The sequence below is a fragment of the Paroedura picta genome, chromosome 5 (genome assembly GCF_049243985.1).
Source record: "Paroedura picta isolate Pp20150507F chromosome 5, Ppicta_v3.0, whole genome shotgun sequence".
Classification (NCBI taxonomy): domain Eukaryota; kingdom Metazoa; phylum Chordata; class Lepidosauria; order Squamata; family Gekkonidae; genus Paroedura; species Paroedura picta.
In genome coordinates, this window is record NC_135373.1 from 20,328,909 (window position 1) to 20,610,360 (window position 281,452).

General features: G+C 48.3%; 17 protein-coding genes and 1 long non-coding RNA gene across 26 annotated transcripts; 7 read left to right on the forward strand and 11 right to left on the reverse strand.

Moving 5' to 3' along the window:
* Positions 1-4,268: 4,268 nt before the first annotated feature.
* On the reverse strand, positions 4,269-5,468 carry LOC143838847 (interferon-inducible GTPase 5-like). Its single transcript, XM_077340757.1, has one exon. It carries the CDS (start codon positions 5,466-5,468, stop codon positions 4,269-4,271), a length of 1,200 nt encoding a protein of 399 aa, XP_077196872.1.
* A 10,092-nt stretch (positions 5,469-15,560) lies between these two features.
* Positions 15,561-18,771, reverse strand: LOC143837247 (interferon-inducible GTPase 5-like). Its single transcript, XM_077336855.1, has one exon. The coding sequence runs from the start codon at positions 18,769-18,771 to the stop codon at positions 17,581-17,583; it is 1,191 nt and encodes a 396-aa protein (XP_077192970.1). The 3' UTR covers positions 15,561-17,580.
* A 9,678-nt stretch (positions 18,772-28,449) lies between these two features.
* Positions 28,450-39,648, reverse strand: LOC143837248 (interferon-inducible GTPase 5-like). The gene is made up of 3 exons (XM_077336856.1): positions 39,460-39,648; positions 34,155-34,876; positions 28,450-31,920 (listed from the first exon to the last, which is right to left on the reverse strand). Exons 2-3 carry the CDS (start codon positions 34,856-34,858, stop codon positions 30,645-30,647), a joined length of 1,980 nt encoding a protein of 659 aa, XP_077192971.1. The 5' UTR covers positions 34,859-34,876; positions 39,460-39,648; the 3' UTR covers positions 28,450-30,644.
* A 9,349-nt stretch (positions 39,649-48,997) lies between these two features.
* On the reverse strand, positions 48,998-62,728 carry LOC143837249 (interferon-inducible GTPase 5-like). 2 transcript variants are annotated; one of them, XM_077336857.1, is made up of 4 exons: positions 62,579-62,728; positions 57,481-57,551; positions 53,733-54,440; positions 48,998-51,986 (listed from the first exon to the last, which is right to left on the reverse strand). In XM_077336857.1, the coding sequence occupies exons 3-4, from the start codon at positions 54,413-54,415 to the stop codon at positions 50,771-50,773; spliced, it is 1,899 nt and encodes a 632-aa protein (XP_077192972.1). In that variant the 5' UTR covers positions 54,416-54,440; positions 57,481-57,551; positions 62,579-62,728; the 3' UTR covers positions 48,998-50,770. The 2 variants fall into 2 exon arrangements, with proteins under 2 accessions (XP_077192972.1, XP_077192974.1); XM_077336859.1 differs by lacking the exon at positions 57,481-57,551 and having other exon boundaries at positions 62,579-62,718.
* A 7,439-nt stretch (positions 62,729-70,167) lies between these two features.
* Positions 70,168-77,949, reverse strand: LOC143837250 (interferon-inducible GTPase 5-like). Its single transcript, XM_077336860.1, has 3 exons — positions 77,818-77,949; positions 72,844-73,512; positions 70,168-71,979 (listed from the first exon to the last, which is right to left on the reverse strand). Exons 2-3 carry the CDS (start codon positions 73,485-73,487, stop codon positions 70,761-70,763), a joined length of 1,863 nt encoding a protein of 620 aa, XP_077192975.1. The 5' UTR covers positions 73,488-73,512; positions 77,818-77,949; the 3' UTR covers positions 70,168-70,760.
* Positions 77,950-82,492: 4,543 nt separating this feature from the next.
* On the reverse strand, positions 82,493-93,183 carry LOC143837251 (interferon-inducible GTPase 5-like). Of its 2 annotated transcripts, XM_077336862.1 has the most exons (4): positions 93,023-93,183; positions 91,549-91,656; positions 85,539-86,195; positions 82,493-84,195 (listed from the first exon to the last, which is right to left on the reverse strand). In XM_077336862.1, the coding sequence occupies exons 3-4, from the start codon at positions 86,180-86,182 to the stop codon at positions 82,977-82,979; spliced, it is 1,863 nt and encodes a 620-aa protein (XP_077192977.1). In that variant the 5' UTR covers positions 86,183-86,195; positions 91,549-91,656; positions 93,023-93,183; the 3' UTR covers positions 82,493-82,976. The 2 variants fall into 2 exon arrangements, with proteins under 2 accessions (XP_077192977.1, XP_077192976.1); XM_077336861.1 differs by lacking the exon at positions 91,549-91,656.
* Positions 93,184-97,380: 4,197 nt separating this feature from the next.
* On the reverse strand, positions 97,381-102,598 carry LOC143837252 (interferon-inducible GTPase 5-like). Its single transcript, XM_077336864.1, has 3 exons — positions 102,399-102,598; positions 100,898-101,600; positions 97,381-98,793 (listed from the first exon to the last, which is right to left on the reverse strand). Exons 2-3 carry the CDS (start codon positions 101,578-101,580, stop codon positions 97,575-97,577), a joined length of 1,902 nt encoding a protein of 633 aa, XP_077192979.1. The 5' UTR covers positions 101,581-101,600; positions 102,399-102,598; the 3' UTR covers positions 97,381-97,574.
* A 7,095-nt stretch (positions 102,599-109,693) lies between these two features.
* Positions 109,694-111,001, reverse strand: LOC143837255 (interferon-gamma-inducible GTPase 10-like; the record flags this gene model as incomplete). The annotated part of the gene is made up of 1 exon (XM_077336867.1): positions 109,694-111,001. A coding segment is annotated over one exon (582 nt), but the record flags the coding sequence as incomplete, so codon positions are not given.
* Positions 111,002-118,478: 7,477 nt separating this feature from the next.
* On the forward strand, positions 118,479-126,843 carry LOC143837253 (interferon-inducible GTPase 5-like). The gene is made up of 3 exons (XM_077336865.1): positions 118,479-118,689; positions 123,082-123,188; positions 123,302-126,843. The coding sequence occupies exon 3, from the start codon at positions 123,315-123,317 to the stop codon at positions 124,473-124,475; it is 1,161 nt and encodes a 386-aa protein (XP_077192980.1). The 5' UTR covers positions 118,479-118,689; positions 123,082-123,188; positions 123,302-123,314; the 3' UTR covers positions 124,476-126,843.
* Positions 126,844-130,781: 3,938 nt separating this feature from the next.
* On the forward strand, positions 130,782-134,919 carry LOC143837254 (interferon-inducible GTPase 5-like). The gene is made up of 2 exons (XM_077336866.1): positions 130,782-131,018; positions 132,345-134,919. The coding sequence occupies exon 2, from the start codon at positions 132,364-132,366 to the stop codon at positions 133,516-133,518; it is 1,155 nt and encodes a 384-aa protein (XP_077192981.1). The 5' UTR covers positions 130,782-131,018; positions 132,345-132,363; the 3' UTR covers positions 133,519-134,919.
* Positions 134,920-141,631: 6,712 nt separating this feature from the next.
* Positions 141,632-146,664, forward strand: LOC143837256 (interferon-inducible GTPase 5-like). The gene is made up of 2 exons (XM_077336868.1): positions 141,632-141,799; positions 143,125-146,664. Exon 2 carries the CDS (start codon positions 143,144-143,146, stop codon positions 144,296-144,298), a length of 1,155 nt encoding a protein of 384 aa, XP_077192983.1. The 5' UTR covers positions 141,632-141,799; positions 143,125-143,143; the 3' UTR covers positions 144,299-146,664.
* Positions 146,665-152,957: 6,293 nt separating this feature from the next.
* Positions 152,958-157,094, forward strand: LOC143837257 (interferon-inducible GTPase 5-like). The gene is made up of 2 exons (XM_077336869.1): positions 152,958-153,125; positions 154,515-157,094. Exon 2 carries the CDS (start codon positions 154,534-154,536, stop codon positions 155,686-155,688), a length of 1,155 nt encoding a protein of 384 aa, XP_077192984.1. The 5' UTR covers positions 152,958-153,125; positions 154,515-154,533; the 3' UTR covers positions 155,689-157,094.
* Positions 157,095-162,816: 5,722 nt separating this feature from the next.
* Positions 162,817-168,087, forward strand: LOC143838976 (uncharacterized). The gene is made up of 3 exons (XR_013231505.1): positions 162,817-162,993; positions 165,293-165,422; positions 167,348-168,087. It is a non-coding gene; the product is annotated as an uncharacterized LOC143838976 (long non-coding RNA).
* An 8,498-nt stretch (positions 168,088-176,585) lies between these two features.
* Positions 176,586-179,437, reverse strand: LOC143838848 (uncharacterized). The gene is made up of 4 exons (XM_077340758.1): positions 179,123-179,437; positions 177,910-178,731; positions 176,711-176,978; positions 176,586-176,660 (listed from the first exon to the last, which is right to left on the reverse strand). Exons 2-4 carry the CDS (start codon positions 178,725-178,727, stop codon positions 176,586-176,588), a joined length of 1,161 nt encoding a protein of 386 aa, XP_077196873.1. The 5' UTR covers positions 178,728-178,731; positions 179,123-179,437.
* Positions 179,438-182,645: 3,208 nt separating this feature from the next.
* Positions 182,646-188,425, forward strand: LOC143837258 (interferon-inducible GTPase 5-like). Of its 6 annotated transcripts, none has more exons than XM_077336872.1 (3): positions 182,683-182,780; positions 185,084-185,185; positions 186,247-188,425. In XM_077336872.1, exons 2-3 carry the CDS (start codon positions 185,133-185,135, stop codon positions 187,496-187,498), a joined length of 1,305 nt encoding a protein of 434 aa, XP_077192987.1. In that variant the 5' UTR covers positions 182,683-182,780; positions 185,084-185,132; the 3' UTR covers positions 187,499-188,425. The 6 variants fall into 6 exon arrangements, with proteins under 6 accessions (XP_077192991.1, XP_077192987.1, XP_077192988.1 ...); XM_077336873.1 differs by lacking the exon at positions 182,683-182,780 and adding an exon at positions 182,845-182,864; XM_077336874.1 differs by lacking the exon at positions 182,683-182,780 and adding an exon at positions 183,092-183,254.
* Positions 188,426-191,060: 2,635 nt separating this feature from the next.
* On the reverse strand, positions 191,061-205,434 carry LOC143837260 (nonsense-mediated mRNA decay factor SMG9-like). Its single transcript, XM_077336879.1, has 14 exons — positions 205,281-205,434; positions 203,680-203,836; positions 203,528-203,602; positions 202,321-202,564; positions 201,699-201,796; positions 200,528-200,640; positions 199,648-199,759; positions 198,733-198,828; positions 197,380-197,465; positions 196,414-196,520; positions 196,105-196,212; positions 193,397-193,522; positions 192,377-192,521; positions 191,061-191,787 (listed from the first exon to the last, which is right to left on the reverse strand). The coding sequence occupies exons 2-14, from the start codon at positions 203,821-203,823 to the stop codon at positions 191,709-191,711; spliced, it is 1,533 nt and encodes a 510-aa protein (XP_077192994.1). The 5' UTR covers positions 203,824-203,836; positions 205,281-205,434; the 3' UTR covers positions 191,061-191,708.
* On the forward strand, positions 205,414-215,633 carry LOC143837259 (uncharacterized). Of its 2 annotated transcripts, none has more exons than XM_077336878.1 (3): positions 205,414-205,518; positions 210,822-210,911; positions 213,173-215,633. In XM_077336878.1, exons 2-3 carry the CDS (start codon positions 210,828-210,830, stop codon positions 215,318-215,320), a joined length of 2,232 nt encoding a protein of 743 aa, XP_077192993.1. In that variant the 5' UTR covers positions 205,414-205,518; positions 210,822-210,827; the 3' UTR covers positions 215,321-215,633. The 2 variants fall into 2 exon arrangements, with proteins under 2 accessions (XP_077192993.1, XP_077192992.1); XM_077336877.1 differs by lacking the exon at positions 205,414-205,518 and adding an exon at positions 208,012-208,534.
* A 3,475-nt stretch (positions 215,634-219,108) lies between these two features.
* On the reverse strand, positions 219,109-264,973 carry LOC143837262 (intermediate conductance calcium-activated potassium channel protein 4-like). Its single transcript, XM_077336880.1, has 9 exons — positions 264,209-264,973; positions 240,173-240,268; positions 232,914-233,323; positions 228,682-228,817; positions 227,597-227,707; positions 226,137-226,255; positions 224,610-224,679; positions 222,547-222,726; positions 219,109-219,941 (listed from the first exon to the last, which is right to left on the reverse strand). The coding sequence occupies exons 1-8, from the start codon at positions 264,407-264,409 to the stop codon at positions 222,586-222,588; spliced, it is 1,284 nt and encodes a 427-aa protein (XP_077192995.1). The 5' UTR covers positions 264,410-264,973; the 3' UTR covers positions 219,109-219,941; positions 222,547-222,585.
* Positions 264,974-281,452: the final 16,479 nt, after the last annotated feature.

Genomic DNA, 281,452 nt, shown 5'->3' on the forward strand with positions numbered 1-281,452 from the left:
ATTGTAAATTTCCTCTCAAGGTATGGTCTTCACTGTCCACTTCCATCCCCTGAAGTGCCTGTAGACTCCTTGGTAGAGTCAAGCTCAGTACTAGTATCAGGACAAGTAACCCTCTTATTTGTTTTAATAGGACGAATTCCAGACAACCAACGGAATGTATTTGTGCTTGAATAATCATGGGTGTCCTGCAGAAATTTATTTTTCTTTACCTCTAGAATTTGATCTGAAATCTTCTTAACAGTCAGTTCTAATTCTAAAGATCTTTCAAAGCTTTCAGATGTCACCTGGGATTTAATGCCGTCTAATTTAGATGGATATTCTGCCTTCAACTTAGGCATTTTTGCTACAGACTTCTCGATCATAAGCAACATCAAACCACGAGAACACTTATTAAGTACCGCCACCCAACTATTCTTAAATTCCTCATCCTCAGCAAAGAGTGTAGGAGCCTTCTGTGGGAATTTATGGGATGTAAGATCATGGATAGCATTCCTCCCAGAGTGGGAAAAAGCACATATGTATAAAGTTGTAAAAACTTCCCAGAGTAGAAGGGAGGGAAATGCACATGGATAAAGCATGGAGTTATAGAGGATGGTAAGCATTCTATGTTAGTGAAGAAAGGGGTATGACACGTGTTTTAAATGCTGTTTTTAAGAATCGACAAGAGCTTTGCTAAGTCAATGCAATACAAAAACCTTTAATGGCATCCATAATATATTATATCCATAATATAAAGCAGTATACAAATTAATTCTGTAATACAGATCTATAAAGCTGTAAAAAACTCACAGCTTTGCTAAGTCACAGTGTGCAAGCAAAACTGTAGTTTTTGACCTCTTGAGCAAACAATCTTCCCCTTAGAAGAAGAGGCACAGTCCTGTTGAATCAGACAGAGATTCCCATGAGGCTGGGACACCGAAACAACTGCATGGGGCAATGGTGCTTCATCTCCAAATGTGGTGGTGCCCTCAAGTGCCATAGGCAGTCTGTTCTCTGCAGCTGAAAGTACCCCTGTCTCAGGCTGGTCTTTCTTATTTATTAATTAATTACATTTATTTGCGGTTGGGATGAGAGAGATTCAGACACACACAGGTATCCGAGTGTAAGGGAAGTCTGCTGACTTTCAGCCACGCTCCCCCCGAAGAACGGCACCTTTTATTAACGTCACTTGCACATAACATGTATCTCTTTTGGCCTTCAGGCCGGTACTCAAACCCAGAAGCTTCTTGCATGTAAGCGTACAAGCAGCTATTGTTCTTTGTGCTTTCTACTTGCATTGCGATGACAGCGTGTTCAGCAGTTCACTTTAGCAACACACACACACACACACGGGTCTTCTGCTAGGGTCTTCTGCAGGAGAGGGAAATCGTACATATTCAAACGCTTCCTGGATATGAGAAAAACTCTTGGATTGACCACCCATCCTTCTCCCAAATTGCCAAGGCAGTATTTACATATCTCTTCCAGAGTCTGTTTCTCACTAAAGTTTGGCTTCTCTCTTTCATTATCTATAGCCTGATCCACTTTGGTGCGAACAAAGTAAAATCTCTTATTCATCTTTTGAATTTATGAGGCCAGCATTGTATCATTGTCGGTAGGTATAACACAGTATGCAACTGTCAGGAGGAAGACAGACTCCAAGGTCTTACTGATACGAATAAAAATGGTTTATTGGAAGGTACTGCAGAATCCATGAATGAATGGTAATGGCCATGGATAGAGAAAGCCCAGAAAGATATGTATATGGTAGGAGTATATAGGTATACATAACTATGGATCTACAGTACAGTTTTCAACTCATCCTCCATGGAAAACACATTGGGCAGTCAAAACATAAACCAGAAACATGCATGCATTGCTAATACTCTTGAAATGAAAGGTTACAACTATGAGAGCTTCCTGAATGACTGGAAAGCATGTTAGTCAGTCTAAATCCTAAAAATTCCAGCTGCCACTCCACCACCCTCCTGCCCTGCCCTGTTACCTAGCAAAACGACCTATGCAAGGATCTATAGTGGTTGGTAGGACAGGATTTTCCATCAGGCTTATGGTTATCGGTCTCCTGAAAATTGAGGAGGAAGAAGGACAAGGTGAGAAAAAGTCATTGGAGAAAAACATCTTTCATGCAGGTGGACCCTATAAGGTAGATGCTGCTGCCCAATTCCCTTCCTCCTGAATTTTTTCTTCATTTCCATTGGTTGGTGGTACCATGCATGGACTTAATTCTTCCATTGTTTATTGCTCACTTTGGCACCCAGGGGACTGGAAATCCCCATTCCCCATAATGCCTTCCAGTTGCCCAGAACAAGATGCCAGTTGGAGCTCATGAGAGCCAGCTTGGTGTAGCGGTTAAGAGGGGCAGCTTCTAATCTGGTGAGCCGGATATGACTCCCTGCTCCTCCACATGCAGCCAGCTGGGTTGACTTGGGCTCATCATAGCCCTTCTAGTATTGTTCTCACAGAGTAGTCCTGTCAGAAGCTCTCTCAGATCTCACCTGCCTCACAAGGCATCTGTTGTGGGGAGAGGAAGGGAAGGTGACTATTTCTGGAAGAGAAAAGCAGGATATAAAAACCACCTTCTCCTCTTCTTCATCTCCTTTGTCAGAAATGCAGGTGCAAGCCTCTATCCTGGGGACTTCGGACCATACCAGAGCCAGTTTGGTGCAGTGGTTAGGAGTGCGGACTTCTAATCTGGCATGCCAGGTTCGATTCTGCACTCCCCCGCATGCAACCAGCTGGGTGACCTTGGGCTCGCCACAGCACTGATAAAACTGTTCTGACCGGGCAGTGATATCAGGGCTCTCTCAGCCTCACCCGCCCCACAGGGTGTCTGTTGTGGGGAGAGGAATGGGAAGGCGACGGTAATCCACTTTGAGCCTCCTTCGGGTAGGGAAAAGCGGCATATAAGAACCAACTCTTCTTCTTCTTCTTCTTCTTCTTCTTCTTCTTCTTCTTCTTCTTCTTCTTCTTCTTCTTCTTCAGTGTGGAGACTTCAGATGGGTAATTTCAAACTGGGATCTGAAACAGTGTACCGCAGTGAAGCATGATCCGCCAGCAGGTCTTTGGTAGAGACCAAGGTTAAGATCAACTGGGCCCCTCTATAGGATCGGGTGCTGTATTGATATATGTGCATCTCGCCCCTAGGGTGGCTGCTGTGGGTTGTGGAGTTATGTTTTGCCACCAATCTTCTGGTTGCTGTTGAAGGGAGGGTATTGTTAGTGTGTGTGTGTTGGGGGGGTTACTGGGTTTGATGGGTTCGATGGGTTTTATCTTTGTAACCCTCCATGAGTCCTTCGAGAGTGGCGGGATAGAAATCTTCTAATAATAATAACAAGAATAAATTAAAATAAATTAATGATTCTGCTGTTAAACCTTTCTGGAGTCTTCTACATGTGTGGGATGCCACCCTCTCCTATCTAGTTGCCTATCTTCAGATACATGTGCATGCACAAAAGCTTATAGCGGTAATAAAACTTTGTTCGTCTTGATACAGGGGTAGTCAAACTGCGGCCCTCCAGATGTCCATGGACTACAATTCCCAGGAGCCCTTGCCAGCATTCGCTGGCGAATGCTGGCAAGGGCTCCTGGGAACTGTAGTCCATGGACATCTGGAGGGCCGCAGTTTGACTACCCCTGAAGGTGGCACAGAACTCAAACAAAAGAGAGCATCACCAACTGATTAAGAATGATTCAGATTGTGAATGAGTTTTTAAAACAATTGCTAAAAATGCACAACCACATAATCGTGAGGTGTAGACCCCTGTTTTCCCGCCCCCAAAGAAACACACCCTAAAACTGCACTTTTCTGAATGAGTGGACAAATTCAGTGGTTGAGAGGATTCTAGTACCTTTAAGGGTTACATATTAAAAAACCCACCGCTATCGTACAATGAACTACAGAGCCCAGCGAAACTCTACTTCCTTTCAAGGCCTACACTTTGATTCTGGTCAGATACAGAAACACCATTCAAGAGTTCAACAAGAACAGTCAGCTTTCCCTAAAAGGAGGTGAAGAATATTGTTTCAGAGAACCTGTATTTTCTTTGGTAGTCATGTGAGAATGAAGTTTAATTGGAGAAGCTTTTCAGAAGGGTCACTTGCTTCTTTGGACTGTTCAGCAGGATGTTTATTCAGCAACTTTTCCAAGAACATTCTTAGCATCTGCATCTTCAGCATGCAAAATGTGGCAGCAAAAGGTAGTGAAGATTATTATTTGCAATAAAAGGCACATATTTTCTTTGCTAGCTACAGGAGAGAGAAGGTTATTCTCAGCAGGAATTGTACTCTGTAACTTTTGCCAGAAGACTCTCAGCATCTTCCACTGCATCTTCCAGGAAGTGCTTCAGCATGTAGAATGTGGTGGCAAAAGAATTTACTCCACCAACTAGAGAGCCAATGACAGGTATGAAATCAGAAAACTCTTCCAGCGCCATTGCAGAGACAACCAACAGTGACTTGGACGACAGAGACTGCACTAATTCTGGGTTGATCTGGTTGGCCAGAGGAGTCTTCTTGATAGCAGATTTCAGAATGTCGACAGGTTTGCCAACCCGTTGGGCAAGGTTATGGAGAGAATCTTCATCCAAGCAAAAGGCCTTGCAGAACTGTATCATTGTTTCCATCAGGAGAGTGATATCAAAAATAAGAGAGAGGCCAGGGATAGGAATGGCCCCAATGCCACAAGACAAAAGGGCTTTTTTCCAGATAAGGGACTCCATAGCAGCCTTTTTCTTTCGCAGGTGTTCTCTTGAGAAAGCAGGCATTGCCATAATTAGAAGAGGTCTCTTGAGATCATTCAGTTCATCTGCTAGGGTCTTCTGCAAATCTGGGAAATCGTACATATTCAAATGCCAGCTGGATACGAGAAAAACCCTTGGATTGACCGCCCCTTCTTTTTTCAAATTGCCAAGGCAGTATTTACGTATCACTTCCAGCGTCTGTTTCTCACTAAACTTTGGCTTCCTTCTTTCAGCATCTATAGCCTGATCCACTTTGGTGCGAACAAAGTAAAATCTCTTATTTGTCTTCTGAATTTCTGAGGCCAGCATTGAGTCATTTATGGTGAAGCGTTCTGAGGCAACAATGATGAAGAAGTCATACCTGTTAAAATTTACCTTTTCTAGGTATTCTTTTGGTTTAAATTCACGGGTCCCTATCCCTGGTAGATCCCATAATGTTAGTTCTGGGAATTGAGGATAGGGATATCTTTCTGGATCCATAGTAGTCTGGTTCACCCCAGTTTTAGCTGCACCTTCTTCATAATCTGAGATATTCCGAAAGGCGTTCACAAGGGAAGATTTACCGGCCCCTGAAACCCCTGTGAAAGCAATATCAAGTCTTGTGTTCTTCAATAATCTTAACTCTTTCTCAACCCTTGCTAATGCATATTGGCGATATCTTTGTCCCAAAAAGGCCTTCATCTCAGCAAGATCCTTTTTTATGGATTCTTTAGAGTTGCTTCCAGCCATAGCTGCTCTTATCGATGGTTGAGTTGACCTGAATATGAACAGCAAGATAATTTTTGTTACCTCATGAAGGATAAAGATGAACTTTTTTTTTTCAAAATTCTGGATTTCATTGTGTGGGGAATTGTCTTTTCTTACAATAAAAAAGCATTCCTCCACTGGTGAAGATTTAGATCCACACTTGATGCTTTTGATTTTCATACCAGAAGAAGAGCAGCCTATAAATTCAGGAAAGTAAGAAATAGAGGGGATAGTATTGTTGTTTTTAAAGCACACTGCAGGATTGGTGTTTCCTTTGGCTTTTCCATCCCTCATACAAATGTATTGAGCCCACGTGTCTTTCATGGCTGAGTGGAAACTGGAACTTGGGCAGGGGTGGCGGGGACCACTCCCAGGCCACATTAAAAGCAACCCTGGATGCAGCAGGTGGCCTCCTGGCAGTATCTGTGGGCTGTCTCTGCGCGGACATAAGGGCACAGGGCATGGTCAGGAGGCAGGCAGCAGCCACGGAGACATGTGCATGGCAGCAACGGGTAGCCACCCAGACCCCAGCAACAGCTAGGAGGAAGGCATGGCCTCAACGGTGTGTCAGCCCTCTGATTGACCCTGAGGAGAAGGGCCCTCCCCCTGAGGGCCAATCAGTGGGCCGGCACATTTTGAGAAGTATCCTGCATGTTTTATTATATAGGATACCATTATAGCCCTGGATTTTTAAAAATTACATTCAGGACACTTTGGAAGGAAGAGGGGGAGGAAATCAAGGGTGCAGAATGGTTGGATTAAGAGGCGCAATGAAAACAAAGGTGCAAGCAGGCACCATTTTGCAAAAACAATGTTTTTTTTCAAAAGGGGAAGGAAGCAAAGCGTGATGGGAAGCTGCCTCCATCAGACTCAGTGTAAAAAGCATGTTGTGAATTTCAGCCTGGGAAACAATGGGAGGAAAGCCCACATGCAGCTACACTGGAATCCACTTGCAATTTCCAAAGGAAATGCAAAGGGAGGCTAAAAGAGGGGGTGTCTCCTAATGCAGAAACGGTCTGAGGAACAAGAGCTCAAGAGCACATCTTTCTCTGATAGGGTTACTGCCCCGGATGGAGGTATTCTTGGAGATTTGTGGGTGGAGATTGGGGAGGGTGGTGCCAGAACACTCTCCAGCATCCTGAGAAAACTACAATAGTCAGTTGATTCAGGCCGTGAAAGCCTTCAACTACAAAATAAGCTTCTCTTTTTTATCTATAAAGAGAACCTTACTATAGTCACCACAAGGAGAAAACTAATGAGAACAAACGCTCTTCAAAGATACCACCTCGTTTTCCTTTTCACACCTTCTAGCAATCTGGGCTCCTGCTGCCCCCGACTCATATACAAAATGGTGGTTCTAATGAGGCTCTTCCCTCCCACCCCAATTTTCACTTACCTGAAAGGAGCGGATTCGCCCTGGTGTTTTTTGTGGTATCAATTATTTAGAATATCAACGCTGGATATTGTGGAGCCTAATGTCATGCAGGGAGTTCATAGTCTGAGGAAGAGTGCTTGCACTCGAAAGATCATGATCTGAATAAATCTTCGTTGGTCTTAAAGATGCTGCTGAACTCTGATCTTATTGTTCAGTTTAAGTATGCACGTTTTTGTAACCACCAGACCTTCCAATCACGCAAAAGGGGCTTGGCGTTCCTTTGTTGAAAGAGTTCTTAAAACACATTCACAGAGATTTTGAAGCCCAGCACAGAGGCTTGTGAAAGACCCCCCAAGCCTATCAAGAAATTTTATATTAGGAGAAATCTGCTTACCCTTTATAGCCCAGAGGTGACTTCAGATGATGGGGATGACCAGCTGTTGGGTGAGGGTTCCTGCCTTCTCTTCTCCTTGCTACTCCCACTTGCCCTGGACAAGAAAGCAAGCTCCTCTTTATATAGTACCAGAAGCCAACAGCCTTCTGTGGTGTCAGGCAACGGAGAGAAAATAAATCACATGGTTTCTTGAATGTAAACTGGCTGGATAGTTTCAACGAAAACACGTCATAAACTATCTACACATACTAGGGATGCCAGCCTCCATATGGGGCCTGGGAATTCAGCCAGAATTTGAGCTCATCTCCAAATGAGTGAGAGGTTCCCCTGCAGAAAGTAGATACTTTGGAAAATGGACTCGGTGGCATTGTATCCACCACTGGCCTGTTTCTGAGTAAAGCAATGCAGGGACAGGAATTTCATACAGTGACTTTCATTCCATTCATAAGCCATCTCCGAAGCACATATGAGTAATATTTTATTTATTGGTTTATCAAATTTCTAGACCCGCTCTGGGCGGTGAACACACATAATAATCCATACAATTAAAATAATTTAAAAATTAGATATTAAAAATACATTAATACATTAACACCTAAAACCAAGGAATAAGTTGAAAGCAGCAACAGGTATCATTGTCAGCCAGAAGGTTCATCCCTGCCAATAAGTTTCTCCCAAGCCAGATATTACTAACAGGGGTGGGGGAGGGGTTTCGGGGGGGGATAGAATCATAGAATCATAGAATCATAGAGTTGGAAGGGGCCATACAGGCCATCTAGTCCAGCCCCCTGCTCTATGCAGGATCAGACCAAAGCATCCTAAAGCATCCAAGAAAAGGGTGCATCCAACCTTTGCTTGAAGACTGCCAGTGAGAGGGAGCTCACCACCTCCTTAGGCAGCCTATTCCATTGCTGAACTACTCTGACTGTGAAAATTTTTTTCCTGATATCTAGCCTATATCGTTGTACTTGAAGTTTAAACCCATTACTGCGTGTCCTCTCCTCTGCAGCCAACGGAAACAGCATCCTGCCCTCCTCCAAGTGACAACCTTTCAAATACTTAAAGAGGGCTATCATGTCCCCTCTCAACCTCCTTTTCTCCAGGCTGAAGATTCCCAAGTCCCTCAACCTATCTTCATAGGGCTTGGTCCCTTGGCCCCAGATCATCTTCGTCCCTCTCCTCTGTACCCTTTCAATTTTATCTACGTCCTTCTTGAAGTGAGGCCTCCAGAACTGCACACAGTACTCCAGGTGTGGTCTGACCAGTATCGTATACAATGGGACTATGACATCTTGTGATTTTGATGTGATGCCCCAGTTGATACAGCCCAAAATGGCATTCGCCTTTTTTACCACTGCATCACACTGCCTGCTCATGTTTAGTTTACAATCCACAAGTACCCCAAGGCCTCGTTCACACTCAGGGCCATTTCGCACGGCTTAAAAATAGCACAATGGTTGCTAATTGAAAACGCTACTAATTTGGCATAACCCACGACGTCGTAGACAATCTGCAACACTCCTGAAACCGATCAGAAAAAAGCGCTTCGTTTTAAGCGCTTTCAGGGGAATCCCAAAAAGTGGATTCACCCTCCGGAAAGCGATACACTCCTGCAACCAATCTGCAACAATAGCGATAAAGACCTGTGCGTTACCATTGTTGCGCGTTCTTCAAAGTCCCTCCTCCTGAGCCTGTCCTCCAAACTTCCGGCGAAGCGATCGCCATTTTTTTTCCCCCGAGAGAGTGGAGATCAACGCACCGGCGAGCCTCCGTTTAGCCAGTGAGGCTTCCCAGGCTGCAGTCCCTCCTCAGAGCAGTTTAGTCACTAAGCACAAGAAGCCCGCAGAAGCCCGTTTGCTGATGTATTTTCCCTTTATTTTTCACACTGTTTCGGCTGAAAATCGCGCCCGTGAGGGGGGGGAGGGGGGATTTTTTTTTTCCACTCGGAGGCAGCGTGGCCACGATCAAATGACAGCTCAAACAGAGGCTTCCCCGGCTTCAGTCCCTCCCCTTCAGTCACTAAGTGACCTTCAGTTTCACACATTCCATTCAGCCGAAAATCGGGCCGTGAGAGGGGGGGGGATTTTTTTTTTTCACTCGGAGCCAGCGTGTTAACGATCAAACAATCAAACGACAGCTCAAACACCCCAGGCAGCTGGATGGGTCTCTCCATTGCAATGAATCTACTCAGATTCGTTACAATGGGTGTGTTTTTTTTAAAAAAAAACCTTCCTTAAAGGGAAAGGGGCTGTTTGGGAGCATGCTAACGGCTGCCCATTGGCTGCTTGACGGCCAGGGGCGGGACGAGCTTGGCAATAGCGCTTCCTTTCTAGCGATTTCTGCCGAGACCGGAAGCCTGTGGGAAACGCTAAAAAACGCAACTGATTCCACTACAAAGCCAGGTATGCAAAACGACGAATTCCACTATTTTAAATGGCGATTTTTCATTCAGTGACCAATTTGCAACAAAGATCCCCGTGCGAAATGGCCCACAGTGTTACCTAGAAGCGTATCCCCCATCCAGTAGGCATGTTTTTCATTTTTCTGACCCAGATGCAGAACTTTACATAGATGCTACAAGATCATTGGCCTCAACCAAAAGCTCACTGGAACATGACTGTTCCTCCTTTACACTCAAATGGAGTTCCTAAGTCAGCAAACATCAAAGCATCAAAACATATCTACATTAAAACATCAAGACATTTTTAAAAGCATTTAAAACACACATGTGATACCCCTTTTTTTCACTAACACAGAGTGTTTACCATCCTCTACAACTGACTCTCATGCTTTATCCTTTTTTGTCTGTTCCATGCAAAAAGGGGTGCCCCCTGCTCACCCAGCCAAACAGAGGGACAAAACCACTAAAGAGCCAAGGGTTAAACATTTATTTTGCTGGCAAAAGGAAGAAAACCATGTCTTCTGTCAGACGAAACATACAATTTATTAGAAAAAACAACGATTAAGCTCTCTTTATACATTTCATATCATTTCTTGCCCTCGTGATTGGTTATCTGTAACAGCGGGCTCGCTGTTATAACAAATTGCTAAGGGCTAAGTGGGCAGAGAGTGGGCGTGGCCTGTCAGAGGCAGGGGCCAATCGGGACATGATTTGCCCAGCCCCAGACAGGTCATGCCCACTCAAAAGTTCTGTCAGGGCGTGCTCACCTAGCCCAGCCAGAGGCCATATGGAGACATCGCTGCCAGTCTGCCCCTGACCACCGCAGGGAGTGGACGTTGGTAGGGCTGCCGAGAGGGATGAGAACAGAGGCTTGGACAGGCCGCACCAGCCCTTTTCACACCAAGACTGTCCTAACTGTCACGCCCAACAACTTCCCTCACTTTGGCTAAGAGCATTGACAGACGTGGCAGGTGGCTGGTGAGTACTCTCCCTCCCCCTCCCTACCTTCAAGCCTGCTGCGAAGGAGTTTCTAACAACCCCTGAATGAGGGGAGGGAGGCATTTCTGAGAGCAATGAAGAGGTCTAAGGGCATGGGTGTGGGCATTCCTTTTTTTGGGGGGGGGGAAGCTTTCACTTCTGCCAAACAGTTGGCTGACAAGGAGGCCACAGAAAAGCCCCTTCTCACTTAAAATACTGCTCTGGCTGGAGGTTAGATAGAGCCAAGCCATGTGAATTTCTTCTTTGCAACTCTCTACAGATTTGAGACCTACTGCACAGCGTTATTCTGCAGATGAAACTGGATGCTGTTGTGGATGTTCTTTTGTCTCCTGTTTCATCTGCACAACAACCCTGTGCAGCAGGCCTCAAGTCTTTAAATTCAACAACAACTTGTATGGGAGGCCTTACATGTTTCTTCTCCACAACAACACTGATCTAAAGCAGTTCTTTCTGCCTGGGAGCTGATCTTTCTACGCTGCAGATGAGCTGTCATTCCAGGAGCTCTCCAGACCCCACGTGTTAGTTGGCTACCCCTGGATTGGAAATATTCTTGGAGGTTTGGAGATGGGACATCAAAATAGTACAATGTCTCAGAGTCCGGACTTCAAAGAAGCCATTTTTGCCTGCAGAGCTGGACATTATTATCTAGAGACTAGATTTAAAGTCCATTGTACTTTTAAATATAACGGGAACTAGAAAGGGGGGAGGGGGGAAGGAGACTTTTTGGGCACTGGGGGGAAGGCCGGAGTTCCACCCTCTTCCTCCTGGCCACAGCGCAGCCTTCCCCTCAGGCCCAGAAGCTCCTGGGCCTGGGGGGGAATGCCTATTCCCACCCCCATCTCCCCGGCAGTGGCCAGGCCTTCCCCCAGGCTTAGAAGCACATCTGCAGCTTCCTTGAGGCCCCAGGTGTGCTTCTGGGCACAGTGGGAAGGCCTCCTCCCCCCCTCCTCCCCGACAGCAGCCCGGCTTTCCCCACAGGCCTAGAAGCACACCCACGGCCTCTTCGAGTTCATTTTCCCCTCTCCCACTCTGAGAGTTTTTTACAACTTTATACATCTGTGCTCTTTCCCACTCTGGGAGAAACACTGTACATGCTCTTCCATCCCACAGATTCATGACCATTTCCTCTCTCAATTCCTCTCTCACTCACAAAGACATCCCCAGAGAGGATAGCCCAGCTCCGTCTAATAGCTGGCCCTCACTAAACAAACAGTACTGGGCCAGAAACCTAGTTCCATTCATACACTACTACCATCTTTAAACCGCCCGTGGCGCCACGGGAGCCACGGACTAAATAATTCGCTAAGGCATGTAGAGGTGGGATTAGTCCGTGATGAGGAAGGGTCCGGATTGGACCCTTCCTCACAACAGACAATCGGAGGGATCAATCGGCAGGTGCGAAGCACCTGCCGATTGGTCCCTCCGATTCCCAGCTCCAGGAACTGCGAGCCGCGCGCAGCGCGGCTCGCAGTTCCTCCCAGTCTGACGCGGCGAGAGGACGCCGACCCAGGGACGTCAGGACGCCGACCCAGGGAGCCTGGCGGGCTGACGCTGGCCTGCCTGGCGGGCTGACGCGGCGAGAGGCATGAAGCGCCTCTCGCCACGTCAGCCCGCAGCCAACAGAAGAAGCTTGCAGCCGCCGACCAGCCCGCCGCCGCGACCAGCCCGCCGCCGCCGCCGACCAGCCCACCGCCGCCCCTGACCACTTCGGTAAGGCCCTAGCGCCCGCTGCATTCCCCTGCAGTGGGCTTGATTACTAGTTTATTCATATCTTACAAAATTTTCCTACCAATTAGTTTGTACGAAGGAGGTGACTAATGTAGTTTCTTATCTCCTGTCATTTATGCTGTTATTATGGCTCTCTCCTGTTACGTGTGGCAAGACCCCCTGCCTCACTGACAGGCACACTGTCTTCTATAACCAATGGCACCCCACAATAGTCTAGGCTTTAGCCAAAGCTAGGACACTGCTAGGGTCAGCCGAGCCAGGCCAGACTCCATCTTAGAAATCTTGCTCTCTGCCTTAGGTTAAGAAATGACAGCCTCTGACTGACCTAGGTGCCTCCAGGCTCAAGTTCACATCCTAAACCCCCACACCACCCCATTGTATTTCTGATTGAGTGAACCGACTGCCATCTGTTTGCCCAGAGGCTCCTAGGAAAACCCTCTGTCTTATAAAGTTTTCACACTGGGCCCCACTACCAGAAAATTTCCTCCCCACATTCTACTAGCTAGACCCAATGGCTTTCTTCCTCAGAGCCATTAAAACCATAGTCCAGACCCATTTAAGGCCATCCTCGCACATTGTCCCAGCCTCCGGGGACCCTGGAAACTTCCAGCACACGCTCACCTGAGTCTAGCCAGCTCCCCCCAAACCCAATATAAACAATGCCTTTAGCAAGTCCCTGTGTGCATTTGGGATATGGGATTCATCTGAACATCTTGCACGGTCTCCGTGCAGCTTGCTTTCTCTTGCCTCTCATCTCTACAGGAAATGGTAACTATGCTGGACCCACTTTTCCACCCTATTCTTCTGTATCTGACTGCTTGTTAGTGTGTTAGCTATTTTATGCTCTTTTATTATTTTCTTTTCAATAAAGCTTATATTACTATTTTACCATTTACAATCTTGTCCGCCTTGAGTTCCTACGGGTGTAATCGACCCTCGTATACAAAGGCAATGATCCATAAAGCTAGTTACCCCCCATTAGCATTTGGGCTAATCTTCCCCACAAGCTCAAGTACACATGTCTGAGGACATGTGTACACGCAATTTGGGTAACACTCCAGAAGAAACTACCCAGAGCTGAAACGAATGGGCAGTATAAAAATCCAGATAGATAGATAGATAGATAGATAGATAGATAGATAGATAGATAGATAGATAGATAGATAGATAGATAGATAGATAGATAGATAGATAGATAGATAGATAGATAGATAGATAGATAGATGATGGGTGGGTGGGTGGGTGGATGGATGGATGGATGGATGGATGGATGGATGGATGACAGACGGACGGACAGACAGACAGACAGACAGACTTTGGGGATTAAAAGAAACTTTTAACTGGTATGCCTATAAGGAATTGATTTATATAGAGAGATGGAAAAACTGTTAAACTGAGATCAAGAGAAAGATCACAGGATAGATTGGTTTTTTATATTACTAAATGGTGGAATTGTTTAAAACACACAGAAAAGGATTTCAATGTACAAAATTCTAATTTCAGAAAGAAATATTAAAACAGGAGGGTAAAGAAATTTTAAATCTCTATAAGCAGCTGTTAGAATGGAATATGGAAGAAGAAAGAATCAAAGTATTGATTTCTTTGGCTACTCTGTGAGTTTGGATACTTGGGAAAGTTTATTGAAGTTTGATATATGGTTTACCCCTTGCTATTCTATCACGGAAAACATTTATAAAATGATCTATCATTGGCATCTTACTCCTGTTAGGGTAGCAAAATGGAATTATAAAATATGTGACAAATCTTAGAAAGAGGGGTGACTTTTTCCACATGTGGTGGGAATATAAGAAGGCAAGACAATATTGGGATAATATACTTGAGGAATTTTTTAAAAGTTTAAAAACCTAGAGCTATTTCTGTTGGATTTTTTTAGAGGGCAGGGTCCATCAGAATCTTACAGTTTTATTTATGTATGTGACTTCTGCAGCTAGAATTGTTTTTGCCTCTAAATGGAGGAGCCCTGATATTCCCTTGACTGAAAAGTGGTTAAGGAAATGGTTGGATTATGCTGAAATTGCCAAATTGTCTGCCATTTACAAAGATCCAGATCTATATGTCTTTTATCTTCTCCCTCATCCTTCCTTTCTCCCTTAATCCTTGTTCTTTTCCTTCATTCTTTCAGTCTCCCTCCCTCCTTTCTCCTGCCTTCCTCCATTTCTCCTTCCTTTCCTCCTTCCTTTTTCTCCTTCCTTCCCTTCTTTCTGCATTTCCCACTCCTTCCCTCCATCCCCTCCCCTGCTTTCTCTCTTTCTCATTCTTTTTCTCTTTCATCCTTTCTTTCATCCTTTCTCTCTCCTTTTTCTTTTTCTTTTTCTTTTTCTTTTTCTTTTTCTTTTTCTTTTTCTTTTTCTTTTTCTTTTTCTTTTTCTTTTTCTTTTTCTCCTCTCTCTCTTCCTTTCTCCATTGCTTCCCCTTTTTCTCTTTCATCTTTTCCTTCCTTCCTTCCCTTTCTTTCCTGTTTCTGTTTCTCTTTTTCTTTCTCTTTTTCCCCCTTCCTTCCTTTCATACTCTTTCCCCACCTCCTTTCTTCCATCCAGGGCCTATTCTGCATACAATGGATAATGCACTTTCAATGCACTTTAGAAGTAGATTATCCTGTTCTGCACAGGAAAATCCAGCTGCCAAAGCACATTGAAAATGCATTATCCTATGTGTGCGGAATGGGCCCTGGTCTATTGTCCTTCTCCCTTGAAGATCCCCTTCTCCCTGAGGGTCTCCAGGCCCCCAACTGGAGGTTGGCAACCCAGCTGGCTGCATATTGGATGGAGAGGGGATTTCATATTCTGAGTAGTGCAGCAGTAGAATCAGCTGCCTAAAGAGGTGGAGAGTTCCCACACACTGGCAGTCTTTAGGCGGTGGATAGATATCAAGAATGCTATAGGCTGATCACGCATTGAGTAGAGGATTTGACTAGATGGCATGTATGCCCCCTTCCAACTCTATAATAACCTAATCCTTTATCCCAAGCAATGCAAACAGGCAATTCTGTATAGGAATACAAACAGCAAATGCAGAAAGTGATTAGATGTATGGCAGAATCAACATGAAGAACATGGATTCTGACAGGTAGATCAACAACAACAAGCCTTTAATAGCATATAATGACAGGTAGATTAAAAATGTGGACTATGTTATTTTAATTTTGTAACTTTCCCAAAGTCTCCTCATGTCTCTACTTTCTCCTGACTTTGGGTAGCAGATAGTGCTCCTCTCCTCTTTACTTTAGCAGGGTTGTTACATGGGAAAGTGACAGTTCACACCTGGGGTTTGGTGGCAAGGAGCACCTCAGGTTGGGAGTAACCTTAAAGCCACAGGGGTTTCTGCTAACTTGAGTTTCAGCAAAGAGCTTTCATGTACCTACTTTGTTAACCCTTTAATAAAGGGTTCCCCAATAAGAACTCAACTAGAATATGAAAGACATTTCATCTGCACTCTGCTCCACTCCCCCCTTCCAAGAGTTTGCATCTAGTAGCACCCATTCCCTCCCCCACACACACACACAATTATCCTGTTGTTCACTGTCCATATTGGTTCTTTCTGGGAAGAGTTTCAAACAGAAATTCTCTCTCCCCCCTTTTCTCATCTGTAAACTTCCATTTCTTATACTATGTATAATTCATCCATAGGGTCACCAGGCCTACTGCGGACGAGCCTCATTTCCCACCCCCCACTCACCGTGGCATTAGGAGACAAACCTGCAACAACATCATGATGTTGGTACATCATTTTCAGGTCAAGCCAAGATGTGAATTCTGGCAATTCCTAGAGCTATATCAATTTCTCCGCAAATTGACCCATGAACATGTTAGCAATTTCCAGAGCCATCAAGGAACCCATGGCAATATCTTGAAATCTGCTTTAAAAATGGTATTAAATCAAAAATAAGGTAAAGGTAAAGGTATCCCCTGTGCAAGCACCAAGTCATGTCTGACCCTTGGGGTGACGCCCTCTGGCATTTTCATGGCAGACTCAATACGGGGTGGTTTGCCAGTGCCTTCCCCAATCATTACCATTTACCCCCCAGCAAGCTGGGTACTCATTTTACCGACCTCGGAAGGATGGAAGGCTGAGTCAACCTTGAGCCAGCTGCTGGGATCGAACTCCCAGCCTCATGGGCAGACAGCTTCAGACAGCATTTCTGCTGCCTTACCGCTCTGCGCCACAAGAGGCTCTTTAAAAAATAGTTCTTGCTTAATATTAGTGTGGCCAGTGCCACAAGAAAAAAAAGAAGGCGGATGGGAATCATGTCTCTTCATCAATCTATTTCCTACAGCTGACAGTGCTTCTTGTTGTGGAATGTTTGTATATAGAGAGACCACATCTAGAGTTACTCAAAGAAAATTGGCACTCACATATTTCAATTGGCCCAATTTATTAATGAGATTGGTAGTATCCTTAATATATGGTGGTAAGATTGGTACACATGGACTAAGGCAGCCTTTATCAATTTTTTTAAATCATTGAGAACCCCCTGAAATGTTCTTCAGGCTTCAAGAACCCCCAGAAGGGTCTTGATTGTGCAGAATATGGTTGGGAAGCAGAGCTGTGCACTTGCCAACCGAGGGTTGAAGGACTGAATTATAACCTGAAATTATAAATCTTCCTGGTGGGGGAATTTTATTTTTATGGATTTGGGGCAGAATATCAAACACAGGTCATGATGGTCAGTCCATAGTCTGAGAAGAGTGCTTGCACTCGAAAGCTCACGCCTTGAATAAATCTTTGTTGGTTTTAAAGGGGCTACTGGACTCTGATTTTATTGTGCTACTTCAGACCAACATGGCTACTCCTTTGAATCTACAGGTTTTCCAAGGTATTCTTTATCTCAAAAAGCTTTTTCTTAGAGTTAGAAGAAGAAGAAGAAGAAGAAGAAGAAGAAGAAGAAGAAGAAGAAGAAGAAGAAGAAGAAGAAGAAGAAGAGTTGGTTCTTATATGCCGCTTTTCCCTACCTGAAGGAGACTCAAAGCGGCTTACAGTCACCTTCCCATTCCCATTCCCCACTGGCACTTCTTGTTCTTCCTGGAAGAGATGTAATGGTGACTTTACCAATGTTACATAACCTCCTATATCCCTGCCCCATGCCAGCCACTCGTTGCCAGGTTCATCTGGCATTCATCTACTATACACTCAGGCCTCCCATCCCGGACGACTGTTTTGGATCTTTAGATGGGACTCTTTATGGCTCGGCAGCTTTTGCCAAGACATTCTCAGCATCTCCCTCAACATTCTTCAGAAAGCTCTTCAGCAGGTAGAAAGTAGTTACAAAAGAAAGTCCTCCACCAAATAGACAGTTCACCGAGGGTACCATGTCCGAAACCAGTTCAATGGTGGACAGAGTCAAACACAACTTTGACCTGCATAAAATGTTGATTACAAATAGTGTGGTGACCTCACTAGCGAGTGGAGACTTCTTGATAGCAGCTCTCAACATTTCCACCTGTTTGTCAACCCGGCTTGCAAGGCTAGTGAGGGAAGCTTCATCCAAGCCGAATGAGAAGCAGAACTGCTTCAGGATGGTTACCAACATAATGGTGCTAGAAAAAAGAGAAAGGCCTGGGACAGGAGTAGTACCGGCGGCGCAAGACACAAGAGCTGTTTTCCAAATAAGACGCTCCAAAGCAACCTTGTTCTTTTCCAGGGCTTTTCTTGAGAAACTGGGTAAAGCCAGGATCAATACACGCTTCCTAAGATATTCAATTTCATTATTTAGAGCATCTTGCAGGAGGGAGAAGTCATACTTGTCCAAATGCCAGGTGGAGATGAGGAATACCCTTGGAGAAGTCTCCAGTATTTCCATCAAAATATCACAGCAGTATCTCCTTATCTTCTCAAGAGTTTTTTCTTCACTGAAATTGGGTTTCCAGCCTTCAGAATTCATACATAGATCCACTTTGGAACGCACGAAGTAAAACTTCTTCTTCATTTCTTGAATTTCCTGGGCCAGTTTGGTGTGATTGGCAGTGAAACGTTCTGCAGCGACAATTATGAAGAAATCATACCTGCTCAAGTTCATCTGCTTGGGGTATTCCTCTGGTTTTAATGTGGACATCCCAATTCCTGGGAGATCCCATAGTGTTATTTTAGGGAACCTAGGGTGTGGATATCCTTTTGTCTCCATTGTTGTTAATGTGACCCCAGTTTCAGCTGCACCCTCTTCAGAATCTGTCATGCCCCGCAGCGCATTGACAAGGGATGATTTACCTGAACCTGGTTCTCCTGTTATGGCAATGTCAAGTCTGGTGTTCTTTAATAAACTCAACTCTTGATGGATTTCACTTTCTACCTCTTGGATATTTCCTAGGTTCAAAGCAGCCTTCAGCTCATCCAGTTCTTTTCCTACAAATTTTCTTGAGATGGTAAGACCCATGGATGCTGATGATTCAATTCATCTGAAAAACAAGGAGATAATATTGATTGTTCATTCATCCTGCCAGATAATGTTCCAATTATATTTTCTTTTGGCAGGATTTCCCAGTGTAGGAAATCTTTCTTTGGCCATTTCACCATCTGTAGAAAACTAGATCTGTAGTAGCTAGATTCAAGTCCAGTAACACCTTAGAGCAGTGGTTCTCAGCCTGAGATCGGGACCCCTTTGGGGGTTGAATAAACCTTTCACAGGGGTTGTGGCAGGGCAAACAGCTTGGCGGGGGTCCCCATCCGCACAACAGCCTTGTGGGATAGATCAAGATAGAGTGTTCATCTGTCTGGAGCAGCAGAAAAGAGTGAGATTGGCATGGCGGGACAAGAGGCAGAACTGAACCCAATTTATATACAATCATGAACAATGGATCTTCAGTTGTGGGGGTCACCACAATATGAGGAATTGTATTAAAGGGTCGTGGCATTAGGAAGGTTGAGAACCACTGCCTTAGAGGTTCCAACATGATTTTGAGGGCATAAGCTTTTGAGAGTCAAAATACCTATTCCACTGCTGAACTATCTGTGTGTGTGTGTGTGGGGGGGGAATTCCTGAAACCTAGCCAGTACTGTTCTACATATAGTTTAAACCCATTACTGCAGGTCCTATTCTCGGCTGTCAACAAGAACAGCTTCCTGACTTTGTCTATGAAACAAGCTTTCAAATACTCCAAGAGAGCAATCATGTCCCCTCTCAACCTTCTCTTCTCCAGGTTGAATATTCCCAAGTCCCTCAGCCTTTCCTCACAGGGCTTGATTTCCAAGGCTGGGGTCATCAGACTGTCCTTCAGATGTTTGCAGATCACGCTCTCCGGCACAGGGGATTTGAGTGCAGCCTCTCAACCACCTGTCTTTCCATGTCAGTCCTCCACCCAGACATTATACATCGCCTACGACCATTCCTAACAGAGACAAAAGAGTAGAATATTTTAGTAGGACTATATTTATTTACAGTCAAAGTCTAATGAAAAGATAAATTAGGTACTGAGCCTTTCTGCTTTCTCTCGGTCCCTGTACTCCTCTTTGCATATTTGGACTCTACCAACAGTTATATCATTTTTAGTGGTAATGGAAGCCAAGTCCGCAGAGGAAGAAAGATGGTTGAGAGCCATCAGAAGTCCTCAAGCAAAGATGTCCTCTCTGTCAACTTGTTGGTCTCAAATCCAACCCCAACCTTGCATGACAACAGAGTCCATGGGTTGTGCAGCTTAGGTTTGCCAACTTCATCCTGGAAAATTCCTACAGATTTCTGAGCAGAGTGGGTGGCCACATCCTGGCAGGGGCTCATGGGAACTGTAGTTCATGGACATGTGGAGAGCCACAGTTTGGCCTGATGAGAGAGTCTACCCTCCAAAGATGCCAGTTTTCCAGGGAAACTGACCCCAGTCTCCTAGAGATGTAATTCCAGAAGGATGCCAGCCGCCCCTGGAATCTGGCACCCATCTGGGCCCCCAGAAAAGCATCCTGTCTCCAAATGCTCCTCTAAGGAGCCCTGAAAAAGGAGGGTGGCTGGCCCAAAGGGACATGTGAATAACCAGGGTGGGGTAAGGATCACAGGATGTATTGGCTCCTGCTTGTGAAAGAGGAGAACGGAGACGTACGTCAGAAGCAAGAGGGTCGCACTGCCAACTGCCAGTGCTTCCCAGAGCCTGCCCAGCAGCTAACGTTGCCAGCCTCCAGATAGTGGCTGGAGATCTCCTGCTATTACAACTGATTTCCATGAAACAGAGATCAGTTTCCCCCGGAGAAAATGGCTGCTTTTGGACTCACTGACATTATATCCCTTTGAAGTCGTTCCCCTCCCCAATCGCCACCCTCCCCTGGGTCCACCCACAATCTGGTGTTAGCAACACTAGCTTGTACAGTAAGGGAGAGAAAGACTGAGTCAGAGCTAGCAGGTAAAAGGTTGCATGAACTTGCAAATGAATGAGAAACTGCAGTGATGGTTTGCTGAGGTTTTCTTTCTTTTGTCATAGAGTTCATGTGATGTTGGGAGCAGCTACATCAACTATGAAGTACACTGAAGGAAGAGGGGGAAACTTGGGACATAGCAGATAGGCTTTCAAAATGGGCTAAATAATAGCTGAATTTCCTCCTTCAAGCTGCTGTTAAAGGGACAGGAGTTTTGGCAGAAGAAACTCTTCCATGTTCCTGTCCTGTCCCAATTGAATTCCTCCCATGAAAATAGGAACAAGCTTTTATTGGGTCAAATGTGGGGGAAAAAACACATTTGACTTGAAAGCACAGAAACTTTATGCAGTATTCCCAATCCTCCACATTTCCTAGTTAAGGGGAAAATGTTCTTTGAACAAATGACAAAGATGACCTGAACTCAAGGGTAACAAGAAAAAGAAATTTTACTTTAAAACATAGAAGAGACTTTTAACTTATTGTGAACAGATTAACTTCCAAAAAGATTAATTTGCTACAGCTCCAAGCCCCAGGTAACAGAGAGAAGAAAAATGTAAAATGAAACAGAAGGCAAGAAAGAGAGAGAGAGAGAGAGAGAGAGAGAGAGAGAGAATTATCTTAACCCTTTCGCTCCCAGATCCCCTTGCAAGTTCACTTACAATATCTAACAAAAACAAGATATACCTTGTAGCTGCCTGTGTTGCCTCTCTCTCCAGGCAGTTTATTGGGTTAATGGCCCAGTGATCCTACAAAACATGGTTTGTAAATAATAACAAAATGTGATCTGATAAGACAGATGGAGTAAGGGAGGCTTTATTTTATTTATTTACTAGGGGCCAAGCCTTTTGTATTCAGTAATACAACGGGTGCTAGATTAGGGAGGTGAAGAACTCTGCAGATGGCCTTGCCCTCCCCCCAGGCTGCAGGCAGCTGTTAGGGAACTCACCGGCAGGGGCAGCTCTCATACGGCAGAGATCTGCAGCCTCCGAGCCTCAGAGAGAAGTGGAAGGAGGAGGGGTGGTCAGGAGTGGGGTATCAAAAGCAATTGGCTGGCCACTGGACAGACAGGCAAGCTGGTTGGAGGAGGAGGCACTCAGGGGCGGGACATCCGCCCTGAGTGGCTGTTAAGCACTGAGTGGCACTTAAGCCATGAGCCCAGGCCTTACCAGAGATATATTATGTGAAACAGATATTCTGATTTTTAAGCAGCCATTCCCCAAAGGCTTAGGGTGGCTCACTACGTTTTATAGAACATATAATATTAAATACATCCCTATAAATACATTAAAACATTTTAAGATCACTCCACTAAATTTAATTGATAGCTATATCAAGTCTCTACCTTCTCTCTGGTGGGAGAGAGGGAACATAAAGTGGATTCTCAGTGTTAGTTTTGGCAGAGATTTTAATAACAGTCAACAAAGGCCGCTCTGCAGAATTGCTTAATGTCCCCAAAAGTCCTGGACTCACTTGGAAGAGCATTCCACCGGACCAAGGCCAGGGCTGAAAAATTCCCGTTGAGGCCAACTTTTCCTATCTGGAGCTGGAGAACTAGAACAAATTTTGTTTGCTCAATAGTGGACGATGGGGGCAGGGAAGCAGAGCAGAGAGCATGAATTTCAGGCTCAAATAACCAGGCTATGGTTTACCATTACGTATGGCTACGGAGAGACTTGAGACTTTTGTCCTATTAAAAATATGTTATTGGACAGCATGTTGGTTGCTCCTTGTTCTTCATATTCAACATCCCCGTGGAGCCTGGAAAGCTCCCCTGGAAAGCTGTTTTTACCATAGAGTTAGTGAGAGATAGGAACACTTTCTTACCACACTGGCCTGCTTCCCCCTTCTCCATCCTTCAAGCCTACAACATGGTGGGTGCAGAAATACCTCCAGCATTTCTCTCCATCCAGCTATTTAGATTAGAATACGAATCTCCTCATCACTTAATTCATGTGTAGAATTAAGTCTACTAATAAACAGTTTCTATATTATTTAAGCAGAACCTTGGAGAATGTGTTTTTCTTTGTTTTTGTTTTCTGGCTACATGCACTCAGCTGCATGCTGTGCTTAACAGCCAAACACTGCCGACATTCAGATTATTAAAACTTTGCCACAAGTCTACCAATTAATATCCTTCAGAAGGACCAAAAGTCTAATTCCTTATGAGGCAGCGTCATGTGTGTTCAACTGAAAAATATTTCCAGTACAAAACACAAAGCAAAAGGCACTAGGGTGGAGGAGAGCAAGTTGGGAGAGTCGATTTGAAGAGGAATGGACTCGCTGTTGAAGCTCAGAAGAAGAAGCAGAAAATAATAGCTGGGTAGATGGTTGCCGGGCTTTTCCTCCGCTCTCACCTTTCCTGCATTTCCAGAGCTCGTCGAACAATGGCAGGAAGAGAAGAAAGCAGACTGGTTTTAAGAACATTTCAGGCAACGCCCATGACTGATCCATCCACAAGGTGTGGCAAGATAGTGGAGTCATCATCTCCCAAAGTAGAGTTTGTTAATCCACTGGTATTTCTCTTCCAGGGAGGTGGGTTAATTTTCTAAAAACATTTCACAAAATGTTGCCATGGCTTGCCATACCCAAAGAGAAAGCCACGTTTGAGGTATTGAGGAGAAGGGTCTTTTCCCACAGAAAGACCTGTTTGGATGAGAGAAAGAGGCTCTTCCCTTGGCAACGGGCTCCCCCCTTTGCCAAATTTCAATAAAATTGAAAGGGTACAGAGGAGAGCGACGAGGATGATCTGGGGCCAAGGGACCAAGCCCTATGAAGATAGGTTGAGGGACTTGGGAATGTTCAGCCTGGAGAAAAGGAGGTTGAGAGGGGACATGATAGCCCTCTTTAAGTATTTGAAAGGTTGTCACTTGGAGGAGGGCAGGATGCTGTTTCTGCTGGCTGCAGAGGAGAGGACACGCAGTAATGGGTTTAAATTTCAAGTACAACGATATAGGATAGATATCAGGAAAAAGTTTTTCACAGTCAGAGTAGTTCAGCAGTGGAATAGGCTGCCTAAGGAGGTGGTGAGCTCCCCCTCACTGGAAGTCTTCAAGCAAAGGTTGGATACACACTTTTCTTGGATGCTTTAGGATGCTTAGGGCTAATCCTGCGTTGAGCCGGGGGTTGGACTAGATGGCCTGTATGGCCCCTTCCAACTATATGATTCTATGATTCTATGATTCTATGAAATAAAGTGGAAGGACATTACTAACTGCACAGTGCATTAAGGTTCATGTTCCTGGAGCAATTTTTGAAAAGATACCCTCGGTAGCTTCTTGATGGAGATGGAAATCAAAACATTGTCTCTTGTTCCATAAACTGAATCGTTTGGTCTTTGGAGCATGATCTTCTAAGACCCACCAGGGCCTGCAAGACGGAGCTCTTCTGCCAGGGTTTTGGTTGAGGCCAGCTTAAGGAGGAAATCTTGGGTCCTTCTGCTGATATCCTCCAATGGTATCCAGCTACATCTTCCTGCATAGATGGTTTGGCAGCTGCAGGGTGGGATTTTGGGGGAAACTGGGAAGTTGTATTGTATATTTTATTTTGCATCGTTTAAACTGTTGTGAGCCTCCACAAGCTGGCCTGGCCAAGAGCAGTGGCATATAAATATTAATAATTCATAAGATAATGAAAACGGAACTCAAAGAGCATGCAGCCCCAATTTCTTCACTCTCCTTATTGCAACACACTAAGCTGCAACTGAAAGCAGAGGAGCAAAAATTTCCCTTGGAAGCCCAGATGTTGTTCTTTGTGGGTGAAGATTCACTTTCCCGTACATCAGCTGCTTGACAAGGTATAGAGTTGCCAATCCCAGGATGAGAAATTCCTGGAGATTGAGCCTAGGGTGGGAGGGATTTCAGTGGGGTATAATGCCATAGAGCCCATCCTAGGGTTACCAGGTCACATCTGGCCACTAGCAGGGGATAAGAAATAGGCTTGTTAGATCCGGAGTGGGAAGCTTCTGGAGATTTTGGGATAGTGCCTAGGGAGGCCAGGGACCTTGGTAGTGTCCAGCCTCCAAAGCAGAAGTCTTTCCCAAGTGAACTGAGCTGTGTAATCCAGAGTTGTGTAATCAGTTGTAATTCCAGGAGATTTCAAGTCCCCCCTCCCTACCTAGGGGTTGCAAAACCTAACTAGGTGTGATGTGAGGCGACGAACAATTGGGTGGAACTAGGGCCCTTTCTGGAGGCAAAACTTACTTTCAATTATCACTGAACCTGAGTTGGGCCTATTTTGCACACAATAGATAATGCACTTTCAATGCACCTTAGAAGTAGATTTTCCTGTTCCGCATAGGAAAATCCAGCTGCCAAAGCACATTGCAAGTGCACTATCCTATGTGTGCGGAATGGCCCCAGGTGTTCCTTTAATTCGCATCCTGTGCCTGCATTCTGCTCCCTTAAAAAAAAAAATCTGAATTTCTATTTGGAATGGTGGAGCATGAGAAAAAAGAGGACACTGTGGCAGCACTGGGGGCAGGAGGGGAGTTTATGCCCATCGTTGGTCCCTCCTTATTGGTCAAGTTCACACTGGGCATGATTGTGAAAATTGTAGAGAGATTCTCCCTGCTGTGTTTACTGTCATGTACCCATCTTTGCTGAACTTTTAGTTCTTTTCCACTATTCAGTACTGCTAGGCATTTAAAGTTATCTTTAAAAAAAAAAAGAACAGGATGGGTCTCACAATCTACCAGTTCATCATGAATGCATTCCCCCACCCCCAAAAAATGTGCTGATGATCTTGTTGATTCTGGAGCCAGATGAGAGTGTGAAGGGCTCTAGGCAATGTTTGGAGGAAGGGGGTGAAGGCTCCCTTGTGGTGCCTGTTTAAAGGGGCTGTACCAGCAAGGCACCGGCCAGCACAGAGAGCCTTAATAACACAACCCATTTAAAAGGGGCAGCCCACCAACTTTAGGGGCTCCAGTCAATGAAGAAAGGACAATGGGAGAGGGAATAAGGACACAATTCTCCTCCATCAGCAGCTGGCATTGGGATGGTCTCCCATCCAAGGCACAATTTTACATCCTGTTATCAGTCCCTTCTGAGAGCCAGCTTGGTGTAGTGGTTTGGTGTATGGACTTCTAATCTGGCGAGCTGGGTTTGATTCTGCACTCCCCCACATGCAGCCAGCTGGGTGACCTTGGGCTCTCCACAGCACTGACAGAGCTGCTCTGACCGAGCAGGAATATCAGGGCTCTCTCAGCCTCACTTTCCTCACAGGGTGTCTCTTGTGGCCATCTTGAGACTCCTTCTTGTAGAGAAAAGCGGCATATAAGAACCAACTCCTCCTCCTTCATATTGTACTAGATTGTCCAGTTTTTTCAAACCAATAAGCTGTCAATCAGGATTATTTGTCAGATTTAAATTTAAGACACAGTTCTAAGTTCCTTATTAAAAAATCTATGCTATGTGAATCTCATAAAGCTTGTTAAAGTTACTGATGTACGTGAGTAAACAGTCATTATTTGCTCATTCAGAAGGGACACATTTAGTTATGTATAGAATAACTCAGTTTTTTGGTATTTAGTCATGTTACTCTTGAGTTAATTGAGTGAATTACTATGCCAATAAAGGTGTCTTGAGCCCTGGCCAGGGACACTCTCTTTCCCCTCTGAGGGTTGCCATCCTCCAGGTGACACCTGGAAATCTGCTATTACAGTTGACTGCCAGATGACTGAGATCGGTTCTCCTGGAGAGTAGACTCTATGACACTATAACCTGCCGATGTCCCCAGCCTCCACGGTCAACATCAGGTATTTTCCAATCCACAGTTAGCAACCCTGCTTCATGGCCAGTGTCCACCCATTGCCTGTATGGCCAGATCTGCCCCACAGGGAGGTTTTGGCTGGCCCCACTCTACCCCTGATACCCTTTGCCAGTTACCTCTACCTGGCAAGTCCTGTGCCACATGGCCTCTCAGTCCACATCCCACCCATGCTCAATCTGGCTCTTCACCAGGGCTCCCCTAACCCTGCCACTGAATGAAGATGTGTCCTGAGAATGGTCAAGAGTGAAGTCAAGGGACACACCCACATATTGTTAGATCTGCCTTTTCCTACATTTTGACTGTGGAGAAGCCCCTGAAGTATTTTTCAGACTTTGAGGAGCCCAGGAACTTTGCCGGAAGTGATGTCAGCTGACTACACCTCCCTGCCATGCCCAGGGAGGACTGGAATGGGGAGAAAGGATGAAGTTTGAGGCAGGAGTATGTGTCTAGGCTCCGCCCCTCTTTCCCAGGCAGAGTAGCTGTATGAGAATGCCAGTCCCATGACAATAGAAGCGATTGGTTCCGTTTTCACAATATTGGGGCTATCTCGTGGCCATTAAAACAGCATATTAGGGAATGCTCACAGAACCCTAATTGGGAATCCCTGCGATATTGTGCTGTTATTGGCCTCAAGCCAGGGTTCGCAACCCTACTGAGCCTGTGGCCATCTTTTGAAATCTGATACAGTGTGTTGGTCATAAGTACAAAATGGCTGCCGAGGGAGGAGAAGCCAGCTATAAGATGATGTCACAAGAAGCAGAACGGACCACAAAGCATCAGGGAGTGATGACATGCAAAACTGCAATCGTAACTAACCTTTCAGGTAGAAGTTGTGCTTAAAGGGACATCTTTTCAAACCAATATGCTGTTTAGAAGAGGTTTTCTGGCTTGCCTTCATTCACAGTGAAGCACCTTATACTGAGGCGGCAGCTTTGCAAGAGCAACTTTGTAAAAATCTGCATGGCTCATCAGATCTTCAATGCCCAATCACAAGGCCTGCTGGACAAATGCCATATCTGGCCCCACCCACTTTCTACAGATATATCAGGTGATATGACTATATATGGCAGGGGTAGTCAAACTGCGGCCCTCCAGATGTCCATGGACTACAGTTCCCAGGAGCCCCTGCCAGCATTTGCTGGCAGGGGCTCCTGGGAATTGTAGTCCATGGACATCTGGAGGGCCGCAGTTTGACTACCCCTGCCATATATGGTTATGCCAACCTACCCCCCCCCCCACCCGGCTGAACGGGGAGGGGATGGATATTAGACAAGTTGAATCAGAGGTCGCCATCTTATTTTGCTATTTGCTATTGTGCTGTAAGGGGTGTCTTATGGGGTTGTATTGTATTTTGACTGTTTTTACCTTGTGTAAACCACCGCAAGTCCAATGGGAGAGCAGCGGCATAAAATGAATGAATGAATGAATGAATGAATGAATGAATGAATGAATGAATGAATGAATGAATGAATGAATGAATGAATGGCCAATGATGGGGTGGAAAGCATAAGGGTCCTGGTCACACAAAAAAACCTTGCTGGCTAAGGCTTGTCACACATGATAGTGAATTAAGTCTAGAGAGGTCAGTACTCTCATTTTAACTTAACTGAGTGAGAGGGGTGGGGTGGCGGGGAATGACAGAGTGATGCATGCCTGCCTCAGCCCTGTTTCTGGTCCAGTGGAGCTGGCTGCTGGGCCATTTCTGGCATGGGGGGGGGATCACGGAGCACAATGTCACATCCAGTGGGAGTGTCTGGATATTGTCACTTCTGGTGATGTGATTTTTGGGAGCTTGGCAGGGAGGTGTGACCTACTGGCATCACTTCTGGGGTTTCTCAAAGCTTGAAGAACAGTTTACTCCTCTACTCTCAACCACTGCCCTAACGCCCTCTGATCGCTATTGTAATGTTTAAACATCCCTTCAAAATAAGATACAGACACGCCACAACAATGAACATAAGGAACATTTTATTTTCATGGAAATTTTAACTCATGACAATGACAAATCAATGGGAACCCTGAGCTTGTTTCTCTGCAACGAGATAGTCCCATCTGGGAGTGATGGGAGACAATGACACCCGAAGTGTGTTGTAAAGGGCCGGGGGGGGGGAGGCGTCCTTCACGGCCCACCTCCAATTAGTCGACGCACCACATGTGGTCCGCAGCCCACAGGTTGGGGATTGCTACTTTAGGCTTATCCATATTGAGCCAGGATATGGCCACGTCCTATGATCCTATGGTTCTATATGTAAAATCAAAAACTTAATATTCTAAAATTATAAACAAAAAAAATCCATCTCTTTTTCAAATGCATAATCCCCCCTTGAGTCCTCAAATCTATATCTCGGTGCATGTTTTAGAAAATATTTGAGTGGACTAGATATTTATTCTGTTTGCATAGGTATGGGTATTAGCTATACATTTTTTCTATGTTTTCCATAAAAATAAAATTAAAAATACAGCTAATGAATAGTGAATGTTTAGAATAGAGGCCATCTGGCTCCTGGAAGAATCTGGAAGAACCAGGAGTTGATGCTGTAAGATCTGGAGATAATACAGTTCGGGCCTGTAGGACTACGATGTGCAATTTGTAAATAAATATGTTGAGTTCCTTCATTAAGTGGATCTAAGCTGCTCACTACAACAAACAAAACATCATTTCAAGTATCCAGGGCCACTTTGCATGTTGAGGGCAGTCATGCTCCTTGATGATGTCGGAATAGACCATGTCTGGTGTACAAAGAGAAGAAGAGAAGACCCTGAAGGGGGCAGCAAGAAGACTGTTAGATAGGTCAGAGAGTTCAGGAGTCAGGACCTTTCTATCTGGTAAGTGTGCCTTCTTGTCTGTTCCTAGATTGCTACTCTTAGGACAATATCTCCCTTCTTCTCGGAAAGTTCTCCTCTCTCTCTTCTTAGGTAGCCATATAGACAGACACTTGTTCATATCTCCCCTTTGCACTATCAGAGTATAAATATCAGAGTATAAATCAGAGTATAAATATCAGAGTATAAATAAATCCTTTTATCTCCTTTATCCTAAAGTACAGTGTGTGCATATCTATGACTTATTTACCCTGCTAACAGATGGAAACGGGCCTAGCACTTACCCACATGGTGGGAGACCTGATGCTCAGGTGGTTAGACTTGGTGCAAATTCCAGCACAAACCAGAAGAGTTGCTGTGGCACTGCAGTGACCTTCTAACACAGTCGTCCCCAACCTTTTTCGGGCTGGGGACCGGGGGGGGGGAGGAGGAGAGGGAGGCCTGGGGACCGGAAGGGGAGAGAGGGGCCCGGGCGCCGGCACACCGGCAGACGCAAACATGCAGGTGCGGAGCTGCCACGCCTGCACGTTTGTGTCCGCTGGTGAGCCGGTGCCGGCGCCTCCCCCGTGCAGCGTGGCGTTCACTGGCAGGCACAAATATGCGGAGCTGCCATGCCTGCGCGCTTGTGCTCAGACCTTCCCCTTCCCGCAGCACGGCTAGGCTTGGGTTATTCATTTAGCACTGCAGGGGGAGGGAGGCGCGCCTGCTGGCGCATTGGTGCCAGCATCTCCCCCCTCCCCCCCTTGGCCCAGTACTGAGGGCCTGGGGTTTGGGGAAGACTGTTCTAACACATGGCCTGAAACTCCATAAAAACCATGGAATTTGGGGGCAAGTGCTAAACCACTGCCGTAGGGGTGAGTGCTAAACCCTTGCCCTGGTGCACTACCACTTCTGGGTCACAACGGAAGTCTTGCCAGAAGCTGCATCACTGCATAGAAGTTATGATCCCAACCCCCTTCCCCAGTAAGTTCCCACACCTCCTCCCATTTACCACCGTTGCCAGGCCATACCTAGTTGGAAAAAGTATCACAAGAATGAGCTATCAGCCAGAACCCTCTCTTCAGAGCTTTGTGGCTCGTGCTGCTCTACATAGCCCCAGATCTGCCATGTGGATTAGCAAAGATGCTTCAAAGGGCTTCCGGATGTCAGATTGATTGAACCGGCACACTTGGAAAAGTCCTCTTCTTGAAATGCATGCAGAGAAAATTTCATTTCACACAAGGTTGTTCGGTTCTATTGTTCTCTTTGGGTGTCGATTATAAGGGGGAAAAAACCAGCCAGAAATGCAAGTCTTTCTTGTGCTCAGGTTCTGATCCTGTGCGCTCATTCATATTTTTCGTTTCCGGGACTCACTTCCCGAATGAGGGTCTTTGATCCTGTGTTGCCGGGCTCAGAAGGCTCAGCAGCTTTTGCCCGAACGTTCTCCGCATCTTCCACAATATCTTTCAGGAAGTTCTTCAGCATGTAGAAAGTGGTGACAAAGGAACTAGCTCCTCCAACCAGAGAGCCCAATACTGGCACAAGATTAAAGACCAGTTCTATCACCATCAGGGTCCCACATATCAGCGACTTGGCCATGAGACCAGCTACAAATTCTGGAGTGATCTCGTTGGACATTGGAGATTTCTTGACGGCGGATTTCAGCACTTGGTAATCTTTGCCGACCTGCTTTGCAGTTCTTCGGAGGGAATCTTCATTCAACCCAAAGGCCTTGTAGAACCTAAGCAGCGCTCCTACCAAGAGGCTAAGATCACAGGCCAAAGAAAGCCCTGGGACAGGAACGACCCCAGCAGCACAAGATGCAAGGGCTATTTTCCAGATATGGGCCTCCATAGCAGCCTCCTTCTTTTCCAGGATTTCTCTTGAGAAAATAGGCATAGCCAGAATAAGCGCCTGCCTCTTGAGTCCATCTAGTTCCATTTCCAAGGTCTCCTGCAAGAGAGGGAAATCGTACATATTCACGTGCCTCCTGGAGATGAGGAAAACCCTTGGCGAAGGCTCTCCTGCCATTCTCAGATTCTCACAGCAATAGTTCTTTATCTTCTCAAGGGTCTTGTTCTCATTGAAGTTGGGTCTCCTTTTCTCGGAATCCATACAGAGATCCATCTTGGAACGCACATAATAATAGTTCTTCTGCATTTTCTTAATCCCCTGGGCCAGGAGGACGTCGTTCTCAGTGAAACGTTCTGAGCTGACAATCATGAAGAAATCATATTGGCTAAAATTGACCTTCTTTAGGTAATTCTGCGGTGTAAATTCAGGTGTCCCGATACCTGGCAGATCCCATATGGTTACGTTCGGAAATAAGGGATGAGGATAGCCGTGGACATCCATAGTTGTTTGAATTACTCCAACCCCAGCTGCACCTTCTTCATAATCGGTCATGCCCCTCAGGGCGTTGACAAGGGATGATTTACCAGCACCTGACGCCCCTGTGATGGCTATGTCAAGTCTGGCATTTTCTAATGCATCCAATTCTTGGTGAACTTCCTCAACCACCTCTTCAAGACTTTTTTGCGCCATTGCATCCTTCAGCTTGGCAAAGGGAAACCCTGAGAAGTAACCAGCAATTCCACTCATCACTGATGCTGCTTTAAACCTAGAAAGGAAGACAGTTATTTATTCAGCGCGTTCCTCCCCCACTTTCGTAACTTCTACCTAGCGATAGGCTTTAGTGGATCTGATGTACAAGCCATGAATTTGCTCCGTGAGAAATAGTCCTCCATTCATTTGAAAGCCAACATAGGTTTTGATCTTGGGAGATACTGGAGAAAGGAAATAATTTGTCAGAAAGCTATCATTTGTGCAAAATATACCCTGGCAGCTACAAAGTACTTGAAAGGGCATGCCGTGCACTGCACAGCACACAGTGTTCATGTATGTATGAATGTGTGTGGTTTTACACTGCAGATCCAAGATCTATATTGTGACTGTGTTGTATGTTCAGAGAGTTCCATGTATTACCCCTGCAATGTTGTATGTGAACCGCTCTGAGCCTTAGGGGAGGGCGGTATAGAAATCTGATGGATGGATGGGTGGGTGGGTGGATGGGTGGGTGGAGCAGAATCTGGATCTTGATGAATGTCCAAGTGCTGACCTTTTCAAAGGGACCAGGAAGGAAGGACTATCCCTGATAAACATAGAACATTCGGAACTTATGTATGATAGCATTGGACAAAGCTTCAATATTCTGCTTTTTCCATAGACTGAGAAACCAGACACGGATGCCAAGTCTGCACATGGATCAGAATAACTAAGTGTCGGACTGGGAAGTCTTGGGTTGAAATTCCCACTCTGTTGCCATCCAGCCTCCATTTGTGATTTGGCTTTCTCTTCCTTCCATTTTGATGCAGGATGAGTTTCTTTCTGCTAGTCTCAACAGGCTAAATGGACAAGTCCACTGTCACACTAAAAGACAGCGAACTAGCAGAAGAAGTTGGGGCATCAACCTACTTATTGAAGGGAGCAGCCAAGCTAGCCCTATCTTTGGACAATCAGACCGTAATCAAGATCTTTCAACGATTCCACTATATGCATCTTACTCTGTTTTATTTGGGGTTTTATTGTGCGTTTTCTTATGATGTTACCCACCATGCGCCTCTACGTCCCCAAGACAAACACACTGGCTTTGTTGTTGTTAGGTGCGAAGTCGTGTCCGACCCATCGCGACCACATGGACAATGATCCTCCAGGCATTCCTGTCCTCTACCATTCCCCGGAGTCCATTTAAGTTTGCAAACACCCTGGCTAGCTCGCATCTAATTTCCCCAACACAAACACTCCATGATGCCAACTCAAACAGTGTGTCATCTAAAGCAGAGGTAGTCAACCTGTGGTCCTCCAGATGTCTATGGACTACAGTTCCCATGAGCCCCTGCCAGCATGCTGGCAGGGGCTCATGGGAACTGTAGTCCATGGACATCTGGAGGACCACAGGTTGACTACCCCTGATTTAAAGGCCAGTCTCTTCCTGTGCGGGTCAAGTCAAAACAACAGGGCCAAATAGACAGGGCAACACATTTTTTCTATTGCTTTATTTCGACACTTCAAAAAGGGGCCCCACGAGATAAAAATGGCAATGGCTCTTCAGACAGACAGCCTCATTCTCGCAGATCCTAATTTCCATCAGGAGGGATCTTGCTAGAGAACAACATGTCTAATCCTCACTTATCTCCCAGCTGTAGGTGGAGATGGGATTATATGGTCTCCTTTTGCTTTCTGTCACACTGTGTGCCTTTACTGGCCCTCTGATTTTATGTAACTCTGGAATGATTTCTCAAGTAAAATCCTTTCTCTCTTTCAACTGGCTGGTCCCAACATGGTTCCTGGCCCTCTGTGGTGAAGCCACAGAGATTTGAAGGGGGATCCCGTAAACCTTCCTTTACATGGGCTATAAACTGAATGAATTAATTAATGATATATAAGAAGCAGACACACGGAGACACAATCTGCAAAGCATCACTGAAGAATGCACCAAAGACCATACCGAAAAGGGGGAAAGAGAGGCTAACTAGATTGGGTTTTCAATCAAACAGGTCCCCAATCTATGGCAATCTGAGGGTTTTCAAGGAAACACTCATCCAGAGCTAGCTGCCGTTGCCTGCCTCTGCATAGCAACCCTGGATTTCCTTGGTGATCTCCCAGGGCCACTCCTCCCTAGATTCTAACCAGATACTAACCAGGGCCACTCCTGCCTAGATTCTGAAATACGATAAAATGTAACTAGACTGGGCCCTCCAGGTCAGGGCTCTCAAACCCACTGAGCCAAGAGCCCCACTGAGCCAACACATCAGCCAAGAAAATATTGTTGAACCTTAGCTAGATCCAACATACCTCTTGGGTTCCTCCTCCTCTGACATTGAGGCACATCTCTTGAGTTCTTCAATTTCATTCTCCAAGGTCTTTCGCAGGAGGGGGAAATCAAACTTATCCCAGTACCAACTAGAGACGAGGTAAACCTTGGGGGAAGAATTGCCGTCCGCCATCAAATTATCATAGCAATATTTCCTGATTTTTTGAAGGGTGGCTTCCTCATTGAAGTCTGGCTTGTTTCTTTCATTCTCAAGGCTGGTGTCCATTTTGGAGCGCACGTAGCAGAGGCGTTTCCCCATTTTCTGAATCACTCGGGACAACTGGAAGTCTTGTGTGGTGAAGCGCTCAGAGAACACAAGGATGAAGAAATCATGCTGGCCGTAATTTATCCTTTCTAGGTATTCCTCAACTTTAAAATTAGATGTCCCGATTCCTGGCAGGTCCCATAATGCGACATTTGGATACACAGGGTGTGGATAACTCTGTGGATCATCTGTGACCTGGGTCACATCAATTGGGGCTGCACCCTCATCGAAATCTGACAGGCGCCGCAAAGCGTTGATGAGGGATGATTTACCGGCGCCCTGCACCCCTGCGATGGCAATGTTCACCAATTTATTCAATCCGCGATTAACTTCAATTGTCAAGTCTTCAAAATCTTCTGTCTCAGTCTTCATCTCTTTGAATGCAGGACTTGGCACTAGTGTTGAACTTTGACCTTCCATGGCTGCTTTTCAGTTGACCTAAAAAATAAACACAAGCATTGGGATTGTTTACTTTGGTTAGATGCCATTCACGACAGGACTTCCTGTTGATACCCTGGGTTTGGGTGTTTCTTGGGAGATGATTTTCTTTAGGACGTTCCTCTGTGGCAGGCTTTCTCAGCCAGGATTTCCTGAAGGCCCTGGAAGTGTTTCCCAAATGCGTGGAAATTAATTAATGTTAATATATCTTTAAAAATGTTAATATATCTTAAGCATTTATTGGGGGATATGACCATGTACGGTCATGTTGACCTTCCCACCCTCCTAAAATGGCCACTGATGGGCCTGGAGGGGTTGGAAAGGGGAGGGGCCCCGGGTAGGTGAGCTTCCCAACTATATTCTGCACAATCGTGCCACTACTGGGGTTTCTCGTAGCTTGAAGAATACCTCAGTAAAAAAGTTGAGAAGGGCTGCTCTATGGGTAGGCAAATAGCCCAGGGTCCTCTAGGGTGGTAGTAGTCAACCTGTGGTCCTTCAGATGTTCATGGACTACAATTCCCATGAGCCCCTGCCAGCAGGGGCTCATGGGAATTGTAGTCCATGAACATCTGGAGGACCACAGGTTGACTACCCCTGCTCTAGGGAACACAGCAACTTGATAAGGAGCACTTTCAAAAGGCTCCAGTCCTTTCATTTTACACTTCTTTATCTTTTTAAAATTATCGTTGACAATTTAAAATTCAGTTCTACCAGAAGTCTGCTCTTTGGAAACACAGGATTTATTTATTTCAACATTCCTATTTGGACACGGGGCCTTTCCCAGAATCATAGAGTTGGAAGGGACCCCATGGGTCACCTAGTCCAACCCCCTGCACTATGCAGGACACACACAACCCTCTCGCTCATCCACTGTCACCTGCCACCCCTGGAACCTTCACAGAATCAGCCTCTCCGTCAGATGGCTATCCAGACTCTGTTTAAAAATTTCCAAGATGGAGAACCCACCACCTCCTGAGGAAGGTCCTGAGGATCTTAGATCTGGCTTTCTCGGTCAGAATTTTGTGAAACCCTGGGGTTTCCTGACGGCCTCCATGAAGTCCTTTTAGCTTCTAGGGAGAGATCAAGCTCGATTTGACCTAGAGCTCTTGGTCTTTTTGGTGGCCCATGGTACCCTCTTTTCCTGCTGCTTCACCCCAACATGGCCACGCACCTGAATCTACCTCCACTGGGAAAGACTGTAAAACAAGGAAAAATCAAAGGCAGCGAAGAAAGAGGAAGACTCAAGCTGAGATGGATTGATTCGGTTAAGGAAGTCACAGTCACAAGTCTCGTGCAAGGCTGCTATTAATAGCTCATAGGATCCCCCATAATTTCTGCAGGGGCTGCAAGACAGAGCCTCTTCCTCCAGACATTTGGTTGAGGCCAGGGCAAGGGAAATCGTGGGGTGTCCCCCTCCCCACTTAGGGAGACAACCAGACACCTACATGCCTTCACCATCTCCGTCGAGGCATAGGGTTTGGGCAGGAGGGGGTTTGTTTGGGTGGGTATAGTTCTTGGGGGATTACCGTTGCTGCCATGCTGGGTGATTGAACAGAGTCCAGGGGCACCTTTAAGAGCAGCAAAGTTTTATTCAAGGCACAAGCTTTCATGTGCTGGGTAACCGTAATTTTGTAAGAAATGTTTTATTGTGTTTTATTGTTCAAGTGGGTAGCCGTGTTGGTCTGAAGCAGCCCAACAAAAATTCAGTCCAATAGCACCTTTTAAGACCAGCCAAGATTTGGAAGAAGAAGACTTGGTTCTTATATGCCGCCTTTCTCTACCCGAAGGAGGCTCAAAGCGGCTTACATTCGCCTTCCCTTTCCTCTCCCCACAACAGACACCCTGTGGGGTGGGTGAGGCTGAGAGAGCCCTGATATTCCTACTCGGTCAGAACAGCTTTATGAGTACCCTGGCGAGCCCAAGGTCACCCAGCTGGCTGCAAGTGGGGGGAGTGCAGAATCGAACCTGGCATGCAGGATTAGAAGTCCACACTCCTAACCACTACACCAAACTGGCTCTCCAAGGCGTGAGCTTTCGAGCGTAGGCATTCTTCCTCAGACTAAATTGAACAAGGTTCATGAGAGCACAGATATAAGCCCCATCTGCCTCCACCCAAGCATAGAAGCTTCTCTTCAAGCCATGCTGGCAAGTTCTCTTGTCCTGAGACCAGAGAGTTAGATTCGAAAGGACATTACATATTACAAACACCACATTACAGTCACATTGTCCCAAATAACGTTTTTATTTTAAGAAGAGGGGATTGTAAGGAATGTGGATGTAAGCGTTGGATTTCGAATCTCTCTAGTCTCAGGACAGGATAACTTGCTGGCAGCGCTTGTCACTTGCCTGCTTGGGTGGAGACGGATGGGACCAACAACTCATCTCTTTTAATTATTTCTTTTCACAAGTGTCGGCCATTAATGACTAACATGGACAGTTTTGTTTCTCCCATGTTTTTGTGAACTACAACTGAACTCAAAAGGACCGATTAGCTGTTTTAGTAAAGAATTGTCATATGGCTTAATTTGGATGTTATGACACAGTTTATTAATTTGCCGCAATTTACGTTTGCCTTCTATCTGTATGCTTATGATCCTTGTTCCATTTAGTCTGAGGAAGAGTGCCTGCACTAGAAAGCTCGCACCTTGAATAAATCTTTGTTGATCGCTTCCACTTGGCCCTCAGCCCCCCCCCCCATTACGACCGCCACTAATCTGCCTAACCCACTGGGTCCCAGTAAGAGTTGAGCTAAGGCTCCTTTGCAGTTCTATCATATTATCATTGCTGTTATCATGTTGGGATTATAGTTGCTGTACTGTTATTGCTGTTGTTACATGTGTTACCTCATGTTATCTGTATCTTTTTCCTGTTGCCTGTAAACCGCCCTGAGCCTTCGGGGGAGGGTGGTATATAAATATGAATATGAATATGAATCAAATACGAATACAAATATAAATATAGGTGCTTTTGAATTCAATTTGTGTTGTGTTTTATTGTTTTAGTATTGTAAGGCTCTATGCGGACCTTCCCTAGGCCTTGATCCTGAAATTGCAGCTGGTGCTGAATGCACCAGCGTTTGCTGACAGGGGCTCATGGGAATTGTAGTCCATGGACATCTGGAGGACCACAGGTTGACTACCCCTGCTCATGGGGACATCTTGGAGGGCCCATATCCAGCCTGTCCTGAGGCAGCTGTATTGGTTGCCAGTTGCCACCCGGATCCAGTTCAAAGTTCTGGTTTTGACCTTCAAGGCCCTCCGCAGTCTGGTTCCCACATATCTGAGGGACTGCTTTTCGCCCTATGCCCCCCGCAGGGCTTTACGCTCTGTGGTTACTAATTTATTGGTCTTTCCCGACCCCAGGGAAGCATGCCTGGCCACAACCAGGGCCAGGGCCTTCTAGGTCCTGGTCCCTACCTGGTGGAATGAGCAGCTGGAGGAGCTGCAGGCACTGTAGTAGCTTTCACCATTCTGCAGGGCTTGCAAAATGGAGCTCTTCTGGCACGTCTATGGTTGAGACCGGTGTGGCAAGGAAGATCAGATGGCCCCCCCCAGTGTCAAGAACGCAAGCACCCGCTATGTGATCTGCGTTCCCTCCTCCCACTCCTGTACTAGATTGGGGGGGGGGGCAGGGGTTAGTGGGTTGTAGACTGCCATGTTTTTTTTAATGTCTTTGGAGTCCGTTTTGTATATGGTTGAATGTCTGCAATGGTTTTAATGGGGCTTTTAACACAGACAAACTGTAACCCGCCACAAGGCAGTTATGAGAGTGGTGGTAAGTAAGTAGGTAGGTAGGTAGGTAGGTAGGTAGGTAGGTAGGTAGGTAGGTAGATAGATAGATAGATAGATAGATAGATAGATAGATAGATAGATAGATAGATAGATAGATAGATAGATAGATAGATAGATAGATAGATAGATAGATAGATAGATAGATAGATGGCGAATAAATCAAATTAATACATAATAAAGTCAGAGGTGACTCAACTACATACACACACACACAATTCTTCTTGAGTGTCCCAAAGGCACAAAGAACTTTGATTTTCAAAAGGGAAACCTTTTTATCCACTGTGGGCATGGCCTTATACCGCTAAGAAATGCTCTTAACAATGTACTATTTTGTAAAAAAGATGGCTACCTCACACGGGGGGAGGGGGGGGCTCTTAAGCATGGTCCCCCTGGCTCCTGAAAACAGCACCCCTGTTGGCAGATCGATCTTTATATGTCGCTAGAAGGTTTTCAGACCCTGCAAAGCGCACTCTGCCCCACTCCCCTTCCCGTTTTTCCTAAATATCGGACTTCTTTAAAAGGTAGCGGCCGGTTTCCAAAGGCTGCCTCGCCGTACTGGGATGCTCTTTCTCAAGAAGACGCCAACACTTCCGCTCCGGGTCTCTCCCCACCGAGGCGACAACGTCCTGCCCGTCCAAAGGAGCCCGGGGCTAGCCGCTTGCCCCGAACCGGGCAGGCGATGGCCGCGGGGCAGAGTCCTTGCGGTCCACCAAAAGCGCCACCGGACCTCGGCTGCAGGCTCAGCGGGAAGGCAGGGCGGGCGGAGGAGGAGAGCAAGCGGAATCCGCTTACCAGCAAAACGTGCCCGGAGGATCTCGGGGAGGACAGGACTGCAGCGGGCGGGCGGTGGGTTTGGGGTGGCGGGGAAGATCTCCTCTCTCCTCTCCTCTCTCTCTCTCTCTCTCTCTCCACTTATCCGAAGCCCCTCTGTTTTCTCTGCGCTCTGGGGAGCCGTGAAAACCAGAGCGAGCAAGCGAAGAGCGAAACCGAAAGCGACTTGGTCAGTTTCAGCTTCGGTCCGCCAGAGGAAGGAGGGAGGGAGAGCGAGGCGCAGCCATCGGAGCGCCCGGCCAAGGCCCGGAGATCGCTTTCCTCTATGGAAACTCTCCGGGGGTCCCTGAGCTTCTCTCGCACGCGGGGCCGAGCCTCCCTCGCAGGGTGGTTGTTGAGGATAAAGCAGAGGGAAAGGCGGACGACGTCAGCTCCTTTGGGGACTCTTTGCGGGAGAAAGGCGAGAGAAATCTTTGTAAAGAGATGGTAATAACCGTTCCATTGAAAAACAGGCTGGCTCAAGAGCCGGCTTGGGGTAGTGGTCAAGAGCCGGTCTGAGCCGGGGAGCCGGTTTGATTTCTTTTCTCGGCACATGCAGCCCGCTGGGTAAACTTGGGCCAGTCACAGTCCTGTTAGAGCTATTCTGCTGGAGCTCTCTCGGCCACCCCGACTTCGCAGGGTGTGTGTTGTGGGGAGAGGAAGGGAAGGCCATTGTAAGTTGCCTTGCAACTCTTTTGGGCTGTAAAAAAAGGGGTGTAAAAACCAATTCTTCTTAATTTGTTTTTTTGGGGATGGGGGATAGCCCAAAGAGGAAATGTGACATCCACTGAACTTAGGCAGATTGTGAGTGGGTAGGCAGGAACGAATGTGCCAGTGTTTGTCTCTTAAAGGTAAAGGTATCCCCTGTGCAAGCACTGAGTCATGTCTGACCCTTGGGGTGACGCCCTCCAGCGTTTTCATGGCAGACTCAATACGGGGTGGTTTGCCAGTGCCTTCCCCAGTCATGACCGTTTACCCCCCAGCAAGCTGGGTACTCATTTTACCGACCTCGGAATGATGGAAGGCTGAGTCGACCTTGAGCCGGCTGCTGGGATTGAACTCCCAGCCTCATGGGCAGACAGCTTCAGACAGCATTTCTGCTGCCTTACCACCCTGTGCCACAAGAGGCTCTTTTGTCTCTTAAGTCTCTTCCTTGTATACCCAAGGAATTGCTACTGGCTCTGTAAAGTATTGTGGGGAATGTCAGTCAATGGTTTAGGGCTACTATCCAGGTATAAAAACAAAATCTTAACAGGCCCCACAGCAACATTCTTAAAGGGACACTAGACTGACATTCCCCACAATACTTTACAGAGCCGGTGGCCTATTTATATATCTAAAAATTGCTTGATAAGAGTATAAGGTAAGATGTGATACTACAAACTGGTTATGGAGGTATGTGGGAGTAATTCTTTACTGCATTGTTAAAACTTAAATTTAATTTTATTAATTTATACATTTTGTATTTAGGAATCAACCACTGAAGAAAAATTGTGAAAACGGAGTATATCTAGAAACCATAAAAAATTATTGCCTTGGAAAGGTTCTGTTTTTCCGCACCTGGAAGATGGCATCATTTTCTATACACAGGAATGGGCAGAGGTTCATATGAAGTAGAATTGCCAGACCTGGGTAGGGGCATTCTTGGAGATTTGGGGGGAGGGAAGCCTGGAGAGAGACCTCCTTATAGTATAGAGTTCACCTTTCCCAATAGCCATTTGCTGCAGGAGAATTGTCCTCTGAAGCTTGAAGTCCCTTTGTAAAGCTGGGAGATCTCCAGCCACCAGCTAGAGGTTGGCAACCCTAATGAATAAATCGGAATCAATGCTGCTGGGCCCCTACTCTAGCGAGGGGCGATGCCCTCCCTTCTGCAGTGTTAGAAGGACATTTCAAGAATATCCCAGGAACTGGGAGGCTTTGTCTGTGGGCACGGCAAGTTGGGATCATTAGAACATATTGTTTTTAGATGTTCTTTTTAGATGGAACTTCGTTCTAAGTTAATAACATCCCCCCACACACACTTCTTAAGGAAATCCATGGCATTGATAACCAGGGGGAAACTAGGGTGGGGTCTGCACGGAGCTTTTATTCCAATCCCAGGTTGATTCAGTCTCTGCCACCTCCACTGAATGTGATTTCCATTTTGATTTTGTCCGATCTAAATTTTCCCTCATCAACAAGCGTGATTGATCCGGAGTGACCCTATCTTTATCCTGCAATATTTAGGAGTGGAAATAACCATCAATATTTGAAGAATCGGGTTGAGAAAGCATGTGGATCTCCAGCTGCTTCGAATTTTGCTGCTGAGATCTGTGGTAGAGAAGCCCTGATTGGCCAGGGCTGACTCCATGGTAGAAAGGCACCAATCAGCCAAGGCTATAAGCTGTCAGCTTTTGTTAAAGAAGCCCTAACGTTTGTGGGTTTTTTCTCCCTCCTCTGCTGCCTCCAATCCTCTCCCCCCCCTTCAAGAAAAGAAAGAGACTCCAGCTGTGCTTTACTCCCCCCCCCTTCTGAACTCCCCTAACCACATGCAGAACATTTTTCTGTTTCAATGGGGAGGGGGGGGGGAAGAGTTCAAATCAATCTGGATTCAGCAGGATCCACAACAGAATAAACAAAGTAAGTGCCCAATCAGCCCCGGTTTCTCCTATGGCAAGGCAACACCATTGTTTGCAAACGTAGCTAATTCTGTGCAACATCCATAGGGCTACCTCAGTCGCATGTGAAAACAAAATAAAGTGCTTGATCCATCTACCTTGTCCCTTTTAAACACGGATCTAGTTTGATCTTTAAACGGCTTTAAGATGGCTTGACAATGATTTTACGTGCCAGATATAACATTTTAAGAATGGATTTTATTAACAACTAGTCCTTAAGCCCGCTGTACCTGATATACAGCGGGCGCTAGGACCCCTCGAAGTCCTCTCTCGTGGCCTCATAGCCCTGTTGCGCCCACGAACGGCGATTGGCAGCTGCACTGTGCCCCGGACTGACAGCCCCTTGGCCCCGGACTGACAAGCGGAGGGCCGAATCAGGAGGCTTTGTGCCTCCTGATTGGGCCCTCCGCTTGTCAGTCCGGGGCCAATCGTTACCCCCCACATCCCAAACAGCGCCCACTCCTTCAGGCCTTAATATTTTATTTATACCACTCCCGTAGAGCGGTTTAAAGATGTCATTTTGTATCCAGTATGTTTTTTTCCTTCTTACCTTTTACCTCCTGTGTCTTTTTAGCACAACTGGCATCATGTGGCATTCAATAAACAAACAATGCTGCCATAGTCAGCTGGTCTTTGTCTGGAGGGAAGCCAGAAAGTTCTTCATCGACAAAAGGCTGATGGGCTGGATGAACTAGCTAGGGTTGCCAGCTTCCAGGCAGGCCCTGGGGCCCTCTTGAAATGCCACTTCACCTCTGCAGACATCAGAGATGAGTCTCCCTGGAGAAAAAGGGCGCTTTGGAGAGTGGACCCCTTGGCACAGGTTTATCAGCTGTGGGTTGGGAAATACCTGGAGATTTGGGGGGGGGGGAGTAGATTCTGGGGGGTGGGGGATGGGACATGCTTCAGCAGAGAATAATGCCTTTCAGCCTACCCTCCAAAGAAATCTTTTTTTCCCTAGAGGAACTGATCTTCGTCATCTACAGTAGCGATCCCCGGTCTGTCGACTAATTGGAGGTGGGCCGCAAAGGACGCCTTCTCCCCCCCCCCCTCCGGCCCTTTACAACACACTTCAGGTGTCATTGTCTCCCATCACTCCCAGATGGGACTATCTCATTGCAGAGAAACAAGCTCAGGGTTCCCATTGATTTGTCATTGTCATGAGTTAAAATTTCCATGAAAATAAAATGTTCCTTATGTAAATTGTTGTGGCGTGTCTGCATCTTATTTTGAAGGGATGTTTAAACATTACCATAGCGATCAGAGAGCGTTAAGGCAGTGGTTGAGAGTAGAGGAGTAAACTGCCCCCCCCCCCGGGCCTCAGTAAAATTGTCAAGCGTTGAGTGGTCCCCGGTGATAAAAAAGTTGGGGACCACTGATCTACAGATTAATTTTAATAGCAGGAGATCTCCAGGTGCAACCTGGGGGTTGGCACCCCTACTATCATGTTGTGTTCCACCTGTATTCCTGTATTCTGCAGGGGAGAATGGACTAGATCAGGGGTAGTCAACCTGTGGTCCTCCAGATGTCCATGGACTACAATTCCCATGAGCCCCTGCCAGCTGAGGTCCCTCCCCATTTTAAATCCCATCTCCTGGCGCCACCCCCAAAGTTTCCAGGTGTTTCCCACCCCAAAGCTGGCCAAGACTTACCCCACCGCAGCCCCATGCACACCAAAAACCAGAGAAAAACGGTTAAAAAGAAAACAAAGCATTTTAATTGTTTTTGGAAAATACGCCCTCAGGATATGGGAATTCAGTACTTGAAATATTGTGGACACCCCCTGTCCCAAGTGTATGGCGATGAGGAGAGGGATTATTTTTTCCCTGTAGAAGAGTGATGGGATTGGGATGGTGGGAAAGGAGTTGGGGTGTTGTGGTCTTTGGGAAATAAACAGGTATTTAGGAGAGATGGTTTAAAACTCCACGTCTACACAAAGTGTGCATTTAGACATAAGTGGTGGGATTTGCTTCATGTTTCTACAGGGTGTTTGACCGAGGGCATGCACCTAGGGTGGTCAGTTCCCCCCTGCCCACCAGCAGATCCAGGTTGGGATTGTAGGATGGAGCGTGGAAAAGAAAGAGACCTCATGGGGTAACATACCATGCCATACAATCCAAAACACCATTTTCTCCAAGAGAATTGGTCTCTCAAGGCTGCAGATGAGCTGCAACAGGTCCCACCTGGAGGATGGCATCCCTACATCCACTGCTGACTTCCCACCCCCAAACAAATGAATCCAGAGGCGCCTTAAAGACTGACACATTGTATCCCGACAGCAGTGTTTGTGAGCCGTGACTCAGTTTGCAGATACTCCAAGGAATAAACGTGTGATCCTAAATCAAAATTTTGTTTCTGGGGTTCCTCGGGCCCTTCAGGAATCGGGAGGACACAGATTGCACATGAGGGCTGGCCAGAGGAAACTCTGAACTGACCTCCCCTGAGATAACCTGGGATGACCTCTGTGTGTTGCCAGCTCCTGTGGAAAAGGACAGTCAGCTTGCCCTTTTGTTCCCTCCCTTGCGAATGCTGCCTTGTTTACTCCTCCTCCATGCTTCCACTGCTCAGTCGGCTGGTTTACAAGAAACAGAAACTTAGGCCGAGCTGCTTAGCTTTCGTTTTCCTGTCAGAGGCTGCCTTGAAAAGAAATGTCAATGAACCCAGAAGCTGGCAGTATGCCTTCCCGGCTGATAAGCATCACAGAGCTACACAAACAGCCTCAATTGTGAGCCAGAACTTTCCCCAATCAAATCTCCTCCTCCCGTGGAATGGAGGCTTTCTCCGTTAGTTCCATGGCTTGTTCAGATACAGCCCAGTTGCCAACTCTGCCTTGGGGATTTCCTGGAGGACTGGAGACAGTGCCTGGGGGCCGTGGGAGTCTTGAGGGTGGAGGTTGTGGGGATGGAGGATGTGAGGCTGTTTGATCTGCCCTTGGAAACTGCTGAGTTCTCCAGGGGAACTGATCTCTGACACCTGGAGAGCAGCCCTGGAAGAACTTCAGGACACATCTGGACAGAAACCAAAAAGAGGGGAGTGTGCAATAGAACTACATCAGAAAAGGAATCCAGAATATCTGGAATCCAATGTCCTATGTTAACAAAATATTCCAATTTCTACAAACAAAATTTATATTCAGAGATTATATTCAGAGATTATCTTCAGAAATTAAACATGAACAACCAAAGTCCCTTCATTTCAACGGCTCTCCCCGATTTGTTTTGATTGAAGAAGCTGAGAAGAACTGATGTTGAAGATCATGGCTGTGGATGGCTGTTGGTGGTTGTGGCAATGGGGGAGCCAGCTATATCAATCGCCCCATTCCAAGAATTTCTTTTTCAAGCCACTCACCAAAAGGAGTGTCGCTCAACAGGATGATTCAGCCTTCCTTAATTCTATTCAAAACTCTTATTCTAGTTCCAAATGATAACATATGTAAATAGTTACATGCTTCCCCCCCCCAAACAAAACACACGTGTAGCACTAAACATAATAAAGTTCTAGTTGTGTGCAGACAACTCAGTCCCTACCTGATTGGCCATACCTGATTGGCAGGTAGGAAGGCCAATGCCCCTCGAAAGCAGCTGTTTTCTCCAGAACTAAACCCTTCCTTCCTTCCTTCCGTCTTTCTGTTTCATCTTTCCTTTCATCCTTTCTCCCTTCATCCTTTTTCTTTCATCCTCCCTCCCTCCTTTCTCCTTCCTCCATGTCTCCCTTTCTCCTTCATTTCCTCCTTTCTCCCTTTTTCCTCCCTTCCCTTCTTTCTTCCTTTCTCTTCTTCCTTCCACACCTCCTACCACTTTTCCTCTTTCTTACTCTTTTTTCTTTTTCTTTCATCCTTTCTTTCACCCATCCTTTCTCCCTCTTTTTCCTTCCTTTCTCCTTTCCTTTCATCTGTTCTTTCTCTTTATCTCTTTTTCTCCCTCCCTCCCTCCCTTCCTTCCCTCCTTCCTTCCTTCCTGGTTAATTCTCCTTCTTTCTTGGAGATCAGTTGTTATTCCTGAAGGTCTCCAGGGTCTCACCTGGAAGTTGGCAACCTAGCTTGTTATATAGGGAGGAGGAGTCATGAATCAAACCCAGCTCTTGAGATTAGAGTCTGCTACTCTTTAAGCACTTCACCACACCAGATCTCAAGATCCATCAGGGAGCAGGCAGAGCCACAATCCAGGAAGGTCACAGTGCAGGTATATGTGCTAGCACCTGTTGCATTCCTGAGTGCAGTGGGCTTTGCCTCTAGTATATTATAAAATGTAAAAATACACAACACACCAAAAAGAGAAATAAACATTCTTTGATCCCATTCAAAATATTCTAATCCTAAATATCTGAAGGAAACATAATTTTAAAAGTATTCTTTATTACAATGAAAAACTGCTAAGGGCTCGATTAACAGTACACACATGAAATAATAAAGTGAACTTACCCATTCAAAGTTTAGGAAATAGCTCTAAAGCAGCGGTCCGCAACCTTTTGCAGGCCGCGGACCGCTGTGCTGGGGTGGGGGGAGAGGGCGACCCGGGGTCCTGCACACATGCGGCAGCCCCAGCACAAACACGCATCTGGCGGGGGAACAAATGCGCACGCGCTGTGCGCGCGTTTGCGCCCCCGGCAAGCTTCTCTTCCCCCCCCCCCTCCTGAAGCAAGAAGCTTGCTGGGCCACAAGCTAATCGACCACTTTGGCGGCCGATTTGCTCGCAGTCTGGCGAGCTTCTTGTTGTGGGGGGGGGCAGGAAGACGGAGCCGCGGCCCGGCACCGAGGCCTTCACAGCCCGGCACGGGACCACGGCCCGGGGGTTGGGGACCACTGCTCTAAAGTACTTCTTAGAAGGGATACAAAGCTCATTACTGGCATAAGAGTAAATATACAAAATGAAAGAAGGTGTGATCCTGCCAAAACAGAGCTCTTCTGCCAGGTCTATGGTTGATGCCAGGCGGCAAAAAAAGATCATGCCCCCCTCCCTACATAAGTGGCGGTAGCGATTTATATCAGTGCCCTCAGTTCACCCTCTCCCTGCTCGTATGTGTTTTATGGGATTGTTCGATTGGGTATGCATTTTCTGCTGCAGTATCTTTTCTGGTATTTTTTGACTCAGGCTTTTGTATTGTATTGAATGGATTTGTATGCCTGTTTTAAGGGGTTTTATGGTTTTTTTATGAGCCTCTTGTGGCGCAGAGTGGTAAGGCAGCCGTCTGAAAGCTTTGCCCATGAGGCTGGGAGTTCAATCCCAGCAGCTGGCTCAAGGTTGACTCAGCCTTCCATCCTTCCGAGGTCGGTAAAATGAGTACCCAGCTTGCTGGGGGGTAAACGGTCATGACTGGGGAAGGCACTGGCAAACCACCCCGTATTGAGTCTGCCATGAAAACGCTGGAGGGCGTCACCCCAAGGGTCAGACATGACTCGGTGCTTGCACGCGGGATACCTTTACCTTTACCTTTATGGTTTTTTTAATCGAACATTGTAACCTGCCTCGAGCCCTCATGGGGAGCCAGGCAATACATTTAAATATAATCATTAGATTATATTTAAATGTATTGCCTGGCTCCCCATGAGGGCTCGAGGCAGGTTACAATGTTCGATTAAAAAACCCATAAAACCCCTTAAAACAGGCATACAAATCCATTCAATACAATACAAAAGCCTGAGTCAAAAAATACCAGAAAAGATACTGCAGCAGAAAATGCATACCCAATCGAACAATCCCATAAAACACATACGAGCAGGGAGAGGGTGAACTGAGGGCACTGATATAAATCGCTACCGCCACTTATGTAGGGAGGGGGGCATGATCTTTTTTTGCCGCCTGGCATCAACCATAGACCTGGCAGAAGAGCTCTGTTTTGCAGGCCCTGCTGTATGCTAAAAGATCCCACAGGGCCCGTAGCTCGCCCAGGAGCTCATTCCACCAGGTCGGGGCCAGGACCAAAAAGGCCCTGGCCCTGGTCACGGCCAGGCAAGCTTCCCTGGCGCCAGGAACGACCAATAGATTAGTGCCCAGAGAGCGAAGAGCCCTGTGGGGGGCATAAGGCAACAGGGGTCCCTCAGATAATGATAATCACAAAAAAAACCTCATTAAAAACAAGATAGATCTAAAGAAGAATTTAAACCACGTGTTTCTACTGTGTCTAAAAGATTCTACTTGCAAATTCTAATGGCAAAAATGTTCTAGGATCTCTTGGATTTAATGTGTTGTTTGAATAGATGTATCACAAAAAATCTCAAGTCATGTCCCTTCTCCCACCAATGTTGTCTTTACAAAACCCTGGTTGAGAGAGCCTGCCTTAGGGAGTCCTTGGCTGAAATCTGCTGTGGTGTTCTGTTCGGTTTGGGGTTTTGCGTTAGAAGGGTTTTCAAATCAATTCCTTTTCCAGCTCTTCGATCCTTCTCCACCGTACTAGAATTTTTTAAAAATCGGATTTGTGCTGTTTGATTGAATCTCTCGGTCAGAGACTGGCTATAGATGATGATGTTGCTATGAATATCAATAACATTATAGTTGTTCTCAAGGAATGAGCTGAGAGCATCCAAGAAATCTCAGACCAGATGAACTAACGTCTACCCCAGGTAAATTAGTGGAATATTTTGTCCTTGGGGTTATCCAAAGAATCATTACCTCTCTCCTTCCCCCAGCATACCATGGATGGATCTGTGAATGGGATTTGATAGATATCTAACTGTTTCAACTCTGGACCTGATTCTACCCCCAAACCAAAGCTTTTTTCTCCCTAGTGAGCTACAGAACAGTGAGACTGGCATCGATTACTGGGGAGAGATCCAACTAACAAGCCATTCTGTGAGATTTGAGTCTTCAGCCACCCCCTTCCCTAAGGACCCTGAAAGCCTATCTTGGCTTAAAGGACCCAGGGGTTAATTGTATTTATTTGTTTGTTTATTTATCACCTGCACTCTCGTAAAACGTCTCGTGGCGGGTTACAGAATAAAATCCCACATCAAATAACAACATTAAAAACATGAACTTTACAAGATAGCTACTCTGACAGCAAAAAAAAAATCAAACTCATTTCTACTGTTCTAATTTGAGAAAGGGCTCCAAGTAGATCTTCTGGACCTTGGACTCAACCAATTGACCTGGCAAAGAACTCCGTTTTACAGGCCTGAGGAACCACAAAAGCTACTACTGGGCCCTCAGCTCTTCCAGGAGTCCATTCCACCAGGTTGGGGCCAAGACCGAAAGGGCCCTGGTCCTGGTTGAGACCAGGTGAACTTCTTGGGGGCTAAGAACCACCAAAAAAATAGTACCTGCAAAGTACCTGCAGGGAGAACAAGGCAATAGGTGGTCCCTCAGGTATGTGGGTCCCAGATCATGAAGGGCCTTAAAGGTCAAGACCAAACCCTTGAACTTGATTTGGGCTGCAACTGGTAACCTATGCAGCTGCCTCATCACTGGCTGGATGTGGGTCCTCCAAGATGTTCCTGTGAGGACCCTAGCTGCTGCATTTTGTACCTGCTGCAATTTCTGTGTCAAGAACAACGGAAGGCCTGCCTAGAGCGAGTTACAGCAGTCAATTCTGCAGGTGATGGTCACATGGATCACTGTGGCCAAGTGCTCTGTGGACAGATAGGGTATTAGTAGCTTTGCCTGGTGACGATGGAAGAATGCCAGGTGCACTACTCTTGTGACCTGTGACCTCCATAATAAGGAAGGTATCCTGGATCACTCCCTGATTCCTAGCACAGGACAAGATATTAAGATGCACCCCAGCTAGGTTGGGCAATCACGCTTCCAGCTTGGTGTAGTGGTTAGGAGTGCAGACTTCTAATCTGGCATGCCAGGTTCGAATCTGCGCTCCCCCACATGCAACCAGCTGGGTGACCTTGGGCTCGCCACGGCACTGATAAAACTGTTCTGACCGGGCAGTGATATCAGTGCTCTCTCAGCCTCACCCACCCCACAGGGTGTCTGTTGTGGGGAGAGGAATGGGAAGGCGACTGTAAGCCGCTTTGAGCCTCCTTCAGGTAGGGAAAAGCGGCATATAAGAACCAACTCTTCTTCTTCTTCTTCTTCTTCTTCCTGGTCTGCCCCCTTCCTTCCCAGCCACAGGACCTCCGTCTTGGAGGAGATAAGTTTCAGATGACTCTTCTCTAACCACCCAGCTATGGCTTCCAAGCACCTAGCAAATGTATCCGGGGTGTGTGTGGAGTTCTGGTGCCTGTCCATGAGGAGACAGAGCTGGGTGTCATCAGTGTATTGATGACAGCCCATCCCAAAACTCTGGACCAGCTGACCAGAGGGCACATAAAGATGTTTAAAACTGTGGGGGAGAGGACTGCACCTGAGGAAGTCCACAAGGAAGTTAATAGGGGCATGACATCTCTTCCCCAACCGCAACCCTCTGTGTCCGGTTCCGTAGGAAGGAAAGCAGCCACTGAAAGACTTTTTGGTCCAGCAGGAAGGGGGAAAGGCAGCTTCAAAGCTGGAACTATCAAGGTAGATTTTTAAAAATTTCTTACTGGAAACTTCAATGATTTCAGGAATCCACTGGAAAAAATAAGCTTCAGATCTAAAATTCAAAACTAGTTTCCTTGTTCTTGAGTTCTGGTCCCATGAACAATTCCATATATTTTGCACCTGGGACTATTTACCAGTTCGTGACTTGGGTCCTTGGCCAGGGCATCATGACAGTCAAGGCTCAGTAGCTTTTCTCCGAACGTTCTCCGCATCTTCTACAATGTCCTTCAGAAAGCTCCTCAACATGAAGAATGTGGTAGCGAAGGAACTAGCTCCTCCAAACAGACTGCCCAACCCTGGTACAAAATGCAAGACAAGATCTAATGCCGTCAGGGTTGCCCAAATCACGGACCGGCCTAAGAGGCTAATTATAAATTCGAGTGTAATCTCACTGGACATTGGAGACTTTTTAATAGCAGATTTCAGCACTCCGTAATCTTTGCCAAACACTTTGGCAACTCTGTGCAGGGACTCCTCATCCAAGCCAAAAGCTTTGTAGAAATACAGCAATGTTCTTACCAAGATGCCAAGATCACAAGCCAAAGAAAGTCCTGGAACAGGAACCACTCCAATAGCACAGGATACAAAAGCAAGTTTCCATATAAGGGATTCCATAGCATCCATTTTCTTTTTGAGGATTTTTCTTGAGAAAAGTGGCATAGACAGAATTAAGGCATGTCTCTTGAGGTCATCCAGGTCGTTTTCTAAGGTTTCTTGTAGATCTGAGAAATCAAATTTACTCAAATCTCGCTTGGAGATTAGGAAAACTCTTGGATCAGATTCTCCTGCCTCTGTCAGTCCATAACAACAAGCTTTACGTATCTTCTGAATGGATTTGTCCAGATTAAAGTTTGGGTTCCTGCTTTCAGCAGCTATACTGGCATCCATTTTGGAGCGCACAAAGTAGAATTTCTTCTTCATTTTCTGAATTTCATGGGCCAGGAGGACGTCATTCTCAGTGAAACGTTCTGAACCCACAATGATAAAAAAATCATACCGGTTAAAACTGACCTTCTTTAGGTAATTCTGTGGTCTAAATTCAGGTGTCCCAATTCCTGGCAGATCCCAGATAGTTACATTCGGAAATAAGGGATGTGGATAGGCACAACACTCCATTGTTGTTTGCGTTATTCCAATCTCAGCTGCACCTTCTTCATAATCAGTCATGCCCCTCAGGGCATTCACAAGGGATGATTTGCCAGCCCCTGAGACCCCTGTGATGGCAATGTCAAGCCTGACGTTTTGTAATTCATTCAATTCTTGATGAATTTCCTTAGCCACCTCTTCAACATTTCTATTCCTCAGAGCATCCTTCATCTTGGCAAGGTCACTTTTTAAAGTTTTTTGACGAATGAAACTAATATCACTTCTTTTAGATGGTTTGGTTGATCTAAGAAACAAAAAGAAATATGTAATCTATTGAGGAAGTCTTAGGGATTTCCAGCCCTCATCTCTTTTTTAAGTGAGTACTCAAGGCTGCTTATAGATAATAGTTTTAGAAACTTGAAAGAAAATGTCATCCTTAGAAGCCTAAGAACAGGAAAACATTGGAAGTAGAAGCAGTGCAGGAAAGATATCAATGGCACGAAAGAGCAATAAATCTAGCGATAACAGCAGTCATCAGCAGTTAACAGAAAAGCCACCACAACAAGGTTCTTATTGGGAGAACAGTCCAATGCAACCACCAGGTGCCTTTCTAAACAGAGCCGCTGAAACTGTTGACGTGTTATGCATTATGTTGAAATGCATTCAAACATAAATGTGATAATTTGTTGATCTGTTTTCAGCATCAAAAAGAGATGTGATTCTTTAACTTGAACTCAAGTTGTAAGTTCTTTGCCATCCCATATTACTGTTAACCAAAGACACTGAAATTCTGTTACTCTAGAACAGTAATTATTGGATTATTGTTATGTTTTTTTATGACTGCTATATGCTTAGACTGTTCTATGTATTACCCCTACAATGTTTTATGTGAACCCCCCTGAGCAATATGGGAGGGCGGTATTAAAATCCAATAAATCAATAATCAATCAATCAATATATAAATCCTAAAATGTAGCCCCAAGGTATATTGGAGCCACACCCTGGGAAAGAGAATCATAATTGTTCTTTCCACCCATAGGACTGACTTATTTGGAAGAAGTTGGTTTTCTATATCCCACTTTTCACTGCTTGAAGGAATCTCAAAGTAGCTTACAGTCACCTTCCCTTCCTCTTCCAACAACAGACACTCTGTGAGGGAGGTAGGGCTGAGAGAGCCCTGATATTACTGTTTGGTCAGAACAGAAGAAGACTTGGTACTTATATGGTACTCAGGTGAGGCTGAGACAGCTCTCACAGGACTGCTCTCTGAGAATAGCATTATCAGGGCTGTGATGAACCCATGATCACTCAGCTGGTTCCATGTGGAAGAGCGAATTAGAAGCTTCCATTGCACCATGCCAGCTCTCTATGATTTATCATATGGCATGCGTGCAAGGAGATTCTAAGAGCGTGCCAGGAGATTCTGAGAATGTCTGGCTGTCAGGCTAGAAACATTCGGAGATGGTTTGCCATGGCCTGCCCTGAGTCACGACCGTGGTATGCTTTGGAAAACTCCCTTCCAATTTCCAGCCAGGCCCATAGTAATTTCACCAATCAGCAATCATGTCACTTAAATTTAAATCCTAGAGAGGAAAAACAAAGTACATTGATTTTGCCATGTGGAAGTGCATTTAGTATATTTATTTATACTAAACATATATGAGTTCTTTAATTGTCATAATATAATAATAGTATTGTAAAGCTTTTAAAATTGGGGTAAAGCTACAAAATTATTATTATTATTACTTTATTCTTCTAAATCACCTTTCCCTCTGCAGCCTAGAGCAAGTAACAACATGTATTAAAACAATCCAATATAGGATATACAGGATAGAACAGTCATAGAGAGAGGTTGGATAATTTAGATTTTAAAACCTTTGAGACTTGGTTGAGACCAGTTTTACTCCTGTAGGCCCAGAGACCACGGAGTTGGTTCTGACTACTTGATCTTAATGCTGTTTGTGGGACATATGGGGAGGTCTGCATTTTTAAACACACTTTTTGTTCATCCGCAAAGAAAATCAAATAAGGAATTCGTGAAACAACGTACTTTTCAGCCGGTCTTAACATACGTCTCCTTAGAGCCTCTATTTCATTCTCTAAGCTTCTTTTCAGGAGGGGGAAATCGTACGTTTCTGGAAACCAACTGGAGATGAGGAAAATCTTTGGAGAAGAAATGCCAGCCTCCACCAAGTTATCAACACAGTATTTCCTGACTCGTTGAAGGGTTGCTTCCTCATTGAAAGCTGGATTCAGTTTTTCATTGCTAATGCTGACGTCCATTTTAGACCGCACGTAGTAGAACTGCTTCTTCAGTTTCTTAATTGCATGGGACAGCTGGATGTCATGGGCAGTGAAGCGATTCGAAGCGACGATTATGAAGAAATCATATTGGCTGTAATTTACCCTTTCTAGGTACTGCTTGGCTTTAAAATTAGGGGTCCCAATTCCTGGGAGGTCCCATATTATTACATCTGGAATGGTGGGGTGGGGATAACCCACAGGCTCTGTTTTTACTTCTATCACGTCAGTTCTGGCTGCTGCCTCATCAAAATCGGATACTCCCCGCAGGGCGTTGACAAGGGATGATTTGCCAGCACCTGATACCCCTGTGATGGCAATGTCAAGAGTGGCTTTTCCCGATGCAGTCAGAAGTGAGAGATTTTCTTCTTCCCTCACAAACTTCTCTTCAGGTTCACTCCTTACCCCTGGTCTTGAACTTTTCCCACCCATGACTCTTCTACAAGATTCAGTTCACCTGAAAGATAAATACAAATATTGTGATTCTTAACTCCATTAAATAATGCTGCCATCATATTTTACTCTGAGACTAGATAGAACTGGGGTGGGGGCGGGTCAATTTACTTAAGGCTCTCTTATTAGATGCGGATCTTTATGTTTATCTTTAACCATCTTTAATTAGTCTTTAACTATAATGAAGTTCAAGTTGTGTGACAGACACCATACCTGATTAACCCTCAGGAGTGTCCACTCTCTCATGAAGGGCCAATGGCAGGTCTGTCCCACCCTCAGCCTCCTCCACCACCTCCTCATCCTTCTACCAGCTGGAATAAAAGCCAGCCCCCTCTGCTGGCTTACTTCCCAAAGGTAAGCTGGACCAGAGAGTGGGGTGGCTGGGAGAGAGGAAGAGGCTTGGCCTGCCATCCAGCCCCAAGACACTGAGCGTGGCCTCTATGCCTGCCCAAGATCCTGGAGGTGAAGGGGGAAGAAAGGGTCCAGCCCCCTGCAACCCCAATGGGACCAAGTGTAGACTTTGCACTCTCCCGAGTCAGGGGGTGGGAGATTCAGGAAAAGCTGCCCACCAACCCTTAGGGTCCAGTGGGGCCTTTCAACACTCCTCTGTACATACTGGGGGGGGGGCAGTGTGTGTGCAGAACATGGAGGAAATTCCTCCCACTAGCCCCATTGGACCAGGGCAGCCTTTGAACACACTTCAGCATGCCCTACCCCCAATTGGGGACCTGGGAGAGCCTGCCTTCCTTCCAGCTGTTTCCTCCAGACGAACTGGTTCTTTGGAGTTCAGTTGTTATTCCTTAAGATTTCGAGGCCACTACCTAGAGGTTAATAATCCAGCTTTCTGCACTTGGAGTGGGGGTGTCAGACCTAGTCCTTGAGATTTAGTCTCATTCTCTTTAACTACAGCACCATGCTGGATCTCAAGTTCAAGCAGGGGGAGGAGGGCCACCACACAGGAAGGACACAGTGCAGGTGTGTTTCTAAGCGCCCATTATATTCCTGGGTGCAATAGGCTTTGCCGCTAGTCTTAATATAAAACCGCCTTTTGTAAGGACAGAAAAATAAGTGATTTGTTGGTATGTTGTAACTGGTTAAAAATCAGAGTTTTAAAAACCCTCTAAGCTCACTTCAAACACAGGGGGAGAGTACCTCCCTGCTGGTATGCATGAACTGTAACAGAGGCGGGCAACCTGGAAACAGCTTCCAGAGGCATGGTGCCACCACTGAAAAAGCTGTATCTTTGGCCATCACTCGTTTCATTTATAAGGACAAAGATACTCAGACACGGCTACAGATGGGCACAAACTGGGAGAATGTGTTTTAATTCACTTCATGGTTTGTGAGGTGTCTGGTTCATGAACCACAGACAGTCATGAACATTGAGGAGTTAAATAAATGGGTGGCGTTTCTATGGTTTGTGAAGTGATAGAATCCCTCCTCCATTGGTGTACTAGAGACCCCAAACAGGGAATCTCTTGCTGACTCTCCTCTAGGTAAAGGTAAAGGTATCCCCTGTGCAAGCACCGGGTCATGTCTGACCCTTGGGGTGACGCCCTCCAGCGTTTTCATGGCAGACTCAATACGGGGTGGTTTGCCAGTGCCTTCCCCAGTCATTACCGTTTACCCCCCAGCAAGCTGGGTACTCATTTTACCGACCTCGGAAGGATGGAAGGCTGAGTCAACCTTGAGCCGGCTGCTGGGATTGAACTCCCAGCCTCATGGGCAGAGCTTTCAGACTGCATGTCTGCTGCCTTACCACTCTTCGCCACAAGAGGCTCCTCTACCTGCACTCAATTTTTGATGAGGATTCGATTTATGGGATACAAGTCATTGCTTCCTAAAGAAAGTACCCATACTCCATTGTTTCCAATAGAAGGGGGGAAACATCCCCCTGCAAAAGCAATGACAATACAAGACCAGCAGAAAATAATAAAAGTCTCCAAAAATCTCTGCAGTAGAAACTGAAGGGGGCAGGAGTATTTTAGCAAGCCCAGCAGAACTAGCACAATGTACTAGTGTCCAGCAGAACCCAGTGCCTATGTGGCAATGCCAGTTCTATCACAGTTCTACTGCAAGGATTCTTATACACGGCGTTAGCATAACATTTTGAGGCACATTGTTTTCCCTTTATAATTCTTCCCCACACCCAACTTGAAAAGGAATTAAATGTACTTTGAAAGTAAAATTAATTCTGATTGGTGCTAAGAAGAGTATATTATACAGAACCTGGAGATCTCCTATTATTACAATTGATCATCAGACAATATAGATTAGTTTCCCTGGATAAAAATGCTGCTTTGGAGGGTGGGTTGAAGTAATGGCTATAAGCTAAAGAGAGAGAAAGGAAATAAAAAATAGCTACGAAGAAAACTATCAGGGAAACAGCCTAGAGAAAGAAACAACCTTAAAATTGAAAGAAAGTAGCAAGCTAAAGAATAATGGCACGGATAGACTGAGATCCAGCACTCTCCTTTGAAAGGCAGGAAGAAGGCAGAATCAAAAGCACACGTGTCAGGTGATGGGAAGGAGGAGGAGTTTGTTCCTGCCTCCCTGGAGAACAGAGTGGGAAACACAATAAGATATCCTCTGCTCAGGGGGAGAATCTACAGATATTTCCCAACCTAGAGCTGGGAATGGTATATCCAGATGTGGAATGTAAACTGGAAGATTAATTTGATTTTCTAAAACTTCATATGTAGCAAGAAAGATGGTCCCTACGGTGGTCGGATTCCAGGGTCCCCATCCTTTTAGAGCCTACAAGCATCTTTGGAATTCCAACATAAGGTGGCAGGAGCAGCTGCAAAATGGATCCTACAAAATCAAGAGAAAGAGCCAGCCCCTATAGGTACCACACTGGGGACCCCTATTGCAAACACAGATACCTGGGTTTGGTTCTCTATAAATACACATTAGACATTATTGTTCTCAAGGAAAATGACCAAACTGTGGTCATTTTACAAGCCTGCACAGAAAACCTACTAACAAAAATTCCCTTCTTAGACATGACAGCCACAACCCACCATATGTGAGTAATAATTTACCGTTTGATCAACTTCTTAGAATCAGGAGAAATGTTACTAGATCCCAGGACTTTCAGAGTGAGGCTTCAATACTGCAGGAAAGGAAAAACAAACAAAGCATACCTACAGCAAGTTCAACAAAGAAACACCAAAACAACAGCTTTAGAAAAAAGTGAAATTTTAAGAGGTGAGAAAAAGGTGACCTTGGAAGGCTTGTATGTAATTTAACTTATATTTCTACTAGGGGCCAAGCCTGTTGCATTCAGGAATACAAGGAGCGCTAGGTTAGGGGGGTGGAGTGGAAGAACTCTGTGGACAGCCTGCCCGTCCCTCCAGGACCTGGAAAGGCTGCAGGCAGCTGCTGGGAACTCACCGGCAGGGGCAGCTCTCACACGGCAGGGATCTGCAGCCTCCGGGGGAAGTGGAAGGAGGAGGAGGTGGTCAAGGGTGGGGGACGGAAGGTGATTGGCTGGCCGCTGCATAGACAGGCAAGCCGGTTGGAGGAGGAGGCACTCAAGGGTGGGACAGCCACCCTGAGTAGGCGTTGGTGCTTAAGCCAACACGCTCTATCTCCATGCCCTTACCAGAAATATATAGTGGGACAGATAAGTGCAGACTTCAAAAAAAAAGCACAACATGGATAAGAATTGGAACATACTGGATGATGTTCCTATGTCCAAGAAAAGACCTCTTGTTGCTTAAGAAAAACAGTCAGAAAGATCTCTTTGCAACACTCATGCACAATCTGATTTACCAGGATCCAGCCTTCCATTGGTTAACTTTCCTTATAAGCATTGCTACTCTTGCAAAAACACAAAATCTACCAAACATTTCATGAACCCTACCGACAATAAAAATATTATCTCGAACAATTCACAACACGCAATGGTGATCCTGTGGTCTATGCAACATCCTGGGGATGTCGTAAAATTTATACTGGCAAGACAAGCAGGCCTCTTAGAAGAGGACTCGCAATGTACAGGCAATGTAGCTCATTAAAAAACTCGTGCTCCTCTGGTAGAACATTTCTCAGAGCAGGAGTAGACAACCTGTGGTCCTCCAGATGTTCATGGACTACAATTCCCACGAGCCCCTGCCAGCAAATGCTGGCAGGGGCTCGTGGGAATTGTAGTCCGTGAACATCTGGAGGACCACAGGTTGACTACCCCTGTCTTAGAGCACAATCATAAACACGCGGACTTTGTGGTTTTATTCAGGTCTGACAGACGGGATGACAGAATTCTTTGGAAGAAAAAGCAGGCTGGATTCTGAAACTTAGACGTCTGCGCCCTAAAAGGTTAAATGAGAATATAGCTAAGAGCAAGGACAAGCCCGGACAGTAGGGAGGATGAAATTCAGCCTCCTCCCTCCCTTGACTTTCCTCCTGAATCTACCCGACTGTCCTCCTGAGCTGGGGAGGGGGGGGGGGGTGGAGAATGAACTGCTGTTAATTTTTCCAAACCAGGAAATCATCAAAACAAACTTGGGAAACTTCTAAAAATTGGAGGATGGAGCTTGGGGAAGATAGAGACCTCAGTGGGGTATCATACAATACCATACAATTCACCTCCCAAAGCACCATTTTCTCCAAGGGAACTGATCTAGTCTGGAGAGAGCTGAAAAAGCTCTCACCTAGAATCTGGCATCCCTCCATTCATGGCTGCCTTCCCAACAAACAAGAGTCCAGATTAGCACCTTAAAGACTGACAAATTGTATCCCATACAATCGACCAGGTAGCCTGGTCGATATGGACATTGCCCTTCAAATCTTCGTCCCATCTCCAGATTCATGGGGGAGAGGGCTAGGGTGGAACCAGTGTTGATCCTATGCAATGCCAGGTCAATAAACAACAAGTCCTCAACCCTGTGGGATTACTTCATAAGGCATGAGGCTGACCTGGCTTGCGTGATGGAAAGCTGGGTGCACAAAGGTGAGACCGTCGCCTTGAAAGATCTGGCACCGCCTGGGTTTTCCATCCTGTATCAACCCCGGCTCCATGGGAGGGGAGGGGGTGGCAATTCTGGTCAGAGAGACTTTCTCCTTCAGGGCTCTCCCTGCGCCAACGATTCCGGGGATTGAGTGTGTCGGTCTTGGGTGGGAATCGATCGAGAATGTGGCGATCTGGTTGGTGTATCGATCACCCACTGCCTCTCCAGATTCCCTACCAGGCCTGCTGGAGGTGGTGGCTGCCTGGACGTTGCAGTACCCAAAACTTTTAGTTTTGGGGGACTTCAACGTTCACGCGGATGCGCCGTCTTCAGGACTTAGCCTCTATCTAGTGTCAGCCATGGAGACACTAGGGTTCTCGCAGATTGTTGCTGGTCCCACCCATCAGGCTGGTCACACCCTCGATTTGATCTTTGGTGCAGGTGTAGCAGTAGATCTGGTGGCGAATAACATCGTTCCATGGTCAGACCACCATGTCCTGAAGGCTCGACTGAGGATACCACCCCCTCTCCATTTGGGTGACGGACGTATTCTCATCCGTCCGCGGAGACTCATGGAATCTGAGAGATTTTTTAATGGGGATTTTATTGTGTTTTAACTGTTTATGTTGTAAACCGCCCTGAGACCTATTTGGAGAAGTGCGGTCTAAAAATTAAATAATAATGATAATGATAATGATAATGATAATGATAATGATAATGATAATGATAATGATAATGATAATGATAATGATAATGATAATGATAATGATAATGATAAGGATAGATTCAAGTGGGTAGCTGTGTAGGTCTGAAGCAGCACAATAAAACCAAATCAGAGTCCAGGGGCACCTTTAAGACCAACAAAGATTTATCCAAGGCGTGGGCTTCCGAGTCCAGGCACTCTTCCTCAGACTATGAACTTCAATCATGACAGGAAATATAAAGTTAATTCTGTTAAATTAGCAAGCTGTGTCACAACATCCAAATACAGCCACATGATCATTCTTTGCTAAAACAGCCAATCAGTCCCCTTGAATTCAGTTGTAGTTCACAAAAACATGGGAGAAATAAAACTGTCTATGCACGTGACAAACAGCTTGCACTTTACCATTTGTCGCTTGCCCCATCTGTCTCCCCCAAAGTGAGAAACATTCCTGAAGTAGAAGCTGAGCTGGCAACTATCATAAGGCTGTCTTTGGATGTTGTGACACAGTTTACTAATTTGACAGAATTAACTTTATATTTCCACTGTCTTAGTCTGAGGAAAAGTGCCTGCACTCGAAAGCTCATGCCTTGAATAAACGTGTGATCCTAAATCAAAATGTTCTGTGTGGGGAACTTTGGTTAGAAAAGCTATCTGACTTTGCTAAATTGGCGAGACTGACAGTATTAATCAATAGCCGATCGGAAAATGAATTCCAGAATCAATGGAAGCTCTTCGCGGACTATCAAACTAACCAATGACTGAATGGAGGTGAGGGAGGGAGGGGGGATGAATCTCTCAAGAGAACCAATTAATCAATGACAATCTTATGTATGTGTATATTTATCTAATCAATAAATATTAACTAAAAACACACACACACACACACACACACCAGGATTTACTGGCTGGCTTGCCAAAACTGGCAAACAGAGTAAAATTGACAAGCTTTGTAAAAACAAGACTGCCAGAAAAATTTCAGAAAAATTGGCACCTGTATATGGCCTTTGTGAAGAAGCAGTTTAATAAAGTACCATAATAATAAGGTGGAAGCTGTAGCAACCTGATAATCTTTCTTGTATTTCTTCGATTTGGTCTATGTTATTCATGTTAAACAATGAAATGTATAAAACAGAGCAAAAGCGCGGGGGGGGGGGATGTTCTGCGTGGGGTTGCTCAGGCCCTTCCAAAGCATCTGAAACAGATAGCAAAGTGGTGCCAGGAACAGAATCTAGAAGGCACAGATGGCACATCAGGGCTGGCCAGTGCCAGCTCCTGAAAAAGGACATTCAGCTCACCCCTCCCTCAGGAATGCTGCCTTGTTTACTCCTCCTGCATGCTTTCACTGCCCAGTTGCCTGATTTACAAAAAACAGAAACCTAGGCCAAGCTGCTTAGCTTTCGTTTTCCTGTCAGCGGCTGCCTTGACATGAAATGTGAGCCCAGAAGTAGGCAGCATGCCTTCTCACCTGATAAGCATCCCAGAATTCACAAACAACCTCAATTGTGAGCCAGAACTTTCCCCAATCAAAAGCTTTCTCCTTTAGTTCCATGGCTTGTTCAGATATAGCCCAGTTGCCAACTCTGACTTGAGGATTTCCTAGAGGACTAGAGACAGTGCCTGGGGGCCATTGGAGTTGTGAGGGTAGAGGATGTGAGGCTGTTTGGTCTGCCCTTGGAAGCTGCTAAGTTCTCCAGGGGAACTGATCTCTGACATCTGGAGAGCAGTCCTAGGACAACATTAGGCCACATCTGGAGGTTGCCAACCCCAAGCCCAGAACTTCATACCTGTGTCCTCTCATGTGATGCATCTGTGTCATGCATTGTCCATATCACCATGAATAATGAAAGGGACGCTTTACAGCCAGAAATAAGTTTCCCCCAGCATTCATCCCTCTTACTGAGATTACCCTGTACAGAATTTTGTTTCTTAATTTATTTGCTTCTCTGATGTAGTTATTTATGGTCTGCCTCTCTGGCTGAGACTCAAGACAGATCACAGGGTACAAATCAAGTAGGATCCAACCAAGGGGCACCCCATGAGCAATACAAGAGGGGTCTGGACTACAGAAATCAGGAAACAAGTCTTAACCAAAGCGGAAAGAAAGTATAATCTTTTAAATATGATGTGTGGTGTAGAACCTACCTAGTCCAGAGCATTTTTACAGTGATAGGCCCCAATTGGCCACAGTCACAGTAGATCACAGACCCCCTTTACCAAGGCAATTTTCTGACCACTACATTACTCTTCGGACCCAGGGATCCTCTGGGATTATAGCTCACCTGCAATCTACAGAAATCAGTTCCTCTGGAAATAGCAGATTCTTTGGCATGTGGACTTTGTGGCATAGAATGTCCTCCCCAGCCTCCATCCCCAAATCTCCAAGAGTTCCCCAACCCAGATCAGCCAACCCAACCCCAACTCCCATCACCTGCCACAGAGTCAGCATCATGCCATGGTTTCTTCTGAAGAGGAGCAGTTACTAACCTTGGAAATATTCTTTGTGGTTTCTGTGCTGTCCCCTATGAATCTGCGTCTTCACAGGGCGGTGTGGAGGCAGCGATGTGGAAGATATTGTCCCTAGAAGCTAGTGACATATCTTGCCTTTCCTCACATCTTATATATGTTTCGCTTCTGCCTTTTTTGCTGATTCATGAAGAAATGCAGTATCTTAAGTGAGCCAGCTTGGTGTAGCGGTTAGGAGTGTGGACAAGTAATCTGGCGAGCCAGGTTAGATTCCTCACATGCAGCCAGCTGGGTGACCTTGGGCTGATAAAGCTGTTCTGACTGAGCAGGAATAACAGGGCTCTCTCATTCATCCTCACGCATCACACAGGGTGTCTGTTGTGGGGAGAGGAAAGGGAAGGTGACTGTAAGCTACTTTGAGCCTCCCTCGGGTAGAGGAAAGCGGCATATAAGAACCAACTCTTCTTCTTAAGTGAAAAACACATTTCTCAAAGTCCTTGTAATTGGGAAGGACTTACAAGTGTAGAACATTAAGAAGGGTCCCAAGTTGGATTGGATTAACCTGCTGTTATCTTTCCTAATGGCAACTGGCCCAGGTGTTATGCATCCTTGGAATAAGGAATTTGGAGCCAGGTGTAATCAATCAACCTGATTTAAGATTAGGGATAAAAAGTGGGGTGTTGTCTCAGCATGGGGAGATTCAGTGCATGCTGGGCCCAACTGCTGCATGCTCCTTGGCCAAGGTCACTCCGAGAAAAAAAAATGGCGATCGCTTTGCCGGAAGATCAGAAGAGAGAGCCAGGGGGAGGGACTTTGCTGAAACCGCAACAATGGTAACGTACAGAATTTTTTTGCTATTGTTGTAGATTGGTTGCAAGAGTGTAGCGCTTTCCAGAGGGTGAATCCACTTTTTGGGATTTCCCTGGAAGCGCTACAACAAAGTGCGTTTTGCTGATCGGTTTCAGGAGTGTGGCAGATTGTGTACGACGTTGTGCATAACTGCATTTTAGTAGCGATTACAATTTGCCACACTCCTGCTACAATGAATCTGTGCGGAATGGGCCTCAGAGAAATGGCCTTGTGCCTCAAACGCATTATGAGAGATAATTGCATAAATGCATACCCAGATGGGGTGAAATTAACACCGGCCCCAACTGCCAGGAATTTGGGTTTAACCTTCATAGCCACAGAGGCTCAGATCACAAAAGTAGTCCGAATCGCGTTTTTTCACCTGTGCCAAGCTAGGCTACTAGCGCCCTACCTGCCTCCAGAACACTTGGCCACAGTGACCTATGCAACGGTCTCTTCCAGACTAGACTATTGTAACTCGCCCTATGCAGGCCTACCCTGGGCTTTGATCTGGAAATTATCAGCTTATGCCCCCTGCAGAGCATTATACTCTGTGAGTAGGAATCTGCAAAACGGAGCTCTTCTGCAAAGCATATGGTTGAGGCCAGGATGGCGTCCCTGGTGATATCATCTGAGATCTTCATGTGATACCAACGAAGATCAGCTCGGATCCTTGCTCTCAGTTTCCCGATCTACATGCTGAACGGTGGGGGGAAGGCTGATGTTTGATGGTTTGCCATCTTGTTTAGTGTGATCTTATATTGTTACATTTTAAGGGTATTGTTGGGGATTTTTTTGTGTTTTATCGATTCTTGTAAAGACACCATTCCTGCGAGACACCCATGTGCGGCAGTACATAATTAGAATTATAACTAAATTATAAATAAATAAAATAGCCCAAATGGCTGATATATAGCCAGTAAGCACCTCAAAGAGCTCAATGCCACTTTATTCAGAGGAGTAATCTGCACTCTGAGCCCCTGGCCCAAGAGGTTCCCTGAGCTGTGGAAGCTCCACATCTACTTAGATGGGTTGGTGGAGAAGATGAACATGGTTCAGGTGCAAGCCTACATGAGTGAGTGTGGCCACCTTTCCCCTGACAGAGTATCTCGAGTGTGCTATGTGGGTTCCTATCTGGAGAAAGAGGCAGCGAACTGGGTGCCCCAGAGCTGCTGAACTCTGATCAGCACATGCAAGCCTTATAGCTGCATTTCAAAGATCCTTTGCAAGTGGATGCCATGCAAGCGCAGCTGCATAGCCTGCATCAGGGGACCAAGACAGTCTCCCAGTATACTGAGTTCCTCTGCTTGGCCACCAAAGTCTATGATTGGAATGAGGCCACCAAGGTCCCATTTTTCTGTGAGGGACTGCGGCAATGCATGGGGAAGACAAACCCCACCCCCCTGCTGGGATGGGTGCGTCTCGCAGGAGAGGCTTGGTTCTGGATTGTGGAAATGGTGATGCTTGGAATGCTGGGGAAGCTGCAAGGAAGCAACCTGATGTGGGTTGGAAAACCAAACCCCGGTGCATGCCCCTCTCGGATGCATCAGAGTACAACTGATGCAAAGAGAAAGGCTTGTGTTTGGGATGCAAGGGAACCGGCCACTTCCTCACTGACTGCCCATCAAAGAAAGGTGGGAAGCTGCCTGTGGGAGGTGCTGTGCCAGGCTCTTCGCCAGCCTCAAAGAAGCCATCCACCCATTTGGGGGCTAAAAGATGCCTCTTTAAGCAGCTTGTGTGCTCCGGACTCCACTGGTTGAACACCTGGCATCGCCATCGTCCGAGGAGGAAGCAGCTGAGAGCAGCATGTTAGTGGTATACAAGGCCAACTTGCTGTGAGACAGTCCCACCAGCAGGTCTCGGCCAGGTGCGTGAGATCAGTGAGTCCCATCCCTCTCCTGCTAACTCACCTGACTCTTTCTGACCTGGAGATAGCAGTAAGGATCTGAGTTCAAGGGGTGCTGGACTGAGGGTGCACCTGGACTTTAATTAATCCTGAGATGGTCCGGGCAATAGGAGTGGGCACGGAGAAAGTGAAAAGAACAGGCATTTCTCAAACCGGGAGCAGCTACACATCAGACAGCTCCCCTCCATTTAGATACTGAGGATCACTGGGAGAGAATACAGCCTGTAGCGGCCCTGAGGGTGGCATTCCCTTTTGGGAGGAGGGCGGGCGAGCGGCATGTTCCCCGGGCTGCGGGAGGGCAGGGGAGCTGCGTGGAGGGGGATGGGCATAGGAGGAGGGTGGGCGAGTGAGCATGCTGCCAGGGCCACGGGAAGGATGCCACGGCTGGGCGGCTGCCTGGCACTTCCGTGAGGGCCTCGGAGGTCTGAGGGCCGATACTCCCAAAATCACATTTGCCTTTTTAGCCACTGAGTCACACTGCTGACTCATATTCAATGTATGGTCTACTAAGACTCCTAGATTCGCACATACTACTGCCAAGACAAGTCTCCCCCATCTTATATTGGTGTATTTGGTTTTTCCTACCTAAATGCAGAACTTTATATTTGTCCCTATTGAACTTCATTTTATTCAGTTTAGCCCACTTCTCAAGCCTATCAAGATCATCCTGTATTCTGTTACTGCCTTCAGTTGTGTTTGCTACTCCTCCCAGTTTAGTATCGTCTGCAAATTTAATAAATATCCCCTCTAATCCCTCATCCAAATAATCTTTAACCACTCCTGCAGAGCGGATAAAATAAAACAGTAAAGGCCCCGAGGGCGGGCCCTGTCCGGGATGAAGAAGGGTGCTGATTGGCCCCTTCTCCTGGACTGACAATCCGTGGCCCCCCAATTGTCAGTCCGGCACCAAGGGACCGATTGCGAGCTATGCAGAGCGCGGCTCATGATTTGTCCCTTGGCGCCTGACTGATGAATTGGGAGGCGCTTCACAACTCCTGATCCGCCCCCCTCAAACATCGGCTGAATTCAGCCAACCGCCGCCATTTGCTGCCTCCCCGCCAAGAAGATAGGTAGGCACCGGGGTGGGGAGGGAAGGGGAGGCGGTGGCAGGGGGGCAGCGCTGACCCTGACTCTGTCCCGGCCCCGAAGTCGCCTCCGCTGATGGGAGAGCCCAGCAGAGACACTTCGGCCCCGGGACATAGCCTTCATGGCCGGGAAACACCTGACAGAATTAGGATCCATACCACATTATACCAACTTGTCAACAAGAATATCATGTGGAACCTTATCAAAAGCTTTACTGAAATCCAGATAAACTATGTCTACAACATTCCCCTGATCCAGCAAGTTATTCACTTTCTCGAAAAAAGTGATAAGGTTGGTCTGTCATGACTTGTTCTTGCGAAACCTGTGCTGAGTCTTAGAAATCACAGCTCTCAGTTCCAGCTGCTCAAGGACTGAATGTTTGATTATTTGTTCCAAAATTTTGCGAGCTACAGATATCAAGCTGATGGGTCGATAATTACCTGGATCCCCCTTTTTCTCTTTCTTGAAGATTTGGACAACATTTGCCCGCCTCCAATCGTCTGGTACCTCACCTGTTCTCCAAGAAGTGTCAAAAATAATGGACAGAGATGACATCTGTATGTTCTTGGATGTAGTTCATCTGGCCAAGAAGACTTTGTTTCATTTAAAGAAACTAGGTGTTTGTGGACTGTTCCAACAGTGACCTAGGCCACCAATCCCGTCCCCCATGCTGTGTTACATTTTTGCCACATTGATCACTATTTCCCTCACAAGAGAAGGCTGAGGAGAAATAGGAGTTAAGCAGTTCAGCCCTCTCTTCATCATCTGTTATCATTTCACTTTCTTGTCCTCGCAGTGGTCCTATGGTGTTCCTATTCTTTTTCTTGCTTGAAATATAATTAAAGAAGCCAGTATGGTGAAATGGTTAGGAGTGCGGACTTCTAATCTGGCATGCCGGGTTCGATTCTGCGCTCCCCCACATGCAGCCAGCTGGGTGACCTTGGGCTCGCCACGGCACTGATAAAACTGTTCTGACCGAGCAGTGATATCAGGGCTCTCTCAGCCTCACCCACCCCACAGGGTGTCTGTTGTGGGGAGAGGAATGGGAAGGCGACTGTAAGCCGCTTTGAGCCTCCTTTCGGTAGGGAAAAGCGGCATATAAGAACCAACTCTTCTTCTTCTCCTTCTTGTTATGTTTAGCAATTCTTGCTAGCCTGAGCTCATATTGAGCTTTAGCTTTTCTAACACCCCCCCCCCCTGCAATTATTGGTTATTTGTTTATACTCATCCTTGGTAATAAGGCCTTCCTTCCATTTCCTAAACAACTCTTTTTTATTCCTCAAATCTTTTCACAACTGCTTATGGAGCCCACTGGGCTTCCTTAGGCTCCTTCCTAAAAATGAAATTTTTTGCTTTTCTGGGTAACTGAAGATCCTCACCCCAACAATGTCAGTTTCCAGTTGGCAATCCCCTGGAATCCACTGGCAGTCTTCAAGCAAAGGCTGGATACACACTTTTCTTGGATGCTTTAGGATGCTTAGGGCTAATCCTGCGTTGAGCAGGGGGTAGGACTAGATGACCAGTATGGCCCCTTCCAACTCTATGATTCTATGAATTACAAGACAAAAGAGATTATACCCTATTGAGTTCCCTGTCCTCCCCTGACTCCACCCCCAAATAGTGAATAGCAGCCACAAACTCTTTCATGTCCATGTATCATCCTGATGCCCCCTGAGACAGATGATTTGCCTTAGGTCAGACTTTCTCAACTTTTTTACTGTTGAGAAGCCCCTGAAACATTCTTCAAGCATCAAGAAACCCCAAAAGTGGTACAATCATGCTGAATATGACTAAGAAGCATGGCTGTGGACACATTCCCCCCCACACACACCCCGGGCCCCTCTCCTTCCAATCCCCTTCAAGCCCATCATCGGCCATTGGCAGGGGAAGGTCAACATGACCATATATGATCATCACATCACATAAATGCTTTACAAATGTTAAAAATACATAAAAATCAATTAACTCCCAATGATTCAGCAATCCCTTCCAGGGCCATCAGGAAACCCCAGGGCTTCTGGAAACCCTAGTGGACAAAGCTTGCCTAAGGTAAACGTAAAGGTATCCCCTGTGCAAGCACCGGGTCATGTCTGACCCTTGGGGTGACGTCCTCTAGCGTTTTCATGGCAGACTCAATACAGGGTGGTTTGCCAGTGCCTTCCACAGTCATTACCGTTTCCCCCCCAGCAAGCTGGGTACTCATTTTACTGACCTCGGAAGGATGGAAGGCTGAGTCAACCTTGAACCGACTGCTGGGATTGAACGCCCAGCCTCTTGGGCAGAGCTTTCAGACAGCATGTCTGCTGCCTTACCACTCTGCGCCACAAGAGGCTCTAGGTAGACCTTTGCTTAAATCTACTGTGTTCTTTTGTTTGTTTTTTGTTTTTACATTAGATGGGTTTGTATTTTTTCCCAGCTTTTCAATTTTTCTCCGCTGCACCTGCATTTTTTTAAATTCAACATTGTGCCATTTCATTGAATCTGTAATATTTTGTAATCTGCCTTGAATCTCAGTCAGAGAGTGGCTATAGACAACGATGGTGGTGGTAGTAGTGATACTTTGTTGTTGTTGCTGTTAGGTGCAAAGTTGTGTCCGACCCATCGCGACCCCATGGACAATGATCCTCCAGGCCTTCCTGTCCTCTACCATTCCCCGGAGTCCATTTAAGTTTGCACCTACTGCTTCAGTGACTCGATCCAGCCACCTCATTCTCTGTCGCCCCCTTCTTCTTCTGCCCTCGATCGCTCCCAGCATTAGGCTCTTCTCCAGGGAGTCCTTCCTTCTCATGAGGTGGCCAAAGTATTTGAGTGTTATCTTCAGGATCTGGCCTTCAAAGGAGCAGCCAGGGCTGATCTCCTCTAGGACTGACCGGTTTGTTCGCCTTGCAGTCCAAGGGACTCGCAAGAGTCTTCTCCAGCACCAGAGTTCAAAAGCCTCAGTTCTTTGACGCTCGGCCTTCCTTATGGTCCAACTTTCACAGCCATACATTGCAACCGGGAAGACCATAGCCTTGACTAGATGTGCTGTTTTTGGCAGGGTCATGTCTCTGCTTCTTAGGATGCTGTCTAGATTTGCCATAGCTTTCCTCCCCAGGAGCAAACATCTTTTAATTTCTTTGCTGCAGTTCCCATCTGCAGTCATCTTGGAGCCCAGGAAAATAAAATCTGTCACTACCTCCATTTCTTCCCCATCTGTTTGCCAGGAATTGAGAGGGCCGGATGCCATGATCTTTGTTTTCTTGATGTTGACTTTCAAGCCAACTTTTGCACAGGCTCTTTAGTTCCTCTTCACTTACTGCCATTAGAGTGGTATCATCTGCATATCTGAGGTTGTTGATATTTCTCCATGCAATCTTGATCCCAATTTGTGACTCATCTAACCCCGCCTTTCTCATGAGTGATACTACAAATACTAATTACAATAATAGTTGTTCCCAAAGAGTGAACACAGAGCGTCGCAGAAATCTCTGGTAAATTAGTGGAACATTTGTCATGTCCTTGGGGTTATCCAAACAATCTTTACCCCTCTCCTTTCCCCAGCATGTCATGGATTGATTGGTGAGATGGGAGCTACAGAACAGTGAGACTGGCATCGATTACTGGGGAGAGATCCAAGTGAGAAGCCACTCTATGAGATATGAGTCTTCAACCATCTCCTTCCCTAAGGGCCCTGAAAGCGTATCTTGGCTGGGGGAACTCAGGTGTTAACGTGGGGGCAGGAGAGGGTTTCAAATCAAACCTCCTCAGAAGAACACACATTTTACTTGTATCAGGTTTATTCATGAAATGCAAATGCTGGTACAGAAATCAAAGAATTTGTTATATTTCTTACCAAATTAGGTACCAATAATATAAGGTAAAAGGCTTGTCACAGTATAAGAGATGCTATGCACAATAAACAAGGTAAGATCACAAGAACAGATTGGTATGCATTTTTAAATGAAAATTCTGATTTGAGTTCTGTGATTCTTCAGTAGTCTTTGGACCAGCAGGGAGGGAGAAAGATGGCTTCAAATCCGGAACTATCTAGGCAGAATTCTTTTTGTTTTTTCATGCTGGAATTAGCTTTTTAAACGAAAATTCTGATTTGAGTTCTGTGATTCTTCAGTAGTCTTTGGACCAGCAGGGAGGGAGAAAGATGGCTTCAAATCCGGAACTATCTAGGCAGAATTCTTTTGTTTTTTCATGCTGGAATTAGCTTGGGACTCCATTGAAAAAAATAAGCTTCAAATCTAAAATTCAAATCCAGTTTCCTTGTTTACTCATTTTTATTTCTAGTCCCATGAACAATTCCATGCATTTTGCACCTGGGACTCTTTACCAGTTGGCATCTTGGGTCTTTGGGGCAGGGCATCATGACTGTCAAGGCTCAGTAGCTTTTCTCCGAACATTCTCTGCATCTTCCACAATGTTCTTCAGGCAGCTCCTCAGCAGGAAGAATGTGGTGACGAAGGAACTAACTCCTCCATACAGAGAGCCCAACACTGGTATAAAATCCAAGACAAGTTCTACTGTCGTCAAGGTCGCCCAAACAAAGGACCGGGTCAGGAGGTCAATTACCAATTGGATTGTAATCTCACTGGACATTGGGGATTTTTTGATAACAGATTTCAGCACGCCATAATCTTTGCCAAACATTTTGGCAACTCTGTGCAGGGACTCTTCATCCAAGCCAAAGACTTTGTTGAAATGAAGCAATGCATTTACCAAGATTTTAAGATCACAAGCCAAAGAAAGTCCTGGAACAGGAACCACTCCAATAGCACAGGATAAAAAAGCGAGTTTCCATATAAGGGATTCCATAGCATCCATTTTCTTTTGGAGGGTTTTTCTTGAGAAAAGTGGCATAGACAGAATTAAGGCATGTCTCTTGAGGTCATCCAGGTCGTTTTCTAAGGTTTCTTGCAGATCTGAGAAATCAAATTTACTCAAATATCGGCTGGAGATTAGGAAAACTCTTGGATCAGATTCTCCTGCCTCTGTCAGTTCATGACAACAAGCTTTATGTATCTTCTGAATGGATTTGTCCAGATTAAAGTTTGGGTCCCTGCTTTCAGCAGCTATACTGTCATCCATTTTGGAGCGCACAAAGTAGAATTTCTTCTTCATTTTCTGAATTTCATGGGCCAGGAGGACGTCATTCTCAGTGAAACGTTCTGAACCCACAATCATAAAGAAATCATACTGGTTAAAACTGACCTTCTTTAGGTAATCCTCTGGTCTAAATTCAGGTGTCCCAATTCCTGGCAGATCCCAAATAGTTACATTCGGAAATAAGGGATGTGGGTAGGCACAACACTCCATAGTTGTTTGCGTTATTCCAACCTCTGCTGCACCTTCTTCATAATCGGTCATGCCCCTCAGGGCATTGACAAGGGATGATTTGCCAGCCCCTGAGACCCCTGTGACAGCTATGTCAAGCCTGACGTTTTGTAATTCATTCAATTCTTGATGAATTTCCTTAGCCACCACTTCAGGATTTCTATTCCTCAGAACATCCTTCATCTTGACAATGTTAATGTTTAAAGCTTTATTAAGAAAGAAGCCAAGTATTCTACTTCTGTTGGATATGCTGGTTGATCTAGGAAACAGAAACAAATAGGTAATTTATTTAGGGAGTCTTAGGAAAATCCTGCCCTCACCTCTGTTGAAGGTCTCAGAGGGCCTGATCTCATCAAGCAAATTGTTCCACCTGGCCAGGGACAGAGCTGAAAAAGCCCTGGCCCTTGTTGAGACCAGGGTCAGTTATGCACAACAGGAAAACTCACTAAAAGTCTGCAAAAAAAGATGTTTCAAATGTTTAATCATGGTGGTTTTGCCATGGAAAAGCCATCAGAGTATTTTTGAATATGCATGGCACTCACCCTTCATGGCATTTTCTGAATCATTTCCTTGCAGCATTATAAACTTGCTATGCCAGATTCATCCCTGTAAGCTGCTCCCAGGGATGCTGTTTCTGGCATGCATAAACATACTGTCTTTTCTGTCTCTTCCCTTGAGCTGTCTTACATCAATGCCTGGATGGAAAGCCCATGAACTACGATTCCCATGAGGCTCTGCCAGGAGCGTGTGTCAGTCAGTTGATTTTGCTGCTGACCCCCGCCTACCATTGAATTTTCAGAACAATTTGTTTTATTTATTTATTTAGACAAAAGCTTCCTCAAGTGCAGAATCCATGACTTCGATCTACTATGGTAAGCAAAATTACATTAAAAACTGTGTTGTAAAAGGGGGCATTTAAAAGCGTCAGTAATCTGATGATGATTAAAAACTGTGAGCGCATAACCTGCCCAATTTTATTTCTTTGGGGCCGGGGTCCCTGAGTAGGTTCTGATTACTTGATCTTAGTGCTCTTTGGGGGAGATATGGGGAGGTATGCATTTTTAAACACACTTTTTGTTCATACGCAAAGAAAATCAAATAAAAGATTCATGAAACAACGTACTTTTCAGCCAGTCTTAACATATGTTTCCTTAAAGCTTCCGTTTCATTCTCTAAGGTTCTTTGCAGGAGGGGGAAATCGTACTTTTCCGGAAACCAACTGGAGGTGAGGAAAATCTTTGGAGAAGAAATGCCAGCCTCCACCAAGTTATCAACACAGTATTTCCTGACCTGTTGAAGGGTTGCTTCCTCATTGAAAGCTGGATTCAGTTTTTCATTGCTAATGCTGACGTCCATTTTAGACCACACAAAGTAGAACTGCTTCTTCAGTCTCTTAATTGCATGGGACAGCTGGATGTCATAGACAGTGAAGCGATTCGAAGCGACGATTATGAAGAAATCATATTGGCTGTAATTTACCCTTTCAAGATACTGCTCGGCTTTAAAATTAGGGGTCCCAATTCCTGGGAGGTCCCATATTATTACATCTGGAATGGTGGGGTGGGGATAACCCACAGGCTCTGTTGTTCCTTCTATCACATCAGTTAAGGCTGCTGCCTCATCAAAATCGGATAGACCCTGCAGGGCGTTGACAAGGGATGATTTGCCAGCACCTGATACCCCTGTGATGGCAATCTCAAGAGTGGCTTTTCCTGGCTTCTTTTCAGGTTCACTCCTTACCACTGGTGTCGAACTTTGCCCACCCATGGTGCTTCTAGGAGATTCGGTTCACCTGAAAAATAAATATAAATATTTTGATCCTTAACTCCTCTATATATTGCTCCATCACATTTTACTCTCACTATCTGGATTCAACTTGGAGGGGGGGATTTATTTTAGGCTCCCAAGGTAGAAAACCGCTCATTAGATGCAGATCTTTACAATATTTATTTATAAAAATATTTATCTCAACCAGAGGCCCTTAACTAAGTTATTCCTTCCTAGAGTATTTTCCACTAACAACAGCCCCCCACCTATGCATTCAGGAACTGATTGGTGGCTGCTGATTGGCTTGTTGTCCAGCAGCATTGACTGAAGACAGTTTGTTAGAACTGGGGCTGTTCATACAGCTTCTGTGAATTGATGGTTGTAGCTGCGAAAAGGCAACCGCAGTTTCCCAAATTGCATTCAAATGACCTTTGCTATGATAGAAGCACTTGTAATTACTGATGTAATCCGGAAGCTTTCCTGCAGAGGCAAGGTCCAGAGATGGCCCTACAAATGCCTCGAGCAAATTCTGTGACTTGCAACTTCATGCTGCAGGTCCAAAAGTGAGGGCCATTCCGCACTCGTTCAAAATTGCACAATGGTTGCAAATTGAAATCGCTACTGATTTGCTGTTATGCACAACGTCGTTGACAATCTGCCACACTCCTGAAACCGATCCGCAAAAAGCGCTTCATTGTAGCGCTTTCAGAGAAATCCCAAAAAGTGGATTCACCCTCCGGAAAGCTCTACACTCTTGCAACCAATCTGCAACACTAGCGGGACAGTTCTGTGCGTTACCATTGTTGCGGTTTCTGCAAAGTCCCTCCCCCTGGCTCTCTCCTCTGATCTATTCAACATTTTCATGCGCCCTCTTGCAGAACTGTTATGGAAGTTTGGGCTGGGTTGTCATCAATATGCAGATGACAGGTTAGTGGTCCCTGGCCCTAAAGATGTCCACCTGGCTTCAACAGGGGCCAGAGCCTTCTCTGTCCTGGCCCCCACCTGGTGGAATGAGCTCCCAGAGGAGATCAGGGTCCTGACGGAACTAAAGCAGTTCCGCAGGGCCCGCAAAAGGGAGCTCTTCTGCCAGGCCTTTGGCTGAGGCCAGGCACAATCGATCAACAACATCAGCAGGGCCCCTACCCCCTCCCCCTCCCCCCAGAAGTCCATCAAGATTCCTGGACCTGTTTGTATTATTATTGTTTAATGTTATAATGTTACCCTGCTGTTAAAGTTGCATAATAATGTTATAGTTATTTATATGGTTTCTTGTATAGTTCTCAGTTTTATGTAAACCGCCCCGAGCCCTCGGGGAGGACTGTATATAAATGTGAAAAATAAATAAATATCCAAAGCAGCTTACCAGGAGACAATTTTACTATAAGACAGCCTTTTGGAAGGACAAGAAATTGTAGCTGGTTAAAAATGAAATTAGAAGTTAAAAGCTCCACTAAACTCGGTTCAAATACAGGGGGGAAAGTTCCTTCCTCCTAGTGTGTATGACAATCTGCAGACAACCTGCAATCAACTACCAGAGACATGGTTCCACTACTGAAAAGGGTAACAGCAACCCAGATACTGGGAGAAACTGGGAGAAAGTGCATCAGTTCAGTTCATAGTTCATTATGTGCCCAGTTCGTGAACCATGAACATTTAAGGTGTAAACAAACTAGTGTAGTTCCTGTGGTTTGTGAAGTGATATAATCCTGCCTCCATCATTATATGAGACCCCCCCTTGCTGACTTTCTTCTACCTGCTCTCCATTTTTGGATTTACAGGGTATCAATTACTGCTCCCCCAAGAAGGTACCCACATTCCATTGTTTCCAGGGAAGGGGATGAAACGATCTCTCCCAAAAGCCATGGCAATAGAAGTCCAGCAGAAAAGAATCAAAGTTCCCAAGGATCTCTTCATTAGAAACTGAAGGGGGCACGGGTATTTTTGCAAGCCCAGCAGAACTAGCACAATGTTCTAGTGTCCAGCAGAACCCAGTGACAATATGGCAATGTTTGCTCTATATCACATTCTTTAAAATTTTCCGCTGCTGCATGGAGATGTATGCAAGGGGTTAGCATAACATTTTGAGACACATTATTTTCCCTTTATAATTCTTCCCCACAACCAACTTGCAAAATAATTATATGCACTTTGAAAGCAAGTTTAATTTTGGTTGGTGCTAATTGTCAGAAGCCTGGGCATTCTGTCACGTGATTTTAATTGGTCTCTGTAAATGATGATTGATACTGTATGGTTTGCCTGACATGTGATGCATCACAGTGCTGGTTCCCTTCACACCTCACGGCCACATTTCTAGTTGCTTCCCACACTAAGGCTGTACTCCCTTCAGCTCAACTGCCCTTCTGTGCAAAGTACCTTGATTAAGGAGAATGTTGACTCTGTTTTGAAACCTGAGTCATCACCTCAGGGGGGGAAAGGGCGTTTTATATATGTGAACCCCTGCTTATGCATTTAGTTCTGTCTTCAAGTACGTTAGATGCTTTCCGCTTGAGAATAAAGAAACTTACCAAATAGAAGTTTTCTTGTCTTCAAGTTTGGAGTTCTGACACTAATAAGAATATTATATGGAATCTGAAAATCTACTAATACACTGAGTCATCAAACAACATTGATCAGGTCCTGGAAAAAAAATGGCACTGTCTCCTTTGGATAATAATTAAATACATTTACTTACAGTGATGGGCTTCTTCTCCAATTGGTTAATTGTATCAAGAAACATAGATGGGGAGCATGGGCATGGGATTGGGGTCACTATGGCTGAGCAGGTAGTTGCAAATTTCCTGCCTTCCAACTCTATGAATCTATGATTATGGGTTCTGACTGAGGTAAATTTGGTAATAATACACTTCCTTTTGGTTACAGTTACTTATTGACGCACTCACTATTTCTCTGGCATACAAGCAGACTTAAGCAGAAGTATCCACATTGTCTGACTGACAAATTCCATTAACAGAGAAGACTGGCTGTAAGCAGTTATTCATTCATGCATCATGCACCCCTCCAGCTTAAAAAGTGCTTCCATGAAAGGATGTATAAAATCCAACAAGGGTCAGCCATCAAATATTTCCATACTTAAAGGCTTTGGGGATGGTGCAGGAATGGGGCCTATGTTGACCTAGGGTGAATAACAAGAAGAAGACAGGAGGTGATGAATAAGTGTAAAAACTAAGATGTATTCTCCTCATAATAAGCAAATAATCCATTTGTGATTTTCTTTATTTCCAGTATCCAGATCAGGAGTGCCCAACCCTTCTGAGCCTGTGGGAACCTTCGGAATTCTGACATATTATGATGGTGCAACCACAAAATGGCTGCCATAAAATAGCCACATGGGGAGTCACAAAATGGCTGCCATAAAATAGCCACATGGGGAGTCACAAAATGGCTGCCATAAAATAGCCACATGGGGAGTCACAAAATGCTGCCGAAGCTTCCTTCAGTCACCCAGTGCTTGAGCTGTGGTGGGAGTGGCTGACAAAGTAATGTTAATTAAAAAAAAATCTGCATAGCCAATCAAACCTCCAATAGCCAATCAAAAGCCTTGCTGGGCAAAAACCTGTCTTGATGGTTCCATCCATTTTCTTTTTGTTTGTTTGTTTCTCTTTAAGAAAGAAATCTGCTTTGCAGATTTAAGAGCAGTGGCTTCTAATCTGTCAAGCCGGGTTTGATTCCCCACTCCTCCACATGCAGCCAGCTGGGTGACCTTGGGTTAGTCATGTTGGTGTAATCTGGGAGTTTATGTTGTAAAAAAAAATTGCATAGTTAATGTATAAATGATGAGACCAGACAAGGCAGTTATACTATACATATTAAAAGACAATTTTATTAGCTAACAGGATAAGGGTAACTGGATAGGGGAAAGGTGGTAAACAAGCATGAGGCAATGGCCCTTAAACAAATCTACATATCTATAAACAGACCCCATGACCCACTCTTCTGTCCCCACTAGCAACAAGTGTAAACAAATAGTTAACCCTTTAAATGACAGACTGTGGCTGACTCTTGCTAAGAGACAAAGTCTAACAAGTCAAAGTTCTGTTAGACCTGTTCTCAAAGACCAGTTCACTTAGAGCTTCCTCAGTCCCACCTACCTCACAGGGTGTCTGTTGTGGGGGAAGGAAGGGAAGGCTATTGCAAGCCTGTTTTCGACTCCTTCTGGTAAAGGAAAGTGGGGTGTAAAAATGACTCTTCTTTTTTTGAAAGGAAATAAACCTTAGTATTTGAAACAATGTCAGTCCTGTTCACAAACCAGCAGTCACTGAAACACAGAAGCAGAGAGGTTGACAAATAGCAAAGAGAGAGTCTGGCTTACTGTTCCGGATCAAGGTTTGCTCGGAGAGGTGGAAGAATCTGCAGAGCCTCTAAACTCCCAGTGCGAGCAGAAGCTTGCTTCTGGAGGGGGAGGCCTCTCCTTCCTCCCTTTATAAAGCATCTGTGGTCTTTGCTGCCTTTTCTAAGAATAGCCCAAGTCAACCAGAAGTAAAAGGAAAACTGTCTGTTCAGAGTTTCAGCTCCACTCCCTCCCATTTTTCCATCCCTCTGGAATGAAAGGGATTTACAGGAACGATCCAGCCGTTTGAGGCTTTTCCAGATAGTGTTGATCCTCTGGGGCAGATCAGAATGCCAGGATAAGAGTGTCAAATCCATTTTGCTTGTGGCATTTATAGATGAATCAACAAACGAACACCAAGATCTGAGTTTATTTAAGCTGAAGTGTCTAGGAGGAAGCTAACTGCCGTGCACACAGAGGGCGGCCTGCACAGTCTTTGCACAACAAAACCCCTGACATCTGAAACAGGGTGTCATGAACCCCGATTCACGCCCCCCTCCCTGGTGTTTCCTGCGGTCCTCCTGGACTAGATTTGTAAAGCTGTAAATGCTTCCCTGACTCCTAGCCTCCTCTGCATTTCACTGATGTTCCCAGCGGGGCCCAGCCATCTCTAATTCCAAGGACGTTGTTGAGCCGGCGGAGACGAAACAGCAATGTAACTGTTCCGATCAAAGGGGAGCCATCTGACTTAGCTGGGAAACTTTGCACCTCTTGGTATCTCATGCTCTCCCGTCTAAACCTTAACCCACCCCTCCCCTATTGGATCACCTCTATAAGAATCACCTAATGTCTATTCTGCCTTGGTATCTGCCAAGACCTTTCCTCGTGTCCTTCGTGTTGTCTGTTTAATAAAGCTACTTTGGATTTCACAAGCCTCTTGTGGCGCAGATTGGTAAGGCAGCAGACATGCAGTCTGAAAGCTCTGCCCACGAGGCTGGGAGTTCGATCCCAGCAGCCGGCTCAAGGTTGACTCAGCTTTCCATCCTTCCGAGGTCGGTAAAATGAGTTTGCTGGGGGGTAAACGGTAATGACTGGGGAAGGCACTGGCAAACCACCCCGTATTGAGTCTGCCATGAAAACGCTGGAGGGCGTCACCCCAAGGGTCAGGCATGACTCGGTGCTTGCACAGGGGGATACTTTGGATTTCAACTGCCTGGGAATCCTGGATGTTAATTTATCACGGACTTCGCTGACAGGGCTTGGCCTGATCCCTGACACAGGGTGTGCTGACATCCAGCCCCAGACAGTTGACCAAGGCTGGTTAGAACCGGGAATGCAAGGAGTCTCGGAGGAACTCCAGACCGCAGTACAAAGATCATCAGATGGACATCCATTTGGGTGTGCACACTGACGAAATGCTTATTAGAATCTCCTCCTCAACTTGCCATTTTTAAGCAATGTACTGCCCCTCCCCCCTCCCAGTATCAAGAAAGGGGGTTAAATAAGAATAGGCGTGACAGAAAGAGTGTAACCCAGAGTACCCGAACCAAAAGGGAGAATGGAAGAACTTTCTGCAGTCGGTGTAGGGCAGGGGTAGTCAAACTCCTGATGTCCATGAACTACAATTCCCATGGGCCCCTGCCAGAATTGTAGTCCGTGGACATCTGGAGGGCTGCAGTTTGATTACTCCTGGAGTAGGGTATAAATTAGATGTGTGATTCTGTGCTTATCGAGCTGTCGGCTATGCTGACATGCTTCCATATAAAATGCATTTTGTATGCCAAAAGAGAATTTGGTGTCTGACTCTCTGTTTCCAGTTTCATCAGAGTTGAATACTTCAGCTAGGGTCGTGGCCCTACGGCCAGGGTCATTCTTAACAAGAATACCCCTGGTTTGCAGCTCCCCAACTGAAAACCATCCTTTTAGTATTTACTAATTTAGTCTATTAACCACTTTTCTGCTCCAAGGCTGCTTGCAGCAGTTTACAAGCCCTGCACAAATGCATGATATACAGATTCCATATAAGTGATAGTATTTTACAAAATAAAAATGAAATCCTAATAATAATTTACAATTGAAAATACATTAAAATATATCTCGGAAAAGTGCCAAGGTATAAAAAAGAGACAAGGTTGTTTGCTCCATATTGATGTCACAGTTTGTCTGGAAAGGGGGCCAGTTTGTCCAAGGGGGCCAGTATGTATGTATATATTTAAAAAAATATTCCTAACAGAGTTGACTTGATGGATATAGGGAGGGGGGCAGCTGAAATCAGATGTTTCCAAGGCCTCAACCATAGGCCTGGCAGAACAGTTCTATCATACAGGCTTGGCAGAACTGCTTCAGATCCTTCATGGCCTCTATCACCCCAGGGACAGTGTCCCACCAGGCCGGGAACAGGGCCAAAAAGGCCATGGCCCTTCTCAAACCCAGTTAACTTTCTTTGTTGCACCCAGAAACCCAACAGAGGCATGAGCAAACAAGTACCTCCTTGTTCTTCTGCAGCAATAAGTCCCAGAAGGCCTGAACTGATGTCCTAGAGCAGGTTTTCTCAACGACCGTTTACGCACTGGGAACTTCACTGCCCCAGCTCCCATACAGGAGCACAAATTGGGGGCGGATGAGATGACCAGGCCAAATGCTCCCCTGTGTGGGTGCAGGAAGAGGTAGGGCAACCTGCCATGACTAAAACTTCAGCCTGCAGCCTGGTATGAAACCTCCAGTGTGTAGAAGAAGAAGAAGAAGAAGAAGAAGAAGAAGAAGAAGAAGAAGAAGAAGAAGAAGAAGAAGAAGAAGAAGAAGAAGAAGAAGAAGAAGAAGAAGAGAAGAAGAAGAAGAAGAAGAAGAAGAAGAAGAAGAAGAAGAAGAAGAAGAAGAAGAAGAAGAAGAAGAAGAAGAAGAAGAAGAGTTGGTTCTTATATGCCGCTTTTCCCTACCCAAAGGAGGCTCAAAGCGGCTTACAGTCGCCTTCCCATTCCTCTCCCCACAACAGAGACCCTGTGGGGTGGGTGAGGCTGAGAGAGCGCTGATATCACTGCCCGGTCAGAACAGTTTTATCAGTGCCCTGCAAGCCCAAGGTCACCCAGCTGGTTGCATGTGGGGGAGCGCAGAATCGAACCGAGCATGCCAGATTAGAAGTCCGCACTCCTACACCACTACACCAAACTGGCTCAACAGTCAACCAGAGTTTCATGAAACCCTGGGGTTACCTGACAACCCTGGAAGGGTTTCTCCGATTACATGGGTGTTAATTAATTTTAAGAATATGATCATATACAGTTATGTCTTTCTTTCTTTCTTTCCTCTTTCTTTCTTTCTTTCTTTAGTTCTTTCTTTCTTTCTTTCATTTATATATTGCCCTCCCCTGAGCCTCAGGGCAGTTCACATGGAACATAAACAATACATGGAACTTTGTTTCTTCTTTGCCAAGTGTGCTTTCCTACTCAATAAATGAAATTTTTAGCTTCAAGTCAGGAGTTTGTTTTTCTTGGTAAATGAAGATCCTCACACCAACAATGTCAGTTTCCAGTTGAGTCCCGGTAATCCCCTGGAATTACAAAACAAATTGCACCCTAATGAGTCCCCTGCCCTCCCCTGACTCCATCCCCAAATCTCCAGGACCTGGCAGCCCCCAAATAGTCACGAGAGGGGACCTAGCAACCCCAAACCGTTTCATGTCCGTGTATCATCCATATGCCCCCTTAGGTGAGCATTTCTCAACTTCTTTACTGCTGAGAAACCCCTGAAACATTCTTCAAGCTTCAAGAAGTGGCTCAATCATACTGAATATAATTGAGAAGCATGGCTCTGTACATATCCACCCCAGGGCCCCTCTTCTTCCCATCCCCACCAGCACTATCATTTGCCATTGGCAGCGGCAGGTCAACATGACCATATATGGTCACTGCACCGCATAAATGCTTTACAAATGTTAAAAAAATATATTAATAATTAATTAACTCCCACCCAATCAGCAAACCCTTCCAGGACTGTCAAGAAACCTATGGCTTCAGGAAACCCTAGTTGAGAAAGTTTGCCTTAGGTAGACCTTTGCTTAAATCTGCTGTATTCTTTTGTTTGTTTTTGGTTTTACATAAGATGGGTTTTTTAAGTCTTTACTTGCATTTTTTTTCTGCTGTTTAATCTTTCTCCACTGCACTGGCATTTTTATAAATCCAAGATCTGTGCCATTTGACTGAATTTGTAATATTTTGTAATCTGCCTAGAGTCTCAGTCAGAGACTGGCAAAAGACGATTGTAGTGGTGATATTACGAAAATTAATAACAATAATAATACTTGTTCCCAAGGAGTGAACGCAGAGCATCCCAGAAATTTCTGGCCAGATGACTAATGTCTGCCCCAGGTAAATTAGTGGAACATTTGTCATGTTGGGGTTATCCAAAGAATCTTTACCCCTCTCCTTCCCCCAGCGTGCCATGGATTGATTGGTGACATGGGATTTGATGGGTATCTAACTCTTTCAGTTTTACCTCTGGACCTAAGTCTACCCCCAGACTAAAGCTTTCTTCCACCTAGTGAGCTACAGAACAGTGAGACTGAGGAGAGAAGCAACTGAGAAGCCACTCTGTGAGATTTGAGTCTTCAACCATCCCCTTTAATAAGGGCTCTGGAAGCCTTTCTTGGCTGGGGGAACTCAGGTGTTAATGTGGGGGCAGGAGATGGTTTTAAATCAAATCTCCTTAGAAGAACACACACTTTACTTGAGTAAGATTTATTCATGAAATGCAAATACTGGAAAGGAAATCAAAGAATTCAAAGACCAAAATTGGTTACATTTCCAACCAAATGGACTACCAATTATAAAAGGCTTGTCACAGTCTAAGAGCTGCTATGCCAAGTAAGCAAGGTGAGATCACAAGAACGGATTATTAGCTGGTATACATTTTTTAAAGAAAATTCTGATTTGAGTTGGCGATTCTTCAGAGGTCTTTGGACCAGCAGGGAGGGAGAAAGGCGGAGTCAAATCCGGAACTATCTAAGCAGATTTTTTTGTTTGTTTTTCATACTGTAATGATCTTGGGAATCCATTGAAAAAAATAAGCTTCAAATCTAAAATTCAAATCCAGTTTCCTTGTTTGCTCATTTTTGAGTTCTGGTCCCGTGAATAATAACATGCATTTTGCACCTGGGATTTTTTACCAGTTCGTGACTTGGGTCCTTGGCCAGGGCATCATGACAGTCAAGGCTCAGTAGCTTTTCTCCGAACGTTCTCCGCATCTTCTACAATGTCCTTCAGAAAGCTCCTCAGCATGAAGAATGTGGTAACGAAGGAACTAACTCCTCCAAACAGAGAGCCCAATACAGGTACAAAATCCAAGACAAGTTCTGTTAACGTCAGGGTTGCCCAAACCAATGACCGGGCTAAGAGGCCAATTATAAATTTGGATGTAATCTCACTGGACATTGGAGACTTTTTAATAGCAGATTTCAGCACCCGGTAATCTTTGCCAAATACTTTGGCAACTCTGTGCAGGGACTCCTCATCCAAGCCGAAAGCTTTGTAGAAATACAGCAATGCTCCTACCAAGATGCCAAGATCACAAGCCAAAGAAAGTCCTGGAACAGGAACCACTCCAATAGCACAGGATACAAAAGCAAGTTTCCATATAAGAGCCTCCATAGCAGCCATTTTCTTTTTGAGGATTTTTCTTGAGAAAAGTGGCATAGACAGAATTAAGGCATGTCTCTTGAGGTCATCCAGGTCGTTTTCTAAGGTTTCTTGCAGATCTGAGAAATCAAATTTACTCAAATCTCGCCTGGAGATTAGGAAAACTCTTGGATCAGATTCTCCTGCCTCTGTCAGTTCATAACAACAAGCTTTACGTATCTTCTGAATGGATTTGTCCAGATTAAAGTTTGGGTCCCTGCTTTCAGCAGCTATACTGTCATCCATTTTGGAGCGCACAAAGTAGAATTTCTTCTTCATTTTCTGAATTTCATGGGCCAGGAGGACGTCATTTTCTGTGAAACGTTCTGAACCCACAATCATAAAGAAATCATACCGGTTAAAACCGACCTTCTTTAGGTAATCCTCTGGTCTAAATTCAGGTGTCCCAATTCCTGGCAGATCCCAGATAGTTACATTCGGAAATAAGGGATGTGGATAGGCACAACACTCCATCGTTGTTTGCGTTATTCCAACCTCAGCTGCACCTTCTTCATAATCAGTCATGCCCCTCAGGGCATTCACAAGGGATGATTTGCCAGCCCCTGAGACCCCTGTGATGGCTATGTCAAGCCTGACGTTTTGTAATTCATTCAATTCTTGTTGCATTTCCTCAGCCACCTCTTCAACAGTTCTATTCATCAGGGCATCCTTGAGTTTGGCAAGGTCAATTTTTAAAGCCTTTTGAAAGAGGATGAAAAGTATTTCACTTCCTTTGGATAGTTTGGTTGATCTAAGAAAACAAAAAGAAATGTTTATTTATTTATTTACTTATTTGGATTTTTTATACTGCCCATTCTTTGCTGCTCTGGGCAGCTTACATGGAACGTTACATAATATCACATGCAACCTTATTACAATCTATAACACTCTACAAATTTCAATGAACATCACAACAATTTCTCGCATAACAATCGCAACACAACACTGAATAACAACACTGACATATCCCTGGGCAGATCAAATGGTTCAGTCATGGAAGGGCATCTGAGGGGGGGTCCAGCAGATGTTCTGAGATGGTCGGCCTCAAGGAAATGCCTAGTGAAGGAGCTCCCTTTTGCAGGTCCTGCCAAATTGTGGAAGTTCGGGCAAGGCTCTGAACTCCTCTGGGAGCTGGTTCCACCAGATGGGGGCCAGGACCGAGAAGGGTCTAGCCCAGCGGTTCTCAACCATGGTGACCCCAGCAGTGGTGGCAGGGTTGGCGCGCAAGCAAGCACACAATTGTCCGGGTGGTATGGAGGCAGCCATTGTGGGAGTGGCGGGCTATAAATCTAATAATAATAATAATAATAATAATTGCGATAAGTCCCCTGCTGCTAGCCACCTGCCGGTGCTGCCTGCTGCCGCTGCCCACTGCTGCTTCTGGCGTCCGTCACCTTCCCCTGCAGGTACAAGCTGGGTCTGCCTGGGGAAGCCCCTTTCCCTACAGAGAAGGCCAAGGTGGGCCCAGCCTGTACCTGCAGGGGAAGGTGACGGACGCCAGAAGCAGCAGTGGGTGATAGCAGCAGGCAGTAGGCAGTGGCGGGAGGGGGTGGCAGTCCTTGTAAGCTGCTCCCAGGGACGTTGTTTCTGGCATGCATAAACATATTGTGTTTTTTGACTCCTCCCCTGAGCTGTTTACATCAATGCCTGAATGGAAAGCCCATGAACTACGATTCCCATGAGGCTCTGCCAGCAGCATGTGTCAGTCAGGTGACTTCGCTGCTGACCACAGCCTACCAATGAGCTCTGACAACAGTGGATGAAGTACTCTCCCACTTTTGGAAAGCGCTCTCAAGTGCAGAATCCATGAGTTGGATCTACTATGGTAGGTAAACCCCCCCCCCCAAAAAAAACTGTGTTTTTGGAAGGGGCATTTTAAATAGGGGAGATTTAACAGTGTCAGAGATCTGACGATTAAAAACTGTGAATGCATAACCCACTCAATTTTATTTCTTTGGGGCCGGGCTCCCTGAGTAGGTTCTGACTACTTGATCTTAAGGCTCTTTGGGGGACATGTGGGGAGGTCTGCATTTTTAAGCACACTTTTGTTCAAACGCAAAGAAAATCAAATAAAAGATTCATGAAACAACGTACTTTTCAGCCGGTCTTAACATATGTTTCCTTAAAGCTTCCATTTCATTCTCTAAGGTTCTTTGCAGGAGGGGGAAATCGTACTTTTCTGGATACCAACTGGAGATGAGGAAAATCTTTGGAGAAGAAATGCCAGCCTCCACCAAGTTATCAACACAGTATTTCCTGACTTGTTGAAGGGCTGTTTCCTCATTGAAAGCTGGATTCAGTTTTTCATTGCTAATGCTGGTGTCCATTTTAGACCACACAAAGTAGAACTGCTTCTTCAGTTTCTTAATTGCATGGGACAGCTGGATGTCATAGACAGTGAAGCGATTTGAAGCGATGATTAGGAAGAAATCATATTGGCTGTAATTTACCCTTTCTAGGTACTGCTCGGCTTTAAATTTAGGGGTCCCAATTCCTGGGAGGTCCCATATTATTACATCTGGAATGGTGGGGTGGGGATAACCCACAGGCTCTGTTGTTCCTTCTATCACGTCAGGTATGGCTGCTGCCTCATGAAAATCACATAGACCCCGCAGGGCATTGACAAGGGATGATTTGCCAGCACCTGAGACCCCTGTGATGGCAATGTCAAGAGTGGCTTTTCCTGGCTTCTTTTCAGGTTCACTCCTCACCACTGGTGTCGAACTTTGCCCACCCATGGTGCTTTTTCACCTGAAAAATAAATACAAATATTGTGATTCTTAACTCCTGTATATAATGCTCCCATCACATTTTACTCTCACTATCTGGATTACACTCATTAGAGGGAGGAAAAACCCTCATTAGATACAGATCTTGACAATTTTCATTTATAAAAGTATATCCAATTTCTCTAAAAGAAACTTGCATCCAAAGCAGCTTACCAGGAGACAATCTTCCTATAAAACAACTTTTTAGAAGGACAAGAAATTGTAGCTGGTTAAAAACGAATTGGAGCTTAAAAACTCCACTAAACTTGGTTCAAATACAGGAGGAAAGTTCCTTCCCCCTAGTGTGTAGGAACACTAACAGAGGCAGACAACCTGCTATCAACTACCAACTACCTGGTTCCACTACTGAAAAGGTCATATCTTTGGTCATCCCTTATTTAAATTCCAAGGGCAAAGGTAACCCAGATATGGCTAGGGATGGGCACAAACTGGGAGAAAGTGCTTCAGTTCATAGTTCATGGTGTGTCCAGTTCATCAACCACAAACTTTCATGAATATTTAGGGTTTAAACAAACTAGTGTAGTTCCTGTGGTTTGTGAAGCGATATAATCCTGCCTCCATCAGTATATGAGACTCCCCTTGCTGACTTTCTTCTACCTGCTCTCCGTTTTTAGATTTACAGGGTATCAATTACTGCTCCCCCAAGAAGATACCCACACTCCATTGTTTCCAGGGAAGGGGGTGAAACAATCTCTCCCAAAAGCCATGGCAATAGAAGTCCAGCAGAAAAGAATCAGGGCCATTTCGCACAGCTTCAAAATAGCACAATGGTTGCTAATTGAAAACGCTACTAATTTGGAATAACCCACGACGTCATAGACAATCTGCAACACTCCTGAAACCGACCCGCAAAAAGCGCTTCGTTGTAGCGCTTTCAGGGGAATCCCAAAAAGTGGATTCACCCTCCGGAAAGCGATACACTCCTGCAACCAATCTGCAACAATAGCGATAAAGACCTGTGCGTTAACATTGTTGCGGTTTCTTCAAAGTCCCTCCTCCTGAGCCTGTCCTCCAAACTTCCGGCGAAGCGATCGCCATTTTTTTTCCCCGAGCGAGTGGAGATCAAAGCACCGGCGAGCCTCCGTTTAGCCAGTGAGGCTTCCCAGGCTGCAGTCCCTCCTCAGAGCTGTTTACAGTCACTAAGCACAAGAAGCCCGCAGAAGCCCGTTTGCTGATGTATTTTCCCTTTATTTTTCACACTGTTTCGGCTGAAAATCGCGCCCGTGAGGGGGGGGGAGGGGGGGATTTTTTTTTCCCACTCGGAGGCAGCGTGGCCACGATCAAATGACAGCTCAAACAGAGGCTTCCCGGCTTCAGTCCCTCCCCTTCAGTCACTAAGCACACACATTTCACACACACATTTCACACATTCCATTCAGCCGAAAATCGGGCCCGTGAGAGGGGGGGATTTTTTTTTCACTCTGAGGCAGCGTGTTAACGATCAAACGATCAAACGACAGCTCAAACACCCCAGGCAGCTGGATGGGTCTCTCCGTTGCAGTATGTTTATTCGGTCAATTGACCCATATAAATAATACATCTATAGAAACTGCCATCAATTATAAAAGTTAATCGATATGTGTTTTGAAAAAAAATACAAGAGTATTGCTACATAAATATATTAAGAATAAAACAATGCTAAAAACAATGCTGTTGTTGGAAACAAATAATATGTTATTCTAGGTGGGGGGAAAGGGTTATAACATATAAAGAAGAAGGGGGAAGAAACCTCAAGGAAGTTAACTGCAGGGACAAGGAATCAATACATCTTCTTGAACAGTCCATTAACCCAAGTGATAAGATGGCCTATCCATTACTATCGTTCAGACATTCTTTTTGATCTAATTCTAGTAGAGATGTAAAGGAATTTTGCTACCATGTTAGAAATAAGTGGGCCTTTATCCCTTAGCAAAAATTTAACTAGAGTGTCACTATTGTGGGATGATAAAGATGAATGTCTAGTGTAGTGGGATAGTAAAGGTGGGATTAGATATTTTCAGATGCTTTCATAAAAAGGACAATATAGTAAGATATGTGAAATTGTCTCAGGTCGGGCATTATCACAGGGGCATAAACTCCAGTGGACGATTGAGAAACCTGCCCTCGAGGGAAGCTGAAGGGAATGAGTTAAAACGTGCTCTTGAGAAGTCCCAACGGTATTTTACTATTGAGGTGTTTATGAGATATGGAGCCTGACCATCCTTTCAGAGTGCTATAGAATTGAGAATTCCTACTGAGAATCTATATCAATAAGATGTTGCCATACGACAGCTTTGGCTGTTTTAAGGCCAAGTTCTATTAGATGGTTCGGATCGAGGCCGAGAGTTTGGATTCTTCCAATGATTTTACTATTCCATGGGAATTGCGAGGAGACTGCTAAAAGGTTAGCATAACATTTTGAGACACAATATTTGCCCTTTATAATTCTTCCCCACACCCAACTTGAAAATGAATTCAATGTACTCTGAAATCAAGTTTAATTTTGGTTGGTGCTAATAAGAACATTATATTACTAGCCACAAGAACGGGCTTTAAAAGGGCCCCCCGCCGCCACCGCAGCCGCATCAACATGGCATGCGAAGCACTGCCGAAGCAATCCGTGCCAACCCCCCGTGACCCCACAGCTTCCCCACAGGCTGCCAAGCATACCCGCTGCCTCTTTAAGGCAGCGGTTGTGCTTGCCAGCTCACAGAGAAGCCCTTCCCGGCCCCTCCTCCCCAGTGACCCCGTGGCTTCCCAGCCTGCGGGCAAGCACACCCGCCGCCTTAAAGTGGCGGCGGGTGTGCTTGGCAGGCCACGAGGAAGCCATCCCTGGTCCCCTCCCCCCCCCCGTGAGTTCGCAGCTTCCCCACAGGTGGGCAAGCTTAATTTTGGTTCGTGCTAATAAGAATATTATATTACTAGGCACAAAGCCCATTCATAAGAACAGACTTTGAAAGGCCCCCCCGCTGCCGCCACAGCTTCCCCACGAGCTGCCAAGAACACCCACTGCGGCTTCCCTGCAGGCGGGCAAGCACACCCGCCGCCTCTTCTGATGAAGACCAGAATGGGAGGAGAGCAATGAAATAAGGCCGCCAGATCCCATGATGAAGGCAGGGGTCTCCCACTCCACCCCAGACTCCCACCTCCCCACAGCCAGTAAGATGGCCAGCCAAGGGAATTAACCCAGAAAAAGAGAGAGATACAGCATATCACCTTCCCACATGTCCTGGAAGTAATATCATCACTTCCAGGGCATTGGGGGCAACACTGGTATTCGGGCAAAAACTCTGTGGTAGAAGCCAAATATACCATAGAGGTTTTGCCCAAATTGTCACACTGCTGTCCCAAAACAGTTGACATCAGTTCTGACATCAGCATAATGATGGAGACAGGTTACCATATGAAGGCTAGTTTTCTCTGCTGCTCCACCCTCTGTCAGTTGCCTACTATGAGAAGGAGAGAATTATGGACAAGGAGAATGCTTTGACATGCTTGTAAATTATATGTTGTCATTCCATACAATACATTTTAGAAAAAATATGTTTTCCTGAGCCCAGTTAACTATCATGGATATGATAGTTTAAGTGGATCTCCCCTTCTGCTCATTTAAGTGCATCTCCCCTTCTGGCTAGCTGCGCCTAGACAGTTTACACACTGTAGGTTTCATGTCGGGCTACAAGCTGTAATTTTAGTCGTGGCAGGTTGTCCCACCTCTTCCTGTACCCAGCGCACCTCATCCGCCCCTGATTTGTGCTCCTGTATGGGAGCTGGGGCAGTGAAGTTCCTAGTGCGTAAACGGCCCTACACAGTACATTCAAGTAACAGAGCTTTGCCTTTCCCAAGGCTATTACACTCACACTGAAGGGGGTGACAAGAGGAAGAAGCAGAAGGGCACTGCTTCTTTCATTCAAGATTCAAGATCTTTCATTGATGGAGATCCTGGAAAGCAGTTGCCACCGACGAAAACACTGCAGGAGCTCTAAGAAGCCTATTTGTTGAAGCCTATTGACTTGGTGTTTCATCAGACTGGAGAGAGGTGAGTAGCGGGGTACCTCAGGGCTCGGTGCTCGGCCCGGTACTTTTTAACATATTTATTAATGATCTAGATGAGGGGGTGGAGGGACTACTCATCTAGTTTGCAGATGACACCAAATTGGGAGGACTGGCAAATACTCCGGAAGATAGAGACAGAGTTCAACGAGATCTGAACACAATGGAAAAATGGGCAAATGAGAACAAGATGCAATTTAATAAAGGTAAGTGTAAAGTTCTGCATCTGGGTCAGAAAAATGCAAAGCATGCCTACTGGATGGGGGATCCGCTTCTAGGTAACACTGTGTGTGAACGAGACCTTGGGGTACTTGTGGATTGTAAACTAAACATGAGCAGGCAGTGTGATGCAGCGGTAAAAAAGGCAAATGCCATTTTGGGCTGTATCAACAGAGGCATCACATCAAAATCACAAGATGTCATAGTCCCATTGTATACGGCACTGGTCAGACCACACCTGGAGTACTGTGTGCAGTTCTGGAGGCCTCACTTCAAGAAGGACGTAGATAAAATTGAAAGGGTACAGAGGAGAGCGACGAAGATGATCTGGGGCCAAGGGACCAAGCCCTATGAAGATAGGTTGAGGGACTTGGGAATGTTCAGCCTGGAGAAAAGGAGGTTGAGAGGGGACGTGATAGCCCTCTTTAAGTATTTGAAAGGTTGTCACTTGGAGGAGGGCAGGATGCTGTTTCTGTTGGCTGCAGAGGAGAGGACACGCAGTAATGGGTTTAAACTACAAATACAACAATATAGGCTAGATATCAGGAAAAAAAATTTCACAGTGAGAGTAATTCAGCAGTGGAATAGGCTGCCTAAGGAGGTGGTGAGCTCCCCCTCACTGGCAGTCTTCAAGCAAAGGTTGGATACACACTTTTCTTGGATGCTTTAGGATGCCTACGGCTGATCCTGCGTTGAGCAGGGGGTTGGACTAGATGTCCTGTTTGGCCCCTTCCAGCTCTATGATTCTATGATTCTAAGAGTATATAGGAATGAGCTACATGGACAATATTAGGAATCTGTATTCAGCAGCCTTGTATATTACATTTATTCTTTTCACCAACATACACTGTAAAGGGCCATAAGGTAGATACAGACATTCACATTCTCATTCTTACATTTACAACTTCCAGGATAAGAAGCTCAAAGTCACCAAGTTTCTTTCTGATAGGACTTTTGCCCCTTTGGACAGATAAAGGGTGGTTGTAAAAATTGAGTTTTAGGATGGGTTCTTGCTTTCAATCAATATCCTTGCTTGTCAAACATGAGAAAAATCTATGTGATACCTGTTAGGCTTTCACCAAAATCCCAGGCACCAAAATCCCAGAGGGAAAGGTGGGACTTATGTTTTCCCTTGAATAGTTTTTCTTCTCTTGGAGTAATTGTTCCATCTCCTTTGAATAATAATTAAAGACATTTAATTACAGTTAGATGAAGAATTTTTTTAAACGTATGCACGTCTGACGGGTTTCTTTTTCTCTTCAATGGGTTAATTGTAACAACAAACAGATGGAGAGCATCATCAAAGTATGAGATTGGAGTCACTGTGGGTGGGCAGGTAGCTGCAAATTTCCTGCATTTTACGGGGGTTGGACTAGATGAACCTGGTGGTCTCTTCCAACTCTATGAATCTATGATTACTGGTTCTGACTGAGGTAAATTTGGTAATAATACACTTCCTTTTGGTTACAGTTACTTATTGAAACACTCACTATTTCTCTGGCATACAGGAAGAATTAAGCAGAAGTATTCATGTTGTCTAATAAATTCCATTAACAGAGAAGCCTGGCTGTAAGCATTTATTCATTCATGCATCATGCACCCCTCTAGCTTAAAGAGTACTTGCATGAAAGGATGTATAAAATCCACCAAGGGTCAGCCGTCAAATATTTCCCCTCTTAAAGACAGAAAAGGTTTTGGGGATGGTGCAGGAATGGGACCTATGTTGGCCTAGCATGAATAACAAGTAGACAGCAGGGTGATGCATAAGTGTTAAAACTAAGATATATTATCTTCATGATAAGCAAAAAATCCATTAGTGATTTCCTTAGTGCCCAACCCTTCATTAGTGCCCAACCTTTCTGAGTTTGTGGGAACTTTCGGAATTCTGACGTATTATGATGGTGCAACCACAAAATGGCTTCCATAAAATAGCCACGTTGGCAGTCACAAAATGGCTGCCATAAAATAGCCACATTGGCAGTCACAAAATGGCTGCCGCAGCTTACCTTCAGTGTTTGAGCTGTGGTGGGAGTGGCTGATAAAGTAATTAAAAAAAAAATCTGCACAGCCACTCAAACCTCCAATAGCCAATCAGAGCCTTGCTGGGCAAAAACCTATCTTGGTGCTTCCATCCATGGGAAAAAAACATTTGAATTCTACTTTTCAGATTTAAGAGCAGTGGCTTCTATTCTGGCAAGCCGGGTTTGATTCCCCACTCCTCCACATGCAGCCGGCTCAGTGACCTTGGGCTACTCAAAGTTCACTTAGGCCAGTTCTCAAAGAGCAGTTCCCTTAGAGCTCCCTCATTCTCACTTACTTCACAGATTGTCTGTTGTGGGGAAATGAAGGGGTGGCAATTGCAAGCCCCTGTAGGACTCCTTCTGGTGGAGAAAAGTGGGGTATAAAAATTACTCTTCTTTATTTTTGAAGGAAAAAACCTTAGTATTTGAAACAATGTCAGCCCTGATTGCAAACCAGCAGTCATTGAAACACAGAAGCAGAGAGGTGGACAAATAGCAAAGAGAGAGTCTGGCTTACCGTGCCTGATCAAGGTTTGCTTGGAGGGGTTGAAGAATCTGCAGAGCCTCTAAACTCCCAGTGCAAGCAGAGGCTTGCTTCTGGAAAGGGAGGCCTCTGTGGTCTTTACTGCCTTTTCTGAGAAAGGACAGTCCAAGGCAACCAGGCAGTAAAAACAAAGCTGTTTGTTCAGAGTTTCAGCTCCACTCCCTCCCATTGCTCCACCCCTCTGGAAAGGAAACGAAAGGGATTTACAGGAACAATCCAGCCGTTTGAGTCTTTTCCAGATAGTGTTGATCCTCTGGGGCAGATCAGAATCCTAGGATGTCAAATCCATTTTGCTTGTGGCATTTATAGATGAATCAACAAACAAACACCAAGATTTGAGCTTATTTAATCTGAAGTGTTAGCTTCCTAGCTAACTGCCGTGCACACAGAGGGGGGCCTGAACAGTCTTTGCACAACACAACCCCTGACATCTGAAACAGGGTGTGCTAACATCCAACCACAGCCCACCTGTACAACAGACAGTTGACCAACACTGGTTAGAACCGGGAATGCAAGGAGTTTTAGGGGAAATCCAGACCGTAGTACAAAAATCATGAGATAGACATCCATTTGGGCATGCACACTGACGAAATACATATTAGAATCTCCTCCTCAACTTGCCATTTTTAAGAAATGTATTGCCCCCTTCCAATATTAAGAAAGGGGGTTAAGTAACAATAGGTGTGACGGACAGAGTGTAACCCAGAGTACCCGAACCAAAGGGGGAAACGGGAGAACTTTCTACAATCGGTGAAGGGTATAGATTAGATGTGTGGTTCTGTGTTTATTGAGCTGTGGGCTATGCTGACATGCTCCCATATAAAATGTATTTTGTGTGCCAAAACAGAATTTGGTGTCTGACGCTCTGTTCCCAGCTTTATTGCCCTTTTAATACTTCTGCTGGGGGTGTGGCCCTATGACCAGGGTCATTCTTGCAGCTTCCCAACTGAAAACTGTCCTATTTATTAACCACTTTTCTGCCCCGAGAATGCTTGCAGCAGTTTACAAGTCCTGCACAAATGCATGACATAGGCCCATTATGCACGGGCCATAATGCCCGTGCTGGCGGTGGCAGCGCTTGGGGGGAAATCCCCGATGATGCTCGCCGCTGCCGCCAGTGCAGGCGCATCCCGGCCCAGGGCTACAGAAGGCCCACGTTAAGGAAACGCGGTAACTTCCACAGGTTCCTGGGTACTCCGGGGGCCGGCAGAGACTGAGGCGGACCGGTGCTGTGCATAATCACTGGCACCGGGTCTTTTGGTCCTCCCAGCCCCGACCTGCAGTGTCCCTTCAGGGCTCTGTGGAGTCATGGAGCTGGCAGGGGCGATCCTTCCCCCCCCACACACACCACTGTTTTGCTTACCTCGGCCGACAGCAATCCGGCCCTCCTGTCCCCAGGGCAACCCAGCATGCACTGACCCCATGCGTACATGGGGAACAGCGGGGCATTGTGCCACTGTGCATAAAAGGTCATAGAGAGTCCATATGAATATTATTTACAAAGAACACGAACTCCTAATAGCATGGAGTGTCCAGATTCAGGTAAGATTGTGGCTGAGTTCATGGCTGCCCTGCACAGTGCATCACAGTTCTGCAATTTCCGCGACACCAAAGAAATGCTGTGGGACCGCCTACTCTGTGGACTCTGAGAGGAACGCACGCAGTGCTACGTCCTCGCCCAGAAGGATCCCAATTTTAAAATGGTCCTTGAAGAAGCCCTGTTGGCCAAGGCTGCCACCGGGGACACAAAGGAGATGCGTGTCCATAGTCCTTGCATCCCGCTTTGGCTGCGTATGGTCACACAAGCTACAGGACCCATCTCCTACCAGGTGGAGACACCAGAAGGCTGCCTGCTATGGCATCACGTGGACCAGGTACCATATGGGTGATGTTAAATCTTTATATTAAGACTACAATTGCAAGCCCTGAAGAAGTAACAGAAAGCGGGATTGAATACCCGGTTGCAATATTATTTAAACCACCTAGGATAATAAATCTCAAGAAGATACCACTTTTTGCCTCTTGGTTTCGTTTGCTTTTGGGTGTATTTCTGCGAGAAACCAATGGTGTTTCTTTATATGATCTTCAGGTGGTGCCTGGAGATCTCCTGGGATTGCAGCTGTTCATCATATAGCTTCTGGGCAATCCCACATAAAGACTGGGCAACCAAGGGATCTGGCAAGCCCAGTAGAACCATGCAAAAAAGTCCAAAAACCCCAGTAAGCAGGTTTGCTACTGCAAACAAGAGTTGGTTCCCCATGAACAAATTTTGCAACAGAGAGAGTCAGAGAGAGGGCGGGGGCATAACCAGGTGAGTGATCTAAGTTAAGGAAGGATCTGCTATCTCTCAATGTTTGTAATTTTTTTAAAGCATCCATGGGTGGGTACCTAATTAGGATATGGCCATGGAAGACAAGCAGATGTAGTAGCATCCACTCAGCTAAGGTTTTCTGTGTTTCTTCCCTCTGGAGAATAAAGCCAGATCAACCCAGCAGTTTTCAATGCATCCTCTTGCCCCTGTTACCCTGCTGCTGCCGTTCCACCTCCCTGGGAAAGCAGAAGTTTTGTTTTTGTTTTTCAGGCTGTTTTCCTTAGAGGAGATGGCCACAAAGGCCCTGCTTGCCCCTTCTTCAGTCTCCGTGTGTACCAGGATCATGTGGTCGACCATACATGAAGTCTGAGGAGTTCATAGCAATCCAAGCCACAAGAAGTGACCAAGTGGGTTTTAAGGGGAGTTCTTGAGAATACATCTGACTGTAAGGTGGGTTAGGTGGGTAAGGTGGGAGGTTCCTAGGGATGCCAGCCTACAGGTGGGACCTGGGGATCCGCTGGAATTACACCTCACCTCCTGATAAAAGATTCATTCTCCAGGAGAAAATGGATGCTTTCGAGGTTTGACTTATTGTACTCTATTGAGTAGAGCCTCTTGTGGCGCAGAGTGGTAAGGCAGCAGACATGCAGTCTGAAAGCTCTACCCATGAGGCTGGGAGTTCGATCCCAGCAGACGGCTCAAGGTTGACTCAGCCTTCCATCCTTCCAAGGTCGGTAAAATGAGTACCCAGCTTGCTGGGGGGTAAATGGTAATGACTGGGGAAGGCACTGGCAAACCACCCCGTATTGAGTCTGCCATGAAAACGCTAGAGGGCGTCACCCCAAGGGTCAGACATGACCCGGTGCTTGCACAGGGGATACCTTTACCTTCACCTTATTCTATTGAGTTTTCTGTTGTTACTAGTCTCCATCCTCAAATCTCTAGGAGTTTCCCAACCTGGATCTGGCAACCCAACCCAACCCACACCCCTCATCCCCTGCCAATGTTGTTGCTAAGCCAGGAGCATCCGAGGAAATCACAGGCCAGATAAACTAATACCTGCCCCAGGTAAATTACTGGAAACATCTGTCATGCCCCTGAGGTTCGCCAAAGAATATTTACCCCTCTCCTCTGCATGGATTAATGTGTGAGGTAGGATTTGATGGGAATCTAACCATTTCAGCTTTCCCTCTGGACCTGAATCTACCTGATTCCACCCTAAACGGAAGCCTGCTTCCAACTACTGAGCTACAGAACTGTCAGACTGGCATCGATTACTGGGGAGATCCCACTGAGAAGCCATTCGGTGAGATTTGAATCTTCAACCACTTGCTTCCCTAATGATCCTGGAAGCCTTTCTTAGTTGGGAGAACCCAGGCGTTAAATGTGAGGAAGGAGAGGGTCTCAAGTCAAGCCCGTTCAGAAGAACACACACTTTACTTGAATAGCAAGTTAGATTTATTAGTGAAATGCAAAGACTGGTATAGAAATCAAAGAAATAAAAGCCTAACATTTCTTACATTTGTCATGGCTCTAGGTGACCTTTGCTAAAAGGCTTGTCACAGACTAAGTGTTGTTGTGGAAAACAAGTAAAGTAAGGTCACAAGAACATACAATTTACTAGTAGGCATTTTTTAAATTAAAAAAATTAGGATTTGAGTACTAGAAGAAGAAGAAAAGTTGGTTCTTATATGCCACTTTTCTCTACCTGAAGGAGTCTCAACATGGCTTACAGTTGCCTTCCCTTCCCTCTTCCCACAACGGACACCCTATGAGGTGGGTGAGGCTGAGAGAGCCCTGATACTACTTCTCAGTCAGAACAGCTTTATCAGTGCTATGGCGAGCCCAAGGTCACCCACCTGGCTGCATGTGGGGGAGCGGAGAATCAAACCCGGCTCTCCAGATTACAAGTCCGGACTCCTAACCACTACACCACGCTGGCTCTCTACCATTCTTCAGAGCCCCTGACTGGCTCTCTGGAAAAGCAGGAAGACAGGAAAGGAGGCTTCAGGTCTGGAACTAACAAGACAGAAATTATTTTATTTGTTATTTCATACTGAAGGTTCAATGATCTTGGTTATCAATAAAAAGAAAAATAAGCTTCTGATCTGAAGTCTGAAATTCAAATCCAGTGTCCTTGCTTGTTCATTCTTGAGTTCTGGTCCTGTGACTCTTTTTCTGAACCGGTGTCTTGGTGCCTGGACATCATGATGGTTAAGGCTCAGTAGCTTTTGCCCGTACACTCTCTGCATCTTCTACAATGTCCTTCAGGAAGCTCTTCAGCATGAAGAATGTGGTGACGAAGGAGCTACTTCCTCCAAACAGAGAACCCAAAACTGGTACAAAATAGAAGACCACTTCTATTACTGCCAGACTTACACAAAGCACTGACCGGCCTAAGAGGCTACCTACAAGTGTAGGCGTAATCTCGCTGGACATCGGAGACTTTTTTATTGCAGATTTCAGCACTCGGTAATCTTTGCCGAATACTTTGGCAGCTCTGCGAAGGGACTCTTCATCCAAGCCAAAGACTTTGTAGAAATACAGCAATGCCATTACCAGGATACCAAGATCACAAGCCGTAGAAAGCCCTGGGACAGGAATTAACCCGACTGCACAGGATAGAAAAGCAAATTTCCATATATGGGACTCCATAGCAGCCATTTTCTTTTTGAGGATTTTTCTTGAGAAAAGTGGCATAGACAGAATTAGAGCATGTCTCTTGAGCTCATCTAGGTCATCTTCTAAGGTTTCTTGGAGATCCGGGAAATCAAACCTATTCAAATCTCGCCTAGAGATGAGGAAAACTCTTGGATTAGATTCTCCTGCCTCTGTCAGTTCATGACAACAATTTTCTCGTATCTTCTCAAGGGATCTGTCCAGATTGAAGTTTGGGTTCCTAATTTCAGCAGCTATACTGGCATCCATTTTGGAGCGCACAAAGTAAAATTTCTTCTTCATGTTCTGAATTTCACGGGCCAGGAGGACGTCATTCTCAGTGAAACGTTCTGAGCTGACAATCATGAAGAAATCATACTGGGTAAAATTGACCTTCTTTAGGTAATTCTGTGGCCTAAATTCAGGTGTCCCAATCCCTGGCAGATCCCAAATAGTTACATTCGGAAATGAGGGATGTGGATAGGCACAACACTCCATCGTTGTTTGCGTTATTCCAACCTCAGCTGCCCCTTCTTCATAATCAGTCATGCCCCTCAGGGCATTCACAAGGGATGATTTGCCAGCCCCTGAGACCCCTGTGATGGCTATGTCAAGCCTGATGTTTTGTATTCCATCCAGTTCTTGACGAACTTCCTCAGTCACCTCTTCAAGATTTCTGTGCATCAGAGTATCCTTCAGTGTTGCAAGGCCTGTTTTTAAGGTTTTTGGAAGAAGTTTGAAATGCATTCCAATTCCTTGGGATGGTTTGGTTGATCTAAGAAACAAAAAGAAAGGTGTAATATATTTAGGAAGTTTTAAGAAAGCTCTACCATCACCTATTATGCAAAAACAGATTAAGGTTTTTTTAAAAAATAGAAAGAGAATGCCAGCCTTAAAAAGAACAGGAAACCACTTGAAATAGGAGGAGCACAAGACAGATGTCAATAATAACACCAATAAATGTAACAATAACCGCAGCCGTCAGCATTTATTAGAAAAGCCACCTAAGTAGGAATTTTACTAGGAGAACTATCCAATGCAACTGCCAGGTGCCCTTCAAAATAGAATAGGTTTTATAGATTTACTAGCAAAGAAGCCTGTTGTGTTTCAAAATACAACAGGTGCTAGAGCCCCCCCCCCCTCCGAGAGGCCAGCCAATGCCTGGAGAGGCTTTTGGATGGCATTTATGGGGGGGGGGCGGAAGAAGCGCTGGTGGGGACTCCACTCCTCCCCCTGCCACACCAAAAAGACTCACTGAGGCTTCAGTGGACGTTTTCAGGGTGGCAGCGCGAAGTGCTTGGTGAGCATTTTGGAGCAGCAGTGGGAAGTGCTGAGGGGACTCTATGCCTCCCCTGGCTGCCCTGGACAGCCCCGCCACAGACTGGCAAGGACGCAGCCGGAGCTGCACGGGATGGCAGGACCACTGGCTGGGATTGGCTCAACCCCGCAGCACCACCGATGCCTGGCAAGGCCACGGCCAGGGCTGCTCAGGGCAGGAGTAAGCAGTGGCGGGGGGCTCCCTCCCTCCCCATCCCCACTTCCACATGGCTCACAATCCCAGGCCCCACACCCTCCCTCCAGCTCCCACTCACCAGCTGGCACTTCTTCCATATGGGAGAAGCTGGAGGGGGATGTAGCCAGGAGCGAGACACCCTTCCCGATTGCCCCTTTGTTGGACGGATGGCCAATCAGGGATGGGAAAGCTGGAACAACGTACCTGACTGGTTGGCTATGAGTGCCAACTCCTCCCAGAACCCTCTTACTGTTTTATTTCTATGTATAGATATAGATAGATATAAATATAGATGTACAGATACAGATGGTACATCTACAGAGATTTGACGTGTTCGGTATAATGCTGAAATGTGTCCCAAGATAAACTTGAAAATTTGTTGGTCAGTTTTCTGCTCTATAAGGATATGAGATTCAGCAACTGGAACTCTTGCCTTAAGTCCTTTCTAACTCTAAAATGTGTCCCTAGTGGGGATTGGAGCCACACCCTGGAAAAGAGAGTCATCACTGTTCTCTCCACCAATGGCCATTTCACCAATCAGCAATCGTAAGTATCACTGGTGAGGAAACAGTAAGTGAAATAGTGCATTTATTTTGCCATATGGGAGTAGAGCTTAAATTCATTTAGTTCATTTATATATACTTTATATATATATAGGATATATTTTATTATGTTTAAAAGTATTGTGCAGCTTTCTAAATTGGGATAAAGATAGAAAAATAGTTAATTCTACTACGATTACATCTTATCTCTGAAGGAGTATTCCGTTATGTGCCAAATTAAACAAAGGCTTCTTGGTCAGGAATTTCAAAAAATCCATCCAACCGTTCCGGCAACTTGTTCTACCCATGCTCTTGGTCTCCAAGTGAAGCATGGGATCATGCCAGCTTATTTCTATAACTTGGCCAATCCCCTTTATAGCAGGGCATTTTCACCTGCTCGGCTCAACGCCTTTCCATCCAAAGTATTACAAGGGAGATTTGTCAAGATTCCTTTCGAAAATAGACAATGCCTTTGCGAATCAAATTCCCCTGACACTATTCAACATATCTTACTGGATAGTCCCTTGTTTATTGTCCAGCGAAGGAATATTATACCTCTTCTACCCAAATGGAGAAACCATTCAAGAGATCTGCCAACTTTTATTATGGCAGAATTTCTATCTTCAGTTTTTAAATTCAAACTGACTGATGTGTTTTAACTATCTCTGCTTGTCTTGCTAACCTGCATTATGCCAATAAAGGTATTGTGTTTGTAGTTAATACTGATTCATGTTGTTGCCTGCCACAATCCTGTACCAGGACTACAATTTTTAGACACACTTTTTGTTCACAGAAAATCAAATCAAGGGTTTAACCCAGCATACTTGTCAGTTGGTCTTAAGGTACATCTCCTCAGAGTCTTGTATTCATTCTGTAAGGTCTTTTGCAGGTGGGGGAAATCGTATTTTTTCTGAAACCAACTGGAGACAAGGAAAATCTGCGGAGAAGGAATACCAGCCTCCACCAAACTACCAAAACAATATTTTCTGACTTGTTGAATGGCTGCTTTTTCATTGAAGGCGGGATTTAGTTTTTCATTGCTAATGCTGATGTCCATTTTGGTCCTCACGTAGTAGAACTGCTTCTTCATTCTCTGAATTGCATGGGACAGCTGGATGTCATAGACAGTGAAGCGTTCCGAAGCGACAATTATGAAGAAATCATATTGGCTGAAATTTACTCTTTCTAGGTACTCCTTGGCTTTGAAATCAGATGTCCCAGTACCAGGTAGGTCCCATATTGTTACATTTGGAATGATGGGGTGTGGATAACACATTGGCTCTGCTTTTACTTCTATCACGTCAGTTATGGCTGCTGCCTCATCAAAATCGGATACTCCCCGTAGGGCGTTGACAAGGGATGATTTGCCAGCACCTGTTACCCCTGTGATGGCAATGTCAAGAGTGGCTTTTCCTGATCCAGTCAGAAGTGAGAGGTTTCCTTCTTCCCTGGCAGACCTCTCTTCAGGTTCACTTCTTACCAGTGGTGTTGAACTTTCCCCACCCATGGCTCGTCTACAAGGTACACCTGAAAAATAAATACAAATATCATGATCGTTAACGCCTCTACATGATGCTCCCGTCACTCGGTTAGGCTCCCTGAGTAGAACAACAGACCTTTATCAAATGCATTAAGCCTGTACCATTTCTTATTCACAGTATGTCTACCCTACTTTTCTGAAAGAAACTTGCACCCAAAGCAGTTTAACAGAAGGCAATCTTACTATAAGACATCATTCTGTAAGCGCAAAACAATTGGTGATCTTTTGGTATATTGTAACTGTTTGAAAAACAAATTAGAACAGAAAGTTCCTGCCTCAAGTGTGCATCAACACTAATGGGCACAGATACCCAGAAATACCCTACTGAAAAGCCGTTGTTTTTGGTCGTTCCGTGTTTCATTTCTAAGCATTTCTAACCAGACATGGTTAGGCATGGGCACAAACTGGGAGAAAGGGCTTCAGTTCTGTTCATGGTTCATGGCATGTCTAGTTCATGAACCACAAACAGTAAGTAATAGTAAGAAACACACTAAAATTACACCACATTGTTGAAACTGAATCCTGGACACAACAGACAGACTGGCTGTGAATCTCACTGCAGGGCTGTTCTGCCACTGGATTTATCAATCCAAAAGAATTCATTGTTTCAAAAGACACTGCTTGTTTCTTTGACCTTGCAGCCCTCAGTGAAATCAGGCTTTGCAGCCACCTTTTAAAAAGAAAAGAAAACTTACTATGTGAAATAGTTTTGATCACAAATGAGCAGCCACAGAAAGACACGAGAAGCGGAGAGGAGGATGAACCGCAAAGGGAGCCTGGCTTACCGTTCCTAATCAAAGTTTCTTGGAGAGCTTGACGAATTGGCAGAGCCTGTAAACTCACAGGGTGGACAGAGGCTTGGTACTGGAGAGAGAGTCCTCTGCCCCGTAAAATGCTTCTGTGGTCTTTGCTGCCTTTTAAGAGAAAGAACAGCCAGAGTCAGCCGGGCAGCAGAAGGAAATCTGTTGGGCGTTTCAGCTCCACACCCTTCTTTTGTTCTTCCTGCTGAAAATTAAACCCTGCAGGGAAGGAAAGGCCATTTAACTTGCAGGGAAATTCCCGGGGGGAGGAGAGGCTGCCCAGAAGACTACTGGTTACAAGCTCTGAGTTGAGAAAGACCTGGAGATATTATGGATGGAGCCTGAAGGGTATATTATTAATTATTAATTATTAATTATTATTTATTGTTTATTAATTATTAATATTGTTTTATTTATTACCCGCCCCCCCCAAAGGCTTGAGGCAGGTTACATCCCTCCATAAAAAGCCAAAATATAATCCAATAAAAACAATATAAAAACCAGTACATATAAAAATATCCTTCCTCATAAAACCAAGATGAAATGGCGAGAGGGACTTCAAAAGGGAATAATGCCATAGAGTGCACCTTCCAAGGTGACAGTTTTCTCCAGGGAAACCAGCCTCTGTCACCTGCAGATGAATTATAAACCCAGATTTCCAGCCATCACCTGGAGGTTGGCCACCTTAGGCCCGGGGCAAGCAAAGCCACACCTTGCTAACTTGCTTCAGAGGCTCACAGTCCTCTTCACTTGGGTTGTGAAATACCTCGAGATTTGGGGACAGGGTCTGAACTCTGAAGAGTGTGGCGTTTAGGGAGTAGCGGGACCTCAAGGGGGTGTAATGCCATAGATTCCCACCCCCCAAAGCCTCCATTTTCCCCACGGGAACTGATCTTTGTTGCCTGGAAATCAGTTCTGATCCCAGACACATCCAGCCACCACCTGCTCATCGGCAATGGCAATTAGTATCAGCTCACAAATTGTTGCCTTCTGCACCACTGCCAGTTTGGGTGGAGACGTCAATGGGTGAGCTGTTCTCCTTTGCAGCCCCACTGAGCAGAGAAACCCTGAAGACGTGATGTGTAGCTTCTCCTGCTCCCAGTCATGGGGAGGGATGGACAAGCTGAGGTAAGTAATTGGATTGGGGAGGATGCGGCTTGAGAACATCAGTGGGGTATAACGCCATAAAGCCAACCCTCCTAAGCTATTTCCTCCAGGAAAACCGGTGTCTGGAGACTGGTAATTCCTGGAGATTTCCAGGTCTTGGCTGGAGATTGGCAAGCCAGTCTGCACTGAATCCAGGCTCTGCCCTTGTAGATCTCCCTGGAGGACAGATATAAACACACATACCTTTCACAGTATCTCCTGATCAAACAGGGGAGTAGCCAGAAATCAAAAGCCAAGCTGGCTGGCTTCAGTTTCGCTTTCTTGTAAATCAGGTCTTTGAGCAGCCAGAACTGGGAGGGGAGCAAACAGAGCAGCTTTCCAACTGGGAAATTATGTTTAGCTAAACGCCCTGATATGGAAATCAGTTGGTTTGGCAGCTACAGATAGGCCACAGAGGGTAGATTCAAGTGGGTAGCCATGTTGGTCTGAAGCAGCCGAATAGTCCAGTGGCACCTTTAAGACCAACACTGTTTTATGCAAGAGGCCCTTTCCGCACATCATAAATTTAGCGTAATACTTAGCCTTTGAAGGCGCTATATTCCTGGCGCTCTGCATGAAGTCGGCCACATTCCATATCTCTCTAGAAAACCGCTCACTACATCCTCCATTTTAAAGTGCTACCTGGGGAATTACATGGACCGATCATGCACTGGAGGTTTCATGACGAGCTGCAGGCTGGAGATTTAGTCATGGCAGGTTGCCCCACTTCTTCCTGTACCCACATGGGGGAGCATTTGGCCTGGTGTGCCTCATCCACCCCCAATTTGTGCTCTTGCATGGGAGCTGGAGCACTGAAGTTCCCAGAGCATAAACGGTCATACAGTGGATTCCCCAACCTATTTAGTGTGAGCTAAGGGAGAGCAACCATCAGGCCACCAGCCAAAAAAAATGTGTGGAGGTGAAGAAGCGCTACCTCTGCTTCCAATGTCTCACCCTCACAACTGCCTCCCTCTCCCTTCTTCTGGGGGACGGGGCTTTTTAAAAATTAAGAACACCCTGGAGCAACGAATAGGCGGACAAGCGTGTAGGCGATGCCAAAAATACTTTTCTCCCAAAGTTGTAACACAAAGCATGCCACTGTAAAGTGCACTCCCCCAAAAAATCAGGAATGAGATTAATTTTTAAAAGCATCAAAACTTGTGACTCCATAAGGCGTGGCATTCAAAGAGAACTCTGCATCTAGGTTAAAACAAAGTTTTATTCAGGGTATAAGCTTTTCTGTGCACACAGTTATATCCGAGGAAGTGTGTGTGCACACAAAAGCTCATCCCTTTATGCCGCTTTTCTCTACCCGAAGTAGTCTCAAAGCAGCTTACATTCACCTTCCCTTTCCTCTCCCCACAACAGACACCCTGTGAGGTGGGTAAGGCTGAGAGAGCCCTGATATTAGTGAAGAAGAAGAAGAGTTGGTTCTTATATGCCCCTTTTCTCTACCCAAAGGAGGCTCAAAGTGGCTTACATTTGCCTTCCCTTTCCTCTCCCCACAACAGACACCCTGTGAGGTGGGTAAGGCCGAGAGAGCCCTGATATTACTGAAGAAGAAGAAGAGTTGGTTCTTATATGCCCCTTTTCTCTACCCAAAGGAGGCTCAAAGCGGCTTACATTCACCATCCCTTTCCTCTCCCCAAAACAGACACCCTGTGAGGTGGGTAAGGCTGAGAGAGCCCTGATATTACTGAAGAAGAAGAAGAGTTGGTTCTTATATGCCCCTTTTCTCTACCCAAAGGAGGCTCAAAGTGGCTTACATTCACCATCCCTTTCCTCTCCCCACAACAGACACCCTGTGAGGTGGGTAAGGCTGAGAGAGCCCTGATATTACTGAAGAAGAAGAAGAGTTGGTTCTTATATGCCCCTTTTCTCTACCCAAAGGAGGCTCAAAGCGGCTTACATTTGCCTTCCCTCTCCTCTCCCCATGACAGACACCCTGTGGGGTGGGTGAGGCTGAGAGAGGCCAGATATTCCTGCTCGGTCAGAACAGCTTTATCAGTGCTGTGGTGAGCTCAAGATCACCCAGGTGGCTGCATGTGGAAGAGGAGCAAAGAATCCTGCTTGGCTCGCCAGATTAGAAGTCGGTGCTTCTAACTTCTACACCAAGCTGGAGGGGAGCTCAGAAGGGGAAAGTGGCTTCCAAAGCAGCTATTCCCCACAGGAGACATGACCTCTGACATCTGGAGATCAGTTGTAAGTCCAGGAGGTCTTCAGGACCCACCTGGGAGTTGGGAGTCATAGCAATGGATAATCTGTGTTGTCTAGTTTGGGTCCTGACATAGTGAGATATGTAGAGTCCAGTTCATGAGTCAGACTGTTTGTGCAGTTCTTTACTATCAGCCAGATAGCATACACTTTCCCTCCATATCCACAGCCTTTTTCTTGTCAAGGCAGCCACTGACGGGAAAGAGAAAGCGAATCCACTCAGCCTCGGCCTTTCTTCCTGACCAGCGGAGCAGGGAGATAGAGTGAACAGGGAGGTCATTCTTCACTGAGGTTAAAATCCAGACCAATAAAATTAATTTCCACGTGAGCTTTTGTGAATCGTAGCTCGCTTCTTAGGTTTATTTACTTATAGTTCAGTTTCTGTGAATGCCCCTCTTGGCATAGCTGTCTTAGGGAACCAGTTTGGTGTAGTGGTTAGGAGTGCAGACTTCTAATCTGGCGAGCCGGGTTTGATTCTGCACTCCCCCACATACAGCCAGCTGGGTGACCTTGGGCTCGCCACGGCACTGATAAAGCTGTTCTGACCGAGCAGGAATATCAGGGCTCTCCCCACCTCACCTCCCTCACAGGGTGCTTGTGGTGAGGAGAGGAAAGGGAAGGTGACTGTAAGCCGCTTTGAGACTCCTTCAGGTAGATAAAAGTGGAATATAAGAACCAACTCTTCTTCTTCTTCAATAATATCAGGGCTCTCTCAGCCTCACCTCCCTCACTGGGTGCCTGTGGAGGGGAAAGGAAAGGGAAGGTGACTGTAAGACGCTTTGACTCCTTCGGGTAGAGAAAAGAGCCATATAAGAACCAATTCTCTTCTTCTTCAGTAGTATCAGGGCTCTCCCAGCGTCACCTCCCTCACAGGGTGTCTGTTGTGGGGAGAGGAAAGGGAAGGCGACTGTAAGCTGCTTTGAGATTCCTTCGGGTAGAGAAAAGAGCCATATAAGAACCAACTCTTCTTCAATTTGATAAAACAATTCAAGAAAACAGTAAAAACAATTTCAAGGCTGTAATAATGAATCCGCTCACTATAGCTGCCACGTGTAATAATCAGTCAGTCTGCTTGGATCCAGTCTAGGATGGGAAAGGGCTCTTATTGGTGATGGTCATTGGCCCCAACTGAATGCCTGGTGGAAGAACTCTGTCTTGCAGGCTCTTTGGAACTGCACGGCTTGCAGCTCTTCCAGGATCTCATTCAACTAGGTGAGGGCCAGGACCAAGAAGGCCCTGGCCTCGGTTGAGCCCAAACGTACATCTCTCAGGCCAGGAATCAGCAGCCTTTTTGTGTTGGCAGAGCAAAGCTTCCCGTTTTCTCATTGGGCAAGGGACAGACTAGGTGTTATCCCATTGCCTATTGGCGCACGTCGTTACTGGGGAGGAGTTGAATAACACATTTGAAGTTCTGCATTGCTAACAGAGCATCCGAGGCGGTCAGAGGAAAAACAGTCGGTGAAAAGTGCATTTTGGAAACTACGGTGGTAACATGTTGAAAGCACCCATGGTAGAGTTAACTGTGCAGAGGGAATTATAACTCGGTGGGTTTAGTGGGGGGAAATGACTCATGCGCAGAGTTAAGGTTTACTACGTCGTTTTTAGCGATGTTTCCCCAATTTTTCTGTAATGCAGATTACTCCCGGGTGAACTGATTTCCGATGACTGGAGATGAGAGCCACGGTGTGGCTGTGGCAGAATCGATCTCAAGATACTCAGAAGTACATTTTAAAATAGTCCAACTTTTAAATATATGTGTTCTATGTGATCATGATTGGGACCTGAAATAATCTCAAAATGGTGAATTTGGGTATGGTATTCAAAATGGGACATTCCTAGAACTTGTGTGTGTGTGCCGGTTGTGTGTGTGTGTGTGTGGTGGCAAGTAATAAAGAACTGCACAAACAGTCTGACTCATGAACTGGACTCTACATATCTCACTATGTCAGGACCCAAACTAGACATCCCAAATTATCCACTGCTATAACTCCCAACCCCAAGCTGGGTCCTGAAGACCTCCTGGACTTACAACTGATCTCCAGATGTCAGAGGTCATGTCCCCTGTGGGGAATAGCTGCTTCGGAAGCCATTTCCCCCTTCTGGAGCTCCCCTCCAGCTTGGTGTAGAAGTTAGAAGCACCGACTTCTAATCTGTCGAGCCAAGCAGGATTCTTTGCTCCTCTTCCACATGCAGCCACCTGGGTGATCTTGAGCTCACCACAGCACTGATAAAGCTCTTCTGACCGAGCAGGAATATCTGGGCTCTCTCAGCCTCACCTCCCTCACGGAGTGTCTTTTGTAGGAAAAGGAAATGGAAGGCGAATGGAAGCCACTTTGAGCCTCCTTTGGGTAGAGAAAAGGGGCATATAAGAACCAACTCTTCTTCTTCAGTAATATCAGGGCTCTCTCAGCCTCACCTCCCTGACAGGGTGTCTTTTGTTGGAAAAGGAAATGGAAGGCGAATGTAAGCCACTTTGAGCCTCCTTTGGGTAGAGAAAAGGGGCATATAATATCAGTAATATCAGGGCTCTCTCAGCATTGCCCACCTCACAGGGTGTCTGTTGTGCGGAGAGGAAAGGGAAGGTGAATGTAAGCTGCTTTGAGAATACTTCGGGGTAGAGAAAAGCGGTATGTAATAACCGACTTTTCTTCTTCAGTAATATCAGGGCTCTCTCAGCCTCACCTCCCACACAGGGTGTTTGTTGTGGGGAGAGGAAAGGGAAGGTGATTGGAAGCCACTTTGAGACTCCTTCAGGTAGAGAAAGGCGGCATATAAGAACCAATTCTCTTCTTCTTCAGTAATATCAGGGCTCTCTCAGCCTCACCTCCCACACAGGGTGTTTGTTGTGGGGAGAGGAAAGGGAAGGTGATTGGAAGCCACTTTGAGACTCCTTCAGGTAGAGAAAGGCGGCATATAAGAACCAATTCTCTTCTTCTTCAGTAATCTCAGGGCTCTCTCAGCCCCACCTCCCTCACAGGGTGTCTGTCGTGGAGAGAGGAAAGGGAAGGCGACTGTAAGCCACTTTGAGACTCCTTCTGGTACATTCAGAGTTCACGCACAAGCACATACATACAGGTTCCTAATAAATAAAAGGTGGAAGATGAATATTTACTTAATCCAGAAGAACTGCGGGAGGGGGGTCCGGAGTGGCAGCCCGTATTACAGGGTAGGTTTCTTTGAACATGACAACAAAAATGGTGAGTTTCTGGTCTACCTTTATAGCCAGTTTTGCATCTGAAGGGCATGGGACCGGGCAGGAAGCCCTGATGCAATAGGTGACAGGGTTAAAAGGACAACAGTCAAAAGACTCTCTAGCACAGGGGTTCTCAGCCTTGGAGTTGCCACCCTATTTGGGGTCCCTTGGCCCCTTCCGTGGAGTTGCCCCATTGCTGGCCACCACGGCAGTAGTGGAGTTGCCTGGCAGCGGCAGACACCAGCAGCAGGTGGAGGCGAGTGGTGGCAGCAGGCAGAGGCAGGTGCTGGTGGCGGCCGGGAGCCAGTGGAGGCGACGGAGCCATGGCACTGGCTGCCTCCATGCTGCCTTGACTGTTGCATGCGCACACCAATGACGCCAACGAAGTTGGGGTCGCGGCAAGGAAAAGGATGAGAACCGCTGCTCTGGCGCATCAATGACTCTCTAGCACAGGGGTAGTCAAACTGCGGCCCTCCAGATGTCCATGGACTACAATTCCCAGGAGCCCCCTGCCAGCATTCGCTGGCAGGGGGCTCCTGGGAATTGTAGTCCATGGACATCTGGAGGGCTGCAGTTTGACTACCCCTGCTCTAGCACATTAATTGACAAATCAGGCCCTGACAATGAAATTATGATAGTGTGACAGTCCAGCTGATTGCTCCCAATAAGCAGACTTTGTTGACGAAAAGTTGTTTATTGAGTACACAATGATATTAACATCTGTCAAACTTTGCTAAGGCTACACACCTAGGAAGCATGGTTCAATCTTAATCTCCAGCCCCCCAGCTCCCCCCGCCTGCCCATTTGGGCATGCAAATCTGCGAATGCCACCCCCATAGCCCTGTCAAACTAGGGATACTGGTGTCAGGATCAGTGCCTGTTCTCTGCCATAAGGGTTCCTCCATTTTATGATATTCTCTGTATTAAATGCTGGGCTCTCTGTGTAACCCAAGCCCACAATTTCTTGCTGTCTGCCTAAAACCGAAACCTGTCTGCTGTCCTCATGTTATCATGATTTGTAGTGCCCGCTGTGAACTGTTTGTCTTTTGAACCTTGTAAGCTAGCTCTGCTTATTGTAACAATAACCGTGTATCTTGTCAATAGGCGCCAGGCAGTCCAAGGACGCGCTAAATGTAACACACCCTGGCTGGGTGCCTCGCTGGGCACCTGGGAAAGAAGAGGGGACCCTCCCCCCGGGAACATTCAAGTTTTGGGTGGGAGAATTGTCTTGAAAAGGGCTTGCATTTGTATTGGTTAGATTTGACTTCGCTAGTTATAGTGACTGAAGTAAACTTCCATTAAAACTTTCTTATTACAGAAGTGTTGCTGTGAGTTCTTTTAGCACTTGACAACTGGGATGGAAAAACAAGACGGAGTTCTTTTACCCAATTACAGGGTCAGCAAATAAAACATCTTTGTGCCTTGATTAAACTGGACGTACTTCTCGGGTCTCTCAAGCCACTGAGCCATGTCTCCTGAATTCTTCCATTAAATTCTCTAAAGCCCTTTGCAGGAAGGGAAAATCAAACTTCTCCCTATACCAACTGGAGACGAGGAAAACCTCTGGAAAGGAAATGCCAGCCTCCACCAAATTACTGAGGCAGTAGTTCCTGATTTTTTGACAGGTGGTTTCCTCATTGAAGCCTGGGTTCATTTTTTCATTCTGAATACTGATGTCCATTTTGGAGCACACGTAAAAGAGCTTCTTCCCCATTGCCTGAACTGCGCGGGACAGCTGGATGTCATAGACAGTGAAGCGATTCGACGCCACAATGAGGAAGAAGTCATACTGGTGGTAATTCACCTTTTCTAAGTATTCCTCTCCCTTAAAACTCGATGTTCCAATTCCTGGTAGGTCCCATAAAGTTACATGTGGAAACGTAGGGTACAAATAGGCCTTCGGGGGAGTTGTTCTTTCTATGACATCAGCTTGGGCCGTACCCTCTGCAAAATCTGACAGGCCTCTCAGGGCGTTGACCAGCGATGATTTTCCAGCACCTGAGACCCCTGTGATGGCAACGTCAAATGTATTTTTTTTTCATCACATTCAGTCCTTGATGAGCTGATCTGATTTAATAAACAAACAGACAGACAATGTTGCAACAGTTCTCTTGCTAGGTCAGAATCATTTCCCCCTGAGAATCTGGATTTAGCGGTAGGGTAAAATAGATATTAAAACTTTCCTATCTAAGTCTTAAAGCCAATAGGTCGTTCATCCAAGAAAAGACAGCAATATGAAAGTTATCTCTATTCCATATTTATTTTTTCAATATGATGTTGAAGTGCAGCAGCTATCTATTTGCTGTTTTGTCGACGGTTTTGTTAAAATTCAGGTCATTAAATGAAAGCCACAGGCACTGTAGGATTCAACCCAAACTCTATGGATTTACCATAGAGTTTTGAATGAACCCTAGAACATTCAGCAACCCAGTAACATCATTTCCAATTCTATGCCAAAAATGATGTCTTGACTTCATAAGGCACCATTCTGTGGACTCTTCACCCCCTAGAACATGCTTTCTCAACTGGGGTTTTGTGAAATCCTGGGGTTTCTTGACAGCCCTAGAAGTGTCTCCTGAATGCGTGGGAGTTAATTTTATCCATTTGCACTGGCACATCTGGACCCTCGCACCCAACAAGGAAAAGCTTTTGACCTTCTATAGCTGGACAGAGGGAGAGGGTGAGGGGTTAGAACACTGTATGCCATCTTTTAATATTTAGTGTTTAATGTTAATTTTAATGGGTTTAAATGGGGCCGTACTGTTTTTATCATTTTACTGTGAACCTCTGTGGGTCCAAATGGAAGGTGGCGGTATATAAATACAAAAAAAAAATTAAATATTAAATGTTAGATGCTAGTTGTTAAATATAAATATATAAAGGTTGTCAAACATTTATCAGGTGATATGACCATATATGTCCATGTTGAACCCCCACCCCCCTCCATGGCCAATGATGGGCCTGGAGGGGGTGGGAAATGGCAGGGCCTTGGATGGGTGCATACACAGCTCAGCTTCCCAACCCTATTCTGCATGATTGTGCCACTTCTGGGATTTCTCAAAGCCTGAGGAATGTTTTAGGACAGGGGTCGGCAACCCCCGGTCCGCCAGCAACCGTACCTGCCTCTTTCCACCCCACCCTCCCGCTGCGAGAAGCTCACCAGGCCCCGAGTGAAGCGGCTGCCAAAGTGGCCACTTCACTCGCAGCCCGGCTAGCTTCTTGCTGTGAGAGTGGGGGGAAGAGGCAGGCGCGGCCTCCAGCATGCCAGCGGACACTATCGTGCACGGGCAGAGCTGCCGCGCATGTGCATTAGTCCCCCCTGCTGGCAAAAATGCACATGTGCAGCTATTCTGCGCATGTGAGTTAGCGCCACCTGCTGGAGAAAACGTGCATGTGCGCGGCTGGGCCGGCAGCTTTCCCTCAACCCCGGAGGCGGTCCTCAACCAGAAAAAGGTTGGGGACCACTATTTTAGGAGGTTCTCAATGGTAAGAATGTTAAGAAAGGCTGTCCGAGAAAAACAGAATGTCCACTAGATACCTAATTGATATATATACCAATATGTAGTGTTGCCAAATGGAAAACTTCTAATGTTGAATTTTAGCATTGTCATAAAACATGGAAATTGTTTTCCTGTAATACTTACAATTTTTAGAAATATATCTGCAAATAAAACTATTACTGGGGTCTTAAAGGTGCTATTGGACTCAAATGTTGTGGGGCATTTTAATATTTTAAAAATATTTTAAATAATTGTTTTTAAATAATTCCTTTGAATTATGTTGTTTTTGGGGGGAGGTGCCTGGAGAAATGGTGACAGGGAAGCCAAATCCTACATTTAAAAAAAACTGATCCATGCCATTCCCTCCCCAATGCCTTCTTAAAAAAAATAATCCAACTTTTATTCATCAAAAAAACATACCATCATAAACCATATATTTTCCAAAACGACAGGTCACTTGCTACCTGATAGGTCCTCAGCCAAGAATGGCCCTCCCTTGTACCTTAGCTCCTATTGGGAGGGAGCCCTTGGCCAGGGATGGCTGATAAGGAGTCAGCCCTCTGCCCCCAGCCTTCTGCCACCCTCAGAACTTGTTGTGTGGAAACAGAGGAAGCCCCAATGTGTTGCTCTCAACCAGCCCTTTTCTCCAGGGGAATTAATCTCTGCATCTGATGAACAGCTTTCCTTCTGAGGGATGCCCAGGTCTCCCCTGGTGGCTGGCATCCTTCGACCTTTGTGAAGCAGGCCACAGAGTCCCCCTCCCAAGCAGCCCTTTTTTACCAGAAGGACTGTTGCCTGAAGATGAGCTATCATATCAAAATCCTCTCTCCAAAACAGCCATTTTCCCCTGGGAAGCTGATCTCTATAGTCTGCATATCAATCCAGGAGGTCTTCAGGCCACACCTGGAGGTTGGTGACCACTGGGTTAGGAATGTTCTTTGCCATTTGGAGGTGGGGATTCAAGAGTCAAGAGGGTGGGTGCAAGGAGCCCCACGGAACCCAGAGCAGCCTCTGTTCTCACGCGCTCCCTCCCTCCTAGCTGTTTTCTCCAGAAGAACTGGTGCCTGGAAATCAATTGTTAGTCCTGAAGCCCCCACCTACAGGTTGGCAATCCAACTGGCTGTACATGGAGGAGGCGTGGGGGATCAAATTGGGTTCTTGAAATTAGAGCCTCCTACTGTTTAATCTCCTGGCAAATAGATGGGGAAGAAATGGAGGTAGTGACAGATTTTATTTTCCTGGGCTCCCAGATCACTGCATATGGAGGCGGCAGTAAAGAAATTAAAAGACACTTGCTCCTGGGGAGGAAAGCAATGGCAAATCTAGGCCTGGAGCTTCATTGTCCATGGGGTCGCGATGGGTCAGACACGACTTCGCACCTAACAGCAACAACAACTGTTTAATCACTTCCAACACGTTGGATCTCAGGATCAAGCAGGAACGGGACAGGGGGGAGGGTCAGTAGCCAAGAAAGCCACAGTGCAGGCATGTGTGCTAGGACCCATTGCATTCCTGGGTACAATGGGCTTCGTCCCTAGTATCAACATAAACATTAAACCCTTAACTAAGCTCAACATACCTGTCGTGGTGTCTCATGTCTGGTAGAATTGCTGGTCTTGAGATACGTTTCCTGAGCTCATGGATGTCACTGTCTAAGGTGCACCAGAGAAGAGGGAAATCGTACTTATTCGGGTAGAAAGAGGAAACAAGAAAAATTTGTGAAGAAGAAATACCAGCTTTCGCCAAGTGATCGAGGCAATATTTCCTGACTTGTTGAAGGGCTGCCCCCTCATTGAAGTTTGGACACCATTTTTCACATGTCATACTGAAGTCCATTTGGGACCGCACGTAGTAGAACTGCTTCTTCATTTTCCGAATTGCACAGGACAACTGGATGTCACAGATAGTAACACGAGTACTGGAAACAATTATGAAAATATCATATTGGCTGTAATTTACCCATCTGAGGTATTCCTCAGCTTCTGAAATAGATGTCCCAAATCCTGGTAGGTCCCATATTGTTACATCTGGAAAGATGGAGTGTGGATAAGGCCTTGGCTCTAGGGTGGTTTGTATCACACCGGTTTCGGCTGCACCTTCCTCAAAATCTGAGAGACCCCGCAGAGCATTGACAAGGGACGATTTACCAGTACCCCACATCCCTGCAACAGCAATGTCAATTGTGTTTTTTTCAAAAACGTCCAGACTTGGTTGAGTTGAGCTTTTACCACCCATGGCTGTTCTGGATCATTCACCTGCTCTGAAAAATAAACACAAATATTGTGACTGTTAACTCAAGCTGCTATGGTTAGGAGCGCAGGCTTATAATCTGGCGACCTAGGATTGATTCCCCTCTCCTCCACATGCAGCCAGGTGGGTGACCTTGGGCAGTGGTCCCCAACCTGCGGGCCGCGGCCCGATGCCGGGCCGCAAAGGCCATGGCGCCGGGCCGCGGCTCCCTCTCCCCGCCCCCCCCCCGCAGTAAAAAACTTCCCAGGCCGCAAGCTTGCGGCCCGGGAAACTTCTTACTGCGGGAGGGCGGGGAGAGGGAATCAGGGCCGGGCCGCGCCTGCGCAGCCCGATCTGCGGGTGTGGCCCGCGGGCGCCAGCCCGATCCGTGGGCGCGGCCCGTGGGTGCGGCCCAATCCGCGGGCGCGGCCCGATGCATGGGCGTGGTCCCCTGCCGGTCCCCAGCCTAATAAAGGTTGGGGACCACTGACCTTGGGCTCACCACAGCACTGATAAAACTGTTCTGACCAAGCAGTGATATCAGGACTCTCTCAGCCTTACCTTCCTCGCAGGGTGTCTGTTGTGAGGAGAGGAAAGGGAAGGCGACTGTTAGTCACTTTGAGACTCCTGGTAGAGAAAAGTGGCATATAAGAACCAACTCTTCTATTTGTGTATCATTTTCCTCTGACAACCTAGATCGGTCTTTCTCAACTTTTTTACTATTGAGAGACCCCTGAAACATTCTTCAGGCTTTGAGAAATCCCAGAAGTGATGTGATCGTGCAAGATATGATTGGGAGGCATAGCTGTGGACACACCCACCCAAGGGCCCTCATTGGCCATTATGGATGAGGTGGGTAGGTCAACGTTGACCATATGTAGACAAATCACTCAATAAATAAAGGCCTGAATCCATAAGGTCCCTTTCAGCACCCTTGCAGTTGGCATTCCACAGTCTTGGGGCACCGTTGTCTCCCAGCCCACCTAATCCCAGAGGCTGTCAGCTTGGGATGGTATAGTCACATTACACTGGCAAAGGGTTTTATTTATGTTTGCAGCTTGGGAGCTGAAAGGCTAGAATGATGCAACGAAGTGACAAGACCATCGTACAGGATGGATTCAAGTGAGTAGCCGTGTTGGTCTGAAGTAGCACAACAAAAACAGAGTCCAATAGCATCTTTAAGACCAACAACGATTTATTCAAGGTGTGAGCTTTCAAGTGCATTTTACAGGATTAGATTACTGTAACTCACTTGATGTGAGCCTTCCCATATCCCTGATCCAGAATCTACTGTTGGTCCAGAACATGGCTGCACAGGTCCTATGAAGGGCCCCCTGGAGGGCGCACGTACAACCAGTTCTCCAACAGCTACACCAGGTGCCAATGGAGCTCCAGATAAGGTTTAAGATTCCGGATTTAACCTTTAAGGCAGTGGTTCTCAACCTTCCTAATGCCGCAACCCTTTAATACAGTTCCTCATGTTGTGGTGACCTCCAACCATAAAATGATGCAAGGGCTCTTTCACAGAAATTAAACCGAAACTGACCAATGGCGTGAAGATCCATTGTACATGATTGTATATAAATGTTTTTTTTTTCTGGGGTTTCTCAGTTCAGTTCTGACTCTTGTCCCAACATGCCAATCTCTCTCTATTCCACTGCTCCAGACAAATGAATGCTCTATCTCGATCTACCCCGCAAGGCTGCTGTGTGGGTAGCACCCCTCCCCGCAGCCAAGCTGCTTGCCCTGCCACAACCCCTATGAAAGGGTCAATTGACCCCCAGGTTGAGAACCACTGCTTTAAAGCCTTCTATGTCCTTTTTACTCCAGGCAGGACAGTGAGGGAGAATTTGGCTCTGAGCTACAGGATTCTTTTTTCTTTATATTGCTTGCTTGCTAACCTGCATACCTGTGTTCTCTACCTCGAGATACTCAAAACCGCACTGAAAAGTGGGCAGGCCTGTCTTTAAAAAAATATAAAATGTGCACTGTAAGTGTATTTGGATGGAGACCACCAAGGAATACCAGAGTCATGACCTGGAGGCAGGGCACAGCAAACCAATTCTGAGCGTCTCTTGCCTTGGAAAGCCCACTGGAACGCCATGAACTAGCTACAACTTGATCGCAAGAAGAACCGAAACAAATGAACGAATGCTGGGCCCAGTGGTCCCTTTAAGGCCAACAAAGTTTTATTCAAGGAGTATGCCTTTACATGTATGTACGATCATGCACCCAAAAGCCTCTGCCCTGAATAAGACTTCGTTGGCCTTAAAGGTACCTCTGGAATAAAACTTTGTTCTGCAAGCCAAAGCTAGCAAGCTAGCAAGGGTAAGGTGACCAGATTTTAACATTGGTAAAGCGGAACACCATTGACCGGGGGGGGGGGGGGTTCTTGATTAGAAATTTGGTCTATATGGAGCAACAAAAAGTTTCATAGAATGCACAGAATGCAAAAATAATATTGTAATACGTATTTTTTTTAATTTCAACATAAGTACAATTTGCCAGGTACCCCCAGATGTCCCTCTAAAAGTGGGACAATCTGATCACCTTAAACAAGGGGCAACCTCCTCCCATCTGCCAGCAAGGCACTTTAAGAAAATCCAAGAGCTGGGAGGTTCTGCCTTTTGGCAGGGGGAGCTGGAGTCACTAGTGCAGTGGGGGTCAAACAGTGGCTTTCCACATGCTGGCAGGGGCTCATGGGAATTGTAGTCCACAGGCATGTGGAGAGTCATCATTTAGCCAGATCTGCACTAGAGCATGTCTTTTTTAGATGTTCTCTTTATGAGGCCCCTTGCTCTAATATAATATTTCCTCTGCTTAGGGATGTAACTTGAAATACTGTTCAAGAAAAAACTGGGGCCCATTCTGTACACATTGGATAAATGTACTTTCAATGCACATTAGAAATACATTATCGTGTTCCGCGCAGGAAAATCCAACAGCAAAGGCTACTAAATGCAAGCTAAATTCTGCGCAACAGCCATTAGGTTGTGGAATAAATGAAATGATCAGTCACAGCAACTTACCCTATGTTCCATTTAAGTAGAGAATAGAAATTCTGGTTTTGTTTTAAAATTGAAACATATAGACCAGGGGTAGTCAAACTGCAGCCCTCCAGATGTCCATGAACTACAGTTCCCAGAAGCCCCTGCCAGCGTTTGCTGGCAGGGGCTTCTGGGAATTGTAGTCCATGGACATCTGGAGGGCCGCAGTTTGACTACCCCTGGTATAGACCATGTATATAACATCTGAATATATTTTCTCAATACTGCATGGCTCCTGCATTAATTTGCTTCCAGCCTCTATTTGCTGGTATTACTCTATTCTACCAGGCATTATGCTGTATTCGCATCACATCAAAACTTAATTCTACTGCTCCAACAGGGGGACCCACCTGAACCTAGCAGCAAATGAATGCGATGAGGATTCGGATCTGAAATAGAAATCCAAGCGGTGCCAACAGACCAGCTGCAGATTCTCCGAGGCTGCCGAACAAGGTTGTTTTTCGCTAGAGGCGGCCCCGCGATGCCGTTGACATTTCACACCGGCTGCAGGAAAGCCGCTGGGGCGTTCAATCAGCCCATTTCCCCGCAAGGGGATCTAAGTCCAGCGGTTTCGCTTTCGCTTTCCCAGCAGCCGCTGCGAAAGGGGAGCCGCGCGTGCGCCTGTCATGTATCCCAAATCCACGTTGGGAAATTCCTGAATAAGCCCCCCTCTCTACTGTAGGAATCTGTTGTGTTGTCCAGCCTCCTCGGTCCGATCCGGTGACCAGATCCGGCCACTGCCGAGCAAGGGCGGGGAATCAAGATCCGTCCGGCCTTTTCGCGCCCCCTGGTGGCTCTCCGCAGAGGCAGGGCCGAACCGGTTTCGCTTTCCGCAGGCGGCGGGAGGGCAGTGCGAAGGCTGAAGGTTGGAGGAGGCGGGGAAGAGCCAGCGAGCGAGCGGAGCGGAGAGGCCAGCCCGGAGCCGCGCTGCTCACCTGGGGAGGCAGGTAAGGCGCTCCTGCCCTCGCCGGGCTGCGCGAAGCAGCAGTGTCGCCGCTCCAACCCCGTTGGGTAACAGACGCCCGCTGGGGAGGGGGCGGGCTGAGAAATAAAGACCTCCAGTTTGGTTTTAGGGCCTTTGCCGACCTGAACAGGCTGATCCCGAAGGGGCTGGGCGATCGGGGGCTGGCCAGCCGCCGCTTTCCTTGCCCCGCGGGTCGGCGGCTGCGGCTCAACTTGTTGCAGGAGTTTGGGTGACTTCTGTGTGTGTTTGCGGGGAGGGGGCTTCGGTGCAATACGGGGCGTGGGGTCCTCTAGTCTAGGGATCGCTTCTGCCCGCCCGTCGATGCGCCCGGGGCTGCCAAGGGGACCCGATTCCCGTCCAAGTGGCTGCAAGCGCGGCCGAGGGAGATAGGGAGGTGGGCCGAAAGAAAGAAAGAAGGGTGGTTCCCACAGTCCGGCGGTATTTTAGACAGGAAAGCGCGGACTGGGGCTTCCCTAGAGGGATCTGAAGGGGCAGGTAGCCAACAGGCCGGGAGAAATATGCCCCCCTCCCTTTTACTACCCTCCCACGAATAAAAAGTTTGAAAACGGCCAGTTGAGGCACGGTATTAAATCCCTCCATTTATTAGAAACGTTTTTGTGCCCCGTTTCTACCCGGTCAGGGTCCCAAGGTGGCAGACGTCAAACAAACAAAACCCTTGTCCTTGGTCGTTGAATGGCATGCCCTGAAATCTCCATTGAAGGGCAAACGGTTTTGTTTCTCTCCAGGCCAGTTGGCAACCCAAGGAGGTAGCATTGCACAAGCCTCACACCAAAGCAGCTCCTTTCTCTTCTTGGCTAATTAACTCCTCTGGGATCTAGCCAGACCTGGAACTGGGGTCTTTTTTGGTCTGTTCAGAGCATATCTGAGCACTCCATTATAATTTTGACCATTGCAGATCAGGCTTAAACAGATCCATGGCCATATGAAATATTGCACAGCGGATTGATTTGCCTAGATTGCATTATGGGGTTAAGAAATAACCCTATTCCATGGTTGAACATCTAAGTATAATATGTGCATTGCATTTTATAAGGTTTTTTTGTCCAATTTGCACATGATGAGTTTTTTATATATCTTTATGTTTCAGTTTATGCAGTGCTCAGTTTGGATTTTACTACTGAGGAAGGCTTTTAGCCGAAATATGTTTGGCGCTTCTATGTGGAAACAGTTTGTACTTCTTAACCTGTATTTCTATCTTTGGATACTTGTCTCTATATTAGGTAAAGGAGGTATATGTGCAGAACCTTTAGAATATGGCTTCTAAATGACATTTACACTTTTGAATGTATAATAAAAATATACTTGATGTTTTGTACATTCGCACTGTATACTTAGCTACATGTTAATTTCGGGTTTTGGCCTCTTTTGGCTACTTGTCTTGTGCAGAGTTCTGTTTTCCTTCCCTCTTTTGGTTCCACTGGGCCTAAAGGCTGGCTCTTCTACAGTGAACAAGCACTGCCACCACTGGATGCTAAAAGCAAATGACAGCTGGTTATTGAGACTGCAGGGTGGGGAGAGAAAAGGGTCTTCCTCCACTGAAGTAACACTCTGATCAACCCCTCTCCCCCCCCCCCACACACACACACACTGTTCTCAACCCACCTGCCACATTGCAACTGTGGCTGACCTTCAAAAACCGCCAGGAAGATGATGACACATGAGCCCAATTCACATGTCAAAAATCTATCCAACCTGTGTTCACATGTGGTAAAAAAGGCAAATGCGGTAAAAAAGGCAAATACCTTGTTGGGCTGTATCAACGGGGGCATCACATCAAAATCAGAAGATGTCATAGTGCCATTGTACCTGGAGTACTGTGTGCAGTTCTGGAGGCCTCACTTCAAGAAGGACGTAGATAAAATAGAAAGGGTACAGAAGAGAGCAACAAAAATGATCTGGGGCCAAGGGACCAGGCCCTATGAAGATAGGTTGAGGGACTTGGGAATGTTCAGCCTGGAGAAAAGGAGGTTGAGAGGGGACATGATAGCCGTCTTTAAGTATTTGAAATGTGGTCATTTGGAGGAGGGCAGGATGCTGCTCCCATTGGCTACAGAGGAAAGGACATGCAGTAATGGGTTTAAACTACAAGTACAACAATATAGGCTAGATATCAGGAAAAAAATTTTCACAGTCAGAGTAGTTCAGCAGTGGAATAGGCTGCCTAAAGGAGGTGGTGAGCTCCCCCTCACTGGCAGTCTTCAAGCAAAGGTTGGATACACACTTCTCTTGGATGCTTTAGGATGCTTAGGGCTGATCCTGCGTTGAGCAGGGGGTTGGACTAGATGGCCTGTATGACCCCTTCCAACTCTATGATTCTATGTGTTGGCTCCACAAATGAAACCAGGGGCTCATACCTGGAGAAACAGGAGGTTTCAGTCAAATGTTGAGTATGTACATACATTTAATGGAACACAAGAATGAACACATGTGTAAAGAAGTATCTAGTATACGGTGTGCACAGATTGGACATGTCTTCATTGTAACTTGCAAACAAAGCTGCAGATCTCTCTGCCTCTCTTTGTCAAGCGCAGACAAAACTCACAAACAAACTTCTATAGAAAGAAAGCTTTAATTGGAAGTAGCTCTGTACACTATAACATTCGAAGTCAAGACTGTTCGATACTAGGACAGCAAAGAGTTATCAATACATTTCTCCCGCCTAAACCCAAGCGTTCCCAAGGGAAGGGGAAAGACCCCTCACCCAGGTGCCATCCCAGGCTTCCTGCCAAGGTGTTGAAGTTAGCACGGCCTTGATCAGGCCGGCGCCTCGGGCTAGCAGATAAGATGTTTACAAGAACTGGGCAACATTGTATCACAGCCGGGAGACTATGCAGTGTGAAAATGCAAGGATCAAAGGAGAGGGGGAATCAAAGGAAAACTACAGGCATTAGCATTCGGGTTACATGGGAATGTTTCTGTAAAGGCACAGCACTCCAAGATGGAGTCTCTTAGGTTCACTGGAAACTCAAACATGGCAGAGAGCAGGGACTGATCCTGACACTCTTCCTGAGACTGGGATTATTGGTGAACTAGGGGCCAAGCCCGTTGCATTCAGGAATACCACAGGCACTAGATTGGGGGGGGGGGGGAGAAGAACTCTGCTGACAGTTTCTTCTTTTCCCCAGGACCTGGAAAGGCTACAGGCAGCTGTTAGGGAACTCACCAGCAGGGGTAGCTCTCATGCGGCAGGGATCTGCAGCCTCCGAGCCTCAGTGGGAAGTGGAAATAGGAGGGTATGGTCAGGGGTGGGGGACAGAAGGCAATTGGCTGGCTGCTGAACAGTCATGCAAGCCGGTTGATGGAGGAGGCCCTCAAGGGCGGGACAGCCACCCTGAGTGGGTGTTCAGCACTGAGAGGCACTTAAAACATGAGATATGCTCTTCCTCCAATGCCTTAAGTAGAACAAATAGTTAGATTTGAGCCTTGTAGCATTTTAGAGGCTAACAAGAGTTTCAGGGTACCAGCTTTAGAAACTTAGAGTTCCCCTTTGCCAGATAGTCCAAAAATCTTGTAGGCCTCGAAGGTCCCACTGGACTCAAACAGATCAACAGAGCCACCCAATGGTTTTCCTGTGTGATTAATGCTTCGGGACAAGCTGAGAAAAGAATCAGAGTTCTTTGGTAGGAGGGGGGGCACATATAAAACAACTTACCTTCCCAATTTAGTCTTTATGATGAAAAGGGCTGTTGGCCCCATCTACTGAGTTCTGTGTGTGTGTGTGGGGGGGTCATTTTCACACACCCAAGTCCAGAATGGCAGGCACTGTTTTATGCCTCAGATGAGAGATCAGTCCTTGCTGAACTTGTAGGCACATTTGGAATTCTGAGAATACATCATGGGAGCCACAACTAAGTACAAACCAAGAGGGACTGTGGCTTGGTGGCAGAACATCTGCTTGGCACTCAGAAGGTCCCAGGTTCAATCCCCAGCATAGCCAGGTGAAAAGCACCTATAGAAACTGAGGCCCTGCGGAACTGAGTAAGCTCCAATAGGGCCCGTGTTAATTTGTAGCCTGCTTTTCTTTCCAGTTGGAACTGAAAGTGGATTCCGTTGCTCCCTCTTCTTCCTTTTATACTCACAACATCCCTATGAGGTAGGGTATGCTGAGAGAGTGTGCTTGGCCCAAAGTGAACCCCTGAACTTCCACTGATCTGCTTGGCTGCAGAAAGGTGGCCCGTTCTGGCTTCTGACTATATGCACATTCAGTTTGTGTCCCAAATGATCCATGGTGTTACTTAGATCAACCGTAGTCTACATACTATACATAGAGCTTGCTTGTAAAGTCGGATACTGCTATGGATTTCTGAATCATTTAATGTGCCACGTTAATACTTTGCTCCAATTCTGTTTTTAGATTTCTGGATTTCTGCCACCCTAATCCTGTGGCATTGCTTATCGGACATCCCACCCTGTTGATCGTACTGACTCACCCTGTATTATCCTCGAGTCTCAGAAAGGAAGGTGGGCTATCAATAACTCATTTTTTTTTTAATCTATTGCAAAACAGGTTCTTATTTTTTAAACTGAATTAGGACTCAGGAAAGCTGAAACTTCCTTCTTTCCTTTCATTACAGAACATCCAGATTTATGACTATGGAAGAATTTCAGGTCGCTATTCATCAGGGGAAGCTGTCGGATGCCATCTCCATAGTGCAGGCAAAACCGCTGCAGTTTTTCACCGATGTGCCGCTCAGTGTCGCCGTGGTGGGAGAGCCGGGCTCGGGGAAATCCTCCTTCGTCAACAGCATGCTGGGCAAACGCTCTGGTGAACCGGGTGCCGCCGAGACTGGCATCCAAATGACGACTACAAAGGCCAAGGATTACCCACATCCAACACTCCCACAGGTCACCCTCTGGGACCTACCTGGGCGGGAAGATTCTTTCGTCTCCCACACTGATTGGGTGGATCTGAACCGCTTTGACTTCTTTATCATCGTCGGCTACCAGCGCTTCCGGACCGTCCACGCCGAACTGGTCCATGAGATCCAGACAATGGGCAAGAGATTCTATTTCGTGTGGGCCAAAACAGATCTCGACGTGGAGGCATCTCAGAGACGGCAGCCCTCAGGCTATGATGAAGAGAAGGTCCTCCAACGCATCAGGGAGAACTGCATGACGAGCTTGCAGGACGAAAGGGTGATTGGCCCTCAAGTCTTCTTGGTGTCCAACTGGGACTCCCAGAGGTTTGATTTCCCCCTCCTGTGGGAGAAGCTGAAGAGCGACCTCTTGTGGCTGAAGAGGCAAGCGTTCATTTCCAGGCTGCCTTCCCTCTGTGAGCCTGTCTTAGAGAGGAAGAAGGCCATGATGAAGGAGAAGATTTGGCTCAAAGTCCTCTACTCAGGGCTTTTGGGTTTTCTGCCTGTGCCAGGTTTCTCCTTCGTCACTGCAATGTTCTTCTTTGTGAGGTTCCGCTCGCACTGCTACAGAGTCTTTGGCCTGGATGACCTGTCGCTCACCGTGTTGGCGAGGGATGTCGGGAAGCTGGTGGCGACACTTCAAGAAGTGATGACATCCAGAAAGCTAGTGCCCGTGTTGCTCTGGAGGCTTCCTGACCTCTTCGGTGCTATTCTTATGATTGTGGAATATTTTTGGTGGAATCGCTTCCCCTTTGCCGGCTCCTTGTTGTCAGGAGGCTGTTCGTTTTTCACCACCCACTACATGCTGCGTAGATGCCTAACAGCTGTGAGCAATGACACCAAAAATGTCCTTGCCAGAGCTCTAGAAAGCAAAGAGAGGACATCAATCTAGAGGATGCTGATCTAGAGACAGATGCAATCACGGGGCATTCGGTGAAATTGCAATCAGGTCTCATGTCTTCTCATGTTCTCATGTCTTCTCTTTATACAGCCCAGAACCAAATTTAGGCTTTCCGCTTTTGGGCTTTCCTCCCGAGGTTTCCCAGGCTGAAATTCATGATATGCTTTCCACATCTGAGTCTCACAGAGGCAGCCTCCCATCAGGTGTTGAAGTAAGCAGAGAAATATAATGTTGGCTGATCACCCATGTACTCATTTCCTCCCCCCCCCCGCTATGGTCCTGGGCTTAGCACTCATGGAGGGACAATGGTGAAACAAGGAAACAATTTTCTGTGTGCCTACCAAAATCATGGGCATAGTGAGGGCTGCTCAGGGCCTGTTCTCCAGCCATCATTTCTCTCTGGAAATACAGCTAGATTTGGGACCTGGAGACCCCCTGGTTTTGCAGCTCATCTCCAGGCGACAGAAATCAGTTCCCCAGGAGAAAACCGTTGCTTTGTAGTCTTAGACTCCATTGAGTTTCCTCCCTGCTTCTCGTCCCACCTGCCCCCAGCTCCACCCCGAAAGACTCCAGGTATTTCCCAAATCACAGGTGGCAACCCCAGTTAGATTCGAGTCCAGCAGCACCTCAGAGACCAAGAAGTTTTTCAAAATTCCCTTTGTCAGATATCTTTAAATCTCAGACTGTGAAAAGCTTTTTCATCTCTGCTGGGCTGAAATCTAGTTGCAAGCCGACACAGCTGCTCTCTGCAACTATCTTCCGGTAAATACGGAGCAGAACTCCCCAAGTTTCCCAGGCTGAAATTCATGATATGCTTTCCGCATCTGAGCCCGACAAAGGCAGCCTCCCCTCATGCTTTGCTCCCTTTTTTCAAATCCGCCCCCCATTGGTGCCTGCTTGCACCTTTCTTTTTATCGCATCCCTTAGTTCCACCATTCTGTGCCCTCAATCACTCCCCTCCAAGTATACTGAGTATGTGTGTAGTTTTTTTCAAGTGGGGTATTGCGTTACAACGCTGCTGTGGTGCAACCTGGAAGACTGCCGCTATTTTTGATGTGGAACATATTCTGGCATGCCTCCTCAAACGAATATGAATGTGGACATAACATCCATAGTCCTGCCCATGGAGCATGGCATAAGACAGGGGTAGTCAACCTGTGGCCCTCCAGATGTTCGTGGACTACAATTTCCATGAGCTCCTGCCAGCAAACACTGACAGAGGGTCATGGGAATTGTAATCCATGAACATCTGGAGGACCGCAGGTTGACTACCCCTGGCATAAGATGTTGAGGAGGCTGAAGCAGCTGAGGAGGCTGGCAGCATCCTGCCAGCTGTTGTGCCACCCGTGGGAGCAGTGGCTGCCTGCCCCCAAGCCTTGTCAGCAGCTGCATCACCCCCAGGGGCCTAGCTAGCTCCTATGCCACCAACGGGGACCGAGGCAATGTCGGAGGCCACAGCAGCACTGGTGGAGGCCCAAGGTGAAGGTAAACAGGAAGAGGAAGAGGAAGGGGAGAAGGAAAGAGAGAGAGTGTGTGTTTGTTTGGGTTTTCTTGCATGGAAGGGAGGGGGAGGTTGGGAAACCAACAGGTAAGAGGGGAAACAGGAAGGGAAGGGAGTCTGTGTATGTGTGTGTTTGTTTGCGAGTGAGGGAGGGGGAGGAACCAAGGACGAGGTTGGGAAACCAACAGGAATGGGGCGAAGGGAACAGGAATCGGGGGAAGAGAGTCTCTCTCTGTGTGTATGCGTGTTTGCAAGGGAGGGAGTGGGCCATGACCAAGTAGCCCCAGAACAGGTATGTATTCCACATACCCTCTGAGAGTCAGACTGTCGGGGGAATTTTTTTTTTGTTAGAAACAGCTTTGTAGCGCAATCACCCCAGGTATTTTTTAAGACAGATTGTAAGGAGGGGAGGGAGAATGGTAAGAGGACAAAACATTTATTTGAATAGTCCTCTTTGGGCTAGATTATTCTAATGAGAGAGAACCTCTTGTGGCACAGAGCCTCTTCTGGCGCAGAGTGGTAAGGCAGCAGACATGCAGTCTGAAAGATCTGCCCATGAGGCTGGGAGTTCAATCCTAGCAGCCGGCTCAAGGTTGACTCAGCCTTCCATCCTTCCGAGGTCGGTAAAATGAGTACCCAGCTTGCTGGGGGGTAAATGGTAATGACTGGGGAAGGCACTGGCAAACCACCCCGTATTGAGTCTGCCATGAAAACGCTGGAGGGCGTCACCCCAAGGGTCAGAAATGACCCGGTGCTTGCACAGGGGATACCTTTACCTTTACCTAATGTTTTAGATTGTTTTAATGTTGATGTTTGTACTTGTGATTCACTGTATTTGGCCATAAACAATAAACTTAGTTGTATCACATTTATTTTTGTTCGTTTGTCCGGTTGTACCCATCACTGCCATGTTTGCTAGCACTCTCTGCATCCCATCCTTGGGTTTTATCTCTCATTTCCCATGTCTAAACTGGGGTCCCCAGCCTTTTTTGAGCATGTGGGCACCTTTGGGATTGTGACATGGGATAGTGAATGGAAACACAAAATGGCTGTGGGAAGAGGTGGAGCCAACCACAAAATGGCTACCAGAAGAGGCGGAGTCAGCCACAAGGTCGTTATCCTCCTTTGCTCCCAGGCACACTTGGGAGGAAAAGAACCCTAGAATCATAGAATCATAGAGTTGGAAGGGGCCATACAGGCCATCTAGTCCAACCCCCTGCTCAACGCAGGATTAGCCCTAAGCATCCTAAAGCATCCAAGAAAAGTGTGTATCCAACCTTTGCTTGAAGACTGCCAGTGAGGGGGAGCTCACCACCTCCTTAGGCAGCCTATTCCACTGCTGAACTACTCTGACTGTGAAAAATTTTTTCCTGATATCTAGCCTATATCGTTGTACTTGAAGTTTAAACCCATTACTGCGTGTCCTCTCCTCTGCACCCAACAGAAACAGCCTCCTGCCCTCCTCCAAGTGACAACCTTTCAAATACTTAAAGAGGGCTATCATATCCCCTCTCAACCTCCTTTTCTCCAGGCTGAACATTCCCAAGTCCCTCAACCTATCTTCATAGGGCTTGGTCCCTTGGCCCCAGATCATCTTTGTCGCTCTCCTCTGGACCCTTTCGATTTTATCTACGTCCTTCTTGAAGTGAGGCCTCCAGAACTGCACACAGTACTCCAGGTGTGGTCTGACCAGTGCCGTATACAATGGGACTATGACATCTTGTGATTTCGATGTGATGCCTCTGTTGATACAGCCCAGAATGGCATTTGCCTTTTTTACGGCCGCATCACACTGCCTGCTCATGTTTAGTTTACAATCCACAAGTATCCCAAGGTCTCGTTCACACACAGTATTACCTAGAAGCGTATCCCCCATCCAGTAGGTAACCCTATTTCCCCATGATCCTCATGGGAAGGAGGATAACATTCAAGGTAGTTTACATAGCTCAGAGAAAATCCTTATGCCATTGCTTCCATGGCCACTGCTGAAAGAATTATTCTTCCACAGGAAAACAGCACTGTGAAGAAAATCTGGGCATTCATCTCTCAAGAGAGAACAAAAGAAATTTCCTGAGCTTAGGGATTTCCACAGGGCATGAGAAGGGAGGACAGTTGACTCCAGCACAAATGTGAGGATCTGGGTCACGGATCCCCAACCAGGGCCTCTTCTGCATGATGGATAAGCTGATGAAAACTCACTAAATACATCGTTGTTTTTCTGATTTCTGCACAGAAGAGTGAATTTACTCCGCAAAACTGATTTTGCTCTGCATGGTGAACTGCCTCTTGGGTGCTTTAAGCGTCTTTTCAGCTTTGTTTCTGAAAGATGCTTTTCACCAATTCACTTATCTCCCGCCTGCCTGGGATGGTAAAGGCCATCCGATGAGAAGCACAGATTGCCTGCTGGCATGGAAGAGGCTCTACAACACTGGTCCCCAACCTTTCTGAGGCTGGGGACCGGCAGGGCATCGGGCCGCGCCTGCGGGCCGCGCCCGCACAGGCCGCGCATGCGTGATGTGCGGCCCGGCCCTGATTCCCTCTCCCCACCCTCCCGCAGTAAGAAGCTTCCTGGGCCGCAAGCTTGCGGCCTGGGAAGTTTTTTACTGCGGGGGGGGGAGGAGAGGGAGCCGCGGCCCGGCGCCATGGCCTTTGCGGCCGGGCACTGGGCCGTGGCCCGCAGGTTGGGGACCACTGCTCTACAAGAAAGAACCTCATGGAGGAGCACATATTACACTGATTTTTCTTTTCCCATCCTAAATCACTCTTTAATTATTTAAATGTAAATTCACATTTATGATAAGTGTATTCCACCTTGTCTTCAGGGAGGAAAACAAACATGGCACAGGGTGGTGGGTTGTGGTGTGGTGGTTAAGAGTGGTAGCTTTTAATCTGGTGAGCTGGGTGTGATTTCCCACTCCTCCACATGCAGCCAGCTGGATGACCTTGGGCTCATCACATTCCTGATAGTGCTGTTCTGACTCAGCAATCCTGTTACAAGTTCTCTACACTCCACCGACCTTACAGGGTGTCTGTTGTGGGGAGAGGAAGGGAAGGATGTAGAGACTGGGTTACGTAAGTGTTAGCAAACCACGCTACGTAAGTGTTGGCAAACCACACCCCCCATGATCTACCTCTGCCTCTAGCCCTCCCTAGTGCACCAAACCTTTGCACCAAACTTTTTCCAATCACCTCACAGTTTTCTTAGAGTTGCCATATATGGCACGGCAGCTAGAAATTCCAATCCCGTTAGAACACAGGGGCTTGCAAGTGTTTTTTTTTTTTCTTTGTCTGTACTGGCTAACGAGGAGATATAAAATAAAGAAGTGTCTTCTGATCTTCAGGCTTCTTTCACCAGACTCCTGCCTTGTGTCGTTCATCATACCGCCTCCCGAGAAGTGGAGGAGGCTTTGGTGCAATACGGGGCGTGGGGTGCTCTAAGGATCGCTTCTGCCCGCCCGGAGCTACCAAGGACCAACAAAGTTTTATTCAAGGAGTCTACATGTAAGGAGACCATGCACCCAAAAGCCTCTGTCCAGAAAAAGACTTCGTTGGAATAAAACTTTGTTCTGCAAGCCAAAGCTAGCAAGCTAGCAAGGGGCAACCTCCTCCCATCTGCCAGCAGGGCACTTTAAGAAAATCCCAAGAGCTGAGAGGCTCTGCCTTGTGGCAGGGGGAGCTGGAGTCGCTAGCGCAGTGGGGGCCAAACAGTGGTTCTCCACATGCCTGTGGACTACAATTCCCATGAGCCCCTTCCTTTGCTGGCAGGGGCTCATGGGAATTGTAGTCCACAGGCATGTGGCGAGTTGTCATTTAGCCACCTCTGCACTAGAGCATGTCTTTTTTAGATGTTCTCTTTATGAGGCACCTTGCTCTAATACAGAATTTCTTCTGCTCAGGGATGTAATGGGCAATATTGACCAAGAAAAAACTAGGACCCATTCTGCATACACTGGATAATGTACTTTCAGTGCACTTTGGAAGAAGATTATTGTGTTCCACACAGGAAAATCCAGCAGAATGTGCTACTCTATGCAAGCAGATAGCCAAATTCTGCACAACAGCCATAAATGAAATGACCAGTCACAGCAACTTACCCTATGTTCCATTTAAGTAGCGAATAGAAATTCTGGTTTTCTTTTAAAATAAAAATGTGTAGCCTATATATATAACATCTCAGTATATTTTCTCAATACTGCATGACTCCTGCATTAATTTGCTTCTCACTTATATTTCCTGGTATTACTATATAGCAGGGCTAGTCAACCTGTGGTCCTCCAGATGTCCATGGACTACAGTTCCCAGGAGCCCCTGCCAGCATTTCCTGGCAGGGGGTCATGGGAATTGTAGTCCATGGACATCTGGAGAACCACAGGTTGACTACGCCTGCTCTATAGTACCTGGCATTATGCTATATTCGCATCACATCAAAACTAGATTCTACTGTTCCAACAGGGGGACCCACCTGAACCTAACAGCAAATGAATGCGATGAGGATTCGGATCTGAAATAGAAATCCAAGCGGTGCCAACAGACCAGCTGCAGACTCTCCGAGGCTGCCAAACAAGGTTGTTTTTCGCTAGAGGCGGCCGCGCGACGCCGTTGACATTTCACACCGGCTGCAGGAAAGCCGCTGGGGCGTTCAATCAGCCCATTTCCCCGCAAGGGGCTCGAAGCCCAGCGGTTTCGCTTTCGTTACGTCAAATCCACATTGGAAAATTCCGGAATGCGCCCCCCCCCCCTCTACTGCAGGAATCTGTTGTGTTGTCCAGCCTCCTCGGTCCGATCCGGTGACCAGATCCGGCCACTGCCGAGCCCGGGGGGGGGGGGGGGATCAAGATCTGTCCGGCGTTTTCGCGCCCCCTGGTGGCTCTCCGCAGAGGCGGAGCCGAACCGATTTCTCTTTCCGAAGGCGGCGGGAGGGCAGCGCGGAGGCTGAAGATCGGAGGAGGAGGGGAAGAGCCGGCGAGGAACGGGAGGAAGGCAAGCCTCGGGAACGGAGAGGCCAGCCCGCAGTCGCTCACCTGGGGAGACAGGTAAGGCGCCGGGTGTCCTCGCCGGGCTGCGCGGAGCAGCAGCGGCGGCGCTTCAAGCCCGTTGGGCACCAGACGCCCACTGGGGAGGGGGGCTGAGAAATAAGGACCTCCGGTTTGGTTTTAGGGCAGGTCCGTGTCGCCTTTGCCGACCTGAACAGGGGGATCCCGAAGGGGCTGGGCGATCGAAGGCTGGCCAGCCGCCGCTTTCCTTGCCCCGCGGGTCGGCGGCTGCGGCTCAACTTGTTGCAGGACTTTGGGTGACTTCTGTGTGTGTTTGCGGGGAGGGGGCTTCGGTGCAGTACGGGGCGTGGGGTGCTCTAGTCTAGGGATCGCTTATGCCCGCCCGTCGATGCGCCCGTGGCTGCCAAGGGGACCCGATTCCCGTCCAAGTGGCTGCAAGCGCGGCCGAGGGAGATAGGGAGGTGGGCCGAAAGAAAGAAAGAAGGGCGGTTCCCACAGTCCGGCGGTATTTTAGACAGGAAAGCCCGGACTGGGGCTTCCCTAGAGGGATCTGAATTGGCAGGTAGCCAACAGGCCGGGAGAAATATGCCCCCCTCCCTTTTACTACCCTTCCACGAATAAAAAGTTTGAAAACGGTCAGTTGAGGCACGGTATTAAATCCCTCCATTTATTAGAAACGTTTTTGTGCCCCGTTTCTACCCGGTCAGGGTCCCAAGGTGGCAGACGTCAAACAAACAAAACCCTTGTCCTTGGTCGTTGAATGGCATGCCCTGGAGTCCCCATTGGAGTTGCAGACGTTTTTTGTTTCTCTCCAGGCCAGTTGGCAACCCAAGGAGGTAGCATTGCACAAGCCTCACACCAAAGCAGCTCCTTTCTCTTCTTGGCTAATTAACTCCTCTGGGATCTAGCCAGACCTGGAACTGGGGTCTTTTTTGGTCTGTTCAGAGCATACCTGAGCACTCCATTATAATTTTGACCATTGCAGATCAGGCTGAAACAGATCCATGGCCATATGAAATATCGCACAGCTGAATTATTTGCCTAGATTGCATTATGGGGTCAATAAATAACCTTATTCCATGGTTAAACATCTGAGTATGATATTTGCATTGCATTTTATGAGTTTTTTGTCCAATCTGTACATGATGAGTTTTTTATATATCTTTATGTTTTAGTTTATGCAGTGCTCAGTTTGAAATTAACTACTGAGGAAGGCTTTTAGCCGAAATATGTTTTGGCACTTCTATGTGGAAACAGTTTGTACTTCTTAACCTGTATTTCTATCTTTGGATACTTGTCTCTATATTTTTAAAATGGAATTAGGACTCAGGGAAGCCGAAACATCCCTCTTTCTTTTCACTGCAGAACATCCGGATTTAAGACTATGGAAGAATTTCAGGTCGCTATTCATCAGGGGAAGCTGTCGGATGCCATCTCCATAGTGCAGGCAAAACCGCTGCAGTTTTTCACCGATGTGCCGCTCAGTGTCGCCGTGGTGGGTGAGCCAGGCTCGGGGAAATCCTCCTTCGTCAACAGCATGCTGGGCAAACGCTCTGGTGAACCGGGTGCCGCTGAGACTGGCATCCAAATGACGACTACAAAGGCCAAGGATTACCCACATCCAACACTCCCACAGGTCACCCTCTGGGACCTACCTGGGCGGGAAGATTCTTTCGTCTCCCACACTGATTGGGTGGATCTGAACCGCTTTGACTTCTTTATCATTGTCGGCTACCAGCGCTTCCGGACCATCCACGCCGATCTGGTCCATGAGATCCAGACAATGGGCAAGAGATTCTATTTCGTGTGGGCCAAAACAGATCTCGACGTGGAGGCATCTCAGAGACGGCAGCCCTCTGGCTATGATGAAGAGAAGGTCCTCCAACGCATCAGGGAGAACTGCATGGCGTGCTTGCAGGACGAAAGTGTGATTGGCCCTCAAGTCTTCTTGGTGTCCAACTGGGACTCCCAGAGGTTTGATTTCCCCCTCCTGTGGGAGAAGCTGAAGAGCGACCTCTTGTGGCTGAAGAGGCAAGCGTTCATTTCCAGGCTGCCTTCCCTCTGTGAGCCTGTCTTAGAGAGGAAGAAGGTCATGATGAAGGACAAGATTTGGCTCTATGTCCTCTACTCAGGGCTTTTGGGTTTTCTGCCTGTGCCAGGTTTCTCCTTCGTCATCGCAATGTTCTCCTTTGTGAAGTTCCGCTCGCAGTGCTACAGAGTCTTTGGCCTGGATGACCTGTCGCTCACCGTGTTGGCGAGGGATGTCGGGAAGCCGGTGGCGACACTTCAAGAAGTGATGACATCCAGAAAGCTGGTGCCCGTGTTGCTCTGGAAGCTTCCTGACCTCATGGGAGCCATTCTGATGATCGTAGAATACTGTTTGTGGAATCGCTTCCCCTTTGCTGGCTCCTTGTTGTCAGGAGGCTGTTCATTTTTCACCACCCACTACATGCTGCGTAGATTCCTAACAAATGTGAGCAATGACACCAAAAATGTCCTTGACAGAGCTCTAGAAAGCAAAGAGAGGACATCAGTCTAGAGGACGCTGATCTAGAGACAGATGCAATCACGGGGCATTCGGTGAAATTGCAATCAGGTCCAGGAAGAAGGAGCCTGGGTTGTTGATGCCGTCTTTGCAAGCTGGCTCCGCGTGGTGTACAAAGATATAAAATATACAATAACAGTAGGTAAAATTAAATTTAGAATTGATTTAAACAGTTACTAGTGTCAGAAAGTTGGCTAAAACCCAGCACAGCCCCCCTTTTCTCCAAGATCAATCTGGGAGACCGAAGACTTTTACTGTTGTTTTGAAAAATATTCCCTCCTTTGAACCCTAATATAGATTCTCCCTTCTGCTTAGAGGACATCCACGTTCCTAGCAGAGAGAAAAGGAAAACAAGGCATAAACCATCTACTCAGGGAGAGACCCTGACACAAACCTTGATGGGGGGAATGGTGTTAAGAGATCAGAGGGAAAGAAAAGATTTAAAAGGGGGTAGGAAGGAATATAAAATCTGTAAAATGTATCGAGTCAACATCGGCTTGCTATCTTAAATCTATTCTCAATTCTTAATGGTGAAATAAAATAACAAGGAATTGTGTATCTGTTCAGTGTGCCAGCTTGGGAGAGAAATTTGAGAACTCTCAGGCTCCCATCAAGAATGATTATTCTTAATAAAATTGTTTGCTGTGTCAGCAACAGACTCGAGGGAGTCTTCTCTCTCCCAGATTCATCTGGGGTGGGGAATTGGTACTGAGATTTAGCAAACTCCTGAGAGTTGGCAGGCACAGAATTCTACATCTGTTTAAAACAAAACCCAAGTATCTAGTCCACATGATAAAAAACACTCAGGGTCAAAGTCCTCATAAATGATTTGCTAACTTTCCAATCCCAACTTGATGCCAAGAAAAACTTATTTCTGTGACCCATATAAATTATGCAAGCAGATAATATATTTGTACAGTTTCTCTTTTTTTACATAATTGTGTTCTGGATTTTCTAATAATGGTGTGAGTCAGTGAAATCTAGAATTTGGGATTTAATTTCAGGGTGGGATGAGCAATATAAAAGAAATATCCTTCACCTGCTGTTGAAAGCTATTGCAACTAGAAAGAAAAGACCCTCCATGGCCCAGTTTGCCCCTTCCAACTTCTGAATGCCCACAGTATGCAAATAGCTCCCCCAATCATATGATCATAAATAATTACTTATTTAGAAAAAATAATGAGAGAACTATGGATATTAAAACATCCCCCATGAATTTTTGTTAAATGATGTGAAGAAAACCAGAAACATGTGAAAATGTTTTGAAACCTAGGCATGACTTTATTTCTCAGTTTTATTGGTAACATTTGTAGCAGCTTTCTTTTCCCCTTTCTGATTGTAGTATGCCTTTTGACTTTACAAGAGATAATACAAATAAAAGACTTCTTCCAATGAGATTTGGGTCACCTTTGCAGTAACAGTAGGTTGTTTTTGTCAAGGCAAGGGTTCATTCATTTATTTTTATTAACAAGATTTATATCCCATCTTTGCACCCATGTTGGGGCCAGCAGAGCTAGATAAAAATACATCATCAGATAAGGTAAAACCAAAATCAACACATACATACACAGAAACATTTCCAGTACACTCAGAGAAGAAATGTGAAGCTTCAGCACACAGTTTCTCAGTCTAAATTCTCCCCACTGTGAAAACTGAATAAAAGGGACCGTGCCAGAGCCTCCTACCTGGTTAATATCTCCCCCATAATCTCAGAATAGCCCTCACGTCAATATGATTTCAAACAGCTTTGCTAGCTGGATGCTCCTCCCAAGCGCTGCTGCCTTCTGTTCCAGAGGACCTTCCACACTAAATGTTCTCTTGGCTTCTCTTTATACAGCCCAGAACCAAATTTAGGCTTTCCGCTTTTGGGCTTTCCTCCCCAAGTTTCCCAGGCTGAAATTCATGATATGCTTTCCACATCTGAGTCTCACAGAGGCAGCCTCCCATCAGGTGTTGAAGTAAGCAGAGAAATATAATGTTGGCTGATCAGCCATGTACTCATTTCCTCCCCCCCCCCCCGCTATGGTCCTGGGCTTAGCACTCACGGAGGGACAATGGTGAAACAAGGAAACAACTTTCTGTGTGCCTACCAAAATCATGGGCATAGTGAGGGCAGGCCTGGCCTCCAGCCATCATTTCTCTCTTGAAATACAGCTAGATTTGGGACCTGGAGACCCCCTGGTTTTGCAGCTCATCTCCAGGCGACAGAAATCAGTTCCCCAGGAGAAAAACGTTGCTTTGTAGTCTTAGACTCCATTGAGTTTCCTCACTGCTTCTCGTCCCACCTGCCCCCAGCTCCACCCCGAAAGACTCCAGGTATTTCCCAAATCACAGGTGGCAACCCCAGTTAGATTCGAGTCCAGCAGCACCTCAGAGACCAAGAAGTTTTTCAAAATTCCCTTTGTCGGATATCTTTAAATCTCAGACTGTGAAAAGCTTTTTCATCTCTCGGGCTCTGCTGGGCTGAAATCTAGTTGCAAGCCGACACAGCCGCTCTCTGCAACTATCTTCTGGTAAATACGGAGCAGAACTCCCCAAGTTTCCCAGGCTGAAATTCATGATATGCTTTCCGCATCTGAGCCTGACAGAGGCAGCCTCCCATCATGCTTTGCTCCCTTTTTTCAAATCCGCCCCCCATTGGTGCCTGCTTGCACCTTTCTTTTTGTCGCATCCCTTAGTTCCACCATTCTGTGCCCTCAATCACTCCCCCCCAAGTATACTGAGTATGTGTGTAGTTTTTTTCAAGTGGGGTATTGCGTTACAACGCTGCTGTGGTGCAACCTGGAAGACTGCCACTATTTTTGATGTGGAACATATTCTGGCATGCCTCCTCAAACGAATACGAATGTGGACATAACATCCATAGTCCTGCCCATGGAGCATGGCATAAGACAGGGGTAGTCAACCTGTGGCCCTCCAGATGTTCGTGGACTACAATTTCCATGAGCTCCTGCCAGCAAACACTGACAGAGGGTCATGGGAATTGTAATCCATGAACATCTGGAGGACCGCAGGTTGACTACCCCTGGCATAAGATGTTGAGGAGGCTGAAGCAGCTGAGGAGGCTGGCAGCATCCTGCCAGCTGTTGTGCCACCCGTGGGAGCCGTGGCAGTGGCTGCCTGCCCCCAAGGCCTTGTCAGCAGCTGCATCACCCCCAGGGGCCTAGCTAGCTCCTATGCCACCAGCGGAGACCGAGGCAATGTCGGAGGCCACAGCAGCACTGGTGGAGGCCCAAGGTGAAGGTAAACAGGAAGAGGAAGAGGAAGGGGAGAAGGAAAGAGAGAGAGTGTGTGTTTGTTTGGGTTTTCTTGCATGGAAGGCAGGGGGAGGTTGGGAAACCAACAGGTAAGAGGGGAAACAGGAAGGGAAGGGAGTCTGTGTATGTGTGTGTTTGTTTGCCAAGAGGAACCAAGGACGAGGTTGGGAAACCAACAGGAATGGGGCGAAGGGAACAGGAATCGGGGGAAGAGAGTCTCTCTCTCTGTGTATGCGTGTTTGCAAGGGAGGGAGTGGGCCATGACCAAGTAGCCCCAGAACAGGTATGTATTCCACATACCCTCTGAGAGTCAGACTGTCGGGAGAATTTTTTTTTGTTAGAAACAGCTTTGTAGCGCAATCACCCCAGGTATTTTTTAAGACAGATTGTAAGGAGGGGAGGGAGAATGGTAAGAGGGCAATACATTTATTTGAATAGTCCTCTTTGGGCTAGATTATTCTAATGAGAGAGAACCTCTTGTGGCGCAGAGTGGTAAGGCAGCCATCTGAAAGCTTTGCCCATGAGGCTGGGAGTTCAATCCTAGCAGCCGGTTCAAGGTTGACTCAGCCTTCCATCCTTCCGAGGTTGGTAAATGAGTACCCAGCTTGCTGGGGGGTAAATGGTAATGACTGGGGAAGGCACTGGCAAACCACCCCGTATTGAGTCTGCCATGAAAACGCTGGAGGGCGTCACCCCAAGGGTCAGACATGACCCGGTGTTTGCACAGGGTATACCTTTACCTTTACCTTTACCTAATGTTTTAGATTGTTTTAATGTTGATGTTTGTACTTGTGATTCACTGTATTTGGCCATAAACAATAAACTTAGTTGTATCACATTTATTTTTGTTCGTTTGTCCGGTTATACCCATCACTGCCATGTTTGCCTGCACTCTCTGCATCCCATCCTTGGGTTTTATCTCGCATTTCCCATGTCTAAACTGGGGTCCCCAGCCTTTTTTGAGCTTGTGGGCACCTTTGGGATTGTGACATGGGATAGTGAATGGAAACACAAATTGGCTGTGGGAAGAGGTGGAGCCAACCACAGAATGGCTGCCAGAAGAGGCGGAGTCAGCCACAAGGTGGTTATCCTCCTTTGCTCCCAGGCACACTTGGGAGGAAAAGAACCCTAGAATCATAGAATCATAGAGTTGGAAGGGGCCATACAGGCCATCTAGTCCAACCCCCTGCTCAACGCAGGATTAGCCCTAAGCATCCTAAAGCATCCAAGAAAAGTGTGTATCCAACCTTTGCTTGAAGACTGCCAGTGAGGGGGAGCTCACCACCTCCTTAGGCAGCCTATTCCACTGCTGAACTACTCTGACTGTGAAAATTTTTTCCTGATATCTAGCCTATATCATTATACTTGTAGTTTAAACCCATTACTGTGTGTCCTCTCCTCTGTAGCCAACAGAAACGGCATCCTGCCCTCCTCCAAGTGACCACCTTTCAAATACTTAAAGAGGGCTATCATGTCCCCTCTCAACCTCCTTTTCTCCAGGCTGAACATTCCCAAGTCCCTCAACCTATCTTCATAGGGCTTGGTCCCTTGGCCCCAGATCATCTTCGTCGCTCTCCTCTGTACCCTTTCAATTTTATCTACGTCCTTCTTGAAGTGAGGCCTCCAGAACTGCACACAGTACTCCAGGTGTGGTCTGACCAGTGCCGTATACAATGGGACTATGACATCTTGTGATTTCGATGTGATGCCTCTGTTGATACAGCCCAGAATGGCATTTGCCTTTTTTACGGCCGCATCACACTGCCTGCTCATGTTTAGTTTACAATCCACAAGTATCCCAAGGTCTCGTTCACACACAGTATTACCTAGAAGCGTATCCCCCATCCAGTAGGTAACCCTATTTCCCCATGATCCTCATGGGAAGGAGGATAACATTCAAGGTAGTTTACATAGCTCAGAGAAAATCCTTATGCCATTGCTTCCATGGCCACTGCTGAAAGAATTATTCTTCCACAGGAAAACAGCACTGTGAAGAAAATCTGGGCATTCATCTCTCAAGAGAGAACAAAAGAAATTTCCTGAGCTTAGGGATTTCCACAGGGCATGAGAAGGGAGGACAGTTGACTCCAGCACAAATGTGAGGATCTGGGTCACGGATCCCCAACCAGGGCCTCTTCTGCATGATGGATAAGCTGATGAAAACTCACTAAATACATCGTTGTTTTTCTGATTTCTGCACAGAAGAGTGAATTTACTCCGCAAAACTGATTTTGCTCTGCATGGTGAACTGCCTCTTGGGTGCTTTAAGCGTCTTTTCAGCTTTGTTTCTGAAAGATGCTTTTCACCAATTCACTTATCTCCCGCCTGCCTGGGATGGTAAAGGCCATCCGATGAGAAGCACAGATTGCCTGCTGGCATGGAAGAGGCTCTACAACACTGGTCCCCAACCTTTCTGAGGCTGGGGACCGGCAGGGCATCGGGCCGCGCCTGCGGGCCGCGCCCGCACAGGCCGCGCATGCGTGATGTGCGGCCCGGCCCTGATTCCCTCTCCCCACCCTCCCGCAGTAAGAAGCTTCCTGGGCCGCAAGCTTGCGGCCTGGGAAGTTTTTTACTGCGGGGGGGGGAGGAGAGGGAGCCGCGGCCCGGCACAATGGCCTTTGCGGCCGGGCACTGGGCCGTGGCCCGCAGGTTGGGGACCACTGCTCTACAAGAAAGAACCTCATGGAGGAGCACATATTACATTGATTTTTCTTTTCCCATCCTAAATCACTCTTTAATTATTTAAATGTAAATTCACATTTATGATAAGTGTATTCCACCTTGTCTTCAGGGAGGAAAACAAACATGGCACAGGGTGGTGGGTTGTGGTGTGGTGGTTAAGAGTGGTAGCTTTTAATCTGGTGAGCTGGGTGTGATTTCCCACTCCTCCACATGCAGCCAGCTGGATGACCTTGGGCTCATCACATTCCTGATAGTGCTGTTCTGACTCAGCAATCCTGTTAGAAGTTCTCTAAGCTCCACCGAACTTACAGGGTGTCTGTTGTGGGGAGAGGAAGGGAAGGATGTAGAGACTGGGTTACGTAAGTGTTGACAAACCACGCTACGTAGGTGTTGGCAAACCCCACCCCCCATGATCTACCTCTGCCTCTAGCCCTCCCTAGTGCACCAAACCTTTGCACCAAACTTTTTCCAATCACCTCACAGTTTTCTTAGAGTTGCCATATATGGCACGGCAGCTAGAAATTCCAATCCCGTTAGAACACAGGGGCTTGCAAGTGTCTTTTTTTTCTTTGTCTGTACTGGCTAACGAGGAGATATAAAATAAAGAAGTGCCTTCTGATCTTCAGGCTTCTTTCACCAGACTCCTGCCTTGTGTCGTTCATCATACCGCCTCCCGAGAAGTGGAGGAGGCTTTGGTGCAATACGGGGCGTGGGGTGCTCTAAGGATCGCTTCTGCCCGCCCGGAGCTACCAAGGACCAACAAAGTTTTATTCAAGGAGTCTACATGTAAGGAGACCATGCACCCAAAAGCCTCTGTCCAGAAAAAGACTTCGTTGGACTTAAAGAGACCTCTGGAATAAAACTTTGTTCTGCAAGCCAAAGCTAGCAAGCTAGCAAGGGGCAACCTCCTCCCATCTGCCAGCAGGGCACTTTAAGAAAATCCCAAGAGCTGAGAGGCTCTGCCTTGTGGCACGGGGAGCTGGAGTCGCTAGTGCAGTGGGGGCCAAACAGTGGTTCTCCACATGCCTGTGGACTACAATTCCCATGAGCCCCTTCCTTTGCTGGCAGGGGCTCATGGGAATTGTAGTCCACATGCATGTGGCGAGTTGTCATTTAGCCACCTCTGCACTAGAGCATGTCTTTTTTAGATGTTCTCTTTATGAGGCACCTTGCTCTAATACAGAATTTCTTCTGCTCAGGGATGTAATAGGCAATATTGACCAAGAAAAAACTAGGACCCATTCTGCATACACTGGATAATGTACTTTCAGTGCACTTTAGAAGAAGATTATTGTGTTCCACACAGGAAAATCCAGCAGAATGTGCTACTCTATGCAAGCAGATAGCCAAATTCTGCACAACAGCCATAAATGAAATGACCAGTCACAGCAACTTACCCTATGTTCCATTTAAGTAGCGAATAGAAATTCTGGTTTTCTTTTAAAATAAAAATGTGTAGCCTATATATATAACATCTCAGTATATTTTCTCAATACTGCATGACTCCTGCATTAATTTGCTTCTCGCTTATATTTCCTGGTATTACTATATAGCAGGGCTAGTCAACCTGTGGTCCTCCAGATGTCCATGGACTACAGTTCCCAGGAGTCCCTGCCAGCATTTCCTGGCAGGGGCTCATGGGAATTGTAGTCCATGGACATCTGGAGAACCACAGGTTGACTACGCCTGCTCTATAGTACCTGGCATTATGCTATATTCGCATCACATCAAAACTAGATTCTACTGTTCCAACAGGGGGACCCACCTGAACCTAACAGCAAATGAATGCGATGAGGATTCGGATCTGAAATAGAAATCCAAGCGGTGCCAACAGACCAGCTGCAGACTCTCCGAGGCTGCCAAACAAGGTTGTTTTTCGCTAGAGGTGGCCGCGCGACGCCGTTGACATTTCACACCGGCTGCAGGAAAGCCGCTGGGGCGTTCAATCAGCCCATTTCCCCGCAAGGGGCTCGAAGCCCAGCGGTTTCGCTTTCGTTACGTCAAATCCACATTGGAAAATTCCGGAATACGCCCCCCCCCCCCTCTACTGCAGGAATCTGTTGTGTTGTCCAGCCTCCTCGGTCCGATCCGGTGACCAGATCCGGCCACTGCCGAGCCCGGGGGGGGGGGGGGATCAAGATCTGTCCGGCGCATTCGCGCCCCCTGGTGGCTCTCCGCAGAGGCGGAGCCGAACCGATTTCTCTTTCCGAAGGCGGCGGGAGGGCAGCGCGGAGGCTGAAGATCGGAAGAGGAGGGGAAGAGCCGGCGAGGAACGGGAGGAAGGCAAGCCTCGGGAACGGAGAGGCCAGTCCGCAGTCGCTCACCTGGGGAGACAGGTAAGGCGCCGGGTGTCCTCGCCGGGCTGCGCGGAGCAGCAGCAGCGGCGGCGCTTCAAGCCCGTTGGGCACCAGACGCTCACTGGGGAGGGGGGCTGAGAAATAAGGACCTCCGGTTTGGTTTTAAGGCAGGTCCGTGTCGCCTTTGCCGACCTGAACAGGGGGATCCCGAAGGGGCTGGGCGATCGAAGGCTGGCCAGCCGCCGCTTTCCTTGCCCCGCGGGTCGGCGGCTGCGGCTCAACTTGTTGCAGGAGTTTGGGTGACTTCTGTGTGTGTTTGCGGGGAGGGGGCTTCGGTGCAGTACGGGGCGTGGGGTGCTCTAGTCTAGGGATCGCTTCTGCCCGCCCGTCGATGCGCCCGGGGCTGCCAAGGGGACCCGATCCCCGTCCAAGTGGCTGCAAGCGCGGCCGAGGGAGATAGGGAGGTGGGCCGAAAGAAAGAAAGAAGGGTGGTTCCCACAGTCCGGCGGTATTTTGGAGAGGAAAGCGCGGACTGGGGCTTCCCTAGAGGGATCTGAAGGGGCAGGTAGCCAACAGGCCGGAAGAAAAATGCCCCCCTCCCTTTTACTACCCTCCCACGAATAAAAAGTTTGAAAACGGCCAGTTGAGGCACGGTATTAAATCCCTCCATTTATTAGAAACGTTTTTATGCCCCGTTTCTACCCGGTCAGGGTCCCAAGGTGGCAGACGTCAAACAAAACCCTTGTCCTTGGTCGTTGAATGGCATGCCCTGGAGTCCCCATTGAAGTTGCAGATGGTTTTTGTTTCTCTCCAGGCCAGTTGGCAACCCAAGGAGGTAGCATTGCACAAGCCTCACGCCAAAGCAGCTCCTTTCTCTTCTTGGCTAATTAACTCCTCTGGGATCTAGCCAGACCTGGCACTGGGGTCTTTTTTGGTCTGTTCAGAGCATACCTGAGCACTCCATTATAGTTTTGACCATTGCAGATCAGGCTGAAACAGATCCATGGCCATATGAAATATCGCACAGCTGAATTATTTGCCTAGATTGCATTATGGGGTCAATAAATAACCTTATTCCATGGTTGAACATCTGAGTATGATATTTGCATTGCATTTTATGAGTTTTTTGTCCAATCTGTACATGATGAGTTTTTTATATATCTTTATGTTTTAGTTTATGCAGTGCTCAGTTTGAAATTAACTACTGAGGAAGGCTTTTAGCCGAAATATGTTTTGGCACTTCTATGTGGAAACAGTTTGTACTTCTTAACCTGTATTTCTATCTTTGGATACTTGTCTCTATATTTTTAAAATGGAATTAGGACTCAGGGAAGCCGAAACATCCCTCTTTCTTTTCACTGCAGAACATCCGGATTTAAGACTATGGAAGAATTTCAGGTCGCTATTCATCAGGGGAAGCTGTCGGATGCCATCTCCATAGTGCAGGCAAAACCGCTGCAGTTTTTTACCGATGTGCCGCTCAGTGTCGCCGTGGTGGGTGAGCCAGGCTCGGGGAAATCCTCCTTCGTCAACAGCATGCTGGGCAAACGCTCTGGTGAACCGGGTGCCGCTGAGACTGGCATCCAAATGACGACTACAAAGGCCAAGGATTACCCCCATCCAACACTCCCACAGGTCACCCTCTGGGACCTACCTGGGCGGGAAGATTCTTTCGTCTCCCACACTGATTGGGTGGATCTGAACCGCTTTGACTTCTTTATCATCGTCGGCTACCAGCGCTTCCGGACCATCCACGCCGATCTGGTCCATGAGATCCAGACAATGGGCAAGAGATTCTATTTCGTGTGGGCCAAAACAGATCTCGACGTGGAGGCATCTCAGAGACGGCAGCCCTCAGGCTATGATGAAGAGAAGGTCCTCCAACGCATCAGGGAGAACTGCATGACGAGCTTGCAGGACGAAAGTGTGATTGGCCCTCAAGTCTTCTTGGTGTCCAACTGGGACTCCCAGAGGTTTGATTTCCCCCTCCTGTGGGAGAAGCTGAAGAGCGACCTCTTGTGGCTGAAGAGGCAAGCGTTCATTTCCAGGCTGCCTTCCCTCTGTGAGCCTGTCTTAGAGAGGAAGAAGGCCATGATGAAGGAGAAGATTTGGCTCAAAGTCCTCTACTCAGGGCTTTTGGGTTTGCTGCCTGTGCCAGGTTTCTCCTTCGTCACTGCAATGTTCTTCTTTGTGAGGTTCCGCTCGCAGTGCTACAGAGTCTTTGGCCTGGATGACCTGTCGCTCACCGTGTTGGCGAGGGATGTCGGGAAGCTGGTGGCGACACTTCAAGAAGTGATGACATCCAGAAAGCTGGTGCCCGTGTTGCTCTGGAGGCTTCCTGACCTCTTCGGTGCTATTCTTATGATTGTGGAATATTTTTGGTGGAATCGCTTCCCCTTAGCTGGCTCCTTGTTGTCAGGAGGCTGTTCGTTTTTCACCACCCACTACATGCTGCGTAGATGCCTAACAGCTGTGAGCAATGACACCAAAAATGTCCTTGCCAGAGCTCTAGAAAGCAAAGAGAGGACATCAATCTAGAGGACACTGATCTAGAGACAGATGCCATCATGGGGCATTCGGTGAAATTGCAATCAGGTCTCATGTCTTCTCATGTTCTCATGTCTTCTCTTTATACAGCCCAGAACCAAATTTAGGCTTTCCGCTTTTGGGCTTTCCTCCCCAAGTTTCCCAGGCTGAAATTCATGATATGCTTTCCACATCTGAGTCTCACTGAGGCAGCCTCCCATCAGGTGTTGAAGTAAAGCAGAGAAATATAATGTTCGCTGATCACCCATGTACTCCTTTCCTCCCCCCCACAACCGCTATGGGCCTGGGCTTAGCACTCACGGAGAGACAATGGTGAAACAAGGAAACAACTTTCTGTGTGCCTACCAAAATCATGGGCATAGTGAGGGAGGGCTGCTCAGGGCCTGGCCTCCAGCCATCATTTCTCTGGAAATCCAGCTAGATTTAGGGATGTCAGTCTCAGGTGGGACCTGGAGACCCCCTGGTTTTGCAGCTCATCTCCAGGCGACAGAAATCAGTTCCCCAGGAGAAAACCGTTGCTTTGTAGTCTTAGACTCCATTGAGTTTCCTCCCTGCCTCTCGTCCCACCTGCCCCCAGCTCCACCCCGAAAGACTCCAGGTATTTCCCAAATCACAGGTGGCAACCCCAGTTAGATTCGAGTCCAGCAGTACCTCAGAGACCAAGAAGTTTTTCAAAATTCCCTTTGTCGGATATCTTTAAATCTCAGGCTGTGAAAAGCTTTTTCATCTCTCGGGCTCTGCTGGGCTGAAATCTAGTTGCAAGCCGACACAGCTGCAACTATCTTCTGGTAAATACGGAGCAGAACTCCCCAAGTTTCCCAGGCTGAAATTCATGATATGCTTTCCGCATCTGAGCCTGACAGAGGCAGCCTCCCATCATGCTTTGCTCCCTTTTTTCAAATCTGCTCCCCATTGGTGCCTGCTTGCTCCTTTCTTTTTGTCGCATCCCTTAGTTCCACCATTCTGTGCCCTCAATCACTCCCCCCAAGTATACTGAGTATGTGTGTAGTTTTTTTCAAGTGGGGTATTGCGTTACAACGCTGCTGTGGTGCAACCTGGAAGACTGCCACTATTTTTGATGTGGAACATATTCTGGCATGCCTCCTCAAACGAATACGAATGTGGACATAACATCCATAGTCCTGCCCATGGAGCATGGCATAAGACAGGAGTAGTCAACCTGTGGCCCTCCAGATGTTCGTGGGCTACAATTTCCATGAGCTCCTGCCAGCAAACACTGACAGAGGGTCATGGGAATTGTAATCCATGAACATCTGGAGGACCGCAGGTTGACTACCCCTGGCATAAGATGTTGAGGAGGCTGAAGCAGCTGAGGAGGCTGGCAGCATCCTGCCAGCTGTTGTGCCACCCGTGGGAGCAGTGGCTGCCTGCCCCCAAGGCCTTGTCAGCAGCTGCATCACCCCCAGGGGCCTAGCTAGCTCCTATGCCACCAACGGGGACCGAGGCAATGTTGGAGGCCACAGCAGCACTGGTGGAGGCCCAAGGTGAAGGTAAACAGGAAGAGGAAGAGGAAGGGGAGAAGGAAAGAGAGAGAGTGTGTGTTTGTTTGGGTTTTCTTGCATGGAAGGGAGGGGGAGGTTGGGAAACCAACAGGTAAGAGGGGAAACAGGAAGGGAAGGGAGTCTGTGTATGTGTGTGTTTGTTTGCCAAGAGGAACCAAGGACGAGGTTGGGAAACCAACAGGAATGGGGCGAAGGGAACAGGAATCGGGGGAAGAGAGTCTCTCTCTGTGTGTATGCGTGTTTGCAAGGGAGGGAGTGGGCCATGACCAAGTAGCCCCACAACAGGTATGTATTCCACATACCCTCTGAGAGTCAGACTGTCGGGGGAATTTTTTTGTTGTTAGAAACAGCTTTGTAGCGCAATCTCCCCAGGTATTTTTTAAGACAGATTGTAAGGAGGGGAGGGAGAATGGTAAGAGGGCAATACATTTATTTGAATAGTCCTCTTTGGGCTAGATTATTCTAATGAGAGAGAACCTCTTGTGGCGCAGAGTGGTAAGGCAGCGACATGCAGTCTGAAAGATCTGCCCATGAGGCTGGGAGTTCAGTCCTAGCAGCCGGCTCAAGGTTGACTCAGCCTTCCATCCTTCCGAGGTCGGTAAATGAATACCCAGCTTGCTGGGGGGTAAATGGTAATGACTGGGGAAGGCACTGGCAAACCACCCCGTATTGAGTCTGCCATGAAAACGCTGGAGGGCGTCACCCCAAGGGTCAGACATGACCCGGTGTTTGCACAGGGGATACCTTTACCTTTACCTAATGTTTTAGATTGTTTTAATGTTGATGTTTGTACTTGTGATTCACTGTATTTGGCCATAAACAATAAACTTAGTTGTATCACATTTATTTTTGTTCGTTTGTCCGGTTATACCCATCACTGCCATGTTTGCTAGCACTCTCTGCATCCCATCCTTGGGTTTTATCTCTCATTTCCCATGTCTAAACTGGGGTCCCCAGCCTTTTTTGAGCTTGTGGGCACCTTTGGGATTGTGACATGGGATAGTGAATGGAAACACAAATTGGCTGTGGGAACAGGTGGAGCCAACCACAGAATGGCTGCCAGAAGAGGCGGAGTCAGCCACAAGGTGGTTATCCTCCTTTGCTCCCAGGCACACTTGGGAGGAAAAGAACCCTAGAATCATAGAATCATAGAGTTGGAAGGGGCCATACAGGCCATCTAGTCCAACCCCCTGCTCAACGCAGGATTAGCCCTAAGCATCCTAAAGCAGTGGTCCCCAATCTGCGGGCCGCGGCCCGGAGCCGGGCCGCAAAGGCCATGGCGCCGGGCCGCGGCTCCCTCTCCCCGCCCCCCCCGCAGTAAAAAATTTCCCAGGCCGCAGACTTGCGGCCCGGGAAGCTTCTTACTGCGGGGAGGGCGGGGAGAGGGAATCAGGGCCGGGCCGCGCCCGCGCGGCCCGCAGGTGCGGCCCGATCCACGGGTGCGGCTCGCGGGCGCGGCCGGGCGCGGCTCGTGGGCGTGGCCCGCGCTGTCCCTGCGGGCGCGGCCCAATGCCCTGCCGGTCCCCAGCCTAATAAAGGTTGGGGACCACTGTCCTAAAGCATCCAAGAAAAGTGTGTATCCAGCCTTTGCTTGAAGACTGCCAGTGAGGGGGAGCTCACCACCTCCTTAGGCAGCCTATTCCACTGCTGAACTACTCTGACTGTGAAATTTTTTTCCTAATATCTAGCCTATATCGTTGTACTTGAAGTTTAAACCCATTACTGCGTGTCCTCTCCTCTGCAGCCAGCAGAAACAGCATCCTGCCCTCCTCCAAGTGACAACCTTTCAAATACTTAAAGAGGGCTATCATGTCCCCTCTCAACGTCCTTTTCTCCAGGCTGAACATTCCCAAGTCCCTCAACCTATCTTCATAGGGCTTGGTCCCTTGGCCCCAGATCATCTTCGTCGCTCTCCTCTGTACCCTTTCTATTTTATCTACATCCTTCTTGAAGTGAGGCCTCCAGAACTGCACACAGTACTCCAAGTGTGGTCTGTCCAGTGCCGTATACAATGGGACTGTGACATCTTGTGATTTCGATGTGATGCCTCTGTTGATACAGCCCAAAATGGCATTTGCCTCTTTTACGGCCACATCACACTGCCTGCTCATGTTTAGTTTACAATCCACAAGTACCCCAAGGTCTCGTTCACACACAGTGTTACCTAGAAGCGTATCCCCCATCCAGTAGGCAACCCTATTTCCCCATGATCCTCATGGGAAGGAGGATAACATTCAAGGTAGTTTACATAGCTCAGAGAAAATCCTTATGCCATTGCTTCCATGGCCACACAGGAAAACAGCACTGGGAAGAAAATCTGGGCATTCATCTCTCAAGAGAGAACAAAAGAAATTTCCTGAGCTTGGGGACTTCCACAGGGCATGAGAAGGGAGGACAGTTGACTCCAACACAAATGTGAGGATCTGGGTCACGGATCCCCAACCAGGGCCTCTTCTGCATGATGGATACGCTGATGAAAACTCACTAAATACATCGTTGTTTTTCTGATCTCTGCACAGAAGAGTGAATTTTTACTCCACAAAACTGATTTTGCTCTGCATAGTGAACTGCCTCTTGGGTGCTTTAAGCGTCTTTTAAGCGTTGTTTCTGAAAGAGGCTTTTCACCAATTCACTTCTCTCCTGCCTGCCTGGGGTGGTAAAGGCCAGCCGATGAGAAGCACAGATTGCCTGCTGGCATGGAAGAGGCTCTACAAGAAAGAACCTCATGGAGAGCACATATTACATTGATTTTTCTTATCCCATCCTAAATCACTCTTTAATTATTTAAATGTAAATGCACATTTATGGTAAGGGTATTCCATCTTGTCTTCAGGGAGGAAAACAAGCATGGCACAGGGTGGTGTGGTGTTCTGGTTAAGATGGTGGCTTTTAATCTGGTGAGCTGGGTGTGGTTTCCCACTCCTCCACATGCAGCCAGCTGGATGACCTTGGGCTCATCGCATTCCTGATAGTGCTGTTCTGACTGAGCAATCCTGTTAGACGTTCTCTAAGCTCCACCGACCTTACAGGGTGTCTGTTGTGGGGAGAGGAAGGGAAGGTGCCTGTAAGCTGCTTTGAGACTCCTTGGGTAGAGAAAAGCGGCATATAAAATTCTTCTTTGTCGTCTTCTTCTTAGGTGACTGGATCTGGGCCTTGAGTATCCATTATTGTCTCCCAAACAGTTTCCTTCACTCTATCTTTGTCTATAGGATGAAGGGGTTAGGGACATCCCACAGGCCAAAAGCCCTTTGGCTCTCACACTTCAGCGTGCACCAATGGTTCACACCTCTGGCAAGGAGGACCCTTTTAGCTAACAGAGTCACAGCCCAGCACAGAGCAGGGCTTACTTCCTCAGCAGCATATTTCCTCAGTCAGCTACAAATAAAAGAACAACACTTAATGGAAACCACTCTCCAGAAAGCTACAAACGACCCACAAATACTGTGGGCCATTCCGCACCAGGATCTATGTGGCAAATTGGTTGCGGGACGAAAAAACATCATTTTAAATTGTGGAATTCGTTGTTACGCATACCTGGCTTTGTAGTGGCATCCAGTTGCGTTTCTATCGTTTCCCACAGGTTTCCGGTCTCGGCAAAAATCACTAGCCAGGAAGCGATATTGCCAAGCAGCCAATGGGCGGCCATTATCATGCTCCCAAAAAGCCCCTTTCCATTTAAGGAAGTTTAAAAAACACACACACACTGCAACGAATCTGTGTTGATTCATTGCAACAGAGAGACCCATCTAGCTAGCAGGTGGTGTTTGAGCTGCCGTTTCATCGTTGCCACGCTCCCCCCGAGTGAAAAAAAAATTAACCCCCCCCCCCGGCAGGGGGCGCGATTTTCGGCCGAAAATACACTGAAAAATAAAGGGAAAATAAAACAGCAAACGGGGCTGTGTGTTGTTTCGTGCTTGGTGACTTAAGACAGCTCTACAGCCAGGGAAGCCTCACTGGGTAAATGAAGGCTCGCCGGTGCGTTGATCTCCGCTCGCTCAGAGAAAAAAAAATGGCGATTGCTTCACCGGAAGATCAGAGGAGAGAGCCAGGGGGAGGAACTTTGCAGAAACCGCAACAATGGTAGCACACAGAACTTTCCCGCTAGTGTTGCAGATTGGTTGCAAGAGTGTAGCGCTTTCCGGAGGATGAATCCACTTTTTGGGATTTCCCTGAAAGTGCTACAACGAAGCGCTTCTTGCGGATCGGTTTCAGGAATGTTGCAGATTGTCGACGACGTTGTGCATAACAGCAAAACAATAGTGATTTCAATTTGTAACCATTGTGCTATTTTGGACGAGTGCGGAATGGCCCTGTGTGCCCAACACGGGGGGGGGGGGGGAGAGAGAGAGAGAGCAGCCTCAATTAAAAGGCAAAAAAAAGAAAAACCGTCACCGTGCTGGCAACTCTCCATGTGCTCCTTGCCTTCTTCCCAGCTGCTCATCTCCACTCATGGCCTGGCAATGCTGGTGGGGGAGATCTCTCCAAATGCACTGATGTCACTAACCTGCTGTGGGGGGACTGCACTTACCTGAACCACAAAAGAGCATCCAACATGCTGACGTCACACAGAAGGGACATCAGCATGTCAGAGACCTCAGGGGATGATGCTCTGGCTTTTTGTGGAACTGTATGGTAATGAAGCTAACTTACCATAGAGATTTGCCCAAAAACTAGGGTGATGGCCCTCCTGGTGACCCCAGCATGCTGACGTAATGTCTGGGTGATGTCAGCACACCAGATGCTCTTCTGGATCCTCGTGAATGCAGAGGGGAGTGCAGGAAGCCCCCCCCTCAAAAACAAATTTTGGCCATTGCACATGAAGTGTGAAAAAGCATGCATGTGCTAGTTCCAAGGGGTGGTGTTAAGGGTGGTGTCAAGTCCATTGCTCATTGTAAATCATTCTTCTGGGTAGTATGGAGCAAGACCAGCAGCGACCTCCAGCAACCCCTTTTTTCCCTACACCCCTTTTGGGTTTTGATTGGCAACAGTTTAATAGGTATTAGGTTTTATAGTGGCAGGAGATGGCCCCTCTTCTCTCTGTACATTTCTAACCTATGTTCTAGGCCAGGGGTAGTCAAACTGCGGCCCTCCAGATGTCCATGGACTACAATTCCCAGAAGCCCCTGCCAGCGAATGCTGGCAGGGGTTTCTGGGAATTGTAGTCCATGGACATCTGGAGGGCCGCAGTTTGACTACCCCTGTTCTAGGCTCTGCCATTCTCAGCATACGGTGGTCCGGAGCAAACAAATGTGAAAGTTCACAGTAGTTCACTCCAGAAGGGGGGCACACATTAAGGATGGCAGGACCCTGCCCTACAGGTTGGCAAGCTGTTATGAACAACCAGCGGCACACATACCTGTGTTCTCTACCTCAAGATAGTCAAAAGCGCACTGTAAAATGGGTAGGCCTGTCTTTAAAAGAAAATAAAATGTACACTGTAAGCGTATTTGGATGGAGAGTCATGAGATACCAGCGTCATGACCTGGAGGCAGGGCACAGCAAACCAATTCTGAGCGTCTCTTGCCTTGGAAAGCCCACTGGAACGCCATGAACTAGCTACAACTTGATCGCAAGAAGAACCAAAACTAATAGCAAATGAACGAATGCTGTGCCCAGTGGTCCCTTTAAGGCCAACAAAGTTTTATTCAAGGAGTCTACATGTATGTACGACCATGCACCCAAAAGCCTCTGCCCTGAATAAGGCTTTGTTGGCCTTAAAGGTACCTCTGGAATAAAACTTTGTTCTACAAGCCAAAGCTAGCAAGCATATTTTTTAATTTCAACATAAGTACAATTTGCCAGGTACCCCCAGATGTCCCTCCAAAGTGGGACAATCTGATCACCTTAAACAAGGGGCAACCTCCTCCCATCTGCCAGCAGGGCACTTTAAGAAAATCCCAAGAGCTGAGAGGCTCTGCCTTGTGGCAGGGGGAGCTGGAGTTGCTAGTGCAGTGGGGGCCAAACAGTGGCTCTCCACATGCCTGTGGACTACAATTCCCATTAGCCCCTTCCTTTGCTGGCAGGGGCTCATGGGAATTGTAGTCCATAGGCATGTGGAGAGTCATCACTTAGCCACATCTGCACTAGAGCATGTCTTCTTTAGATGTTCTCTTTATGAGGCACCTTGCTCTAATACAGAATTTCTTCTGCTCAGGGATGTAATGGGCCATATTGACCAAGAAAAAACTAGGACCCATTCTGCACACACTGGATAATGTACTTCCAGTGCACTTTAGAAGTAGATTATTGTGTTCCACACAGGAAAATCCAGCAGAATGTGCTACTCTATGCAAGCAGATAGCCAAATTCCGCACAACAGCCATAAATGAAATGATCAGTCACAGCAACTTACCCTATGTTCCATTTAAGTAGCGAATAGAAATTCTGGTTTTCTTTTAAAATAAAAATGTGTAGCCTATATATATAACATCTCAGTATATTTTCTCAATACTGCATGACTCCTGCATTAATTTGCTTCTCGCTTCTATTTCCTGGTATTACTCTATAGCAGGGCTAGTCAACCTGTGGTCCTCCAGATGTCCATGGACTACAGTTCCCATGAGCCCCTGCCAGCATTTGCTGGCAGAGGCTCATGGGAATTGTAGTCCATGGACATCTGGAGAACCACAGGTTGACTACGCCTGCTCTATAGTACCTGGCATTATGCTATATTCGCATCACATCAAAACTAGATTCTATTGCTCCAACAGGGGGACCCACCTGAACCTAACAGCAAATGAATGCGATAAGGATTCGGATCTGAAATAGAAATCCAAGCGGTGCCAACAGACCAGCTGCAGACTCTCCAAGGCTGCCAAACAAGGTTGTTTTTCGCTAGAGGCGGCCGCGCGACACCATTGACATTTCACACTGGCTGCAGGAAAGCCGCTGGGGCGTTCAATCAGCCCATTTCCCCGCAAGGGGCTCGAAGCCCAGCGGTTTCGCTTTCGTTACGTCAAATCCACGTTGGAAAATTTCGGAATGCGCCCCCCCCCCTCCCTCTACTGCAGGAATCTGTTGTGTTGTCCAACCTCCTCGGTCCGATCCGGTGACCAGATCCGGCCACTGCCGAGCCCGGGGGAGGGGGGGGGGATCAAGATCCGTCCGGCGTTTTCGCGCCCCCTGGTGGCTCTCCGCAGAGGCGGAGCCGAACCGATTTCTCTTTCCGAAGGCGGCGGGAGGGCAGCGCGGAGGCTGAAGATCGGAGGAGGAGGGGAAGAGCCGGCGAGGAACGGGAGGAAGGCAAGCCTCGGGAACGGAGAGTCCAGCCCGCAGTCGTTCACCTGGGGAGACAGGTAAGGCGCCGGGTGTCCTCGCCGGGCTGCGCGGAGCAGCAGCGGCGGCGCTTCAAGCCCGTTGGGCACCAGACGCCCACTGGGGAGGGGGGCTGAGAAATAAGAACCTCCGGTTTGGTTTTAGGGCAAGGTCCGTGTCGCCTTTGCCGACCTGAACAGGGGGATCCCGAAGGGGCTGGGCGATAGGGGGCTGGCCAGCCGCCGCTTTCCTTGCCCCGCGGGTCGGCGGCTGCGGCTCAACTTGTTGCAGGAGTTTGGATGACTTCTATGTGTGTTTGCGGGGAGGGGGCTTCGGTGCAATACGGGGCGTGGGGTCCTCTAGGGATCGCTTCTGCCCGCCCGTCGATGCGCCCGGGGCTGCCAAGGGGACCCGATTCCCGTCCAAGTGGCTGCAAGCGCGGCCGAGGGAGATAGGGAGGTGGGCCGAAAGAAAGAAAGAAAGAAAGAAAGAAAGAAAGAAAGAAAGAAAGAAAGAAAGAAAGAAAGAAAGAAAGAAAGAAAGAAAGAAAGAAAGGTGGTTCCCACAGTCCGGCGGTATTTTGGACAGGAAAGCCCGGACTGGGGCTTCCCTAGAGGGATCTGAAGGGGCAGGTAGCCAACAGGCCGGGAGAAATATGCCCCCCTCCCTTTTACTACCCTCCCACGAATAAAAAGTTTGAAAACGGCCAGTTGAGGCACGGTATTAAATCCCTCCATTTATTAGAAACGTTTTTGTGCCTCGTTTCTACCCGGTCAGGGTCCCAAGATGGCAGACGTCAAACAAAACCCTTGTCCTTGGTCGTTGAATGGCATGCCCTGAAGTCCCCATTGAAGGGCAAACGGTTTTTGTTTCTCTCCAGGCCAGTTGGCAACCCAAGGAGGTAGCATTGCACAAGCCTCACACCAAAGCAGCTCCTTTCTCTTCTTGGCTCATTAACTCCTCAGGGATCTAGCCAGACCTGGAACTGGGGTCTTTTTTGGTCTGTTCAGAGCATATCTGAGCACTCCATTATAATTTTGACCATTGCAGATCAGGCTGAAACAGATCCATGGCTATATGAAATATCGCACAGCTGAATTATTTGCCTAGATTGCATTATGGGGTCAATAAATAACCTTATTCCATGGTTAAACATCAGAGTATGATATTTGCATTGCATTTTATGAGTTTTTTGTCCAATCTGTACATGATGAGTTTTTTATATATCTTTATGTTTTACTTTATGCAGTGCTCAGTTTGAAATTAACTACTGAGGAAGGCTTTTAGCCGAAATATGTTTTGGCACTTCTATGTGGAAACAGTTTGTACTTCTTAACCTGTATTTCTATCTTTGGATACTTGTCTCTATATTTTTAAAATGGAATTAGGACTCAGGGAAGCCGAAACATCCCTCTTTCTTTTCACTGCAGAACATCCGGATTTAAGACTATGGAAGAATTTCAGGTCGCTATTCATCAGGGGAAGCTGTCGGATGCCATCTCCATAGTGCAGGCAAAACCGCTGCAGTTTTTCACCGATGTGCCGCTCAGTGTCGCCGTGGTGGGAGAGCCGGGCTCGGGGAAATCCTCCTTCGTCAACAGCATGCTGGGCAAACGCTCTGGTGAACCGGGTGCCGCTGAGACTGGCATCCAAATGACGACTACAAAGGCCAAGGATTACCCCCATCCAACACTCCCACAGGTCACCCTCTGGGACCTACCTGGGCGGGAAGATTCTTTCGTCTCCCACACTGATTGGGTGGATCTGAACCGCTTTGACTTCTTTATCATCGTCGGCTACCAGCGCTTCCGGACCGTCCACGCCGATCTGGTCCATGAGATCCAGACAATGGGCAAGAGATTCTATTTCGTGTGGGCCAAAACAGATCTCGACGTGGAGGCATCTCAGAGACGGCAGCCCTCTGGCTACGATGAAGAGAAGGTCCTCCAACGCATCAGGGAGAACTGCATGACGTGCCTGCAGGACGAAAGTGTGATTGGCCCTCAAGTCTTCTTGGTGTCCAACTGGGACTCCCAGAGGTTTGATTTCCCCCTCCTGTTGGAGAAGCTAAAGAGTGACCTCTTGTGGTTGAAGAGGCAAGCGTTCATTTCCAGGCTGCCTTCCCTCTGTGAGCCTGTCTTAGAGAGGAAGAAGGCCATGATGAAGGACAAGATTTGGCTCTATGTCCTCTACTCAGGGCTTTTGGGTTTTCTGCCTGTGCCAGGGTTCTCCTTCGTCATCGCAATGTTCTCCTTTGTGAAGTTCCGCTCGCAGTGCTACAGAGTCTTTGGCCTGGATGACCTGTCGCTCACCGTGTTGGCGAGGGATGTCGGAAAGCCGGTGGCGACACTTCAAGAAGTGATGACATCCAGAAAGCTAGTGCCCGTGTTGCTCTGGAAGCTTCCTGACCTCATGGGAGCCATTCTGATGATCGTAGAATACTGTTTGTGGAATCGCTTCCCCTTTGCTGGCTCCTTGTTGTCAGGAGGCTGTTCATTTTTCACCACCCACTACATGCTGCGTAGATTCCTAACAAATGTGAGCAATGACACCAAAAATGTCCTTGACAGAGCTCTAGAAAGCAAAGAGAGGACATCAGTCTAGAGGACGCTGATCTAGAAACGGATGCCATCATGGGGCATTCGGTGAAATTGCAATCAGGCCCAGGAAGAAGGATCCTGGGTTGTTGATGCCGTCTTTGCAAGCTGGCTCCGTGTGGTGTACAAAGATATAAAATATACAATAACAGTAGGTAAAATTAAATTTAGAATTGATTTAAACAGTTACTAGTGTCAGGAAGTTGGCTAAAACCCAGCACACACCCCCTTTTCTCCAAGATCAATCTGGGAGACCGAAGACATTTACTGTTGTTTTGACAAACATTCCCTCATTTGAACCCAAATATAATTGATTCTCCCTTCTGCTTAGAGGACATCCACGTTCCTAGCAGAGAGAAAAGGAAAACAAGGCATAAACCATCTACTCAGGGAGAGACCCTGACACAAACCTTGATGGGGGGAATGGTGCTAAGAGATCAGAGGGAAAGAAAAGATTTAAAAGGGGGTAGGGAGGAATATAATATCTGCAAAATGTATCGAGTCAACATCGGCTTGCTCTCTTAAATCTATGCCCAATTCGTAATGGTGAAATAAAATAACAAGGAATTGTGTATCTGTTCAGTGTGCCAGCTTGGGAGAGAAATTTGAGAACTCTCAGGCTCCCATCAAGAGTAATGTTCTTCATAAAATTGTTTCCTGTGTAAGCAACAGACTTGAGTGAGTCTTCTCTCTCCCAGATTCATATGGGGTGGGGGTTTGGTACTGAGATTTAGCAAACTTAAACTGGCAGGCACAGTTGTTAGGCACAGAATTCCACATCTGTTTAAAACAAAAACCCAAGTATCTAGACCACATGATTAAAAACAGGGTCAAAGTCCTCATAAATGATCTGCTAATTTTCCGATCCCAACTTGATGCCAAGAAAAAAAACTTGTTTCTGTGACCCATGTAAATTATGCAAGCAGATGATATATTTGAACAGTTTCTCTTTTTTTGCATAATTGTGTTCTGGATTTTCTAATAATGATGTGAGTCAGTGAAATCTAGAATTTGGGATTTAATTTGAGGGTGGGATGAGCAGTATAAAAGAAATACTGCTTTTGAAAGCTATTGCAACTAGAGAGAAAAGACCCTCCATGGCCCAGTTTGCCCCTTCCAACTTCTGAATGTCCACAATATGCAAATAGCTCCCCCAATCATATGATCCTCATAAATAATTACTTATTTAGAAAGAATAAAGGAGCATGGATGTTAAAATATCCCCTATGAATTTTTGTTTAATAATGTGTAGAGAAAAACCAGAAGCATGTGGAAATGTTATAAAAACCAGGCATGACTTTATTTCTCAGTTTTATTGGTAACATTTGTAGCAGCTTTCTTTTCCCCTTTCTGATTGTAGTATGCCTGTTAACTTTACAAGAGATGATTCAAATAAAATACTTCTTCCAATGACATTTGGGTCATCATTGCAGTAACAGTAGGTTGTTTTGTCATGGCAAGGGTTCACTCATTTATTTTATTAACAAGATTTATACCCCATCTTTGCACCCATGTTGGGGCCAGCAGATCTGGATAAAAATACATAATCAGATAAGGTAAAACCAAAATCAACACATAAAGGTAAAGGTATCCCCTGTGCAAGCACCGGGTCATGTCTGACCCTTAGGGTGATACCCTCTAGCGTTTTCATGGCAGACTCAGTATGGGGGGGGGGTTGCCAGTGCCTTCCCCAGTCATTACCGTTTACCCCCCAGCAAGCTGGGTACTCATTTTACCGACCTCGGAAGGATGGAAGGTTGTGTCAACCTTGAGCCGGCTGCTGGGATCGAACTCCCAGCCTCATGGGCAGAGCTTTCAGATTGCATGTCTGCTGCCTTACCACTCTGTGCCACAAGAGGCTCCTAAATCAACACATACATACACAGAAACATTTCCAGTACACTCAGAGAAGAAATGTGAAGCTGCAGCAGACAGTTTCTCAGTCTAAATTCTCCCCATTGTGAAAACTGAATAAAAGGGACCGTGCCAGAGCCTCCTACCTGGTTAATATCTCCCCCCATAATCTCAGAGTAGCCCTCACGTCAATATGATTTCAAACAGCTTTGCTAGCTGGATGCTCCTCCCAAGTGCTGCTGCCTTCTTTTCCAGAGGACCTTCCACACTAAATGTTCTCTTGGCTTCTCTTTATACAGCCCAGAACCAAATTTCTCTCAGACCGTTTCCGCATTAGGAAACATACGTTGTTCTAGCCTCACTTTTGATTTACTTTGGATGCTTGAAGTCAACTTTAGGCTTTCCACATTTGGGATTTCTCCCCAAGTTTCCCAGGCTGAAATTCATGATATGCTTTCCACATCTGAGTCTCACAGAGGCAGCCTCCCATTCAGGTGTTGAAGTAAAGCAGAGAAATATAATGTTGGCTGATCACGCCATGTACTCATGTCCTCCCCCCACACACACCCGCTATGGGCCTGGGCTTAGCACTCATGGAGGGGCAATGGTGAAACAAGGAAGCAACTTTCTGTGTGCTACCAAAATCATGGGCATAGTGAGGGAGGGCTGCTCAGGGCCTGGCCTCCAGCCATCATTTCTCTCTGGAAATCCAGCTAGATTTAGGGATGTCAGTCTCAGGTGGGACCTGGAGGCCCCCTTGGTTTTGCAGCTCATCTCCAGGTGACAGAAATCAGTTCCCCAGGAGAAAACCGTTGCTTTGTAGTCTTAGACTCCATTGAGTTTCCTCCCTGCCTCTCGTCCCACCTGCCCCCAGCTCCACCCCCCAAATCACAGGTGGCAACCTCAGTTAGATTCGAGTCCAGCAGTACCTAAGAGACCAAGAAGTTTTTCAAAATTCCCTTTGTCGGATATCTTTAAATCTCAGGCTGTGAAAAGCTTTTTCATCTCTCGGGCTCTGCTGGGCGGAAATCTAGTTGCAGGCCGACACAGCCGCTCTCTGCAACTATCTTCTGGTAAATACGGAGCAGAACTCATCCGTACACCTATGGCCACCCAGCAGGCCCCACAAACAGCAGTGAAGGAATCCAATAACTCAGTATGCAGGCTGAGGCCCAACTGAACCTGAGAAGACTTTCCCCATCAAGGCTGGGAGCAGAGCAGCAAACTACTGAGAGCTGGCATTGGGTGGCTGTCTTCTAACACCAACTTGTTGATGGTCCCTGGCCTCAACTAGAACCAAGGCTTCTTCAGCCGTGGCTCAAGGCAGGTGCCTGGAGACCATGGTGGATTCGCTCAAGTGGAGCTGGCTGAAGTTAAATCCGGCAAAGGCAGAGGTCCTGTGGATGAGCCTGCAACACACGGAGGGTGATATGGTACACCTTGATGGGTTGCATTTGACACCTGCAATCCCCATCAGTTGTCTAGGGGTGTTTCTGGATGCCTCCCTATCTATGGAGGCCCAGGTGACAGATGTTGCATGCTGGGAGTTTTCCACCCGTGCCAGGCATGGCGGGTTGCAGCATACCAGATGACCCAACCTAGTCAGGGTGATCCATGCAACTGTCACCTTCAGACTAGACTTCTGTAACTAGATCTGCGCAGGGCTATCCATGAGGTTGTTGCAGAAGTTCCAGCTGGTCCAGGAGGTGGCAGCTTGGTTCCTAACAAGAACCTCATGGAGAGCACATATTACATCAGTGCTCTCCCTGCTGGAGACCGGATCGGAGTCAAGTTTTTTATTTTTCTTTTCCCATCGTAAATCACTATTTAATTATTTAAATGTAAATTCACATTTATGATAAGTGTATTCCACCTTGTCTTCAAGGAGGAAAACAAACATGGCACATGGTGTGGTGTGGTGGTTAAGAGTGGTAGCTTTTAATCTGGTGAGCTGGGTGTGATTTCCCACTCCTCCACATGCAGCCAGCTGGATGACCTTGGGCTCATCACATTCCGGATAGTGCTGTTCTGACTGAGCAATCCTGTTAGATGTTCTCTAAGCTCCACCGACCTTACAGGGTGTCTGTTGTGGGGAGAGGAAGGGAAGGTGCCTGTAAGCTGCTTTGAGGCTCCTTGGGTATAGAAAAGCGGCATATAAAATTCTTCTTTGTCGTCTTCTTCTTAGGAGACTGGATCTGGGCCTTGAGTATCCATTATTGTCTCCCAAACAGTTTCCTTCACTCTATCTTTGTCTATAGGATTAAGGGGCTAGGGACATCCCACAGGCCAAAAGCCCTTTGGCTCTCACACTTCAGCGTGCACCAGTGGTTCACACCTCTGGCAAGGAGGACCCTTTTAGCTCACAGAGTCACAGCCCAGTACAGAGCAGGGCTTACTTCCTCAGCAGCATACTTCCTCAATCAGCCACAAAAAAAAGAACAACACTTAATGGAAACCACTCTCTAGAAAGCTACAAACCACCCACACAGAGTGTCCCACACAAAGGGGGGGGGGGAGAGAGGGAGAGAGAGCAGCCTCAATTAAAAGAGGCAGAAAAAGAAAAAACCGTCACCTAGCTGGCAACTCTCCATGTGCTCCTTGCCTTCTTCCCAGCTGCTCATCTCCACTCATGGCCTGGGCAATGCTGGTGGGGGAGATCTCTCCAAATGCACTGATGTCACTCCCCTGCTGTGAGGGGACTGCACTTACCCGAACCCCAAAAGAGCATCCAACATGCTGACATCACACAGAAGGGACATCAGCATGTCAGAGACCTCAGGGGATGATGCTCTGGCTTTTTGCGGAACTGTATGATAATGAAGCTAACTTACCATAGAGTTTTGCTAGAGAGATGGCCCTCCTGGTGACCCCAGCATGCTGACGTCTGGGTCCTAGTGAATGCAGAGGGGAGTGCAGGATGCCCCCCAAAACAAACTTTGGCCATGGCACGAAGCGTGAAAAAGCATGCATGTGCTAGTTCCAAGGGGTGGTGTTAAGGGTGGTGTCAAGTCCATTGCTCATTGTAAAACATTCTTCTGAGTGGTATGAAGCAAGACCAGCAGCGACCTCCAGCGACCCCTTTTTCCCCACACCCCTTTTGGGTTTTGATTGGCAACAGTTTAGTAGGTATTAGGTTTTATAGTGGCAGGAGATGGCCCCTCTTCTCTCTGTACATTTCTAACCTACATTCTAGGCTCTGCCATTCTCAGCATACGGTGGTCTGCAGCAAACAAATTTGAAAGTTCACTCCAGAAGGGGGGGACACGTTAAGGATGGCAGGACCCTGCCCTACGGGTTGGCAAGCTGTTATGAACAACCAGCAGCACTCATCCATAGTCTAGGCTTATGCCACACCAAGCACTGTTAAAATCTGCCACAACCAGACTCCATCTTCTCTGCCACAAGTTCGACCTAGCAGCCTCAATCCAAGACATGTCCAGTTCACCTCTCACTGACCCCCTACCCTGTTGTATTTGCTGAGCAAGGAGTCCGGCAGAGTTCTGTTTGCCTAAAAACGTCTTAGGCAAGATTCTCAATCTCTCATCTATAATCCACTCTGTGTCTATCTGCCAAGGGAAATTACTTCTCAACTTCTAGACACAATGAGGCAAAATGGGTTACCCATGAAGCACCCATCTCCTAACCTAGAGGAGACATTTTTCTAATATCCTGCCCTGTGGAAAACTCCATACTGTGTTCACCTGGTCTCAGTCACATACTCCCTCTCCCAAAAACCTATACGGACAGTGGCTTTGCCAAGCCAAAGTATGCATCTGATCAGGACCTAATCAGATCACACTTCATGCCAATGGCTGGCTGTGTCATATCTCTGCCCCCACACTCTCCAGGATTGGTAAATATACTGACTTCAACCCTCCCCCCCCCTTTGAGTCCCTATATTTTTATTATTTTCCTTCCAATAAAGATTGTTATTATTTTACTATAACTATCTGTTGTCTGCCTTGAGCACTTAAGGGCGTAATCACTTTGTAAACATTGGCAAACAATCCTCAAACGCTGTTACCAACCTCTCGTTCAGCGATTCCCTGTTGCTACATACTCACGTGTTTCAGAACATGTGTGTATGCATTGCAGGTAACAGCAGGGAACCCCATTATAGAGAACTAGATATTAAGTCCTCTGTGGCCAAAATACAGCGGGCTCTAGCATGGTGGGTGGGTGGAGGGATGGGGTGAAGGAAGGAGGAAAGGGAGAAGGAGAGACAGAGAGAAAGACAGAAAGAAAGGGAGGAAGATAGAGACAGAAGAAGAGGAGCAGGTAGTGAGAAAGAGGCAGATAGGAGAGTGGAAGGAAGGAAGGAAGGAAGGAAGGAAGGAAGGAAGGAAGGAAGGAAGGAAGGAAGGAAGGAAGGAAGGAAGGAAGGAAGGGGAAATTGATGAAAATGGAAGAGAACAGTAGAAGGAAGGAAGGAAGGAAGGAAGGAAGGAAGGAAGGAAGGAAGGAAGGAAGGAAGGAAGGAAGGAAGGAAGGAAGGAAGGAAGGAAGGGGAAATTGATGAAAATGGAAGAGAACAGTGGAAGGAAGGAAGGAAGGAAGGAAGGAAGGAAGGAAGGAAGGAAGGAAGGAAGGAAGGAGGGAGGGAGGGAGGGAGGGAGGGAGGGAGGGAGGGAGGGAAGGAAGGAAGGAAGGAAGGAAGGAAGGAAGGAAGGAAGGAAGGAAGGAAGGAAGGAAGGAAGGAAGGAAGGAAGGAAAGGGAAGGAAAGGAAAGGATAAAGGGAATGCTGGGAGGAAGGCAGGAACAGAGTCAGGTAGGTGGCCTGAAAGGGGGCTTTGCGGCCTTCTGCCGGGCCCAGGGGCAGGCGAGTCCCAATGTGGGGCGGCACTAGAAGACGGAAACTGAACTAATTGTTCTCCCTGCTATTTCATGACATCATGACTACCCGCTAGAATCTATCTTACTACAATCCCACTCAGGCTCTTGCTAGACCAAAACTATGACTGGGTATAAGGAAGCTGCGGTGTTTTCACAAACTTTACTTGTAACGTTTCCCCGAGAACACTCACCTCACACTGTGAGAATGAAGAGCTTTGTTTTTCCACTCACTATTGTCAAGTTAATCCGCTAACAAGCTCACAGCTGAGAAGGAAACGTCAAATATCTTTGCAAACAATTAAAGTCAGGAATGAATTACCATCCAGGAAGTAGTGCATCTGGGAGTAGTGCATCACATGGGATTCCCCTTTATTCCTTTGTTTCAGTTTGGTAAATAAAATTCATCCACCAGGAATCTGTTTTAAACTCACCTAACTTCCCTTCTGGTGCTATATAAGGTATACCAGGTCTACTGTGCTTGTTTATCTACTTGAGAGGCCATAGCTTTTCCTGTTGATGAATTTTGGGTTACAGAGGAAGCTGAGGGAATGGAATTGAAAGCCTACTCCAAGTGCCTTACCTGAGAATGAGTGAATCCTTGGTATTCTGAAGAGCACCTGCCTGGTAATTTGTCTTTGTTTGGTTTGGGACTATCTTGTTACAAGTAGAAGTTAGGTCCAGTTTGCCTGGTCTCCTGCCTCTGGTAGATGGGGATGTCATTTTGTATGCATTTGAAACGAGGCAGCCATTTCAAACCGTTTTGAAAATTTCAGGGGCCAAATGTGAATAGATCTAAGCTTAAGATGGAATTTAACATTTGCAACCTTAAGCATCAGATTCAGTATGCTGCAATGCCAAGCCTCACTATGACCGTTTATGCACTGGGAACTTCACTGCCCCAGCTCCTGTGAAGGAGCACAAATTGGGGGCAGATGAGGTGCACCAGGCCAAATGCTCCCCTGTGTGGGTGCAGGAAGAGGTGGGGCAACCTGCCACAACTAAAACTCCAGCCTGCAGCCCGGCATGAAACCTCCAGTGCATAAACGGTTTATCATATGTTGCTTGAAATGCTGTTTTAAACATTAAGAATTAAAGCAAATTCAAGAAGGACGCTTGCTGCAGAACCCCCTCCCTGAAAAGTTTCTAAAACATGAACAGAAGTCTCTGCTTAATGTACAGCAGACAAATGAATGCACCCTTATGTATTTTCAGTGTTTCCAAACTTCCCTTCTTCTTTTATAATAAGTTAATGATTAAATGTTCAGTGACTGGGGGAACTGGTGGTAGCGATTTCCATCTGCGCCCTCTGTTCACCCTTCCCCTCTAGAACGCATTACTGGGATTGTTGGGACTGGGATGAGGTTTTGCCACAGCCTCTTTATCCCCCTGGGGCTTTGGATTGCATTTGTATTGGTTTGATTTTTATGTCTGTATTAAGGGGGTTTTATTGGGGGGTTTATTCAGATGTTGTAACCCGCCTTGAGCCTTCAGGGAGAGGCGGGCAATACATTTAAATGATAGATGGATAGATAGATAGATAGATAGATAGATAGATAGATAGATAGATAGATAGATAGATAGATAGATAGATAGATAGATAGATAGATAGATAGATAGATAGATAGATAGATAGATAGATAGATAGATAGATAGATAGATAGTGTTGGTTTGATTTGCAGAATGTGTTGTATCTGCCAAATGGGATTCATCTTCCATGTGAACTGCCCTGAGCCACAAGGGAAGGTGGTATAAAAATGTAATAAATAAATAGAAATAAATGCGTAATAGGATTGCCAAGTCCCTCCTAGTCATGGCGGGGGTGGGGGGAGCTTTGCCAGATCCAGGTTGGGAAAGCTCTGGAGATTTGGGGGTGGAGCTTCAGGAGGACAGGAAACTCAATTGGGTACAATGCCCTGGACCAGGGGTAGTCAAACTGCGGCCCTCCAGATGTCCATGGACTACAATTCCCAGGAGCCCCTGCCAGCATTTGCTGGCAGGGGCTCCTGGGAATTGTAGTCCATGGACATCTGGAGGGCCGCAGTTTGACTACCCCTGCCCTGGACAATTAGAAAAAGGCTTTGCATAGAGATATATGAACACCCAAAAATGCCTCTGCAAATAATGGCTCGAGGTATAATAATTTCTACGAATGCTGTTATCCAAAGTCTTTTACTTCATTTCATTGCTTGAAGTGTTCACAGGAAAATCATTGTTTCTGTCGATATGACCTTTCTCAGTTGATAATTCTCCAAGATGTACGCAAACATGAAATTAAAACTACCATACCAAATCAAATGAACATCCATTGGAAACAGCTCTACAATGAACAACTCACCCTATAAAACAAAGCATTCCATCCCTCTCCAGCCTGCTCAAAATTCTAGCGTCCTGAAAAAGAAAAAGGGGCTTCATTTCATGCCTTTGGGCATAGTTTGCTGCTTTCAAGACAGCAATTGAAGCAAGGTTTTAATTGCTGGGATGGGGCTTGTAAGAACTACATGGAGGCTACCAGAAAGTACCCAGTATGGTATTGTGTTTAAAAGTGGCAGCCTCTAACATGGAGAGCTAGGTATGATTCCCCACTCTTCCTCTATGTGAAGCTTGTTAGGTTGACCTTGGGCCAGTCCCAGTTCTCTCAGAAGTCCCTCAGCCCCTCCCACTTCATAGATTCCTGTTGTGGGACGGGGAAGGGAAGGCAATTGTAAGCTGCTTTGAGATTCCTTGCGGCAGAGAAAAGCAAGGTATAAAACCCAACCTTGTTAGAATCTTTGCAGAAGATTTGCTAGATAGATATAGATATATTGGCTGTCAAGTCACAGCTCACTTCCAGTATGAAAAGTTTGTAATAGCCCTTTCAAGTTAAGAGATGCTCAGGGGTGATTTGACATTGCCTGCCTTTCTGTGGCTCTGTATTTATCGACAGGTCATTCTCTCCCCTCATTCGGCTGGAGCACCGAATCCTGATTGGGAAACGTTTAAAGTCATGTTATCCCTACGGAACATTTTCTTTCTCTGGGCTCTTCTAGGCACGGCTGGTGCTCAGAACAAAGAAGGTAAGTCTTTGATCGTTAGTTCAAATGTTCCTTGTGACTAAGGGAGCCAAGGGAGTTCAGTTGTACATCCTCTCTTCATTGTCAGTACCTAATACTCATGTCTGTCATACGTTGTGGTCTATGTCCTGAATGGCATTTTCTCTCTGCTCTTGGTGGAGAGAAGACCCGTCCAGTAGAGCTTCTTGGCCAAATAAACCATGCTGTTTTTCTGAGACCTTGCCTCCTTCCTGATTGCGATCTCTAGCACACCTCTGTGGTATTTATTTATTTAATTTCTACACCGCCCTAATCCAGGAGAACCGGCTCAAGGTGGTGAACAATATAAAAGTTTAAATAAAGGTAAAGGTAAAGGTATCCCCTGTGCAAGCACCGAGTCATGTCTGACCCTTGGGGTGACGCCCTCTAGCGTTTTCATGGCAGACTCAATACGGGGTGGTTTGCCAGTGCCTTCCCCAGTCATGACCGTTTACCCCCCAGCAAGCTGGGTACTCATTTTACCGACCTCGGAAGGATGGAAGGCTGAGTCAACCTTGAGCCGGCTGCTGGGATCGAACTCCCAGCCTCATGGACAGAGCTTTCAGGCGGCTGCCTTACCACTCTGCGCCACAAGAGGCTCTTTTAAAAGTTTAAATACAGAAGTTAAAACAAAGAAACTTTAAATTAATTTTCAAAGGTCACTGGCACAACAGGTTAACAACAGCCGTGGCCTCTCACCCTCAGACCAGGCAGAGTCTGGCGGTGATTTAATTTTAATTTTATTATTTATTAATTTATTAGACTTCTAGTCCAATATTCCCAGAATGGTTTGTGGTCGGTAACAATGGTCAAATAGAATCCCCGATAAAATCCCACATTAAAAGTCCAGCATATGAAAACCACAAGATTGGTGGCAAATAATAACCCTCCCCACACCCCAGTCCTGCAGCCAGGCATGGGAGGAGGTGGCGAGTCGCCTGATGGACTGGCGCAGACAGTTAGACTAGCCCAGCTGGAGGAGGGGCCTCCGATCTCACTTGCTCTGGCCTCAACCAAAGACCTGGCAGAAGAGCTCTGCCTTACAGGCCCTGCGGAACTGTGCCAGCTCCAACAGAGCCCTCAGCTCACCCGGGAGCTCATTCCATCAGGTCAGGGCCAGGATTGAAGAGGCCCTGGCCCTGGTTGGAGACAGGCGAATGTCCCTGGGTCTGGGGATCTCCTGCAGATTAGCACCCACGGAGCAAAGAGCCCTGCAGGGGGCATAAATAAGCAAAAGGTCCCTCTGATACTCAATATTGGTAACTGATAGGTGGCTGGGTAGAGCCATGAAATAGGCAGATGTTGTTTAGCTTTGTCCCCAACCAAAAGACTGGTGGGAGAGCTCTACTTTACAAGCCCTACAGCAGTGGTCCCCAACCTTTCTGAGGCTGGAGACCGGCAGGGCAACTGCCCCGCCAACGCATCGCGCATGCGCAGGCCTTGCCCGTACACCGCGCATGTGCAAAAGTGCCACGCATGCGCGATTTCGGTCATGCATGGCGCATGTGTGCATGCACGGCCCGGCCGCGCGTTTACAGTGCGCAGCGCAGCCCTGATTCCCTCTCCCCGCCCTCCCGCAGTAAGAAGCTTCCCGGGCCGCAAGCTTGCGGCCTGGGATGTTTTTTACTGTGGGGGGGCGGGGAGAGGGAGCCGCAGCCCGGTGCCATGGCCTTCGCGGCCCGCAGGTTGGGGACCACTGCCCTACAGAACTGTGTTCGTCCCAACAGGGCTCAGAGATGTTCCATGAGCTCATTCCACCTGGTACTGTTGAATGGTCATGCAAGATTGCCTTTAGAGTTGGGGTAAGGAATGGAATGCCACATTAATAATTGTTAGGACAGGGACATTTGGACCACCAGACTTGAACTTCTCTTTTGAAAGCGTTACTCAGGCATGCCTTTTCCTTGCAGCTACAGCCTCTGCAAAAGGGCACCCAGCAGCACAATTTCAGCCCAGGGAAAGTAGGCATGACGTCTCTTCTGGAACAGCCAAGCAGCTGGAGAATCCGGAAGAGGAGACAGCACCCAAAACCATCTGGGAGATGACCAACAGTGCTGTGCATCCCACCGTCCCCCGACCAGCAATTGGCAACGGGTGCTTTTGGAAGACTCTCAGGACACAAGTTTTGGAGGATCCTCAAAGGAGTAACCTGGCTCAAAGTGTGCAGAAAGCAAAGGGGTTGTCTCCTCCTGGGCCCAATTTGGAAGGCTTTGGAAGTATGCTCTGCCCCACCGTAACAACAGGCATAAACATAAGCATGCAGGAAATAGTGAATGGGATCCAAATAGAAGAGGATAGGCAGGGATCTGGGTCAGCCCAGTTGCAGCAGAACCAAACTCATCCTCGTCGGGTCCCATCCCGTCCCTTCCCAGCCCGCCCTGGCAACAAGCCCAACCCTGCCCCACGCCCTCCTTTATGGCATAAACCCCTAAAACCTCTGGGGAGACCCAAGCCAAAACCTGAATTAATCTATTATGGGACTGGAGGGAGCTATAATTACAAGCCTTATAACAATGGGGGGAAACCGTGCAACAATGCTAAAGGTGGAGTCTCAGCAAACTGGGCCATCTCCTTCCCCGTCCTTGTTGGACTGCTAGTGGTTCACCGCATCTCTTAAATCAGGGGTAGTCAAACTGCGGCCCTCCAGATTCGCTGGCAGGGGCTTCTGGGAATTGTAGTCCATGGACATCTGGAGGGCCGCAGTTTGACTACCCCTGTCTTAAATCTTCCTGATCTATTTCTTATTGCAAGATATCTAACGGCCTTTCCCCCCATTAAATGCATTTTGGTAGTGGTCCTAGTTCGTGCTTGATGAGAGGTATAATAGGTAGTAATGATAGTAAAAGGAAAAAATTGAAGTAAAGATCATTGTGAAGATTATAATGAGGAATACATTGGGAAGAACATTTCTGTTTAATACATTGTGTAATATATAGTAATATATATATATATATATATATATATATATATATATATATATATATATATATATATATATATATATATATATATATATATATATATATATATATATATATATATATATATATATATATATATATATATATATATATATATATATATATATATATATATATATATATATATATATATATAGTGTAATCTTTAAACCGCCCGTGGCGCCACGGACTAAATAAATGGTTAAGGGCTCTTGAGGTGGGATTTGTCTGTGATGAGGAAGGGTCCGGATTGGACCCTTCCTCAGGACAGACAATCGGAGGGACCAATTGGCAGCGTGGCTTGCAGTTGCTCCCGGGCTGACACGGCGAGAGGCGCAAAGCGCCTCTCGCCGCGTCAGCCGGCTACCCGAGGGAGCCCCTGGCAGCCGCGCAGAGCACGGCTGCTGGGGGCTCCCTGCCCGGCGGCCTGACGTGGCGAGAGGCGCGAAGCGCCTCTCGCTGCGTCGGCCCGCTGCCAGACAAAGACCCCGGCAGTCGCGTGGAGCGCGGCTGCCGGGGCCTCCCTGCCTTGCCAGCCTGCCTCGCACGCCCCATGCGCCTCCCTACTGCGGCTGCGCCTCCCCCTCCGGCCACAGCCGCAACAGCGCCCGACCCAGCGCCGCCTTCCCCCGCGGCACTCGCCCTGCCAACAGCCACGCCAGCACCGCGCCCACTTTCGCCCACACACAGCGCCTCCACAGCGCCCCGCGAAGCCTCCAGTTGCAGCCGCCCAGCCCCGCACCTCCAACGCTGGCCCCGCAACCAATGTCGCCCGCCGCGACGGTACGGCCTCCGCCTCTGCGGCCAGCCGCTGCCCTTGCCACAGGCCGCCGCCGCCACGCTGGAGCCGCTGCCGCAACGACATCCACCCCTTCGACTCTGCAGCTGACGGCCTCGCTCCACGACCACGGACACATCAGGTAGCTCCTGCCCCGCAAAGACATCCCAAGAAGCCGCCAGACAGCGCGGGACGGCCTCGCCCCGGCCCATCCAAAGCCTACCGCCCGCGCCCACCCCACCCCAGCCCGCACAGCCACCCCCCACCCCCATTGCCACCCTAGCGCCCGCTGTATCTAAACTGCAGCGGGCTTAATTACTAGTATATATATATTGTGTAATATAGATAGAGCCTCTTGTGGCGCAGGGTGGTAAGGCAGCAGAAATGCTGTCTGAAGCTGTCTGCCCATGAGGCTGGGAGTTCGATCCCAGCAGCCGGCTCAAGGTTGACTCAGCCTTCCATCCTTCCAAGGTTGGTAAAATGAGTACCCAACTTGCTGGGGGGTAAAACGGTAATGACTGGGGAAGGCACTGGCAAACCACCCCGTATGGAGTCTGCCACAAAAACGCTGGAGGGCATCACCCCAAGGGTCAGACATGACCTGGTGCTTGCACAGGGGATACCTTTACCTTTACCTTTAATATATAGTAATTTTTAAATAATAGCATGAATTGTTACGTGTAACCTTTTCTGTATTCCTCCTATATTATTATATTCTTATCTTTTTTTTAAAAATTAAAAGTTTATGAGTGAAAAAATCTTCAGCTCCTTTCATCGCTCATGTTCTGCTTTCTTAGCTGTTTTCTACATTGGAACCAAGGCCCAATTCTTGGTGGTTTATACCGGAGAGAAGGAACCCAAAAGTTGAGCTGCAAAACAATATTAAAAATTAATATTAAAAAATCACTATACCGGAGAAAACTAAAAAAAAACTCCCTCCACCATAAGGTTCCTGATGCTTTCAAACCAACTGATTCACTTGGGAAAGAACACTGTTTTCTTTTCTCTGCCTCTACCAGCAGATGAAGTTGAGCAAGATCTGAACATGCTGGGAAAGGAGGCACACAAGAACAAGATGCAATTCAATAAATAGGAGTTTGTCCTTATATGCCGCTTTTCTCAACCCGGAGTCTCAAAGCAGCTTATAATCGCCTTCCCTTTCCTCTCCCCACAACAGACACCCTGTGAGGTGAGGCTGAGAGAGCCCTGATATTACTGAAGAAGAGAATTGGTTCTTATATGCCACTTTTCTCTACCCAAAGGAGTCTCAAAGCGGCTTACAGTCGCCTTTCCTTTCCTTTTCTCACAACAGACACAAAAGAGTTGAGGCTGAGAGAGCCCTGATATTACTTCTCAGTCAGAACAGCTTTCTCAGTCTGGTGGGGAGCTCAAGATCACCCAGCTGGCTGCATGTGGAAGAGGAACAAAGAATCCAACTTGGCTCGCCAGATGTAGTAGTTTGCACTTTTAACCACTACAACCAAGCTGGAAGGGAGCTCAGAAGGGGGAAATTGCTTCTGAAGCAGCTATTCTCCCCAGGTGACATGACCTCTGACATCTGGAGATCAATTGTAAGTCCTTCAGGACCCACCTGGGGGTTGGGAGTCCTAGCAGTGGATAATCCGGGATGTCTAGTTTCAGTCCTGAGGTACTGAGATAGGTAGAGTCCAGGGCAGAGTCGGCACTTACTTTCTTTATTCCATTGTCAATCCTGTTGAATTCAGATTGCTTTGAACTCGGGTCATCCTCTCCCCCCCCCCCCCATTGAAACAGGAAAGTCTTCTGCAGGTGGTTAGGGAGGCTCAGAAGGGGGGGGGGAGCCAAGCCTCTTTCTTTCTTTTCTTGAAGGGGGGGGGGGAAGAGGAGCCAGGCAGGGAGCCTCTTTCTTTTCATGGAGGGGAGGGGGAGAGGATCGAAAAAGGCAGAGGAGGGAGGAAAAATCCAGGACCAACAGAAATTGAGGGAAATTAGGGGCTTCTCGTTTAAGGCAAGCGTGTCACATGACCAGGTGTAGCCTATCAGAGGTTCTCTACCACGGAGCTTTCTTTCCCAAATGGATATTGAGGATTAAAAGCAGTCTGAGATATCGCACAATAAAGGTAGGGTCACTCCGGATCAATCCTTCTTGCTGCAGTAGGAAATTTTAAATCGCCCCAAATCCAAATGGAAATCGCATTCTGTGTAGAGGGCAGGGACTGAATCGACCTGGGGCTGGAATAAAAGCTCCGTGCAGTTTACACCCAGTTCATGAGTCAGGCTGTTTGTGCAGTTCTTTACTATCAGCCAGATAGCAAACACCTTCACTCCACAGCCTTTTTCTTGTCAAGGCAGCCACTGACGGGAAAGAGAAAGCGAATCCACCCAGCCTTGGTCTTTCTTTCTGACCAGCGGAGCAGGGAGATAGAGTAAACAGGGAGGCCATTCTGTGGGAGAAGGCTTTCACTGAGATTAAAGTCCTGTGGGGAAGGGGAGGCTGAGAGAGTCCTGATATTACTGAGTCCTGATATTACTGAAAAAGAGAATGGGCTTTATATACAGCTTTTCTCTCCCCGAAGGAGTCTCGAAGCAGCTTACATTCGCCTTCCTTTTCCTCTCCCCACAACAGACACCCTGTGAGGGAGGTGAGGCTGAGAAAGCTCTGATATTCCTGCTCAGTCAGAACAGCTTCATACGTGCCATGGCGAGCCCAAGGTCACCCAGCTGGCTGCATGTGGAGGAACGGAGAATCAAACCTGGCTCGCCAGATTAGAAGCTAGCACTCCTAACCACTACACCAAGCTGGCTCTGAGTTCCACATCTGGGTCATAGTTCCACAACTGGGTCTTAAAACGTGAACCGTGCATACTGGATGGGAGATACGCTTTTACGGAGCAGTGTGTGTGAACAAGATCCTGGGGTACTTGTGGATTGTAAGCTACATATGAGCAGACAGTGTGATGCAGCGGTAAAGAAGGCAAATGCAGTCTTGGGAGGCATCACATCAAAATGGAGGCATCACATCAAAATTGCAAGATGTCATAATCCCACTGTATACTGCATTGGTCAGCCTGCAGCTGGAGACCTGTGTGCCATTCTGCCCCTACTACAAGGAGCTGCAGAGGATCTACGGCAAGGGGGATGGCACCGATCACCCCAAGCATGTGGCTCGCAGCCTGAAACAAAAGGTCAGGAAGCCGGCCACGGAAGAGAGCAGCAAGCAGCAGCTGGAGGAGTCCCTGGCTGTCAATGCAACCAGGAGTCCATTTGAATGGAAGGCTTTGCAAAACCTCAGCTGTGCTTTGCTTGCCCTGAACTGCTTCTGATGTCTGACCTCCCTTTTCTCTCCAGACTACATCCCACCAATATCTCAGAGGGTGCAGCCTGCAGATCTGGCCAGTAGGGACCATACCCCAGCACACCATAGGTGCCTGGTGGTAAGCATCCCTCAACAGACCACCATAGTGAGGGATGCTCACTATGTCTGTGGGTATTTGGCCACTGATGCAAATGAGGACTTCTGCCAGCCAAGGAACTAACCAATTAAAGGAACCTGTTAAGGTCCAACCAGGTGGCTCTGTTTAGAGCCAATCGGATTGCTCTGCTAGGGCCAATCGGATTGCTCTGCTTAGGGCCAATCAGAGGCAGCTGCGGGCTGCCTGAAAGGTATCAAAGTCCATGAGTTTGCCTGTTTTTCTCTGTTCAGTATCTGAAGTTTGTTGCTGGAGTTGCTAAATAAAAAGAGCTGTTCTGAAAAGACGAGTCTGTGTTCACTGAACCCGCAGACTTAATAGGTCATGGTCACGGGACCGTGCCTTTGGTCACGGGCAACACAACTGGTCTACCCTGGAAGGGCTTGTCTCTGCAGCGGGAAGAGGCCTGCGGATGGGCAGAGGCGGGTGCTGAGTAAGAACACAAAGAGTGTTGGTGGGGAGAACTGCATGCACTGACCCTCCCATCCACCACCACCCTTTTTTCTTTTCTCAATTGCAACCTCAGGAGAGGAGGCAGAAAAGGAGGTGGCTGAACAGGAACTGGGGCGTCCGCCGAGCAGCAGCTGGAAAGGGAAAGGAAGAGGCAGAGATGAATCTCCATCCTCACTGCCCTGGGGCGTAGTCTCTTGCTGCAAGGGGGAAGAAGATACGTGCCACGACAGGGAGCTGGGAGAAGCAAAGCTTTGACAGGAGAGGGAGCTGCTCGACAAGTGGCAGGAAAACACACAGGAGGAGGTCAGGCACTACAAGGAAGAGGCCAGGCTGGGCAGAGAGGTCTTCAGCATCTTGGAGAGAAGCCACACTGCCTGATGGGGGCTGTCAAGTCCCTCAACAGGATGGAGATAATAGTCAACCATGCAGTGAGCAGTGGGAGGGAGAACCCCCAACCCCACCATTCAGGAGGAACCCAAAGTGGCCACCGGCACCACCTCGAAGCAGTTGACCCGTTCCCACCTACTCCTGGAACAAGCCAAGGGTCCCCGACAAGGTATGTGGTCCAGATGGGGACCAAGGGACAAAAGGCAGCGCCTTATCAAGCCTAGAGACAAGTATTCCCCCAAACCCTATAGCCAAAAACTTCCCCCTCTGTTTTTTACCCCAATAAAACCATTGTTAATTTGTGTCTTAAGAGTGTTGTCTTTGTGAGGCAAAACGGGATGTGGTCGTGGGAGTCTGCCCTCAATGCTGGGGCAAGAAAGTGGCATGCTCGCTGGTGTTCCAAGGGGTGGGGGTGGGGAACGCATTGACATTTTTGTAAGAAAGGCACGCAAGGTTATAAATTAACATTTTATTTTTAAACAGAACAGCAGCAACAAGCCTACAACCAACGCCAGCCACCCAAAAACCCCCAACATAGCAACTTTTTGTGGCCCTAATCCTCCTCCCCTTCATCCCCAGGTGAGACGTCATGCGCTTGAGCATGGCGTTCATCTTTTGCAGCTTCCTCCCGTGCAGGCAGATGATTCTGTCAGGTGGATCGATAACTGGTTGACGGATCATACCCAGAGGGTACTTGTTAAGGTTTCAGCAACTTCTTGGAAAAGAGTGACAAGTGGACTTCTCCAGGGATCTGTCCTGGGGCCTGAGATGTTCAACATATTTATAAATGATTAGAATGAGGGAGTACTTATTAAATTTGCAGATGATACTAAACTGGGAGGGGTAGCAAACACAACTGAAGACAGAATCAGAGTACAGTATGATCTTGATAGGCCCGAGGAGTGGGTTAAAATGAATAAAATGAAATTCAGTATGAACAAATGTAAAATTCTGCATTTAGGTAGGAAAAATGAAATACACCAATATAGGAAGGGGGAGACTTGTCTTGGCAGTAGCATGTGCAAAAAAGATCTAGGAATCTTAGTAGACCATACATTGAACATGAGTCAGCAGTGTGACTCAGGGGCTAAAAAGGAGAATGGGATTTTGGGCTGTATCAAACGGAGTATCGTGTCCAGATCATGAGACGTGATGGTACCGCTTTGCTCTAGTTCGGCCTCATTTGGAGTACTGTGTTGTGTTTTGGGCACTACAGTAGAAGAGGGGTGTAGACAAACTGGAGCATGACTTGAGGAGGGCAACAAACATGGTGAGGAGACCAAAACATATGAGGAAAGGTTGGGGGAACTTAGTCTGTTTAGCCTGGAGACAACTGAGAGGGGATCTGATAACCATCTTCAAGTATTTAAAAGGCTGCCACATAGAGGATGGAGCAGAGTTGTTATCTCTTGCCTTGGAGGGACAGGCCAGAACCAATGGGATGAAATTAATGCAAAAGAAATTCCGTCTCAACATCTGGAAGAGGTTCCTGACAGAGTGGTTTCTCAGTGGAACAGGCTTCCTTGGGAGGTGGTGGGTTCTCCATCATTGGTCATTTTTAAATAGAGGCTGGATAGCCATCTGACGGAGAGGCTGATTCTGTGAATGTTCAAGGGTGAGGCAAGTTACAGTGGATGAGCGATAGAATTGTGAGTGTCCTGCATAGTCCAGGGGGTTGGACTAGATGTCCCAGGAGATCCCTTCCAACTCTATGATTCTAAATATAGATAAACTCTTATCTCCCCAGACACTGCCTATAGATAAATTGTGCTACGGCATCTCTAACCTTCTGTCCCTCCCTGTAAATCCTCTTTTTAATTTTGTCTGTGTTTGTCCCCTCCTCATCCACGACCTCCTGGCAAATAGAAGGGGAAGAAATGGAGATAGTGACAGATTTTATTTTCCTGGGCTCCAAGATCACTGCAGATGGGGACTGCAGCAAAGAAATTAAAAGACGTTTGCTCCTGGGGAGGAAAGCTATGGCAAATCTAGACAGCATCCTAAAAAGCAGAGACATCACCCTGCCAACAAAAGTGCGTTTAGTCAAGGCTATGGTTTTCCCAGTTGCAATGTATGGCTGCGAAAGTTGGACCATAAGGAAGGCCGAACGTCAAAGAATTGAGGCTTTTGAACTCTGGTGCTGGAGAAGACTCTTGCGAGTCCCTTGGACTGCAAGGCGAACAAACCGGTCAGTCCTAGAGGAGATCAGCCCTGACTGCTCTTTAGAAGGCCAGATCCTGAAGATGAAACTCAAATATTTTGGCCACCTCATGAGAAGGAAGGACTCCCTGGAGAAGAGCCTAATGCTGGGAGCGATCGAGGGCAAAAGAAGAAGGGGACGACAGAGAATGAGGTGGCTGGATGGAGTCACTGAAGCAGTAGGTGCAAACTTAAATGGACTCCGGGGAATGGTAGAGGACAGGAAGGCCTGGAGGATCATTGTCCATGGGGTCGCGATGGGTCGGACACGACTTCGCACATAACAACAACAACAACATCCACGACCATTGTGTCCCACTCCTCATTGTGCACTGGTATCTCGTGCCCTTTTTCCTCGCAGATGTTGTGGAGGATCATGCATGCAATGACCACAGGGGTGACACTGTCCAAGGGTGCATGTGAAGACACCTGCAGCGTGCCTTGAATCTCCCAAAGGCGTGCTTCACCACATCCCTTGTACGGGAAAGCGTCCAGTTGTAAAGACTCTGCTAATCAGTGCATGGCCGCTTGTAAAGGGTCATGAGTCACTTCCTCAAGGTGTGTTCTCATCAGCCAAGATCAGGGCCAACACCTGAGCCCCTCTATGGTGACTGTCGGGTTCTCTGAGACATAGACCCCAGCATCCAAGGCACTGCGGAGGTGGGACTCTTGAAAGATGAAGCCATCTTCGGCCATTCCAGGCCACCTCTGCATCAAACAACCGTCCGGTGTGGTCCACAGTCCATTGCAGGAGCACCAAGCAGAAGGAGTTTCTGTAGCCATACTCCTGGATGCTCCTGTTTGGGGAGCATATGAGGATATGGAAACCATCTACAGGGCCAATGCAGTGGGCGAATCCCAATCGGCCGAACCCATCCAGAGAGGCAAACACAAAAAACGTACTGCTGAGCCCAAAACAACCTCACACCCTGAACCCAGCTGGTCTACCCTGCAGATGCCCAGTGGAGCATTGCTGTACGTCTGCGTCGCTGTGTGGCTTTTTGGCAAAAGAAATTTACAAGCATACCAGGACTCCAGCCTACCTACCTTGCCAGTCTCTTGTCCCAGACAGGCCACCTTGCTATACAGCTCTGCCTCCATCGTGAAGCAGACCTCCAGCACCATCTCTCCCACAGTAGACATGCCCAGCCCGAAATGCTGGGAGACTACTCTGTAGCAGGTGGTGTTGACCAGGGACCACAGACCCATGGCCACCCTCTTGTCCACCATGATGGGCAGGCACATGTTGGTGGTCTGGCGCATCGGCTTCCCTCTGTGCGTGGGGACCAGCTCCTTGACGGCGCCTCTGGTCATCCTAAGGTTGAGGATCCAGTCGTCATCATTCCAAGCAGGCAGGACAAAGTTCTCCTACCAGTCGTTGCTTCTCCTGCCACCCACACCCGTGAGAGAGGTGAGGCTGAGAGAGCCCTGATATTCCTGCTCGGTCAGAACAGCTTTATCAGTGCTGTGGTCATCCAGCTGGCTGCATGTGGGGCAGAAGTGGGGAATCGAACCTGGTTCGCCAGATTAGAAATCCGCACTCCTAACCACGACACCAAGCTGGCTCCCAGCTTGAATAAATCAAATCAGTGCTTTGATTTTGTGCTAGTAACACATATGTCTTCTTTTTTAAAAAATAATTAATTTCGGTACTCGAGGGAACTTTTGAATCCTCCAAAACACCGCTGAGACAGGATTGGTTATCTCCGATGATTGACAAGCCAAGGAACAGAAAGTAAAATTCATGTTGCTGTCCAAGCTTCTCTGTCGCCTCATATGGAAGGGAAAAGGTTTGAGGAGGCGGCAGGAAAATGCGGGAAGGATCTCCTGTATGGAGGGCTACAAACACATGGTTTACAACCCCGCGTTTTCAAGCAGGAAACCACTCGCCTTTTACCCCTCTGCGTGGAAACGGTCCCGGTCTTCTGTTTGATGCACTATATTCCCACAAGCAAGAAGAGTTGGAAGGGGGATTTCCTCCCCCTCCCCTCAAAATGGAAACAAATTTCAAAATGGCACCAACAGTCACGTGCAGTCTGAATAGAGATTTTCAATGAGCAAGAAGTTTTAGGATTTTTTTTAAAACACAGAAGATTTCAACGTGGCACCCCACATGGTGTTGTCTGGGAAGGACTATACCATACTGACACATTTCCGTTTGCGCAGGGACCAACGGTTTGCTCACTCTAGTGGCAAGAACCTTCCTCCCCTGGGTTTGGGTGTGGCCCTTGTTCCCTCTGAAGAACCGTGCCATGTGGACCCAAAAGCTTGAGGTCCTGATGCGGTAGTGAATGGCGCCATCCTGTACATCGTAGACATTGATGTGGTTATTCTGATTCCCGGAAGCAAACGTCACCACTTGGCCGCCGCAGTCTACAACCATCTGGGCATTGTCTTGTGCGCAAAATGGCTCCTTGGCGTATTCCTGCACCGCGAACTCCAGGCAGCCCCGCAGCCCTTCCGAAAGCAACCCCCAGGACTCTAGATCCCTTTTCACTCTCAGAAGATCCCGAACGGTCAACGGCTCCTGGTGCATGGAGAGCCTGGTGAGGTACATTTCGGCAGTCCGTTCCCGGACGTCGAACTGGATGGCATTGCGCAAGAGATACACTGAAATCTCACAGTCCCCGCTGCCCGAGAGGAACTGCATGGTTTGTCCATCGCACTGGATGACCATTTTGGAGTTCTGCTGCACCAGGAGGGGCTCCTGACTAAACTTGTCGATGGCTTCGTTGAAACAAGCCTGGAGCATATAGTTCACTCCACTCAACTGATCGCGGTGCCTCAAGAGGTTCCCGAGGGTGAGTGGTTCATAGAAGGACATCAAGACGGAGACATACTGCAGGAAGTCCCTTAGGATTCGGACGACATCGCGAAAGGCCCACTTATGCTGGCTGGGCACAGCGACATCCTGCCCACTGCCTGAGGGAGAATGAGCCACCTTCTGCCAACAGGAAAACAAGAGAACGGAAGCTACAGTCATCGTGATGGAAAACATCACCAACCGCTTCACGCGGGTTATAAAGGATCCGAGGAATACATCAAGGACAGTCTGGAGAGCCATATTCCTAAAGGAAGGGAGGAATTGACAGCATCAGTTTTGAGAGGTAATGGGGCTATTTTTGTGGTGGTGCTCTCTAGTATTGAGTGGCTCAAATATGTCAAAGTGTCTTACAGTTGCCTTCCCTTTCCTCTCCCCACAACAGACCCCCTGTGAGGGAGGTGAGGCTGAGAGAGCCTTCATATGACTGCTCGGTCAGAACAGCTTTATCGGTGCTGTGGCTCTGCAGGGGTGGGGGTGGAGCCATGGTTCAGTGGTAAATCATCTGCTGTGCATGCCAGAAGGTCCTCAGTTCAACCCCTGGCATCTCAAAATAAAAGGATCTGATAATAGGGAGCGTGGAAGACCTTTCTTAAGACCCTGGAGAGCTGCTGCCAGTCAGAGTAGGCGATACTGACCTTGATGGATCAGCCAGTCATTCAGTAGAAGGCAGCCTCCTGTATTCAATACTCCAGAAGATCCCGCCTTAATTTTCCTCCATTACTTGCTTCTATTCCACGGTTACCGTCCCAGATTTGTCCCCGGAACTGTGTGCATCCCCTTATGCTTGGAGTAACAAATGTCAGGAAATTCGTTTCTCTGTGTTTCCCTGTGCAGTGTTTGCCAGTGAAAGCAGCAGATAGTGAGCTCAAGGGACTGAACAGGCGGGGGGAAATCATCTATAGACTTGCCAACTTCCAAATGACAATGGGATATCCCCTGGGATTTTCTTATTTTTATACTTCTATGTCATCCTTCTCTGGAGGCTCAGGACAGTTCATACAATTTAAGAAACTATACAATCATAATATATCTATTTTCATGCCGGGAAAGATCATCTGTCTCTATAAGTACATCGAAAACTTGAAATTCATACGTAACAATTTAAAACACAGCTCAGCAATATATATAATGATGAATAATATCAGTCCGCTCGATCTGTCTCATTAGTCCAGGGGAATACTGGGAGGGGGTGACTTAAAGTGCACTTCAAGACAGTTGATTGGGCAGATCTGGGGAGGGAGGCCAGCAGTATTTCAGTGTTAGATGTTTTGGCCTCAGCCCTAAGCCTGGTGGAAGAGCTCTGTTTTGCAAGCCCTGCAGGACCTAAAGTCACCAGGAAGAGCATTCCACTGGGCCTGGTTGAGGGTCAGGTACGCTCAGCAGATTTTCGTCACTAGACCTTAGTGCTCTTGGGTGGCGTGGGGGACACAGTGTGAGAGGCGGTCTCGTAGATACACTGGTCCTAGATTGTTTAGGATTTTAAAGGTAATAGCCAAAACTTTTAATCTCAGCCGTTCTCCAATCTGGGGTCAATACAGCGGTGAGAGCATTGGTCGTACACGTGCTCTCCACTGGATCACTCTGGAAAACTCCCCCCACACACACACACTTTTTGTCCATGGAGTAACCTCTGGAATATTCTTCACGTTTGGAGTAAGCCTGGAAGTGATGCAAGCTGGCCATGCCTCCCTGCCACTCGGGAATCATATGCTTACAGTGTGCATAGCATCATCACATCACTTCACTACTGATGCGTATGAAAAATTATGAATCCATTTTGCTTGTGGTAACATGAGCCTCTTGTGGCGCAGAGTGGTAAGGCAGCCGTCTGAAAGCTTTGCCCATGAGGCTGGGAATTCAATCCCAGCAGCCGGCTCAAGGTCGACTCAGCCTTCCATCCTTCCGAGGTCGGTAAAATGAGTGCCCAGCTTGCTGGGGGGTAAACGGTAATGACTGGGGCACTGGCAAACCACCCCGTATTGAATCTGCCATGAAAACGCTAGAGGGCGTCACCCCAAGGGTCAGACATGACCCGGTGCTTGCACAGGGGATACCTTTACCTTTTACCTTTACCTTTAACAATAAGGAGGTGAATTCTCAGAGTCCCTTTTTACAAGTAGATAATACAAAGTCTTTTGTAGCACCCATAGAGGCTGGTCTCGTTCCACACTGGGGAGGGTGAGATCTCTGTAACACCTGTAATTAAGGGAGGCTGGCTTGCTTGGCTGGGAACCAGAGCATAAAATGGATGGTCATGCAACATTGTTTAATGACTATTAAATGTTAGATGCTAGAATTTCTTTGCTTTCTATTCCCTCTCTATACTTCAACATAACTCAAACCCTGCAACACGGAGATGTTTCTTAAAAGCAGAAGTCCATTTTCAGGAGATTTCTCTGAAATAGTTTAGCTGTCACACTTGATGAGCTAAAGCGCAACACAAACAGGTGTGGAAACTTATCTTCTGATTTTGCTGAAAACGTTCCTTTTGTAACTTTTTGAAAGGCATTAGCCCCCTAAGGCAGACACGCGTAGACTGTAAGCTCCTCTCTCTCAGACAGTGGGAGAAGGGATGAGGGAATGAGACAATAGAAGAGGATATAAAAAGGAAAATATTCCTGTATGAGCTGGCTTTGCTGACATGCTCCCATATAAAACGCCTTTAATATGAGAACTTGGTGTGCGACTCTTTGTTTCCAGTTTGATAAGTGGAGTTTGGATATTCCAGTTGGAGGGTGGCCCTTCGGCATGGGGACCCTCTGCATAACACTATCACTAATAAAATAAATTTCTTGTGAAATAAGAAACTAGCTTTATATGTACATGTGCAGTACCTTGCTTGACCCACACAAGGAAGTGTTCATCTCATCTCAGCTGTCATAAGGACAAAGCGGGAATTTCCCCTCAAGGGAATTTCCCCTGTGTGATTTGGAAATCACTTGTGACTTTGGGAGATTTCCAGGCACCACCAGGAGGTTGGCAATCCAAGCAAGACCTGAGATTACACTTCCCCAAGGTCAGAAATAGCTGCCAGGGCAAGGTGAAGCGGGGGAAGAAAGGCATCCTTGTGTAGTATGTGCACAGTCCTTGCACTAGATCCAAGTGTAGTAGCTCTTGGCTAGGGATGCCAGCCTCCAGGCGGGACCTGGGGATCCCCTGGAATTACAGTTTACCTCCAAGTTACAGAGATCAATTTCTCTAGAGAAAGGAGCTGTTTTGTTGGAGGGTTGGACTTTGTGGCATTGGACACAGTCCTTTCCTACATCAATACCTGAAGCCCTTTGCTTGCAACCGACCTTCTCCAGCCACTTTCTGCTAGTGGGGCTCTGAGAATAATTCTTTGAATGAGGAATGGGAGGAGCCAATGGTGGGAGTGCAGCAGATTCAGCTCTTCCCTTCCATCCATTTTCCATTGTGTGTGAGCATAAGGCTACTGCAGACCACACACACACCAAATTAACCCCCCCTCACACACACACACACACACACATACACCAAGTAATCCCTCCAGGGGTTTGGAGAAACCCTGGCTGCAAATAAGTACAGTATGGCATTATAATTTCAACATAAATAAAATTTGCCAGGTGCCCCCAGATGTCCCTCCAAAAGTTGGACAATCGGGTCACCTTACTTTAAGAGCAATCGTGCAAATATCTTAAAACCTGCCCACAGCAGTTAAGGATGAGACAGACTTTCTTGCGCCGGCTATGCGCGATCTTTTACATGGGGGAAGCATGCATCGGCCACCTCTCCCTGGCAAGATTTTCTTTCAAAGGTACAAATAGGGGGAGGGAGATCCTGCAAACCGCTTTGGGGGCCGCGACAGGTCGGGCGGTGGGATGTTAACAATTCGCACCATTGCAGAATTCTCGACACCCCCTTAAAAAGAAAGAAAGAACGAATCGTAGATCGAATCTTCCTGCCGAATTTGGTACTCACAGAAGCCCAGCCACCCCTTTGGCCATTTCCTCCCTGTTGATGGGAAATCGCGCCCCTGGGAGGAAAAAAAGCCGTGTAACTTTCACTTTCGTCCATTCCACGTGACGCAGTCGGGATCCGCCTGCGGCAGGCTTCGCGGACGAATCCGGATCTGGCCGCGGACTTTCGCCGGGCTTTCCCGCTGGCTCCGACGGCCGCCCTGAAAACCCGCGCCTTTCCCCCACGCAGCGCACAGAGGCGCTTTCGACGCGTGCCTGCCAGCAGGGGTCAGCCGGGAGCCGAACGACGACGATTCGTGCGCACGCACCCCCGGCCCGAAAGCGCCGGTCCGCTGCACCGAAGCAGGAAGCGAAGGCAAGCGGGGTCCCGGCGCCTGGGCTCTCCCGCGAAGCGCCGTCGGAGCCCTCCGTGGGCGACCCGTGGAGTTGCTCCCGACGGGTCCGGCGGCCGGGCTGGGGGAGAGGCGCGCGTGGGGGCGAAGGGCGAGGCCGGGATCGGGGGTGCAGGACCCCGGGGGGCAGCCCCGTCCGGGCGGCTTTGCAAAAAGCTCCCCCGCCAAAGACAAGAATAGTTGCAAAGAGGCTTTGAGGAGCAGAAGTGCCGCGGTTCGGGAAAGGGGCCGGGGGTCGGTGCCGGGATCTGGCCGGGAACCTGGGGGCGGTCGTGGGCGGGGGTCCGGAGGGCCGGTTGCAAGCGGCCGGAGCGTCCCTGGACGGCAGGTGGGGAGCAAAAGGTGGACTTTGCATGGACTTTGCACCTGCCTGCCTGCCTGCCTTCGAGCCGTCGGGTTTCGTTTTCCCCTTTCAAGCCATCCTCGGCGTTCTTGCAGTGAGTCGCCCTGCTTGGGCAAATCGCTGCTGGGTGCAAAAAAGGGAAACCGGGACGGGCGAGGCCAGCCGGCGTTGGGATGCCAAACTCGGGATCCTTCCAGAATCGCAGACCGGCGGCGTGTGGTCAGCAGCGTTGGCTTGAATGGAAAATCCCCCTCGGCGATTTTTTTATATATATATAACTCTGATCAGATGCGAAGCAGGACGGAGCGCTTGTCCCTGTGACAGTTTTGACCAGGAGTAGGCAGACTGTGGCCCTCCAGATGTCCATGGACTACAATTCCCATGAGCCCCTGCCTGGTGGCAGGGGCTCATGGGAATTGTAGTCCATGGACATCTGGAGGGCCACAGTTTGTCTACCCCTGTTTTTGACCGAGGGAGAATTCCCGAGAATGCAGCTTCTCCCACCAGCTAGGAGAGCTGCGCAGGGATTCTTTCCGTGCCTTGGAAGCGGGGAGAACAGCTCATGAATCGGGCGAAATCCAATCTGCTGGTTGCCAAAAATACATCTGTGTCTGTTTGGAAAAGAAAACGAGGCATAAGTTACCTTTGCTCAGGACAGGCGGTCTGCAGTATCTAGTTGCATTTCCCTTTGCGGTATTAGAGTTGCAGTATCCGATTTAGAGCCGGTTCGGTTTTTGGGAGACTGATCGGTAAGGTATCACGATGGTTAAAATTAGTGCTAGTTTAAGCGTGCATGAGAGCCTCTTGTGGCGCAGAGTGTTAAGGCAGCAGACATGCTGTCTGAAGCTCTGCCCATGGGGCTGGGAGTTCGATCCCAGCAGCCGGCTCAAGGTTGACTCAGCCTTCCATCCTTCAGAGGTTGGTAAAATAAGTACCCAGCTTGCTGGGGGGTAAACGGTAATGACTGGGGAAGGCACTGGCAAACCACCCCATATTGAGTCTGCCAAGAAAATGCTAGAGGGCATCATCCCAAGGGTCAGACATGACTCGGTGCTTGCACAGGGGATATCTTTACCTTTTAAGTGTGCATAGCTTGAGCTGATAAACCAACTTCATAGCTCGAAGCAGTAAGCTGATTTAAACTATGTGAGAGGTCGTTGGCAAAGCAGAATGTGGTCGAGGACTCTCTAGCAAACTCTGTGCAGGGGTGGCCAGACTGTGTCTCTCCAGATATCCATGGACTACAATTCCCATGAGGCTCTGCCAGCATAATGCACATTGCTGGCAGTTCCTGGACATCTGGAGAGCCACCGTTTGACTACTGCTGCCTATGGGAACATAGCTTAATAGCTGAAAAAAAACATTATTTTTGCTGAGTTTACAGAAAACCACAATGATGCCAGCCATTTGAGGGTAAATATATAGTTACAGGCTTGGCTCTATATGAGGAGCAGGCAGGGGTGTCATTCTCCCAATGGGACTTGGAGATCCCCTGAAATTACACCTCATTTCCAGATTACAGAGATCAGTTCCCCTGGAGGAAATGGGTGCTTAGGAGGGTAAACTGTGCCTCACTGAATCCGCCGCCGTCTCCAGGCTCCGTCCCCAAATCTCAGGAGTTTCCTAACTTGGATGTGACAATCCTACCCCCATATCCCCTGCCAGTGGCCAAGGGGCACCAGGCAGCCCGAGGAGCAGGTGGGGTTGTGCTGATGTAAGGTAGGGGTGGCCAAACTGGCTCTGAATGCCAATGGACTACAATCCCCATGAGCCCCTGCCAGCAGGGGCTCATGGGAATTGTAGTCCATTGACATTCGGAGAGAAGGGTGGGAGGGAGACACCCATTTTGTCGAGGGCAAAGGCTTCAGTGAGTTATTGTTCGAACTGAGCTGAGACCAAGATCCACACCTCTCTTCCCTTCAGCGGCTTCTAAAGGACCTAGGAAAGAGGCTGGCTTGGGGCCTAGTAAAAGATGGCTGCCAAGTCACCAGAGGACTCTGAGCCCGACGGAAGCTGCTCCAAAAAGTAATTCATTATTTCTTCGAGTGAAGTTGAGAGGCTGTTCCCTCTGTGATTACGAAATTGAGGAACAGCAGTGGGGCAGGTTTGCTTGTTCGCCTTCCCTTCTGTTTCTCTGCAGAATTACAAAATTATAGTTGCCATCCTTAACCATGGCTAATTATTTAGATGGTGACTTTTGCTCTTCGCTGCAGAGCAAAAGCCCCTGATTTTGCTGGGGTTGTTAACTGTTGTCAGCAAAAGGCGGAGGTTTTGCTTTCCTTTAGGATAATATTAAAGAGGGAGGAGGAGCCATCGTTGAATAATACTTCATTATGGGAGTTCATTCTGACTTAATCCAGGTTAGCCTGCATATGTCACTGTGGGCTTTCCTCCAGCGTGGGCTAAGGGGTTAAAATGAATATTTGGATCCCCAAAAGATTTTAAAGGGAAGACAAATGTTAAGAGACTGTATGGTGTAGAAGCACTAGTACTGAATTATAGCTGAAGAAAACCTGAGATCAAATCTTTGCTTGGCCTCTTGGTGATTTGGGATTGGTCGCATGTTTTCAAGCTTAAATCTACCACACAGGGTTGTTGTAAGGGTCTGAGGAGGAGAACCAACTGCACCCTTTTGAGCTGTTTGAAGAATCGGATAAATAATTACCTAAAACTGGTTGGATTTTATGTGTCTAGGTTAGTTTTGTCTCCCAATCTTTGCCCCTTTCCAAATTTTTCAACCCTTCTGCAGAGATGAAAGCCCCCTCCTCTCGTCCACAGCTTCCTTGCCAGGTTTTATCTGGCCTATTTATCCTTGGTTTGTGCTGCTGGGAAGGGCCATGTGTGAGGAAACCTCTTATATCAAACAGAGAATATATTTATTTGGTATATTTTCTTTGTGCTCTTTCTCCAGCAGCTTGAGGCTGCAGTAGTTCTCCCTGCTTCCATTTGACCCTGTGACGTAGGTTATGCTGAAAGAGTAACTGGCATAAGATCAACCAGGAAATTTCAGGGCAAGTAAAACAAAGATTTGTTTCTTTTCAATGTCCCGTGGTACAAGTTGTGTTCTCTCTGCCCTTTCTTTTCAGGCCTCGACTCGATCCAATGACAGCTCAGCCCCCTGCAGTTTTGCCCAGCAGGGCTGAGCTCATAGAGGAATATGACATCATTACCGAAGAGGACATTGAAGAGATTAAAGATGCTCTGGAAGGAGGGAGAATAGCAGATGCGGCCTCCAAGATCATGGAAAACTTGCAAGCCATGGAAAACGCCCGTCTTGATATCGCAGTCACAGGAGAGTCCGGTTCCGGGAAGTCCTCTTTTGTCAACGCCATCCGAGGCCTAGGAGACGAAGACGTCGGAGCTGCAGCCACCGGGGTGGTGGAGACGACATTAAAACCCACTCCTTTCCCACACCCCAAGTACCCCAACGTGACAGTCTGGGATTTGCCCGGAATCGGCACGCCCAACTTCCGGTCAGATACTTACCTGGAGCAGGTGGGCTTCTCCCACTACGACTTCTTTATTGTCATTGCCTCTGAGCGTTTCAAGAGCAACCATGCCCGTCTGGCCCAAGAGATCCAGAAAATGGGCAAGCGCTTCTATTTTGTCCGTTCCAAAGTCGACGCGGACTTGGAGGCCACCAAAAAGCGCCGGCCGCACACCTACGACGAGGAGGGCATTTTGCGGCATATCCGGGAGAATTGCCAAGCGTGCCTGGAGGCCGAAAACGTGGCATCCCCCCGTATCTTTCTCCTTTCCAACTGGGAGCTGAGCAAGTATGACTTTGTGCAGCTGGAGGAGACCCTGGAGCGAGAACTTCCCAGCCACAAGAGGCATGCCTTCCTCCTCGCCCTCCCCAACATCTCTCTAGAAATCTTGCGCAAAAAGAGGGAGGCTATGCAAAAACAGATCTGGAAACTGGCTACTGTCTCCTGCGGCGTGGCAGCTGTGCCCATCCCGGGCCTCTCCGTGGCCTGCGACGTGACTATCCTGATCAAATCTCTCTCGGAGTACCGCAAGAACTTTGGCCTGGATAATGACTCCCTGGAGAAGCTAGCGGAGAAGGTGGGCAAGCCTGTGGAGGAGATCAAAGCGGCGATTAAGTCCCCACTGGCCAAAGAGATCTCCAAGGACGTGGTGTTGAAGATGCTCACCAAGGCCGGTGGCGGGGCATTGATGGTGGCTGAGTATTTTGTGAGCACTGTGCCCATATTAGGTTCTCTGGCTGCGGGGGGCATCTCCTTTGGAACCACTTACTACATGCTCTGGAGTTCCCTTAACGAAGTAGCAGACGACGCTCACAATGTTCTCATCAAGGCCTTCGAATCTGACATTTGAAAAGGTTCTTAGTATGTTGTACGGAAGCTACTGGGACAGATTCTCCTCTCTGAATACAGCCCCAGTGAAAGGAACAGGAGCTTTTTCTTTCTTTGGTAGCTGGGCACTTGTGTCTTCCGGTATCAGCAGGAAGGGGGTACAAGGCCAGAAATGCTGGCCAGTCACAGGAGTTTGCTCTTCTGCATTTCTGTTCCTTGTGCCAAGTTTAGTTCTTGTGGATTCCCTCCCAGGAATCCCCCCCAAAAAGGAAGTGGTATAAGGATTTAACAATACCCTCTCACCAGCATTTTTGCAAATTACCCATTTCTAAAGCTTCATGAGTTTGTGCCAAATGAAATTGCCTTAAATTTGTTGTGTGGTGCTACAGACTTGGTGCTTCCTAGATTTAGCACTTAGAACTCTTGTTTTGTCTAAAGGTCTCTTTGCAGAGGCTGTTCCGTTCATGGACGAGCCAGAAGATCAATTTTGATATGATCTCCCTGGCAATTTTTAATTTAAACAATCTAGTGTATGGTGCTGTACTTCTGCAGAAGATTCAACTGGAATTCATGGGAACAAGATGAAGTTTTACAGGACTGTATGAAAATACTTATTCTGTGGACACTCGTGGGTTAATTCCTTTGCAGCCCTGAATTTTTGATGGTTTTCAGTCCACCTTCTGAGCCTCTTGAACCTTAAGGCCTTCCCCCTCTCCACTTCTTTCAGTGAAGGGGCATCTAATGGCCTTCAGCCTACATACCAATACCTTGATCTGGCACAATGTTCCCCCCCCCCCAAAAAAAAAGCCCTAAATCTTCTGGCTTCCAATGTAGAAAAAGTCAATATTGAAACCTGTTCCCATCCTATCTTCTTTCTAGTTCTTGTGGAATTCTTTTTTTAACTATTCTTTCTTTTTAATGAGAAAAAAAATAAAAGACTGTGAAAAACTTTTTCAAGATGAAGGGGCCTTTATTTTCACAAACCGGCTTGCTCAGTCGCAGGTAGATCTCTGGGAAATTAAATGAAGCATTCCTTGATGGCTCTTGTGGTCTTTCCTTGCATGCCCAGGGAAATGCTGATTACCACTTTGGGGTCAGGAGGCAAATTTTCTTCAGGCGGGAGTTTCTGATTTGGGGTGGGGGTCATCTGGGCATGGAATTGGGGTTACTGTGGGTGGGCAGGTAGCTGTGAATTTCCTGCATTCTGCAGAAGATTGGGCTGCAGGGGGCTCATGGGAATTGTAGTCCATGGACATCTGGAGGACCACAGGTTGACTACCCCTGGACTAGATGACCCCAGAAATCCTTTCCAACTCTGATTCTAGGGGGTTGTAATATTATTATTACATTTCTATAAGCCACCCTTCTCCAATGGCTCAGGGTGGCTCACAATATTTAATACAAACTAGAGTTAAAACATTAAAAATCAGTTTTATGTTAAACAGGAGGGACAGAGAACAAAGTACTGCATCATGACTAGGTGGTGTACAGATGTTGGTGTAGGGAGGCCAGGAATTGATGTTCTGTGGACCTCGGCTATTGGCCCAGTGGAACACCTCTGTCTTGCAGGGCCTGTGGAACTGTTTTATGTCCCACAGGGCCCTGATCTCACTTGGAGGAGCATTCCACCAGGCTGGCACCAGGGCAGAGAAGGCCCTGGCTCTTAATTTGAAATCTGAAATCCATTAATCACCCACTAGAAATTCTACCCAATTTGGGGGGGGGGGGGTCTGATACTGCCTTTGGCCCAGGAATGCAAACCGTGGACCAGGTGGCCTACTTCATTGAGATCCTGAACTCGTTTTGTTTTGACTGGGGAGATTGATAGCCTTCAACTGTTTAAAAATTCACAGAAAATTTGTTTCTGTACTACCTGGTCTAGTTTGGACGTGGACAAAATTGAGAGCAGAGAAGAGCATTAAGGATGATGTGGGGCCAGGGGACCAAGGCCTATGAGGAAAGGCTGAGGGACTTGGGAATGTTCAGCCTGGAGAACAGGAGGTTGAGATGGGACATGATTGCTCTCTTTACATATCTGAAAGATTCTCATTTGGAGGGCAGGGAGCATTTCCTGTTGGCAGCAGAGGATAGGACCCACAGAATCTTGTTGGTCTCTTAAGGGACCTTGTTTTGTTGCCAACCTACAGCCAACTTATGGTGACCCCCAAGGGAAGAGGTTCACAAATGCACAAATGGGGTTAGTTGTAAACGGTGCTGCTAGACCCCACTGTTTTCTGCTGTTACAGACAGACTACAACACTGGTATAAGAAAAAACACTCTGGCATAGCTGGCAAAACCAACCCCAAAATGCAAAGGTTTATATAAAAATAGCCTTTTAAAACTCTAGTCGTATATATTATTCTGCATTAATATGCAACAAGTTTCTGGTGTTGGGTACCTTGTTTCACCTCTGCTTTGCCACAGCATAGTTCATCCAAAAAGAAACAGAGCCAGCACAATATCTAGAACGACTCCCCATGCATTTAATATTCCATGTGTTTACCAGCACAGACAACAAATGTTTTTATTTATTTATTTCTTGGATTTATATCCCGCCTCTCACGACTTTTGTTGCCTCGAGGCGGCTAACAATTTAAACCAAAGGGGGCACAATTGAGGGCCTAATGGGAAAGCTCACCATCTGTGGCACGTAGAGCAATTTATTTATTTTATTTATTTATAGTTATATTTTTATACCGCCCTTCCCTACGGCTCTGGGCGGTATCTCCCATGCAGTGTAGTCACCTGCCTAGCATGGATCCAGTCTGTTGCAAGCAAGGTATTCGATACCGGAACCTTGTTGCATATTAATGCAGGATAATATATACAACTGGAATGAAAAAGAGAACTTTTATATGAACCTTTGAGTTTTGGGTTGGTTTTGCTGGCTATGCTCTCTCTCTCTTTCTTACCTGCCACTCCCGAATGGCTCGTGGCGGATTACAGAATCTGTATAAAATCCCCAATAAAACTCCCCTTAAAACCACAGACAAATTTACAACAAAAAGATGAAATAAAATGAAATAAGATACGGCGGAAAAACCTATTTCTGTGCTGACTCAAGCCCATTCCCCCCCCGATATATTCTAGAGGGAGGAGGGAAGAGAGGGGAGATTGAACCCTTAGCCGCCATCACATAGCTGTATCCTGAAGGGGGGGGGGGGTCACAGATCTTCCTTAGCACGACAGCCTCAATCATAGACCTGGTAGAAGAGCTCTGTCTTGCAGGCCCTGCGGAACGCCAAATGCTCCAGCAGGGCCCACAGCTCTTCCAAGAGCTCATTCCACCAAGTGGGGGGACAGGACAACTGATGCTGTAACCATTTCCTGTGTCTGCCTATATTTATTTGCTCGTGACAGACAGGCCCAAACTTGATCTCTGTTCAGCCTGCCTAGGTGTAGCAACCCTGATACTCCTTGGTGGTCTCCCAGAACGGAGATCTAGTGAGATCAGGCTAGCCCGGGCTATTCCAGGCCAGGCTCTTGAGGTGCTCCTCGGCTCCAATCCAGCCAATTGAAACCACTGATGGGGCTAGAGATTGTCCAAGACTGGTAGGCATTTAAAACATACACAGACACGCAGTGCAACTCACAATGCTTTACTGAACAGTGGAACATGCGTGCAAAAGGGAGCGATCAATTCACTTTGCAGCAGAAGAAGGGGATTCCGGAATGGCTGGGGAAGTAGCACAGGGGAAGGGAGGCTTCAATGCCCTTCCCTCCAGGTGGAAGGAGACAAGGAAAGCACTGAAGGAGAAGAATCTGAGAGGCACATCTTCCAAGCTGCAAAGTTAACTCCCCACTGACCTTTCAACTCACAATACAGAGATATCTCGGGGCCTGGAAGGGGTGGGAGGCAGCTGGTCTCAGTGGAATTCCCAGCCTGGCTGATGGACTTCCCATTTCCAGAAAGAAGGCAGCTCAAGAGAATAGCTCTTCCCTCTAAGGGGTGCAGATAAGAAATGGGAGCCCTGAAATGGCAGCCGGAGATGCAATTTGTACTGGGTAAGAGGCAGGATGACGGCCCAGCAAAGACGATGCTGCGTCTTCCACTTCTGGTGGTTCTCTGCTCCATGATCTCGTACGACCCCACTGCCGGCCCGGCAGCCCGGACTGTAAGCTCTCCGCCGGGTCCCGCGACCTCTTGGCACCCCTGGGCAGCGGCCACAGGGACTTTGTCTCACCCAACTTGAGATGGGAAGAGTTTGGCTCTGGCACAAGGGCACTGTGTTCATGCCAAGAGGCGACTGTACTCTGCAAGGGCAGAGGACTTCTTCACACCATCCCAAATGCGGGCTGCGTAGTGGAACCTACCCCAGAGAAAATGAGAAGCCCCAATGAGATCCAATGTATTCCAACTGATCAGTTGAGAGCCAATTTGGTGTAGTGGTTAGGAGTGCGTACTTCTAATCTGGCACGCCGAGTTTGATTCTGCACTCCCCCACATGCAGCCAGCTGGGTGACCTTGGGCTCGCCAGGGCACTGATAAAATTGTTCTGATTGAACAGTGATATCAGAGCTCTCTCAGCCTCACCCACCCCACAGGGTGTCTGTTGTGGGGAGAGGAAAGGGAAGGCGACTGTAAGCCGCTTCGGGTAGAGAAAAGCAGCATATAAGAACCGTTTCTCTTCTTCTTCTGTCTAATTTTGTTAGGAGGCAAGCAGGGAGGAAGTGTGCTCAACAGAGCAGGAAATCTCCAATTCAACCACTCAGAACACAGGAGGACATTATTTGAAAAATTCCAGGAAGGGCTTAACCTGAAGATGGTCTTCCAATGCCCCCCCCCCCCGTATGGCATTCTGAATATGCTGCTGCATCATGCACACTCCAGAGCTTGCTTATCCCAATGATGTTTTGTACCCCCCCCCTCCTGTCCTCTTCCCAGTCCTGTTTGCTCACCAGTTCTTTTCCGTGAGGATGGTGTGGGAGAGCTGAGGCCGAGACATGGACATGACCTGGCTCCGGAGCTTGGCGATCAGAGACTGGAAACTGGGATGTCCCTTGTAGCCGGGCAGAAGAGAGAACAGTGGGCCGCTGCCAGGGGCTGGAGGAGGGGGGGGAGAAAGAGAGAGGGTGCTTTCACACATACTATATAATGCAATTTAAAACCACTTCAGCAATCGTTTGCAAGTGGGTTTTGCCATTTCATACGATAAAATCCAGGTGCACAGTAGATTGAAGGTGCAGTGTGTGCATGAACTTACCCTGAAATAATACACTCCTGCTTTTTTTTTTATGTATGTAATAAATCGATCTAGAGCCTCTTGTGTCGCAGAGTGGTAAGGCAGCAGACTTGTAGTCTGAAAACTCTGCCCTTGAGGCTGGGTGTTCAATCCCAGCAACCGGCTCAAGGTTGACTCAGCCTTCCATCCTTCCGAAGTCAGTAAAATGAGTACCCAGCTTGCTGGGGGGTAAACGGTAATGACTGGGGAAGGCACTGGCAAACCACCCCGTATTGAGTCTGCCATGAAAACGCTAGAGGGCATCACCCCAAGGGTCAGACATGACCCGGTGCTTGCACAGGGGATACCTTTACCATCAATAAATAAATCAATCACACAACAAATACACAATACCCAGCATTAACAAACTGGGGGTGGGAAGCAAATGACAACTAAAATGTAAAGGTGCTTCCTGGAAACCAGAGCTGATGCACAAGAGTCAGGAACGTATCCTGGTTCAGCACAACTGCCTGGCAACCAATTGCGGCTTGGCTCACTTATGTGAGCCATTCAGCACTCTCTGCGATCCTTGCAGCACAGTTTCCATTGCCACGCGCTCTAGTCCAGACTAAACAAGTGAGCATGTTGAATGTTGATAGGGGAGTCCAGCCCAGAGCTGGGAGGGAAAGTGGCTCAGATTCATTGCCATTCACACGACCAGAAAAGGGCAGGGAGGAAGGGGGGCTCCTTCCCTTACCTGCTCTGGGCAAAGCGTCGTCTCCATCCATGTCCATGAAAGGCAGCAAGAACAGGTTGACTTCTGTGTCCAGGTAACTCGGAGGCAGGCCGGGGAATATGTTGCAGTCCAGCATGGAAAGGGTGCCTGTTAGGAGGAAGGGAAAGCTAAGCTGGACCAGTCTATTCATGGAGACATACAAGATGCTTTTTGGGCTGCTTTCTAGGGCCCTGAATTCAATGATTTGGGCAAGCCCCATCAGATCTCAGAAGCTAGGTAGGGCTGCCTGTGGTTAATTCTTGGATAGAAGACCACCTAGGAAGTCTGGGGCAATGACCAACCACCTCTGAATGTCTCTTGCCATGAAAACTCTGCGGGGTGGCCAAACTGTGGCTCTCCAGATGTCCAAGGACTACAATTCCAATTCCAATTCCAATTCCTTCCTTCCTTCGATCTTTAACCCGCCACTCCTAGCAATGGCGGCTTACATCAATTTATAATCACAATATGAAAGACAACACTTAAACCTTTAAATAAAGGATACTATAAAACAGGGGTTTCCCAACCCCCGGGCTGCGACCCGGTACCGGGCCGCAAAGGCCATCATACCGGGCCGCCAGCAGCCACGCCTGCCTCCCCCCCCTGCAGCGAGAGGAGGGGGAAGAGGCCGGCGCAGCAGCCGGCGTGCCAGCGACATTAACGTGCACGCGCGGAACTGCCGCACATGCGCGTTTGCGCCCCCCCTCATGGCCAAAACGCGCGTACACAGCAATTGGGCGTGCACGTTTATGAGCAACTGTGGCAGCTGGGCCGCTGGCTCTCCCCCACCCCCGGAGGCGGTCCCTGACCAGATGAAGGTTGGGGAGCGCCGCTATAAAATATACATCGCAACATCATTAATGTTCCAATGCCAGGGACTACCACCCTGTTGGTATTCGAAGAGTGGAGAGCAGGGGGAAGAGGCAGAAAGGTGGTCCTTCAGCTACACTGGACCCTGACAATGAATAGCTTTAAAGGTCAAAACCAATGCCTTGAATCGGATCCGGAATTTAACCAGCAACCAATGCAGCCGCCTCAGTACAGGCTGGATGTGGGCTCTCCAGGGTGTTCGCATGAGAACCCTAGCAGCTGCATTCTGTACCAGTTGCAGTTTCTGGGTCAGAGACAAGGGTAGGTCCGCATAGAGCAAGTTACAGAAGTCTAGCCTGGAGGTGACCATCGCTTGGGTCACAGTAGCCGGGTGCTCCAGGACCAGATTCACTGCTGGCAGGGGCTCATGGGAATTTTAATCCATGGACATCTGGGGAGCCATGGTTTGGCAACCCCTGTTCTACAGGGTCACCTTAAGTTGGCTGTGACTCAATGGGGCTGTCAACCACCACCATAGCCACAAACAGGGACTTCTGAGTGTCCTTCTGAGACGGCAGCTGTCAATTAATACTGAGCCACGGCAGATGTGCAAAAAAACAATAATTCAGAGACAACTGTGTGACGAGAGCCACTTGTAAGGGCAGATAAGGCCCAAGGAGCTGGACCCATTCGCCTTCCTAAGTAGAAAGAGATAACCATGAGGCAGTTGTCCTTTCTGGCCAGTGTGGCACCAAGGAAAATGACAGCGTCAATCCAAGCCATAACTGCAATAACTGACCTCCCAATGCTGTTGCTATTTATACTACTTATGTTCCTATCGATTATTAAGATGTTTATTGGAAATAATGAGGTATTGAACTGTTATAAGGCAGCAGACATGCAGTCTGAAGCTCTGCCCACGAGTCTGGGAGTTCAATTCCAGCAGCCGGCTCAAGGTTGACTCAGCCTTCCATCCTTCCGAGGTCGGTAAAATGAGTATCCAGCTTGCTGGGGGGTAAACGGTAATGACTGGGGAAGGCACTGGCAAACCACCCCTTATTGAGTCTGCCATGAAAACGCTGGAGGGCGTCACCCCAAGGGTCAGACATGACCCGGTACTTGCACAGGGAATACCTTTGCCTTTAATGTTTTGAAAATTGTTGAAAGTTGTTCATATGTTCCATGAAAAGTTAAATAATGTTTCAATGTAAACCGCCCAGAGCTGCAAAGAATGGGCGGTATAAAAATCCAAATAAATAAAATAAAATCAAGTTGCGGTTCTCGGCCAGAGTCAGAATAAATATGGCGTGGAACAACTTTCTGTTGGAATATGCAAGATCTACAGTGTACGAGATTCAAAAGCAGAAGCACAGTGTCTTATAGGAAGCCTTGGAGATGTGTATTTATCGTAGCTAGATTAGGAACTTCCTGATCTTTTTCCGTGTCCTGATTGGCTCTTTGGAGATTTTGAGCCTTTGAGCACACTTCCTCCCTGCCTGCTAACAGAATAACAGCCAGAATTACTGTAGGCAACAGTTAGACAGTTAGTTAGGACTCTCTTCTCTCTATACATAGCTGTTCCTCTTCTTAATAAAACTCTTTTTATGCTTTTAAGTAGCCTGGTGCTTCTCCCCCCCTTGCAAATTTAAATTCTGCCAACGCTTTTTACGTCTCAGTAGGTGAAGGGCTTCACCAAAACCCACAAGCCCCTTCTCTGCTTGGGGGAAGACTGAAGGCTGAAGGACACCGGCACCGGGTCAGACCCAGCCTCCCTTTCTCCTCCATACCAACTAATGGCACCTGGCTTTCACCCCACCGTCGTCTGCAATTGTTTAAACTCAGCCTTCTGTTCTTTGGACAGACTCAGAAGGCTACATTACCCTTGTATTTCAGATGGGAGTGCATCATGATCTTATCGATCATCAGGTGCATCTGCTTCAGGTTCCGGGGACAGAAATTCTCCCGCTTGGCTTTGTTCTGGAGAAAGACTGCAGAGGGAGAGAGGGAGAAAAAGAGAGAGGAAAGGGCAGCTTCGCAAGCATCATAAACGACATCTTTGGACATTTTTAAACAGAGGCTGGTTTCCAGCCCACTGCCTGCTCCAGACAGAACTCCTCTCGGAAACTGAGCTCTCGGGAAGGCCACCTGTTGCTCCCGCCTTGCAACACCACCCTTGTGCTCTTCCGTACCAATGTGGGGGTAGTACTCTGTGCCCTCGTCCGAGCCAGAGGAGCTGCTGGATTCATGGCTGGGGGATGGAGTGGAAGGTTTCACCATTTCTGCCGTTTGCAGGAACCTGCCAGAGGCGAGAGAAGGGAACTTGAGCTTGTGGTGAACAAAATGCATCAACTGTGATTTTAAAATATCAGCTCTTTGTATTTTTATCTGTTCTATCGTGTCCATTTTATGTATATCGGCAGCCTCCTCGAGCTCCACAAGGAAGACAGGCAGCTGATAAAAGGATTTAAATAATAAATACTAATCCCCTATTCAGCCCCTCTTCTCTGCATTCCCCCATGGAATCTTGTCCCAGCATCCATCCATCCATCATTATTATTATTATTATTATTATTAAATTTATTACCCGCCACTCCCAAGCAGGCTCGTGGCGGGTTACAAAATGTCCAGCTAAAAAACACAACAACATTAAAACCCCATTAAAATGGACAGAAAAGTACCAGGACATTAAAACCAACAGTCAACAAACATGGCGGAAAGCCCCCAACCACTACCCGTACCCCTACTGCTAAAGGGAGGAGGAAAGAGAGACAAAGTAATCAAAGTTGGAGCTTGACATCAGGGAGGGCTCATTGATCTTCCCCCACTGCCCCAGCCTCAACTGTAGACCTGGCGGAAGAGCTCCGTTTTACAGGCCCTGCGGAATGGTGGAAGGTCCCGCAAGGCCCGAAGCTAACCCAGGAGCTCATTCCACCAGGTAGGGGCCAGAACCGAAAAGGTCCTGGCCCTGGTTGAGACCAGGCGTGCTTCTTTGGGGCTGGGAATGATCTACTGGTCTCCAACTTCAGCCTGAACAACAGAGGACCCCCAGGCTGAGTAAATGTGAAATTTCTCATCTGGCTGTTTCTGTATTAAAACACCTTATTCTGACTGATGCTGGCTCCTTGTTCCTTGACCAAGACACACTCTTTCCTCACCTGTACAGGCTCAGATCCGTGAACCAGTCCTGCACCACAATGACCACGTGGCAGACGGTGAACAGGAAAGCAGCAATCTGGAGGGACTGAGAGGAGAGCAGCCATGAGTTGAGGAGCTATTTATTTATGTATATATATTGTATGGCAGAGCCTCTTGTGGCGCAGAGTGGTAAGGCAGCTGTCTGAAAGCTCTGCCCATAAGGCTGGGAGTTCATTCCCAGCAGCCGGCTCAAGGTTGACTCAGCCTTCCATCCTTCCGAGGTCGGTAAAATGAGTACCCAGCTTGCTGGGGGGTAAAGGGTAATGACTGGGGAAGGCACTGGCAAACCACCCCGTATTGAGTCTGCCATGAAAACGCTAGAGGGCGTCACCCCAAGGGTCAGACATGACTCGGTGCTTGCACAGGGGATACCTTTACCTTTACCTTTATTGTATGGCATGTTTGGAGATGTTTTGCCATTGCCTGCCTCCACATCACGACCCCCCCCGTGTCCCGTGGAGAAACTCCATCCAAATCCTTGGAGGTCTCTCATCCAAAAACTAGCCAGGGTCAGCCCTGCTTAGCTTCCGACATCTGAAGAGATCAGGCTTGCCTGGGCTATCCAAGCAATGACAGCACGTGAAGCCTCAATGATGAGAGGAGATGCTCAGAGGCCTCCCTTTAGACCTCTGACAAGGCCTGTGGGATCCTTCTCCCCAGCTTGGTCTGTTTAGCCTGGAGAGGAGATGACTGAGAGGGGATCTGATAACCATCTTCAAGTATTTAAAAGGCTGCCATGTAGAGGATGGTGCAGAGTTATTCTCTCTTGCCCCGGAGGGGATGAAATTAATTCAAAAGTAATTCCATCTGAACATCAGGGAGAAGTTCCTGACAGTTAGAGCGGTTTCTCAGTGGAACAGGCTTCCTCAGGAGGTGGTGGGTTCTCCATCTTTGGAAATTTTTAAACAGAGACTGGATAGCCATCTGACGGAGAGGCTGATTCTGTAAAGGTTCAAGGCGTGGCAGGTTACAGTGGATGAGCGAGAGGGTTGTGAGTGTCCTGCATAGTGCAGGGCTTTGGACTACATGACCCAGGAGGTCCCTTCCAACTCTATAATTCTATGATTCTAGAAGGGAAGGGCCAAGACCACCTTTGTTCCAAACGCCAGGTTTCAAAAGTCACTCCCTTAGGAAGGGAAACCATTCAGAACTCAATGGGGAGGGCAATAGAGGGGACTAGACTTATACAACTGGGAAATGACGCTGACCGACAGAAGAGAACAGTTCCAGGCTCACCGTGCCACAACACAGAAAGCTTCCAATGCATCCTGCTGCCACCTCCCGCCCTTGTGCAGAGCGGGAATGGTTCCTACCTGCATCTCGACATAGGTGTGGGGCAGGCTATACTCCGGGGGCAGCTTGCGGTCGTTGTTAATGAGATGGTCGAGGATGGAGGGGCTGAGAATTGGCTGCAGAGAGAGACACAAGACTTTGAAGGGCATTGGTAGGACCTTCTCTCCCCCACCACCCCTGCCCCACCCCACCCCCCCGGGTCCTGCAGACAGCACCACTCTGACGTCTCACAAAGCAAGACAGCAAGCTCTGCAGTCGATGCTCCTACCCCTGTATGCACCTGGCTTTTTTCCACTCAGCTACCACTCCATGGTGGTGCCTCTGTTTGGAACACAGAAGGTCTGGGTTTCAAATCCCCCGCTTCTCCTGGGCAAAAGGGTTAGGAAGGAGGTGACATAAAAGTCCTCTGCCTGTGACCCTGGACAGCCGCTGCCAATCTGAGCAGACAGTACTGATCTTAGTTGACCAAGGGCCTGATCCAGTACAAGGCGGCTTTGTGTGACCTGGTACACCTTCCTGGTCCTCAACCTCGGCCCTTCCTCTGCTTCCTGTTTTAGTCTTCCTGACAACTGGAGAGCCACAGTTTGGCTTTAGGCTGATCCTGCATTGAGCAGGGGGTTGTCCTAGATGGCCTGCATGGCCCCTTCCAACATGAGGATTCTAGGATTCTTAATTATTTGCTTCATTTCCCCCCAATGCAGAGCCAAAGCTGCTTAATTCGTTCTCCTCTCCTCCACATTATCCTCCCAATGACCCTGTGGGGTAGGCTTAGCAGAGTGTGGCTGGCCCGAGGTCACCCAGCACAAGGGGGATTTGAACCTGGCTCTCTCAGAAACTAATCTGACCCTCTTCATCACTGTGCCATGCTGGCTTCCAAGTTCGAGCACCTCCAGAGGACATCTGGAAGGAGCTTGACAGAAGGCCGGTTCGCAGACCTGTGTGTCCAGGAAGATTATCCGCTCCTGAGTGATGAAGAAGTCAATGCCGCTGGTCTGGTTGCCCCCACGCTCCTTGATCTCTTGGCTCTGAGTGCGGAACACATACGTTCTGGGAAACAGGAAAAGAGACCGGTAGGCCAGAAGCAAAGCCACCTGAGCAATCGGTATTCTACGGCAGGGGTAGTCAACCTGTGGTCCTCCAGATGTACATGGACTACAATTCCCATGAGCAAATGCTGGCAAGGGCTCATGGGAATTGTAATCCATGAACATCTGGAGGACCACAGGTTGACTACCCCTGTTCTACAGGACTTGAGGCAGCGAAATGTCTATCGCTAACTGGAGAAGCTGGTGCGGTGACACGGAATGTTCAGAAACATCTCAAGTGCTCAGTGACCAACGCTAACAGAACGTCTGCAGTCCAGCTTTTGTGAGGGAAGGGGAAACTATCAGGGATTAAAGCGTCTCCTAGACCCAGGTAGGCAAAGAAGTGGGCTTTAAGGAATATGATGCAGGAAAAGAAGGGGAGGTGGGGACTGAATTTTACGCATTGCATTGAACCAACAAGCCAGTTCTTTGACTGCAAGGTTTCAGGCTTTCTCCACCATACTTACCCGACCCCCTGCCCCAATTATGACAGCGCCTAACACAGCCAGTACAAAGCCTTTCCCTCTTCTGCTAAATCCAGCCTTCTATTACCCTGTGTCACACCTGATACAACCTAGCCAATTACCCAAAGCCCGACCAACCATCCATGCACCTTTTCAGAATCTCATTGGCTACTTCCCTCCAATTTCTCCTCCCCACCTCTTCCCTGAAACACCCAATCTGTAGCTATTTCCAACTGTCCTCCTGCACTGGTCCAGCTCCCAAATACCTCTGGTCTTCCTCAGGTTGATTGGCTGATAACAGTGACATCACCATGGATTTGCCAGTACCCTGCAATCCCAGAACGCCAACCACCAGCACATCTGTTTGGTCCAGGAGGTACTGATTAGAAACAAGACAGAATGTCCTGGTAACTACCCTTGTTAGAACAGAAACCTGGGGAACAGCATTAAGCTTGGGTGTGGAACACGGTTAGCCTGCAGGTAGACCCCTCTTTGAAGAAGGCCACAGGCTCACAGGAAAGGGGAACATGAACATATAAAGAACCCTTCTGGATCAGACCACTGGTCCATCTTGTCCAACATCCTGTCTTGCACAGTGGCCAACCAGTTCCTCTGGAGGACCAATAACGGGGCATAGAGGCCAAGGCCTTCATTAGAACATGCGAAGAGCCCTGCTGGATCAGACCACTGGTCCACCTAGTCCTGCATCCTCTCACACACAATGGCCAGCAACAGGGAATGGAGACCAAGGCCTTCATTGGAACATACAAATAACCTAGCTGGATCAGACCACTGGTCCATCTAGTCCAGCATCCTCTCACGCGCAATGGCCAGCAACAGGGCATGGAGACCAAGGACCTGACATTGACTCCTGGTTCTGAGATTCAGAGAACTAGTGCCTCTGAACATAGAAATTCCCTTTAGTCACTATGGCTAGTGGCAACTGATATGTTTATCCTCCACAACTCTATCAAATCCTTTTTTAAAAGCTGTTTGTTCCTGTGACCATCAATACATCCACTGGCAGCTCATTCCACATCTGAATCACTCTGTGCAACAGAGTATTTTCTTTTGTCTGTTGAGAACCTGCTGCCCATCAGCTTCACTGGATACCCTGGAGCTCTAGTTCTTTGGGAGAGGGAGAAAAAATAAACCTCTCTCACCCCCCCCCCTTAGTCATCTATGAAAAGTCCCAAACTCTTCAGCCTTTTCTCATAGGGAGGGTGCTCCGACCCCCTAAAATCATCTTGGTTGCCCCCCTCCGTCCTTTTTCCAGCTCTGTGATGTCATTTTTTGTGCTATGAATGTAGCGTCTGGCTCTCCATAGATCCTGCATGGCAATTATTGTGTGTAACATATCAAGGGAGAACTGCAGGAAAAGGAAGGGAAACGCAGATAAAACACAGCTGCTGGGAGTCTCTGAGCCTTCTGCATTACCTCGATTGCACTGTCGCACCAGTTCATTTGGTCGTCCACCAGTTTGATGCTGTGTTTCATCTTCTCCGGGGCTAGGAGCTTAGCCTGACCGACCACAGCTGGAAAGACAAGAAAGGGCTGGAAGTCAGAAGGGGCTGGGAGACAGACCCATACGAAACTCACAATGACCCATGAATCCAGCCTTTTTCAACCTTTTGACCATGGAGGAGCCCCTGAAATGATGTTTCAGACTTCAAGGCACCCGGGAAGTGATGTCAGCTGGCCACGCCCCTGGAAGTGACATCAGTACCCGCACTTAGCCCTCTGTTTGCTCTGTCCCATTGCAATTACTATTACTAGGGTGGCTCTGCCTCATGTACACCGGAAAGAAGAGGAGCTGAAAAGACAGCCCGGACCCACCCACCCCATAGCATGCCTCTTCAGAGCTTCCACAGACCTCCCTTCAGACCACCGCAGACCCCCAGGAGTTCAAGGTCCCCTGGTTGGGAATCCCTGCATTAATCACTCAATACAGGTGTATTTTTTTCCCAACCAGCTTTCCAAATTCCTGTAGCATCCACTGTCAAATCTGACAACCCTCGTCTTCCCTGCCCCTGTAATCATGCTCCTACTTTGTACTTACGATCCATGACGCCACTGGACGCGGTCGAGCCCATGCCCCTGTTCTGGATCTGATAGACCGGCTGTGTGGGGCGCTGGCCCTCCTTCTCTACCTTGGCGACTGCTGTGGGGGGCTGGGCAGATGTTTCTGACGTCCCCGCAGGGCCTTTGCCTTCCTCCCGGGATTTCATCAGCACAATGGGCTTCTCGATGGGCGGGGCAGTGGCAGGCGTGGGAGCCGGGGCGAGAGGTGGGGCACCCTTAGACTGCAAGGACACAAAGACTGAGACCCAAATCTTCTCAGGGCCACCAGCAGGTATCCAGCTGCACTTGCTCAAACTGCTAGATCCCACCAACTGGAGAGGGGGGCGAAGTTTGCCAATCCCCGCCACACCACCGAAAACATCTTGGGGCCTTGTGCTGCTACCATCGGACACTTGTGTTCCCCAACCTGCTCCATGTGTTTCCCCAAAACTCAAATCAGACAGAAAAGATGAAAAGAAAAAGGAGACAGAGAAAGAATGGCTCTCCCATCACTCTGACCCTGTTGCTTGAGATACTCCTCTTCTTTTACTATTTTAGGAAACAGAAAGTGAATCAAGCAGCCGGCACCTTCACTGGGGATCTGGATTTTATCCCTAAGGGACACGGACCGAGCGGGGCTACTAACTGTCGACTCCTAGACTTCCCTCTTGCAAACTTCTAAATGTGCCCACAAGCTCAAAAAGGTTGGGGACCCCAGTCCTGGACTTCGGTCACCTATAAGCGACAGAGTTGTTTCTTCTGCTGGGATCTGAGCAGTAAGTTTCTTCCGCATGGATCAGCCAGACCATCCAGAGGGACTTTTACTGGCATGGCAGAACTGAGTCAGCTACCAGGGCTAGGGCTGCCAGGTTCCTCCTGGGAATGGGGAAAGGGGGCTATACCTACATGACCCGGAAGTGACATTGTCACACTGAGACAACACTCTGGGATGTGGGCAAAGGCTCTATGGTAAATTTGGCTCCTACCATTGAGTTTTTGCCCAAATGCCAGAATGACACCCCAATGTGGGCCATGATGTCATGTGGGCCATGATGTCAGCAGAGCCTCCGTCTTTTTCAGGGTGCTCCCTCCACCAGTCAGCTCTCTCGGGCTTGATAGCAGGGCACCCCCATGGCGGTGGGGAAATGATCCTAACTAGCACCCTGTCCGGTCACAGAATAGCACTCCATGCTTGCCCGCCCTACCCTGTCTGCAGGCGGCTTGGCCAGGATGATAGGGGTCTTCTGCATCACGGGTGCCATTGGTTCGTCCACTGGGTCCTAAAAAGGAGAGCAGGGGGTTAGCCTGGGTCCCCTGAGGTTGCTCCTTCATTCACAGTACAGGTTTCAGATCTTACCCGCCGCTCACGATCACGGTCCCAGGGGACATAATCACGGTCCCGGCCTGGCCCAGACAAGCTTTGGTGACCCAGTTCCTTATCGCGGTTCCAGCGGCGGCGACGTTCGTATAGCCCCGGCTGGCTGTGCCCCGACTCAGACATTGGGAAGCAGGATCTAAGAGAGGGGGAGAGAATTTAAAGGAATTGCTACAAAAAAAAACATGGTAAAAGGATACTAAAGAGGCTCCAGATAGGGATGAGGTCATAGGAACAGGCATGAGGAACAAACAATGTCAAATATGTATTTCTGCCCCTTGTGCTTGGTTGCCCGAGTCCACTTACCATAGAGTTCCGCAAGTCCTGCAAGCTGGAGCTCTTCTGCCAGGCGTTGAGGCCAGGGTGTGGGAGGTCTATATAGCCCTTCCTCCAAATTTCCAAACATTTAATTCATTAAACATCCAACACCTACCTTGAGGCATGGAACCAGGCTAAACTGGTTGAGCCAAATGGGGTTGGCAGGTTTTATTACTGACTAGAGTGATTTTATGGTGGTGTTATCATTCTGTTGTAAACCGCTGTAAGCCGGCTGACCCAAGAGAGGTGGTCAACAAATCTAATAATAAACTCAAGAGGAAATGGTTTCAGGCCTAAGAAGATAGAGGAGAGATATCAAAACATGCATTATCTTGAAATGCATTTGCCTCTTCATCTTATTGATGCGCTTAAAGAGTAAATAGCTCTACTGAAATGGGGAACAACTTTGTAAAAGAAGAGAAAGGAGATAGCTTGGTGGTTAGGAGTGCTGACTTCTAATCTGGTGAACTGGGTTTGATTCCCCGCTCCTCCCTCACATGCAGCCAGCTGGGTGACCTTGGGCTCGCCACAGCACTGATAAAGCTGTTCTGACTAAGCAGTGATATCAGGGCTCTCTCCGCCTCACTCACCTCACAGGGGGTCTGTTGTGGGGAGAGGAAAGGGAAGGTGAATGTAAACTGCTTTGAGACCCCTTCGGGTAGAAAAAAGCGGCATATAAGAACCAACTCTTCTTCTACTGCTGTCAACTTAAACTGATAACTGATTAAAATTTTACTGTGTGTGTTTGTATGTTTTATTTTAGTTGATTGATTTAACTTTCACATTATGTGTCCAGAGCCAAACATAAAAATAATTATTACTCGCCATGAGTACTAACAATAATTTTGTGTGGGTTAGAAAAATAAATTTATTATATATTATTATTATTAATAAAAGATAACATTATCATCTTCCTGAGTCAATTGAGAAAAGCGGGTTACAAGTATACATTGCATATTATTATTGTTCTTATAAAAGAGAATGCTAATCTGGGGATGCCTTTTGGTGCATTTCTGTCCCCCACCTTTCCACTAGTCCTGGCACCCAAGGCATCTTGCAGCGCTATACAAAAACGTCACACCCCAAGCAGCTTCGGGCAGGCCAGAGGCGATGACATCACGCAGATCGACCATTTGGTCATAACGAGTAGCCGGAACTATATCTTTGGCGGATGGATAAGGCTGATAAACGAACAGCTGCCCCTTTAACGCTCCGCGGAAGGATACCAGCGCTAAACCCGGAACTATCTACCCTCGGCGAAATACCTGAGCGCCGGAGAGGCGAAAGGCCGGTAACCCAGCGGACGAGGGAAAGCCGCCGGTCTTGCCGTCACTTGAGCTCGAAGGTAGCGTTACGCATCCCGAACGGGTCGCTCGCATAGACGTGGGATGCGTCCGTTGTGAATCAGCGCATCTAGACAGTAAGGGAAGGAGGAACCTCGCCGGCCACCGTCGCGGTCGCCAGTGCGCACGCGCGAGACGCCGAATTCTGCAGGACGCTGGGGTACGGCGCATGCTCGGTCTGCGACTAGGTGGTTGAAGCGCGGGTTGGTTGGTTCCCGCGCGCATGCGCCAATGGCCGACAAAGGCCACCTGGACCCCGCTCGGAGGCGTGGCCGGGGATGTGCCTGGGGAATGAATGGGACGAGGGCGGCGGAGGCGTCTAATTGGTGGCGTGCGGGGCGGAAAAGGCAGAAGGCGCCCAGACTATTCTTGCGCGAATATTCTTTTCTCCACGGGTGTTGCAAAGAAGCCCACAGGCAAAACATTTGGCTGGCCGAACAGAGTTTGAGTCCACTGGAACCTTTCAAAGCAGCAAAATTTGATTCTAGGTGTGAGATTTTATGTGTATGCACACTTTCTAGACCAGAGGTGCTGGCAGGGGCTCATGGGACTTGTAGTCCATAGACATCTGGAGGGCCACAGTTTGCCCACCCCTATTCTAGACCAATGAAATGGAAATCACTACATATATGAGAAAGCAAATGAGCAATATATTATTGAGCAGCATGCAACAGATGTGGATATCAAATAAAATAATGCCTTGTTACTATAACAGTTCATCAGCTCTTTGGGTTCAACTGCTGTTTACAAAATCAGAGGAGGGATGGAAATGTTAAGGCTAGTGATTAAAGGCAGAGGCTTTCCCAGTTGTGAGCAGAAGTAATTAAGAGGCCTGTTGCTAGCCTCATCCATCTGTTTGCTAATTTACCGCTGTTTAAGCATCCCAATAAATGACCTTGTGTTGAGTTCAGTCTCCCGCCCTAACACCAGTTAGATTCTAAATTATACATTACATAATTCATTATATAACGTTAGCCCCATTGTCCCTAATGAAGTAAATTGAAGAAGAGACTATAAAGAATGCAGATAGAAGAGCTGAATGAGGTAGTGAGATAAGAAAACAATATCCCTGTCGAGTCCTGGGGATTTGGCTGGTTGATTTATTTATTACATTTGTATACCGCCCTCCCCTGAGGGCAGTTCACTTGGAATGAGAAGAACAATACATCAAACTCAGTTTTTGTGTCAAACAAATACAACAATAGTAAGAAAACAATTTAAACAGGATAACAATCAAACAGGTTCATGGTTCAGTTCAGGTACATGGATTCCTGGGCAGGAGGTTCAGCGACCCAGCGGATGTTGCTGGTTCCGGTTGATCTCAACCAAATGCCTGGCTGAAGAGCTCGCTTTTGCAGGCCCTGCAAAACTATTTTTGTTTTGGTACGGCTCTGATCTCTTCTGGGAGCTCATTCTGCCAGGTGGGGGACAGGATAAAGAAGGTTCTGGCCCTGGTTGAGGTCAAGCTGGCTTCTTTTGACCCAGGGATAAGTAGCCAGTTGGAGGTGACAGAGCTCAAAGCATTTTGAGGGGCATAGGCAAAAAGGCAGTCCCTCAGGCGCACTGGATTCTAACCACATGTGGCCTTAAAGGTGATAACCAGAACCTTTAGCCTGATCCAGAATTCGACTGGTAACCACTGTAGTTATTGGAGGATGGGCCAGATGTGGGTCCTCCATGGGGTTGCTGTGAGGACCCTGGCTGCTGTGTTTCGGACCAGTTGTAGTTTCCGGACTGAGGCTAAGGGCAGGCCTGCCCAGACCTAGTTGCAGAAGTCTAATGACGATTGTGTGGATCAATGCATCTAGGAGTTACAGTGCCAAGTAGGGCGCTAGTAGTTTGGCTTAGCAAATGTGGTAGAATGCCAGCTGTGCTACTCTCGTGACCTGAGCCTCCTTTGAGAGGGAAGCATCCAGGGTCACGCCCAAGTTCCTTGTGGAGTGAGCCACTCATAGCTGCACACACCATCCAGGTTGGGCAGATGCACTTCCTTGCATGGTCCCTTCCTACCTAGGCTCAGGACCTCCCTCTTTGAAGGACTGAGCTTCTGTTATGATGGTCAGTTCATAGCCTGAGGAAGAGTGCCTGCACTCGAAAGCTCACACCTTGAATAAATCTTTGCTGGTCTTAAAGGTGCTTGCACTCGAAAGCTCACGCCTTGAATAAATCTTTGCTGGTCTTAAAGGTGCTTGCACTCGAAAGCTCACGCCTTGAATAAATCTTTGCTGGTCTTAAAGGTGCTTGCACTCGAAAGCTCACGCCTTGAATAAAGCTTTGCTGGTCTTAAAGGTGCTTGCACTCGAAAGCTCACGCCTTGAATAAATCTTTATTAGTGTTAAAGGTGCTTGCACTCGAAAGCTCACGCCTTGAATAAAGCTTTGCTGGTCTTAAAGGTGCTTGCACTCGAAAGCTCACACCTTGAATAAAGCTTTGCTGGTCTTAAAGGTGCTTGCACTCGAAAGCTCACGCCTTGAATAAAGCTTTGCTGGTCTTAAAGGTGCTCCTGGACTCAGAGCTTCAGAGGACTCTGCTGACAGCTACTTCCACAGCAGCAGCAACACCCACGCACAGGCTGGGGAAATTCCCGCTCCCCACCAAGAATGAGCCCAATCCCGAAAACGGTCAGCCCAAGGCACCTGCGCAGCCTTGCAGTCCCTGTTTGCGGCCGCTTCTCCCGACGTCTGCAGCTGAGACGCGGGGGACAGATCGGGGCTTGCGGGAATACAAGACGGCCGCCCGGAGCTGCGCATTCCAGAGGGGCCGCGGGGTGATTTATTGCAGCAATTTAAAAAGAAAGGAAGAAAAAAAAAACAAATCTCGTGACTCCTTTAAAAAAAAAAGCGCAGCGCAGTCACATGAAGCCTTGCGTGGCGTGGCGCGAGCTCTTCGACCCGCGTTGCCTCCGCTGCCCTCTAAGCCGCCGCAGCCCTTTACAGTAGAAGACTGCGGAGGGGAGAGACGGAACTACAACTCCCGGCAGCGCTTGCGGCCCTCGGCGCCACTTAGGAAGCGCCGAGCTCCTCTCTTCTCCCCCCCCCCCCCCGTCCGCCCCTCTGGCCAAGGGGAGGTGGCCGCCGCTGCCCGGGCGCGTGGTGGGCGAAGGGCCGCCGAGCATCATGCGGGAAGGGCTGCTGGGCCGGGCCGCCGCCGCCGCCAGGCCCGCCGGACACGCCTCGGTAGGTCAGCGGGGAGGCCACCCGCGGCCGGGCTTGGATCCCGCGCAGGGAGGCTGTGCGCGGAGGGAAAGCTGGGCTGGGCTGCAGAGCTGGGTTGGGGGCAGAACGGTGCTCATTTCCCATCGCATCCCTGCGCCTCCCGGGCTTTGCGCGTTTGCAATGCGAAGGCGCAGTCTCGGGATCTCCCAAGAGGGCGTGCGCCAAGTGCCCGGCCCGATCCCCGGGAGTTCAGGAGTCCGGATGGGAAAGATCGCTCTGCCCGAGAGGCGCTGCCGGCCAGAGCAGGCGATCTTGGTGTTGCTGGGCTCGGGGCAAGGCGGCGTGCCGAGTCCAGAGCCCGCGCGGTTCTCAAAGCCCCAGGAGAAGTCGTTTCTTTGGCGCCGCTTTCGCCCATGCCCCATGGGGCACTTCCAGTCCATTCTCAGTGCAGTTTGCAACTGGGTTTTACTGTGCTGAAGGGTAACAGCCTCTTGCAAATTATAATAAAGGTGCGTTGGAAGTGGATGAGAAGCCCCTTATTCAGCAAGTGTGAAAGGGTGCTGTTGTGGGGGGTGGGGAATCATTGCCCTGTGATCAGATCATAGATTCTTGCATGCAGTGTGCCTTTTTGGGCCCCACCGTGCACTTAAGGATTTGAGGCAGTGTGCAGAATAATATGAGGTGCTGAGCTCCAGGATAAGGGGGTCTGCTTCGCAGGCAGAAAATCTCCAGTTCAGGCCTTTAACTGGTTAAAAAGGGCAAGATCACAGAATACATTAAAAGGCTTCCATCTGAGACGTCGGACAGCTGCTGTGACTTGGAGTAGATCATGCTGAGTAGTCCCAACTGGGTTTAGTGGCTAGGAGCAGCGATTTCTACTCTGGCAAGCCCAGGTTGATTCCTTGCCCCTTCATGTGCAGCCAGCTGGGCAAGCTTGGGGTAGTCACAGTCCTGATAGTTCTGTCCTCACAGAGCTGTGGCTCTCAGAGCTCTCTCAGCCCCACCTAGCTCACAGGGTGTCTGTTGTGGGGCGACGAAGGGAAGGCGGAGACGTGCTGCTTTGAGACTCCTGGTCATGAAAAGTGAGGTACAAAAGCCTCTTCTTATGGAAGGGTGCTCTGTTGATGTGCAAGGAGCATTGTAGAGTGACAGCAAGACCTGCCCCCAAGGAAAGTAACATCTGGGGGGAGGTAATAGTGGAAGGGAGTCAAAATGTAGGAAAGACTAAATTGGGCTTTTTGCATAGTTTTTCTCCAAGGGGAGGCTAAGAGCTGAGTAACTGCAAAATGACTTCTGGGTTTTATTTGTGGGGGAAGGGAGTTTGCTCTTGGTGGCCTGAATTCCTGAGAGACAAATCTCTTGAACCCAGAGGTGGAGGGTGGATAGACAAAACCTTGACCAGATTTCTTAGGCTCTAGGAACCAATAACACAAATGTAGTTTTATTTTTCTCAGGGCGGGTAATATAAAGTAGCAGATTACACTCGTAAGATTAACATTCTAAATAGTTAATTAAAACAATAAAAATTCTACACTTTAAACACACATCTGTTTAATTAATTTAAGTCTCTTAGGGGGGTTCTGTTCTTTAGATGGACGGTTCTCCTTGCAGATCTTTCCCTAGGGAGGCCAGACAATTTGGTGGCGTAGGTGTTATGTCCCAGCCTCAACCCTCGGTCTTACAGGCCCTGCAGAACTGATCGAGGTCCCCGCAGGGCTGTGATCTTAGCCGGCAGAGCATTCCACCAGGCTGCGGCCAGAGCCACTAAGGCCCTGGCCCTGGTTAAGGAGCCAGACTCAATTTATTTTTGCCTTGAGGTTTGTAGGTTTGGCACCACAGAGGGATTTATATGCTGTGCCAACTGGGCGCCAGTGATGTCTCAATCCCAGTCAAAGGTGAAGGAACTCTCCCTGGGTTCTGCACTTGGCATTTCTATATCCTCAGCAATGTACAGGTTGGACATTTATGTCAGTGGGACTATGCTAACATGACCAATGTTGGGCATATGACTGGCTATCGGCAGTCACAGTCTCTCGGCCTTGTGAAGCAACAGCCTCTGCAGCCTCGGTTGCATTTGGTCCCCTCTGGCCCAAACTTCTGGGTCCTCTGCCCATTTAGCCCTGAGGGCACACCGCAGTACGTTTGCCAGGTTATTCTGTTTCTTTCTGGCTTCCCAGCTCAGCAGGTTGTGCCGTTACGTATTCCGGGATTAAAGTACTTAAAAGTTGGCTCAGCCTGTCGGTTTTAGTTTCCTGGATACGAGATGACTCAAGAGGTCTGTTTCTTTTTTTCCCCCTGCTTGTTTCAGGGTGCTATGGACTTGGTGGCAGGGATGGAAGTCGGGGCCGAAATTGAAGTGACCGAAGACGGGACCTTGGAGGAATTGCCTCTGCATTTGGTACGGGAGACACACGGTTTGAATCCTTCCTCTGCCTTTGGGCAGGGTTCGGCCACAGGGCTTATGGGGAGAACAGTCTGCAGGACTGAGAATGAACCCAGCTGTCCCAGAGGTCTGCTCTAATCCCAGTCCCTGCCCTTGACCCACATTCTGTGTTTTAATCAACTGGTTCTCCATTAACCCATAGGCTCAGGAGTGAGTATCAAGTCATAATAGAATATGCTACCTTTTCAATTATCCTTGTTCTCCAAATTAAACCATTGGATACGCAAGCTGGTCATGACTGGGATGGCCCAGGCTGGGCTGTTCCCTTCTGATTATGGAAGCTAAGTAGGGCCAGCCCTGGTTAGTACTTGGATGGGGGACCACCGGGGAAGTCCAGACAGACAATAGCAAACAGCCTCTGATTGTCTTGCCTTGAAAACCCCAAGGTTTGAGTTGGCTGTGACTTGCCCACATTTTCTACCACCTGGACCGCAGGTTCGTATTTCAGCTCAGTCTAAACTTGGGCCGTGGCCTGACAATCTGTAATGCAAGAAGGACCCCGACCTAACTTGTATCGTTGTATTAAGCATCGTTGAAAACTAGGTAGGCAGCACTGAGCGAATCCTACGGAATAACTTGTCCAGAGGTGCCAAACTGTGACTCTCCAGATATCAAAGGACTACAATTCCCATAAGGCCCTGTCCACATGAAGCTGAGTGGGGCTCGTGGGAATTGTAGTCCAAAGACATCTGGAGAGCCACCGTTTGACCACCCATGGACTAAGTCAGGGGTAGTCAAACTGCGGCCCTCCAGATGTCCATGGATTACATTTCCCAGGAGCCCCTGCCAGCATTCGCTGGCAGGGGCTCCTGGGAATTGTAGTCCATGGACATCTGGAGGGCCGCAGTTTGACTACCCCTGGACTAAGTGGTGGTCAGCCACCCTTTGGTGCTACCTTCAGGGTGAGTGCTAAGTTCCACTCCATAACTGGGACACCCTGCCTGCAGGCCATGGGTGTTCAAGATTATTTGGTTGACTTCAGCGATATGGGTTTGTTTGTTTTGGGGGGAGGGGGGAGTTGGTCTCAGCCCTGTCAGTGCTTTGGAGATCAGATCCAGGAAGCCCAATTTGGGCCCCAATTTTGCAGCCACCCTGCCCCCGCCATATGCATTCTTGTATGGCCTGGCTGACACTGGTGGGTCTGTCCTTGTCAGATCTCCAAACCTATGCAGGGTCTGCCGTGGTCTGTCTTTGGAAGGGAGGCTACCCAGGAAGTCCGAGGTGGCCACGCAGAGGCAGGCAATGGCAAACGACCTCTGTTTGTCTCTGGCCCTGAAAACCCTACTGCCAACCTTTCTCAACCTTTTTTTTTTATTGAGAAACCCCTGAAACATTATTCAGGCTTCAAGAAACCCCAGAAGTGGCGCGATTGTGCGGAATATGGTTGGGAAGCAGAGCTGTGGACACGCCCACCTGAGGCTCCTCCCCTTTCCACACCCTCCAGGCCCACCATTGGGCCATGTGGGGGGGGGGTTGATATGACCATATATAATCCTATTACCCAGTAAATGTTAAACAGTTTTTTAAAAGGTATAAAGAGTGAATAAACCCACCCATTTGGGAAACCCTTGCAGGGCTGTCAAGGCGTCCCAGGGTTTCACAAAACCCTGATTGAGTAAGCCTGCCCAACAGGGTCACCATAAGTCAGCTGTAAAGTGACAATGTGTTCCTCCCCCACCCCCACTTTGACGTGGTTTCTTTATCTGGCAGAGGTTCTGCCTGCTCCTGCAGATTGTGTGGGTCTGGCTGCACAGGGCACTGATAAGCTACTCTTCTGCAATATGTCTGGCACGTGCACAACCTAGGCCAGGGGTAGTCAAACTGCGGCCCTCCAGATGTCCATGGACTACAATTCCCAAGAGCCCCCTGCCAGCATTCGCTGGCAGGGGGCTCCTGGGAATTATAGTCCATGGACATCTGGAGGGCCGCAGTTTGACTACCCCTGACCTAGGCTATTCAGAAGCCAATGCTTTTCTTCCACGAAGCCCCTGCAGCTGCAGAGGTGAGGTCAGGCTGTCTCACAGGCCCTTTCTGAGAATACATTCGCCAGTATGAAGGCTGTACGCAAAAGCTGCGTGGCTGGAGTTCTGGCAGGACTCCGTTTCTCTCTGGAGGCCACATCCTCGCCCCCTTTTTATCCGGCGCTTGGACGGGCCTGCAGGAGGCGTGGTTGCCCTTCCTGTCCGCTGACGGCTCCCTTTCTCCTTCGCCCCCAGGAAAACGCCAAGAACTGCCTCTCCTGGGAATCCCTGGACCTGTCGAGCAGCGACGACGACGGGGAGGCGTACTTGACCTTCTGCCTGCCAGTGAGGCGCCCTCCCCGGCCCGCCGCACGCCTCCCGCCCCAGAGGCTGCCCCCCGCTCCGTCCGCCATTCGGGCGCCGGCTTTTGAGAAACGGGTCCCGCCCCTGTTCCCCTGCCCCGTGCGCCTGACCGCCCCGCCTTCCCCCGTGATTCCAGCCTTCAGTGCCTACCAGTGCCACAAGTGCCTCCAGGTGTTTATGGAAGAGTGGCACTATGCGCAGCACCTGCAGGACCACGCTCAAGAAGAGGCCCAGCAGCAAGCCGCCCTGCCGGCGCAGCCCCGGCCCCACTCGCCGCCCCGCAAGCTGCGCTGCCTGGAGTGCGGCAAGCGCTTCCTGCACCCCGAGCATTTTGCGCGGCACACCAAGTGGCACCTGAAGCTGGTGCGCAAGGGCATCCGGGTCTGCCGCAAGAAGGGCAGCCGGCGCGCCGAGCAGGTGTCCTACATTTACAAGCCCCTCGGCACCGTTGACGGCAACCAGGCCGGAGCCTGCCCGAGCCTTCCGGTCGCCGCGGAGAACCCGAAGCAGGCAAAGAGCCTCCAGGTGGCCAAACCCCACCGGGCCGGCAAGCGGAAGGGCGTCCGCCCCCTGAAAAGCCTGCCCCCGGAGGCTGTGCAAGGTGAGGCACTACCAGCCCCCACGTACCTGGAAAACGCCATGACCATCCTGGACGGCGAGTTCGGCGTCGGTTTTCTCCACCCGTGGCAGAAGAAGCAGGAGGCCGTTTTGGAAGGGCAGGTGGTGGGGGGGCTCTTCCAGCCGGCGGTCGTCAGCGCCGAAAACCAGATCATCATCTTGGACGAAGAGGAGGCTGAGGCCAGGCCCGGCGGGCCTGAGCAGCACTACGCCGAGGTACAGGCCGCCCTGTTTGACAACCAGACGAGCACTGTGAGGCCTCTCTTCTTCAGGACAGAGGAGCAGGCCCCTCTGTTGGACCCTCCGGTTAACATGGGCTCTTTTCAATTGGGAGGCGGCAAGGAGCCGGCCACCCTCACCTCTGGGTGGCTGGGCCAGAACCCTTGCACCCTTTTCCGGACTGTGCTCCTGCAGTCGGACGAGCCGGCAGCCCTCTTGGACGGCCCGGCGGAGGCCAATCCCCTGCAGCAGGTGATCATCAAGACGTCGGAGGTCTCTCCCGCCCTGCTCGTGGACACAGAACCTCACTTTTCCACCCTGGACTCGGCTACCCTTCAGTTTGTCCCGGTGCACTCCGAGCCCCAGTTCATCGCCGTCAACTCGCTGGCCGTGGATCATACGGACCTGCCGGAGGAAGGGGACAAGGCGTGGGAGGCCCAGACCACGGCTTTCCAGTTCCCGAGCTACCTACCGAACGTCTACCAGCAAAACAAGCCGTCTTCCCCCTCTGCGGCCTCTTGCCCCTCGCCCAAAGGCTCCCTGGTGGTCCGTTTGGTACCGTGTGCCTCCGGAGAGCATCCGGAAGTCTTAGACCTGGAGTACGACACGGGAGGGGGCATCCCGGTAGCCTCTGAACCGTGGGAGGCCAGCGTCGGGACCGGGCAGGAGTCCTACACTACCGAGGAGGCAGTCGAGGATAATTTCATCATAGTGGAGGTGGAGGGCGATGAGGGCGGCCAAGGCCTGGCCGCGAACCGCACCTGCGGCAGCCCCCGTACACAGCCCTCCCCCAGGGTTATCCGAGCCGTCGACCGGAACCACGTCTGGCGCTTCAAGTGTCCAGACTGCGGCGTGCGCTACAGCCGCGTGTCGCAGCTCCGCTCCCACCAGAAGGGGCCGAAGCGCCGGGGGCGGAGCTACCTGTGCGAATGCGGCGCGTCCTTCCGCGGCCTGCTTCACCTCCTGAGGCACCAGCTCCTGCACTTGGCGGAGGCCCTTTTCATCTGCGCCACTTGCGGGAAATCCCTGAAAGGACACCAAGGCCTGGCCCGGCACAGCACCTGCCATCCCGGGTCGGCCCGTTTCGGCTGCACCTGCGGCATCAGCTTCCAGCGCTTGTCCCGTTACCTCTGGCACCACGTGAAGAGCCAGCGGCCTGGCTTGAGGGTTTACACCCTCTCCGGCTTCCTCTCCTCGGGCTGAGCTGCCGGACATGGACAGGAGGGAGGAGATGGAGCTCCACCCTGGGGAGGATGGGGAGCTTCTCCCTCAGAAGTTTGGTTCAGGGATGGAGATAACTCTGGGATGGGAGGCCTTTCCTCGGAGGTAACTCTCGGGTGCAAGGCCTTTTCCTTTTCCTTTGAAGGAATGTTCCACACAAATGGTTTACTAGTTTTGGATGCAAAACCAATTTCTCCTTGGGACGTGTGTCTTCAGGGTTGGTTTTTTTTGTTTTGTTCTTTTTTTAATTTTCGCAGTGTAATTATGATGGAAGGTAATTAAACAGAGATCCAGAGCCCCTCGCTCCTTGCTTGCCTCGAACTGACCGCTTTTGGGGACGGGATACCAAAGAGCCTTCTTCAGCAGATGTCTAGAGCAGTGGTCCCCAACCTTTTTATCACCAGGGACCAGTCAACACTTGACAACTTTGCTGAGGCCCGGGTGGGGGTACTCTTTTGCTGAGGGACGTCTCCGCCACTGCCTGAGCCCCTGCTCCGCTTGCTTTCCTGCCAGCTCTCCTGACTTCCCACCACCCGATGGGAGGTGCTGCTAGCAATGCCACGCCGATGGGGAGCCCCAACCATGGCGGCCATCAGAGAGAACCAAAGGTGATCCAGCGGCAGAGTGGCAGCAGCCGGGGAGAACGAGGAGAAGGAGCCATGGCCCGGTACCAACTGATCTACGGACCAGTATCGGTCCCTGGACCGGGGGTTGGGGACCACTGATCTAGAGGAGTCGATGTTCCATAGTCTGTGTTCGGGCAAACAAAAAACTAACTGTGAAGCATCTTTACCATTGAGAGACCCCTGAAACATTCTTCAGGCTTTGAGAAACCCCGGAAATGGTGCAATTGTGCAGGGTATAGTTGGGAAGCTGAGCTGCACGCACAGCTACCCGAGGCTCCTCCCCTTTCTACCCCTCCAACCTCTCATTGGCCATGGGCGGCAGGTTGCCATGACCCGGTACGGTCAGATCATCCAATAAATGTTTAGCCAGTTTGGTGTAGTGGTTAGGAGTGCGGACCTCTAATGTGGTTTGATTCCCCGCTCCCCCACATGCAGCCAGCTAGGTGACCTTGGGCTCACCACAGCGCTGATCAAACTGTTCTGACCGAGCAGGAATATCAGGGCTCTCTCAGCCTCACCCACCTCACAGGGTGCCTGTTGTGGGGAAAGGAAAGGGAAGCAGAATGTAAGCCGCTTTGAGACTCCTTCAGGTACAGAAAAGCGGCACATAAGAAGCCAACTCTTCTTCTTCTTCAAATTTGAAAAATATATTAAAAATTAACTCCCACCCATTTGGGAAACCTTTCCAGGGCCATCAAAGCCTGCAGTAAGGGATCTGTTTGATTCCTGCCCTTCCTGTAGTGTCCAAACAGAAATGATGGGGTTTGTTCTTTCTAGCTGGCCCCTGTGTTCTTAAAGAGATATGCTGGATGGTTAATATCAGGGGAAGCTTTTTTCCATTTCTCCATGCCAGGAACAGTCTCATATTGTTTCTCCTGCCCTCCCAGTGCAGCTTTTACAGACAGGGAAGCCTTTCCATCAAAGGGGGGGGGGTTGTGCCACACGAGGGTCAGGTGGCCTACTTGTCCCTGTGTCACGCGAGCTTGGTTTAATCAGGTGAGACTAGAGCTCAGGAACCAAACCAGTGGCAACTGAATTTGGAATGCCCACCCTGGCCAAGGAAGTTTACTGGCTGACTCCAGACCCGTCACGGTTTCTCAGCTGAACCTGGCACACCAGGTAGCTGTTGGGGGAGAGCAGGGAATGGTGTTTTGGATGCAGACCAGGGAGAAAAGCATGGTATAAATCAGGGGTAGTCAAACTGCGGCCCTCCAGATGTCCATGGACTACAATTCCCAGGAGCCCCTGCCAGCATTCGCTGGCAGGGGCTCCTGGGAATTGTAGTCCATGGATATCTGGAGGGCTGCAGTTTGACTACCCCTCGTATAAATAATCTAAAGCGAGGGCATCCCACGGACACTACGGAAGCCTGCTGAAATGAGGCGGAAAGGAATCTATCTAGTTAGCTGAAGTTTTGGTCTAGGCTCCACAGATCCTTGGGTTGGTTTCATCCAGTAACATAAGCATTGCCTGCAGCCAAAGAAGGGGAGCACTTTTCCCATCTCCCTACATCAGCCTTTCTCGACTGTTTTTTACCGTTGAGAAACTCCCGAAACATTCTCGAGGTTTTGAGAAACCCCAGAAGTGGCGCGATCGTGCAGAATATGGTTGGGACGCACAGCTGTGCACATGCCCACCGGGGGCCCCTCCCACCCCCTCCAGGCCCATCACTGGCCATTTTGGGAGGTAAAAGGCAGGTGGACAGGACCATATATGGACAGGTCATCAGATAAATGTTTAACAAGTTTGAAATATATATTTAAAAAATTAACTCCCACCCATTCGGGAAACCATTCCAGGGCCATCACGAAAACCTAGTTGGGAAAGCCTGCCCTATATGCTTGTGTTGTTCATAAAGCTAGTGCCTCAGTACACAAAAGCAGAGTTGGAAGGGATCCAGGAGGTCATCTACTCCAGCCCCCAGTACTACGCAGGAAATTCACAGCTACTCCCCACCCCGCTTCCCCTGTGGTCCAGCATAGTGAAGTGGTTAAGAGTGGCAGACTCTAATCTGGTTCTCAACCTTCCTAATGCCACAACCCTTTAATACAGTTCCTCATGTTGTGGTGACCCCCAACCATAAAATTATGCAAGGGTTCTTTCACAGAAATTGAACCAAAACTGACCAATGGCATGAAGATCTATTGTTCGTGATTGTATATGAACTGTTTTTTTTCCTGGGGTTTCTCAGTTCAGTTCTGCCTCTTGTCCCACCATGCCGATCTCGCTCTTTTCCGCTGCTCCAAACAGATGAACGCTCTATCTCGATCTACCCTGCAAGGCTGTTGTGTGAATGCCCCCCCCCGACCAAGCTGCTTGCCCTGCCACAACCACTGTGAAAGGCTTGTTCGACCCCCCAAAGGGGTCATGACCCTCAGTCTGAGAACCACTGCCCTAGAATCAGCGTTGCTGTCAGTGGGTCCTCTAACCTCTGCCTAAAAACCTTCTGACAAAAGACATTCTGGGGGCAGCCAGTGAGGGCAATTTGTTCTGTTTGTCTCTCATGCTCCAAACGATAGCTTGTGTGAACCACTTCATTACGGAAGGGGTGTGATGTGTTCTGTCTTCAAGCAGGACAGATGTTTGCATTTGGATCCTCCGTTTTAAGTTTCTGTTAAGCATTAGTCCCCCTCGAAATGCAGTTATTTATTTAGCTGGATTTTATTTCCCCTTTGCGAGGGCTGGGGTTCCAAGCCCGTTGGTTCTTGTCTCCTCACAACAACCCTGTGAGGTAGGCGGGTAGCATTGCTGAGTCCATTAAAACACGGGGGAGCAGAATTTGCCTCCTTTGCAGCAGGCCAAGAGCAGACTGCACACACACACACACACACAGCTTCTTGGACATCAAGCCCATCCCTACCCTGGAAACTACAGCATTCATGGCTTGGTACGGACGGGCAGCTGCTATTTGTGCTGCGGATTACTGCCATGCAGCAGCAGACAGCTCTGAGATCTCCCCAGGGCTCACTGGCCCCCAGTGTGAGAACTTCTGATATTGCAACCTGGGGTGCTCCTTTACTGCTACCCAATGGCTTAGTGCAGGGGTAGTCAAACTGCGGCCCTCCAGATGTCCATGGACTACAATTCCCAGGAGCCCCCTGCCAGCATTTGCTGGCAGGGGGCTCCTGGGAATTGTAGTCCATGGACATCTGGAGGGCCGCAGTTTGACTACCCCTGGCTTAGTGCGTACGACAGAATATTTAAGGCACGTCGTTCCATCCTGTGCAGCATTGGCTCCAGCGCAGCCTTGCATGCCTTTATGAGTTTCAGAGTTTCCTGGAACACAATTTTTCATCCGCCTGCTGCCTTTGCATCTGTGCAGCGTCAGCCACTGCTGAATCATTTCTTAAAACCCACGTGCCCATCCCGCTTGACAGCTGGCACGCACAATGTACCGTGCCGGGTCGCCTAGAGGCAGCCGTTACTCGCCACAGGCGACTAGGCTGACGGCTCTCTGCAAGCCTGGATTTAGGCCTCTCCCCCACCATCCTGTAGGAGACGTGCGACAAGCTGCCGGTTGCTTCCCGCCTCTTCAGGTCCCAACTTTAAACCCGGCCGTAGGGCGCTTTGCCTCTGCCACTGTTTCCTGCCTCTCCCATCACTTTCATTTTAAATAACTGAACTGCCTCTGTCTGGTTGGAGAAAGCGGATGTTTCATCTTATGATCAGCATCCAGGACGCTTTAGTGAGACGCCTCCCATCTTTTCGCTTTCACGCCAAGGCTGTCAGCACAGGGTGGAAGTCCGAGCGCTCCTCCTATCCATTTCGACAAGGCATTTGCGGCAGAGTAACCGAGCTTTTAAAGTTTTTTTTTAAAGCCTGCAGTCATGCTCCTCTGCCACAAGGTGGGAGCGCAGTCCGTTCATTTCTGTCCCCGCTGCTCTACAGGGAAGTCCAGCACAAAAAGAGGTTTCTAAAGTCTTTTGCCCTGAGGCTTGGTCCAAAAGCTGGAGACGAAAAATCATCTCAGTCGGGAGCTGGAAAGGAAAAGAAGGCAGAAGTCACACTGGTGCAAAGATTAGCCAATTGTTGGCTAACAGGCAACCACCTTGACCAAATCCACCACCCCATAATCAATTGCCAAAAGGCCAGAGTCAGCTGGATGTGGCGGGCCATGGTCTGATAGGTTTAGATAAACATCTTTATAAGTACGAGAGGGGCAAGATAGTTCTAACTGTCTAACTGACTCGGTGTTCTGGGGGGAAAGCAGGCAGGAAATGTACCCAAAGGAGACGGGAGTCTCCAATTGTGGTAATCAGGACACAGTGGGAGATAGAAATGTCAAAGAGTCCTGTTGGCTGTTGTGTATTTTCTGGTCTGTGTGGCCGTGGTCTGGAGGTTTTAGCCCCTGAATGTTCTGCCAGTAAATGGCTAGCATCTTCAGAGGTAGGACAGAACAAGAGGTAGGACCCTCCACACTTCCCCCATTTTGCCTTGTCCTACCTCCGAAGAAGCCAGCCAGAGTTACTGGTAAAACATCTGGGATTAAGCCTAACAGAATAACCCACAACAACCATCACCCCTTATTATATCTTCCCCTGCTGGTTTCGGGAAATCTTAATCAAGGTGCTGGTGAAATATTTCCCCTCCTGTAAAAGAATTCCTAGGAGATGGATGTGGAGAATTCCCGTTTTATACGTGTGCTGTACCGGATAGGTTTGTTTGTTTCAGGCTGGTAGTAATGTTGGCCTGTGGAAGAAGAGCAAGAAGTGAATCCAGTGGCTCCTTACGGGCCAGCAAGATTTCCAGGGAATCTGCTTCTGAGAGTCCGATCTCCCTGCTTCAGATGCAAGCAGGCACGGAGATCCCTGAGACCTTGCATCCTCATCGGGGCATTACAAAGAAAGGATGCAAAGGTACAGTGCAAAATGCAATATCAGTTTGCAGCTGTGCGATCTGGGTAGGTTTTGAACATTGCACTGCAAGGGGGAAACACAACACCGGCTAGTAGTGAGAACAGTGCTTGAGGTTAGCGTGAATCGGAGGTGGCGTGTCAAGAACACACTTTGGGCCTCTGTGCAAAAGACCAGGTGACCCATGAAATATAGGAAATGGGCCATCTCAGAGTTAAGCCAGTTTATTGGTCCTTGTCCAGACCCTCGCAAAGAGCATGATGGGAGGTGAGGGGACCCAGGACACTGTCCGATGCTGAGTCAGACGCGTGGTCCCTCGAAGTCAGTATTGTCTGACTGGCAGAGACTATCCAGAGTCTCAAGCAGAGGGGTGGGCAGACTGTGGCCCTCCAGATGTCCATGGACTACAATTCCCATGAGCCCCTGCCAGCATTCGCTGGCAGGGGCTCATGGGAATTGTAGTCCATGGACATCTGGAGGGCCACAGTTTGCCCCCACCCCTGACCTATGGCATGGTCCTTTCAACTGGCGGTGCTGGGGATGGAATCAGAATCCTACACAGCTGGAAGAAACCACAAAAGGCCATCCACTCCGCCCCCCCCCCCATACATACACACTTTATCGGGGACTTAAAAAATCACATGCTCTTGACAGGTGCTCCTCCAATCTCCTCCTAAGAATTTCCAACCAAGAAGGCTCCACGACCCTCTGAGGCTGCATCTTCCCTCTGCAAACAGCCCTTGCCCTCAGAAAATGCTTCCTAAGATTGAAGCGGAATCTCCTTTCCTGTAATTTCAACCCACTGCTCCTAGTCCTTGTGTCTAAAGCTGCAGTAAATAAGTTGGCCCCCTCTTGGACACGTCTGCCTTCTCGTCCTCCTCCAATTCTCTCGATCTCTCCTCGCAAGGCATGGATCCCAACCCCTCAACCATCCTAGTCCCCCTTCTCTGAATACATTCCCGTTTGTCAATATCCTTGAAGCCCTTCAAGAACTGAATTTGGGACCTTCTGAAGGTCAAGCAGATGCTCTGCCACTGAGCCATGGCCCTGTAAAGGGGGGGGCTAGAAAAGATGCGGTTTTGACACAGGAGGAGGAATGCTTGTTGAACCCTCAGACTGTGGGGGGCCAGTGGGTTGAGCATTTTTAAAAAATACGGTCAGTCCAGCGAACAAGGATAATTCCAGAGCCAGTAAACGACATTTAGCTAATTTGTCACCTGCTTTCCACCCTCAAAATTCTCAAAAGCCTGGGAGGAGTATTAAAAGCTGCAACTTTAAATGGAGCACCTCAAGCCTTACAGTACTGCCCAGAAGGATTGCTTTTGTGTTGCATTCTCATTTTTTTGTCCCTTTACATTTGTTGCACGATGCTTAATAAGAAAAGGAAAAGCACCATAAAAATTGAGCCAATGAAACCAGAGGCAAACTGGGCTCCAAAACCCATCTTCCCACAGTACAAATAACATGGGTGGGTGGGTGTGGATGGAAGTGGCAGGGGCTGATGGAAGCGATCACTTGGGATTGAAGGGGGGAGATCCATTAAAAAAAAAAAAACCTGGCAAAAGTGAACATTTGGTTCTCGTATCTGGAAAACGGAAGCCGTCTCTGTGCCTCCATCTTTTCACCTTGTGCAGGCAGTGTGGTATAATGGGGAAAGGGTTCATGAACAAACTAGTGGGGGATCAGAGGGACCTAGCCTGGAGTTCTCCATGCTTTGTGCTGCTCGTACCTTTGTAGGCAAGTGCTGGGGAGGTCCGAGGTCCTGCTGCTACTGCTGCTTGGACTCCACCAGGGCTGACAGCAACTTCATGGCCTCATCCAGTTTGCTGTCCAAGGCCTCGATCCGCTTCTCCAGCTCCCGTTGAGAGTTGCTGAGGCCAGAGCTGAGGTCATACATGATCATTTGCATCTGCCAGGGAAGAAAGGACCCCATCGGAAGTGAACACTGGGGAGGGTGCTTCTGTTGCCTCAAAGGCAGCCTGTAGGTGGCGATGTATCCCTTGGCAATGGGCTAGAGCAGGGATAGTCAACCTGTGGTCCTCCAGATGTTCATGGACTACAATTCCCATGAGCCCCTGACAGCAAATGCTGGCAGGGGCTCATGGGAATTGTAGTCCATGGACCCAGGTGGGCCTATGGTGCCAATATGTCAGACACAAAAGCAAAATGCACCACTTTCCTATTTCATTAGGAGCTATTAACATGGCACACAATTATATATTTAGTAGAGCTACTAAAACATTCCCCAAACTGGAGATTCATCAGCTCATGTAGGAGTGTCCCTGTTATAAAGCTCTAAGCCTGAATCCCACTAGGTTGAGAACGATGCTTGAATGACTTCTCGTGAAGAAGATAAATTGGCAAAGAAAATGGGCAGACGGCTAAAGATTTATCCATCCATCAAAGCCTTTACTGGCAAATAAAATCTGTATAAACAATATAAAATGAAAGATAGATACTAAATCACAGTGCCAAGCAATATAAAATACCATATAAACCATTTTAACAATTCAGAATAAGCCTTAATAACATCCTTTGAAAATTTGGCAACCACTTTTGAAATATCCGAGTCATTGTTTTAATAGCTGGCACACGGTCCCATTTTTACGTAATTCTAGCTCTGCTGGAAGGGTGAGGGAAGTTTCTAGAATTATATGCTATATTGCAGGGGTAGTCAACCTGTGGTCCTCCAGATGTTCATGGACTACAATTCCCATGATCCTCTGCCAGCATTTGCATCTGGAGGGCCACAGGATGACTACCCATGCTATATTGTATGGGGCATAGAACAGGGACAAAGCCCCTCATACGAGAGAAGGTGGTACCTGAAGATTTATTGAAACAGACTTTTATCCGGAACTCCATCTTTGAATTTTTATCATTTGGGTGTTATGCTTCATCAACAGTATTATTTGATAGGAACACTGAGGGGACGATTCTCCAATTGAGTCTGGGGACTTTTCTAACATCTCTACTCAACATATAATTGTGTGCCATGCGTATAGCCCCAATGAAATGAATTTGGATTTTGCCTTGCACTGTTGCATTCTGCTTTTGTGCCCAGGTGGGAGGGGCGGATCTCTGCAAAGAAAGACCCCTAGTTGAGAGAGGAGAGAATGGTGGTGCTGAGAGAGTTCTACAGATGGTGGAATGTCTTGGGCTACAGAAGATCAACCTTCAGAGGGAACGGAAGAGCACAGCCTGTGAGTGATTCACCAAAAGGAGTAATACCCTGGATTCAAATTCCAGCTGCGGCCATGTGAGTCTGTTGCAGCTATCATAACCAAGTCTTGTGGCAACTTTAAGACTGGCCAATTTGTTTGTGGCAGAAATGCAGTGGCCATTCAGCAAAATGCCTTCCTTATCTTTCAATACTAGGGATGCCAACCTCCAGCCTGGAGAGCTTGCAAAATTACAACTCATCCTGAGACAACAGAGTTCAGTTCCCCTAGATGAAAAGGCTACTAGGGAGGGCAGGTTCTGTGGCATGACCCAGGTGTCCCCAACTGCTACAGGAATTGCCTTTTCACAACCACAAATTAATATTGTGCTGGGAAACCAAGATCCTTTGCCAGAAGATGCACTACCTCCCAAGAAGACCTGAAATATTGATGTGCAAGCAAGCGAGCCAATGTTCAGAATGCTGAAAGCTTAATGGCCAAAGAAGACTCTCCTTCTTCCGGATTCCTTGGGAAGGCTGCTTTGATTGTAAGCTACTTTGAGACTCCTTTGGGCAGTGAAAACCAGGGTATAAAAACCAACTCTTCTTCTATCCCCAGTCAACCAACTCACCTTAGAAATATCCACCATTGCGTTAACTTGATCGCGGATCTTTCGGTGCTTCATCCGCACATGCCGGAACCTGCAAGGAGGACAGCGTGAGAACCCCCGACCAACCAACACCCCAACATGCTTCTCACCTCTTCAAATGTACACTGCTGTCACCCACACGCCTTCCTTAGGAAGCCCCGGGTGGGTAGCCATCTTGGTCTGGAGCAGCAGAACAAAGCTTTTAGTTAAACAGCAGCTTTAAGACCAACAAAAGTTATTAAACTGGGGATCAGCTTTCATGTATCTGACAAAGTATGCCTGCACACAGACGCTTTGTTGGTCTTAAAGGTGCTGCTGGACTCAAACTTTGTCCTGAGAACTACCATTCCGGGAGTGTACACAGGGCCATTTTATCCATGTAGCTCATGCTATGGGCCCCGCACTTCCAGGGGCCCCACACTCTGCCTCCCCCTCCCCCCCCCCCCACACACACATAGATCAGGGCTGTAGCATCTTTCCTGCCCTCTTTTCCCTCTTTAAGGACACTTGGAGTGACACCCCTCTCCACTTTGGGAGCCCTCTGCCCCTGTCAGTTCCCACTGCAATTGTATTCTTCTAAGGCAAATTCTTAAACCACTCTGGAGTGTACGTGCTGTTGCCCAGGCTTGGATAGCTCAGGTTATCTCGTCAGCAGGTTCCCAGAAGCTAAGCAGGGTCAGCCCTGATAAGAGCTCTGATGGGAGACTGCTGGGGAAGTCCAGGGTCACTATGGAGAGGCAGGCAATGGCAAACCACCCCGAACGTCCCTTGCCCTGAAAGCCCAGCAGTGTCACCATCAGTCGGCTGCGACTTGACAACAAAAAAACACCTCTTGGTGTATTTTACAGAACAGCAGCAGAGCAGCAAACCTTTCCTCGCACCGAGAACGGCAAGCAGGGTCGAGGTCACGCTCCGTGTTAATCTCTAACACTTTCCATGCCATTGTTTACTAGCAAAGTTTAATCTCTGCCATGCTTTCAAATCCACCTTTCGCCAACAAGCGGGCTTTGGAAGGAGGCCGGGTGGGGGAGACTGAATTGGCACTCAGAGAGCTGGGGTGAGTTTCAAGGACACCTCCCGCGCCTTCCAGTCCTTTCCTTGGAAATGGTTTGCCTGGCCCAGGACGCCTTTCACCTGTCTAGCCTGGCAGCTTGTGAAGAGGTTCCAGAACCCGGTGTTTCCCAGATTGCAGTTGTGAGGCCTGAAATCTAGAGTGAGCGGATCTGTGGATTCATGACTTGCCTCCAGGCACCGTGGCAGCGGCATCTATGGTCAGTGAAATCCTAGAGTGTCTGTTACACCACTTCCGGGTTTTAGCAGGAAGTGGAATTGGAAGGTCAACAACACCTCCTCCCCCAACCCCCCATCCCGTGTATCATGTATCTGACAAAGTGTGCCTACAGACAAATGATTTGTTGGTCTTCGAGGTGCTGCTGGGCTCCAAACTTTGTCCTGGGAACTATCCTAAAGTTTCTGGGGAGTTACCACCCTACCACAGGGCGTACTTACCTGTGAATAGCCGACAGCAGCTTCCGGTGGTGCTGGCGTGACCGTCGCCCATCCTTCCTCTTCGTGTGCTTGTATAACAGCCAAGCCTCCTGCAGTACGCGGGCAGCAGAACTTTTCATCTGGGAGTAAACATTGATTGATTGATTGATTGATTGATTGATTGATTGATTGACTCATTCATTCATTCATTCATTCATTCATTCATTGGATTAGTTATCTGTCCTGTCCAGGCAAGCAGGCTCGTGGAAGGTTACAGAATAGAAATAAAACCCCATTCTAAAACAGTATGAATTACAATCATAAAATCATTTTCCAGGGGGCAATAACTACTAAACCCCCACCCCCTGCTCAACAGACCTCAGCCATCCAGTGTCATAGTGGTGCGGTTGTCAATGGGGTGGCCTGTTGTTCCAGCCATTTTAAGGAGGGGGCCCTGAGAAGAGCCCTGCTGGATCAAACCAGTGGTCCATCTAGCCCAGCATCCAGTCACATACAGTGGCCAACCAGTTCCTCTAGAGGGCCAGCAACAGGGCATAGAGGCTGAGGCCTTCATAAGAACCTCAGAAGAGCCCTGCTGGATCAAACCAGTGGTCCATCTAGCCCAGCATCCAGTCACATACAGTGGCCAACCAGTTCCTCTAGAGGGCCAGCAACAGGGCATAGAGGCTGAGGCCTTCATAAGAACCTCAGAAGACCCCTGCTGGATCGGACCAGTGGCCCATCGAGTCCAGCATACTGCCTCACACAGTGGCCAACCAGTTTCTCCGGAGAGCCAGCAACAGGGCAGAGAGGCTGAGGCCTTCATAAGAACAGAAGACAAGCCCTGCTGGATCAGTCCAGGGTTCCATCTAGGCCAGCATTCTGTATCTCACAGAGGCCATCCACTGTCCTGGAAGGCCAACCAACAGCATAAAAAAGCCAAGACCTTTCCTTAACGTTGCCTCCTAGCACTAGGTTTCAGAGGCTGACTGCCTCTGGATGTAGAGGATCTCTTTAGACTGCAGGGTGGTGATTTAAGAACAGCAGAAAAGCCCTACTGGAGCAGATCAGTGGTCCATCTAGTCCAGCATCGTGTCTCACCTGTTGGCCAGCCCTTTCCTCTGGAGGTCCAACAGCAAGGCATAGAGGCCAAGGCCTTGCCCTGATGTTGCCTCCAAGCACAGGTATTCAGAAATGTGCTCCCTCTGGATATAACAGTTCCCTTTAGTCACCAGACCTAGTAGCCATTGATGGACGTATCCAAGGCTGCCAAACTTGACAATTAGTAGACCAGGGGTAGTCAACTTGTGGTCCTCCAGATGACCATGGACTACAATTCCCAAGAGCCCCTGCCAGCGAATGCTGGCAGGGGCTCGTGGGAATTGTAGTCCATGGACATCTGGAGGGACACAGTTTGCCTACCTCTGTGCTAGGCTGATCCCCCTGGTTGCCATGACGGTGGAGGCAGATGCTTCGGTTACCTCTTTGGTGCACTGGATGTCCATCATGAAATTGTGCACGTGCTTCTCGGCCCGATTGAACTCCAGCTTGTCGGCCGCCACAGCTACCAAGAGTGCCGTACAGCCCACCCCCTGTGAAACAAGGAGAAGGCAGAGGGAGTGAGGCAACAAAATGGGGGGGAGGGGGGAGAGAGAGAGCCTCCAGGGCATTGTGGCTTGAGTGACGAATCAGGGAGATGTCAGTCCTAATTGCAGGCAGAACTTAAATACAGTATTTACTGGCGTATAAGACTACTTTCCCCCCCTGAAAAACATGCCTCCAAGTGGGGGGGGGGTCATCCTATAAGCCGGGTGCACTTCAGTTGGGATAGACATAGCTGCCCATAGTGGCCCATAGTACTGTAATGTAATGTAACAAACTCTATATTTTGAGTGGAAATGTTGGGGGGTCGTCTTTTACGCCCGGTCGTCTTATACGCCGGCAAATACGGTATGTAGAAGAGGAGTTTTTCACCTCGCCTTTCATTCTGAAATTTTAAAGGCAGTAAGCACAGATTTTTTAAATGTCCGTTTCCAACAATTAAATCCTTACAACATAATGTAAAAGCCACAAAAGTTAGGGTTAGAACGTCCCTGGTGAACGGGACTGAAGGCATGAGAGGTGGAGACAAAACGGGTTCATGTCCCAGAGTTCCACAGTGAAAACAAAGGCAGAAAGAAACAGTTCACGCCTGATAAGTTGATATACGGTAGACCAGGTTTTTCAACCAGGGTTGTGTGGAACCCTGGCATTTCTTGACGGCCCTGGAAGGGTTTCCCCAATGGGTGGGAATTAATTCATTTTTAAAAATTTGTTAAACATTTATTGGGTAGTGTGTCCATATATGGTCATGTCGACCCGCCCTCCCTTATCTCTCAAAATGGCCAATGATGGGCCTGGTGGGGGTGGGAAGGGGAGTGGCCCCAGGTGGGCGTGTCCACAGCTCTGCTTCCCAACTATATTCTGCATGATCGCACCACTTTGGGGGTTTCTTGAAGCCTGGAGAATGTTTCAGGGGTTTCTCAATGGTAAATATGTTGAGAAAGCCTGCCGTAGACAATCTTACCATCACGCCAGTGAACAGGCACACCATTTTGCCGCACACCGTCACTGGTACCACGTCCCCGTAGCCGATGGTTAGGAACGTGATGGGAATCAGCCAAACCGTTCGCCCCAGGAAGTCTTCATCATCCATGTGCTGCCTGTTGGGCAGAAATGAGACAGGCACCTCAGGAAACTGGCATCCATAGGGCTTGGGCGGGACATTGTGAAATGCAATTCTCCTCACTCAGGGCATGATCCTAAAGTGAGCTGGGAGGAGCATTGCCAGCTCCAGCTGGGAATACCTGGAGATTTGGGGGAAGGAGCCTGAGAAGGGCAGAGTTTGGCGAAGGGAGAGATTTCAATGGGGTATAATTCTTCTGAAACTCCACACGAAAACTCTTGAGGTACCACCTTCACAAATCTAGTATTTGCCAGTGGAATACTACAGAGATGTCCACCCAGTGGGTTTATTGACTTTATGGTGGGTGTAAGACTGAAGAGATGATGGAGCCTGAGGAGGAAGAGGACCTCGTGGGGAGGGGGGGTACAAGGCTATGGAGTCCCCCCTCCAAAGCAGCCATTTTCTCCAGGGGAATTGATGCCTCTAGTCTGGAGATGAGCTGGCATCCCTTAGTAACAGACCAGTTGCTGTCAGATGGAATATAAATTATCTACTCCTGAAAGCAAAGCTTACCTGGCCATCTATTAAAGATTTCTGCACTGGGGAGAGACGCCATTGATGCAGCGAAAAGAAGAAGAGCTGGTTTTTATACCCCACTTTTCAGTGCCCAAAGGAGTCTCAAAGTGGCTTACAATCGCTTTCCCTTCCTCTCCCCTCAGTTGACCCCCTGTGAGGCTGGTGAGGCTGAGAGAGCCCTGATATTACTGAAGAAGAAAAAGAGTTGGTTCTTATATGCTGCTTTTTTCTATCCAAAGGAATCTCAAAGCGGCTTACAGTCGCTTTCCCTTTCCTCTCCCCACAATGGACACCCTGTGAGGGAGGTGAGGCTGAGAGAGCCCTGACATTACTGCTTGGTCAGAAGAGCACTTCCAGGGCTGTGACGAGCCCAAGCTGGCTGGCTGGCTGGCTGCCTGTGGAGGAGCAGGGAGTCAAACATGGCTCACCAGATTAGAAGCTGACGCTTTTAACCATTACACCATGTTGGCTTCCAGAGAGCAGTGAAATCCTAGAGCATCAGAGATATCACTTCCAAATTTTAGCCAGAAGTTGATGAGTCAGTGACATCTTCCCCCCCCTCCATTTTTACCCCACCACTCATTCAAGAGATGGGATTGGAAGTGACCTGCTATAGCAGGTAAATTGGAAACCCTGTCACCCAGCACGCTTCCCGGGTGTGACGATTCTAGGCTAGGTCTCCCAGATCCTATCTAGGGGTCCCCAACATTTTAAAGCCTGCAGGCACCTATGGAATTCTGACATGGTGCAGTGGAGTAAGCCACAAAATGGCTGCCATAACAACTTGCTGATCTTTGGCGATACAATAAGTTTTGACTTCGGCTGCCACCACAGGTGAAGCCCACCACAAAATACCAGGGAGCCAGGTTAGAATAGTAACTCTTCAACATTTCATTCAGCAGCCCTGTTCAGCAGGATGTCTTTCAACCTGCGTAGCCAATAAGAAGTCCTGCCATGTAAACACCACCTAGACCCACCTATTTTCTGAAAGCACTTGGCGGGCGCCATGTTGGGGACCCTAGTCTGACACTCCACACCACTCCACACCACTGGCACTCCCAGACTTTCAGGGGCCAGAGTTCTGAGGATGAAACCAACTTCTGGCTTGCAAGACCTGAGGTAAGACACGGTCATCCTAGGGGAGTCGCCGGTTAGTCTGTCACTGCTGACTCAAATGTGATCTCAGAGGGTTCCTTGAAGACGAATAAAATATATCCTGGCATGAGGTGTTGTGAGTCAGAGTCTCACTTCATTGGATGCAGAAGGCCGCCCATCACAGAATAAATGCTGTTAGGCTATTTTATTTCTACCTCATTTCACAACAAACTAGTTTGCCTCTCTATGCTGGAACTCCTGGCCATTGTTTGCTCTCTCTCCTTGTTTCCCATGATCCCTTTGGGCCTTGTAAGGTGACTCAGTGCTAAAGAATGGCCATCAAGTAAGGCAGAGGATTCTCGAGAATTCTCCCAGAATGATCACTGTTCTCCAGACAACACAGATCGATTTCCCTAGATAAAATGGCTGCTTTCGAGGGCGGGCTCTATGGGCTTATAATCTTCTGAGGCCCCGCCCCAGTCTCCACCTCCAAAATGCCACTTGAGTCAGTCAGTCAATTTGTTGCGCTGAGCCAAAGGCTACTGCAAATAAGAATAAACCCAGAGACGTAACAATAAATAGAGTCACTTCCCGTCACAGATCATATATATCAGGGGTAGTGAAACTGCGGCCCTCCAGATGTCCATGGACTACAATTCCCAGGAGCCCCTGCCAGCGAATGCTGGCAGGGGCTTCTGGGAATTGTAGTCCATGGACATCTGGAGGGCCGCAGTTTCACTACCCCTGATATATATGGTTTAAATTAAAATACAATGAAATCCATAGACTCATAAAGCTGGAAGGGGCCACACAGGCCTTCCAGTCCAACTCCCTGCGCAAAGCCTAAAACCCCCTTGATAATTCTCTGTCCAGCTCCTGCTTGAAGACCTGAAGAAACAGAGAAGATCCGTCAGCTGAAGAAACAAGGAAAAACCAGGGATCAGGCTGACGATGATAGATTTTATTCAGTCAAAACAAGCCTCTAGGCAGATTGCTCGCTCTGGAAAATCTTCTTCCTCAGTGACTCTTAATCGGGGATGTTTATTAAAATTGGTTCATTCAAAGGCAGAACTAAGATTCAGCTGCCATTATCTAGTAGCCAACACATATGTATTCACCTTCAGTGTAACCTGGGGATCTTGTGGGCACTGCCTACAAGTTGACCATATGGTTCCCATTGTTGGCTTGATTCCTGCTTTTTCCTTGCTGCTTGAATATGGCCAGTGAGGGGGAGCCCACCACCTCTTTAGGCAGTCGATTCCACTGCTGAACTACTCTGACTGTGAAGTTTTTTTCTGATATCTAGCCTATATCGTTGTAGTTTAAAGCCATTGCTGTGGGTCTTCTCTGCTGCCAAGAGGGACCATTCTCTGTCCTCCTCCAAGTGACAACCTTTCATATATTTAAAGACAGCCATCATGTCCCCTCTCAATCTCCTCTTCTCCAGGTTGAACATTCCCTAGTCTCTCAGCCCTTCCTCCTAGGGCTTGGTTCCTTGGCCCCGGATCGTCCTCATCACTCTCCTCTGCACCCTCTCAATTTCTGTCCACGTGCTTTTTGAAGTGAGGCCTCCAGAACTGCACACAGTTAAACTGATCCTTCAGAAACTAACTGAATAACTATCCTGGTTTGAATTTATCTAATAACTAAAAACAATGGATCCAATAAAATATTATAAGTGCCCAGGAGACAAAAGGTATGCTCTCTGAAGAGATAAATTTTGATCAAATTTTAATAGCAGCCAACATATTGTAAGTAACAGAGGGGTTAATATCAGAAAGCAATTTGTCCAAACCAGATAATAAATTATGACCCATCAACAGCTCATCCACAAATCTGGGCCTTGGATAGGACTTGTTATTGTTAGTTGCGAAGCCGTGTCCGACCCATCGCAACCCCATGGACAATGATCCTCCAGGCCTTCCTGTCCTCTACCATTCCCCGGAGTCCATTTAAGTTTGCACTGACTGCTTCAGTGACTCCATCCAGCCACCTCATTCTCTGTCGTCCCCTTCTTCCTTTGCCCTCAATCACTCCCAGCATTAGGCTCTTCTCCAGGGAGTCCTTCCTTCTCATGAGGTGGCCAAAGTATCTGAGTTTCATCTTCAGGATCTGGCCTTCTAAGGAGCAGTCAGGGCTGATCTCCTCTAGGACTGACCGGTTTGTTCGCCTTGCAGTCCAAGGAGTACCAAGGGCAAATCCAGTTGGGATCTGGGGATCCCCTGGGATTATAGCTCCTCTCCAGACGACAGAGTTCTCCCAGAGAAATTGGATACTTTGGTGGCCTTGTACCCCACTGAGATCCCTGTCCTCCCCAGGCTCCAGCCCCAAATCTCCAGAGGTTTCCCAACCTGCATCTGGGAACCCTTCCCTCCTTCCCCCGCAGGTGGCCACTCTATCTCCAGGCCTTTCCTATCCCGGAGTCTGCAGCCCTCTCCCGGAGGGCGGGCACACACCCTCACCTTTCGCAGACGGACAGAACCCAAAAGGCGATGATCCAGAGCCCCACAGTGAAGATGAGCAGCACCCGCCCGGGCTGGTTGTTGACCATCACCCGCAGCACGAAGGGATACTGGAAGTGGATCTTGTTCAGCGAGCCGATGCTGCGGTATGAGGCGTCGCCCAGCACGCTGCTCCGTAAGAGCACGGCCCGCGGCACCAGGTAGAGCCGGAGGAACATGAGCAGGGAGAGGATCATGTCGGAGTCCGAGAGGAAGACAAACGTCCTGGTGGGCTTCGGGTCCAGGCAGGGGGAGTCTCCCAAGGGGAATGGGTGAAGGGAGCAGACCAAGAGCTCCAGAGCCAGCAGTCCCAGCTTGGAGGCGCTGATCGCGATCCGCCAGTCCTCCAGGGAGTTGTCCAGCATGAACAGCTAGGGAAGGGAAGGCAGAGGAAACGACGTTACCAACCCCAGCTTGGGAAATTTCTGGAGACTTGGGGTGGAGCCTAGGTTAAGAAGGGCTTTGGAGGAGGGGGGCGTTTTCTCCAAGGGAAATGGTCTCTGCTGCTCGGGGACCAGTTGGATTAGAGGGACATCTCCAGCCACCACTTGAAGCGTGGCAGCCCTATCGTCAGCCTTATATTATCATCCAGTATGCCCATAACTAGGCACACAGGAACATACGTGACTCATTTCCCTGGTACATGTGTGTGTAAAGAGCTGTCAAATCACAGCTGATTAATGCCAACCCCAGCAAGGGGCTTTCAAGGTCAGAGAGGAGCAGAGGTGGTCTGCCGTGGCCTTCCTCTGCAGAGCCTTCCTCGGTCTCCCATCCAAATATCGAGTCTGCTTGGTTTCTGAGATCTGAGAAGATCAGACCACACTATAATTAGAATATGCCTAGGGATGCCAGTCTCCAGGTAGGACCTGGAGGTCCCTGAAATTACTGGTCTTCTGCAGACTAAAGAGATCAGTTCCCCTGGAGAAAATAGCTGCTTTGGAGGGTGGACTCTACAGCAGGGGTAGTCAACCTGTGGTCCCCCAGATGTCCATGGACTACAATTTCCATGAGCCCCTGCCAGCAAACGCTGGCAGGGGCTCATGGGAATTGTAGTCCATGGACATCTGGAGGACCACAGGTTGACTACCCCTGCTCTACAGCATTATACAAGACTGAGATCCTGCCCAGCCCCCCACCCAGCCCACTCTCGGCTCCATCCCTAAAGTCTCCAGGATTTCCCAACCCAGAGCCAGCAATCCTAAATTGGCAAGATCTGTAGTGGGCATGATTCAACACCATATATAGAATATCCTACAGGTGGCATTGGGGGAGATGTGTCGTTAGCATATTTAGATGATTTGCGAGGGTGGTAAAGAAATATTGTTATTGTTATTGTTTACAACTACTACTACTTGTTCCTGGCACCGAGAGTCCAAGAGGGGTGATTTTTGAAAAGGGCACCAGAAAGAGCAGTAGGAGAGAATAAAACCAACACTGTGGTAAGAGCCGCTGTGCTTGCACAAGAAAGCTTATACCTCGCATAAAAATTTGTTGATCTTAAAGGTGTCACAGGTGTCAAACAGGAAAGAGGTCCCCAGGGACCACGTTGGGGACCCCTGCCCCAAGGAAACCACTCTCTGGCTCTACTCTGTCAGGGGAGGGTCCTACTTCACAGGGCTGTTGTAAGAACTACAACAAGGAGTTATACTTTCGCCATCAGACCTGCAGGCATCGGTTTTAGGAACGGCTCTGGAGTTCCTTTTCCTCTTTCTCCCTTTTTAAAAATGAAGTGCAAAGTTAATGCAACCGGAAATGCAGCAGCTGTTCTCCTGTGCTTACTTCATTTGGGGCGCTTGCATCCACAGGTGCGAACAGAGATTAGGGAGGTGTTTCGGCAACTCAGGTATCGCCAAGAGCAGCTCGCGCCGCCGGGCGTGCCCATCTGTGTGACTCAGGCAGACGGTATCTCTTGGCACTCCACGGGCCGATAATACCTGTGGAATTTCTGTCTCACCGCAAAAGGACTCCCTGCTTCTGGAGAAGAGCCGCTGGTGCATTGGAGGAAGAGTGATCTACTCAGAATCCTACTCCACTCTGTTAAATTGGACTCGCTCCTAGGGAGATGTTCTTAGGATTGGATGTGTGTGCACGCACAGACAAGATGGGATGCCTCTTCTCAGAGGGTGGCTGTATTCGTCTGCAGCAGAACAGCTATATTCGCATCCAGGACCAATCGGGGTTTTGAGGTATAAGCTTCCAGGAAACAAAATTTTTGACTCTTGAAAGTTTATACTCTGAAAATCATGTTGATTTCTCAAACGGTACTGAAGCGGTGTGTCTCTCTGAGCCAGGGGTGGCTCTTCAAATGCCTGTGGACTACAATTCCCGCTGGCAGGGGCTCATGGAAATTGTAGTCCATGGACATCTGGAGAGCCACAGCAGTGCACTCAAGCAGTCACTCATTAACACGGGAAGCTCTGCTCAGCCACAACCTGGAGCCACACAGGGTTTTGCAATGCCCATTGTCCCTGTTAAGCAGGGGTAGTCAAACTGCAGCCCTCCAGATGTCCATGGACTACAATTCCCAGGAGCCCCTGCCAGCGAATGCTGGCAGGGGCTCCTGGGAATTGTAGTCCATGGACATCTGGAGGGCCGCAGTTTGACTACCCCTGCTGTTAAGATTGCAGCAGTTCTATTCTGCTCAGGAACTACTCCATAAAGTAGGCAGGAGGGCAGATTGTACTGGATTTGAATCTAGCTCTTCTAAGAGGGCACTTACAGCAACATCCCTACACAACATCAGGAAGCCTGTACCTCTCCCTCTTCAGTTTTATTCCTGGCTTACTGATGGGGGAGCTGTACAGGTCGTAAAACAAGATATAAACTCCTCAGCCAACTAAGTAATTCTTTGTGAGGATTACTGAAGCTTTTATCAATCAATTTACAGATAAACAGTTAAAAAAAAAAACCCTGCTTCCCCCACACACCAGATAGTATTCAAAGTCCCCGGATGGTGATCAGAGATCTCCTGGGACCTGGGGAGAGTCTGCACTTACTTTGTTTATTCCATTGTCAATCCTGTTGAATTCAGATCGCTTTGAACTCGGATCTTCCCCCCTCCTCCCCAATGAAAGAGAAATTAGGGGCTTCTCCTTTAAGGCAAGCTTTCTTTCCCAATCCGGATATTGAGGATTAAAAGCACTTTAAGATATCGCACAGTAAAGGTAGGGTCACTCTGGATCAATCCTTCTTGCTGCAGAAGGAAAATTTAAATCACCCCAAATCCAAATGGAAATCGCATTCTGTGTAGAGGGCAGGGACTGAATCGATCTGGGATTGGAAAAAAAGCTCCGTGCAGTTTACACCCTGATCTCCCAGCTTAGAGAGATCTTCTCCCCAGAAGAAAAGAACTGATTGGGAAGGTGGCCTTGATGGCATTATACCCCACTGAGGCCGATCTCCTCCCCAAATCTTGCCTTCCCCAGGCTCCACCTCCGAAATCCCCACCGCTGGCAACCCTACAGGGCTTGGATCTTGCTCTCCCAAGACGGTATTTCTGGAAACACCCATAAAGTGTCTGTTGTGTGCCTTCTAAAGTTTGTAAAGGAGAATATAAATTCCTCAGCCAGCTAAATAATTGGGCAGGCAGATCACTTCACGGATTCTGTCCCTGGGCTAAGGTTGTGATAGAAAAGAAGCATGGCCGATATCGATGTCTCTCCCTCTTTGAGGTTGCTACGCAGAGGGAGGCCATAGCAAAACACCTCAAGAGGTTAGGTGATGTAGAGGTTAAAGAGCACTGGACTCTAATTTGGAGAGCTGGGTTTGATTCCCCTCTCCTCCTCCACATGCAGCCACCTGGGTGTCCTGGGGCCGGTTCTCTCAGTGCTCTCTCAGCCCCACCTCCCTCACAGGGTATCTGTTGTGAAGAGAGAAAGGGAAGGCAATTATCAGCCGCTTTGAAGAAGAAGAATTGGTTCTTATATGCTGCTTTTCTCTACCCAAAGAGTCTCAAAGTGGCTTACATTCTCCTTCCCTTTCCTCTCCCCACAACAAACACCCTGTAAGGTGGGTGAGGCTGAGAGAGCCCTGATATTCCTGCTCGGTCAGAACAGCTTTCTCAGTGCTGTGGTGAGCCCAAGGTCACCCAGCTGGTTGCATGTGGAGGAGTAGCGGGGAATCAAACCCAGCTTGCCAGATTAGAAGTCCGCACTCCTAACCACGACACCAACCTACACCAAGAGACTCCTTCAGGCAGCGAAAAGCGGGATACAAAAAACCAGCTCAGATCGCTCTCTATCTCTGATGCGCTGTTTAAAAAAATCAGCACTTAACTAATTTTGCCTCGTTGAACTGCACAAGCGCTTGGATCTGAATCTGAAGTTTCAGAGAACGCTTTTGCCCCCCCCCCCAAAAAAAGAACAGAAGTTTTAAGAGAGTCCGCACCATCGCCTGACCAATCACTTCCTTCAGCCAGCCACCGTATCCACCCTGCCCGACCGCAGCCCGGCTGCAGCAGGTCGGCAGACGGTTGTGACTCAGCCAGGGAAACGCCTGCCTCGCTCCGAAATCAGCCGCCCGATCAAACGGCCCAGAGGAAAAGAAAAACCCGCCTGATGCGTATTTTCCGAGTGTCGCCGACTCCTTTGTGCTTCAAACGGAGACAGAGAGCGCTGAGGCCTCAGCGGGCGAATTCTGGGCTACCATCCCAGCCTGGGACGGACAAGTCCAGACTTCCCACCCGCTCCTTCCTTTCGCCTCTGTTTTCCTCTGAAACTGAGTAGTGGTACGTTCATTGGGGGGGGGGGGCATTTCTTTAGGGCAGTGGTTCTCAACCTTCCTAATGCCACAACCCTTTAATACACTTCCTCATGTTGCGGTAATCCATAAAACGATGCAAGGGTTCTTTCACATAAATTAAACCGAAACTGACCAATGGCGTGAAGATCCATTGTTCATGATTGTATATAAATTGGGTTTTTTTCTGGGGTTTCTCAGTCCAGTTCTGCCTCTTGTCCCACCATGCTGATCTTGCTCTTTTCCGCTGCTCCAGACAGACAAACGCTCTATCTCGATCTACCCCGCAAGGCTGTTGTGTGGATGAAATGGAAGAGATTTGGAAGTGGGGGAGTGTTCCCTTGTTCCACTGCCGGGCAACGGGGGTAGCGTTGCCAGATACAGGTTGGGAAATATCGGGATGGAGCCTGGGGAGGACAGGAACCTCAGTCCACATGCTAAAATGCAACCCTCTTGCCCATGGGAACTGATCTCTGAAGTCTGGTGCTGTAATCCCAGAAGATCCCCAGGCTCTTCCTGGAGGTTGGTATCCTTATGGTGGAGCCTACAGTGAGCAGCATTTGGGATGGACCCCAGAGTCCACCCACCAAAGCGGGCATTTTCTCCAAGGGAACTTTTTTCTACAGTCTGGCCATCAGTTGTCATTCCCAGAGATCTCCAAGCCCCACCTGGATGTTGGCAACCAAGATGAGGATCCCCAGTGTTGTGTATGCAGTTTAGCAGAGACTAGGAGCAGAGATCTGCATAATTGCCATTGGCTTGCACACAGTAACCAGCCTGCTATTGGTTGTTGTTATTGTCCAATCAGGGGGCTCCGCTAAGGGCCAATTGCAAGCTTTGGTGGGAACCCCACAACTGTATATAAGTTCAGGTGGCGGCCTGTTTCATTGTTCACTTGCGTGCGATCAATAAAAGAGCTGATGTTCAGCGTATGAGCTTCTCCATGTCTTACTGAACCCACTATTCATAGGATCATAGACTTGAAAGGGACCTCCAGGGTCATCTAGTCCAACCCCCTGGCTGTCCACAATGACCCCAGTTCCAGGCCCAGATGATACCCACCCCCCGCAAAAAAAAAAACCCTCCCAGAATCCCTGGCCAGTCTGGCCTGGAGGAAAATCCTTTTCTGATCCCAAGGTGGCAATTGGCATTCCCCTGGGCATGCAAGAAAGGGCCACAAGAGCCAAGCATGGACACCATCCCTTCTATTCAATGTCTAGGAATGGAGCCAACGTTGGCCAGCAGGTGTATCCTGCTCAGAGCTCGGTTTTTGGGGTGCAGCTGGGAGAAAAGTCATACACTTTGGATGGGGACGGAACTGGTCAGGTTCCACGTACGATCTTAATTTTGACAAATTATGCGCTACATGATGAACCATCTCCTTTTTGTCTGTCCTCTAGCTAGGGCAGCCAACGTCCAAGTGGAGATTGGGGTCCTCTCAGCCTTCCAGGGGTTCTCCAGACTACAGAGATCAGTCCCTCTAGATCAGGGGTAGTCAAACTGCGGCCCTCCAGATGTCCATGGACTACAATTCCCAGGAGCCACCTGCCAGCGAATGCTGGCAGGGGGCTCCTGGGAAATGTAGTCCATGGACATCTGGAGGGCCGCAGTTTGACTACCCCTGCTCTAGATCAAAGGAGGACTCTATGACATCACATTTCTGCTGCCTCCCGTCCCCCCCCCCCAAATTCTGGTCTCCACAGACTCCATTCTCAAATCTTCCCATGAATTTCCCAAGCGAGCCATGTTAGAGAGCTACAGCCTTGTGGGAAGAGAGAGTGTTATCTCCTCTCTCCACTGCACGACTCCCACCAGCCTTCATGTAGTTGTGTCATGTTCCGCTTCCACAAACGCGCATGCAATTCAACCTGCATGATCTGGATCTATGCAAGCTGGATTGTCGCAAGGAAACACCGCTTGTTATGCCTGAAATAGTTGTTGGAATCATAGAATCATAGAGTTGGGACCTCCAGGGCCATTTGGTCCAAGTCCCTGCAGAATACAGGAAACTCACAACTACATGCCCACCTACCATGACCCCAATTCCATGCCCAGCTGATGTTGGCAGAGCTTAAATATGCAAAGCAGGAGGCATGCACCAAGTGCTTAAAGAATAAGCAGCTATATTGAGAAGAGAAACAAGGATGGAAAGAAGAGAGGACAGATAGTCCTAACAGTCTGACTGACTGTAGTTTTGGCAGAATCAGGGAGGAAGTGTACCCAAAGGAGCAGGAAGTCTCCATTTGCGCCAATCAGGTCAGAGGAGAAGAATATTTGAAAAATACCAGGAAGTTTCTGATCTGAATATGCTAACTATGCATCTCCTCCAATTCTCCCTGTAGGATATTCTCCATATGCTGTTAAATCATGCCTACTACAGATCTTGCACATTCCAAAATAAATGAGGTAAACAACAAGCCATTCTCAACGAGGAACTCGTCTTTTTTGCCCTTGGTTATCTGAGAAACATCAGAGTCACCTACCTGGATCTCTTTGATGTAAAAGGCTAGGAGGAGCATGAGCAGGCCAGCTGTGGAGATGGAGATAAGGCACTTCACCGTGAAGGAATAGGCAAACCACTGCAGGTGGGGAAAGAAGAGGGAAGAAAGGTGAGCAAGGAAACACCCCCCCCCCCATTTCCTAAACTCTGGCATTATGTGTCACCTCTTGGCTGGGGCTGCACAGTACCCACACATCACTGGAGAGTGTCCTTGCTGCAGTATAAGAAGAATTCACAATTTTTGTGGATACAACAAACCAGTTGTGAACAATCTGAGCCTCTAGGCACCTCTGGGATTCTGACACACTGAGGTGGGCACCATTTCAAAATGGCCACCACAGGAGGCGGAGCTACACACAAAGAAGCATCCCGAGGGCAAGGGAGAAGAGAGGTAACTTAAAATATGGACTTGAAAGAAGAGTAGGAGAGAACCCGCACTACGAGAGCTGCTGCCATTGAAACAATTTTGAAAAATCCTCACAGCCAATCAAATCTCTATCAGCCAATCAGAAGCCTTCCTGCGGAAGAGTCCCACATGGCAACTTTCTAAAAGGTCTTGACGGTTGCCAGCAAAAGGGTCAGTGGGGCACCTTGCGCCCACGGGTGTGATGTTGGGGACCCTTGGTATAGCGCATTTTTAGCACATTATCTGATAATGTGTGGATATCGCTCAAAAATCCATTTCCCCATCCCTTCTTCCCAGGTGGACAAAAGGGACCCTTCAGTGGCAAGATATTTTTAGGGCAGAAGTGAAACAAAAACACAGGCATGCCACCTTTTTTGCTGCCTTGTTCTTACAACTTCAAGCAGCCTTGCATGCAGAAATCTAGCAGATTGTGGTTTTTTAAATCTCTTTTAGCACCGTTCCAGGAAAGCATAGGGGAAAGCATCTGCTTCAGGCTGCTGTTAGGGTATAACTATTACCAGTGATGCAAATATAAGATTCCAGACTTCTTGCGGTCCTCTCAGTGCTAACAAAGGGGTTGGAGGGGGTGGGGTGCTGAATTACAGCAGGTATCTTTCAAAGGGAGAGGCACTGAATTGGTCTCTGCCTGTCCACGTCCCCTGCAAACCTCAAATCTTTCCTCCCCCTCTTGTTTTTGAGACCCAGGAATTAACCAAATGGGAAGGAAAATACTTTTGGGAAAAGTTAGCTATGCTAGATGTAACACCTTTTTTGTAAGTAACACCAGTTTTTTCTGGGATGGGGACTACAACCTGAAAAGCGACAGAAGGCTAGCAGATTGAGAGCAGCGTTTTGAGCAGCAACCACCTAAAAAACGAATCCACTAAGAGAGGGTTAAGTCGCTGCTTCTTGCCTTCCCCTTTCCTCAAAATTGCAGCCACACACACACGCCCAGGCTGCTTTTCATTTAGAGAACATGCTGCTGGGCACCCCTGGCGAGGTGTTGTTTGCCCTGCAGCTTGATTAGTATTGAGGATGCTCAGTATAATGGGTAGGGCCGTCTTGGGAAGTCTCAAATTCCAGTTTCGACGCAACCCCATATGTTCAACAAGTCAGTGTCCCCCTGGCTGCCTCTCTCCGCGCAAGGCTGAGTTGCCAGCACTGGGCCGGGGTAATCTGAGGAGATCAGGTGCAGGTAGAGTGTTGACACTGGAGGGACCTCCACGGAGATGGGAAGGCAACAAGTCCTGCCTTCTCAGCAGCCGTCCTCTCCAGGGGAATTGATCTCTCTGTCGCCCAGAGATCAGCCGTAATCCCAGAGCCAGTTTGGTGTAGTGGTTAGGAGTGCGGATTTCTAATCCGGCATGCCGGGTTCGATTCTGCACTCCCCCACATGCAACCAGCTGGGTGACCTTGGGCTCGCCACGGCACTGATAAAACTGTTCTGACTGGGCAGTGATATCAGGGCTCTCTCAGCCTCACCCACCCCACAGGGTGTCTGTCGTGGGGAGAGGAATGGGAAGGCGACTGTAAGCCATTCTGACACTCCTTCGGGTAGGGAAAAGTGGCATATAAGAACCAACTCTTCTTCTTCTTCTTCTTCTTCTTCTTCTTCTGCTTCTGTTTCTGCTTCTTCCTTCTTCTTCTTCTTCATCCCGAGACCTAGAGTTTGACAGCTCTAAATCAAACACTCAAATGAAGCTATTTTAGGGAATCGTATGTGTGTGAAAGGCTTAGGTTACTGAGTGGCACAATGTTCAATATTGCTAAATACTTTTGTTTTTCAAAACGGACAACAAAGAGCGCATTCAGGGAAAGCACGACTGGCTTTGCAGAAGCCGGGGGAGGGCTCTGTGCTTGCCGTGCCGCAAAACTGAAAACGGTGTGCTCCGTCCATCCAAATTCTGCACGAAGGGGAGAAATAGTGGTGGGAAACGGCCATCCAGCCGGCTTTTGCCACCCCGGGGAGGTTTTCAAGGTTTGGCCCAGGGGTAGTCAAACTGTGGCCCTCCAGATGTCCATGGACTACAATTCCCACGAGCCGTTGCTGGCAGGGGCTCGTGGGAATTGTAGTCCATGGACATCTGGAGGGCCGCAGTTTGACTACCCCTGGTTTGGCCCTTTTGGCCTTTCCTTGCATGACCAGGGAAACTCTGATCGCCACTTTTGAATCAGAAGGCGAATTTCCTCCAGGCCAGACAGGCCAGGGACTCAGGATATGCTGAAAAGAGACTATCCCAGCCCCTTTTCGGCATACCTTCACATGACATCCACAGGGGCTAGAAACTTGAGGGTTTGTTTGAAACCAAATTCTCAAGGCAGGGGCATCTGGCATCCAAGGCCACACTGGAGCCCTGCTGTAAAACTGGAATCATGGCAACTCTGCTGCCCTGTTTGATTAGATACACAGGCAGATTTTAAAAGATTTGTAGGAGAAAAGGCAGGAGGCCAGAGGAAGAAGCGGAGGTAGGCTCTAAGCCAGGGGTAGTCAAACTGCGGCCCTCCAGATGTCCATGGACTACAATTCCCAGGAGCCCCCTGCCAGCGAATGCTGGCAGGGGAGCTCCTGGGAATTGTAGTCCATGGACATCTGGAGGGCCGCAGTTTGACTACCCCTGCTCTAAGCGATGAGGCCTCCTAAGATAAGCTCAGCCAACGCAAAAGGACTGTTGTCGCGTACCGGGAAGAAAAGCCTGATGACTGTCCCTTTGTCCGAAATGCTGGCAGAGGCGCGTGGACAAGCTAAACCAGATCATTCCGTTTTCGACACCTCCCCGAGGCTGGGTTTCAAACCTAGGCTGTGCAAAGCCCGGTTTCAAATAACACTTTTCCTCATTAAAGGTCAAAAGTGGCACATTGTGCAAAAGACCCAGGAGGGCGGGATGCGAATGCCTCTGGTGTGGAAGGAGTCCAGGGTGTGTCCCAGGTGGCTCCTTCCTCTATCAAAATCCCCTCTCCCCCCAAACGCAGTGTGTTTGTGTGGGAAACCAGGGATATGTTGGAAATAGCTCCAAGGTTGGCAACTCCATTTCTGGATACTTGGGGATCTCAAAAAGTTGACATCTCTTCTGCTCTTGCTACTGCTCTCTACACCAGGCTTTCTCAACCAGGGTTTTGTGAAACCCTGGGGTTTCTTCAAGGCCCCAGAAGAGCTTCCTAAATGGGTAGGAGTTCAGTAATTATATATACATATTTTCTGAAGAAGAAACTCAAATACTTTGGCCACCTCATGAGAAGGAAGGACTCCCTGGAGCCTAATGCCGGGAGCGATCGAGGGCAAAAGAAGAAGGGGACGACAGAGAATGAGGTGGATGGATGGAGTCACTGAAGCAGTCGGTGCAAACTTAAATGGACTCCGTGGAATGGTAGAGGACAGGAAGGCCTGGAGGATCATTGTCCGTGGGGTCGCAATGGGTCGGACACGACTTCTACACGACACTAACAACAACAACATATATATTTTAAAAGTTGTTAAGCCTATATTGGGCAATATTATACTATATGGTCATGTCAACCTGCCCCTACCCCCAAAAATGGCCAATGATGGGCCTGGAGGGACCCCAGGTGGGCGTGTCCACAGCTCTGCTTCCCAACCCTATTCTGCATGATTGTGCCACTTCTCAAAGCCTGAAGAATGTTCCAGGGGTTTCTCAACCGTAAATTAGTTGGGAAAAGCTGTTCTAGGCAATCGAAATCAGTTTCCCCAGAGAAAATGGCTGGTTTGGAAGGTGGACTCTAGGACTCTATGATATTATACCCAACTGAGGTCCTTCTTCTAACCCTCCCCCTTCTGGACTCCAGTCCTCAAACCTCTAGGTCTTTCCCAAACCAGAGTTGGGCACTCTTAATGCACCGCAGACACATGAGATTTGAACCTGGGACCTTCAGCATGCAAGGCAGAGGCTCCACCACTCAGCCACAGTCCCTCTCTAATTCCCGTTCCTTCACTCGTCTTGCAGCATTGACATTCTTTCCCTTGCGGTGGGCCGACCCGAAGGAGTTAAAACTCAGGTGAGCGGGAGGACAGGAGAGGTGAGCGACCAAAGGCCCACTACAACAATAGCGTCATTGTGGTTTTGTTTCGGGCAACGGTGTTCACCCAGGTAACTGGCTGCCACCTGAAACAGATGGTTTCTAAAGGGACTGGAGCCGCTCCAGGTGGGACTCCCCCTGCACAGTCATTGCAGGGGAACTTGGGCTTTGCAAGTGTTATTTCTTTTATTGCGTATTTCGAATCTCCCTCTTCCTCCATGGAGCTCTGAGCGGTGCAGATGGTCTTCCCTTCTGTGCTTTATCTACACAACAGCCCTGAGAGGTTGGACAGGCCGAGAGAGAGAGAGAGAGAGAGAGAGAGAGAGAGCAATCACCCCCAAGTTCCCCAGGAGTGGGCATTTGAACCCGGATCTCTCGGCACAACATCGATTTCTCTAGGTGCCGTCCTGTAAGGAAATCTTTCCTCCCCTGCTAAGAGGTGACATTCCCGGAGCTCGGCACTTGGATGCAGCTTTTGAAAGGCAGCCAAGGCAGGCTGGGACACTCCCTGGGCAAATATTTTCACAACTGGGAAAGTGCTTGCAATGGGACCGCGCTCGAGGAGTGCATATGGCAGGCCGGGGACACAGGACAGCTAAGAGCTCCAGGGGGCGAGGGACGGGGTGGGTGTGGGTGGGAGAGATGTACATTGATTCTCACACTCTGCAGTGCTGCTTTTGTAAAGCCAAACTAGTTAAACTTTTACTTTTTTTCCATTGTCCTTTTTAATTTTTTTGCAAAGTCACCCACAGCTTTCCTTGATAATCAGTTGTGGGGATTCTGTCTGTCTACAGCAGGGGTAGTCAAACTGCGGCCCTCCAGATGTCCATGGACTACAGTTCCCATGAGCCCCTGCCAGCATGCTTGTAAGCCGCCCGGAGACCATTTCGGAGAGGGGCGGCCTAAAAGCCAAACAAACAAATGGATAAAATAAATAAGACCTGAATCTTTCACTGCTTAGCTCAAGACATTTCACTATTTTAAGAATGAAATTGGTAGAGAAAGGTGTGCATATTGGCAAATTTGGTATTGCTCTGTGCAGAAAAGAGGTTTCTGGATCATAGGAAAAAAGCCAGCAGAAGCTGTTCTTATGGTATCTTAGCCCCTCAAGTAGCAGACCAGCAAAAGATCTACCCTGGAAGGTTGGAAGGTTTGGAGGGGGTTAGGGGTGGCTTATGGTGCTCCTCTTACAAATTCTGAAGCAGGAGTTACACTTGAAATGAGACCCTTCAAGACGTTCTGTGGCTTTCACAGTTGGTGAGCAGGGTTGAACCTGGGACCTTCTGCATGCAAAGCCGATTTTCCACCACTGAGCCACAGCCCCTTCCCCTGGATGACAACACAGAAAGCTGACTTGCCCTGGTGACTGTTCTCTCCCCAGATTGTCAGCAGCTCCCGAGCAGAGATCTTCCACGTCACCCATCCTCTGGTCATTTAAATTGGAGGTGCAGAGGACTGAACTTTCCACCTGCTTTCCACCTGCTGTGCAGATGCTCTTCCACCTACCCACAGGTCCTCAAATCCTTTCTCAGCCCCCTCCCCTTCCCCTGCCACAATCTATCGTTCTTCGGAGCCCACCGGACTCCCACGACCATTCCCATGCGCACTTCTCCCTGTGCTCAGAACAAACCTCATGTGCTTCTTGGCAAAATCTCCGCACTCCCCCCCCCCTCCCAAAAGCAAGTCCCACTGCCAAGGTTTATGGCTCCGCCAGAAAGAACTGCGTGACACCTGGCTCATCCGGATTAATATTTATCCTGTCCCGGGTCCCGGGATGGCTTCTCCCCCTCCAGCGCACCGGCCGCGGTCATGAAGGGAGCGATTGTGTCAGGGACAATCACAGGAGGCTCCTTGGAGAAGGGAGGGGGGGATGTTGGGTGCCAGGAACTGCCTGATAAGGAAGCAGAAGAGGGAAGAGAAAACACGGGGCAAGGAGAGGTGCCAAGAGGTGATGCCTCAGTTTCTCTTCAGCGCTACGCATGACAAGGGGGAAACCACAGTGGCGGGCTCTCAAAAGGCTCCTTGTTCGTGGTCGCAATCCTAGCCAAGGACCATCCCTGGATGCCCCCCCCCCTCCCACCGGCTACCTTGATCTCATCCGATCCTGGAAGCTGAACAGGCTCAGATGGGAAGGGCAGAGCTGCCAAGCAGAGGCAGTCAATGGCCAAACACCTCTGCCTTGCAAACGCAACAGGTTCGCCGTCAGTCCCCTGTGGCTTGACCGTGGCACATGAGCACCTGGCAAAGGGCAATGGGGAGGGTGCACGTGTCCTAAACGGCACACGTGTGCAAACGTGTGCAGGTGGAAACCAGGGCATCAAAACAGCTGGGTTGGGTGACCAAGGATTCCTAAAGCCCAGCAGTCCATTTCTGAAGCAGCCACCCAGCAAGCCCCCAGGGGGACATAGCAGTTCTCCTCTGCAATCTGTTTCCCAGCGCTGGTGCCGCTGAACGCATCGAGTTGCCTGATGCTGAATCAGTCCGTCACTCCATCAAGGCCTATTCAAGCTGGCAGCTGGCCAACTGGTGCAGTAGTTCACGAGCAGCAGTCTCTGATTGGGAGGATGGGGTCCCAGGCAGAGGTCTTTCCCATCACTACCTCCCTTTTAATGGAAGATGCCCAGGATTAAACCTGGGACTCCTGCAGGCCAGGCAGATGCTCTGCCACTGAGCCACAGCCCTCCTGCTCCTTGCCTAGCAAGAGCGACTGCCCCTGAAGCTGCATGTGGAAGAGTAGGGAATCAAACCCCATTCTCCTGATTAGAGACTGCCACTCTTGAACCACTATACCGGTTGGCCTTCCGCCACATAACCAAAAAGCCCAGCTGTCTTTGAAGCCTGAGAGATGATTCCAGGAGTGGGGAATTCTACCAAATAACACCGGGAGGAGGGTAGTGGTGATAAGTGCTACCAAGTGGCAGCAAACCTATGGCGAAACCCACAGGGTTTCCAGAGGCATGAGATGTTCGGAGGCGGTTTTGCAGTTTTCTGCTTCTGCCTAGCCACCTTGGACTTTCCTGGCAGTCTCTTCCAGGTTTGACTCGGAGAAGGAGAAGGAGAAGGAGAAGGAGAAGGAGAAGGAGAAGGAGTCTCAAAGCGGTTTAGTCGCCTTCCCTTTCCTCTCCCCACAACAGACACCCTGTGAGGGAGGTGAGAGAGCCCTGATATTCCTGCTTGGTCAGAACAGTTTTATTAGTGCTGTTGCAAGCCCAAGGTCACCCAGCTGGCTGCATGTGGGGGAGCAGGGAATCTAACCCAGCTTGCCAGACTAGAAGTCTGCACTCCTAACCACTAAACCAGGCTGGCTTAGCTTCCAAGATGAGCTGAGATCAGGCTAACTTTATTGTGGCCTGAACGCCTGATCCATGCAAGAAAGAACTCCTTCTTCCGCTCTCCCCCTCCTGTATATGTTTTCCTAGTGTTGACACTGGCTGTTGGGGGAAGAGGGATTTTCTGCCAGCTGCACAGTTTTGAGTGGCAGATTCTCAGCGTTAAATTTTACATTGCAAGTCTCCTTTGATTTTATCGGTCGCTTCCCGCATGGCTCCGGTTCCACTCCGTTTCCACTGAAAGCTTTCCCAAAGGGTGAGGGCTTCAAAGCCCAACACAGCTTGCCAGCGAAAGGTCAGTGCTTCAAGGGCAGGCTGCGTTGCCAATGGAAACCACAGGCCGGAGCCTCAGCAGGACCATTCAGGTCTGCTCCGGGATGGAACACTCTGGCAATTTAGGGGTGGAGCCAGGGATGTGGTTCCTTTGAGTCGGGGTTGCCAACCTCCCGGTGGCAGCTGGAGAACTCCTAGAATTGCAGCTGGTCTCCAGAGATCAGTTCACCTGGAGAAAAATGGCTGCAAGGTGGACTCTATACCAGGGGTAGTCAACCTGTGGTCCTCCAGATGTCCATGGACTACAATTCCCATGAGTCCCTGCCAGGCGCTCATGGGAGTTGTAGTCCATGGACATCTGGAGGACCACAGGTTGACTACCCCTGCTGTATAACATTATACCCATTAACACACACACACACACACCCTGATCCAAACTCCTCAGGTTCCACTCAACAGGACATAGCTGGAGTCCAGTGGGACCTTTAAGACCAACAAAGTTTTAGTCAAGGCATAAGCTTCTCTCTGAAGTAGTGTTTGTGTGCACAAAACTTATATCTTGAATAAAACTTTATCAGCCTTAAAGGTGCCACTGGACTCCTACGATGTTCTGTGAACCTTACATAAGAGTTCCTCTTCCGAAGCTACCTGCCACACACACACCCTGGAAATCCATCTCTGAAGTCTGGAGCTGAGTGTTCATTCTGGGAGATCTCCAGCTGCCACCTGGAGGATGGCAACGAAACTCAGACCTGTTTCCCAAGCTAAATATTACCTCTTTCCCATGGCTTTGCCCCACTTTTGTACCACAAGGATGGAAGACCTACTGCACATTATGCAGAATGGGGAGAGGGGAAGGAATTTAGGGGTAACAATTCTGGGTTGGGGAAGACCTGGAGATTTGAGGGCACGGAGGGGAGGGGCCTCCATAGGGCATAGCCCCATACTATGCACCTTCCAAGGCCGCCATTTCCTCCAGAACTGGGTCAAACGTTTTAAATAAATAAGATTCAAGTGTGTGGTCGTGTTGATCTAGAGCAGCAGAACAACAAATCCAGTGGCCCCTTTAAGGCCTTTATCTATTTTTATTTTATTAATTAGGCTTCTATAACGCTCCTCCTCTTTAAATTCTGAAGAAAACTTTGTTGGCCTTAAAAAAAACCCTGGACTCACTTTTTAAATGAACAAGTTCCTGCACTGTGCAGGGGGTTAGACTAGATGACCCTGGAGGACCCTTCCAACTCTATGATTCTAAGTTTTCTATGTAGTTTGAAGATCCAACATCATTCATGGGGTGCTCCACCCTCAATCGGGAGGTTGGCAACCAGAGCCCGGATTCTTCCGGGTTCCAAATACTGTGGAATAAGCTCAAGCATTCAATGGCCTGCCCTGCTGGGAAAGCGATTTCCTTGTAGAGGAGAACCTCAAACAGAGGCTGATTCCACAGCTCAAAGGAGGCCTCGCGACCTTTGGATTGGGCCAAGGCACAACCACCTGATGAAGTCTTCCCGGCTCTCTGCCCCTCCCATCCCTCCTTGCCTCCCCAGCCTTCCACTCCGATGAGCTCCCGGGCTGGGAACAAACGCCAAAGGCGACCCAGAACGGATCCGAGGTCTGTTTGCAGCTGGAGGCTCAGGAAAGGCTCGTCGGTGCCCAGAGGAAGCCTGCGGCGGAGCTCCGTGCCCTTTGGAGACCGGGCCAACTGCGCTCTCAAGGAGGGCCTGGAGCAGATCACTCCTCCCAAGCTGAATAACGCACTTTCGGTTTAAATCCTTAAACTCCCAAGTTGAATAACGCACTTTCTGTTGTGCAAAATGGGAAACTCTACTCCCTAAAGGGCACCAAAATTATATTATCCAAGGTGTGCAGAATGAGGAAGGAAGGAAGTTCCCCCTGGAGAGTGCCCGGCCGACCCCCGGGGTTCCTCGCCCACTCCAGGCACTTGTGCCATCCCTGAGCTTCCAAACAGATGGGGGGCTTGCTCTCCTCTGCAATGCCAACTGCACAAGGAAACGCAGGCAAGCTGCTTCCTCCAAGCCCTCAAGGGCTGGACGAGGCTTGACATCCAGAACCAGGATGAACCCCCACAAGCCTGACCCTCCAAGGGAAGGGAAAGGGCAACAACGGCATGCTCCTGCTCAGAAGTGGTTGCACTAGTGGTTGAAGCAGAGCCAGTTTAAGGATGTAAACTGGAGCAGGCTTCCTCGGGAGGTGGTGGGTTCTCCATCTTTGGAAATTTTTAAACAGAGGCTGGATAGCCATCTGACGGAGAGGCTGATTCTGTGAAGGCTCAAGGGGGTGGCAGGTTACAGTGGATGAGCGATAGGGTTGTGAGTGTCCTGCATTTTGCAGGGGGTTGGACTAGATGACCCAGGAGGTCCCTTCCAGCTCTATGATTCTATGATTCTAAGGATTTGCGGGGCCCTAGCAGAGTACAATTGCAATGGGAACAGCCAGACTGGGGGTCTAGGGGCTCCCCCCAAAGTGGAAAGGGGTGTCACCTCAAGTGTCCTTAAAGAGGGAAAAGGGGGAGGAGAGAGGCTGCAGCCTTTTTCGGGGGGCAGGACACACACAGTGTGGGGCTCTCCACGTGATAATTGTGAGACATGGATCAACCAGCCCTGCTCCCACTGTCTCGCTCTCATGCAGGGGTGCTGGAGTCGCCATCCCCCAGGCAGTTACACAAACAAAGACTGTCCTGTTCAAAAGTTACACTGATGAGGAAAAAGCCAGAACACCACGCCGCACCATTAGAATTTCTGCATGTCTTTTAATGCTGGTAAAACAGAAGGCTTGCCAGAGCGTTCCACGGTTCCATAGTCCTAGTACAAATTACGATTGTATATTGAAGAGATTTAGGGAAAGTTGGGTTTCGCCGCTATTTGGCCTTCTGCAATTTTGTTCTACATTTATAGTAATTCTTATCGGTATGTAACCTATTTCTACCCCTGCTGTATAACATTATACCTATAATAGGTATGTAACCTATTTCTCCATGTATTTTCCTTTCTATGCTTCAATATGCATATGAAGTTTATGTTCCCAGTTCCCAGTTTATGCACTGGGAACTTCACTGCCCCAGCTCCCAAGCAGGAGCAAAAATCGGGGGCAGATGAGGTGCACCCCCGTGTGGGTGCAGGCCAAATGCACCCCTGTGTGGGTGCAGGAAGAGGTGGGGCAACCTGCCACAACTAAAACTCCAGCCTGCAACCCAGCATGAAACGTCCAGTGCATAAACGGTCAATGTGTTGCCTTTCACTTCCTACGAATGTCTCTTTATTGTTATGTAGGACAGAAGAATTTGTGTTGGGACCGTAGGTCCTTTTGAAACCTATTACAACAGGCATGTAAGTCGGTCTGATTGATTTATTTGGCATTGCGCATAATTCATAGGCCAAGCTTGCTTTTCTGTGTTAATCGAGCTTCCTGCTTTTCACTGAGACTTGTCACTGAAGAGATTTATTTCTGAAAGCATTTCTGGAACCGGGGAACACTCCAGTGAGTCTCCTGCCTGTTAATCCCCAGGTGGGCTTGGAGACCTCCAGAAATGACAGCCATTATCCAGGCTACGATAATCTGTTCCCCTGGAAAAAAGGAATGCTTGGGAGGGTAGATTTAGGGATGCTGGTGAGTAATGGGGGAGGGGGGGAGGGTTGACAGATGCAGATTGGGAAGCTCCTGGAGGTTTGTCAGTGGTGCCAGCTCATCTCCAGATCGGTTCCTGTAGAGAAAGTGGATGCCGGACTCTACGACATTATGCCCCAATGAGGTCCCAGGCCCCAAACTTCCAGGAATCTCCCAGCCGGGATCTTACAGCCCTACTCCACCATCTCCCACCAGCGCCCATTTCAACAGGTGTTCTCTCTGGCCTTACAACACAACAAAGCTGTATTTGGTTGTTGGTCTTAAAGGTGCCCCTGCACTCAAAGGTGGTTCTGTTGCTTCTGCCAGAATCTATGCTTACAACAGTCCTGCGAGGTAGGTCAGTGGGTCTGCAAAACACCCAGCGAAAAATCAGCTCATCTTCTTCCTTTCTTTTGAAGAAGAAGAAGTTGGGTTTTTATCCCCTGCTTTTCACTGCCCGAAGGAGTCTCAAAGTGGCTCACAATCGCCTTCCCTTCCTCTCCTCACAACAGGCACCTTGTGAGGTAGGTAGGGCAGAGAGTGCCCTGATGTTATTGCTCCGTGAGAACAGCACTATCAGGGCTGTGACAAGCCCAAAGTTAGCCAGCTGGCTGTATGTGGAGGGGTGGGGAATCCAACCCGACTCACCTGATTAGAAGCTGCTGCTCTTATCCACACTTTTGGCCAGTCACCGAATCTTTGGATTAAAAAGCTTGAACGTGGTGCTCTTTTTAAATTAAAATAAAAACACAAATCTAGAATTTCCAGAAAGCCTTTGCCAGCTGTGGGTAGGGAAATACCTAGCTACCAAAAGTACTGGAAGAGAGATTTCGATACATGGGAAATTTCTATGCAGCAAAATGGAAACATGCTCCCTGTCCAGGTTTAGAAGACTGGAATGCTAGAACGGCTGAGTATGCAGCTATGGCCAAACTAACGTCATATTTGAAAAACAGATCTTCTATGAGAACAGCAGCTAAATCTATGGTGAGAAACATGTCTTTCAACAAACACCGGTATGCATTCTGCACACGCTGGACAATGCACCTTCAATGTGCTTTTGCCGCTGGATTTCCCTGTGCAAAACAAAAAGCCAGAAAAAAACTCACTTCATAACAAATTATACCATCTTCAGTGTTTCCCTCCTGATACTTGATTCATGCTGAATTGTTACTCTGAAACGGCAAACACCCCAGAAGACAGAGAAAGAGGAGCCAGCACCCCAGAAGATATAGAGTTCAATGTGATCTGAACACCCTGGAAAAGTGGGCAAATGAGAAGACGCAAGGCAATAAGTGCAGAGTTCTATATCTGGGTCACAAAAATGAGAAGCTTGCATACTGGATGGGAAATGGGTAGCAGTGTGCATGGATGAGATCTTGGAGTCCTTATGGACTGTATGCGAAATATGAGCAGACAGTGTGATGCAGAGGTAAAGAAGGCCAATGCAGTCTTGGGCTGTATCAACAGAGGCATTCCCTCAAAATTACATCATAGTCCCACTGTATACTGCATTGGTCAGACCCCACCTGGAGTCCTGTGTGCAGTTCTGGAAGTCTCGCTTGATGTAGGATGTGGACAGGATTGAGAAGGGTTCAGAGGAGAGTGTCAAGGATGATTTGGGGCCAGGGGACAAAGCCCTATAAGGAGAGGCTGAGGGGCTTGGGAGTGTTCAGCCTGGAGAAGAAGAGGGTGAGAGGTTGAGGGGACAGGATTGCTCTCTTTAAGTATCTGAAAGGTTCTCACTTGGAGGAGGGCAGGGAAAGGTCCCTGTTGGCAGCAGAAGAGAGGACCTGCAGGAATGGCTTTAAACTAGGGGTAGTCAACCTGTGGTCCTCCAGATGTCCATGGACTACAATTCCCATGAGCCCCTGCCAGCAAACGCTGGCAGGGACTCATGGGAATTGTAGTCCATGGACATCTGGAGGACCACAGGTTGACTACCCCTGCTTTAAACTATATGTAGAACAATATTGTCTAGATATCAGGGGAGGGAGGAAATTCACAATCAGAGTAGGCTAGCAGCGGGATGGGCTGCCTAAGGAGGTGGGGAGCTCCCCCTCACTGGTGGTCCAAGCAGCAGCTGGACAGATCCTTATCCTGGATGCTTGATCCCATGCTGAGCAGGAGGTTGGACTAGATGGCCTGTACGGCCCCTTCTATGATTCTGTGAATTACAGTAAAAATAATGGTCTTTGTTTGCATGTTAATATAGAGCTGTATAGATTAATCAGCAATTACAGTTGCCAACCTCCAGGTTGTGGCTGGAGATCTCCTGGGATTGCAACTGGTCTCCAGGTGATAGCAGTTTCTTGGGGGGGGGGATGGCTGCTTTGTAAGGTGGGCTCTACTGCATTGAAAGTACCTTGCCTCCTTAGCCTCCCCCCTCCCCAAATCTCCAGGTATTAACCAACCCAGAGCTGGAAACCCTCATGGCAGAGCGGTGATTTGAACCTGGGTCTTCCCGATCGTCATCTAACAACAACCACAGTGGCTGTGATTGGAGAACACGCTCAATTTCCACGCTCTGAGAAAGACCCTTCTGTGCTGGTCTACAGCAGAGCAAGCTGCTGCTAAAGGGAAAGCCACCCTCACATTTTCCCCCTCTCTCTGCCTACTCAGCAGCCTTCTTATTGACCTGGGAAGGGGATATTTGGATGACTTACCCAGTTTAGGCAGCGTCATGAGCCAAAACTAGTTCATGAGCAGGAAGGCCTGAGTCGTTTGCAGCCTTTTTCAACCTTTTGGCCGTGGAAGAGCAGTTTGGGGCCGGAGTAGGCACCCAGTCTCTGCCCCCTTTCCCAGACATGGCAACCACGCAAGAATCCCACCCCCTGGTGCATGGAAGTGCCAGGTTCCCTGATCTCATGCCAATTGCATGAGCAGGGGGTCTTGAGCAGGGGGTTAGACTAGATGGCCTGCATGGCCCCTTCCAACTCTATGATTCTGTGATTCAGCGACCGGAATAACTTGTGGCCGAGTCCATCAAGGCAGGATATAAGCAGAAGGAAAGAAGCAGGGGCTTTTCTCAGCTGGCCCTGCCAGCAGGGTGAAGAGCTAAGAGCGGGAGAGGCAGGGGGTTTATGTCCCCAACTTACAAAAATAGAAGCACATCTGACACACTGTATTCATGCAGGGACGTTTAACTTATCGCGAGCAGGTTAACTCCCCAAAAGGTTGACTTGCTTTAGCTCCAAGACCAGGGAAGAGAAAGAACAGAGGTCCGAGATAAGATGAAACAGAAGCAGAGGCCAAAGAGGCTAACCGATGAGAGGCCAAATGTACCCGAGAGCCAAGTGTACTCGAGACACAGAATGCTCATAACCCTCGCATGCAGCATTACAATATCCAACACAGTGCCCTAGAGCAGGGGTAGTCAAACTGCAGCCCTCCAGATGTCCATGGACTACAATTTCCAGGAGCCCCTGCCAGCGAATGCTGGCAGGGGCTCCTAGGAATTGTAGTCCATGGACATCTGGAGGGCCGCAGTTTGACTACCCCTGCCCTAGAGTGTACCCTGCAAAGCACCCATGTCTCCAAGAGAATAGATCGTAGTCTGGAGATAAGCTCTAATTTCGGGGGATCCCCTGCAGGTCCCACCTGGAGGCTGGCATCCCTCTGCAGGATTTCTCCTGCAATAGGACAAAGGCCTGCCCTTTGTCATCTGTATGCCCCTGCCACTCTTGGGGCTTCAGCGACAGTCACAGAATGTTCACAATCATTCCAACTGCAGGGGGGAAAGAGTCAGTAACGGAATGTCGACAATCAGTGTGCCGTGTGGAGGACAAAGCTCTTGGAAAGCTCGACGCCTGGGATCCCCAACACTGCGTTAATAGCTACAAATCTTCAACGTCCAGGCCCACACCCCACCCTCAAGTCGGTACACTGTGGTCTTGTATGTCCTCCTCACAGAAGGACACAGGAGTAATGAGTGATAATGAACGTTAGGGAGGGGACCAGGCCGGCAAGTCAGAGCAGGCACTTCCTGTGTTCTGCTTCTGCGAGAGAATGAAAAATTAGACATTCTTGGGTTGGGGAGAGGGGATCAACGAGGCTGGACTTGCGTGGCTGAAGGCTCTGTAGGGCCCATAGTGCCAGAACTCATTTAAGGATCTGTGGGCCCCAGCGGGCTACAATTGTGGCAGGGCAGTGGGGAGGGGGTGTCTGAATATCCTTAAAGATGGAAAAGCGGGGAGGAGAGAGGCTACGGCCCTGATCCATGGGGGGGGAAGGCAGCGTGTGGGGCCCCTGAAAGCATGGGGCCCGTAGCACATGCTACATAGATAAACTGGCTAAGCTCATTATTAGGGGGGAGGGGTTAATGGGACAGCAAAGGCTCGACATCACAGCTGAAGGAAAAGGAAGGGATTCTCAAGCAACTTCGAACTGGAATTAATTTATATCTGAAGAAGTATGCTTGCGCATGAAAGCTTATGCCTTAAAGGCCATATGCGGTCTGAGCCCTACGGAACTTCCTCTACCTATATGCCTTGAAGAGCATTATACTCAGCCCATCCCAACCGGCTAGTGGTCCATGGCCCCAGGAAGTACGTCTGACCTCCACCAGGATCAGGACCTTTTCAGTCCTTGCCCCTACCTGACGGAATGAGCTCCCGGAGGAGATCCGGGCCGTGCTGGAACTGGCGGGGCCTGCAAGACGGAGCTCTTCCGCCAGGCTTTTGGTTGGGGCCGATGATGGGTAACATCCAATGGGCCTCCCCCCAACAGAAATCCTCCAATGAAAACTGCAATTACGTTCCTGCGCCAGAAATAATTACTGCACAGATGACACGGCTGAGTGGAACTTCAATGGAAGAAGCTGATCTGACCTGGGGGATGGACTAGATGGCCTTTAGGACCCCTTCCACTTCTAGGGTACTATGGGATTTTAAAGGTTTTAATGTTAGTGTTGGTTATTAACTATCTGATTGTTTTTTGTTTTGTTTTTACTGTTGTGCATCGCCCTGAGCTTGCATGGGAGAATGGTATACAAATTAAATGAATATATCAATAATAATAATAATTATTATTATTAAAGTTTCCACTGGATTCAAACTTTGTTTTGCTGATCTTAAGGAAAGAGCTCCAGACTGCCAGCTGGAGAGGGGTCGGGGGAGGGGAGGGGGAGTTAACTCTAACTAATAGCCATCTTTAATGTGTTTTAATATGCTGGGGATTTTTTAGGGTTCTGTGCTTTTATTATTTTATTGAAAACCGCCGCAAGTCCTTGAGAGCAGTGGTATATAAATCAAAGAATGAATGAATGAATGAATGAATGAATGAATGAATGAATGAATGAATGAATGAATGAATGAATGAAATAAGTGGCATCCACTACTAATTCAACACGTTCTTCAATGTAAGAGGGTGGTATATACATGAATTTAATGGGACGGTACTTCAAACTGTTTGGGTCTATCTGGAATTAATTTTGCAAGTGTTATCTGCTACTAATTCAATACGTTCTTCCATGTTCTCTACTAGAGATCGGGCCAGGGAGCAGGGATGTCACAAAGGTGTTGTAACTACTAATGACTTAGCCCTAACATCTGGCCCCTGTAAATTTGCTTTGAAGGCCAAAATCTCCCAAACTAAATCTGAACACGTCTGCAAGCTGAAAAATCAGATATGCTGAGCTGCCAAAAGCGTGTTTTGTTTTTGCTCTTCTTCTGATTCACACATGCAGAAGTCACGGGATCTGAGGAACGTTGCCAGCTCCAGGAGGGAGAAAAGTCAGGGGGGGGAAGGGAGCTTGGGGAGAAGAGTAATCACCCACCAAAGGGGCCGCTTTCTCTGTCTTCTGGAGATCTGCTGCAACTCCCCCCCCCCACTCAGTCAGCAATCCTCAATGAAAGGAGCAGTGCAGCGTCCCATCTGAGACAGTGAGAATTCAATCCTTCCCCCCACCCACCCACCCCCCGGCTGAAGATTAGGAGTTGCAAGCTTACCCCAGCCACAGAAAACTAGTTGCCGGCACACATAAAATTATATTAATGGAACAAAGCGCAGATATCTGAATATTGTAATATGTAACTAGAGCCCCCATATTCAGGAGCAGTGTACCTCCCCATACCCAGTGGAAGCTGCATGTCATTTTATGCTTGGTTCAGGAGATGGCCCCTGGTTGGGAAACGCGTTGATTGCTAGACAGGCCAACACTGTCTTGGGAAATTCCTGGAGGTTTGGGGAGCAGAGCTGGCAAAGGTCAGTTTAGGGAGAGGGAGGTGTTCAACAGGGATGGGATGTCCCTCTAGGACTTCCATTTTTTCTAGGCTCTATGGTACACCATAGAGTTTGCTCTTCCAAGTTGTCGTTTCCACCAGGGGAACCGCTCGGAAGCCTGGAGACCCCCTTGTCATTGTAGGAGAACTCCAGGACCCACCTGGAGGCTGGCAACCCTGTCTGGCAAGCTTCCGAGACAGAGCTGTGATCTGAACCCCAGACCCTAGTCTTGACATTCTAATGGAGATGCCACATTGCTACCCAAAGCGGAAATGGCTGCGTGGGAAAGTTATGAACCCCCCTTGCCTCACATGACCGCCCTATAATCTGTGGCCGTTTTGAACCTAAAAGAAAAACATGCCATTTGAATCTTGCCTCTTGCCTGGCCCAAACATGAGAAGAAGAAGGGTTGGTTTTTATACCCCACTTTTCACTGCCCGAAGGAGTCTCAAAGCGGCTTTCTATCGCCTTCCCTTCATCTTACTACAACAGACCCCCTGTGAGGTATGTGGGGCTGAAAGAGCCCTGACAGGACTGCTTGGTCAAAACAGCACTATCAGGCCTGTGACTAGCTCAAGATCACCCAGCTGGCTGCATGTGGAGGAGCAGGGATTCAAACTCCGCCTGCCAGATTAGAATCCACTGCTCTTAACCAGTGCACCAAGCTGGCTCTCAGAGACAAGAGAGCCATTTTGTTCATAAGTAACTTATAACCCAGCCAGTGGAAAAGGCCTGCAAGGGTATGACCAATTGGCCAACTCACCCGGCCCCTGATTGGTTGTTCCTCAGGACCCCCAACTGGGCATCCCTTGGCTCAGAGGACCACAGCAGCACAGGGCTGCTCTAGCCAATGGAGGTATTTCTCCCCGCTCCCTCCACCCCGTTCCAACAAGTTTGGGGAAAGGCTGAAACCAGCCTAAAGCATCAACTGTGGAAAACAGGTGAGCGCACTTTTCATTACCCAAATTTGAGAATGGGACATGAAATGTGCCTGCTGGGCAAGGAAGACTTGGCGCCAATCGGAAGCAGGGTGACTCAGAGAAGCAAGCCGTGCTAGATGGTGCCACGGGGAAGGTTTGCAAGGCCCACGCCCCAAATCTGTCACCACATTTGACCTGCCAGGGAAATAATTTCCCTAGCTGACAGCAAGTATGGTGGGAAAGCGGTTAAAGCATCAGAGTACCATCTGGGAAACCCGAGTTCGAATCCCTGACGAGCTATGGAAGCTGGCTGGGTGAACTTGGGCCGGGCAGGCTCTCACTGCCCAATCTACCTCACAGGGTTGTTGTGAGGATAAAGTGGAGATGAGGAGAAGGTTGTAATCCCCTTTGGGCCTCCTGTGGGAAGGAAGGCAGGGCAGAAGAGTAAAATAAAATAAATCCCCAGACAGGAGTATCAATTCCAGGAGATACACATACGTGAGAGGTAGAATTTCCAAGATGAGAATTCCTTGCTTTTTCGGGCTACAATTGTTTGGGGAGGGAGATCAGGATGGATACCTGTGTTAGTAGCAGTAGCAGGATGGATCTCTGTCTGTCTGTAGCAGTAAAAAAAAGAACAAATGTCCAGGAATACCTTAAAGACTAACAAAACTTGTAACTGAAGAGGAGAGGCAGTGCGTTGTAGTGATTTAAGAGCAACAAGTTCTCATCTGGAGAACCGGCAGGGTGGCCTTGGGCCAGTCACAGTTCTCTCACAGCTGTTTTCATAGAACAGTTCTTTCAGAACTTTCACCCCCACCTCCCTCACAGGGTGCCTGTTGAGGGGAGAAAGGTGTTGGTAAGCCGCTTCAAGACTCCTCCTGGTAGTGAAAAGCAGGGTGCTAAACCCAACTTTTCTTTGTCTTCTTTGTGAGTCACAGCTCACTTCTTCAGATACGGAAGCGAGCAGCAGCTTCCAAAGGTTTCTCCCTCCACATATTTTGTGAGTCTTTACGGTGCTCCTGGACCCTGGCTCTTTTCTTACTGTTTAGGGAGGGTCATTCGGCTGAAGGGAGAAAGGTATGGGCTTTACCCACACAGAGAGGGGGGGGGGAATAAAACCATTTTATCCTTGCCTCCATTTTAATCCCACAACAGAATAAGTATTTGAACCTGTGGGACACCTGTATGTTTTCTCAGAAGGCCACAGAATTCCTTTGGGGGGGGATCGATTTTAATTTGTTTTTAATTAATTTGTAATACAACACAGGGATCTGAAAGCTCAATTGGTAAAACAGCACAGAGAACTGGAAGTTTTTAAAATTGTAAAACCGCACAGAGCATTTTAAGTCGTAAAGCAGCACAGAGAACTGGCATTTTTTTAAATTGTAAAACCGCACAGGGGATTTTAAGTCCTAAGCAGCACAGGGGACAAAAGCCCCCTCCCCAGCTGCAATTCCCCTCCCTCCCAGAGCTGTTTTGCTTTTTTAACAAGGGCCGGCAGCTCCCCTCTCCCGTCTTTTGGCCCATGAATCCTTTCCTCCCATCTCCGCATAACGGCTTCTCCAGACAAATCGCGCCGGGGATGACTGTAAGAGTCATTACGGCCCAGCCCATTGTGAGTGTAATCACTCTATTAAAGGTTACGGTTTTAAATAAAGGAAACGGTCAGGGTTAGTTTAGCAACACGCCCTTGCTTCGGAAGCCAGCCCGAGGCAGGTTTTCGGGACTGTGAGTGCCGCAGAGTCCTGGGGACAGAGAAACCTTGTCCATCCTGTTGCTAAGGAGTACGGGGATGCTTATGGGAGGGGGGGGAGCATACTTAGGGTTTATTTATTTGTTTGTTTGTTTGTTTATTACCCGCCACTCCCTAACGGCTCATGGCGGGCCCCGAGGAAGCACGCCTGACCTCAACCAGGGCCTGGTCCTTCTCCGTCTTGGCCCCCACTTGGGGGTTTGAGCTCCCAGAGGAGATCTGGGTCCTGCCGGAGCTAGCCCAATTCCTCAGAGCCTACAAAACAGAGCTCTTCTGCCAAGCCTTTGGATGGGGCCAGTGACCCGATAACGTCCTCTGAGCCCTTCAGAACCTCCTCCTACTCAGAAACGCCCACTGGATACATCACGAGGCAATGTTCGCCTGATTAATCTTCCTGGGTTATGGTCTAATGCAGGGGTAATCAAACTGCAGCCCTCCAGATGTCCATGGACTACAATTCCCACAAGCCCCTGCCAACAAATGCTGGCAGGGGCTTGTGGGAATTGTAGTCCATGGACATCTGGGGGACCGCAGTTTGACTACCCCTGGTCTAATGCAGTGGTTCTCAACCAGGGGGTCGGGACCCCTTTGGGGATTGAACGAGCCTTTCACAGGGGTCGCGGCAGGATGAGCAGCTTGGCCGTGGGGGGGTGCCATCGACACAACAGCCTTGCAGGGTAGATCACGAGAGTGTTTGTCTGTCTGGAGCAGCGGAAAAGAGCGAGATCGGCATGGTGGGACAAGAGGCAAAACTGAACTGAGAAACCCCAGAAAAAAACCAATTTATATACACTCATGAACAATGGATCTTCACGCCATTGGTCAGTTTTGGTTTAATTTCGGAGAGTTTGGACAGGGCCCTGATCTCTTCAGGGAGCTCATTCCACCAGGTGGGGGCTAGGACCAAGAAGGCTTTGGCCCTTGTTGAGGTCCGATGTGCTTCTCTGGGGCCAGGGATCCGCAGTCAGTTGGAGGTGGCAGGGCGTAAGGCTCTTTTGGGGATATGGGCAGGGAGGCCGTCTCTCAAGTACACTGGGCCCTGACTGCATATGGCCTTGATGGGCTTTGGTCCAGAGTGTTGTCCACTCTGGCCGGCAGCTGCTCTCCAGAGTCACAGGCCGAGGCCTTTTGCGTCACCTCCCAGCTGACCCTTTTCGCTGGAGATGCTGAGGTCAGAACCGGTGACCTACTGCATCCCAAGCAGATGCTCTGCCCACTGAGTCAGCCCCCCCCCGTCCCAGTCCCCCTGGCAGGTGGTGCCTTGCTGGTCACTCCCTTCTTTCATCTTCTCCGATGATCTCTGGGGAGCCCACCTGAGGTCGCTGCCCCTTGGAACAGCTTCCAGGAGTCCAGACAGAAAAGAACGTGGATGCCATGCAGATTCGCTTCCTAGCTTAAAAAAACAATGGCTCGCAGCAGCCAGTACAGCCGCAGACCCTCTCAATTTACACAGAGAGAGAGAGAGGGAGAGAGAGAGAGAGAGAGAACTTTTAAAGGCATGTGTGCTTTGGACATTCATATGGTGGCAATGAGTCCCGCGGGTCAGTTTAGGCCAGTGGTTCTCAACCTGGGGGTTGGGACCCCTTTGGGGGTCGAATGACCCTTTCACAGGGGTTGTGGCAGGGAGAACAAACTTGACCACACAACAGCCTTGCAAGGTAGATCACGATAGAGCATTTGTCTGTCTGGAGCAGCGGAAAAGAGCGAGATGGGCATGGTGGGACAAGAGACAGGACTGAACTGAGAAACCCTGGGGAAAAAACCCAATTTATATGCAATCATGAAACATGGATCTTCACACCATTGGCCAGTTTCAGTTTAATTTCTGTGAAAGAAGCCTTGCCTAATTTTATGGTTAGGGGTCATCACAACATGAGGAACTGTATTAAAGGGTCGCGGCATTAGGAAGGTTGAGAATCACTGATTTAGGCTGCTTCTAGTTGGGTTAATTGCCAGCCCACCCCCCCCCCCATGGGTGACTGAGGGTAGGAGCACCGAATCCAGGTTGGAAAACACCTGGAGATTTGGGGATGCAGCCAGATTTGGGGACAGGGAGCTCAGTAGGGAACAGGGCCCTAGAGCAGGGGTAGTCAAACTGCGGCCCTCCAGCGAATGCTGGCAGGGGCTCCTGGGAATTGTAGTCCATGGACATCTGGAGGGCCGCAGTTTGACTACCCCTGCCCTAGAGTCTGCCCTCCAGAACTTCCATGTTCTCCAGGGGAACCGATCTCTGTAGTCTGGAGGTGAGCGGGAATTCCAAAGGATCCCCAGGGCTTGCCTGGAGGCTGGCATCCCTATTCGGTTTACTCATCTAAGTTTTAGCAGGTTCCTTGATCGAGCGCCAGTTTGAATGAATGGGGCAGACAAAAATCAGGCTTGTTTATTTATCCCTCCGACCACCACCACCACCACCACCGTTGTGCTGTCCTGGCATGCTGCAACTCCCGGGGAAGAAAAAAGAAACAATAGTTTAAAGTGGCTTTCGTACAGGAAACTGTAACTTTCTCGCGTTTCCTTAATATCTCCTCCAAAACCTCTCTTTCACGGGCTTGGGTGACGCAGCTGCTCAAAGCACGGATGTCAAATTTTCAACGCCGAAGTGAGACTCTCTCGCTGTTTCTCTGTGTCCGCCAGCGTGGGAAGCGTCTCCAAAACCTTGGAAGGGGCTACCTCTACCTGTGAAGCTTGCCTGCCCCGCGATTTCCCTGGCCTGACGCTTCACCAACCGTGCACAAGACTGACCCTCAGAGCCCGGCAACGGATCCTACGTAACAACATGCCTTTGGGCTAGATCCGATTGTGAAGCTGTTCGTGTCGAGGCAGTCAGAGTTTTGATGGCTGAGACTGTGGCTTAATTCAGTGAACTGGACATCCCGAATTGAAAGAGGTTCGCACAGCAGAACTTCCTGGCAAGATCATGGCCAGAATGTGTGATTACCTGAGTGAACTTTGGCTGAACTAAGTCTTGGGCGATCATTGCAAGTTTTACGTGGACCTTTCATCCAGCAGCCGGAGCATGAAACACTGTTTCAGAGGAATACAACCTGCCTGAACATCTAAACATTCCAGGTCAGTAGCCAATTCCCAAGGAAGATCGGTGATTGATCCCGCACTGAGCAGGAGGGTGGATCGGTGGCTTGTGGGATTCGACGATCCTATAAGAACAGCATTTCCCTGAATGGAGCTGCACCAGGGTTAGAAGAAATCAATGCCTTTGGACAATGCTGGCAAAACTGCATTTAACAATCTTAGAAGTTCTGGCAGAACTGCATTTAACAATCTTAGAAGTTCTGGCAGAACTGCATTTAACAATCTTGTGGCAGAACTGCATTTAACAATCCTAGAAGTTCTGGCAGAACTGCATTTAACAATCCTAGAAGTTCTGGCAGAACTGCATGTAACAATCCTAGAAGTTCTGGCAAAACTCGGCAATTGGCAAAAACCAAAAGGGACTCACCTGGCAGTGTCCGAACCAGGCCAGCTCGGTGTGCAAGACCATCAGCAGGATGCCCAGCAGGGCAGTGCCCAGCGCCCACCCGGCCAGCTTCCGCTCTTCTCCCAGCAAGATCTTCCGCAGCCGGAGACGCCGCAGGTTCTCGCCCGGCTCCCGGGGGATGGGCAGCACCATGGGGTCAGCGGGGTCGCCCTTGTTCTGCATCTCCTGGGGGGCCGGCGCACGCTTGGCCCCCGGGCTCGGGAGGTAGGGGGTGAAGACCCCCTGGGCAGGCCCCCATCGCTGCCGCTTGAGCAGCCAGCAGGCCGCCAGGGCGGGGGAGTGGGCAGGCGGCTGGAGGGGAGGGGGAAAGAAAGAAAGAAAGAAAGAAAGAAAGAAAGAAAGAAAGAAAGAAAGAAAGAAAGAAAGAAAGAAAGAAAGAAAGAAAGAAAGAGGGAAAAGTTCAGAAAAGGCTGGAAATGACTGGAGGCAGCGAGGGGGTCCTGTGGCTCCGGAGGGGGTCGTGGCGCTGCTGTGGCCCCAGCCCCGCGGGACGGTGGCTCCCAGCGGCGAGGGACTGGAAGGAGGCGGGACGGGGCGGGAGGGCTGGCCGGGTCCACCCAGAGGAGCCGCTTTGCCGGCCAGCGCCTGAGAGCGTGCCGGGGGTGGGAGGCCGGGGCGGCCGGGGCGCAGCGGAGGCGGAGGCGGGCGAAGGGCGGCCGGGTCCAGGCTAGGTGCTGCGCAGCCGGCCGGCCGAGCCGCAGCGGAGCGCTTCCCGGAGGGTGTTTGGGTGCCGCCGGCGGGCCGGTGCGGGCGCTTCGTCACGGGGCAGGGCGAGGGCGAGGGCGAGGGCTCCCCGGGGAGGGTGGCGCGGCGGGCGGGCGGGCGGGGCGGCGGGCAGGCTCTTGTTTCGGACAACAGGTGGCGAGACGCTGAGGGGGGCGGGACGGCACTCTGGCTATGCTCAGAGGCACGCTTTTCACAAAAGCACTCTCCGGCCGGACTCCGCCCCGCTCTTCAGACTGAGAATTTTCCTCCCTTTGCAGTAGCCGAGTACTAAGGCCCTTGGGGGTACTAATAAAGGAGCCCCCCTGGCATGCACAGAGTTCCTTCTCAGCTCTTAATCGCAGGGAATCTGCGTATGCTCAGAGGCACGCTCTTCACAAGGCTTGTTTCTGGAGGCGGACCCCACTTAGAATCATAGAGTTGGAAGGGGCCATACAGGCCATCTAGTCCAACCCCCTGCTCAACGCAGGATCAGCCCTAAGCATCCTAAAGCATCCAAGAAAAGTGTGCATCCAACCTTTGCTTGAAGACTGCCAGTGAGGGGGAGCTCACCACCTCCTTAGGCAGCCTATTGCAACCTATTCGCTCTCTGGCCTAAACATTTTGCTCTCCAGGGGTGGCCAGGTACCACCCCAGCCCTAGGAAATAGAAAGAAAGGGGTGACCCTGAGCATTCACAGAGTTCTTTCTCACCATTTAGTTGCAGGTTGACTGTTTTATTTATTTATTATATATGTATATACTGCCCTCCCCTTGTGGCTCAGGGCAGTTTACAAGGTACTATAGCACAACTCCCCACCAAATGTAAAATACAAGCCTCAGTGGCTGCCCAAATTTCTAAGGACCTGTATAGATTTCTTTTTTAAACTTCACTCTGACACTTGCACAATCTTATTGTTAAAGGGGGAAAGACTAACAACGGTTCATCCCCAGAAAACGTCATTTCCTTTTTAAGTCGCTGTTCTGGCCGTCCTTCCTGTTTGGAAGCAAGACTGCCTTGAACAATGACTCACACAGATGTACAACATGCAACCTCCTTTAAAGGCGGGTGATCTGTTGTCTATCTGCATGAGGAAGAATGAGACGACCGGGCCTCTATCTGGTGCAGAGTTGCAACGGAATCATCCACTCCGGCAGGAGCCGAATAGAAGCAGTTCCACTCAGCGAGTGAATCATGCAGAGAAGCGGCAGGCATCCTCATCAAAGAAGACATGCTGTGTGTTCATCAGAGCCTTGAAGGAAGCCAGCTGAAATGTCTGTATCTTTTTGTTTGTGTAGGTTTCATCGGCCGGTTAAGCCTCTACAGGATAGCAGCACCATCTTCCCACATCCTGCTGAGAGATACCTGTTTTGCAAAAGGGAGACACCCAAATGACCCAGTTAGCAGCAGGCAGGCAAAGATCCAACAGGTCAATGTAGGAGAGAAGAGAAAGATGGCATTGGCTTGGGCCCTAGAGGAGACGTAATGGCACTTGTACATGAGCAGGGTCACAGAGGGAAAGACTTAACTTTAGCCAGAGACGGACACAGGTCGGAGGCCAGGTATGTGCCAGCAATTGGACAGCGGGCGGATACCTGCAGATCCCACTGGAGCTGCTCGGAAAGCCAAGAACCTTAAAAACAGCCCTTCCTCAAACAGGTAGTTTTGCACAGTGGTTAGAGCAGCTCTAAAACTAGGAAGATGGGACTTTCTTGAGATAGGAGGCAGGATTGTCAGCCTGCATTATAATTCAGGGGTAGTCAACCTGTGGTCCTCCAGATGTCCATGGACTACAATTCCTATGAGCCCCTGCCAGCAAACACTGAAGGGGCTCATGGGAATTGAGTCCATGGGCATCTGGAGGACCATTGACCAATGCACAGCTAGATCTCATCTGTTGGATCCAGTCAGTTTCAAGTGAAACTGACCCAATAGCATGCATTGGCAGAAAGATCTATTGTGGGGCTTTGGTCCATAAATGGGGCTGGTTGTGGGTTTTTGCCTCTTTGTACCATCATGCTGGGGTCACTAGAAGGAGAATCATCTTAGAACCATAGAGTTGGAAGGGGTCTCCAGGTTCATCTAGTCCAACCCCCTGCAGAATGCAGGACGTTCACAATTGCCTCCCCACCACAATGACCCCAATTCCATGCCCAGATGATGCCTTTCTGCCCACCCACTTACAATCTGCCTGAATGAGCTCCCAGTGTCCTGGTCCCTGGACCCACAGATCCAGCAATGACCGTCCCTCAGGCTTCTCCTCCCTCAGAGAGGTCACATTCTTGTCTTGGTTTTATGCTGACCCGTTTTGGGCTCTGGTGTGGTAGGTTTCTTGCCTTGTGCAGGATTCTGATACAGGGAGGGAGCCCTTACGTGACAGGTTTGTCCCACGCCCGGAGAAATGGTGCTCAGGCATGCTTGACACATGCCAGATTTACCCGGGGAGGGATGGAGCAGTCCAAACCGGATCCAGAACACACCAGTGAGAAGACTTTCCTGAAGCAAGGGGGCGAAGAAGCCCCATTTACCGGAAACCAGAGGGTTTGTTGAACTTCTTCAACGTTCCTGCTAACATCAGCGCTTTGCGCCTTCCTTTCCGTTCCATCGCAAGGTACAACCTACGGAGCCGTTTACCCTGAGCCAGCGTTTTCAAAAGGGGAAAAGATTCGGCAGAAACAAGAAAACAAGAGTTTATTGAAGTTGAGCGAAGATTCCCCCCTCCTCTGCCACTGCTGATCCTTTCCCTTTTAATACGAGACACCAGTCTCCCAAAGAGCTTGTATTCTGTGGAGGCAACATTGGCCGGTGAAGCCATCTTCTGCTGGGATTACCAGTCTGTTTGAGACTATGAGCACCTTTCGAATTTTGGGTGCAGGGTGGGGGGCTCAACCATTAGAAGGGTGCTGCAGGGAGCAGAGTGACACAAACACAGAGAAATAGCAAGCGCAGGAGGAAAGAGGGCAATTTTGGGGACCCCTGGTTCACGGCAATCAAAGGCTTTGGAGTTTAATCTGACTTTCCAGAACCAAATCTGGCTCCGTGCAGAGGCAGTGTGGTGTAGTGGCTAGGAGCGGCAGCGTCTAATCTGGCAAGGCGGGTTGGATTCCCTGCTCCTCCACATGCAGCCAGTTAGGTACACTTGAGATCATCACAGCCCTGATAGTACTGTTCTCACAGGGCATTAACAGAAGGGTTCTCTTGGCCCCACCTCCCTCACAGGGCGTCTGTTGTGGGGAGAGGAAGGGAAGGCGATTGGAAGCCCCTTTGGGACTCCTTTGAGCCATGAAAAGTGGGGGCATTTATTTATTTATTTATATACCACCACTCTTCCTGATGAAAGAATAAAAATACAATAAAACCCCACAATACAACCCCACCCCTTACAACAATAAATAGCTAGATGGATGGCAATCTATGCTATTGTCTCCCCCCCCCCATTCAGCTGGAGGGCCAAGCCTTCTTCCGCTGGGAGAGAGGGGCCAGATCTAAACGACATCGAGGGGGGATCCTCTGATGCAGGGGTAGTCTACCTGTGGTCCTCCAGATGTCCATGTACTACAATTCCCATGAGCCCCTGCCAGCATTCGCTGGCAGGGTCTCATGGGAATTGTAGTCCATGGACATCTGGAGGACCACAGGTTGACTACCCCTGCTCTGATAGAAACACTGGGACTTCACCCTGGGCTCAACCATACACCTGACGGAAGAGCTCCATCTTGCAGGCCCTACATAAAGTTGACTTGACAACTCCAGCGTGGGCTTCAGCTCCCCCGGGAGCTCATTCCACCAGGTTGGGGCTAGGACTGAAAAGGCCCTGGCCCAGATTGAGGCCAGGCAGATGTCCCGGGGGCACGGGGCATAAGCAACCAAGCAGTCCCACAGGTAAGTGGGACCCCTTCAAGGCCGCATGTAGCAGTATAAGACCAACTCTTCTTCTTCCTCTTAAAAAAAAACCCCAGCTCTTAAAATTAAGGTATATTGGAGAATGCTAGAAGAATCAGTAAAGAGGGGGGAGCAAAAATGTCTGATGGGACCAAAGGGCTTTCCAAGAAGGGAAATTATAGAGGACAGTTGCCAGGAGTCAAAATGTGAGCCGTGCACAGATTTATGCCATGAAACCAATCTTGCAGGGTGCGGTGCTGTATATTTCTGATTCATTGTGAGGTGTGGTATGCACCCCTTTTAAATAATGAACTCTCAGTGCTTGGGTTAAGGGAACATTTGGGTGTGTCAGTGATCAGTGGGGCTGGATTTATTATCTAGTGAGGAGACAAGGTGGCTTCCATCTTTCTCTTTTCTTCCATTGTAACCTCACAACAATCCTGTGAGGTAGACTGGCCCAAGTTCACCCAGCAAATGTCCATGGCAGAGTGGAGGTCCGAACCTGCGTTTCCCCTGATTCTAGTCCAACACTAGAGAGTTAATGCAGGTAAGTAGTTTAGAGTGGGAGCTTCTAATCTGGAAGGCCATGTTTGATTCCCCGTTCCTGCTCCACATGCAGCCAGCTGGGGGACCCTGGACCAGTTGCAGTTCTCTCAGAGCTCTCTCAACCTCACCAACCTCTCAGGGTGTTTGTTGTGGGGAAAGGAAGGATAGGTGATCGTAAGCTTCTTTGAGACTCCTTCAGATAGAGAAGGACAGGGTATACAAAACCAACTCTTCTTCCACACTCTAACCCCTATACATGTGAGCTTCCCTGATCCAGACAGGGAAAAGTAGCATCCAAAAATATTTATGGCCCCACCCATCCATCTGTCCATCTATCCATTCATCTGTCTACTTGACCAGAGTGACTTTTGAGACCATCTCCATAGATGCTCTGCTAATTTTTAACCGGTTTGTTACCTGTTTTAAATTGACTTTAACCTTAAATTCTATTTTTTTAATTATTGTATTTTATATACAACTTTGTACACCACCTTAAGCTGGTTCGGCGGGAAGGTGGCCTAAAAATCTAATAAATAAAGTCATTATAATGATTGTTATAATTATATTTCACCACACTAGATCATCTCCATCAGGCCACGGACCTCCTTGTTGATTCCTCTTTGTTGATTCCTCAATCTGAATGTCCACCTGGTCTTTGGGTTCTTGAATTATGAAAGGTTGCAGACTCCTGGTCTCTTGTGATTGGCCAATAGGGATGCCAGCCTCCAGGTGGGACCGGGGGTTCCTCCGGAATTACAGCTTATCTCCAGGCAACAGAGATCAGTCCCTCTGGGAAAAAATGTCTCTTCAGAAGATGAATTCTATGGCATTATACTCCATGGAAGTCCCTCCCCCTCCCCTAACCTAATCCTCCACTGCCTCCACCCCCAAATACCCCAGGTATTCCCCACCCAAGATCTCTCAAGCAATGTGGCTGTGTATTGTTGCCAGCGTCTTCTAATGCTGACAGACCATGGGGGCATCTTCTTCTTCTTCTTCTTCTTCTTCTTCTTCTTCTTCTTCTTCTTCTTCTTCTTCTTCTTCTTCTTCTTCTTCTTCTTCTTCTTCTTCTTCTTCTTCTTCTTCTTCTTCTTCTTCTTCTTCTTCTTCTTCTTCTTCTTCTTCTTCTTCTTCTTCTTCTTCTTCTTCTTCTTCTTCTTATTTCAGTTTATTACCCACCATTCGCAAATGGCTCGTGGCGGGTTACAACAGTCTGAATAAAATCCCAATAAAACTCCCCATTAAAACCCCAGACACAAAACAAACCTAGATCCAGTAATCACAGTACAAAAGGGAGCTATGGCAGAAAAAAACCATTCAAAGCACTAGCTGAGAATACCACCCCCGGCCCTACCCCGTTGCACATGCTCCTAGATTCAAAGGGCAAATCAAACTTCTGCTCTCAGCCCCTCGGAGGACCTTGGGACATCTAAAAAATGAAGTCACGGTAAGGCCTGCAGCGGGAGCAACATACCTTTCCAAACAAGCGAGCAAGCAAAGGGCCCGGCAGAATCCTGCAGCTGCCTTTGGCCGTTCCGAATAAGCACCCTTCTTTTGGCCACAAAGGGGCAGCGTGAGCATCATGGCCCCCTGACCTGGTGGTCTAAAGTGCTGGCCAGTGGCCGCTGACTTATGGCTGACCCTGGAGGGGTTCCAAGGCAAGTGGCAGGATAGGTGGCTTGCTGTTGCCTGCCTCTGGACCGGCCCACCCTATGCTGATTACTGCCCTGGCGGAGCTTTTTTCTGGTTTCGTTTCAGGGTTGTGAGGGAAGTCAATGGGATGTGTCCATGGAGAACAATGCACTTGCAGTCTGTTTCCAATGCACTTTGCAATGGGAGATGGGAAGATCCACTTGTGGATGATAACTAAAGTGCATTGAAAGGGGATCGAAAGTGCACGATCCAGTGTGTGTCAGTGCCCTGAGGTGCGGACTATAGAGCTAGGGGAAGAAAGCAAGAGGATGCAGGAAAAGGGCTTAGCTGGGCCCGAGTGGCCACTCCGCGCGCAATCTCTAATGCACTTTCAATGCACTGTAGAAATCGACTTTCCGGTTCTGCTCAGCAAATACTTATTTTTCTTTTTGGATGCCGTTTTTAATGTTCTATGGTTTTATGCAGTAAGCTATTTGAAAGTGCCTTTTATTTTATTGTGTATATCCTGTAAGATGAGCCTCTTGTGGCGCAGCGTGGTAAGGCAGCAGAAATGCTGTCTGAAGCTTTCTGCCCATGAGGTTGTGAGTTCAATCCCAGCAGCCGGCTCAAGGTTGACTCAGCCTTCCATCCTTCCGAGGTCGGTAAAATGAGTACCCAGCTTGCTGGGGGGTAAACGGTAATGACTGGGGAAGGCACTGGCAAACCACCCCGTATTGAGTCTGCCATGAAAACACTAGAGGGCGTCACCCCAAGGGTCAGACATGACTCGGTGCTTGCACAGGGGATACCTTTACCTTTTTATCCTGTAAATTTGTTATTTATGTTAAATCTGTGGGTTCGCAGGAAGTCGGGACCGCTGGGCATTCAGTCAGCTCCTCACTGTTATCTCAGCACGGTTTTACGGGAGGCAAAACTGAACTGAGAGACCCCTGAAAACCCGCCACTTATACACAGGAGTAAACAATGGATCTCCCCACCAGTGCGTGCTATTGGTCCGTTTCAGTTTCAAGTGACTGGATCCTGCAGGCGGGATCTAGCCGCGCATTGGTCAGTTACACAGCCTGCTTCGATCCTGCCTCGGACCTCAACCTCGGTCCTCGGCAGAACCACAAACAGAATGGCTTATATTGTTGTTGCTTTTATAATGCTTACAGCCATATAAAAATAAATCTGACTACAAGTCCCCTTTTGTACTGATGCAAGACCTCAGCATTACGGAGCCAGCCAAACCTGTGATTTCCTTGGAGTCTTGTTCCCTTCTGGTTTTAGATCTCCACTGGGCGCATATGAAGACATCCCTTCCACCTGTCCCCAAAGGCTCTCTCGGGAGATGAAGGGATGGCCATGGGGGGGCTCTACCCACGATGGCCACACAGCCAAGAATGAATCGGTGGGCCACTTGAAGTGTGGCCTTGAATAGTGTAAAAGGACTATTAATACACCACACTCAGGAAACACACACAGGGCCTTCCCAGAGTCCCTATTCAGCCTCATGACAACACCAGCCAAAAGTGAGTCATTCTGATTTTTTTAATAGAAGGGGAACTGAGGCCCTGAGGGCACAGAAACTGTGAACCAGCCGGCTTCACTCTGTCTGCCTCTTTCTCCAACACCGGCCTTGCAAGATCCTTTGAGTTGGAGACGCCAAGGATCGAACTCAGGACCTTCTGTGTTGCTGATTTAACCCCTTTTCATCCCGCCCTACCTCCAGGGAGCTCAGGGCAGTTCTCTCCTTTACATTGTCCTCACAACCTCCCTCTGAGGTAAGTTAGGCTGAAAGAGAAATTCCCTGTCAATTTCAGGAGGTGAGGATTTGAATGCAGGTCTCCTCGGAGCTGGTTTGGCAATCTTATACCCACTTGCATCTCATGAAGGAAGCTTTGACTCTCAAAAGCTTGTATCTTGGCAATCTCATGGGTCTTTTAGGTCCTGCATGACTCAAAACGTAATTTTTTCACTGCATTATAGTGCCTTCCAGAAAAGCCTGTGCTCCAGTGCTGTTGCACCAAAGGATCTGGCCCCAGGGCGTCTTCCATTGTTGCAGAGAGAAAGACAGACCCAGGAAGCAGACATGCTGGTTTCTGTTTGAGGCTTACTTCAGTAGGGGATGGAGGACCAGATCCAATGAGATTAAATTAGTTCAAAAGAAATTCCGTCTAAGCATCAGGAAGAAGTTCCTGACAGAGCGGTTTCTCAGTGGAACTGGCTTCCTCTGGAGGTGGTTGGTTCTCCATCTTTGGAAGTTTTTAAACAGAGGCTGGAGAGCCATCTGACGGAGAGGCTGATTCTGTGAAGGTTCAAGGGGGTGGCAGGTTACAGTAGATGAGTGATTGGGATGTGAGTGTCCTGCATAGTGCAGGGGGTTGGACTAGATGACCCAGGAGGCCCCTTCCAACTCTATGATTCTATGAGTCCTGCTGGAAAACCTGGATTTTGAGAGAGGATTTGAAAGAAGGATGGCATCATCGTAAAAGAGTCGATTTTCACTATCACCTTAGAGACGAACAAGATTTTGGCGGGAGAATCAATCGAGAGTCAAGATTCCCTTTGTCAGAGATGTCCAAAAATTGACACTCAAAGCAAGGTGATGCTACCGTTTTACCCTGCTCTGGTTCGACCTCACTTGGAGGACTGGGTTCAGTTTTGGGCACCACAATTGAAGAAGGATGTAGACAAACTAGAGCGTGTCCAGAGGAGGGCAACAAAGATGGTGAGGGGTTTGGAGACCAAGACGTATGAAGAAAGGTTGGGGGAGCTTGGTCTGTTTAGCCTGGAGAGAAGGCGACTAAGAGGTGATATGATAACCATCTTTAATACTTGAGGGGCTGTCATGTAGAGCAGGGGTAGTCAACCTGTAGTCCTCCAGATGTCCATGGACTACAATTCCCATGAGCCCCTGCCAGCTGGCAGGGGCTCATGGGAATTGTAGTCCCTGAACATCTGGAGGGCCATAGTTTGACTACCCCTAACATAGAGGATGGATCAGAGCTGTTTTCTGCTGCCCCAGAGGGTTGGACCAGAACCAAAGGGATGAAATTAATTCAAAAGAATTTTCAGCTGAACATCTGGAAGAAGTTCTTGACAGAGCAGTTCCTCAGTGGAACAGGCTTCCTTGGGAGGTGGTGGGTTCTCCTTCTTTGGAAGTTTTTAAGCAGAGGCTAGATAGTCATCTGACCCAAATGCTGATTCTGTGAACTTAGACAGATTGTGAGTGGGTGGGCAGAAAGGATTGTGTCGGCGTTTGGACCTTTCTTGCATACCCAGCGATATGCTGATCACCACTTTGGGGTTGAGAGGTAAATTTCCCCCAGGCCAGACTGGCCAAGGATTCTGTTTTGGGAACGGGCATCACCTGGGCATGGAATTGGGGTCACCGTGGGTGGGCAGGTCGTTGTGAGTTTCTGGCATTCTACAAGGTGCTGGACTAGATAACCCTGAAGGTCCCTTCCAACTCTGTGGTCCTATGATCCTATGAAAATCTAAGGTGCCACTGGATTCAAATCCTGCTCTTCTACTTCAGACCAACACGGCAACCCTCTAAAACAATCCTGCAGGGACAATGTGGCATAACAGTACGTTGAAGTAGGATTTGGGAGAGCCAGGCTCAAATCTCCACTCAACTCTGAAACTCACCAGCTGGTGACCCTGGCCCATTCCTTCCTGGCCTAACCTCCCTTGCAGGGCTGTTGTGAGGATGAAAATGGGAGAGCCGCACACGCTGCTCCAAGCTCTTTGGAGGAAGGGCAAGCTGAAAACATAGGAAATAAATGAACACGCAAAGGACTGCAAGGAAGGGTTTGGCAGAGGGCATTTGTTCACCATTCTGCAGCAAGGGAGCGCGGTCTTGCCTATGTCCCAATGGCCTCCAGCTGTGCCAATTCAGCGGATGCCTCCCAGTCCCAATTTGCAAGCCCCGTCTTGATCCGCAGTACAGAGAGCTGATTCCGGCGCCGAAAATGAAGGTGCTTCCCTCGGATGTGGTGCTCGCACAGGCAGGCAAATGCTTGGTGATTTATCATTACTGGCTTCACAATGGGGTGGGCCCCTCTTGGATTTTCCAGCCTGGGCGCCAAGATCCTGGGCGAGCCCCATCTCCGTGCCGACCCGCCCCACCCCGCTGATTCGAACTGACAGTGCCCTCCTCCCCTGGGTGCATGAAGATGCCTTATCCTGAGTCAGACTTTTGGCGCACCACGATCAGCATCGTCTACACTAGGGGTGGGCAAACTGTGGCCCTCCAGATGTCCATGGACTACAATTCCCATGAGCCCCTGCCAGCATGGCAGGGGCTCATGGGAATTGTAGTCCATGGACATCTGGAGGGCCACAGTTTGCCCACCCCCTGGTCTACACCAACTGGCAGCTGGACTCCGGGGTCTCAGGCGAAGATCTTTCCCATCACCATCCAGCTGATCCTTCAGGGATCTTCATACCTATGGGACCCCCTTCTCCACTATGTCCCTTAAGGAGGTTAAGAGCCAGTGAACAAAATTTGCTTAAGACCCCCTGGCCCCAAAGAGGTTAACTGGCCTCAACCAGGGACAGGGCCTTTTTAGCTCTGGCTCCAGACTGGTGAAATCAGGGCTCCGTGGGGCTTTGGAGGGTTCCACAGGGCCTGTACAACAGAGTTGTTCCACCAAGCCTACAATGGAGGCCTGAAATAATTCCGAATTCTAGCCCGTCTGCCCAAAACAATAATTGATTTTCCCCATGGAGCCCTGAATGTAAGCCGCTTTGAGAATCCTTTGGGTAGAGAAAAGTTGTATTTAAGAACCAACTCTTCTTCTTCTTCTTGTTTCCCACACTGAGCTTCCAGGAAATGTAATTTTACATTACATTTCAACTGGAGATGCCCAAAACTTAACCTGGGACCTTCTCCTTGCCAAAGCAGATGGTCTTCAGCTAAGCCTTTCCACTGGCAGAAGCTCTCCATGGTATCAGGCAGAGATCTTCCCCCATCACCTCCTGCTTGTTCCTTTTAACCTGGGATTGAACCTAGAACCTTCTGCACATAAAGCAGAGACGCCTCCATCAAACCTCTGGCAGTGGTTCTCCAGGGTCTTTCTTATCCCCTCCTGCCAGGTCTTTTAAACTGGAGATGCTGGGGATTGAACATGGGACCTTCCACCTGCCAAGCAGATGCTTAACCACTGAGCTGCAGCCCCTCCCTAGGGGCATAGCTGAGACTCTGCACATTTTCCTCTGTGCTTTAGCCCTTCATGCATGCTGAATGCTTTTGTCCTGCACCGTCAGCCAGCTGGGTTTTTGAGGCTTGCAAGAATGTGGAAACCAAATGCAGCAGGCCCTCTGGCACAGAAAGGTACATCCTGTGTGTACCCTTCGGACAGCTGACCACGGCAAGGCCTTCTCCCCCCTCCCTCTCTCCAAATACTTAGAACTCGGGGCCATCCCAGGGAACTCCTGAGCAATACATTCAGGAGGGACAAAAGGAAAAGCCCAAGGAGAGATTGGGAATTTTAGCATTTGCTGCTAGATAGGGATGCCAGCCTCTAGGTGGGACGTGGAGATCCCCCAGAATTACAGCGCTTCTCCAGACTACAGAGGTCATTCTCCCTGAGGTTGCCAGCTCTGGGTTGGGACAAAATGGGAGACTTTGGGGTGGGGAGTTGGGGATAGGTGGATTTGGGTTGGGGAGGGGCCTCTGTGGAATAAAGTGCTCTGGAATCCACCCTCCAAAGCTGCCATTTTTCTCCAGGGGAGCGGATCTCTTTTGTCTGGAGATAAGCTATATTTCTAGGCCAGTGGTTCTCAACCTTCCTAATGTGGTGACCCATTAATACAGTTCCTCCTGTTGTGGTGAGCCCCAACCATAAAATGATGCCAGGGTTCTTTCACAGAAATTAATCCGAAACTGACCAATAGCATGAAGATCCATTGTTCATGATGGTATATAAATTGGTCTTTTTCCAGTGTTTCTCCGTTCAGTTCTGCCTCTTGTCCCACCACGCCGATTTCACTCTTTTCCAATGCTCCAGACAGACGAACGCTCTGTCTCAATCTACCCTGCAAGGCTGTTGTGTATATGGTGCCCCCCCAGCCAAGCTGCTTGTCCTGCCACGACCCCTCTGAAAGGGTTGTTTGACCCCCAATTGGGTCCTGACTCCCAGGTTGAGAACCACTGTTCTGGGGATCTCCTGATCCCACCTGGGGCCTGGCATCCCCCTGGGGAAAACGGATTCTTGGGATGGTGGGCTCTAAGGCATTGTCCCCCACTGAAATCCCTGTCCTCCCAAGCCCCCTGCCCCCCCCAAAATATATCCAGGAATTTCCCAACCCTACCCCTGGCAACCCTACCCCTTACCATTCACTGCCAGAGGAGGGAGAAGCTGCCACGAGGACAGGTGTTTTTCGAAGAAGATTAGACCAATCCGTGGCCTATCAGTGTCAACTGAGGAGGGTGACTCAAGGGAGCCTCCCTGTCCAGAGGCAGTCCACCTCTGGATCCCAGGGCCATGAGGCAACATCAGGAGAAGGTCTTTCAGCCTCTGCTTCCTCTCCGTCCAAGGTCCCTGGCTGGCCATTGCACCGTTGGTCTGATCCTGCAGGGCTCTTAGATACAATGCTCTGTGGCAAAAAAACTGGTATTGCCACTGCAGAAATGTGCTGAATGGGCATCACAGAAACCTCCATATCCTTCCCTGCCTGTGGCTTGCTGCCAGGACTGGGAATCTTCTGACTCATGACCAGAAAGCCCTGCTTCTCCCACCGCTAAGAGACCCATCCCAGGCTGTCCGCTTGAGTCTGATTCACGGAGGTCTTTGGCATTCCGGTGAGTCATCTACAGAACCACGAGGAGGCTTTTGCTGTCCACGGAGGTTTGAGGCTTCCTTGCACAGGAGGTCCCTCTGGCCGGAATATCCAGGGGAATATTCCCACAATTAGCAGCAGGCACAATGGCAAAACGCTGCAGCGGAAGCCATGTGTTCTTTGTGTGCGTGCCGGTAAGAAAACAACAAACAAAAACAGAGACTTCCTTTTCTCTTGCCAAACTCATTCAGCGACTCAGAGATAGGAAATCCATTTCTAGATAGGGCAGTGGGGAGAGGGAGAGGGAGAGAAAGAGAGAGTCTTCATCTATTCTAACTAACTAGGATGGGGAAAGATGTAGGGATCTTCCTTCCCTCAATAGATCATGCGAGAGATTTTTGTTTGTTTGTTTGTTTGTTTGAAGAAACAGGGAAGAAGAACTGACAAAGCAAAGGGTTGTGAGACAGCGAGGATCTTCTGGGTCCTGGTGTGTCTGTCTTTCAGCCTCTCTGATAGCCCCCTCTGGAATCTGAGACTAAGAGACACTGCAAAGTCCTTCTCTTCCAATACCTTCTTTATCAAAGAGCAGAGCAGTTTTCCAAATGATGAAGAAGAAGAAGCATCATACTGGAGAGCCATTGTTTGGCCACCTTTGAAGGGTCACCAATTCAGGCATCCTGTTTCAGTTCGATGCTTCTAGAAAATTCACAGGCACAACATCCTTTGGATATTATGAGTGTCCTGCACAGTGCAGGGGGTTGGACTAGATGACCCAGGTGGTCCCTTCCAACTCTGTTATTCTATGATTCTATAGATGTGAAATTTTACCTGCCAAACTGGAGTCCCCCAAATCAGAATTTTGTTCCAGCCCTAGTTTAGTGGAGCAAGGCTTTCTGCACAAGAGTGGGCTTGATGCAAGTCATTTTATACCCTCTGCCTTAACACAAAAATTATCTCCACAATCACTCTGTCTTGTACTGAATCAGACCATCGGTCCACTCAGACCCGCAGCTGCTCTCCAGGATCCCAGGCAAAGGTTTCCCACATCACCTCCTACCCGATCCTTCACTGGAGATCCCGGGGATTGAACCTGGGACTTTCTGCATGCCAAGCAGGTTCTCTGCCGCTGAACAGCAGGCCCTCCCAACCTGCATTACACTGAGTCTGTCAAGGTCAAGTACTGCTTACTCAGACAGGCAGCTGTTCTCCAGGGTTTCACACTGAGGTTTTCCACACCACCTCCTACCTGATCCTTCACTGGAGATGACAGGGCTTGAACCTGGGACCTTTGCATGCCAAGCAGCTGCTTCTACCCATGAGTCACGGCCCCTCCTCTTATGGGCCAGACATTCCTGAAATCTCTACATGCGCATACTTATACAAAACAATGTATTAATGCTACGGCTCTATCTAGATCAGGGGTAGTCAAACTGCGGCCCTCCAGATGTCCATGGACTACAATTCCCAGAAGCCCCTGCCAGCGAATGCTGGCAGGGGCTTCTGGGAATTGTAGTCCATGGACATCTGGAAGGCCGCAGTTTGACTACTCCTGATCTAGAGGCACTCAAAGCGAGATATATTTCAAACTTTAACAGGGGCACTTAATCACTCACTTAAAAACAATCAAATAAAGCCCGTCCCTGTAATCCAAACCAGCCACATCAAAGACACCCCATAAAAACAGTCCCAGCAGCTTTCAGCGCCCCAGTTCCTAAAGCAGGGCCAAGCCCAGCAATAAAACACGCAAAAGAGAATTGAAACCCATAAGAAAGGAGTTTTGCATTTCGGCCTTGCACATGCACACGCGCCAAAACTTTCTCCCGAAATTTCTAATTGTATCTCCTCTTCTGCAACAGAAGGCGTTTCTTGCATAAGATTCTCCCAGGATTCCTTTCCCTTTGAAATCGTGCTGCCACCCGGCCTGGGGAGGCAGAGGGCTTATGAATCACCCAGAGCCATCATGACACACAGAAGTGACTATTTTCCTAAGGGGTGGGAAACCATCGGAAGTTGGACTCCGTGGCTGAGCCTGGAAAGGCTGAGTCTTTGCCCCACGAAGGAGGAGGAGGAGGAGTCGCTTGAAGCAAAGCACAGAAACCAGCCGGCCCGAAAGAAAGAAACCAGCCTGCCTCATTCGGGCAGGAATATGCAGAGTTTGCAGTGTACAAGACTGAGCAGAATATAAAGAGTGCCCCGCAGGGGACGCCAGAGGAGATGTGTATTTAGCACGGGTCGAATAGGAACTTCATGACGGTTTTCAAATTACCTCCTCCGGTGTCCTGATTGGCTCCGCAGGGGGCTTCCTGCTTGCTTGAGCACACTTCCTCCCTGCTTGCCTCCGGAACAGCAGTTGAACAGACAGAATGACTGCAGAGAACAGTTGGTTAGGTTTCTCTCTCTCTCTCTCTCTTTCTATACAAAGCTGTTCATTTCTGACCTCCCTAGGGGGTCCTGTTAAAGTTGTTCTACTGAAATTGCTCAACAATTTAATTATGGTAACCTGTTATATTTACTGTTAGAATTGTTATTGATATGTTGCTGTGACTGTTATGAATTTATGACATTCTATGTATCCCACAGCAATCCCATGTAAACCGCCCTGGACTGTATGGGAGGGCGGTATAAAAATCTAAGAAAATAAATAAATACATAAAATTTTATTCTTTACAATCCATTACAATCCTTCAACTCTATGCCTTCCCCTGGTTTGCAGAGTTTAAATATGTAAAGGCGGTGTGACCCACTGGCTGCTTAAAAAATAGCTTTACTGAGAACAGAAATGTTATCAAGAGACAGGAGAGGACAGAGAGTCCTAACAGTCTAACAGATTAATGGTATTATTCTGTTTCTAGAGGGCATCAGGGAAGAAGTGTGATCAAAGGAGCAGGAAGCCTCCAATTCAGCCAATCAGAAGGAGATAATTTTTTAAATATCAGGAAGCCCCTGACATAACTATGTTAAATACACATCTCCTCCAATGCCCCCTGCAGGACGCTCCCCATATTCTATTCAGTCAGGCCCACTGTGCAGCTTGTACTCCCGGCTTTGATTTTTTAGCTCCTGCATAGCTCTTACTCAACGGGAACGCCAGTCGCTCGAGAGGTGGGAACTGCAGTGCAGAAGGCCAGTGCCACACTGACCCCTGGCCTCCCCCTTCTCCGCCCACCACCCCGGAGCATGACAAAGGAGGAAGTCTCTGCAATAGGAAAAGGATTGCTCAATGCAAAATTTTCCCATGCAACTTGGGCTGTGTGCTGCTGCAGAGGAGATTTGGCTTATGGTTCTACCTCAGTGGTTCTCAACCCTGGGGTCCCGACCCCATTTGGGGACACCTGGCCCCTTCTGCGCGTTCCCCAGGTTGGTTGCCACTGCGGGTGGCGGCACCCGGTGGTGCTTGGTGGCGGCAGCCAGCAGCGGATGGTGGTGGTGGCTGCAAGCGGCGGCTGCAAACAGCGGCAGGTGGCAGCAGTGATCAAAAGTGGCGGCGGCAGGCGGCAGTGGGTGGCAGGCGGCGGCGGAGGAGGAGACATGGCAAGGGCTGCCTCCATGCCGCCCCTATTGTGCACCTGCGCGCGCACATGTACGCTCCAACCCCGCTGCCACTGCAGTTGGAGTGACCAATTTGGAGCAGTTGAGAACCGCTGTTCTACGTCT

Excerpts from the sequence above, each read along its gene's own strand:
- LOC143838847 (XM_077340757.1), bottom strand. The coding sequence starts at position 5,468 with ATGGCTGGAAGCAACTCTAAAGAATCCATAAAAAAGGATCTTGCTGAG.
- LOC143837247 (XM_077336855.1), bottom strand. The coding sequence starts at position 18,771 with ATGGGTCTTACCATCTCAAGAAAATTTGTAGGAAAAGAACTGGATGAG.
- LOC143837248 (XM_077336856.1), bottom strand. The coding sequence starts at position 34,858 with ATGGAAGGTCAAAGTTCAACACTAGTGCCAAGTCCTGCATTCAAAGAG. Across the intron at positions 31,921-34,154 it reads GAGGAGGAGGAACCCAAGAG|GTTTAAAGCAGCATCAGTGA; the intron begins GTATGTTGGATC and ends CTTCCTTTCTAG.
- LOC143837249 (XM_077336857.1), bottom strand. The coding sequence starts at position 54,415 with ATGGGTGGGAAAAGTTCAAGACCAGGGGTAAGGAGTGAACCTGAAGAG. Across the intron at positions 51,987-53,732 it reads ATGTTAAGACCGGCTGAAAA|ATCAACCAAACCATCTAAAA; the intron begins GTACGTTGTTTC and ends TTTGTTTCTTAG.
- LOC143837250 (XM_077336860.1), bottom strand. The coding sequence starts at position 73,487 with ATGGGTGGGCAAAGTTCGACACCAGTGGTAAGGAGTGAACCTGAAAAG. Across the intron at positions 71,980-72,843 it reads ATGTTAAGACTGGCTGAAAA|ATCAACCAGCATATCCAACA; the intron begins GTACGTTGTTTC and ends TCTGTTTCCTAG.
- LOC143837251 (XM_077336861.1), bottom strand. The coding sequence starts at position 86,182 with ATGGGTGGGCAAAGTTCGACACCAGTGGTGAGGAGTGAACCTGAAAAG. Across the intron at positions 84,196-85,538 it reads ATGTTAAGACCGGCTGAAAA|ATCAACCAAACTATCCAAAG; the intron begins GTACGTTGTTTC and ends TTGTTTTCTTAG.
- LOC143837252 (XM_077336864.1), bottom strand. The coding sequence starts at position 101,580 with ATGGGTGGGGAAAGTTCAACACCACTGGTAAGAAGTGAACCTGAAGAG. Across the intron at positions 98,794-100,897 it reads ACCTTAAGACCAACTGACAA|ATCAACCAAACCATCCCAAG; the intron begins GTATGCTGGGTT and ends TTTGTTTCTTAG.
- LOC143837253 (XM_077336865.1), top strand. The coding sequence starts at position 123,315 with ATGACTATGGAAGAATTTCAGGTCGCTATTCATCAGGGGAAGCTGTCG.
- LOC143837254 (XM_077336866.1), top strand. The coding sequence starts at position 132,364 with ATGGAAGAATTTCAGGTCGCTATTCATCAGGGGAAGCTGTCGGATGCC.
- LOC143837256 (XM_077336868.1), top strand. The coding sequence starts at position 143,144 with ATGGAAGAATTTCAGGTCGCTATTCATCAGGGGAAGCTGTCGGATGCC.
- LOC143837257 (XM_077336869.1), top strand. The coding sequence starts at position 154,534 with ATGGAAGAATTTCAGGTCGCTATTCATCAGGGGAAGCTGTCGGATGCC.
- LOC143838848 (XM_077340758.1), bottom strand. The coding sequence starts at position 178,727 with ATGGCTCTCCAGACTGTCCTTGATGTATTCCTCGGATCCTTTATAACC. Across the intron at positions 176,979-177,909 it reads TTTTGGGTCCACATGGCACG|GATGACCAGAGGCGCCGTCA; the intron begins GTTCTTCAGAGG and ends CCTCAACCTTAG. Across the intron at positions 176,661-176,710 it reads TGGGACAAGAGACTGGCAAG|CCACACAGCGACGCAGACGT; the intron begins GTAGGTAGGCTG and ends TTTGCCAAAAAG.
- LOC143837258 (XM_077336872.1), top strand. The coding sequence starts at position 185,133 with ATGGCTGCCAAGTCACCAGAGGACTCTGAGCCCGACGGAAGCTGCTCC. Across the intron at positions 185,186-186,246 it reads GACGGAAGCTGCTCCAAAAA|GCCTCGACTCGATCCAATGA; the intron begins GTAATTCATTAT and ends CTTTCTTTTCAG.
- LOC143837260 (XM_077336879.1), bottom strand. The coding sequence starts at position 203,823 with ATGTCTGAGTCGGGGCACAGCCAGCCGGGGCTATACGAACGTCGCCGC. Across the intron at positions 203,603-203,679 it reads ACCGTGATCGTGAGCGGCGG|GACCCAGTGGACGAACCAAT; the intron begins GTAAGATCTGAA and ends TCTCCTTTTTAG. Across the intron at positions 198,829-199,647 it reads TAATCTTCCTGGACACACAG|CCAATTCTCAGCCCCTCCAT; the intron begins GTCTGCGAACCG and ends CTCTCTCTGCAG.
- LOC143837259 (XM_077336877.1), top strand. The coding sequence starts at position 208,475 with ATGCGGGAAGGGCTGCTGGGCCGGGCCGCCGCCGCCGCCAGGCCCGCC. Across the intron at positions 208,535-210,821 it reads GGCCCGCCGGACACGCCTCG|GGTGCTATGGACTTGGTGGC; the intron begins GTAGGTCAGCGG and ends TGCTTGTTTCAG. Across the intron at positions 210,912-213,172 it reads AGGAATTGCCTCTGCATTTG|GAAAACGCCAAGAACTGCCT; the intron begins GTACGGGAGACA and ends CTTCGCCCCCAG.
- LOC143837262 (XM_077336880.1), bottom strand. The coding sequence starts at position 264,409 with ATGCAGAACAAGGGCGACCCCGCTGACCCCATGGTGCTGCCCATCCCC. Across the intron at positions 226,256-227,596 it reads ACATCCAGTGCACCAAAGAG|ATGAAAAGTTCTGCTGCCCG; the intron begins GTAACCGAAGCA and ends GTTTACTCCCAG. Across the intron at positions 222,727-224,609 it reads CAATGGTGGATATTTCTAAG|ATGCAAATGATCATGTATGA; the intron begins GTGAGTTGGTTG and ends CTTCCCTGGCAG.